At 51.3% G+C, this 281970-nt stretch overlaps 6 protein-coding genes and 2 long non-coding RNA genes across 31 annotated transcripts in view; 4 read left to right on the top strand and 4 right to left on the bottom strand.

The window, feature by feature from the left end:
• The window catches only part of LOC100441416 (glutathione hydrolase light chain 1), a 5785-nt gene extending 3855 nt beyond the window's left edge, over nucleotides 1-1930 (top strand). Inside the window, exons 1-5 of one of the 3 annotated variants that reach the window (XM_063722927.1) lie at nucleotides 351-552; nucleotides 785-912; nucleotides 1014-1126; nucleotides 1208-1321; nucleotides 1626-1930. In XM_063722927.1, coding sequence (XP_063578997.1) covers nucleotides 377-552; nucleotides 785-912; nucleotides 1014-1126; nucleotides 1208-1321; nucleotides 1626-1772 — 678 coding nt within the window. In that variant the 5' untranslated portion in view covers nucleotides 351-376 and the 3' untranslated portion in view covers nucleotides 1773-1930. Of the gene's footprint in view, nucleotides 1-342; nucleotides 553-784; nucleotides 913-1013; nucleotides 1322-1625 lie in introns of those variants that run through there. The other 2 variants (XM_063722926.1, XM_054543147.2) reach the window with 2 other exon arrangements.
• Nucleotides 1931-4786: 2856 nt separating this feature from the next.
• Nucleotides 4787-31067, top strand: LOC100441042 (glutathione hydrolase 5 proenzyme). 3 transcript variants are annotated; one of them, XM_002830921.6, is made up of 12 exons: nucleotides 4787-5378; nucleotides 15821-15951; nucleotides 16232-16327; nucleotides 16799-16994; nucleotides 17620-17777; nucleotides 18300-18446; nucleotides 23042-23178; nucleotides 23543-23733; nucleotides 24154-24260; nucleotides 24395-24561; nucleotides 24701-24811; nucleotides 30608-31067. In XM_002830921.6, the coding sequence occupies exons 1-12, from the start codon at nucleotides 5206-5208 to the stop codon at nucleotides 30752-30754; spliced, it is 1761 nt and encodes a 586-aa protein (XP_002830967.4). In that variant the 5' UTR covers nucleotides 4787-5205; the 3' UTR covers nucleotides 30755-31067. The 3 variants fall into 3 exon arrangements, with proteins under 3 accessions (XP_002830967.4, XP_024095571.3, XP_063579047.1); XM_024239803.3 differs by lacking the exons at nucleotides 16232-16327; nucleotides 30608-31067 and adding an exon at nucleotides 30010-30152; XM_063722977.1 differs by lacking the exons at nucleotides 15821-15951; nucleotides 16232-16327 and having other exon boundaries at nucleotides 17624-17777; nucleotides 24392-24561.
• A 9499-nt stretch (nucleotides 31068-40566) lies between these two features.
• Nucleotides 40567-45531, bottom strand: LOC134761198 (uncharacterized). Its single transcript, XR_010139496.1, has 2 exons — nucleotides 41779-45531; nucleotides 40567-41738 (listed from the first exon to the last, which is right to left on the bottom strand). It is a non-coding gene; the product is annotated as an uncharacterized LOC134761198 (long non-coding RNA).
• Nucleotides 45532-58700: 13169 nt separating this feature from the next.
• LOC100443250 (sushi domain-containing protein 2) lies at nucleotides 58701-66397 on the bottom strand. Of its 2 annotated transcripts, XM_024239801.3 has the most exons (15): nucleotides 66236-66397; nucleotides 64566-64776; nucleotides 64178-64329; nucleotides 63514-63681; nucleotides 62867-63041; nucleotides 62512-62713; nucleotides 62236-62321; nucleotides 61876-62144; nucleotides 61647-61790; nucleotides 61391-61549; nucleotides 60321-60569; nucleotides 59928-60200; nucleotides 59621-59797; nucleotides 59429-59531; nucleotides 58701-59344 (listed from the first exon to the last, which is right to left on the bottom strand). In XM_024239801.3, the coding sequence occupies exons 1-15, from the start codon at nucleotides 66309-66311 to the stop codon at nucleotides 59320-59322; spliced, it is 2469 nt and encodes an 822-aa protein (XP_024095569.3). In that variant the 5' UTR covers nucleotides 66312-66397; the 3' UTR covers nucleotides 58701-59319. The 2 variants fall into 2 exon arrangements, with proteins under 2 accessions (XP_024095569.3, XP_054399124.2); XM_054543149.2 differs by having other exon boundaries at nucleotides 64566-66323.
• Nucleotides 66398-69217: 2820 nt separating this feature from the next.
• Nucleotides 69218-241031, bottom strand: LOC100440309 (calcineurin-binding protein cabin-1). Of its 8 annotated transcripts, none has more exons than XM_054543151.2 (38): nucleotides 240702-240724; nucleotides 221153-221354; nucleotides 216665-216742; nucleotides 215993-216085; nucleotides 213715-213828; nucleotides 210930-211064; nucleotides 209119-209299; nucleotides 202998-203127; nucleotides 201247-201396; nucleotides 197098-197384; nucleotides 195896-196064; nucleotides 192879-193015; nucleotides 192093-192310; nucleotides 190208-190286; nucleotides 189095-189282; nucleotides 188058-188210; nucleotides 184595-184789; nucleotides 180761-181003; nucleotides 179289-179442; nucleotides 175510-175625; nucleotides 166825-166986; nucleotides 165430-165636; nucleotides 165064-165209; nucleotides 162519-162780; nucleotides 158399-158659; nucleotides 154492-154643; nucleotides 152384-152562; nucleotides 136683-136865; nucleotides 127511-127842; nucleotides 112909-113022; nucleotides 82552-82715; nucleotides 81490-81586; nucleotides 79807-80475; nucleotides 78603-78677; nucleotides 75148-75430; nucleotides 71560-71724; nucleotides 70032-70345; nucleotides 69218-69794 (listed from the first exon to the last, which is right to left on the bottom strand). In XM_054543151.2, exons 3-38 carry the CDS (start codon nucleotides 216665-216667, stop codon nucleotides 69651-69653), a joined length of 6654 nt encoding a protein of 2217 aa, XP_054399126.2. In that variant the 5' UTR covers nucleotides 216668-216742; nucleotides 221153-221354; nucleotides 240702-240724; the 3' UTR covers nucleotides 69218-69650. The 8 variants fall into 8 exon arrangements, with proteins under 8 accessions (XP_054399126.2, XP_054399127.2, XP_002830966.4 ...); XM_054543152.2 differs by having other exon boundaries at nucleotides 240341-240710; XM_002830920.6 differs by lacking the exon at nucleotides 221153-221354 and having other exon boundaries at nucleotides 240702-241031.
• On the bottom strand, nucleotides 141494-149335 carry LOC134761156 (uncharacterized). The gene is made up of 2 exons (XR_010139439.1): nucleotides 148022-149335; nucleotides 141494-147406 (listed from the first exon to the last, which is right to left on the bottom strand). It is a non-coding gene; the product is annotated as an uncharacterized LOC134761156 (long non-coding RNA).
• Nucleotides 241032-246737: 5706 nt separating the features above from the next.
• On the top strand, nucleotides 246738-263653 carry LOC100439941 (glutathione S-transferase theta-4-like). 5 transcript variants are annotated; one of them, XM_054543684.2, is made up of 6 exons: nucleotides 246738-247008; nucleotides 248405-248492; nucleotides 250924-251074; nucleotides 252342-252518; nucleotides 253871-254042; nucleotides 262433-263653. In XM_054543684.2, the coding sequence occupies exons 1-6, from the start codon at nucleotides 246885-246887 to the stop codon at nucleotides 262471-262473; spliced, it is 753 nt and encodes a 250-aa protein (XP_054399659.1). In that variant the 5' UTR covers nucleotides 246738-246884; the 3' UTR covers nucleotides 262474-263653. The 5 variants fall into 5 exon arrangements, with proteins under 5 accessions (XP_054399659.1, XP_054399661.1, XP_002830965.2 ...); XM_054543686.2 differs by lacking the exon at nucleotides 262433-263653 and adding an exon at nucleotides 257012-258601 and having other exon boundaries at nucleotides 246739-247008; XM_002830919.5 differs by lacking the exon at nucleotides 262433-263653 and having other exon boundaries at nucleotides 246743-247008; nucleotides 253871-254186.
• Nucleotides 263654-263764: 111 nt separating this feature from the next.
• LOC100439198 (glutathione S-transferase theta-1) lies at nucleotides 263765-272585 on the top strand. 8 transcript variants are annotated; one of them, XM_054543689.2, is made up of 5 exons: nucleotides 263765-264609; nucleotides 266949-267036; nucleotides 269239-269389; nucleotides 271705-271902; nucleotides 272107-272585. In XM_054543689.2, the coding sequence occupies exons 1-5, from the start codon at nucleotides 264498-264500 to the stop codon at nucleotides 272299-272301; spliced, it is 744 nt and encodes a 247-aa protein (XP_054399664.2). In that variant the 5' UTR covers nucleotides 263765-264497; the 3' UTR covers nucleotides 272302-272585. The 8 variants fall into 8 exon arrangements, with proteins under 8 accessions (XP_054399664.2, XP_002830963.3, XP_054399668.2 ...); XM_002830917.6 differs by having other exon boundaries at nucleotides 264262-264609; nucleotides 271726-271902; XM_054543690.2 differs by lacking the exon at nucleotides 271705-271902 and having other exon boundaries at nucleotides 264407-264609; nucleotides 269300-269389.
• Nucleotides 272586-281970: the final 9385 nt, after the last annotated feature.

Here is a 281970-nt window from a genome sequence, read left to right on the forward strand (position 1 = left end):
TGTGTTTGTTTTTCTTGGCATGAGGGCAGGACCTAAGTGTCTGTTCCCTGTTGATTCCCCAGTGCCAGGCATGCAGTGCAAACTCTAGAAATATTTTTTGCATGAAGGAATGAGTGATTGAATGTGGCAAGGGTCTGGAGGCTGAGGACCAGGCAGACATTCAGAGTTGCTGGAACGCGACAGAGACAGGGAGTCAGACTGGTCATGCAAGGTCCTGGGCCTGCCCTTGGGTCCTGGGGAGCCACGGAAGGTCGTGGGTGCCAGAGGGTTGTAGTCAGAGCCACAGTCAGGGGCCTTCTGAGACCTGTGCCCCCTCCCCACCCTCCCTCCCCACCTCCTCAGGCCAGCTCTGGGGTCTCGGCAGGTGGTCCGCAACATGACCTCCGAGTTCTTCGCTGCCCAGCTCCGGGCCCAGATCTCTGACGACACCACTCACCCGATCTCCTACTACAAGCCCGAGTTCTACACGCCGGATGATGGGGGCACTGCTCACCTGTCTGTCGTCGCAGAGGATGGCAGTGCTGTGTCTGCCACCAGCACCATCAACCTCTAGTAGGGGCTGCTGGGCCACCTGGGTGGGGCAGGGCCAGGGGCGGGTGGCCCAGGGACTGCCCACTTATCCAGTAAGGTGGCTCCATCACCTCTTTTCCTGGTGGGAAACTGAGGCCCGACCTTGGTAGCTTGTCCTGAGCCTCTCAGTGAGTATGTTTGAGCCTCAGTGGGTGGATAGGGACCAGGCTGGGCCAGGCGAGGTTGGGCGCTGTCTGACCTGGCTGGGCGGTAGCTTTGGCTCCAAGGTCCGCTCCCCGGTCAGCGGGATCCTGTTCAATGATGAAATGGATGACTTCAGCTCTCCCAACATCACCAACCAGTTTGGGGTGCCCCCCTCACCTGCCAATTTCATCCAGCCAGGTATGGGGTGGAGGTCCGGGGGTGGGGGACTGGGGTGGAGAGGGGCAGGTGTCCTGGGCAGACAGATGACGGGCATCCCTGTCTTCTCCCATCGGTGGCAGGGAAGCAGCCATTCTCATCCATGTGCCCGACGATCATGGTGGGCCAGGACGGCCAGGTCCGGATGGTGGTGGGAGCTTCTGGGGGCACGCAGATCACCACGGCCACTGCACTGGTGTGTGTCACCCCTTTTCTCCCCGGCCCTGCCCACCCTGCACAGCCCCCAGGCCATGCTGATCACACTCCCATGCCCCAGGCCATCATCTACAACCTCTGGTTCGGCTATGACGTGAAGCAGGCCGTGGAGGAGCCCCGGCTGCACAACCAGCTTCTGCCCAACGTCACGACAGTGGAGAGAAACATTGACCAGGTGGGCCGGGGGTTGGAGAAACTGAGTTACGCTGTGGGGCCCCAGGGCATCCTGGGCTGGAGGCCTGGATCATCACAGAGTGGACAACGGTTGATGTCCTTTCTCTAGTGCCTGGGCCATCTGGAGCCCCTGTACCGTGAGGGCCAAACCCCCTGCTCCAGTGAGACCCAGCAGGCCCCAACCGGCTCTTCCTGATGACCTGGCCCGAAATGGCACCAGCTGGGCTGAGGCCTGTGACCACACAGGCGTGGTTCAGGTGGCACCTGGAGCCCTGCTCAGGCTTCCCCTCTCCTCCCACCCCCAGGCAGTAACTGCAGCCCTGGAGACCCGGCACCATCACACCCAGATCGCGTCCACCTTCATCGCTGTGGTGCAAGCCATCGTCCGCACGGCTGGTGGCTGGGCAGCTGCCTCGGACTCCAGGAAAGGCGGGGAACCTGCTGGCTACTGATTGCTCCAGGCGGACAAGGCTGACAAGCAATCCAGGGTCAAGATACTCACCAGGACCAGGAAGAGGACTTTGGGGAATGGGTTTCCCCTGTGAGCAGCAGAGCAGCACAATAAATGAGGCCACTGTGCCAGGCTCCAGGTGGCCTACCTGGCCTGGCTCCCTACTCTCTGGGCCTCAGTGTATTGTGTGTGAAATGGAGCCATCTGGCTGGGGAGGAACAGAGAGGTGGGATTCGGAGATCTTCACGCTGTGGTCACTGGAACTAGCCTCAGCATCTTCAGCATGGGGAGAGCCAGGCACGTGGCTGGGAGCCAGGGGAAGGTCCATGCCAAGTCCTGCCCCTTCCCACCCTGATCCCTCAGACTTGGGGCCAGGCCCTCCCTTCCCTGGGCTGGGCAGCAACACCACCTAGGACCAGCCACCAGAGGGTGCAGTGACCCTGGTCCTTTCTTAGGCAGCAAGCTGATGCCGGGAACCCGGGTGCCTTCTCAGACCCGTAGGCGTCCAGCTCACCCTGCCGAGGACACAGGAGGTGAAGCTGAGGTCTGAGGAGAGGGGATTGGGCAAGAGGCTGGAAGAAAACATCTTGGTCAGAGCCAAGCCCCTGGGGGGTTTCCAAGTTTAAGCCCGGAGTGAAACCCAAGCTTGTGATCCTCTCCAGAGGGAGGCCTGGTTCTCAGGGAACAGCAAACTGGAAGAGGTCCCCAGATCCCAGGGATCAGGGCTTGGACCAGCCGGGGACGCAGCCCAGAGGGAGTGGGTCTGGAAGGGAACAACTAGACACAGCAGCCTTCACCATCGGCAGCCCCTGCAGGCCTCCCTCGGGGCCTGCTCCCTCCTCTGTGCACAGTTCCAACACCTGGGGCAGGATTCTGGGAAGGGCTGGTGGAGGTGGGCTGGTTGGGGGCGGTGATCACTGCCCAGCACCTGGATATCACCAGGGGCACTGGGGCCAGGGCCCAGGTGAGGCCAGGTGGGGACTATCCTTCAGGAACCCCGAAAACCTGGTGATACCAAAGGGCCCACAGACAAACAGGGTTTTGTGCCTGCAGAGTAGAGTACCACTGGGTCTGAGCCCTGAAGGGCTGTGTCTCTGGGGCTCCCAGTTGAGGTGGGCTCAACTGGTGTACGAGTCACTCCTCAATCCTTATTTTATTTATTTAATTAAAAAAATTATTTAAACCAATAGAGATGGGGTCTCACTATGTTGACCAGGCTTGTCTTAACTCCTGACTTCAAGCAGTCCCCCCATCTCAGTCTCCCAAAGTGCTAGGATTACAGGGGTGAGCCACTGCACCCGGCCTCAATCCTTATTTTGGCCTGAGAGGAAAGGCTGTGGCCCCATTTGCAGGGGAGAAGACTGAGGCTGGAGGGGCAGGCCTTGCTCTGGGTTGCACAGCAGCAAGAGAAGTGGGAGCTGGCCACGAGCCTTCCTCGACCCAACATGCTGGTGGGGTACACCCTGGTTCTCCAGGTCCCATGGGGCTCAGCCCAGGACTACCTCGGGGGGTGGGGGACTTAAATCCTCTCCTTCATTCTCATCGCCTCTTCCCCCATCATTTCCTGAGGAAGGACATTCAGGGATCTTCCTGGCTGTGCCTCGGATCAGGACCAGAAAGACACCCATTCATTTCCCTGGGCCTTTGCTCGGGCGGTCCCTGCACCCTGGCCTCTGCCTGACCAGGATGGTGGGGAGAGGAGGGGGGATGTCCCCCACGCTGCTGTCTCCACTGTTCCTGCTGCCCAGGCCTCTGGGCTTCCAGGACTGCAGCGGGCGGGTGGGTGGGCTGGCCTGAGCCCAGGAATAAACTTCAGCTCCTGGTTGAGCAATGTCACTGAGGCTTGGGAGTCGGGTGGGGGCGGGAGGAGGCGTCCACAGGCCCCCCACCGCGAGAGGCAGCCGTGGGAACAGCCTGCCTCTAAACAATCACTGCAGCCCAGGCTGACCAGGGGCTCTGGCTGGACATAGGGGCCTGGCAGGCTGTGTGTCCTGTAAGGACACAGTCTGTCTCTGTGCCTCAGTTTCTCTGCTGCCCAGATGGAGGGGCCCGGACTCCAGGTGCAGACATCTGGAGCAGGCAGTGTTCAGCTGGAGAGGAAGCGGAGAGGACTGTGGGGGCCATGTGGGAAGGATTCCAGCCCACATCACCTGCACCCCTGCTGAGCCTGGTCAACGGAGCCCCCCAGTGGGTCCTCACTCTCCTGGCTGCCTCCCATTTAGGCACCCTGAGGCCTGGGGAGAACAGAGCCAGGCCAGTGTCCCCAGAAAGGCTGCGCTGCCAGCACAGTAATAGCAGATTTGGATTCAGGGAAGCAGACCTGCAGCCAGAGTGGGGAAGAGCTGCAGGCAGGGCGTGGCCTCCACACAGCCCCCCTCCCTGGAGGCCCATGCTGCATTTCCAGGACAGCAAGTCCTGGACAAATGGTCCCGGGTGCCAAGGGCTAGAGGCATGGTCTGCCTGCATTTCCCAAGTAAATGTCTTGTAGTCACCAGCGTTTGATGCTGTCAAGTCACCCTGGCCTCTGTGCAGACTGGGAAGCCCTTGGCCACTCTGGGGAGTTGTGGGACCCAGGCCAGGCTGCAGAAGCATAGGGACTTGAACCCAAGTTTTAAGTGACACCACCTTGGGTCCTCCTCCCTCTGCCTCTGTTCAGCTCCACCTTGACGCTGACTAGGCTGGGCCATGCAGAGAGGGTTAGGGGATAGAGGTGGGAGCTGGGGAGCGGGGCTCCACTCTGGGAGGGGGGCAGCCTTGCCGGATCCAGGGGAGAGAGTTGAGCGGCCCCAGCTTTGCTTTCCCAGAGCTGCCGGGAACCCGGGGAATGGTGTGGAGGTTCTTGGGAACCCCGCCCCTACCTGGCAACCGCAGTGCAGCAGGCACCAAATTCTGCACATTGCGACAGTGTGACCCCGGGGTCTGGTGGGCGGTAGGTGGGGCCTTGGGACCTACCAGCAGTGAGGGAGTTAACACAGCAGCTGACTCCTCTAGGCGAGGAAAACTCCCCCCAGACGCTTTGCTGCCTGGCCTCCTGCCAGGAACAAGCAGGAGCTGAAAACTAGAAGTTGAGGCGTGAGTTTGGCCACTCCGTAGTGTGCACTTGGTGAGGGCAGCAGCTCGCCACAGCTGCCAGCCGTCTGTCCATTCACCCATCTGTCCATCTGGCAGCCCGCTGTTCAGACCTGTCTGTCTGTCTGCCCATCTGTAAGCCCATCTCTGTCCCATTGTCTATCTGACCATCTTTCTCTTACTGTCCTCCTTGTCTAGCTATCTGGCCTGTCGATCCATCTTCGTGTCTGTCTTCAGCCCCCCACCTGTTTGTCCATCTGTCCAATTACCTGTGACTCTGTGCATCTTCTTGTCCATTCGTCTGCCCACCTATCCGTCCCTCTGTCTGCCCACCAGCCGCCCCTCTCCTCCTGGGCTGCAGAGCCATGGCCCGGGGCTATGGGGCCACAGTCGGCCTAGTCCTGCTGGGGCTGGGGCTGGCGCTGGCTGTCATTGTGCTGGCTGTGGTCCTTTCTCGACACCAAGCCCCCTGTGGCCCCCAGGCCTTTGCCCACGCTGCTGTTGCCGCTGACTCGAAGGTCTGCTCGGATATTGGACGGTGAGTGAGAGGTGGGAGGGAGCTGGGTGGCCCTTGGCAGCCAGCCCCTCCTGGAGAAGGGGTGTGTGTGTGTGTGTGTGTGAGTGAATGTATGTGTGGGTGTGTGTGTGAGTGTGTGGGTGTGTGTGATTGCATACATGTGTGAGCGTGTGGGTGTGTGGATGTGTGAGTGTGTGTGAGTGTGCGCGCAAGTGTGCGTGTGTGAGTGTGTGTGCGAGTGTGCGTGTGTGAGTGTGTGTGTGCGCGAGTGTGCGTGTGTGTGAGTGGGGGGAGTGTGGATGTGTGTGAATGTATGTGATTGTGTGTGGCTATGTGTATGTGAGTGTGTGTAAGTGTGTGTGTGTGCACGTGCACTGGCCCAGGAAGCAGGAGCCGTGTGTGTGTGGGCTTCAGCACCTGCAGGGCTTGGGTGCAAGGAGGCAGCCTCAGGGCCCTTGCACAGAACAGGTGGCAGGGTGTGCCCGTGGGGCAGATGGGGACTTGGGGACAATGGTGGTGTGTGAGTCCATAGCTGGCTCCAGGATTCAGGAGGCCCATTTGCATATCCCAGGTGGGAACCTGTCTGGCCCCGCCTGACCCTGCTGGCTGGTGCAGGCCCCTTCAGTGAGGCCAATTCTCCAAGGCTGGGATCTTCTCCCAGGGTCATAGGTGAAGGGGTTTGGAGGCTCCCTGCGTGGGTACTGGCCTGCTGGGGTACACACAATGCTGCCATAGCCAGTCTGCCCTAACTCCCAGCCTGGGGCCACATCTCAGGTCTCTCAGTCCTGAGGAGCCCGGTGCCCCACCCCTCACATCCTCTCTCCCTGAGTCAGGGCCTGGGTCTCATGAGCTGAGTGACTGATACTTGGTGTCCTGGATGAGGGCGTGATGGAGAGGGGCCACAGCGGGTGTTTCCTGACCCTCTTCCAGGAAGCCCAGCCCAAGGGAGGCCTCCGCTGCTGCCGCTGCAGAGAGGACACATACAGGATGCCCCTTCCTGCCCCCTGCCTCCCACTGGGCCCACAAGAGCCAGGGCAAGCCTCGCCTCCCTGCCAGCCACCTGCTCTGCTCCCAGAAGCTCTGTCTTGTAGGCTGTTGGGAGGATCCCAGTGCTTTGTAAACTAGAGCAAGGGAGGAGTGGCCATTCTCTCTCTTTGTTCATTCATTCCTTCCTCCCTCCATTCCCCCATCTGTCCATCCTTCCCCGCCCTGATTGCTCATGCCACCCCCAGCCCCTCCTGACCTGGTCCTTTGGTTTCTCTTCAGGGCTTTCTGTCTCCTCCCACAGGGCTGAGAATGGCAGCTCAGGCGCAAGTGGGGGCTGGGGACTGCTTGGTCTCCCCACTGGCTCCCAGGGGATTTGAGGGATTGACGTCAGCTGCCACCCCAGGCTGTGCACCTCCTCTGCTCAGGAGGACATACAGAGATGCGGCACCCACTTAAACCCGAAGTTGCAAAGATGCAAATGAGACTGGGGTCTCAGGCACCAGAGACCACCCGTGGGCACGTGGCTTTTGGGAGTGGGGACCTGCTGCCACAAATCTCTGGGTGGAGTCTGGATCTGCTGGGTCTCCCCGAGCGACTGGGGGTCTCCATAGCGTGCCCTGCTGTGTGCGTGGCGGTCACTGGTTGGGTAGGGGTCCCTACTCTAAAGCTCCCTCCACCGGCACTCCCTCGAACTCTCCCTTAGTGAAGAGAGAGGATGTGGTTTGCCCCAGTGTTTTGTCAAACAACTCTCTCCACTTCCTGTTTTAAGAAGCTGGGAGTGGAAGAGAGCCTGGGGCTGGCCCTAGCTGCTGCTGCGAAACAGGGGTCACTAGACGCTGGGACCCTGGCTGGGCTGGCTGGAGGCCTCAGGAAGAGGCCTGCTGCAGTGTCATCCTGGCCAAGATTCCTTCCTGCAGAGGCCCCTGGCCACACTGCCACAGGGTCTGCTGAGGCCACCAGAAGCCCGTGCTCCTGTCTCCATCTCTCCCCTCTGTGCTCACCTCTCACCAGGAGGCCCTCCCAGAGTCCAGTCTCCTGCTCTTTTCTTTGTTTTGTTTTTGAGATGGTGTTTCGCTCTGTCACCAGGCTGGAGTGCAGTCGCGCGATCTCGGCTCACTGCAATCTCTGCCTCCTTGGTTCAAATGATTCTCCTGCCTCAGCCTCCTGAGTAGCTGGGACTACAGGCGCCAGCCACCATGCCCAGCTAATTTTTGTATTTTTAGTAGAGACGAGGTTTCACCATGTTAGCCAGGATGTTCTCCAACTCTAGACCTCGTGATTCGCCCACCTTGGCCTCCCAAAGTGCTGGGATTACAGGAGTGAGTCATGGCGCCCGGCCCCATCTCCTACTCTTTCTTTCAGCACCAGGTTTTATTCTTGGGATTCTGCTACAGCCGGAGCCCCTGGGGGTGGATTCCTAATGCTTATGTGAGTGTGGACCCAGCACCGTGCCTACTAGACATACAAAAGGAGCATGGTGACAGTGAGGTCTGTCATCTCCAGCATAATGACTGTTTTGATCCTTGTAAAAAAGGTGATTTTTGGCTGGGCGTGGTGGCTCATACCTGTAATCCCAGCACTTTGGGAGGCTGAGGCGGGTGGATCATTTGAGGTCAGGAGTTGGAGACCAGCCTGGGCAACATGGTGAAACCACATCTCTACTAAAAATACAAAAATTAGCCGGGCATGGTAGCAGGTGCCTGTAATCCCAGCTACTCAGGAGGCTGAGGCAGGAGAATCGCTTGAACCCGGGAGGCAAAGGTTGCAGTAAGCCAAGATTGCACCACTGCACTCCAGCCTGGGTGACAGAGCAAGACTTGGTCTCAAAAAAAAAAAAAGACAGAAAAGTTTATATTTTTGTTCTAATGGTTATCTTAATATCTTCATCCTATAATTATATGTTTTATATAATTATAATAGCTATATAAGATATACTACCCCTAGTATGTTGTTTTTTGGATATTCTATTCGCTCCTGCCGGTTAATTTATGTGTCAACTTGGCTAAGCTATGGTGCCCCGTTGTTTGGTCAAATACTTGTCAATATCTTGCTGGGAGGTTATTTCATAGATGTGATTAACACTGACAGTCACTTGACTTTAAGTAAAACAGATCACCCACCATAATATGGGTGGGCCACCTCCAATCGGTTGAAGGCCGTAAGAACAAAAACTGAGGTTTCCCAGAGAAGCAGGAATTCTGCTTCAAGACTATAACACACAAACCCTGCCTGAGTGTCTGGCCTGCTGACTGCTCTACAGATTCTAGGTTCCAGACTTCGAGATCAACTCTTACCTGAATTTATAGCCTGCTGGCTTGCCCTACAGATTTTAAACTTGCTAGTCCCCACAATCATGTGAGCCAATTCCTAAATAAATCTCTCTCTATGTATAACCTATTGGTTTAGTTTCTCTAAAAAACTTCTACATCCAGTTTCCTGGATGTTAAGTAATACTGAAACTAGCTAGTAACTTCTTTTTTTTTTTGAGACAGAGTTTTGCTCTTGTTGCCCAGGCTGGAATACAATGGCACGATCTTGGCTCACCACGACCTCCGCCTCCTGGGTTCAAGCGATTCTCCTGCCTTAGCCTCCTGAGTAGCTGGGATTACAGGCATGTGCCACCACACCTGGCTAATTTTGTATTTTTGATAGAGACAGGGTTTTTCCATGTGGGTCAGGCTGGTCTCAAACTCCCGACCTCAGGTGATCTGCCCCCCTTGGCCTCCCAAAGTGCTGGGATTACAGGCAGGAACCACTGCATCCATCTCCTAGTAATTTCTTCTTTTCCGTGATGTGTCTCTTATCTCTAATAATACTTTTCTTCTTAAAGTCTACTTCATTAAAAATAGTTATGCTGGGCATGGTGGCTCATGCCTGTAATCGGCATTTTGGGAGGTCGAGGTGGGTGGTTCACTGAAGCCCCGGAGTTCAAGACCAGCCTGGGCAACATGGCGAGACCCTGCCTCTACAAAAAATACAAAAATTAGCTGGGTGTGGCTAATATAATTCTAAGTTGGCACACTTGTAGTCCCAGCTACTTGGGAGGCTGAGCGGGGAGAATCGCATGACCCTAGAAGGGAGAGATTGCTGTGAGCCAAGATCACGTCGCTGCACTCCAGCCTGGGAGACAGAGTGAAGCTCTATCTCAAAAAAAAAAAAAAAAAAAGAAGTTATACAGCTTTCTTGGTTAGTGCATGCATGATATATTTTTCATTATTTTCCACCTTTCTGTATCCTTATATAAAAGGCATTAGTTGGGTTTTACTTTATTTCCAATTACTTTAATTTTTATTGATTGTCCTTTTAAAAGTAGGTAATGATTTATTTGGGTTGAAACCCACCATCAACTTGTTTTCCATGCCTATTCTGTTTCTTCTTGTCTCCTTTCACATCTTGTTTTGCATTTATTATTTTTATTATTCAATTTCCTTTTTCTTTATTAGTTTCCTAACTGTGCAATTTTGGAGTTATTTTAAAAGATAACAGTAGATTATTTTAGAGCTTACAACATGCATCCTTCACTTACCAAAGTCTAACATGAGCTAGTACTTTTTTTGTTTATTTGTTTTTTCTTGAGGGAGTCTTGCTCTGCTGCCCAGGCTGGAGAGCAGTGGAGCAATCTTGGTTCACTGCAACCTCTGCCTCTTGGGTTCAAGCAATTCTCCTGTCTCAGTCTCCTGAGTAGCTGGGACCACAGGTGTGCATCACTATGCTCGGCCAATTATTGTATTTTTTTTAGTAGAGACAGGGTTTCACTATGTTGGCCAGGCTGGCCTTGAACTCCTGACCTTAAGAGATCTGCCTGCCTCGGCGTCCTAAAGTGTTGGGATTACAGGCGTGAGCTACCGTGCCCAGCCTATGAGTTAGTACTTCTATCCTCTTCCTAGTCAGTACAAGAACCTTTGAACAGGAACTAAATTTACCCGCAATGACTTACATGCTAATATTTTTGTGTATTTTAAATATATATGTGTGTGCATAGATGTATCTGTGTGTTTTTTGTGTTTTTATTCTTATTTATGTTGAGAGTGTAGAGCTATGTAAAAGTAAAGAGAATTGTATAATGAAGCCCCATGTATCCATTCAATTTCAACAACAGTCTTATGGCCAAGCTAATTTCATGTATACTCTTTCCTGCTTCCCTCTACCCCACATTATTTCAGTGCAAATCCAGATATATAATTTTACCCATACATATTTCAGTATGTTTTATTTATTTTAAGCCCCACAAGATATCATTTTCTATACTACTATAATTTTATACCAATAACATTCATTTAGATTTACCCACACGTTTACCTCTTCTGTTACACTTTTTTTTTTCTTTTTTTTTTGAGACAGAGTCTCACTCTGTCGCCCAGGCTGGAGTGCAGTGGCACAATCTCGGCTCACTGCAAGCTCTGCCTCCTGGGTTCATGCCATTCTCCTGCTTCAGCCTCCTGAGTATCTGGGACTACAGGCACCCGCTACCATGCCCAGCTAATTTTTTGTATTTTTTAGTAGAGACGGGTTTCACTGTGTTAGCCAGAATGGTCTTGATCTCCTAACCTCATGATACACCCGCCTTGGCCTCCCAAAGTGCTGAGATTACAAGCGTGAGCCACCACACCTGGCCACCCTTTATTTTTATTTATAAAAATATCTTTGGGAAAAAATATCTTTGGGCACATGGTCAAGGATCTCCTGAGGACTGTGTCATGGGCTATATATATATATATATATACACACTCACATATATATATATTCCACTTTCACTTTTTTTTTTTTTTTTTTTGAGATGGAGTCTTGCTCTGTCGCCCAGGCTGGAGTATGGTGGCATGATCTCAGCTCACTGCAACTTCTGCCTCCCGGGTTCAAGTGATTCTCCTGTCTCAGCCACCTGAGTAGCCGGGATTCCAGGCATGAGCCACCACGCCTGGCTAATTTTTGTTTTTTTTTTTTTTTTTTTTTTTGAGATGGAGTCTCACTGTGTTGCCCAGGCTGGAATGCAATGGCGCGATATCTGCTCACTGCAACCTCCACCTCCCTGGTTCAAGCAGTTCCCCTGCCTCAGCCTCCCAAGTAGCTGGGATTACAACAGGCGCATGACACCATGCCCTGCTAATTTTTTTGTATTTGTAGTAGAGACAGAGTTTCACCATATTGGCCAGACTGGTCTCAAACTCCTGACCTCAGGCAATTTGCTTGCCTTGGCCTCCCAAAGTGCTGAGATTACAGGCGTGAGTCACCGTGCCTGGCCTTTTTTTTTTTTTTTTGAGACAGAGTCTCACTCTGTCCCCCAGGCTGGAGTGCGGTGGCAAGATCTCGGCTTCCTGCAACCTCCATCTGCTGGGTTCAAATGATTCTTGTGCCTCAGCCTTCCAAGTAGATGGGATTACAGGTGCCCACCACCACACCTGGCTACTTTTTGTATTTTTGGTAGAGATGGGGTTTTACCACGTTGGCCAGGCTGGTCTCGAGCTCCTGACCTCAGGTGACCCACCCACCTTCGCCTTCCAAAGTGATGGGATTACAGGCGTGAGCCACCACTCCCAGCCTCCATTTTTAATAGTTGCCAGTTCTTTGATAAAATTCTTATTTCTTTATATCCTTGAATATAGATATTAAGTACTTATTTTAAAGTACATGGTCTGCCAATTTCATAATCTGGAGATCCTATGGACCTTTTTAAAAGTTGTCTGTGCTTCTCATGAGCTTTGTTCCTGCTGTCTTATTTCCTTGTTTGCTTGGTTGTTTTTAATTTAGCACTGGAGAGTGTGTATAAAAATTGTTAGAGGCTGGGTGCGGTGGCTCACGCTTGTAATCCCAGCACTTTGGGAGGCCAAGGCGGGCAGATCACGAGGTCAGGAGTACAAGACCAGCCTGGCCAACACAGTGAAACCCCGTCTCTACTGAAAATACAAAAATTAGCTCTGTGTGGTGGCTGGTGGCTGTAATCCCAGCTACTTGGGCGGCTGAGACAGGAGAATCGCTTGAACCCAGGAGGTGGAGGTTGCAGTGAGCCGAGATCGAGGCACTGCACTCCAGCCTGGACAACAGAGTGAGATGCTATCTCAAATAAATAAATAAATAAATAAATATAAAATAATTTGAGGCCTAGGGATCTGAAATTCTGGGATCTCCTTTATGCATTTGAGTGACTGAGATGATTTGAAGCTGGATCCAGTGCTCCTGAGGGCTGCTCTATTTCTGGTTGACTGTGACTCCTAGAGTAAGAAACCTGCACCCCGCGTGTGGGGCATTATGGCATCCCCTCCCTCAGCCACATGAGTAGGTCAACAGCACTGCTCTAGACCAGGTGTGGTGGCTCACGCCTATAGTCCCAGCTACTCAGGAGACTGAGGCAGGAGGATTGCTTCAGGCCAGGAATTTGAGACCAGCCAGAGCAATATACTAGGTTGGTACAAAAGTAATTGTGGTTTTTGCCATTAAAAGTAATGGTGACGCTGTCTCAGAAAAATAAAAAGCAAAAAAAAAAAAAAAGAGAGAAAAAAAAAAAGAATCACTGATCTATTTCTCAGCCTCCTGTTCAGGATTGGCCGTCGCCTTCAGGGGAATGCTGGCCTTGCCTGTCTCCAGCCCTGTACTTCTCTGCCTCCTATGCCTTTAAGCACATGTTTTCTATTTGCTGGGCTTTTCTAGTTCTCTGAGGGAAGAGTGGTCTGAATTACAGTCTCTCATTACCAGGAAATCTGATTTACATTTAACAGATTTTTTTTTTTTTTTTGAGTCGGAGTCTCGCTCCGTTGCCCAGGCTGGAGTGCAGTGGTACGATCTCGGCTGACTGCAAGCTCCGCCTTCCGGGTTCACGCCATTCTCCTGCCTCAGCCTCTGGAGTAGCTGGGACTACAGGCACCCACCACCATGCCCAGCTAATTTTTTGTATTTTTAATAGAGATGGGGTTTCACCGTGTTAGCCAGGATGGTCTCGATCTCCTGACCTCGTGATATGCCTGCCTGGGCCTCCCAAAGTGCTGGGATTACAGGCATGAGCCATCACGCCCGGCCTTAACAGATTATTTTTTTAAAATGTAAGGGAGCAAGGCCAGCGCTGGGGCCTGGGTAGGAGGCTACTGCAATAACCCAGGTGAGAGAGGTTGGTGGCTTGGACCAGTGTGGTGGAGATGGAGGTAGAACCTGCATCCGGAGTCACTGGTGGGTTGGATGTGGGGAAGGAAGAAAGTGACCAATCCAGGATGGCTCCAGGGTGTAGGCGCTGAGCTAAAGGGGGAGTGGTTGTGTCAATTTCTAAGACAACGAGGACTAGGAGAGGAGCCATTTCGCAGGGACGGTTGGAAGGAAAATCAAAAGTACAGTTTAGGTCATGGTATGTTTGAAATGTTTCTTAGACACCCAGAGCGGGTACCTTGTGCATAGCTGGGTATAAGTGTCTGGAGTGTAGGAAGAGGACTGGCCGGAGATAAAGTTGGGGAGTTACCATCACACAGGTTGCATCTTATGCCATGAGCCTGGATGGACTCACCCAGGGAGAAGATATAGATGCACAAGGACCATGGACCAAGCCTGGGGCCCCCAACATCAGGAGACCAGGAGGTGGGAGAAAAGCCAAAGCCTGGCAGGGTGGGGGAGGTGGGTGCAGGGACCTGGGCCGTTCCCTCTTGGGGCTTTGGTTTCTCCATCTGTAACCATTTACCCCATTTTGCCCTGGAAGCCAAGACAACTGACAAGGCTGGAAGCAGACAGGTTGGGGAAGCAAGGGTGCACTCCATTTAGTTAGGAAGTGAGGCCTTTGTCTGGGATGGGAGTTTAAAGTGTTTTTTCCCCCAGTTTGTCATTTGGCTTTGTTTATGGTGTTTTATTCTCATAAAAATTAGTGTTTATGCCTGACTTGTTTATTTCATCTTCTGGCTTTGTGCTCTCTTTCCCATTCCAAGATTACATGTGTCCCTGTGGCGCCCATGTGTGCCACGTGTGGGCCCAGAGAGGGACATGTGGCTCAGGAACTGGGGAGGGTTTGTGTCCAGATGGACATGCTAGGTCAGGCCACAGACGCCTGAGCCAAAGGAGGGTGCTAGGACCAGAGGTCCCATGGGGTGGATGCAGGGACCCAGGTCTGCTCCCTCTTTGGGCCTTGGTTTCCCCATCTGCAACTAGGGTTTAAATGCTGGCTTCTGGCCGGGCGCAGTGGCTCACGCCTGTAATCCCAGCACTTTGGGAGGCCGAGGTGAGCAGATCATCTGATGTCGGGAGTTCGAGACCAGCCTGACCAACATGGAGAAACCTCGTCTCTACTAAAAATACAAAATTAGTCAGGCATGGTGGTGCATGCCTGTAATCCCAGCTACTCGGCAGGCTGAGGCAGGAGAATCGCTTGGACCCGGGAGGCGAGGTTGCAATGAGCCGAGATGGTACCATTGCACTCCAGCCTGGGCAAGAAGATTGAAACTCCGTCTCAAAAAAAAGCTGGCTTCTTGAGGTGCTGGGGAGGATTCCTGGGTGTGAGGGAAAAGGTTGTCCTTGTCCTCGGTGAGCTGTGCAGGCCTGTGCCCCAGGGACAGGGATCATCATAGTGTAGGCCAGGTTGACCAGCCCTCAGTGCTAAAGGGCCCACCTCTTGCTGCCCATGGACAGATGGGGAGGGGTAGGCCAGAGCATTTATTTTCTTTCTTTCTTTTCTTTTCTCTTCTTTTTTTTTCTTTTTTGAGACAGTCTTGCTCTGTTGCCCAGGCTGGAGTGCAGTGGCGCGATTTCAGCTCACCGCAACTTCTGCCTGCTGGGTTCAAGCGATTCTCCTGCCTCAGCCTCCTACGTAGCTGGGATTACAGGTGCCCGCCATCACATTCAGCTAATTTTTGTATTTTTAGTAGAGACGGGGTTTCACCATGTTGGCCAAGCTGGTCTTGAACTCCTGACCTCAAGTGATCCACCCACCTCGGCCTCCCAAAGTGCAGGGATTACAGGCGTGAGCCAGCGCACCCGGCCTAGGCCAGAGAACTTTCATAGGCCCAGAGTCCCAGGAGAAGTTGTGGGGCCCATCAGCTCAAGCCCTATGCCCTTGTGGCAGGGAAGGATCCTGGGGTCACCTGCCAAAGGCCAGCCCTGAAGTAGTTGTGGCCAGAGTGTCCCCAGCAAGATAGGGAGTGGAGTCCCAGGGTGGGCTCCTGAGGCCACTGTGAGGGACTGAGAGGTGGCCCAGGCCTGGTTCTGCCTGTGGCATATGAGCTGGTGCTGCTGGGAACAATGGCAACAGAAGTACTTTGCAAACTGAGAAGCACCTTGTATATGGCAAAGGTCAGTGTAAATGGCATCACACTTTGCAACTGTACTATGTTGTGGACCTATGAGCAGCTGGATTTGATGGGGAAGCCTGGTTGTGTTCTGTGACCTAATCTGCGGTTTGGTGGCAGCCAATGGGCTGCCTCCGTCACCATTCTCCAATGAGTGCCCGCTGAGCAAGCCTGGTGGGGAGGCAGGGGGAGGGGAGCCCCACAGTGACTCTGTGCCATGTCCCCTAGAGCCATCCTCCAGCAGCAGGGCTCACCCGTGGATGCCACCATCGCGGCTCTGGTCTGCACCAGCGTTGTCAACCCTCAGAGCATGGGCCTGGGCGGAGGGGTCATCTTCACCATCTACAATGTGACGACAGGTGGGCCCACATGTGACCTGCCATGGGGAAGATGGGCTTGTCCACACCACTGTGTAACCCCCTCTCCAGCCAGTCCCATCCACTCAACCCCGTTTCTGGGTGTTCTTGGGCCCCCTGCCCTGCCCCCTTTGCCTCAGCTGTGCAAAGCCCTTGTGTCAACTCCTGTCCCTGTGTTAGCCCAGAGTCCATCTCATAATGCAGAGATGGAAACTGAGGCCTAGAGCAGGCCAGGGGCTGTCTGCAGGGTCCATGACCACTCACCTGCCCTGCCCTACTCCAGGGAAGGTGGAGGTCATCAATGCCCGGGAGACGGTGCCGGCCAGCCACACCCCGAGCCTGCTGGATCAGTGTGCACAGGCTCTGCCGCTGGGCACAGGTGACGCCCCACGGGGGTCCCCCACTCCCACCCCCCAGGCCACTAGGACTGACCAGAACACTCTCGCAAAGGAGCAGCGCCTCACGGACAGGCTGTGACACGGGGGGACAGGGAGCCTGTGGGGAACCCCCAGCCCCAACCTGCAGGGATTGAGAAGGTCCTCCTTGGGAACAGGCTCTCTGAGGTGATCCAGGGAGAGGGACCAGGCTGGACAAAGGCCTGGAGGGTTCAGTGGAGATGGGTTGGCGGGGCACGGTGGGGCTCCTGGGGCCAGTTTGTGCAGGGCCCCTTAGGCCTGGCCATGGACTTTGTGGGGAGCCACAGGTGATTTGAGCAGGGAGGGACGTGGTCGGATGTGGGCTCCAGAAAGCTCACTCTGGCTGCTGTAACTGGGGGGCCACATGTAGGGGTGATGGCAAACCCGGGAAGGCCTGGAAGCCACAGGGTTGAGAGCTGGGATGTGCCATGCAGGGGCCCAGTGGATCGGGGTGCCCGGGGAGCTCCGCGGCTATGCCGAGGCCCACCGCCGCCATGGCCACCTGCCCTGGGCGCAGCTGTTCCAGCCCACCATCGCGCTGCTTCGAGGGGGGCATGTGGTGTCCCCTGTCCTCAGCCGGTTCCTGCACAACAGCTTCCTGCGGCCTTCCTTGCAGGCATCAACCCTGCGGTGAGCCCCACATGGTGGCCCTGGGCTCCTGGGTTCAAGGCCATATCCTGTCTGGGCCCAGTCCACACCCCAGCTCTGCCTCAGTCCCTCTTACACCGGAGGATTGACCCTCAGGGTGCTGAGGACCTTAAGGCCAGGACAAAGAGTACTTTTCATGGCCCTTCCAGCTCCCCGTGGCAGAGCCTAACTTGGGGTTAGGCTGCGGGGAGTTTATTGCCCAAATGATAGGACTCCAAGGTGTGGGTTTGGGCTCTGCCACCCGCCCTGGGGCCCCGGCCTCCTTCTCCCTCTCTCTGGCATAGCAGGAGGGCTTCAACTGCCACTCTCACCCGCCCCACCCAGCCCACTGACAAGCCCTCCCAGAAGTGAGATGACAGGCCCTAGGTGGACCCAGGCCCCACTGGGGAATTTGCCCTCCCTGGACCAGGGCCATGAGCTGGGTGAGTGGTGTCAGTCCCACCACCTCCTAGAGAATCTGTCCCCCGGTGTCCACCCCAGTGGCTCGGGACCCTGGGCCAGGGCGCCCCCCACTGTAGGGTCCTGAGGACTCCACCCACGAGAGCCCCGGAAGAGTGTGGCTGCCTCTGGGACCTGGCCCCACCCTGAGGATCCCCCCACCCCCCAGCCAGCTCTTCTTCAACGGGACAGAACCCCTGAGACCTCAGGACCCACTCCCATGGCCTGCGCTGGCCACCACCCTGGAGACCGTGGCCACAGAGGGCGTGGAGGTCTTCTACACGGGGAGGCTGGGCCAGATGCTGGTGGAGGACATTGCCAAGGAAGGTCAGCCTCCCTGAGGTCCCATACCCCGTCCCCGCTGGAGGAAGAGCCAAGTTCTGGGCGCTGGGGGTTGAGGGCAGGCTCCTTCCCAGGCCCTGAGGGAGTGCGGGCGGTGCCCGGGACCCCGAGAGGCCATGCACCTAGCTCTGCCGGCCCAAGGACCCCTGCGGTCCAGGACCTCAGAGAGCACAGCCTGCGGGCTAGGGCCAGCAGAGGGGTGTTACCAATGGTCACGGCAGGTCTGGGTAGCCGAGCTGACCATTCTCACAGGCTCTCATAAGCCAGCTCCCTCTCCCATCTTCCCTTTCCTCTCCCCAGCCTCCCTGCCTCTGGTCTCTGTCCACCCCTCCACGCCTGGCCCCAAGGGGCCGGTCCTGAGGCCACTGCCTACAGACCTACCATCATCCTCTGTGTCCACAAGGCGAGAGCATGAGTGGAATCCCATTGTGTGACCTGGGACCAGTGGCTATTCCTCCCTGCCTCAGTTTCCCATCTGTTAATGGAGCCCTCTCCTTCTCATCCCAGGGAGCCAGCTGACGCTGCAGGACCTGGCCAAGTTCCAGCCCGAGGTGGTGGATGCCCTGGAGGTGCCCCTGGGGGACTATACCCTGTACTCACCACCGCCGCCTGCAGGGGGTGCCATTCTCAGCTTTATCCTCAACGTGCTAAGAGGTAAAGCCCCTGCCCAGAGCCCTGGCCCCCCCGCCATCAACTCCCCGGGAACTCAGACTCCAAGCCCAGCCAAGGCCCAGCTCAGCCTCCTCCTCCATAAACCGGGTTCACAGATGCACAATATGAAGACAGAGCTGTGGAAACCAATCAGGATGGTGGGTTTTAGAGCTGGCCTCCGGCTTGACCCATACGTGAGGCTTTGCTGAAGGGTGTGACATCATTCGTCCAGAGTCCTCCTCCCGCTGGGTGACCAGTCCCAGACACAGAAGCAGGTGGGCTGTGTGGGTGTTGAGCTGCCCGTCAGGGGTGTGCACCTAGGGGAGTGAAGCCAGCCCAGCCCGAGGCAGCCTGCAGGGGGTTCTGGCAGTGCTGAGGCCTGGGGCTGCCTGCGCTGGCTTAATATTAGTGTCCTGTGTCTGCCATTACAAATCACCACAAGCTTGGTGGCTTAAAATAACAGAAATGTGTCCTCTCACAGTTCTGGAAGCCAGAAGCCCGATATCTAGGTGTCCACAGGGCTGCATTCCGTTGGGGGCTCCAGGGGAGAATCTGTTCTTTGCCTTGTTGACCTAAATAAAAAACAGAACAAGGCTCTCAAAGAAAATGATGTTTGTTCCAGAGTAGGCATCACGATAGGAATACCCATGCTAGGGTAAACTATGTGTGTATTCAGGGAGGTGAAAGAAGGCAAAAGTTTTCAAAGAGAAAATGAGGAAGATTATATAACTTTTTTGTTTACAATCAATGATAATTTATTGTATATTTTATTTTTTATTGCATTATTATTATTATTATTATTGAGACGGTGTCTTGCTCTGTCGCCTAGGCTAGAGCACAGTGGCACAATCTCGGCTCATTGCAAACTCTGCTTCCTGGGTTCAAGCAATTCTCCTGACTCAGCCTCCCAAGTAGCTGGGATTACAGGCATGGGCCACCACACGCCGCTGATTTTTATCTTTTCTTTTTTTCCTTTTTTTTTTTTCTTTTTAGACAGAGTCTCAATCTGTCACCCAGGCTAGAGTGCAATGGCGCGATCTCAGCTCACTGCAACCTCTGCCTCCCAGGTACAAGCAATTCTCCTGCCTCAGCCTCCCAAGTAGCTGGGATTACAGGTGCCTGCCACGACACCAAGTTAATTTTTGTATTTTTGGTAGAGATGGGGTTTTGCCATGTTGGTCAGGCTGGTCTTGAACTTCTGATGTCAGGTGATCCATCCACCTAGGCCTCCCAAAGTGCTGGGATTACAGGCATGAGCCACTGCGCCCAGATGAGTTTTATCTTTTTAGTAGAGATGGGGTTTCACCATGTTGGCCAGGCTGGTCTTGAACTCTTGACCTTAACTGACCCACTTGCCTCAGCCTCCCAAAGTGCTGGGATTCCAGGCATGAGCCACCTCTGCCTGGCTATTTTATTTTTATTTCATTAGTTTTCGGGGAACAAGTGGTGTTCGGTTGCATGGAAAAGTTATTTAGTGGTGATTTCTTTTTTTTTTTTGAGATGGAATCTCACTCTGTCACCCAGGCTGGAGAGCAGTGGCATGATCTTAGCTCACTGCAACCTCTGCCTCCGAGGTTCAAGCAATTCTCCAGTCTCAGCCTCCTGAGTAGCTGGGATTACAGGTGCACGCCACCAAGCCTGGTTAATTTTTTTTAATTATTTTTTTATTTTTTAATTTTTTTTAGTAGAGATGGGGTTTCACCATGTTGGCCAGGCTGGTCTCGAACTCCTGACTTCAAGTGATCTGCCTGCATCAGCTTCCCAAAGTGCTGGAATTACAGGCATGAGCCACTGCATCCGGTCTTTAGTGGTGATTTCTGAGATCTTGATGCACCCATCACACAAGCAGTGTACACTGTACCTAGTGTGTAGTCTTTTATCCCTCATCCCCCTCCCACCCCTCCCCTTGAGTTCCCAGAGTCCATTATAGCATTTTTCTTTTCCTCTGAGACAGAGTCTCGCTCTGTTCCCAAGGCTGGAGTGCAATGGTGCATCTCAGTTCACTACAACCTCTGCCTCCTGGGTTCAAGCGATTTTCCTGCCTCAGCCTCCCAAGTAGCTGGGATTACAGGTGCCTACCACCACAACTAATTTTTTTTTTTTTTGTATTATTAGTAAAGATGGGGTTTCACCGTCTTGACCAGGCTGCTCTTGAATTCCTGATCTCAGGTGATCTGCCTGCCTTGGCCTCCCAAATTGCTGGGATTACAGGTGTGAGCCACCATGCTGGGCCCCATTATATCATTCCTTCTTTTTTCTGGAGATGGAGTTTTGCTCTTGTCACCCAGGCTGGAGTGGAGTGCAATTGCGCGATCTCAGCTCACTGCAACCTCTGCCTCCCAGTTCAAGCGATTCTCCTGCCTCAGCCTCCCGAGTAGCTAGGGCTACCCGTGTGCGCCACCATGCCCGGCTAATTTTTGTATTATTAGTAGAGACAGGGTTTCATCATGTTGGCCAGACTGCTCTCGAACTCCTGACCTCAGGTGATCCACCTGCCTCGGCCTCCCAAAGTGTTGGGATTATAGGCATAAGCCACCATGCCTGGCCCATTATATCATTTTTATTCCTTTGTGTCCTCATAGCTTTGCTTTGGTATATAACTGTTTTGGGCCTGGCACGGTGGCTCATGCCTGTAATCCCAGCACTTTGGGAGGCCAAGGCAGGCGGATCACGAAGTCAGGATATCGAGACCATCCTGCCTAACACAGTGAAACCCTGTCTCTACTAAAAATACAAAAAATTAGCCAGGCGTGGTGGCGGGCACCTGTAGTCCCAGTTGCTTGGGAGGCTGAGGCAGGAAATGGTGTGAACCCGGGAGAGGGAGCTTGCAGTGAGCCGAGATCACGCCACTGCACTCCAGCCTGGGCAACAGAGTGAGACTGTCTCAAAAAAAAAAAAAAAAAAAAAAAAGAACCAAAAAAAAACTGTTTTGAAATGATCATCCTTGGCTACTAGGATGCATGGAAAAGTGATAAGGGCGGCACTGGACAGGCCACACGTGGGCAGATGTCTCTGCGGAAGTATTTTTTGTGTAAAGATTGTGATGGCTTTTTTGTAAGGTTGTGAGCTGTTGTTTTTTTGAGGCAGGGTCTTGCTCTGTCACCCGGGCTGGAGTGCAGTGGCACTGTCAAGGCTCACTGCAGCCTCAACCTCCTGGACTCAAGCAATCCTCTCACCTCAGCCTCCCAAAGTGCTGGGATTACAGGCATGAGCCACTGTACCTGGCCAAGAACAGGGCACTTGTGCACGAGAGTCCTCTCTTCATGGCCTTTCCCTGGCTCTATTTTTCAGAGGTTTTTTTTGTTTTTTTTTGTTTTTTTTGAGACGGAGTCTTGCTTTGTTTACTAGGCTGGAGTGCAGCGGCGCAGTTTTGGCTCACTGCAACCTCCTCCTCCCGGGTTCAAGCAATTCTCCCTCCTCAGCCTCCCTAGTAGCTGGGATTACAGGCACCCACCATCATGCCTGGATAATTTTTGTATTTTTGTAGAGATGGGGTTTCACCATGTTGGTCAGGCTGGTCTCGAACTCCTGACCTCAGGTGATCCGCCTGCCTCGGCCTTCCAAATTGCTGGGACTACAGGTGTGAGCCACCGCTCCTGGCCGCAGCTGTATTTTGACAATTTTCACAGCCTCTTCCCACTTCCAGTGGCTGCCAGCGTTCCTTGGCTTGTGGCTGCCTCACTCCAGTCTCTGTCTCCATAGTCATACTGGTTTCTCCTCTGCTCTGTGTGTCCTCTCCTCTGTGTGTCTGTCTTACAAGGACACTGTGATCACATTCAGGGCACATCTAGATAATCCAGGATCATCTCCTCCTCTCAAAATCTTTAACATAGTTTAGGCTGGGTGCGGTGGCTCATGCCTGTAATCCCAGCACTTTGGCAGGCTAAGGCGGATGGATCACTTGAGGTCAGGAGTTGGAGACCAGCCTGGCCAACACAGTGAAGCCCCATCTCTACTAAAAATACAAAAATTAGCTGGGCATGATGGCATGCGCCTGTAGTCCTAGCTACTCGGGAGGCTGAGGCGGGAGAATCACTTGAACCCAGGAGGTAGAGATTGCAGTAAGCTGAGATCGCGCCATACACTCCAGCCTGGGTGAAAGAACAAGACTCCCTCTCCAAAAAACACAAAAAAGGCGGGGCATGATGGCTCACGCCTGTAATCCTAGCACTTTGGGAGGCCAAGGCAGGCAGATCACTTGAGGCCAGGAGTTCGAGACCAGTCTGAACAAAATGGCGAAATCCTGTCTCTACTAAAAATACAAAAATAATTAGCTGGGCGTGGTGGCGAACGCATGTAGTCTCAGCTACTCAGGAGACTGAGCCCCAAGAATCGCTTGAACCCAGGTGGCGGAGGTTGCAGTGAGCTGAGACCGCGCCATTGCACTCCAGCCTGGGCAATAGAGTGAGACTCTGTCTTAAAAAAAAAAATCCTTAACATACTTTTCCACTTAAGGTATTAGTCACTCTTGTGCCGTATAAGGTAATATCCACAGGTTTTGGGAATTAGGATGTGGGTGGATCTTTCTGTGGTGGGGGGAGGCAACATTCAACCCATTACATAGGATGACCCCAACCTGGGTCCCAACCCCTCTCCAGGGTTCAACTTCTCAGCAGAGTCTGTGGCCAGGCCTGAAGGGAGGGTGAACGTGTACCACCACCTTGTGGAGACGCTCAAGTTTGCCAGGGGGCAGAGGTGGAGGCTGAGGGACCCTCGAAGCCACCCAAAGCTCAAGGTGAGGTTGCTGAGGTTGCTGGGCTGTTGGGCTGTCCTCCTCCCCAGCTGAGGACTTGGCATGAAAGGAGGGTCAGGCCTGGCAGCGGGAGGTTGGAGGGATATGTATGTGGTTCTAGGCCAGGGCAGGACTGAAAGGGATCCCAGGGTGGCAGGTACAGGGGTCAGGTGCAGGAGTGGCACCATATCTCAAAGGACCTGGAGGGTGAGCAGAGTCTAGACCTAGCTGGGCTTGAGGGAGGCCTGGCCACAAGATAGAGGACAGACTGGAGGTGGCGCCCATGGGGGCTGAGTTCATCCTGCCCTTGGTTCTGGGGATCCCGCCTGGTCCCTTACTGACCCTGCCGCCTGCCCACCCACCCCAGAATGCCTCCCAGGACCTGCTGGGGGAGACCCTGGCCCAGATCATCCGCCAACAGATCGATGGCCGGGGGGACCACCAGCTCAGCCACTACAGCTTGGCCGAGGCCTGGGGCCACGGGACAGGCACGTCCCATGTGTCCGTGCTGGGGGAGGATGGCAGCGCCGTGGCTGCCACCAGCACCATCAACACACCGTGCGTAGGGCCTGGGGGAAGGTGGATGGCTTCACTCCTCTTCTCCTAGACCTGCACTCCCCCAGCCCCATGTCCCCTCACTTGTCCCCATAAGGCAGCACCTTGCTTTTGCCCTTTTTCTCCTCCTCTATATCAAAAGAGGCCCCCACCCCTGACATCTCTGGCTGGAAAGGCTGCTGCTGGGGTGGCCCCGACCCAAGATTTACCTGGGAATGGGCAGCCTCACTCAGAAGGGTGCCCTGATGTGGGGGCACAGGTGGGTCTTTGGGGACCCCTCCTGGGTGGTGCCAGGGAGAGAATAGCGACTCCAGCATGCTTCGGGGCAGCTTTAAAATGAGGGGGTCCTACAAGGTGGTCAGGGCAGGCAGTGTCTGGTGGGAGCCCCGGGTCCTAGCCCAGGCTCTGCCTCCACGGCTGCAGCTTTGGAGCGATGGTGTATTCACCACGGACAGGCATCATCCTCAACAACGAGCTCCTGGATTTATGCGAGCGATGCCCCCGGGGTTCCGGCACCACCCCCTCACCTGGTGAGAACAAGGCTTCCCACCTGGGGTCCACAAGGGCCCCCCACCAGGGGAGAGGAGGGAGGGGGCTGGGCTGGGGCTGCATGCTAACCCCTGGATGGGTCACTGCACTCGCCAAGCCGCTGTTTGCTCAGCAGTGAGTGGAGACAGGGTGGGTGGAGCTCCCGGAAGGTGCTGGCCCCCAGTTCCAGGCGAGCGTTCCCCGTCCTCCATGGTGCCCTCCATCTTGATCAACAAAGCCCAGGGGTCGAAGCTAGTGATTGGCGGGGCTGGTGGGGAGCTCATCATCTCTGCCGTGGCCCAGGTGAGTCTGGGGGGCTCTTGGCTCGAGTGTCTCCTCTCTGGGCAGCATACTGTCTGACTCTCTCTGGAGTGGGGATGTGAGGGCTGATGTAGGGTAGCAGGTACCCCCTTTCTCCCTGCAACCCTCATCTCTCCCCCAGGCCATCATGAACAAGCTGTGGCTTGGCTTTGACCTGAGAGCGGCCATCGCAGCCCCCATCCTGCACGTCGACAGCAAGGGCTGTGTGGAGTACGAGCCCAGCTTCAGCCAGGTGAGGCTGAGGTCCGAGCTGGATGCCTAGGGCAGAGCCCACTCCCCAAGTCCGTGCTGCTCAAAGCCACCTGGGAGGAACTCAGTCACTGAGATTCTTAGGCCAGGTACACTTCAACTTTGGGGGCCATAGGAGTTGGGGACCTTGATCGGTGAGGCTGTCAGTGGCCTCCAGGTCAGTTCTGTGGCCTCCAAGACAGAGAGCAAGGTGTTGTCTACGCTGCTCCCAGGCTGAGGATCTCAGCATCTTGGTCTCTGGTCTGTGGTTGATGCCATTTTTCAGAAGTGAGTTTTCCTGGCTGGGGCCTCTCAGACTCTCCCTCATGGTGACATTTTCCTTGTGTGATTTGTAACTTATATTTGCAACTTTATTTGTGAAAGAGGTTGTTTTTCCTGTGGCAGTCTGTAAAGTGATTTTCTTCTGGGGCACTAGGGCATTGGTGGTAATTTTTACTATATATATACATTTTTTTTTTTTTTGAGAAAACATCTCACTCTGTTGCCCAGGCTGGCGTGCAGTGTTGCGATCACAGCTCACTACAGCCTTGACATCCTGGGCTCAAGTGATCCTTCCTCCTCAGGCTCCCAAGGAGCTAGGACTACAGGTGTGTGCCACCACACCTGGATAGTTTTTATTTTTTTGTTTTTCGTAGAGACAGGGTCTCTCACCATGTTGCCTAGGCTGGTCTTGAACTCCTGAGCTCAAGCAATCTTCCCATCTTGGCCTCCCAAAATGCTGGGATTATAGGCATGAGCCACCATGCCCGGCCTACAAACATTTTTTTGATTCCCCACAGAAGCCCATGGTGCAGCTCCAGGGGCTGAATTCTCCTGGCTGACTCCCCCTCCATCCTTAGACAGAGACTCAGCTTCCTCGGAGCATCTTTGGGTTGATGGATGCCCTTTGTTAGGACCTATTTAAAAGATTGATAGTGGCCAGGCGCAGTGGCTCATGCCTGTAAACCCAGCACTTTGGGAGGCCGAGGCAGATGGATCACCTGAGGTCAGGACTTCCAGGCCAGCCTGGCCAACATGGTAAAACCCTGCCTCAACTAAAAATCCAAAAATTAGCCAGGTGTGGTGGCACACACCTGTAATCCCAGCTACTCGGGAGGCTGAGGCAGGAGAATTGCCTGAACTCAGGAGGTGGAGGTTGCAGTGAGCCGAGATCGTGACATTGCACTCCAGCCTGGGTGACAAGAGCAAAACTCCATCTCAAAAAAAAAAAAAAAGATTCATAGCAGCTGAGGTTCCAGATCTTCAAAGCTGCCTCTCCTGTTATGAGACTTCTTCGGTCTCAAGTCCACCTTCCAAAGCCCTTAGAACCTGAGAACCATGGACTGGGGCCTTAGTCCAGGAACAGAGTGTAGTCCCCAACAGCCTTAGTTTTCAGACCTTGAGACTAAGGACCTCAGTCTGTTAGGCTCAAACTCTTGGAGTTTGCAGGCCTCCCTCCCCATGTAGGGTCCTTCGCATGACAGGAAGACCCTCTCAGGGCTCTCAGGTTCCAGGGATCTTAGATATGGAGGATTTCAAGATCCAGGGCACATCCTTTGGAGCCCTCCTCCCTTGACTCTTTTTTTATTTTTATTTTTTTAGACAGTCTCACTCTGTCACTCAGGCTGCAGTGCAGTGGCATGATCTTGCCTCACCACAACCTCCGCTTCCCAGGTTCAAGCAATTCTCCTGCCTCAGCCTCTGAGTAGCTGGGACTACACATGTGCGCCACCCCACGTGGCTAATTTTTGTGTTTTTAGTAAAGATGGGGTTTCCCCATGTTGGCCAGGCTGGTCTTGAACTCCCAACCTCAAGTGATCTGTATACCTTGGCCTCCCAAAGTGCTGGGCTTATAGGCATGAGCCACTGCGCCTGGCCCTCCCTTGACTCTTTTTTTTTCTTTTTTTTTGAACGGAGTCTCGCTCTGTTGCCCAGGCTGGAGTGCAGTGGCATGATCTTGACTCACTGCAAGCTCTGCCTCCCGAGTTCACGCCATTCTCCTGCCTCATCCTCCCAAGTAGCTGGGACTACAGGCACCCACCACCACGCCCGGCTAATTTTTTGTATTTTTAGTAGAGATGGGGTTTCACCGTGTTAGCCAGGATGGTCTCGATCTCCTGACCTTGTGATCCTCCCGCCTTGGCCTCCCAAAGTGCTGGGATTACAGGCGTGAGCCACCTTGCCTGGCCCCTCCCTTGACTCTTGACTGAAGGACCTTTGTCTTTGTGAACATCAATTCTCAGGACCTTTCACCCTGAGGACCTGAAATGCTGAGAATTTGGGAGATGACAGTCTGGGGACTGGGATTAATGGAATCCAGTGACCCATGAACCTAAGGTTCTCAGCTCCCTTGGGGAGTTGGAATGTCAGCTATTCAGGTCTAGGGCTTTCCATGGAGTAAATCCTAAACTCTGGGTTGGAGACTTTGAGCCTCCAAGGACCTTCACAGCTAAGGCCCAGGGACTAGGGTGAGGAGAGTCTTTGATCCTCAGAGTCTTGGAGTTTGGCCAGTGGACTCTGAGGAATGGAGTCTCTGAGCACTGAAAGTCCAGCTTTGGCTTCAGCAGTAAGGATCTTGGCCTTCAAGTCTAAGGACAGTGGGCAATTAGTAGGTCAGGCACAGGGAACTCATAGCCAAACGTGCAGGGCTCCAAAGACCTCATTTGTCCTGTCAGCAGCTCAGGCCATGTGGCATCCATCACCCGATGCACCTAGATGTCTCCGGAATCTCAGGCCCTGCAGGGTAAGGTCCTCGGGCCATTAGTTCTTTTTTTTTTTTCTTTTTTTTTTTGGCTTGTTGTTGTTGTTGAGACAGAGTTTCACTCTGTCACCCAGGCTGGAGTGCAGTGGCGCGATCTCAGCTTATTGCAACCTCCACCTCCTGGGTTCAAGCAATTCTCCTGCCTCAGCCTTCCGAGTAGCTGGGATTACAGGCCCGCACCACCATGCCCGGCTAATTTTTGTATTATTAGTAGAGACGGGGTTTCACCATGTTGGCCAGGCTGGTCTGGAACTCCTGACCTCAGATATCCGCCTGCCTCGGCCTCCCAAATTGCTGGGATTACAGGCATGAGTGACTATGCCCAGCCAAGTTCTCAGGTCATTAGTCTTAAATGGTATCTGGAAACATGGGGCCCTAGTAGCACAGGTCCCTGTACTCTAGGACTTCTGCCCCTTTACAGACTTGTAGTTTGTGAGGACCATAGTCCCAGGGCAAGGTACTTGGCATCTTAGAAATGAACATAAGGCTAGGGGCTACTTTGGTCTCTGACTTCCTCAAAGTCCACAAATTCAGGGTCTTGGGCCTCAGCCTCTAGGCCCACATGCCCTGAGTGTCTCACACTGTGGGACTGTGGGTGCCTTTAGCTTAGGGATCTAATTTCCTTGGATTCTTGGGTATTCATGTCCTTATCCTAGCTGAATTCTCCATCAATAGGCACCAATAGGGCCCTAAAGTTGTGAGTTCCTGGGTGTCTAAGGTCTTGATATCATGTGTTGAGCTCATAGGTGTTTTTGAAAATTTTTTGAGACAAGGTCTTGTGACCACCCAATGGGTTCACCTTGCCGACTGCCTAGACAGAGCGGATTCATCAAGACAGGGGAATTGCAATAGAGAAAGAGTAATTCAGGCAGAGCCCGCTGGGTGGGAGATTGGCGTTTTATTATTACTCAAATCAGTCTCCCTGAACATTCGGGGAGCAGAGTATTTTCGTGTTTGTTTTGTTTTGTTTTGTTTTTGAGACAGAGTCTCGCTCTGTCACCCAGGCTGGAGTGCAATGGCGTGATCTGTAACCTCTGCCTCCTGGCTTCAAGCAATTCTCATGTCTCAGCCTCCCAAGTAGCTGGAATTACAGGTGTGCGCCACCAAGCCTGGCTAATTTTTGTATTTTTAGCAGAAACAGGGTTTCTCCAAGTTGGCCAGGCTGGTCGCGAACTCCTGACCTCAGGTGATCTGCCCACCTCGGCCTCCCAAAGTGCTGGGATTACAGGCATGACCACCGCACCTGGCTAGGGAGCAGTGTTTTTAAGGACAACTTGGCAGGTTGGGGGAAGCCAATGAGCCAGGAGTGCTGATTGGTCAGGGATGAAATCATAGGGAGTTGGCTGGGTGCGGTGGCTCATGCCTGTAATCCCAGCACTTTGGGAGGCTGAGGTGGGTGGGTCACCTGAGGTCAGGAGACCAGCCTGGCCAACATGGCGAAAACCTGTCTCTACTAAAAATACAAAGATTAGCTGGGCAAAGTGGCAGGCATCTGTAATCCCAGCTACTGGGGAGGCTGAGGCAAGAGAATCACTTGAACCTGGGAGGGGAAGTTGCAGTGAGCCAAGGTTGTGCCATTGCACGCCAGCATGGGTGACAGAGCGGGACTCCATCTCAAAAACAGACACACACGAAAAACCCCTGGAAATCATAGAATCAAAGGGAGTTGAAGCTTTCTTCTTGAGCTGAGTCAGTTCCTGGGTGGGGGCCACAAGATCAGATGAGCCAGTTAATTGATCTGGATGGTGCCAGCTGATCCATCAAGTGCAGGGTCTGCAAAGTTTCTCAAGCACTGATCTTAGGAGCAGTTTAGGGAGGGTCAGAATCTTTAGCCTTCAGCTGCATGACTCCTAAACCATAATTTCTAATCTTGTGGCTAATGTGAGTCCTACGAAGGCAGTCTGGTGCCCAGGCAAGAAGGAGGTCTGCTTTGGGAAAGGGCTGTTACCGTCTTTGTTTTAAACTATCAACTATAAACTAAGTTTCTCCCGAAGTTAGTTCAGTCTACACCCAGGAATGAGCAAGGACAACTGGGAGGTTAGAAGCAAGATGGAGTTGATTAGAGTTGATTAAGTTAGATCTCTTTCCCTGTCTCAGTCATAATTTTGCAAAGGCAGTTTCAGTCTTGCTCTTTTGCCCAGGCTGGAGTGCAGTGTCATGATCAAAGCTCACTGCAGCCTCAAACTCCTAGCCTCAAGGGATCCTCCTGCTTCAGCCTCCTGAGTAGCTGGGACTATAGGCACGGGGCCACCACACCTGACTAATTTTTTCTTTTTTCTTTTCTTTTCTTTTCTCTTTTAATAAAAGATGTGATCTCGCTATGTTGCCCAGGCTGGTCTTGAACTCCTGAGCTCAAAAGATCCTCCTGCCTCAGCCTCCCAAAGTGCTGGGATTACAGGTGTGAGCCACCATGCCCAGCCCAATTTTTGATTTTCTTTTAGAGATGGTGTCTTGCTTTGTTGCCCTGGCTGTTCTCAAGCTTCTGGCTTCAAGTGATCCTGCCACCTTGGCTACCAAGTGGCTAAGACTGTAGGTATGTGCCACCACACCTGGCTTTTTTTTTTTTTTCAGAAACAGGATCTTGCTGCATTGCCCAGGCTGGTCTCAAACTCCTGGCCTCAAGTGATCCTCCTTCCTCAGCCTCCCAAAGTGTTGGCATTACAGGTGTGAACCACTGTGTCTGGCCTCAGTGTCTAAATCTTGTGAAGCCACATCCTCCATTGAAGGCCCCCTGAACTCAGATTTGCACTTCAAGGCCCTGGTGTCCTTGGATCCAGAACAGACATGAACTTGCATTTGGAGGTCTTCGGGCCTGGGTGGTGTCCTTCGTACATAGTCCCTGGAGGCTGAGCTTGTCCTCTACGGGCCTTTGGATCTCTTCCATGCTCCCATCCGGTCCTCCCCTCTTCCTTTGTCTTCAGGCCCTCTTCCTCTCCATCTTGCCTTTTGATCATTTTTCTCATTTCTTGCAGAGGCCTCTCCCTTCTGGAGATGGGCTGAGCTGCCCTCCCCTGTGAACATGCTTTCTCTCCTCTCCAGGAGGTGCAGAGGGGACTCCAAGACCGTGGCCAGAACCAGACCCAGAGGCCCTTCTTCCTGAACGTGGTCCAGGCCGTGTCCCAGGAGGGGGCCTGTGTGTACGCCGTCTCTGACCTGAGGAAGGGTGGGGAGGCTGCAGGCTACTAAGACACTGCTCTGCCCAGAGCTGAAGTCTGGCCCCACCATGAGTCCTGTGTCCAGGCCGGACATGGCTGGGGGACCAAGTACTCTGGCAGGATCCGGACCCCTCTCAGGGGAGTCCAGCTGAGAGTGGAAGAGGTGGTGGGGACCAGCTGGGCAGATGAGAGGCTGAGCCTCATCCCTGACCCCCTTTCCCAGAGTCCCTGGTGGCCCTGAACTGGCCCCTCTATCCCTCCGCAGGCCTCTTGCCTGGGGCCACTCTCCCAACCTCTCGACCTGTATATCCTCCAGTCCAAGATTAAAGAAGAGGCGGACCGTGGCCTGATTCCATGGTTCTAAGTGGGGAGGGGACCCTCGGACAGTGCACAGAGCGGTGCATGCACCAGGCTCCTATGGTTCTCCACATTCCACCACCATGGAGGTGGGGAAACTGATGCTTGCAGACCAGGCGAACCTCAGCCAGGCCACCGCTGGACAGAGACAAGCACCACCTCTGCCCCCCAACACCTCACCACTCTGGTGGCCAGGACTCAGCAGCGTGACTGGCCCCAGTCCTGAGAGCTAGTTAACTGAAAAATCACACAATTCACAAATTTGGAAAAGAGACTTTTTTCTTTCTTCTTTCCTTTCTTTTTTTCTTTCTTTCTTTTTTCTTTGAGATGGGGTCTTGCTCTGTCATTCAGGCTGGAGTGCAGTGGTGCAATCACGGCTCACTGCACCCTCAACCTCCTGGGCTCAAGCCATCCTCCTGCCTCAGCCTCCCAAGTAGCTGGGACTACAGGTGTGCAACTTCACACCTGGCCAATTTTAAAAATTTTTTTGTAGAGAGAGGGTCTCACTATGTTGCTCAGGCTGGTCTTGAACTCTTGGTCTCAAGCCGTCCTCCCTCCTCGGCCTCCCAAAGTGCTGGGATTAAAGGCGTGAGCCACTATGTCCGACAAGACTTTCTTTTTTTTTTTTTTTTTTCCTTCAACTTGTGTTTTAAGTCAGGGGCCCATACATAGGATGTGCAGGTTTGTTACATAGATAAACATGTGCCTTGGTGGTTTGTTGCAGAGATCAACCCATCACCTAGGTATTAAGCCCAGCATCCATTAGCTATTCTTCCTGAAGCTCTCCCCCATCCCCCAACTTTCTTTCTTTTTTTTTTTCTTTGAAACAAAGTCTCACTCTGTTGCCCAGGCCCGAGTACAGTGGCACAATCTCAGCTCACTGCAACTTCTGCCTCCCAGCTTCAAGCGATGATTCTCCTGCCTCAGCCTCCTGAGTAGCTGGGATTACAGGCGCCTGCTACCACACTCAGCTCATTTTGTATTTTTAGTAGAGATGGGGTTTCACCGTGTGGCTAGGCTGGTCTTGAAATCCTGACCTCAAGTGATCCGCCTGCCTTGGCCTCCCAAAGTGCTGGGATTACAGGTGTGAGCCACAGTGGCAACTTTATTTTTCATAAAGGGTTACAGACCAGGGTGGCCATCCGCCACTTTCAAAAGCATAGCCTCTGGCAGAGACCAGAGACAGGCACTTCTTTTTTTTTTTTTTTTTGAGACGGAGTCTCGCTCTGTTGCCCAGGCTGGAGTGCAGTGGCACAATCTCAGCTCACTGCAAGCTCCGCCTCCCAGGTTCACGCCATTCTCCTGCCTCAGCCTCTTGAGTAGCTGGGATGACAGGCTCCCACCACCATGCCCGGCTAATTTTTTTTGTATTTTTAGTAGAGATGGGGTTTCACCATGTTACCCAGGATGGTCTCAATCTCCTGACCTCATGATCCGGAGATAGGCACTTCTAAGGAGGAGAGGTTGGGGCAGGAGCCGTATGCTGAAGGGGTTGGCTAAACATACATATTCAACAGGTTACAGGGAGAGCTCTGAATATTAATGAAGGCGGTGTTGACACGTGTATTGAATGAACATGCATGTAACATAGGATTCATGTTCGCTGTAGGATGAAGACGGTGGAGACTTAACATTAAAATGTATTACAAGGTCAGGCACGGTGGCTCACGCCTATAATCCTAGCACTTCATGAAGCCGAGGCGGCTGGATCACATGAGGTCAGGAGTTCAAGAGCAGCCTGGCCAACATGGTGAAACCCCAACTCTACTAAAAATATAAAAATTAGCCGGGCACGGTGTTGGGCGCCTGTAATCCCAGCTACTCAGGAGGCCAAGGCAGAAGAATTGCTTGAACTCAGGAGGCAGAGGTTGCAGTGAGCCAAGATGGTGCCACTGGACTCCAGCCTGGGCAACAGAGTGAGACTCCATCTCAATAAAATAAATAAAATAAAATGTATTACAATTAGGCCCCATCTGTCAAAAGATCTTTTCAGAGCCTGAAGGCCTGCAAGTGAGCAGCTTCTGAAAACCAGCCAGAGCCAGTTCATGGTCAATGGTCTCTTATCAGGAGAAAGTTAATTAAATTGGTCTCTTGTCCGGTCGGAGCTGTAGTTATGGCTGGAAGAACAGGGGGTCAGTAAGTTGGCACCTGTGAGCTGGATGAGCTGCAAAGTGTATTAATGTTGCTTCAGGCCAGTGCTTGTTTAGCTGCTGGAGAAAAAGAAAGCCTCGTTGCTGTTAGAACATAGTTTATTCTTTAAGTGCAGGGTGCATGAATTAACCCTTGCCTGGCTTGGCCTTGGGTCCTCTTTATAATTTGGTATCTTATTGCTACAGAGTCTGTTCTGTCATTTTTTTTTTTTTTTTTTTGAGATAGTGTCTGGCTCTGTCACCCAGGCTGGAATGCAGTGGCACGATCTTGGCTCACTGCAGTCTTCGCCTCCCTGGCTTAAGCCATCTTCTCACCTCCGCCTCTCAGGTAGCTGGGAATACAGGCACAAACCACTATGCACGCTGCCATACTCAGCTAATTTTTTTTTTTTTTTAGACAGGATCTCACTTTTTCACCCAGGCTGGTGTGAAGTGGTGCAGTCTCAGTCCACTGCATCCTCAGCCTCCTGGGCTCAAGCAATCCTCCCACCTCAGGCCCCCAAGTAGCTGGAGTACAGGTGTGCGTCACCACACTCGGCTGATTTTTTGCTTTTTTTGTAATGATGGGGTTTCACCATGTTGCCCAGGCTGGTGCCAAACTCCTGGCTTCAAGCAATCTTCCTGCTTTGGCCTCCCAAAGTGCTGGGATTACAGGCGTGAGTCACTGCGCTTGGCCCTCATCCATGTTTTGAATGAAATGATTCTTTGTTGTTGGGGGGCTGTCCCCACACTGTAGGATGTTGAGCAGCATCCCGTGCCTCAGCCTGTGTGATGCAGTAGCACTCCCCACCACACACACCCACTCATGACAACCAAAACTGTCTCAAGACAGTGCCACATCCCCCCTGCTTGAGAATGGCCGCTCTAAACCAACAGGCCCCTAACTTCCATAAACAGCTTTGCCCCTAACTTCCATAAGCAGCTTTGCCAGCTGCAGGGCGGGTACATGGCGCTCTCTGGGTATCTCACTAGAGGAATCTGAGACTCCTGCCCCTCACTGGTTCCTGGGAACATCAGCTGTTCCTCCATCACCCCAAATGTGCCACAGAGGTTGTTTTAGTCTGCCTGGGCTGCCGTAACAAAAACACTGGAAAGTGGGGGGCTTATAGCATTTTCCAGAAATTTATTGCTCACAGCTCTGGAGGCTGGGAAGTCCAAGATTAAGGTGCTGGCAGATTTGACGTCCTGTGAGGGCCCGTGTCCTCATATATGGCACCTTCTAACTGACACAGTGGAAGAAGCTAGCTAGCTCTCTGGGATCTCTTTTATTTAATTACTTTAGAGACAGGGTCTCACTCTGTCACCAAGGCTGGAGTACAATTGCATGATCATAGCTCACTCCTGTACCCAAGAGATCTTCCTGCCTCAGCCTCCTCAGTAGCTGGGACTATAGATGCAGCTCACTATGCCTGGCTTCTGGGGTCTCTTTTATAGGGTGCTAATCCCATTCATGAGAGCTCTACCCTCATGACCTAACCACATCCCAAAGGCCCCACCTGCTAATAGTATCACATTGGTGATTAGCTTTCAACATGTGAATTTTGGGCTCAGAGTGGGCCCATCTGGATGGTCCAGGATAATCTCCCCATCTCAAAAAATTGAATCACATCTTCAAAGTCACTTTTGCCACATAAGGTCTAATCTTGGGTTCCAGGGATTGGGATGTGGATATATTTGGAGGTTGTATGTGGGAGAGGGGCTGGATGGGGCTAATTCCTAATCTGGGCTTGACTGCGTGGCTAGAAGAGGTGGTCTGGCAGACTAGGAGGAAGGTCTGGGAGCAAAACCTGGCTCACTTTGAGATGAGGGGGCCAAGCCGGCCCACCACTTGGGCAGACCTGCCATCATCACCGACTGTCATGGGCCACTGCCAGAACTCAAGCAGATGCCAGACCACCAGCTTCTCCAGAGGCAGCAGAAAACAGATCTTTGAAAGCAGCAGGGCTGGGTCAGGGGTCCAGGGAGCAGAACTGGTGGGTTTAGAGAGAAGGGAGTCTCTGGAGTGCTTCAGTGTGGTGGGATCCAGAGGCCAAACTCACACCGTCAGGGCCCTCCACGTGGTAGCCTCCCTAGATAGGCTCCCAGGCCATGATCCCAATGGCTTCAGCTGAACTTCATGCCCTGCAGGGTGACAAAGCTTCTCCCCCTGCAGTTTAACCAAAGTCCCAGATCCAGCTCTCAATGGGGCCCCTCTGAGCAGTCTTCATGGGCAGGGGAGGGCTGAGGAGAAGCAGTTGGCTCAGGTCTGTGGGGCCACTTTGAGAACTGTTGGTAGCAGCCATCTGTCCCAAACCCTGTTGGCTAAAAAGGAAAAGGGAACCAAAGGAGGGGGAGGCTGCTAGGCACAAACCTCAGGTGCCCCACGGTGGGAACCTGGCTCTGTGCTCCCAGACCACACCTGTGCCTGGGCCGGGGTGCTGGGAAACTGCCTGGAGCTTGCTTTGGAAGGCCTGGCCAGTCTCTCCCATCAGTGCCTCCCAGCGGCACCCACAGAGCATGATAATTTTGTCCCTGCGTATCGGGGAGAGGAAAAGGGGCTTCTGTTCCCCCCAGCAGGGATGCAACCCTGGCTCGGTGGTGACTGATTCTGACTCACCTGCAGAGTGAGGGTGCACTCCTTGGACCCTTGGCCACCCTGGGACTGCCACCCACCTGAGAAGGCTCATTCACCACTTGTGAACTGATGAATCTCCATGTCGGCTTTGGCCCAGCTGTTTGGAGTCTCAGACCCACATACCCGAGCAACCACCTCCAGAGCATCTGGACAAGGTGCACAGGCATCTTGGACTCAACATGCCAAATGGAAGTCAGCCCTGAGGCAGCTGGAAGCTCTGCGGTGCCCGCCTCACCTCCCTCCTGTGCCACTCGTAGAACCCCGCCTCTCCCCTCCAGCTGTATGGTTCAGCCCTGGCTCCACCTCCTTCTCTCCTTTCCATCTTTTTGCTGCTGGCACCACCACAGTCTACTCCCCACTCCTAATGCAATACACTTTGGAAAATGCACATCTGACCCTGCCTGGAGGTAGTGCGGAGACTTCCTTGTTTCCTGAGGCCCTGGAGGAAGCCCATTCCTCTCCCTCCCTGCTCATCTCACCCTGGGGGACTTGCCCAGGCCCTGCCCCCACATCCATTCTGCACCACCAGCAGTGCCAGCCAGTGTGCATTCCCAGCCCAGCCAGAGACTCTTACAGCTGGCTCTTGAAACATCTTGTTACACAGAGGAAATCAATACCAAAAGGGTGGCATCATCAAGTAACACTGTAATCAATACAGATCTGACCCTTCAGGATACAGATAATGCAGGGCTCAGAGGAAAACTCATTGCTTAAATAGTTACATAAAAAATAAGAATCAAAATAAATAGGCCAGGTGCAGTGTCTCATGCCTGCAATCCTAGCACTTTGGGAGGCCAAGGCAGGTGGATTACTTGAGGTCAGGAGTTCAAGACCAGCCTGGCTAACATGTGAAACCCTGTCTCTACTAAAAATACAAAAAAATTAGCCAGGTGTGGTGGCAGGCACCTGTGATCACAGCTGATTGGGAGGCTGAGGCAGGAGAATTGCTTGAACCTGGGAGGCAGAGGTTGCAGTGAGCTGGGATCTTGCCACTGCACTCCAGCTTGGGTGACAGAGCAAGACTCTGCCTCAAATACAAACAAACAGGCCAGGCACTGTGGCTCATGCCTGTAATCCCAGCACTTTGGGAGGCCAAGGCAGGTGGATCAGGAGGTCAGGAGTTCAAGACCAGCCTGGCCAGCATGGTGAAACCCCATCTCTACTAAAAAAAAAAAAAAAAAAAAAAATTAGCCAGGCATGGTGGTGTGTGCCTGTAGTCCCAGCTACTCAGGAGGTTGAGGCAGGAGAATTGCTTGAACCCGGGAGATGAAGTTGCAATGAGCCAAGATCACGCCACTGCACTCCAGCCTGGGTGACAGAATGAGACTGGGTCTGAAAAACAAACAAATGAACAAACAAACAAAAATGAATAAAGTATATTATTTAAGAAGTTAGTAAAGAAGGCTGTGCGTGGTGGCTCACACTTGTAATCCCAACACTTTGGGAGGCTGAGGCAGGCCGATCATTTGACGTCAGGAGTTTGAGATCAGTCTGACCAACATGGTGAAATCCCATCTCTACTAAAAATATGAACATTAGCCAGGCATGGTGGCAGGTGCCTGTAATCCCACTTATTCAAGAGGTTGAGGCAGGAGAATCACCTGAACCCAGCAGGCAGAGGTTTCGGCGAGCTGAGATCACGCCACTTCACTACAACCTGGGTGACAGAGTGAGACTTCACCACAAAAAAAAAAGAATAAGAGTCAGTCAGCAAAGGAAAAATAAAGAAAGCGAAAGAACTCAGGAACAAATGAAGCAGAAACTGATAAATTTGAAACCAGAATAATAGGCCTTTGAAAAAAATAGATAGGCTATTAGCTAGTGAATTGGTACAAATGAATACACAAAATACGAAATGAGAATGAAGAAATAACCACATCTGTAGGGAAACTTAAAAGATTACTCATCTTTATTTTAATAAATTTGAAAACTTGGACATAATAAAAGCCTTTCTAGGACAATATAAATGGAGTTGAGTTGCAATACTTGGGACATACTTAGGATAAAAACAAATTGTCATTTATCTGACATTCAGATTTAATTGGGCATCCTATATTTTTATTTATTTATTTATTTATTTTTCTGAGATGGAGTCTCGCTCTATCACCCAGGCTGGAGTGCAGTGGTGTGATCTTGGCTCACTGCAACCTCTGCCTCCCAGGTTCAAGGGATTCTTGTGCCTCAGCCTCCCAAGTAGATGGGATTATAAGCACCTGCCACTGCATCTGGCTAATTTTTGTATTTTTAGTAGAGACAAGGTTTCACCATGTTGCCCAGGCTGGTCTTGAACTCCTAACCTCAAATGATCTGCCAGCCTCAGCTTCCCAAAGTGCTGGGATTAAAGGTGTGAGCCACGGTGCCCGGCTGGCATCCTATATTTTTATATTCTAACTCTGGCAACCTTAAATATAAGTGACAAATGAAACCAAAAATAATGGGCCAAATCTAAACACATCAGTGATCATAAAAAGGAATTGAGAACATTGCCAGAACACTGTCCTGCCTTAAACACCCTTCTGGAAAGTTCCACAGGTTAAGTGTGTCCTGTCATCGGGACCTGAGATCTCTTCTGCCAATTAAGCTCCCACACCATAGAATAAGGAGGAAAATCTCCACATCCGCTTTATGAAGCCAGCGTAGCACTGACCCCAAACCTGGCAAAGAAAACCACAGACTAATTGTGTTTATGATGCAAAGCAAAATCCTAACAAAACTGGAGAATATATAATTAAAAAGGAGAATCCAGTAGTACATTAAAAAGAACAACATCACTTACCTACCCTGGTGGAGCCAACACTAATATTGCAAGGAAGGTCTTCTCAGTATGTCCCTGAACGTGACTCTTAGCTCTTACCTTTCACCAGAGGAGAAAAAAATCACTCCATTGAGACTGAAGACGCATTTGACAATATTTAACACCCATTCTTTTTTTTTTTTTTAAAGACAAGGTCTCGCTCTGTTGCCCAGGCTGGAGTGGAGTGGTGTGAACACAGCTCACTGCAGCCTTGACCTTCTAGGCTCAAGAGACCCTCCTGCCTCAGCTTTTCTTTTGTTTTTGCTTTTTTTGAGATTGAGTTCTACTTTCGTTGCCCAGGCTGGAGTGCAGTGGTGCAATCTTGGTTCATTGCAACCTCCGCCTCCCAGGTTCAAGCGATTCTCCTACCTCGGCCACCCAAGTAGCTGGGATTACAGGCATGCACCACCATGCCCAGCTAATTTTGTATTTTTAGTAGAGACAGGGTTTTACCATGTTGATCAGGCTGGTCTTGAACTCCTGACCTCAGGTGATCCACCCACCCTGGCCTTCCAAAGTGCTGGGATTACAGGCATGAGTCACCATGCCCAGGCTTTGCCTCAGCTTCTTGAGTAGCTGAAACTACAGGCACACATCACCACGCCCAGCTAATATTTTGTAGAGATGGGGTTTCACCATGTTGCCCAGGCTGATCTTAAATCCTGAGCTCAAATGATCCTCCCACCTTGGCCTCTCAAAGCGTTAGGATTATAGGTGTGACCCACCGCACCCAGCATTAACACACATTCGTTTTTGTTGTTGTGTTTTTTTTTTTTGAGATCGAGTTTCGCTCTTGTCCCCTAAGCTGGAGTGCAATGGTGCAATCTTGACTCCCTGCAGCCTCTGCCTCCCAGGTTCAAGTAACTCTCCTGCCTCAGCCTCCCAAGTAGCTGGGATTACAGGTGGCTGCCATCACTTCCAGCTAATTATTACATTTTTAGTAGAGACGGAGTTTCACCATGTTGGCCAGGCTGGTCTCGAACTTCTGACCTCAGGTGATCCACCTGCCTCGGCCTCCCGAAGTGCTGGGATTACAGGCGTGAGACACTGCGCCCAGCCATTAACACACATTCTTGATAAAAACAAACAGATTAAAAAAAAAAAAACACTGAATAAAATGGGAATAGATGGATACTCCTTTGCAAGGACAAAAGTGACTTTATCCTAAATGCTAATTCACCATGTAACTTCTAACTAACCCTGAGTCTGGGAATGCCTCCAAAATGTCTAGTTGATGTATTTTACTCATTATGCATAAACACCTAATCACTGTACATTTCCTCCAAAATCACCCTCGATGCTGTTGCAGAAATCACAGGCTGTGACACCTGTGGCCACTTACACATTCCTTCCAGGGTACATATATTTTCCCCAAGATATAGGTCCTGGGTCTGGGGATTTGCAGTGTTCATGATTACTTGTCTTGTGGCTGCCTAAGACCATGCTTCTGTCTATAAGTCTTCCGTAATGAATTGTGCCACACCAACAAACTTGATTTGTCGGCCTCCTTCTTTGGTTTCTTGGCTCCTTCAGCGTGTGGGGGTCTCTTTGCACATACGGTCCTTTCACAAAACTTCCCTTAACCCGAATATATATCTTAATACAACAGAAACAGCATCAGTTGGGCTGGGTGCTATTCTATTGCTTTACATGCTTAATTTATATAATTCTTTCCAGAAGGGGAGCTGTGATTATACCAGTTTTATAGATGGGGAGACTAAAGTACTAACGTTCCAAATGTAAAAATTAGCTGGGCATGGTGGTGGGCGCCTATAATCCCAGCTGCTTGGGAGGCTGAGGTGGGAGAATCACTTGAACCTGGGAGGTGTAGGTTGCAGTGAGTCGAGGTTGCACCACTGCACTCCAGAGCAAGATTCTGTCTCAAAACAAACAAATCAAAATGAAGCCATATAAATATCACAAGAACACATGAGCAAATTTTGTTTATGTTCTTAGAGTGGGGCAGGCCTTATTAGGCATGTCATAAAACCAAAAAGCCATAAAAGAAAAAGGCTAATAAATATGAACATGTAAAAATTAAAAATTTAAATTTAGTTTAATTTTTATTTTATTTTATTTTTATTTTTATTTATTTATTTTTTTAATATTTGAAGAGATTTATTCTGAGCCAAATATGAGTGACCATGACCAGTAACACAGCCCTCAGGAGGTCCTGAGAACATGTGTCCAAGGTGGTCAGGGCCCAGCTTGGTTTTATACATTTTTTTTTAATTAAGTATTTATTGATCATTCTTGGGTGTTTCTCAGAGAGGGGGATATGGCAGGGTCATAGGATAATAGTGGAGAGAAGGTCAGCAGATAAACACATGAACAAAGGTCTCTGGTTTTCCTAGGAGGAGGTCCCTGCGGCCTTCTGCAGTGTTTGTGCCCCTGGGCACTTGAGATTAGGGAGTGGTGACGACTCTTAAAGAGCATGCTGCCTTCAAGCATCTGTTTAACAAAGCACATCTTGCACCGCCCTTAATCCATTTAACCCTGAGTTGACACAGCACATGTTTCAGAGAGCACGGGGTTGGGGATAAGGTTATAGATTAACAGCATCCCAAGGCAGAAGAATTTCTCCTAGTCAGAACAAAATGGAGTCTCCTATGCTCTTTCTACACAGACACAGCAACAATCTGATCTCTCCTTCCTTTCCCCACACTTCCCCCTCTTCTCTTCAACAAAACCGCCATCATCCTCATGGCCCGCTCCCGATGGTCGCTGTCTCTTTGGAGCTGTTGGGTACACCTCCCAGACAGGGCAGCTGGGCAGAGGCACTCCTCACCTCCCAGACAGGGCGGCCGGGCAGAGGCGCTCCTCACATCCCAGATGATGGGTGGCCGGGCAGAGGTGCTCCTCACTTCCCAGATGGGGCGGCCGGGCAGAGGCGCTCCTCACTTCCCAGACGGGGCGGCCAGGCAGAGGTGCTCCTCACTTCCCAGACGGGGCGGCCGGGCAGAGGCACTCCTCACTTCCTCCCAGATGGGGTGGCAGCCAGGCAGAGGCGCTCCTCCCCTCCCAGATGGGGCGGCCGGGCAGAGAGGCGCTCCTCACTTCCTCCCAGACAGGGTGGCCGGGCAGAAGCACTCCTCACTTCCTCCCAGATGGGGTGGCAGCCAGGCAGAGGCGCTCCTCACTTCCCAGATGGGGCTGCCGGGCAGAGGCGCTCCTCACTTCCCAGATGGGGTGGCTGGGCAGAGGCGCTCCTCACTTCCTCCCAGACGGGGTGGCAGGCAGGCAGAGGCGCTCCTCACCTCCCAGACGGGTCAGCCGGGCAGAGGCGTTCCTCACTTCCCAGACGGGGCTGCCGGGCAGAGGCGCTCCTCACTTCCCAGACGGGGCTGCCGGGCAGAGGCCCTCCTCACATCCCAGACGGGGCGGCCGGGCAGAGGTGCTCCTCACCTCCCAGACGGGGCGGCCGGGCAGAGGCGCTCCTCACATCCCAGATGGGGCGGCCGGGCAGAGGCGCTCCTCACCTCCCAGATGATGGGTGGCTGGGTAGAGGCGCTCCTCACCTCCCAGACGGGGCGGCCGGGCAGAGGCGCTCCTCACTTCCTCCCAGACGGAGTGGCAGCCAGGCAGAGGTGCTCCTCACTTCCCAGACAGGGCGGCCGGGCAGAGGCGCTCCTCACTTCCCAGACGGGGCGGCTGGGCAGAGGCGCTCCTCACATCCCAGACGGGGCGGCCGGGCAGAGGCGCTCCTCACCTCCCAGACGATGGGTGGCTGGGTAGAGGCGCTCCTCACCTCCCAGACGGGGCGGCCGGGCAGAGGCGCTCCTCACTTCCTCCCAGACGGAGTGGCAGCCAGGCAGAGGCACTCCTCACTTCCCAGATGGGGTGGCCGGGCAGAGGCGCTCCTCACTTCCTCCCAGATGGGGTGGCAGCCAGGCAGAGGCGCTCCTCACCTCCCAGATGGGGCGGCCAGGCAGAGAGGTGCTCCTCACTTCCTCCCAGATGGGGCAGCCAGGCAGAGGCACTCCTCACTTCCTCCCAGATGGGGTGGCAGGCAGGCAGAGGCGCTCCTCACCTCCCAGACGGGGCTGCCGGGCAGAGGCACTCCTCACTTCCCAGATGGGGTGGCCAGGCAGAGGCGCTCCTCACTTCCCAGACGGGGTGGCCGGGCAGAGGCCCTCCTCACATCCCAGATGGGGCAGCCAGGCAGAAGTCCTCCTGACTTCCCAGACGGGGCGGCCGGGCAGAGGCGCTCCTCACCTCCCAGACAGGGCGGTCGGGCAGAGGCGCTCCTCACCTCCCAGATGGGGCTTCCAGGCAGAGGCGCTCCTCACTTCCTCCCAGACAGGGTGGCGGCCTGGCAGAGGCGCTCCTCACCTCCCAGACGGGGCGGCCGGGCAGAGGCACTCCTCACTTCCCAGATGATGGGCGGCCAGGCAGAGGCGCTCCTCACTTCCCAAACGATGGGTGGCTGGGCAGAGTCGCTCCTCACCTCCCAGATGGGGAGGCCAGGCAGAGGCGCTCCTCACTTCCTCCCAGACGAGGTGGCGGCCAGGCAGAGGCGCTCCTCACTTCCCAGACGGGGCGGCCGGGCAGAGGTGCTCCTCACTTCCAATCAGACAAGGTGGCGGCCAGGCAGAGGCGCTCCTCACCTCCCAGATGGGGCGGCTGGACAGAGGTGCTCCTCATCTCCCAGACGGGGCGGTTGGGCAGAGGTGCTCCTCACTTCCTCCCAGACGGGGTGGCGGCCAGGCAGAGGCACTCATCACCTCCCAGACGGGGCGGCCGGGCAGAGGCGCTCCTCACTTTCCAGACGGGGCGGCCAGGTAGAGGCGCTCCTCACTTCCCAGACAATTTTTAGTTTTATTTAAATATTTTTAAAAAGGCTTTTTTGAGATGGAGTCTCACTCTGTTGCTCAGGCTGGAATGCAGTGGCACAGTCTCAGCTCACTGGAATCTGCGCCTCCCGGGTTCAAGTGATTCTCCTGCCTCAGCCTCCTGAGTAGTTGGGATTATGGGTGTCCACCAACACATCCGGCTAATTTTTGTATTTTTAGTAGAGACAGGGTTTCACCATGTTGGTCAGGCTGGTCTCAAACTCCTGACCTCTGCCTCAGTCCCACAAAGTGTTGGGATTACAGGCGTGAGCCACTGCGCCCAGCCAAAAATTTTTGATTTAAAAATAATTTTAAAAATAGAGATGGGGTTTTGCCATGTTGCTCAGGCTGGTCTCAAACTCCTGGATTGAAGCAATCCACCCACCTAAGCCTTTCAAAGTGCTGGGATCTCAGGTGTAAGCCACTGTGCCCAGCCTTCACTGGTCTTTTAAGATTTTTTTTTTTTACATCAAGCTGAACACAATGGTTCCCACCTGTGATCTCAGCACTTTGGGTGCCTCAGGTAGGTGGATCACTTGAGCCCAGGAGTTTGAGACCAGCCTGAGCAACATAGTAAGATCCCATCTCTATTATCAACAACAACAACAAAAGACCAGTGAAAAACCTGGAGAAAAACAGTTTCAATACATGAAGTGGGGCTGGTTTTTGAAATATTTAAATACTTAAATATTTAATATTAGAGACCAACTATCCAGTAGAAATATGAACAGGGACGTGACTCATTGTTTGCAGAAAGAAAACTACAAATGGCTGTTTCAACAGACAAAAAGTTCTCAAGCCTACTCATAAATAAACATTGCCAATTCAAACAACAGTGAGATCCCACAGGGCCAGAGGAAGTGACTCCAGGCCCAGAACTTCCTCAGTGAATTCTTTGAAACCCTGATGAAAGAAAAAATACCAGTCTTACACAAACTTCCAGAGAACAGAAAAGAGGAAAGGTTGCTCAACGTCTTTGAAGAAGCAAGCACAACCTTGAAAGCAAAGCCTGGCCAAAAAAATGTCAAGAAGGAAAAGTCTAGGGCTATTTGATTCATGAACAGAGATGCATAGCTCTTAAACAAAACATGAACAAACCAAATCCAGGGACACAGAAAGGAAAAAAAATGCATCACCACCAATTTAGGTTTGTTCCAGGAATGCAAGATTGGCTGAACATTAGAAAATGAAGGCTCACACCTGTAATTCCAGCACTTTAGGAGGCTGAAGCCCGTGGATCACTTGAGCACAGAAGTTCGAGACCAGCTGAGCCAACATGGTAAAACCCTGTCTCCACCAGAAAATGCAAAAATTAGCTGGGCATGGTGGCATGCGCCTGTAGTCCCAGCTACTCGGGAGGCTGAGGTGGGGGGATCACTTGAGCCTGGGAGGTGGAGACTATAGTGAGCCATGATCACACTGCTGCCCCCTAGCCTGGATGACAGGGCCTGACCCTGTCACAAAACAAACAAAGAAAAGAAAAAAGAAAATCAAGCAACACAATTCACCACACTCACAGAATAAAGAAGAAAAGTCACTCACCATCTCAGTAGATGCAGAAAAGCATTTGATAAAATTTGCCAACATTCAGTTACAATAAAAACTCTCAGCAACTAGGAATGAAAGGAAACTTCCTTAATCTGATAAATTGTGGCTACAAAAACCTACAGTAAATGTCATGCTTAAAGGCACAACATAAAAAGCCTCCCTTTTGAGATTGAAACCAAGCTAAGAATTATTTTATTATTTCCTTTCAGTATTATAGGGGAAGTTTTAGCCAATGTAATAAGGTGAGAAAAACAAAAGCCATAAAGGTTGGAAAGGAGGATATAAGACTGTCATTGACAGAGCAGGAGCATTGCCATCTTGGACAAGCACCATCATTTTAAAGTTCACGTTAATCAAAAACTGCCTAAATCCAAAGGGCATCAGCCTAATGGCTAAGGTCAGCATGACCATAAACCACAAATAATATCTCCAACCAGAAACATTCTAAACCCCTCCCTGACCAGAGATGTGCCAGCCCCGAGATAACCTCCCCTGGGACCAGAGACATTCCAACCCCCCCCATAAACTTCTCCCCCACACAGAAACATTCCAAGCTTGTGATAAGCCCTCTAACCCTAAAAAACCAATAAATACTATTAGTATTAAAGACCAAGTATCCAGTAGAAATATGCACAGGGATGTGACTCACTGTTCACAGAAAGAAAACTACAAGTGGCTGTTTGTAAGAGAGAGCGCCCCTGACTGAAATCAGCCAGAAGCCCCTCTGGAGAATAAACCTGTCTTTGACCGTTGAGCCACTTTTCATGTTTCCTTCCTCTTTCTTTAACTCTGACAGTAATTATCTGTAGATACTCAAGAAACTGTTAGAAATAGGTGAATTGAGCAAGGTCATTGTAATACAGAAGTTGTTAAAAATAATTTTTAGAGAAATAATAAAGGTAAAGGTTCTCAGTAAAAATTTTCCTGTAATAAAAAACAATCCCCAAACCATCTCTTTTCTAACAAAAAAGGTGGCTTGAAGGGCGGGGCCAGCAAGCTTTAATATGCAAATGTTGGCCTTTAAAAACTGGGTTCACCCAATATGGCAATTTCCACCATCATCTCTTTGTCACCAGGTATCCCAAGTGACATGGCCACCTCCAGATAACATCATGTGTTCAAAACATGGCAATCTGCATTTGCATATTAAAGGACTAAAGTAAAAGGGCCAGGTTTTTCGCTGGCTGGGTAAATAACACACCTGGTCAAACCAATCCCCTGGGCCTTATGCAGCTCAAATACCGACTCCTCCAGCATTCCAATAAAAGAAACCACTTTTCTGACTCACATGGGGTTTCTCTTTATTCAAATCCCCCTGCTCTGTCTCTGTAAGGGGAAGCTGTTTTCTTCTTCCTTCTTTCTTGCCTATTAAACATTTTGCTCCTTAAAACCACTCCACCAGCCTGACCAACATAGTGAAACTCCATCTGTACTAAAAATACACATATTAGCCAGGTGTGGCAGCACATGTCTGTAATCCCAGCTACTCAGGAGGCTGAGCCAAGAGAATTGCTTGAAACTGGGAGGCAGAGGTTGCAGTGAGCTGAGATGGTGCCATTGCACTCCAGCCTGGGCAACAAGAGTGAAACTCCATCTCAAAAAAATAAAAAGCTAAAAACAAACAAAAAACCATTCCATGTGTGTCGGTGTCATTAATCCTGTCAGTACAAAACCAAAACCCTGGTGTTCCTTCAGTCATCAAAGCCACATCAATTGGAATCAAGGAATATAGGCAAAAATCAATGGTATTTCTACCAACCAGCCATAAACAAAAAAACCTTTTTTGAAGTAAAATCGCTTGTAGTAGTGTGAACCCAAAAGCATCTGAAACAGGTCTCAATCAATTTAGGAGTTTATTTTGCCAAGGTTAAGGACAATGCCCAGGAGGGGAAAAAAAATCGAATCACAGAAGCAGCTTATGGTCTGTGCCTTTCCCCAAAGGTGATTTTGAGGGCTTCAAAATTTAAAAAAGAAGAGTGAGGTGAGAAGATTGCTTGAGCCCAGGAGTTCGAGACCAGCCTGGGGAATATCGTGAAACCCCATCTCTACAAAAAAATACAAAAATTGGCCAGATATGGTGGTGCATGCCCACGGTCCCTGCTACTCAGGAGGCTGAAGCACAAGGATCGATTGAGCCCAGGAGGTCCAGGCTGCTATGAGCCATGATTGCCCCACTGTACTCCACCCGGGGTGACAGAGCAAGACCCAGTCTCTCTCTCTCTCTCTCTCTCTCTCTCTCTCTCTCTCTCTCTCTCTATATATATATATATATATATATATATATATATATAGCTCAATTCACCTATTTCTAACAGTTTCTCGAGTATCTACAGATAATGACTATAAGAGTTAAAGAAAGAGGAAGGAAACATGAAAAGTGGCTCAACAGTTAAAGACAGGTTTATTCCAGAGAATAAATCTGAGAGGGGCTTCTGGCTGATTTCAGTCAGGCACTCTCTCTTACAAACAGCCACATATATATATATAGAGAGAGAGAGAGAGAGACAGAGAGAGAGAGAGAGAAAGCACAAAGGAGCAGGTAGGGGAAGAGTCAATTACGTGTTCCTCTTGCATTACCAGAAAAAGGTCCCAATCCAGACCCCAAAGAAGGTTCTTGGATCTCCTGCAAGAAAGAATTCAGGGCAAGTCCGTAGCAAGTTTATTAAGAAAGTAAAGGAATAAAAGAATGGCTACTCCATAGACAGAGCAGCGTGGAGGGCAGCTGGTTGCCCATTTTTATGGTTATTTTTTATTATATGTGAAACAAGGGATAGATTATTTATGCCTCCTCTTTTCAGACCACATAGGTTAACTTCCTGACGTTGCCACAGCATTTGTAAACTGTCATGGCACCAGTGAGAATGTAGTAGTGAGGAAGACCTGAGGTCACTCTCGTTGCCATCTTGGTTTTGGTGGGTTTTAGCTGGCTTCTTTACTGCAACCTGTTTTATCAGCAAGGTCTTTATGATGTGTATCTTGTGCCGACCTCCTATCTCATTCTGTGACTAAGAATGACTTGCCCTTTTGGGAATGCAGCCCAGTAGGTCTCATCCTCATTTTACCCAGCCCCTATTCAAGATGGAGTTGCTCTGGTTCACACGCCTCTGATACTTGTGCTCAGTAAATCAGTACTTTACACAAGATTAGGTGAACATTGAGTGGAGATATTGAACTCAAGATAAGGTGAACATAGACTGGAAGTATTGAACCTTTTTTTTTTTTTTTTTTGAGACAGAGTCTCACTCCTTCACCCAGGCTGGAGAGCAGTGGTGCTATCTTGGCTCACTGCATCCTCTGCCTCCTGGGTTCAAGCGATTCTCCTACCTTAGCCTCCCAAGTAGCTGGGATTACAGGCACATGCCACCACTCCTGGCTAATTTTTGTATTTTTAGTAGAGATGGGGTTTCACCATGTTGGCCAGGCTGAACCCCTGAACTCAGATATGCCCACCTCTGCCTCCCAAAGTGCTGGGATCACAGGCATGTGCCATGCACCCAGTCAGATTTGGGTGTTGTTGTTGGTGGTGGTGGTGTTGTTTTGAGACACTCTGTCACCCAGGCTGGAGTGCAGTGGCAAAATTTTGGCTCATGGCAACCTCCACCTCCTGGGTTCAAGCGATTCTCCTGCCTCTGCCTCCCGAGTACTTGGGATTACAGGCGCCTGCCACCATGCCTGGCTACTTTTTTTGTATTTTTAGTAGAGATGGGATTTCACCATGTTGGCCAGGCTGGTCTCAAACTCCTGACCTCAAGTAATCCACCCACCTCGGCCTCCCAAAGTGCCGGGATCACAGGCGTAAGCCACTGTCCCTACTGGAAAACAAAGCTTTAAAATGCAATTTGAAGCCATGCTGCTGGGTTACAGATTCAATGCAAATCTCATCTAAATCCTAACAGTTCATTTTTTTTTAAATCAGCAAGCTGATTGTAAATTTCATCTGAAAATGTCAAGGACCAGAACTAGCCCAGGAAATCCTGAGGAAGAGGGTGTCCTAATGGTGAACTCATACTACCAGAGGTCAAGAACAAACTATGGTAATGAAAACAATTTGGTATCGGTGCAAAGATGAACAAACTGGCCAGTGGAATGGGACAGAGGGTCACCTGACTTCTGACAGAGGGGACACACCAGTGCAGTGGGAAAGGAATGTGGCTTCGGTGTGTGGAGCTGAGTCATTTGGCTATCCACAGGAAAAAAGTGTACCTTGAGCCAACCTCACACCACGCACAGAAATCTGTTCTATTTGGTTTGCTAATCTAATTATAAAATATTAAGCAATTTGCTGGGCACAGTGGTTCATGCCTGTAATCCCAACTGCTTGGGAAGCTGAGGTGGGTGGATCACTTGAGCCAAGGAGTTCGAAACCAGCTTGGGCAATGTAGTGAGACCCCCATCTCTAAAAATAAATAAACAAATAATCAAATAAAATATTAAGCAGTGTTTACAGAAAGAAAGAGAATATCTTTGTGACTTTAGAGTAGGCAAATGCTTCTCTTTAATTGTTGTTTTTATTTTGTTGCATACCAAAAATTTTTCTTAAACAGGACATAAAAAGTACTAATTATAGAAGAAAAAATTAATAAATCAGACTATATGAAAATTAAGAAATTCTGTTCAACAAAGGACATCACTGAAACAGTGAAAAGGCAACTCTCAGAATGGGTGAATATTTGCAGCTGACAACAAACTCTTATCCAAAAACTCCTATAAATCAGTTAGAAAAATCCAGCCAATAGAAAATGGGCAAAAGACTTGAATAGATGTCTCACAAAAGAGGAGGTCTAGGTGGCCAATGAGCATCTGAAAGGGTGCACAACTTCACTGGCTCAGCCTTGTAAGAAAAGCTCAAATTAATTCAACAACATGCTATCATTGCACACCCATCAGAATGGCTAAAATGAAAGAGACCAGCCAGGCATGGTGGCTCACACCTGTCATCCCAGCACTTTGGGAGGCCGAGGCAGGCAGATCACCTGAGGCCAGCAGTTCCTGACCAGCCTGACCAACATGGCGTAACCTCATCTCTACTAAAAATACAAAAATTAGCCGGGCGTGATGGCACGCGCCTGTAATCCTAGCTACTCAGGAGGCTGAGGCAAGAGTATCATTTGAACCTGGGAAGCGGAGGTTGCAGTGGGCCGAGACCATGCCATTGTACTCCAGTCTGGGCAGCAAGAGTAAAACTCTGTCTCAGAAAAAAAAAAAAATGAAAAAGACCGACAATAACAAATGTTGGAAAGAATCTGGCACAACAGAACTCTCACATGCTGTTGGTGCAAATGTCAATTGTAAAACCACTTTGAAAAACTGGCATTTGGGGCTGGGCGCAGTGGCTTATGCCTGTAATCCCAGCACTTTGGGAGGCCAAGACGGGCAGATCACCTGAGGTCAGGAGTTCGAGACCAGCCTGGCCAACATGGTGAAACCCCATCTCTACTAAAAATACAAAAAATAGCTGGGCATGGTGGCAGGCACCTGTAATCCCAGCTATTTAGGAGGCTGAGGTGGGAAAATTGCTTGAACCCAGGAGGCAGAGGTTGCAGTGAGCTGAGATTGCACCATTGCACTCCAGCCTGGCCGCCCAGCGAAACTCCATCTCAAAAAAAAAAAAAGAAAGAAAAAAGAAAAAAAGAAAGAAAAACTGGCATTTTCAGCCGGGCACGGTGGCTCACACCTGTAATCCCAGCACTTTGGAAAGCCGAGGTGGGTGGATCACTTGAAGTCAGGAGTTCGAGACCAACCTGACCAACATGGTGAAACCCCATCTCTACTAAAAATACAAAAATTAGCCGGGCATGGTGGCACATGCCTGTAATCCCAGCTACTCGGGAGGCTGAGGCAGGAGCATTGCTTGAACCCAGGAGGTGGAGGTTGCAGTGAGCCAAGATGGTGCCACTGCAATCCAGCCTGGGCAAAAAGAAAGAAAGAAAAAAGAAAAACTGGCATTTTCCTTTTTTTTTTTTTTTTTTATAGACAGGGTCCCACCCTGTCACCCAGGGTGGAATGCAGCATTGTGATCACGGCTCACTGCAGCTTTGACATCCCAGGCTAAATCAATCCTCCCACCTCTGCCTCCTAGAGTAGCTGGAACTGCAGGTGTGCACCAGTGTGCCTGGCTATTTATTTAGAGACAGAGTCTGGCTCTGTTACCCAGGCTGGAGTACAGTGGTGCAATCTCAGCTCACCAAAACCTCTGCTGGGTTCAAGCGATTCTCCTGCCTCAGCTTCCTGAGTAGCTGGGACTACAGGCTTCACCACCATGCCCAGCTAATATTTTTAGTAGAGTCGGGATTTCACCATGTTGGTCATGCTGGTCTCAAACTCCTGACCTCAGGTGATCCACCCGCCTCAGCCTCCCAAAGTGCTGGGATTACAGGCATGTGCCACTGTGCCGAGCTAATTTTGTATTTTCAGTAGAGATGAGGTCTTACTATGTTGGCCAGGCTGGTCTGAAACTCCTGGCCTCAAGTGATCCTCCTACCTCAGCCCCCCAAATAGCTGGGACTACGAGTGTGAGCCACCACGAGTGGTCCTATCTTGTTGCATGGGTGACAAGGGTTTCCTGAAAAGCTGGGACCTTTTGTCACACATCTGGCCCAGGAGTCGGCACAGTTGAAGGCAGATCCAAGGGAAGGCAGAACAGTTGCAGGCCTGGACTCTGCCTGTGGCCATGACTGGAGAGCGAGCTAAGAAAATGACTTACTTTCACTTCTGCCAAATCTTGCATGGGAATCTCTTGTGGCTCACCCTAACCAGAAACACACAGGAGAGGGAGTTCTGGGAAATGTCACGCCACCCAGTAACATGGTGAAGCCTCTATCTATCTGGCAAAGAGCAAAAAAGGTGAAGGCTCCAAATGCCAGTGACTGCGTGGGGACCCAGGGTCTGTTGTAGGTTGGTGGCGGCGTCAACTGGTACAACTCTAGATAGAAAATGCTTGCGCCATTTAACCAGCCAATCTACTTGTGTGAATTTCTCCTCCAGGTTAACCTGAACTTATTTACACAGTACAAGTGTTTAAAGAAGCAAAAGGCTGAGCACAGCTTCAATGTCCCCTAGCCAGCGGCTGGTTCCCTGAATTGTTTAGATTTTTTTTCACCTTGCACACACACTTTATTTTCCACACTAATGAAAAAGGTAAGACCATATTTTTATACCTATGCCTCTGGTGTATTGTTACAGGGACTGTCGACCTAAAGAAAGACACTGGCTGGGCGCAGTGGCTCACGCCAGTAATCCCAGCACTTTGGGAGGCTGAGGTGGGCAGATCACCTGAGGTCAGGAGTTCAAGACCAGCATAACCAATATGATGAAATCCTGTCTCTACTAAAAATACAAAAATTAGCCAGGCATGGTGGCACGCTCCTGTAATCCCAGCTACTTGGAAGGCCCAGGCTGGAGTGCAGTGGCACAATCTCGGCTCATTGCAAGGTCCACCTCCTGGGTTCACGCCATTCTCCTGCCTCAGCCTCCCGAGTAGCTGGGACTACAGGCACCCACCACCACGCCCGGCTAATTTTTTGTATTTTTAGTAGAGACGGGGTTTCACCGTGTTAGCCAAGATGGTCTCGATCTCCTGACCTTGTGATCCGCCTGCCTCGGCCTCCCAAAGTGCTGGGATTACAGGCGTGAGCCACCGCGCCCGGCCCAGAATTTTTAAAGATAATTTGGCGGGTAGGAGCTTGGGAAGTGGGGAGTACTGATTGGTCAGGTTGGAGGTGGAATCACAGGGGATTGAAGTGAGTTTTTCTTTTTCTTTTTCTTTTTCTTTTCTTTTTTTTTTTTTTTTTTTTGAGATGGAGTTTCGCTCTTGTTGCCCAGGCTGGAGTGCAATGGCGCAATCTCGGCTTACTGCAACCTCCGCATCCCGGGTTCAAGTGTTCTTCTGCCTCAGCCTCCTGAGTAGCTGGGATTACAGGCATGCACCACCACGCCTGGCTAATTTTTGTATTTTTAGTAGACACAAGGTTTCTCCATGTTGGTCAGGCTGGTCTCGAACTCCTGACCTCAGGTGATCCACCTGCCTCGGCCTCCCAAAGTGCTGGGATTACAGGCGTGATCCACCATGCCCAGCTTGCAGTAAGCTTTTTGTTGTTGTTGGTTTTTTTTTTTTGCTGTCTTCTGTTACTGGCTGTGATGGCACAACTGGTTGAACCAGACTAGCAGTCTGATCCATGGAGTGCAGGGTCTGCCAAATATCTCCAGCCCTGATCTTAAGTTTTACAATAGTGATGTTATCCCCAGGAGCAATTTGGGGAGGTTCAGACTCTTGGAGCCAGAGGCGGCATGACCCCTAAACTGTAATTTTTAATCTTGCTAGTCCTGCAAATGCAGACTGGTCCCCAGGCAAGAAGGGGGTCTTTTCGGGAAAGGGCTGTTACCAATTTTGTTTCAGAGTCAAACCATGAACTGAGTTCCTTCCCAAAGTTAGTTCAGCCTACACCCAGGAATGAAGAAGGACAGCTTAAAGGTTAGAAGCAAGATGGAGTTGGTTACCTCTGACTTCTTTCACTGTCATAATTTCCTCGGTTATACTTTTGCAAATGCAGTTTCAATAACATGGGTTAGTGATTGGCTATACTTTTTTTTTTTTAGAGATGAGATCTTGCTCTGTTGCCTGGGCTGGAGTGCAGTGGTGCCATCACAGGTCACTGCAGTCTCAACCTCCAGGGCTCAAATGATCCTCTTGCCTCAGTCTCCCGAGTAGCTGCGATTACAGGTGCATGCTGCCATGGCTAAATGTGTGTGTGTATGTGTGTGTGTGTGAGTGTGTGTGTGTGTGTGTAGACAGGCTCCACTATGTTGCCCAGACTGGTCTCGAACTCCTGGCCTCAAGCAATCCCCTTGCCTCCATCTCCCAGAGCACTGAGATTACAGGTGTGAGCCAATGCTCCTTGCCTGGCTGGTTACTGCTGAACTATAGAGTATGAGTTATTGCTGGGGCTCAGAAACTGATACCCCAAAATATAGCACTGAACTGAAGAAGAAGCCACAAGGTCTCTCTGACCTCTCCCCGCCTCTGTATCAATCTGTCAGCCAGAGCTCAGGATGAAGTTGTTCTCTGAAGTTCCTTATCTGCCTCAAGTCTGGACCTGCCAAAGAAGAAAACAATGAGCTCTGGTCCCTCCTGTGAGTCTTCCTTAACTGAACTCCTATCACAGGAAGAAAGACTGAAATCTCAACACACCTGGACAGACTTGTCACAATCTACTGTTTACTCTTCAGGCCCAACAGACTTTGTCCCAGGGCATTGTGTGATTTCCTTGTTTGTTTTATTTTATTTTATTTTATTTTTTGAGATGGAGTTTCACTCTGTCACCAGGCTGGAGTGCAGTGGTGCAATCTCGACTCACTGCAACCTCTGCCTCCCAGGTTGAAGTGATTATCCTGCCTCAGCCTCCCGAGTAGGCGCTCGCCACCACGCCCAGCTAATTTTTGTATTTTTAGTAGAGATGGGGTTTCACCATATTGGCCAGGATGGTCTCGATCTCTTGATCTCATAATCTGCCTGCCTCGCCCTCCTGAAGTGCTGGGATTATAGGCATGAGCCACATGGCCCAGCCCATTGTATGTTCCTTAAGCCCATTAAATCTTCCCCACTCAGGCCAGGGGCAGTGGCTCATGTCTGTAATCCCAGCACTTTGGGAGGCCAAGGCGCAAGGATCATCTGAGGTCAAGAGTTCAAGACCAGCCTGGCCAACATGGTGAAACCCCATCTCGACTAAAAATACAAAAATTAGCTGGGCGTGGTGGTGGGCGCCTGTAGTCCCAGCTACTTGGGAGGCTGAGGCAGGAAAATAGCTTGAACCTGGGAGGCAGAGATTGCAGTGACCCGAGATTGCAACACTGCACTCCAGCCTGGGTGACAGAGGGAGACTCTGTCTCAAAAAAAGAAAAAAAAAAATTCCTCCCCACCCCAAATCATGTACTGTCCTCCTAAAATCATCCACACTCCCATCTCCTGCCAGCCCCGGGTGATCAAGTGCCTGCTGTGGGCCAGACCTCTGCTAGGCCCATCAGGAGACCCCTCTCCTCAGGGTCCAGTGCTGCCGAGGAGGAGGGAGTGGCCAGTGTAGTGTGTTGTAGGAGTGGGAAGTCAGGGGGGCTTCCTGGAGGAGTCTGGCTCCAGCTGAGTATCAAAGGAGAGATTCCCATCTCCCTTTCCCCTAAGAAGCAGGGTATATCAGTATCTTTATCCCATTAAGATATTCGGCAATGACTCTATGATTCTCCCCAACACATGCTAATAAATTTTATGCCTTGTTTTCCAATTAATCTGCCTTTTGTGAGTTGATTTTTCCTTGAACTTTCAGAGGGTGAAGGGGAAGTTTTCCCTTGGCCCCTACATTATGGTGTCCAGCATATGGCATTTTATGGCTACTTGACATCGTTAGTCTAGAACCCACCTAGCAAGTGGCATCAAGGTGGGAGTGAGGCGTGACTGCTGTGACACCCCGTCGCATTTCAATGCCTCTCTGGGCCTGATAATTAAAGGGGGCTCTCATTCCTCAGATAAAAATTTCTTTTTGGCCGGGCGCAGTGGATCACACCTGTAATCCCAGCACTTAGGGAGGACGAGGCAGGAGGATTGCTTGACCCCAGGAGTTCAAGACCAGCCTGAGCGTGCCTGTGGCTCCAGCTACTTGGGAGGCTGAGGCAGGAGGATCACCTGAGCCTGGGAGGTTGAGGTGGCAATGAGCTATGATCGCACCACTGCACTCCAGCCTGGGTGACAGAGTGAGACCCTGTCTCACAGAAGAAAAGTTTCTTTCCCATCTCAGCACCAATCAACTGCTTCAACAAATGGTCCCTGAAACATATTAAGGCTTAATCACAAAAGAAGTTTATTTCCTGGTCCTGGAACAGTAGTAGGTGGGTGATAGGTCAGCAGGGACTTGGTTGCCATGGCTTCCAAAATCAGTCATCCTCACATCCTTGCAACAAAGGGAGCTGGTGAAAGCCTGGAGGGGTGCCTGTGGGAAGCCGCACTCCTCCACGATGCCTCCCTGACTTCCCACTCCTACAATGTGCTGCACCGACCGCCCCCTCCTCTTTGGCAGCATTGGACCCTGAGGACAGGGGTGTCCTGATGGGCCTAGCAGAGGTCTGGCCCACAGCAGGCACTCGGCCACCCTGGGGCTTGCAGAAGGAAGCAGCTTGGCAGAGGAGGGGGTCCCTCGCTCCCCAGCTGTGCCTGTACTGTACTGTACTGGGTCAGACCCTGGCCCGCAGGTCAGCCGCACCCACTGTGCTCAGCCAACAGGACACCTAGTGGGAGGCTGGAAGGCAGGGGGCACAGAGAAGCCGGGCTTCCCTACTCTAGCCAGTGGGGGACCTGCAGCTGGGCTGTCACCTCTGTGACGCCGCTAGGCCCACAGGCCTTCATGATGCCCGCTTCCACGGGGACCTGGGCCTGGCTCCCATAGCACACTCCTTCCTCCCTTTGCCCTTCTGCCCAAGGTGGGTCTTGGGATCCTGCAGGGACCTCATCGGCTCCTGTTTGACCCCCCAGCTCTCTCATCACCTGTGTCTCCAAAGCTCTGGATTACCATCTGCCCCACTCTGACTGGTACCACCACAATGGTACCAGCCATTGGGTGACTCTGATACTCTGTCATTTCAGCCCCACTGTGGACCACCCGCAAGCTCCCACGGCTGCCCGTCCTGCAAGCCCTGGGCTGCTGTTTGGGAGACCATCTCCCTGAGGCAGCGGTCCCTGCCTTTGATGTCTCTAGAGAGTCTGCACCGGCTCCAGGCCTTCTGCTTTTGCACAGGTCCTGCCTCTGTCTCTTTCAGGCCCCAGGAAAAGCCCCTGGCAGGTGGTGGGGCTTCCCAGCCTGGCCTGCCCCTGGCACTGGGAACATCTGATATCTGGGACTGGGGCCACAGACAGGGCACCCTTTCTCCTGCTGGAAAGGGGAGGTGTGGGGGCAGACCAAGGGCCCATCCTGGAGGGAGATTGGTGGGGGTGGGGGAGCCCGAGGCAGGCCACACTTTGCTCTTAGGATGAAGTTTAAATGCCTTGGCCTGGCAGGGGAGGCCTTGGCTGGCCCCCACCCCTGCCATTCCGCAGACACGACTGCACTTCTCTTTCTCTGAGCCTTTGCACAGACTGTTCCTCTACCCGGAACCCCTGTCCAACCAATCACAGCTCAGAGAATCCAACCTGTTTCTTGACCTCAGTTCAGGGGTTGCTCTTGTCTGGGACACCCTCTAGTGGACCTGATGAGCTGCCAAGCTGCCCCTGCCTCTCTTGGGCCCCCTGGAAACCTGTGCCCGCTCCCTCATGTCCAGGCCTTGACCCGGAAACTGGCCTCTCACCCACTGACACGTGGCCGGCCCAGGCCTGGCGTGGCACAGGGGTGCGCTGGGGATTCAGACAGTGGGAGGGGAGCCCTGCCTTACCTCATCTGTAGGGAGGAAAGTACCTGCCCAGCCAGCCAAGGAGCTGACCCTCAGCCCCACCATGCCTAGAGGTGCAAACCCAGGGGAATGGGGAAGCAACAGAGTGAGCTCTAGAAAGACAGGAGGCCAGACCCCGCTCCCCTCTGCTAGCCTCCCACCACCCCTGCCCTGCAACCCTCTCAGCTCGGTTCCCGCACACGTGCCCCATCATGCACATTCACCTCCTCCAGGAAGGCCTCAGATGAGACCTGCCTCTGCCTCCCCAGCTCTCCCATTCACCAAGGGCAAGGCTGAGCAGGTGAGAGGCCTGGACTCCCACCCCACAGTCAGTGCCTGCTGAATGACATGGGGCGACCTGTGCAACCTCTTCAACACTCCTGAGATGAGGGGATGACCCAGGTGAGGGGAGGCAGAGGGTGGGCTGTGCGCAGACCTTGGCTGCGGTTGTGACCAAGTTGGCTGATCCACCTGCAGGGCTGGGATGGGCTGACCGCCCTCCTGACCTCCCGCCACCCCGGCTCGCTGTTCCTATCCTCTGCTGCCCCCATGTGGCCACTCCCAGAACTGCAGGCCACACTGAGGCCGCTCAACTCCCCACCCAGTGTTCTCTACCCGGCCCCCAACTTCCAGCCTCACCCTCTCCAGCACTTTCTCTGAGACCTAAGGGGCAAACCTGACCAATGCTACCCTGCCTGAGTCCCCATTCAGGACCCTCTCCACAAAGGTTGATGGGCCCTGGTCATCCTCCAGCTGCCTCTGGGATTGTGCCTCCATGCCGGGCCCCACAGGAAGTGCCGAGGAGGAGCTGCCTCAGGTGGGCCACGGTGGCCTGAGACCTGGGCTCTGTGCCCAGATTCTGGACATTCCTGGGCTAAGGAGCCCGGGCGCTGGTCTCCTGAGGACTTGGAGCTGATCCTGCCCGTGACTGCGCCCAGCCAAGGAGCCGAGGCTGCAGGACAGTGCTTGCCAGAGCGCGCCAGGGCGTGGTGAGGGGGTGGCACCTCTGCTGGGGGAGGGGTTGTCCCTCTCCATCTCCTGAGTGACCCAAGTGAGCCCTGTGCTGTGTTGGTGACCTCCCCCCGCCACGAGGTGGCCACAGTTCTCCATCCCACTGCATACATGGAGAGAGAGCCTGGGGAGGGAGCATCCCCGGCAAACTGGGTGTGGAGGAAGCAGGCAGGGCTCAGACCTGCCTCACTCTGGATACGGTTGGTGGTGACCCCCCGAGGCAGTCATGGAACTCTCCAGAACCAGGGTGCAACCTGAACACCAGGAGACCAGGGAAGGAAACGAGGCGCTTGTTTTCTCCTTGCACACCATGGAGGCTGTTCCTGAGTGACCTTCTAGAAGAGTTCGAAATTACAAGTCTGGAGTCCCAAGGGAGGTCTCTGCCACTGGGGGTCTCGCTGTCTGCTTTGGGGTTCTGGGGCCTCTCCTTACCCCATCTGGGGTCCCAAGATGGGCCCAGGGGTCCAGGAACCAAGGCAGCACTGCACTGGTGCCCGCATGGTCGGGGAGCAGGCCTCCGTAGATCAGGGGTCAGGGGCCCCGGCGTCAGGCTCTGGGGAGTGAGGTATTGGAATCTGAGGCTCAGGTGTGGGAGTGTCAGGGCTCAGGACACAGGTATTAGAATCCCAGGGTATGAAGTTTCAGGTCTGGGGAATTAGAGCCGTGAGTATTTGGGGAACAGCACGGAGCGCTGCTAGCACAGGGCTTGGGTGTTGGAACACTGGGCCTCCTGCCTGGGGTCTGAGATGACAGAGTAGGGGGTTAAACGCCCAGGTATCAAGTGTCCAGGTCCCACCAGGTGTCTGGTCCTGGGGATGCGGGAGTCGCAGGACTGGGCTGCCTGTTCTGAGGAGTCTTGGCCTGGGGCTCACAGCCAAGCTGCTCCCATCAGGGCTGTGCACCCCAGAAGTGCCTGCAACAGAAACGCAGTTAGAAGTAGGCTCGGCAGTCCCACCTGCTGCCCCGGGGTCTCGGGAGAGGGGCTGGGGGGTCTCACATGTTGCCCTTCCTGCGGCTCAGCAGCACATAGACGAGTGCAACCGCCGCCACCACCGCGAGGCCCCCAAAGATGATGCCCAACAGCACCGCGTAGCTGCGTCCTGGTGAGGGAGCGAGTGTCAGTGAGGGGGCCCTCTGGGGTGGTGAGTGGGGACAGGTGCAGGCAGGTGTATGAGCAGGGTGTCCTCACCTGGCTGGCACTTCGGGGTGGGTGAGGACCAGGTGCCGTCAGCCTGGCAGGTGCTGGTCTCTGCCCCGGCCAGGCTGTAGCCATTGTCACAGTGGAAATAGATGGTGGAACCCGCCAGGTACCTGTTGCCCTCCTTTTGTCCGTTGGGAGGTGGGGCCAGCCAGCCACAGGACACCACTGGGATGGGGGCAGAGTGCAGACAACAGGCCTGAGCTGCCATGCATGCACACATCTGGCCACCCCAGGGGGTCCTCTCCCAGGACAAGGTGCCCACCTCCCCCGCCCGCCCCTACCTGCCCGCCCTCACCTGGCTGCAGGCTCCGCATGCGACGCTGGTGCAGCTGGTGGGCCACCCGAGTGGCATTGCCCGTGCTCAGGCTCCCAGTGGCTGCCACATCGAAGTTGCAGAAATGATCGTCCCCACATAGTTTGGCTGCCTCTTGTGCCTGGCTGGGGTTGAGGATGGTCTCACTGGGGAAGAGGGGCTCGAAGGTGGGGTCATGCTTGGGTTGGTACAGGAAGTTGTGGACCAGGAACCAGGAGTCGTAGGTGAGCAGGGAGGACGCGTTGTGCACGGCCCCTGGAAGATACATGACCGGGGCCTGGCTGGGCATGGCTCCCCTTCGTCCCCAAGCCCTGCCCGTGCTGTGTTTCCAGTCCCCCACACCCCGTCTGCCCCATATACTCCATGGTCACTCACAGTCGGCCCCAAACAGGAACAGCTCCCGGGGACTGGTGCCCAGGGGCAGGACGCGCCCGCTGCGCAGGGTGAAGTCATCAGTGGGGTCGTTGTTCAGTGTCCCGAGGAGGCCATGGGTGTGGGTGAGGAAGTTCTCAGGCAGCAGGACGGACACACTCAGGAACGGGCCCTGCACGCTGACCTCCAGGCCAGCCCCTGATGCCAGCATGATGGAGACCCTGTCCCCGGCAGCCACTGATAGGAACATTCCTGGGCACAAGGGGGACAGGTCAGGGTCACCCGCTGTGGGCATCGTGTCCCCTCCCGCAGCCCTGGGACAGGGTGTTCAGCACCCAGGGGCTGTGGGTGAGGGCACCTGCAGGGGAAGGGAGGGCGTTCCCAGGGCCAATTCTGCTGACCATGACCCTCTGCCACCCCTGCCATGCTTGCGGTGGAACCCCCAGCGGCACCTGAGGTGCAGCCCCTGCAGTGAACCCCCCATGTTGAGATGCACGTGTGGGTCTCTCTGGCCTTGGCTGCAGCAGCCACACCCGCCTGGACACATCCCGAGGGTCCCTGAACACTCAGTGCTGACAGGCCCCTCCCAGGTCCCCACCCATCCCAACCAGGAATCATTTCATTTACTCAGTTCCCTGAGGCAAGGGGTTCGGATGCAGGAGCTACCGCTTGCCAGGGGCATCCTTAACCATGCAGGGCTGGCGACCTTGCAGTGGTTTTTGAGGACTGAGGGAGTGACAGGAGCACAGGAGTGGCTCTGTGCAGGCCAGCGGTGAACGCACAGGAGTGGCTCTGTGCAGGCCAGCGGTGAACATTACCAGGGTGAGTTCCCTCCAGACGGCTCCCGGGATCCTCCGTAGGGAGGACATGTCCCACCGTCCCGGCCTCTTGGCTTTTGACCAGGTTGGTATGATGTGGGCACCTCGGTGGGTGTGAAGGCCTGAGGTCGGACCACCCAGGCCTCTAACCAGGGCTGGGAGAGGCATGAAGGCCCAGGGCTTCCCCTCAGTCTCCCCGCAGGAATGGGGAGGAGGTGAGGGCAGCCCACAGCCTCGCGTGGCTGGACTACTCACCTTTCAGGTCCATCCAGCTCTGCTCGGTGAAGCTCAGCACCTCCTGGTTCAGCAGCACCTCCAGACCTCTGGTCCTGTTGGCCAGCCTGACCTCCACCACATCTGAGTTGCCCTCCTGGACGGCCACTGCAGTCAGCCCAGTGCCGCGGGTCTCTGTGCCTGTGGTGGTGGGAGCAGAACGGGTGCCACTTGGCTCCAGCCTCCCACCCTGGATCTACCCCATGCCACCCAGAGCAGCCCCTAGCCCTGGCCTCACCGTTGGACATCGTCCCAGGCTGGGCCCGCGCCTGCACCCTCAGGTCAGTCAGCGCTGCCTCCAGCAGCACGTACTCTCCGCGCCCATTGAATGTGAAGTTGGTGCCATCGAAGGTCACGAAGTGTGGGTCTCCGAAGGCGGAGGCTGGGGTGAGAGTGGAGGGTCACGTGGGGTACACCCCAGCCCAGCCCGATCTTTCCCAGGGTCTGGGGCACAGGATGGCACCCACCCAGTCGCGGGGGCCGGTAGTTGCGACAGTCATTTGAGGGCCGCCGTTGCATGTAGCGGGGGCAGTCGGGTGCCCAGAGGCAGCAGTAATAGAAGCTGAGGACATCGTAGAGCCAGTGGGACATGCTGGGCACTCGGGGTGGCGTGCGGAACGGGGGTGCGCCCCAGTCATGGCCGCGGTCGGGAGTGCTGCCGCCGCTGGAGTCAGCCGTCAGGAGCTGCGTCCCATCCGCTGTGTAGCAGCACTGCTGACCTGAGCCGTACCGGGGGCTGCGGGAGCCAGTGGGTCAGGGCCAGGCCACTGTTGGGAGCCCGCCCCTGACCCCACAATCCCCACCCCGGCCCCGGCCTGGGGGCTCACCTGGCCTGCACAGAGCGCACACAGTGCACGGCCCCGGGGTGGTAGGTGCACACGCTGCCCTGCTCCATGTCACAGCCGTAGTCTGTCTGCAGAGCAGCAGGTGGCTGTCACCCAGTGGCCTCGGGTTCTGTCATCCCCTCCCTGAGGCCAACCCCGCAGGAGCCCTGAGACCCCAGCCCCACCCTCCAGGACACCTCTGTCTGCCTCCCCTGGTGCTGTCCTCAGTAGAGAGGCTACCCTCTCATCCCCTCTCCTGGGCCCTGATGGGAGGCTCACGAAGAAGCGGCCGGAGTCAGCCCGGGCCTGGGTCAGGGTGCAGGGGCAGTCCGGCAGCTCCTCCAGGAAATTGGGCAGCTGCTCCTCCAGCTCCTCCCAGGCCTGGCACTGAGTTCGTGCCCAGGACACAGGGTCCTCTCGGAAGTCATCGCTCAGGTGCCAGGCCAGTGCGTGGTCATTGGTCCAGAGCGCCTGCACATCCCTGTGGAGGCAGTGATGCTGGAGCTGGGCCAGGCCACACCATCCCATGGTCGCCCCACTCTCCCCACCCCCGGCCTGGGCTGCCCAGGCAAGCACGATGGGCCTCAGGCGGCCGGGCCCTCCACCCATCACCTGCGCCTCCACGCCTTCTTACTTCTGCCCTGCGTAATTTTTGCTGTCGATGATCCGAAGTGCACCCACTCGCCATCTCTGGTAGCTGGGAGGAGCAGATTTTGGGGTGAAGGTGAAAGAGCCGGAGTTGGGGATGTGTGTGGCCAGGGGGTACAGGTACGACCACTTTGCAGTCCACTCCTGTGAGTAGGGCATTCCTGAGGGAGAGGAGGCCTGGTTAGCCCTGGGGCTCCTTCGAGGCCTGGCCCCAGGCCTTGGCACCTACAGCAGCCTGACAGATGGGTGGATGGACCACAAGGCGGTCCCCTTAGGAGGGTCTGTTCTAGCAGGGACCCTGGCTTGGGTGACCACCACCTCCTGCCACACTCCAGGATCCCTGTCCCTGCTGGAAGCTGGGCCCAGGGCCATGCCAGCCGTGCAGGGGTTCCTCATGAGCCTCCTCCCCGGGAGCCAGTCCCCATGCAGCTGCCCCCTCCCACCTGCCTGACCCCCCTGGCCTGCCCTTCCCTCCATCCGAATCCCCAATCTCCGCCTGGAATTCCCTTCCCTCCTCAGCCCCACCTGGAAGCTCCCCTCCTGCCCCCCCCCCCCCCACAGCTGGGACTCCCTTTCTCCCACCTCTGGCGGCCCAAAACTCTGGATGCCACCCCAGCCCTCAGCTGGCCCCACCTGTCTCCTCGTAGCCCCACAGCTCGATGGTGACGGTCTGCGTGGGCAGTGACTTGACATGCCAGGTCAGGCTGAGGTTGCCCAAGGTGTTGGCGGTGCCGTAGTATTGCCAACGCGTCTCGTTCACCAACTCACTCTTCTCCATCATTGACACTTTGTTGGGGTGCACTGGGCAGGGGAGGTGAGGGGTGAGTGAGCGCCTGGGCCCAGAGGGTGTAGGGAGGAGGCCCTGAGGCTTCAAGGGCTGTGGGAGCCTCCAGGGCCAATCCATGGCAGCAGCTGGGTGATGGTCTCTCCGGCCCTCACAGCAGAAAAGGACACTGAGGCCAGAGAGGCAGGGGCCTGCCCTCCCTCCACTGCCCACACCTCTAGCCTCTACCTGGCTTCTCCCCTGCCCTGGCGTGGCGGAGCTCAGTGGATAGGCACTGGCCCACCTCTCTAGGGACCCCTGCAGCTCCCACTCATTCTGGGCTGGGATCGCTGTCTGGATGCCAGGGAGTGGAGAGGAGCTGAAGGAACTCTCGCAGGCGGGCAGGCCTCCCAAAGGACTGGTTCAGCCAGAGTGGCAGGGCACGGACGGGCCAAGTCTCCGTGTGCATAGATTAGCGCCTGGAAAGTCCCGGTGGGGGCAGGCTGTGGGCAGGGAGGAGGGCTGAGGGCTCACCAGCCAGCCAGGTGCCCGCACGAGGGAAGGAGTGGCCGTTGTCCAGTGAGATGGTGAAGGGGATGCGGCCGCTCTCATAGAGCAGAGGTGACACACAGTGCACTTGCCCGGAGGAGTCCACATGGCCGAGGGTCTGGATGCTGTCCTTAAACCTGTGGGCGCGATGGTGGTAGGAGGGGCTGGGTTATTGCAGGCTGAGCCTCTCGACGGTCTGGGCCCCCAACCTCCCTGGGGAACCCATCCAGCCAGCTGTCCCTGTGCCCTCCTGCCTGTCCTGGGTCCGAGGGGCTCTACTCAGCCAGTCAGTGGGTCTGAGCCCTCAGCATGCGCAGGGATGGGGGCGTGGGGCCCCAGTGCCCGGCCTCCTGGGCCTCCCGGGCCTCCCAACCTGCAGATAACACTGGCGTCTGTGGGGCTGGACATCTTGAAGTGCCGCACCACAAAGTCCTTGCCGCCCATCATGGAGCCTGAGTAGGGCAAGATCTCCAGGCAGAAGTCCCGGAAATCCAAGCAGCAGGTGCCAAGGCCGGAGCACGTCGGGTGGCAGGAACACGGCCCGTCCAGGGTGCCACAGCGCATGGAGCAGCTCTCTTGGGCATCTGGAGGAGAGGATGCTGAGGGCCTGGCCCGGCGGGTGCTGGACTGGCTGCCCCACGTGCAGGGCCTGTCTCTGTTTCTCCCACAGCCCATTACACAGCAGCATCCCCAGGAGAACGCTGGCCGGGAACTGCACAGGCCACCACGTGGACACGGTAGAAAGCCACAGGGCCCGTGGGGATGGAATGAATCTTAGCACAGACCATCTGGCCGTTGCCCTGACTGACGGGCTAGAATGCAGCGAGAAGAGGCAAAAGGCTGCATCCGCTCAGCCCTGCAGGGTCAGGAGAAGCCCCTGGGCACGACTGCCCTTCAGCCACCAAGTCCTCTATCCCACAGGCGGGGGTCCTCAGAGGGCCATGGTAGCTGGAGCCCTCGACCTCTCTTGGCTCCCCAGGGTGTCTGTGAACAGCACGCCTTCTGGGGGCCCTGAAGCCTGCAGAAGAACCCCTCTTGCTTGCCTGGACTGGGGTGGGTGATATGGCTGCCAAGAGTCTCATTCGAGGCCTGGTAGGGAATGGTGCAGGGTCTGAACTTGACCCTTCTCACTCTCCCAGGGGCTGCAATTGAGACCCCAAAGACAGCTCCGCCCTCAGGGCAGAAGGCCAGGGCTGCTCCCCTCCTTTCTGGGGAGAGGAGGGACATTTCAAGCAGGGGTCCCAGCAGTGGGGAAAGGGAAGTGGGATGCACACCGCGAGGGGCTGTGGGTGCTGGGCCCAGAGCTTCTCCTATGGGCCATAAGACCGGCGGCAAGGCCATATTTCCAGGGACTGGCATGAAGGAAGGGTTGCAGGGAGGGACTGGGGCGGGTGCGTGCACCCAGGCCGGAATTGCACTTCCCTGGCCCTTCCCCATCCCCCATCAAAAGAGGCCAGTCGAGGGCCAGGCCTGGGCCTGAGCCACCCCGCTGGCCCCACTTCACCAAGTGCAGTGCCTGGCCCTTAAGAGCAACAATAAATATGTATTGGCCAAGGATGTGGTGGCGCACAGGGGTCGGGGGAGGAGGCCGAGAGATGCTTGCAAGTGAGGTAAGTTGCAGGAGGGCGGATGGGAAATGGGGTGCGGGGCCGGGGGCGGCCTGGGGCCAGTGTCCTGGTTCTGGAGTTCGGGGCTTTCCCTAGACTTTCCTGGATTCAGCCCCATCCTGATGAGGACCCATAATCCTGGCTTCCCGTCCGGGATCCCGCCCTGTCAGGGCTGGGGACACAGGCTGAGGCCTCTGCTGGTCTCCCCCGCCTCCCTCCTAGCTATCAGCGGGTTTAGGGTGGGCCCGGCTCAGACTTCCCATCCCCATGGGCTGCCCCTCCACATGGACCCTCAGAATTTCTTCCCGTCACCCCTAGCACAGCCACAGATGGCCTGACAGATGGACAGAGGCTGAGCCCAGAGGGACGTCGGCCCAGGCCTGGCTGCAGACAGATGCACAGACAGATGGGGGCACAGAAGGGCAGGGAGGCATACCTGCTGTGGGTCCGGGGCCCGGGCCGGGGGCTGTCACCAGCAGCAGCAGGGCCCAGGGCAGGAGGGCTGACTTCATGGTGCAGCCTGTGTCTGCAGCCAGCAGTGCAGTGGCTCTGAGGCAAAGCGGCCAGACAAGCTCACTCCCTGCTGGCCTGGCCCCGCCTGCTCTGCACTCTGCGGCACCGCCCCGCCCCGCCCCTCCCCGCCCCTCCCCACCCGGTCCCCTCTCAAAGTCCACAGGTGCCTGCGTGGACCAGCAAGGCCCAAGTTGCCCCGTTAGCACATTCCTGGCCCGCAGGCCTGGGTCGGCCCTGGGACCCTGTGGGAGGGTGAGGAGGCCGGAGCCTCCAGCTGCAGGACCTTTGGCAGGCGATGAGCCGGATGTCCAGAGGCCGAAGCTCAGACCCCGGGTCCCAGCCCCGCCTTGTATGCAGGGCGTGCCGGGCGGGGCTGAAGCAGAGGATGGGATGCGCAGGGTGAATAAGGCAGGGCTGTTTTAGCTCCAGGCAGGATTCCAGCCTCTGTGGCCCTGACATTGACCTCCATCTCTAGCCCTCATCTTCCTGCAGGAAGGAGGTGCGCCCAACTCATCCTCGGGGGGAGGCGGGAGCTGTTTGGGTCAGACACAGGCTGAGCCCTGGGGCCGAGGCAGCTCTGCAGGGGTCTCCTCTGGAGGGAGGAAGAAGGAAGGGGAGAGAAGGTACCCAAGCCCAGCGGGGGGCCCGGAAGGGAGACAGGGCCCATCCCTGGGCTCCAGAGATGCCACCACCCTGGGGAGCCTTGGCTCTCCCAGCCACACCTAATCCTGCCACTCAGAGTTTGCATAATTTAATCAGTGTTCATCTCCCTTCTTGAGCAGATGAGGAAACTGAAGCTCAGATTCAGACAGACGAGGCCGAGCCAGGCCCTTGGTGGCTTCTGGGAGCCCCTGCAGCCAGGGCGGGTGGTAAGGGCTGTAGCCTGGGACTGGTCACTTGGGCCCTGCCACCTGGGCTGGACGTCCAGACAGGCGGGTGGTCCTCTCCCAGCTGCAGCTTCTCTAGGTGTCCAAAAGGGACTCTTGCCACACTTGCAGGGAGTCAGAGCTGGCCCCAGGGCATGAGCTTAGGCCATCTGGTCTGTGATCTGCCCCAGCGCTTGCTGTCAGGCCAGCCCATTGTTCCCCGGCCTGTTCTGTCTCTTGCCTGGGTGGTGCCTGCTGGGAACCACAGGGTGTTGGCAGCCACCTGTGGCTCCAGAGAGGTGGCCCCTACTGAAAGTGTTAGAGGCGTGTGCTGGGGGACTTGGCTCCTGAGTCCCCACACAGAGCTGCTCCAGGGAAGCCACACCCGCATTTGATGTCTTCCCACCTCCCAAAGACATTTGGTGAGAGGCCCCCAAGATCTTCAGCTTCTCAGGGACTGTTTCCAGAGGGGAGAAAGTCCCTTAACCCACAATGGCACTCAGGGCACCTCTGCAGGTGAGTGTCCTGTAAGTGGACGCTCAGGTGCTGAGCCAGGGAGAGCCTGTCTCCTGGCCCCAGGCTGGCGAGGACACTCATCCCAGGCCCAGGGCTGAGGTTGCTCCCTACAGCACTGTATGCAGGGGAGGGTCCGAGGTGTCCGTCCTCCTGTAGGTGAGGCTCCAGGGAGGGGTGCTGGGGGATTGGCTGAGACAGTTTCCGGCAACTGGAGGAGGGAAGAGCTGCTGCTTCCTGTTTCTGGCCTGGGCACTGTTGCTGCGTGTGTCTGGAGACGATGGAAGTGCAGTAGGGGATAGGTGTGCAGTCTGGGGAGCTCCATACCCCAGGCCCTGCAGGGAGGGGGCGTCAGCTGAGTAACTCGGGCTGGCTTATCTCAGCCCCCCGAAAGGCGGGTTCAGCCAGACCCATCTGGGGCCGCCAATTCTCTGGTTCCAAAAGGGCGGTGCCCAGCCCTTTACACCTTTCTTCCTGGGTGGTGGGCATGTCCAGCCCATGAGGGGCACAGGGCAGTGAGGAGGGTCCCCATCTCCATCCTGGACAGTGAGCCTGCTCCATGGGAGGTCCCAGGGCCAGGAGGGCCCCTGCGGTGCTGGGAGGGGAAGAGAGTTGTGAAGGGTGCCAGCTCTCGGGGCTTAATGCTCTGTGGGACCTGCCTTAAAATCCTTAATCATTTTTGGTCAGACACGGTGGCTCAGGCCTGTAATCCCAGCACTTTGGGAGGCCAAGGTGGGTGGATCACTTGAGGTCAGGAGTTCGAGACCAGCCTGGGCAACATGGTGAAACTCCATCTATACTAAAAATACAAAACTTAGCTGGGCGTGTTGGCGTGTGCCTGTAGTCTCAGCTACTCGGGAGGCTGAGGCAGGAGAATTGCTTGAATCCGGAAGGCGGAGGTTGCAGTGAGCTGAGATCGTGCCACTGCAGATTGTGCCACTGCACTCCAGCCTGGGAGACAGAGTGAGACTCCACAACAACAACAACAACAACAACAAAAAAAAAAAAAAAAAAAATTCCTTAATCCTTTTTGAACAAGGAGCTCCATATTTGCGTCTTGCACTGAGCCCCACAGCTATTCTGTGACTGGCCCCATTAGGGCGACTGTGATGGGAGTAAGTACCCTCCCTGCTGGCCCCATCCCCCCTTTCCCTCCCTGACAGCCCCCTCCTCCCAGTCTCTCAGCAGCCCCAGCCCTGCCTGCCCTCCCACCGTACAGCCTCCCACCCACTGGCACCCAGGTGAGTTCTGGGGATGCACCTAACGCCCCTTTGAAGTCTGGCTCCAGCTGCACTAGAGGCGTCTGCCCAGCCCAGCCCCGAGTCGGCTCTCTCCTTACAACATTGGGCACCCCCAGCCGCTGCTTTGGTTGCCTGGCTGGTCCCTGAGATGCTGGAGAAGGAGGGGGGCTGCTGGGCCCTGCCCTATGGACTACGGCAGTAAAGGCCCAGAATCCCTGGGGACAGCAACCCTCTGCCTGAGACTCTGCCAGATTGCCCCCTAGAGGTGAGCAAAGAGGCAAAGACAACTGTTCCATCTTTATTAGAAAAGCAACCAAAAAAAGGGTGAGGGGCGAGCCTGGCCCTAAAGGACCCCTCCACTGTGACAGAGGCAGAGCCGGCTCATCCCGGCGTCGAGGGGTGGACATGGCCAGCTGGGTGTGGGCAGATTTACAAAGTCAACATTTCATAGAAAAGGATGCCGCCTGGCGTGCAGATGGCGACCAATCCACCTTCACATGGCTAAGGCGGGCCCCTCCGCCTCTGGGCTCCCATGCGGTGTGGACAGCCTGACCTGGGTACAGGGAGGATGCCATGAGGAGGTGGGCTGGGCAGGCCTGGGGGCTGTGTGGGGAGTGGCATCCATGTGGGCCTCTGGTCCTGCCCAGGGTCCAGGCATAGGGGGCATTCCAGGCCTGGCTGGTCCCATGGGGCGTGGCGGTGCGGCTGCAGTGGCCCCTCAAATGTCCATGTAGTCATCGTCCTCGTCTGTCTCGCTCTCCAGCGACGACTCCTGGCTGGATGTCTCCAGGACCTCCAGGGCCGGCTGGCATAGGCTCTCCTTCCTCACATTGGCAGCAGACTGGGCAGAGAGGATGGCTGACTGCAGAGATGGCCGGGCGGGGCACTGGTCAGGGATGGCTGGGCTCTGCCCCAAGCCCCTCTGCCACCTTCACCCCTGCCCCAGGCTCCCCTCCCACCTTCACCCCTGCCCCAGGCCCCTATGCCATCCTCACCCACACCCCAGGCCCTCCTGCCACCCCCGCCCCCGCCCTAGGCCCCCTTTGTAACCTATGCCTCCCACCCACATACGTGGCTCCAGCCCAGCCCCTGAGGTCACCTTCAGCTTCTGCTTGGTCTCCTCCGAGATGCTGCCTTTGGGGGAGAGCAGGGTTGGGGTGGGTGGCGTGACGGTGATCTCAGGGGGGAACTTGGTGGCGGCGGAGGGGATGACCAGCTTTGGCATGTTGGGCAGGGGGCGAGACTTAGCCCGGCTGGCCTCAGCCTTGCCTGGGTGACCCTCTGGTGGCTGGGCACTCCCACTGCTGGGGGCCTTGGAGCTGGCGGCTGTTGGGGGAGAGCTCAGGGGCTGAGTCTCACTCGCAGCCTCCTGAGCCTCCCCATCCCTTCTCGGCTCAGGCCTCAGTTTCCCCTCTGGAAGACAAAGGTACCAAGAGCACCTCCTGCCTGCCGCATCACACAGTGAGCACTTTATCTCGCCCCCCCGGTCCTGGGCCTTTATGCTGTGTAGTCTGTGCTGGCTGGCAGGCTCCAAGGCTTCTACCCTGGGCAAATACTTGGCTCAGGCCTGCAGGGACCCAACTCTGGCTCTGAGCTGTGGGGTGCTGGGACTGTGAACCTCACCCAGTAACACCATGAACTCAAAGCCCAGGACCTGAGACTCCCTGAGCCTTGCTGGGTTCTGCAAGACCTCCAGACATTATGCTTGCATGAACTGTCGTATTTCCACAACCATCCTAGGATGCATGTTCTACTGGTGTCTATGCCCCAGGGAGGACACTGAAGCCCAGAGCTGGTCGCTCAGCCAGGCATGGTCACTGAGCTGGCCCCAGGGCATCCACTTTCGCCTCATCCTCCAGGGGGAGCAAGGGGCTGAGTTTGCCCAGAGCCTGAAGGCTGGGCCAGTTGCAGGCCTCGCAGCCTCTAGGGAGCTGCGTGAGCTGGGAGGACCCGGCTGGCCTGGCTCGTCTCCACATTCCTCTGCAGCCCCATGGCTTTAAAAGGAATGGGGTTTACACAGAGCCCATGCCTGGCCCCCAGGGGCTGGCGCCAGGTCCTGCCATCCCGAGTGGTCTGTGGGAGGCCCAGGCCAGGAGGAGTCCCCAAGGGGCCTGGCTGGTTGGGGCAGCTGGTGGGAACAGGCCGGACTGAGGCCAGGGCTAGAATCTGACATGGCTGTCGACGGGGACGCCTGCTTGGCCCAGCCCAACCCGTCCACCCTTCTGCCTGCTGTTGATGTCCCTCAAGTGTCTCACCAGGCCCATGCTCCGCCCTGTCCATGCCTGCTCCTCTTTCCCCACTCTGGGCTCAGCCTGGGTTCTGCAGTGGGCCCAAGCAGGCCGCCTGCCCTCGCTAGTACCCCTCCGTGATGCCAGGGGCGGAATAAGGCTCTGGGGTCCCTCTCTACCCAGCCCCTGACACAATGGGCCACGCGTTAAACTCTTCAGCCTGGGCCTCTCCCTTGGCTCCCCTGTCCGGCCTGCACTACCCCCATTTCCTCCCCATCTCATTCCATGGGGCATCCCCAGGCCCTGCCCTTCAAGGCCAGGCCAGGAAACCCACCCTGGCTGCCAGCTGTGAGGCAGCCTCCTGGGGGCTGGTGCTGGGCTGCTTCCAGCTCGCCTTACCCTGGCTGCAGGTGGGCTCGGCGCCTGTGCCCGGGGCAGCCTCTGCCGGCCAGCAGTGTGGCTCTGCCGGGCAACTTGTGGGGGCCGTCTTCACCTGCGGACTGTGCCGTGGCTCCTGGAGTGGGAAGCCGGTGCCCTCTGCCACTCTCGCCAGCTCTTCTCCCTCTGTGGGGACATGGGCTCACTGCAGGTAATGGACTCATCCACCCCACAGGCTCCTATGCATCTGTGCCAGGTCCCATGGGCCCACAGTGTGCCCTGGGACACTGGGCAGGGGAGTGTGGCCAATGCTGGGGTCCTGGCTGAGGCGCCCCAGGTTGGTGCTGCCAAGAAACCACTCACCACCCAAGAGGACGCTGGTAGGGGCTGGCTCCCCACCCGCAGAGGGCTCCTCCGCCTCCCGAGAGGGCTGTATACCTGACCCAGTGGGGCCACACCTGAGTCTTCAAGGCCCAGCCTCTCTAAGATCTCATCACAAGGCAGTGAGAGGGGATGGGGGGGCGGTGTCCACTCTCCCTCCAGCTCACATAAGCAGCATTCAGAAACGAGGTCAGGACCAAAATCCAAACAATCCAACTAAGACCAAAGTGGAAGCTGGCACTGTGGCTCCTGCCCAGCCAGCTACACCTTCCCTGTCCTGAGGCAGGGGCCAGGAATTGGGCTCAGTTGGACCAAGGCCGGGATGGGCCTGAGGGGCAAATGCTGTGCCTGTGGCTACCGGCCAGGTGATTACTCAGCATCGGTCCCCGGTTCCCAGGCCTCCAGGCCCTGCCTCCACTCTCCACACGGCCCTCGCTTCCCTTGCTGCTCCCCAGCTTCTCACTCAGGCCTGGACTCTCCCACCACACTGGTCATCAACCACTGCCTTTCCAGCCCCCACCTCCCCATCCCGCCCGCTCCTCTGCCAGGAGGCCCTCCGTCCTCTCCAGCAGGGGGAGCCAGCTCCCCTCCTTGGTCAGCAGGAGTGACAGCTCCCGGTTCAAAGCTGGGGCCAGCAGGTGACTGCTGGGCTAGGCAGAGGCCTCAGCGGCCATGGCCATCCCTATCCAGCTGCTCTGCCTGAGGCTCCTGCCCCAGGCTGGCTGAGGCCTTATCTCAAGCCTCCACCCCCTCGCCCCCTGCCCCCAGTGTCATTCAACAGTTCCATCCTGTCAAAAGGCCATTTAATTTGGTTTTGGGAATGGGAATAGAAAAGGATCAACTCTCCAGGCTGAAGAAGGTATGCTAGGAAACAGATCCTCTTTCTTAGATCTAACAGTTAGAGGAGAGAAGGACGTGAATTACAGCTTTGGCCTGCTTGATGGTGGGACAGGCAGGCAGAGGGAAAGCAGGCAGCCTCTAGCCCCCTACTCCGCTACCCCTGGCCCTGGCATCCACCAGGCCTTCCCACACCCCACGGAGGTGTGTGTGGCCTACAGAGATCTCAGTTGCTGCTGAGATTAGGTTATAAAAGACACCGTGGTTTCCTCTGTGTTCTCTCGGTGCGGTCAATGGCTCTGGGGAGAACCAGTCTGGGGAGAACCAGGCCAACATGGGGAAACCCTGTCTCCACCAAAAATAAAAAATAAAAATAAAAATAAAAAAAATAAAAACCCATACCAAGTCTCTGCTTAATACCAAGCACCATTCCAAATCCTGCAGTGCTATTAGCTTCATCTTATCCATTTTATGCAGGAAACTGAGGCAGAAAGAAGAAAAGGGATGGCCAAGGTCACATGCTGGTAGAACCACTGCAGTTCGTTTTTTTTAGATGGAGTCTAGCTCTGTCACCCAGGCTGGAGTGCAGTGGCGTGATGTCAGCTCATTGCAACCTCCGCCTCCTGGGTTCAAGTGATTCTCCTGCTTCAGCCTCCCGAGTAGGTGGGTTTACAGACACCCACCACCACACCCAGCTAATTTTTATTTTTAGTAGAGATGGGGTTTCACCATGTTGGCCAGGATGGTCTCCATCTCTTGAACTTGTGATCCGCCCGCTTTGGCCTCCCACAGTGCTGGGATTACAGGCGTGAGCCACCGCGCCTGGCCAGCACTACAGTTCTTTTACGGCTCTTTGTCCTGAAGCCTTCACAGGCTCCTCTGGGAACAAATGGCCACAGGTTCTGACCCAAAGGGAAGTAATTCTTTGTCTCACAGGGCCACAGCCAGTGCAACCGAGGCTGACTGGGCTACAGGATGCCTAAATGTTCACAATCCTCAAAGCAGTGTGGATGGCATCAGGTGAAAACATCAGCACCTGCTGCTTGAGCCACCGTGGGAAAGAGCTGAGAAAGACTTCTCAACTCAACCTCCACTCAGGCCCACAGTCTGTGGGGGCTCTCAGGCCTGCCTTCTGCTGGGCACTTCTGCAGAGTGGCTGTCTCGTTTTTCAGATGGGTGGGAAATTCAACTGGGAAGACAGGTGAGCCTCCAGGGGTGACACAGGCTGTGGGCCAGTGCAGGGTCTGCGGCAAGGAAACAGGATGGGTCCCTGAGGCAGGGAGGGAGAAGCAGGGGAGGGCCTGAAAGGGAGGGTTGGGGAAACTGGTCCATCGCTGGATGTCCCCAGGGGCACAGGGAACCTTCTGACCACGCTGGTCTCTCCTGGGGCCCCACCAGCTGGGGAGACGAATTAGTTAGGGAATATCCCTGTCCTATTATAGGGCCTTCGGAGCCTGGCAACATGGTCCTAGAGTCATGGGAACCAACAGGGAAGGGCCCCCTGCCCTGGGTGGCAGGTGGAACCTCGCCCAGGCCTAAGCTGAACCCAGTTTGGCAGAATTGCAGCTGCCAGAGCTGCTGGTGTCAGGACCAGCGAGGGGGATGGTGCCTTGTCTACTCCCCTCTCACTCACTGGCTGTAGCAGTGCTGCCTCTACATCCCCTCCCCGCAGGAAGGATCTGTGGCTTAGCTGTCTGCAGGCTGCCATTCCAATGGATCCTGGGTTTTAGAAGGAACAGGAGCTTTCACCGATGAGGCCAGCAGGGCCCTCTACTGTCCACACCTTTGTCCTCTCTGTTTTCCTTCACAAGCCTCCTGACCTGCCCCTGCCCTCATCCTGGCTGGCTTCTGTCTTGCCCATGAGGCAAGATGGGGTTTGAGCAGATCTGCTGGCCCCGCACCCAGTAGGGCCTGGTACCCAGGAACTGCTCACAGGTAACTGAGGCCGGATACCAGTGGCCTTGCAGCATGCTGAAGGTCAGGACCCCTCCCAGTGCCCTGAGGGAGGCCTGGTGTGGGCTAATATCCTTTTCCTACCTGACCAAGCCATCCTTCCTACTTACTATAAGGCTTTGTGGGGAGGAAACAGTAGCAAACACGTCCGTGATGGTGTTTGCTCCCTCCCTCCTCACCACCCCCTTTCACAGACAGGGAGACTGAGGCACCCAGGGTTAGGTTAAGAGTGGTAGATGTAGGATGTGCTGACCAGGGCCACTGAGCCTGCCAGTGACTGTTGAGTGGACCCGCGGTCACCTGCCCTGCCACCCTATGGGATCGACTGGGTGGGAGGGCACTGCTTGCCTCCCTTACCCGTACTCACACTCTCCCCACAGGGAGGTGAGAGATGGTGGCAGGGGCCTGGGCCCAGCTCTGGACTGGGATGGGACTCACCTGGGCCCAGAGAGGCCATGCTGGGGGTAGCTTCAGGCCTGTGTGGCCGGGGAGGCCCAGGGTCCTTGGACGGGTCCAGAGTGGAAGCTGATGCTGACGGAGGGCAGGTGATAATAGTTGTGGCGGCAGTTAGTGCAGGGCGAGGCTTGGTGTGAGCATCACTGGGCCGCTGGACAGAGTCAGCTGGCACAGGGTCAGAGGCTGTGGGCACCACTGCCACAGGAAAGAAGTTCTCTCGGCTGTCTTTGGGGTGCTTTGGAGTGGTGGGGGTGTCCCCCGAGGCCTGTGAGGACAAACAAGAGGTGAGAAAGGCTGGCTAGGCAGCCCTGAGCCCACGCTGCTCTGCCCGCCAGCCGACCAGTGCTGTCCCACAGGACACCCTGTGCGCCTAGGGCTGCCAACACTGCCCATATGGCACCACTGAGCCCCCACAATGCTGCCAGCAAGGTCCATCAGAGAGGCACCCCATCAGGATCCTGCTGATGCTAGGACACAGCTGGAGACCCGGAACCCCTCCCTGGGAGAATGTCCAGGCCGTACTGGTGGGGACTCAGTGGAAGGACCTCCAGCTGGCCTTGCCCTCACACCATAGGGCGCCAGTCTGGGAGGAGTATGTCCAGCAGGACCCTAGGCATGGTGCAGCTCCCAACCCAGGGAATGCAGGAACAGGTGGTCAGTCTTGGAGAGTGACTTCCCAAGGGCCACTCACGGGAGAGTCCTGAGGAAGCTAGTGGGATGCTGCAAGAGTTTGCTTCCTGGGCTTGATACCACAGCCCGCTGTGACCTACTGCCACGGCACCCAGTGCTGCCCCTAGCTTGGCCTCTCCCTGCAGCCTGGCCTTGGCAACTGCTCCCACCATGGGCCTTCGATTTCCAGGTGAGCCGGGCCCTAGGGGCCTCCGAGTCTTCATCCACACAATTCCCTCTGCCATGAGGCCCTGTTGGGGCTCTTTTCACAGGGCTACTTTTGCTCCCACCCCCAGCCAGCCCCCCTGGGACAGGTGTGAAGGCTCCAGTGCCCTGACAGCATGTCTTGAGGTGATGTGAGGCAGCCCTGAGGCAGCTTCTCACAGCTGAGCAGAGGGGTGGGCCCACCCTTCAACCCTCCCCAGCACCAGGCCGACTGTACTGTGGGAGCTGGCCCACATGGGGCTGACAGCACCCCCACCCCCACCCCCTCGAGTGTGGGAGAGTCACACGCCTGCAGGTAGGTACCTCAGTGCATTGGGGGGGGCAGTTTGCTACCACCGATGACCCTGTCTCTTCTGACATTGGTTTTGCTAAAATGTCCTGTTCCTCAATTCCACATGGTTGAGGACGGGCCGCTGTGGACTCTGCCACGTATTGAGTGTCTGGGATGTGCCCCAGGCCGGTGCTCTGGGGCCCAGCCTTGTCCTGTGGGCAGCCTGTCCTATGGGAGTGCGGGGCAGGAGGACAGACCTGTCTCTTGGGCCCGGCGGGCCTGCGGCAGTACCAGTGGTGTTGTAGCAGCCTAGCTGGCAGCGTGAGCAGACACGCTGGAGGAAGGTGAGTGCAGTGTCCCTGTCCTCGCTCAGGAGCGGGCCTCAGCCGTGGGCACTGAGCCTCTAATTATGTCCAGAGCACCCTCCAGGCGGGTTCAGGGCTGCCATGGCAACAAGGACATGCCGTGAGCAAAATGGACACTCCCTGAGGGGCGGGAGCTATGGGCTCTGATGGCAGGAAATGGCTCCAAGATTGGGCTTAAGGGAGGAGAAAACCAGAGGATGGCAGCCAGCCCCTACAGTGGCATCTTCTCTGGGCCCAGGGTAAGAATCCTAGGTAGGAAATGCAAATCTGCCCACAGCAGATACCAAGGCGCTCCCACCGCACCAGGGTCTGGGAAGCAGGCAGGTAGGTCTGAAGGTCATTAGGGCCTCCTCCCTGCCACTCCCCTCCACACGCTGGGAGGGGACTGCTGGGGCCTGGCCTGGCGTCGCCCAGCAGCAGGCAACCTGAAAGGTAAGGACCTGGGTCCCCTGGCTCTGGCCACCCCCATAACCCAGGCTGTGTCTTCCGAGGTCTCTGACGGAAATCTCTGCTCACCCAGCCCTCAGGGGCCCCAATATGCATGTGCCTCGGCAAAATGGGGTCTGGCCCAGCCCTGGCTCCTGCCAGCTCAGTACCCCTTTCTTCTCACGCTACAGTGTGGGGTTGTGGGGGGGTTTCCTCTGTGGGTCTATCTTTTAAGGATGTCAAAAGCAGAAACAGCCCTCCCGTCTCCTGAGTGGTCACCACTCCCATGTCCACTTGCTCCACCTGGGCCAGTGGAGGACGCAGGGGCACACTGGTGGACCTGGGCCTGGGCCTGCGCCCAGCACTGGGGCCCAGACAGCTGTGCTATGTACTCTGCCCAGCTGGACAATGAAATGGTGGGGACTGCTGGGGGTTGGGGCACTCCCTGCCAAGGACTCTGGCCCTTAACCGGGGATCAGGCCCACCTACTCCCCACAGCATGCCTCATCTGGCCCACAGCCTGCTTGGTCAAAGCTGAACCTCTCGGGCTTCTGCAGACGTAATAGCCCAGGCAGGTGGTGGGGGCCTGAGGCCCCATTCCACTGAGAGGAAGCCTGTCTGGACCCCAAAGGCAGCTACCAGCCCTCTGCTAGGGGACCTGGAACAAAGGGACCTGGGACGAGGCTACTGGAGGCATCGGGACACCCCTGGGGACAAAAGGTTGTACCTACTCGAATGGCATGCCACCTACCCTCTGGCTTGGACGCTTATGTTTTAGACAGGGCACACCTGCTCTCTCTGCCTGCCATGTCTGCCCCTCCCTGCCACATCCTCTTGTTGACTTCTGAGCCCAGCCCTCCCACCTCTGGCTTGGGGTCCTCCCAGGAGGGGCCTCCCCAACTCCCTACTCCCTGCCATATCTTGGACCCCGCCCGTCCAGCCCTGGCCTGGACCTTGCACCAACCCCATCTTCCCCACTCAGGAGTGTTGCTGCCTTGCTTCCTCCCTGCTTAATAAACTCCAGGACTCCTGCCTACCCTCTCTTAGGACACCTTGTTCCCTACAAGTCCTCCCCTGGGGTGGTGGGGGGGCAGTCTCTGTATAGGCTGCATCTCCACCTTCCCCCACCACCTGGCTCCTAACCAGCCTGGCTCTAACATTGCTGCTTCTACTTCTGTTCCAAATGGAATGACCTTCCCAGTTGAGGTCAGCTGGCTAGGGGCCATCCTCCTTGTTACAGAAAAGGTGGCTGAGGTGAGGGGACCCCTCAGCATGTCTGAACTGGGGTCTGGGCCCTGTCAAGTTCCTGCCCACTATGGCCACGGGCTGGAGGCTCAGCTGCCCCCTGCTCATCTCCCCTCAGCCCAAGCTGACCACAAGAACAGTCCCAAGAGTGGATCTGCTTCTCAGCCTGCATCCTAGGGCCTTGATATGGAGCAGGCTCCGCAAGATGAGGTTGGCACAGGCTAAATTGGGCTTACCTGTCTCTGGGCGGCAGCCCCAAGATGGACCTGGCAGAACTTCACAGCCTGCTCCAGCGCAGCCTCCTCATCCACCTTAACAGGGAGATGCCAGAGGTCAGGGGATGCAGGCCATTGTGGTTAGCCTCCCCGAGCCCTGTCTGTGTATGTAGCACAGACCAGCCTAAGTAGGGGGCATGCCCTGTGGCTCGGGTGCCCCCCACCACTCCAGACTCTGCTGAATAGCCAGTCGTCCCCACTGCTGTCCGCATCTAGACCCCTACCTCCCAGTTCTTCATGGGTAGCAGGGGCAGGTGCCCATCCATCTCCCAGGTGGGTGTGCCTGCTCAGGTACCACACCACCAGGTACTGGTGCCAGAACTGGACCCAGCTGTTCCTCTGAGCCCATCTGGTTATACCAAGTTCATTTCTATGGCTGAGTTACTTACATCCTCACAAGCTGAGGCTGGCAGACAGACTCAGGGCTCCAACCAAGCCTTCAAATTCAGCTGAGGCTCAGTTGCTAGGGGATGAGGGGAGTCTTCTGAGCTAGAACCTGCCCCTTAAGTGGGCAGGGTGGAGGGCTGTGATTAGAGTGGGAGAGGCCTTTCGGAATCCCAGGCCTGATGGTGATAGCCCCATGCTGTGTCAAGTGTGTCTAGGGATTCAGTGCCCAAGGTCCATTTGATATGGGGCAGTTGGGGGTGGGGTGCATTGCAAACTGACATGATTAGAGGGAATACTGTATGTCAGGGATGGTCATCCCATCTGAGCCAGTCACTAAAGTTTTGGAGATTCTTCCTAGGGGAATAATTTTAAATGGAGAAAAAGGAAAGTGCTTGATACATTAAAATAAAATGTTTAAAAAAAGAAGGCAAAATGAGGAGATCTCTGGTCACTGCAGCCATCTTTAGATGACAGCCACAGAAGTCTTGAAGGAAATGCCCTAAGATGTACCCAGAGGCCCAGCACAGCGGTGGGAGCAGCGGTCCAGACTCCCCGCGCCAGTTGTGATAAGGTTTCTGTGACAGGCTCTCACTTCCTTCCAGGTTGAACATTGACTTTTTAAAGCTCACTGCAGAAAGTGAACAGCAGGGATTGGGTGGGAACAACACCTAAAACCCGCCCCAAGGGCAGGCCCAGGAGACCCTCCTTGAGGATAGAAAGGCAAGAGTGGGGATGCTGCCAGCAGACTAGTGCCCCCAGGCCTCTGCCTGCTGCCCACCTGCTTGATGAGCATGTAGGTCTCCGACATGATCCTCTCCACACGGCCCAGGTCATAGGCCACACCCTTCTGGCCCTGCTGCCACACACGGTAGGCATCCAGCAGAAGTGTCTTGCCTGACTCCGTGTCCTCCAGGAGCTTCCTCTTGCGGCTGAGCCGGGAGAGCGGCTCCTCGGGGTGGCCCCCTGCCCTGGTCCCTGTGGTGGTGGCGGGGGCGGGGGCTGGCTGGGCTGGGGTGAGCGGGGAGGGCTGCTGCCGGGCACTGATGCTCAGCTCCTCCAGAGACAGCTCAGTGGGCCGGCTCTCAGGGCCCCGGTCCCTTGCGGGGCGACCTGGCAGCAGGGGCGGTGTCCGCTCCAAGTCTGAGTGGCGAACAGTGGCCTCACTCGTGTCCATGGGCTCAGTGGGCCCTGCCCGGGGGCTCTCCTTGTCCTTCCGCTCCCCGCTTTGGTCTGCACTGTCTCCTGCATCCATGGCCACAGGCCGGTGGTTGAGGAGGCCCACTTTGCCCACTGGCTCGGGCCCTGGCCCTGAGCCATCAGCCAGAGGGGGCTTCTTCGGCTGGGGGAGGCCCTCCTGGCCATCCTCAGGACTGGCCTTGTGTGAGACATCGGTGGTCATCCTGGCTCCGGGGAGGCCACAGACCTTGGGCCCTGGGCGTTCTGACCTCTACAAAGAAACCAAAGGTAAGATGCTGTGTCATTGGTGTCTCCACTGCAATGAGTCACCTCTGGGGGCTGGTGAGCCCAACCTGGGCCTCTCCCACCTGACATCTGTGTGGCTCCGGACATCTGCCAGCTGGCCAGGGCTGTGTCTCAGTTATCAGAGAAGGACACTGGGCCCAGAGACCTGCCTGAGAAAGGCCTTCCCTCCTCTGCACCTCTGGCTGCTGCACCACATTCTCCCAGGTAGCAAGGGGCTGACGGGACTCTGGAGGTGGCACTGCTCCTGAATAACAGGCCTGGGCTGAGCTGGGGCAGCATTGCCCAGCTCCCCTTTGACTCCATGATGTGAACTCTGGGCAGCTCTGGGCATTTTATGGGAGGGGACCTGCCCAGGGCCACCAAGCGTGTTTGCTGCAGAGCCAAGTCTTCCTGGCCCTTAATGCACGAGGCCTGGCGTTGGGGGCTGGCAAGGACTCCTCCCCAACAGGCTCAAGCTGATGCCCTGTACCAAGCCACAGCCAGCCCTACCAGGCATAAGCTTTGGAGGCAGTCCTGGCTCAACTCCCAACAGCCCCACCTCCTAGGCTGGCTGCTTAACCACCCTGGCCTCCTCCAGGTGCTCAGCTGTGAGAAGGAGGCACTGCTGCACCTGCCTCAAGGCTGAAAAGGGACGATGTACACACATGGTGTTCTCACAGGCCTTGGTCAGCCTGCCAGGGAGAGGGCTTGGGACCCCGCCCTGGGTGGTGCAGCCCTTGGTGAGCTCAGTTTCGTGGAGTCACTATGGCTCTTACTAATCACCAAGTGCATCCATGCCTCACTGAATTCATGTGCATTCATTACCACGGCTGACCTTCCCTGACTAGGAAGAGACAGGATGGGTGCTACCTCACAGATGGGGACCCTTGGGCACATCCTGCCTAAGGGTGTGCAAATAGTGGGATCGGGCCCACCACCTGGGAAGGGCTTGGAAGCGTGTTCATGGGCCGTGGAGGAGAGGACGACACAGGTGGCATACCTCTGCAAGCTCGCTCAGCGTGTCTTCCAGCACCTTCACAGTGAGGATGAAGGCCCGCTGTGCCAGGACCTGGCGGTCAGCATCTCGCAGATACTTCCTGCGGTCATACAGGGGTAGTCAGAGAGGACAGGAGGGCATCTGACACCACATGGCACTGCTGGATGGTGGCCACTGCCCATCCCTGCCTTGAGGATGTCTGTTGGTTCCTCAGTGTCCCAACTAACCACCTGTTGTGGCTGCTCCCCTAGAAGCTTCCCCTGAGCTCCCTCTATCCAGAGCCAGTAGGCCTCTGACACGGCACCAGCCTGTTGCCCTTGGGCCCTCTGCAGTGGGCCCACCCTGTGTGCTGTGCTCAGCAGCCTATAGCTGCTCCCTCAGGTCTGGCTCCAGGGTGCCCCAGGCCCCAGCTGGAGGCCCCTGAACTCCTGGCACATCGCCTGGCAAGTGGTAGGTGAGTGAGACAGCCAGAGGGTGAGACAGTGCAGGCATGGGAGGAGGCCCAGCCCAGCTGATGGGGTGAGGCCTCCAGGCCAGGCCCATCTACATCTGAGCTGCGTCTCTTCCAGGATCCCCCCAACATCCCCTGTAAATGGCAGCTGTAACAGATGGCTCTGTTGTCTGTCCTGCCCTTTCTGGCAGAGAGCTCCCTGTTTACCACTGAGGCCCAGGCACCCCTGTCGCTCATCCCACTGTTACTGGCCTTTGTCTGGAGAACCACAGCTATCTTCTGAACATCTGTTTTCCCTACAACCTGACAGCACCCCGAGAGCCCTGAGTTGGGGGAAGCAGGAGGAAAGGAAAGGCTGGGTAGTCCAGAGTCTCAACGTGGAACCAGGATCAGTGGGGACAGGCTGTGTCTGCCCCAGGGTGCCTGGGGGCGGGAAGTGTTGTTTAGGTTCTAGACACTGGGACAGAGAGGCCCCCAAGGAGAATGAAGGGCTGGTCCAGGCTCCCAGCCAGTGGTCCTCACAGCTGGGCCAGAGCAGTGGAGAGGCTGCCTGGGGTGGGTGTGCCCCTGACCCACACAGCATGCCAGGCTGCGTCCAGGGTGGGTGCACTCACTTGCCCTGGTCTGGGGTCCGCTGAAGCATGGAGGACACCTTCAGCAGGGTGCTGTGGTCCCGCAGCTGGGCCAGCACCTTGAGCAGCAGCACGATGGAGCGGTTCATGTGCCAGGCAAAGCTGCCCGGCCGGTCAATCTCGTCCACGGGGATCCGCCAGATGCCCTGTGGGATGGACGGCACAGGTGTGTGAGGGGGGTGGTTGTGGCAGGAGCCTCGGGGACACCCTGTCTGGTGTCCCCTGGAAACTGCCACAGTGCCAAAGGGGCCACTGCCCAGCCAGGGGCTTCTTGGACCCCTCTCACTGTCCCAAGGAGGACAGAAGTGTATCCCCACCCCCTTCCTTCTTGTGAGTGGCAGCAAATGATAGACAGACCCACTGCTCTGCAGCCTCCTCTTTTGTATGGCTGCATCTCATATGTTTGCTGGACCTGTCTCCTATGGGATGCACTCAGGTGGGGCCTGATCAAACTTGAGGACAGACAGTGAGAGGCCCACTGTGTACACCTCCCTGCACAGGTGCTTACCCAGCCACCAGACCATTTGTTAGAGGTGGAACTGCTGAGTCAAAGCAGGCTGCAGGGAAGCTCTGGCCAGGCTCTGCCCTCACCCACTCTCTCCAGCAGTGCCCAGAGAATCATCCGCAGCTCCTGGGATGCCTGGGGTCCCCCTCCCTCTTGCTACTTCTTGCCATCCTGCCCCACTCCTCTTTGAAGGCTTAACCAGGGCAAAGTTGACTTTGGGGAGCACCCCCCATCATCTCCCTTGGTCCCTGCTTTACCTGCTGCAGCATTGGGCACCCCCTACCTATCACTAGCTCCAGGGTCTGGTTCCCTGCAGTGTCCTAGTGACCAGCATGGCATCTGACACCTACTCGGGGTCCAGGCAGGGTGTGGGGAAAGCACAGATGATGGAGGGAGTGAGTGATGAGGAAACAGGCATTAAGGAGGCCCATCTCTGGGGTGGGACCTCAGGGGCCTGGAATAAGTGAACTGGCTCCCAGATGGGTCCCTGCAGCCAACACGCTGAAGAAACTGCTACCCAGAATGGACCAAAGTTATGAGTGACATCGCTTTCTCCTTGGCATGGGGCCTGGCCCCCCAGCTACAGGGACCACTTGCAGGATGTCTAGGTGGTGCCCCTCTCAGGGCCCTGTCCCTGTGGGTCCTTGCTGATTGTCCACAGTATCTGTACACAGATGTGGGCCCACCCTGCTCTAGCAGCCCTGGGAGGCAAGCCAGGGCACCTCCAGCCCTGAGCTGTTAAGGCCTGAGAGGAGCTTAAAACTCGCAGCCTTGAGCCCCTGTGGCCTCTACACTGGCTCCTGTTGTGACATGGAGGGTCCACCCGCAGGCTGGGGGACTGTGTGGAGGCCAGCAGCCACCTTCTACCTCCTGGCAGTGCCTGAAAAGGACAAAACTAGGGTACTGAGGCTATCCACATCCAGGGCAGCAAACATCAATGCTGCATCTTCCTACCATGCAGATGTGGATCCTGAAGCAGCTTATGAAAAGACACCTGCTTTCCAACAGACAGGGTCTATCTACAGTAGGCGCCAGAGTGGGCAGACACTGTCTCCTGGGTCTCCATCCGCTGCAGCAGTACATCCCACTGAAGACCCTCCCATCCCTGCACCTCCAGGGCACCTAGACACCAACAGACACGCCCGTGAGGACGGGTCTAGTTTGCATCACACACACCAGCACAGTTTGGATCCCTATTTCCCTTCCGTTTCCTTTCGTAACATAACACCGCTGATTTCAGAAAGGACGGAAGACCAAACAAATCAGGCAGTGAGTCCATGGAAAATCAGAAGGGAACCATACACACCGCCGCCCGCTTGGCCACCCCCATGCTATCGTGACTCTCAAAACTTCCCCAGCCAGCCCTGAGAAGCTTGAAAGGCAGCATTTTACATTTGCATGTGCTCTGGTTTCATTTTGGCATCTTGCTTGGCCTTTTTCTGGTAACAGTGTGCTGAAGGGCACGTTTCCCGGGCAGGGTCAGGCCAGCTAGTGTGCCCTTGTTCATCTCTTCACCGTATCTTCATTCACATGCCCCAGTATGGGGACTCCTATGTTTATTTACCTTGCACTGGGCACTATTCCCAGAAGCCCCTTCTGTTGTGGGCTTGTCCTTTCCCTGCCCCCAGGATTGGCCCCCTTGCCTGCTCGGCCAGGCCTGAGACCCACCGCCAGCCATGGGAATTCAGCCAGCAGATGGGCCCCAGGATCCCAGTCAGGCTTCCCCTCCTAATGAGAGCCTTTAGGAATAACCGCTCTTCTCTGTGGCCTGGGGCGGTATGCAGATGGACATACTTCCCGAAGGGTGAGGGGACTTCCTGTGGCCATGAGGCTGGCCTCCAGACAAAGCTGCTCTGAAGCGTGAAGCCACCAGGCAGAGTCACGAGCCAGCAGGGTGGGAGCAAGCCAACTGGCTTTCTGCCTACACCAGGTGGAGCTGGGCGTCTGTGCTTGCAGCAAGAGACCCAATGAGAAGGATGATACCGGCAGCCCCAGGATGCCCTGGACACAGCAGTTCCCCACAGAGGGGTAGTAGCCACAGCAGCCCTCTGCCTCCACTGTCCCTCTAACACCGGGCCTGTGGAGGGCTATGAAGCGCCTAGAGAACCAGGGTGCTGAGGAGGGTCTCCTGGAGTGGGACAGGTGCAAGGGACGGCTCCTGCTTCACCTGGTTTTCCTCACCACGGCCCACACAGGAGGAAGGGGCATGGCCAGGTTCCAACTGCAACAGCAGAAGCCCCCTGTATTCAGCCCAGGGGCTCATGTTCAGGCCTCAGGGAGGGTGTGGAGAATGTGCCAGGGGTGAGCTTGGGTAAAGCTAAGCCAGGGCCAGAAAAGAAGGGCATGGGCAGCAGTGACCAAGAGGCCTGGCTGAGGGCAGGTGGAGGGAGCCAGCACCAGGCCAACATCCCCATGGCATCTGAGGGAAAGGCAGAGGCAGGATCATAGATGGACAGGGGCCATAAGTAGCAGCTGAGAGAAGCAGGGGCGCTGCGAGGAGGGTCCCCTCTGGCCCTCTCCTAGTTCTCCCTCAGCCCTGAGTCCCGCTGCTCTGGCCGTACCCCTTGCCTCGCCTCTCCCAGTTCCACAGGCACACTTGCTGTCTTCAGATTTGCCCCACTTGATTCCTGGGCCCTGGTGTCACCAGGGCTGGGTTCCCTGATGGCCAGAGTGGCTGGGATAATACTTGCTTATAGAGAGTTGAGGGCAGCTGGGGGTGCACACCAGTAGCCTCCGAGGACTTAAAGACACTGAGATTGTGCTTGAGGCTTCCCCTCCATGCCAAGCATCTCTTTCCAAGCATCTCAGTCAATCCCCAAACCCTTCAGAACGGCTCTAGGCTCCTCACTGGCAGATGAGGTCCCAGAGACAGATTTTAACAATCTGAATAATTTATGAAGCCCCAGACTCTAAGCTGAGTGCCTGAGACAAGTTACCAAACCCTGCCTACAGCCTTAAGACTTGGTTGTCTTCCCACTGCTCTTGAGGAAACAGAGCCTCAAACGCTGAGTCCCATGGTAGAGTGAGCCTAGGGGTCCACAGAGGGAGGGCATGACTGCTATGATTTGGGAACCCACGAAGACTTTCCTGGGGGAACTGAGAGCTGGTTATGTGGAGGTGGTAGGATGCTGCTGGGCCAGCCTGTGCTCTTGCCCTGTCCATTTATGAGGGGGCTGGGAAGCAGGGTGAAGTGCCTGGGGGCAGGAAGGCTGTGCAATCTTGGCAGGTGGCACCACTTAGAGGTGACAAGTGTCCCTGAAGTTATAGAACACTGCTATTCCTGGCCAACAGGCCAAGGCCATGCCCAGGCCCATGGCTCATGGCTCATGCTGTCTCCAGCACACTGTGGTCTCAGGGGAGCTTACTCCTGGAGGGGCACGGGCTCTCTTTTCTGCCAGACACAGCCTTTCACTCAGCCAGGGCCAACCCGGAGCTCGACAGCCTGAGGCCACAAATTCAAACACTGTTCTGGTTCTCATAGTAAACACCACTACTGGCTGCTGGGTCACTGCTTGGGCCATTTTTAGTGGCACAGCCCAAGGCTGTTCTGAGGCTCCCTGAGCTGAGGGTTCCCAGCTCTAACTGTCACCTTTGTGGACCCCACCTTTCAGTCATGACTCCTTCTAGAGCTTCCTCCACTTCTAGGGCACAGGCAAAGGCTCTTCAGGAAATCAAGTGCCCCTGGAAATTCCAAGGCAAGAAAGAAGGGTGAGCAAGAGGAGCAGGCCAGTCAGAACAGTACTCAGACCCAAGGCACAAGCTTGTCACAGAGTGGACGAGGGTCAGGTGTGGGCTGAGTAGGGACATAGAGATTCATCCTACGTCTACACTGGAAGGGACAGCCTGAGTATGTAATCAACTCACCCCTCAATTTCCAGAGAGGGAAACTGAGTTCAGGTGACCTGCCAAGGCTGCCTAGTGACGCAAAGTGGGACAGGACTCAGGGGCCAGACTCACCCACCTCAAGTCTCTTCCTACACCCCTGCTTAACACTCAGAGGAACAAGAAATTGGCAGCCTCCCTGTTCTACAGATGTAGAAATGGAAGCATGGAGAATTCAGTGATGCCAGTTCACCTCGGTTTTGAAAAGGTGCCTCTTAAGACTTGCAAAAGCCCATTGCAGGGGCAGGCTGCCACTGGAATGCCTGCCTGTGGACGGGGTGGCTGGCAGGCGGCCAGTGTCTTCCACCAGCACCATGGGTGCCTCAGGGTGTCATAATTAAGTCCCTTGGGCAATGTTGCAGGAAATGGCCTCTAAGCAAGCTCTCTGCTGGCCTTTTCCAGCTGTCCCCTGCTGCCACACCCACAGGATTCAGATGCAACCCCCTGCCCCATTCTGTCATTCCCAGGGCCATGCCCAGCTGGGATGCCACGTGAGGCTCAAGCAAGAGGGCAGAAGAGGGAGGAACCATACTTGGGAGTAGCCAGAATGGCTGTGAAGGAGCTGCCTGGGTGCTGCACAGAGATGCTGAGGAAGGAACAGGCCATGAGGTGCCAGGAGCCACCTGGGAGATCCAGGGCACCTGGCCTGACAAGGGAGCAAGCAGGCAGCTGGGCAGGTGGTCATCTACTTCACATAGCAGTCTCTTTCCTCTCCAGCTCACCCAGGTTGTCCAATCCAAACTAGCCTGAGTCTGCTAGGTGCCTTCTTGGGCTTGGCCCGGCCTGGTCAGGCACTGCCTGCAGGGTTGCCCCCAGCTTCTGACGTCAGCAGCCAGTTTCAAGGGCCTGAGTCTTGGACAGGAACAGCTGCCCTGCCACAGTCCCCTGGACTCTGGGCTCCCCAGGGTGGAGCAGATGGGTGGAGCAGGCAGGAAGGCTGCATCTCTCTGGCTCACACCTACACCTCAAGGCCTTTGAGCAGAGCCTGGCCTCCTGGGAGACTCAAGATCTGTGAGCCAAGATGAAATCTCAGAGAACTCCTGAAGCCCCTGGGAGGAAGAGAAGCCCACAAGCAGAGAGAGTCAGGACAGACATGGGCCCCCGGGTCCTGCCTGCAGACTGCCCAGAAAAGTAGTATTCCAGGTAAAAACCACAAATCCTGGCCTCCACATCCCTTTGCCCTTGGTGTAGCCCTAAGGTGACTCTGATTCCCAAGAGAGCAGGGAAAGTGTCTTGTCCTCCCTCATGTTCCTAGTGCCACATCCAGGCTAGCCCTGAGTAGGCATTGGAGAGTTTATGCCACAGATAAATCCCTTTCAAGGATGCTGGGGAAGCCCAACTTCCCAGTGATCCAGGGTGAGGGGACAGGAGAGAGGCTGGAACAAAAAGTAATGGGCTAGGAGAGCAAGGGATGTGGGGGGTTTTTGAAGAAAGCCAATAAAAAACCAGGATGCAGCTGGTGCCAGAGAAGAAGCGTCTGCCAAGCAGATGAGGAAATGGGCAGCCGAGTCAGGGGTATAGTAGTGACTCCCTCAGAGTCTTCCCCATCACCCGCAGCATCCTGAGCAGAGAGTGTGTAATTTTAATCCTGACTTTTAACTCAGCAAATACAGTACATGTATTTTCCCGCATCACCAAAAACATCATTCAAAATGACCACACAGCACTTCACTGCACAGTAAAGTGGGCTACTGGTGAGCATCTGGCTCTGGGACTTAAGGATTCTGATGAAGAATGCTGGGCTGAACATACTTCTCCACAAAGCTTTTCTCCCTCTCTTCAAGACAGATCACTCAGAGGGGCCACAAGAGTGGGCACGCAGCAGCAGGCTGGTCTCCAGGAGGCAGGTCCTGGGTGCCTGAGCTGACACAGTGGGTGAGTGTCCTGTCTTCCTGGGCCCTCCTAGCCCCAAGCCAGCCCTGTATGCCCGTGGTAAGATGGGTGGGCAAGGCTTCCTGGAGGAGCTCAGCTCTGCCAGCTCTGTTCACAGAAAACACGACACTGTGAGCAACCAAGGGAGAGCCCGTTCCCCTGGTGGAGGGATTCCTCCAGCATCCCCCGTGGCACGGGTGTCGTGGTGACTCAGTGTTCGGAACAGGCGAGGGCGGGGAGCCTGTTGGCATCCCATTCCCAAGAGCAGTGGGCACAGGGTGTAGGAGCAGACTGCATTGAGCTGAGGGCCAGCTGCTGAGTGGGTGGCTGCAGCTAGAGAGCGATGGAGCCTCTCAGCAGAGAGGGCTGCTGGGAGAGGAGATTGGGGGCCTCCCCGCCCCCTAGAAAAGCATAAAAACTTCCTCCTGGTTCCAGCCTATTCTTAAGCACCTCAAGCGGAGCCAGGAAGGGGATGGAATCTGGCCCTGAGGTCAGGAGCAGCTGTGGGGAAAATATCAAAATCCTCCACAGTCCTGGGGAGACCCCTGTTACCTACAAACCCACACAAGTCACCAAAACGGCGAAACAGCTTGGAGGAAAAGGAGGGGATGGCGTGGGGCGTGTAGGGCAAACTTCATCTCCTGGGGCCAACCGTCTTCACAGGCTGCCTGCCCAGCTCCTTTAACACATGATTTCACTTACACCTTGCTGGGGGAGAGACTTGTTCCAGGGCAGTCAGCCAGCAGGGAGCCAAGACTACAGCCGAACTAAGCCTATCATGCTCTTTGCACTCTACCCGGCTTGTCCCTAAGGAAGATGAGCATCACAGACAGAGCCAGGCCAGCTGGGCAGCACCCCTCCGAGCCCTGGCCCAGATTGCCCCTTCTGGAGCCTCCCTACTCAGGAGTCCCGAAGCCTTTAGAGGCAGGACTGAGTTTCCAGACCAGCAGCTCCCTATCTTCCTGATGCCCTGAGGAGCTGAGGGCCTGGCCCCTCCCGCAGTCCTGTTCCTCCCCTAAGGTTGGGAGGAAAGGGGCCCCAGAAGCAGGCCAGGTTGAACACCCCTAGGGACAGGAAGTTCCTGCAGCTTCTACCACAAACCTATCAGGGCGGGCCTTTCTGGCCGCAGGGTTGTACACAGGCCACCAGGGGCGCCCTGGCCTCCGCCCACTCCTACACCCCACCCCCAACAACGCGGTCCTGTCTCTCCAGGCGGGGCTACTGAGGGCAAGGGATTCCCCGCGCCATCCACAGGTAATGATTCTCTCTGCAGGCAAGGGCTGGGAAAGCCTGCAATTTGCCTGCAGCTGGCGCCCGCTCGTTTCCAGCCTCTCCTGCCAAATAAGACGTCGAGCGCTAAGGTCCCCAGAACTGCCGGGCTGTTCCTCCCTTCCCCCTCCCGGGAAAAGCAGAAACGACAAACAACCAAGTGCATGGGCGAGCCCCGCCGCCAACTCTGCTGTGGGCTCTATGTGCCCACCCCCCATCCCATGCAACCGTTACCCCTAACCCCACTCCTCCTCCCACTCCGCTGAGGGGCAAGGTCCTAGCCCACCGCACATAACGGGCCGGTGCTTGTAAAGGGCTGGAACCATCTTCCTGTCCCCGCACAGCACCTATTTATAGCTAGGGAAGCACCGCGCCCGGACGCGCTGCCCACCCGGCCGGGCGGCCAGCTCACCATCCCCAAGAGCGGCACGGCACAGCTCCTCGTCGGCGCCTTCCACCGCAAAGTTGCTCTGGCGGGCGGCTTTCGCTTTCGCGCAGCGCACGCCCCCACGAGCCAGCTCCCAGCCCGGGGCTTGGTAGGGCTGGATGCGCTGGCGCGTGTGCGGTTTCACCAGCGCCTGCCACCCCCGCGTGCCGCCGCCCAAGCCGGCCTGGCCGCCCACCTGACGCTGAACCGGGTGCCAGCCCGCCCTGGGCATGGGGGCGCAGCACCCCGCCGCCGGCCGATTTCCTCCGCGGGGGCGCCGGGGAAACCACAGCCCACGGGCTTCCTGCTGCGCCTGGTGCGCCGAGGCGGGGGGCGGCCGCCAGAGCCCACCAGGGGAAGATTGAGCAAAAGCGCCAGCAAAGTGGAGACCCAGGCGGGCAGCGGAGGCGAGGCGGTTGCGCAGCCCCAGCCCCGGCCCTAGTCCCGGCCCCCGCCCCCGCCAAGTTCCTACCCGCCGGCTCCGCCGTGGCATCTGTGCAGTGGAGCTAGGGCGGGCGCCGGGCCATGGCCGCGGAGGCTCGTTCGCTCTCTCGCTCGCGGCGGGCCGGGGCGGGGCAGGCGCGGCCGGACGGGGCGCCGGCACTCGCCTGGAAGCGGGCCCAGGAGCGCAACTGACTTTTGCCGGCCAATCCTCTCCGGTTCCCTGGACTGGCCGCTGGTGGCGGGCTGTGGACCGCTGCCGGGCAAAGCGGGTGCAGCTCTCACTGCAGGAAGCTGTGGGGCCCCAGAGAGCATGGTGTAGGGGTGGCCAGGAGTGCGGCAGGCCGGGATGGCAGTGGCCAACTGTGTGTGAGGGTTATCCCCCCTCTGCAGGCGGTGCCTATGTGAATGGCGCCCCCTGGAGTTGTGCCAGTAGTGCCCTGTGGCAGGCAGAAGTGTAGGTGTGTGGGGGAAACGACTGGCCACAGCCGAGCTGTCCTTGCTGTTACAGTTGGGCAGGGGGGCTGCAGTGAAGACCGCTGGAGTAATGTCCTCAGGGCGGAGGGCAAAAAAGAGATGCCATGCTGAGTGGGTTTTACAGCTGGAAGGGGCCTCATTTTCCGGCTAGGCTGTGAGGCCCAGAGAGAAAGCACTAGGTTTGAGGGGTAGGGTTGGGAGCAGTAGGGCTGGGCGGAAGCCAGGCAGCTCTCAGGACACCCCTTCCCCCAGTTTCAGTATTCCAAGAACAGCAACAGTACCCCATCCCCAGGACATGAGCAGCTTTGCAGAGCTCAAGGAGGGTTGCTCTCCTGCCTGGAAGCGGGTACTGTACCCTGGTACAGATGAGAAACAGGCTCAGGAGGGGAGGGCCTCACAGCGTCCGGCCATGCCCCTGGCACTCACAGCTCCAGTGTGCACACAGCATCTTCCTGATTTCCCATGAAGGTAGGCTGCACTGGGACAGTCTACCAACTCCCGGCTGCTCCTCCCACTCCAGCTAAGGGGAGGCCAAGGAAAGGCAGGGATGGGCCAACCTGCACGGGCTAGATGACAGAGATGCTGCCCCAAGCCCTGGCTTACCCACCCCCAACCCTTTGCCCCCATGAGCTTCTCTCTTATCACATAGCGCCGTTCCTCCCTCCACAGACACCCAGGGGCCTCAGACCCATTTGGTCCCTATCCTGGTGACACCTGTCCTAGTGACATCTCCTCTCTGAGCTGGCTGGTTTCCACCTGGCCTACCCCTGGGCTGGCTCCCGTAGCCAGCGTTCCAAGGCTTACTCTGTGCCCCTTCCAGGTACCCCTAGTCCAAATCAGCCCCAGGTCCAACCTGCCCCTTCAGCCTGGGTAATGTCACACTCTCTGCCCTCCTTCCTTCCCTCCAGGAGGAACTCAAGAGGCAGTGCCTCAGGATCTCCTCGAGGGATACTGCTCCCTGCCAGGTACTGGACTTGCTGCTGGGGACATAGAAGCAGGCTGGGGTACCTAGAGATCATTCACTTGCAGGGGAGCCACAATGAGCACAAGGCACCTCAAGGCTGTGTGAGGACAAGGCGGCTCCTCACCATGGTCAGGGTCTTAAGCAAGGAGTTCTAAATCTGCATGTTGCTCAAGCCACAACAGCCCCTTGCCATCTACCTACATTCATATAGTCATTTGACAGACACACATAGGGACGGGTTCAGAAAGACTGGACACTGGTGCAGTCACACAGCAATAAGGCCACTATGGCTGGGACCTGTCCCCAAGGCCCGACTGGCTCCAGAGCTAGTTGGGCCACTCTTCCCAGTTGTCCACAGGGCTGGAGCAGACACGAGGACCAAAGCGACACTCACACCTTGCACAGCTCATGACCTTACTTCATACCTTATCTACCTCCTGTAAGATCAAGTTGGATCAAAGGAAGCTGAGAACATCTGCTCATCACACCCAGGCCAGGAAGAAACTGTGTGTTGTCTGTGGTGAGTGTGTGGCTCTCTGGAAACTAGTCCCCTGCATCCCAGAGGCCTCCAGGTGCATCACGGGCAGCACCTAGCTCTCCCCAGCGTGCATGCCTTCCCACACAAAGAGTAGGGTGGATAGGTGCTCTCTCAGACACGCTGCCAAAGAAGGGATCTGCAGGCACCACTCCACCTACCAGCACAGATGAACACACTGACGCTCAGAATGGGCTGGGCAGCTTGGGGTCCCAGTGCCTGGCTATCAGCAGGAGGGAGTCCTGTGGTGGAAGAGGGGAGCTCAGGGCTTCTGTGCTAAGCCTCTGCCGAGTAAAGCCTCTAGGGAGACTTCCCTGGGAGAATGTTGCTCCCAGCTGGGCTCTGAGGCCTTGTGGGTTCCAGCTTCCTTGGTCCCCCTCCCAGCACCACATGATGCCCTGCACTCTGCCTGTATCTGTGCCAGCCCTCTCCAAAGCCCCATCAGATGGATACTGCCATGTCTGACAGTGGATACATGGATACAAAGGCCCTGAGCATGGAGGTTCCTCACTAAGCTGAGCCTTACCCTGTCACCCCCCAACCCCCCAGGAAGTGCTTGTGTGCATACCAGGAGGTCCCTGGAGTGGCATGTGATAGTGCTATGACAATCAGAGGCTGGTGAGACTGCCTGCCCTGATCCTTGAGGATTCTTTGGGCTCAAAGAGCTGCGCTTACTGGCACTGTCAGCAACCTATGCAGGAAAAGCCTGTGGGTCCTAATTACCCACAAAGCACCTGGATGTCCAGGACACAAGCCTCTGACCACTGCCGCAGAGAGAGAACTGCTTACCCACCTCAGGGCCACCCCTGAAGACCTATGAAGTTGCAGCTCTCTGCCAACTTAAGGAGCCCAGGAGACCAGGCCACCCCAGCCATGCTCACCCATAGGCCAGCAGGAGCCTGCTTAAGTGGTCACACCCTCCTTGGAAATATATGCTTAGCTTTTGGCTCACGTGGCTGGTCCAAGTAAGTACCTTCACACCCCCAACCCCAGTGGTGGTGGGCTTCTGGTCCTGCAAATCCAAGGCCCAGATCCCAGAGCTAGGCTGCTGCCAAAGGTGCTGTCGGCTGAGCTGCCCAGGGGACCTCATAGCCCCAGTGGCACCCTATAGCCATCCCTTCCACGGCCTGAGTGGGTACAGACCTGTAGATTTCTCCTGGCTCCTTTCTTTTTTTTTCTCTGCTCTGTCGCCCGGGCTGGAGTGCAGTGGTGCAATCTTGGCTCACTGCAACCTCTGTCTCCTGGGTTCAAGCAATTCTCCTGCCTCAGCCGCCCAAGTTGCTGGGATTACAGGCCCACGCCACCACGCCCAGCTAATCTTTATATTTTTAGTAGAGATGGGGTCTCACCATGTTAGCTAGGCTGGTCTCAAACTCCTAATCTCAAATGATCCACCTGCCTCGGCCTCCCAAAGTGCTGGGATTACAGGCGTGAGCCACCGTGCCTGGCCCTGGCTCCTTTCTTGCCGTGGCAAGAATGTTCCTCAGCGTTAACAGTCCCAGTTCTCAGCCTGGGAGCTTTGAAGCTTCCAGTTGGTTTAGAGGCACAAGGCCTTGCTGCTGCTTACTTGCCTCCCTGCTGTGGGACACTGGCTCTGTGTGACCTGTGTCTGGCAATTTTTCTACCTAGAGTGTGACAGCAGAGACTGCTGAACCTTACAGTTCCGAGTCAGCCAGTTTCCTCTCCTTTCCCCAACGGTCGAGACAGAGTGAAGTGTGTTTCTCCTCCCTAGACCCATAGACCCCCCCAAAAAACCATCCTGTCCAGATGCCCACAGCTCCACTTGATTCTTGCAGGCTAGAGCTTCTGTTACTCAGAAATTGTCCAGCCTGTGCTGAACTTTAGATGTCAGTGAGTCCAAATGCTCTGTGTGAGCCATGAGTGAGGACGCAGAGATGAGGAAGACAGAAATGACCTTCCTGGGTCAGCCACAGCAGGGATCGACTCAAGGATCCATGTCCCTCAGTCTGGGGCTGTCCCCATCTCAGTGGACAGCTGTGCCTGGATCACGTGCACATCCACGGGGACGGCACATGTGGCACCTGGTGTGCACAGGGCTGTTGTTGCTACCAGTGCCCTACTGAAGGGGAAAAGATGCCCCAAGATGGCTGTCCCCACAGTTCCCCATCACCAGGAGGCAGAACTGGGATCTCAGTAACCAATGCCAGGGCTCTTGTGGATGGGCAGTGACCCAGCCACAGCCTGGGGGACTGAGTGGAGGAAGGATGGGCCACTGGAGAAAGGCGAGGATGGCAGGGGCTTAGGACAGACAGGAGAATGAGGAGGGCAAGAGGTGGGTAGGCAGTGCATGCAAAGGGGGTGCATGTGGCAGTGGGTACCATATCTGGGTGAGGACCTTTGTGGAGAGAGAGGGGTTACAGGGAATCTGGGGAACAGATTGGGCAGAGAAGACTGCCAGCAGGCTCCAAGGCCTCTTGGTGTGAACTAAGGCCTGAAGTGTGATCTGATGGAATCAAGAGCCTCCCTGAGGCAACAGGATGCTTATACTGGGCCCCTCTGAGCCCCACCCCCACCTTGCTGCCCAGGCTTCTAGAATAGCCCACTCTTTGGAAGACTGCTGAGCTGCTTCTGTTTCATCTCAGGAGGGAAGCCCGGATCTTAGAAAAGCCACATCTGACATTCATATGGAGAAAAGTAGGGCAGTCGATCCATCTTCTGACCCCTGGCCCCTAAACAATGCTGTTGTGGCTTGTGGGGATCTGGCTCCTCTGGCTGGGCTGCAAGGTAGGAAGGTCATGGGGCAGCAATGGGGGCAGGGAGAATTCCTTGGAACCAAACTGTGGTTTCAGGCCACGAATGGTGGCAGTTGCCATGGTCCGTGCCAGGTGTCCTCCCTGGATGGCCTGCACAGGATCTTTGTCAGACAGACCCCCTTTGTGCAGGGAGGGGGCCAAGCTGAACAGGTAGTGGGAACAGGCACTCTGGTGGCATGGGTTAGCCTGACCACGAGCCAGAGGTGAGGTCCTAGGCAGAGCTGGTACCTCCAAGGGCATTCGGGTTCCCAAGTAGGCTCACATCCCACTACCTCTTACTGCCTCATGACAGCTCTAGGGAGAAATCCTTCAATCCCCTGTGTTGCCTCAGAAAGGGAACAAACTTGCCCAGGCTTGCCCTACAGAGTCACCCCCAAACTAGAGGAACAAATTTGAGATGTGACCAGAAAGACTTGACCCAAGCATAGCACCCTCCATTACAGCACCAAGGCCTCCCACCCCTTATGTGAGGGAATGGGACAGGGTCCATCTGCCAAGAAGAGGGTCACTGGTTCGGACCAGCTCCCACACTGACAAGATGCTCCCACTGGAGAATAGCAGAATTTAGCCTAGGTCTAACTCCAAACCCAGCACTCTTCCACCAGCGGAGCCAGAAGTGCCTCTGATTATCTGTGGCCAAAACGTACTCTCTCAGCCACCAGGGTGTGGGGTCTTCTCAGTCCCACCTCAGCAATCTCTTGGTCTCTCTAGCCCCCTGTCCTGTCCTAGGCTTGCACTCTAAGCTATGCAGTCCACTGCTCTCAGAGCTCCCTCCAGCAGCCACAGCACTCGGGCCTCCACACCCCGAGATGGTTTCACTGCCTAGGACAGAGCTGGCCTGCTGATGGTGGTGGCAGGCAGCCCTTCAGGACTGGCCTAGTCTGCCCTCCCCACTGCTGCCTCCCTCCACCCCATGAGGGACCCTCATGCTGCAAACTGCCTCTCTTGGTTTTCCCTCCTGGAATGCCTTCTACTGAGTCTGTCTGACAATCTGGCCAACTGCAAGGTTAGTGCGGGCCTCCAGGAGAGCTCCCAAGCACACTTGCTGAGGACTGGCAGCCACCTCTTTCCTGTACCTGCAGCGCCCTGAGACTCACACAGTAGTACACTCAGGGCACCTGCTAAGAGCTGGAAGTGGTGCTCATAACCAGCCTCACAAAAAGTAAAGCTAAGGGCGGTGGGCTCCCAGCAGTTGGAGCCCTCCCTCTTACCACTGTTTCCCGAAGCACAGGTATCTCCTGTCTCCCAGGAGAGGAGTTCCTCATCTGTAGCCCTTGGGAGCCAGCCTTCCATGTCAAAGGCCTCCACAACACAGCCTCTTTTGGTGCCCCACACCCGTGAGGCAGGGCCAGGTTCCTTCCCCATCAGGCCGAGGCCTCATGTGCCTGCCTGGCTGGGCTGTATGGAGTCTGGCCCTAAGCAGAGGTATGGCCTGGAGTCCAAGGCTCCTCCACCCCTCCTCTGAATATAGCCAGGTAGGCTCTTCCCTGGAAATAAAGCTCAGAGCTAGACCTATGGTGGCCAGTTCCTGCTGTGTGCTTTCTCCAGCCTGGGGTTCCCAATAGCAGGCTCTGAGCAGTCTAAACAAATGACTCAATATCCCTATGCAGCAAGGGAGTCTGGAGAACTCTATAGTTCTCCAGTGATGTGCCCAGTGATGGGGTGGAGTCCACGGGTAAGAGCCATGAGGCTCTACCTGCTCTGACCTAACTTAATTCTAGACTATTTACTCATATTTAGAGATCAGCATTTCAAAACTTGTATTTTGAATAAATCAAATTCCTACGATTCCTTCATGTGGCCTTCTCAACTGGCCCTGATCCATCTCACCTTCTCCCCCACTGACCTCAGTGAGCCCATCTGTAGCATGTCTGCCTTTATCCATGGTCCTTTTCCCTATCACAAGTCCCCTGGACACAATGGCAGTGCTGTGTGCCAGGCAGGCCCTGGGGGCACATGGTAGTAACATGCTTTCCCAGAGTATTCTTATGTGACCCTCCCCATAACTCTAAGAGGTGGGTCTGGTCAATCCCACTTTGCAGATAAAGAAACTGAGGCTTACAAACACTGACCAGCTTGCTCAAAGCCACTCAGGTCAGGAGTGGAGCCTGAGGCTGGCTGGGGTGATCCTCACCGGGCTCACAGGTGGGTTTAGGACACCCATCACAGAGGCCCATGTGTGAGGGAGTCCTTGGTCTGCTCCTCCTGGTCCCCAGGAGCACTTGTCAGCTGCAGCCTGTCATCATGGTAACCAGGCACCAAGCTCTGCTTTTGGATTTCAATCCCAATGCAGCTCTCTCAGAAGCAACTTGGTCAAACTTTCCAAATAGGAAAAAAGTTATGTGTGGGGTTGGGGGAAAGCAGAGGGAGGAAAAAGGGAAGAGAAAGGGAAAGAGGGCAAATTTCCAAACTGAAGCCACCCCAGAAAGGAGGCTGGCCACTGACCTAAGGGTTGACTTCTCTGGGATGGCCGCTGGTGGCAGGGCAGAGGAGAGCCCACAGCCTCCGCTGGGCTCACACCCCGCCTGCTCAGGAGCCTAGGCTGCAGGGGGGTGCAGCCTGAGCGGGTGGGGCCTGGCCCTTCCTGCCTCTGCTGGAACAGCTGCCCTTTCATCTGTTTTCCATTTGGGCATGACAGAAAGGCTTCTTTTGGAAAAAGGACTGGAAAACCACTGACCTCATCCAACTGGCCCACCTTTGGAGATGGAGAAACTAAGGTAAAAGGGGCCAAGACCAGGAAGTCACAGCAGGACTAAACTCTGAGGACAGGGCAGTGTCCACCCCAGGAGCAGGCACACAGGGAAAATCAGAGGATTATGCTGGACTTAGACCAGTTGCTATGGACTTCAGAGCCCCTCCTGCTGTCTACAAGTCCCAGCCACACCTACCGAGGCTCCTGCCACAGAGGGCAACCCTAATGACATGCACAGCAAAGGATGGGAGCCCTCAGGACTGCTTGTGCCCTTTAACCCTAGGGCTCAAAAGTCAGCCAGGGCCCTTAGAGAGTCTGGGGTAGCCCCAGGCTCTTGGCTGCCATGAGAATGAATCCATATGGCCCTGCCATAAGGACACACTCTTCTACTGGAACAACTCCAACACTGTCCATCTCTGGGCCATGGGAGGTACCACCTGGGCCCCTTGCTTGGACTTCCATGGGCAATACCCACGTGAAGTGAGCACCCAGTGCTCTGTGGGCTGAGAGGACAGTGTAGTGGTGGCACTGCCAAGTCTTCTCTCAAGAGGGAAACTTCTAACAGCAACCCCCTCTTCCTTTAGGCCCCAAGATGGGGTGCTTGTGGTCCCCGCCCCTGCCAGGTCCTGCAGCTTCTTGTGGCCACAGCCCTCCCTCAGCCTCTTCCTGCCTGCTCACACCCAGACTCTGCCTTTGCCCAGGCTTTCCTGAATGTGACTGGGCCACCTACCTGCTCAGTCTACTTTCCAAAGCCTTGCTGAAGGTCCCACACCTCCGCTTGGAAGTGTACCTCCCCCTGCAGACAGTGCACCTGGGCCCAGAGCAGTGTCCTAGGAGGACAAAACATGTAGAACAAGAAGCTCTGCCCAAGCTGAGACTGCCACACACAGCACACATGCCTGAGAAAGATGCAGCTAGGGCCAGGCGCACTGGCTCATGCCTGTAATCCCATCACTTTGGGAGGCTAAGGCAGAAGTATTGCTTGAGCCCAGGAGTTTGACACCATCCTGGGCAACATAATGAGACCTGTCCCTCAAAAAAAGATGTGTGCTGGGTGTGGTGGGGCACATCTGCAGCCCCAGCTACTTGGGAGCCCCAGCTACTTGGGCAGCAGGATCACTTGAGCATGGGAGGTCGAGATTTAGTGAGCTGTGATGACGCAAGCCACTGCACTTCAGCCTGGGTGACACAGTGAAGCCCTGTCTCAAAAAAAAAAAAAGAAAGAGGAGGGAAGGAGAGGTGGATGGAAGGAAGGAAGGGAGGAAGGGAGGGAGGCAGGGAGGCAGGGAAGCAGGGAGGGAGGGAGGCAGGGAGGGAGGGAGGAAAGGAGGGAGGGAGGCAGAGAGGCAGAGAGGCAGGGAGGCAGGGAGGGAGGGAGGCAGGGACGGAGGGAGGGAGGCAGGGAGAGAGGGACGGAGGCAGGGAGAGAGGGAGGGAGGCAGGGAGGGAGGGAGGTACTGCTGGGATACATTCCAAGAACAAACCTCTGAAAAATAACTTGCGGTGGGAAATGAAGTTCATGCTGAAAAATGCTCCTCTATTCAGGAATGTTAAACAGCGAGCTTCTGACTGAATACCCAGGGCAGCTGGGGGCAGAGGGGGCTGTGGGCTGAGGTGGTGGATGTATATACAAACACTGGCATCCCACTAGGGAAAAAATAGCAGCTGCTTCTGATAGGCTGGGCAGAAACTCCGGCATGGAGGCTGGCCCACGGGACATGGGTTCCCAGTCTGGGCTCTGCCACTTACTGGCTATATGACCTTAGGCAAGTCATGAGTGTGCTGTCTGCAGAGATTTCTGTACCTCCTAGCAAGATGGTCATGGGGATTCCGTGGGATCATGAATGCTAAGGGCTTAACAAGATCATCTTCCTCTGCCCAAGCATCCTGGCTTTGCCACAATTTTGAATCCACATCTGGAGATGAAAACTGTCTCCGGATAGCCAGAAAATAATTTATACCAGGAATGATGGTCTAAAGGCTGCTTACATTTTATTTATTTAATTATTTTTTAAAAAATTATAACTGTGAATGCAGGCGGCCTGGCTTTTGCTGTGGTCCTGTCAGGGCAGGGGCCTGGGCAACCTGTGGCCTTGTCCCCGCCACTCCTCTGTGTGTACTTCCTCCTACTGACCTCTCCTACTGGTGAGGACACACTGTAGCTTCTCAGGCAGGAAGCACCCCCTCTCCACCTGCTGCCTCTCAGGCTTGCCCCTCCCCAGACAGGGCGGCCTTCAGACCTGCTCCAGGCTGAACACGGGGGCTGTGCAAGCCGGAAGCTGTGAAGTTCCACAAAGCTTGCAGAGCCCAGGATGTGGGAAGGAAGGAGAGCTCGGGGATACATTTAGAATCCACACAAGTTTGCTAACTCTTTTAAGACTCTTAAAAACAGGACCTTTTTTCCCTGGAGAACTTGAAGTGTTTCTTTTGTTTACTCTGCTTGTGCAACTGGCCCATAGATCATCTCAGCAATGCTAAAAATAGTGCTAGTGCAGCAATTCCTACTACAGCCAAGTAGCTCATATTTCCTCAATTTAAACTTTTTTCTTTCTTTTCTGTCCTATGAGTCCCACTGTTATGTGACTGGGTTTCCTTTGATCCCCTGACAGTCCTAAGGGCTGCTGCATACCTCAGTTAATCTTAGTGATAGAGGAGGTATACAGAGAGGCCAGATGACCTGCCTAGGTCACAGCCAAGGGCAGAGCCAGAGGCAGAAGCCCAGCCCATTTCCTCACCAGCCAGGGTGGGATGTCTACAGCCACTGGTGACTTGGTATCACGGGGATACCCCAGGAAAAGCCACAATCAATCCCAATTTCTTCTGAAAACCAGATGACATTGGCGCATTAGGAGCTGAGACTACCCTTGGGGAAAGAGTGGGATAATAAGCAGCGCCCTTCCATCGTAGCACGGCCTTGAGTGGCATCTCTACTGTGTTGCGTCCATCCTCCACTGAGGACACTGCTTGCCCTCAGAGGCATCCTAGCGCTCTGTCCATTGGAGGACAGACATACGCATGCACTCAGACCCAGGGCCACATGCCTGGCACACCAGGCAGAGACACACGGGACGACAGATCTGAGCATCAGAGTGCCAGCGCTGAGCACCGGGTCCCCCAAGCCCACCTCCTCGGCCCTCTTGTACTCCGCTTCCCCTCATCCCATCAGTCCACAGGCAGTCTGGGTCCTGGCTCAGAACACCTAAATCCTGGCTCAGGTGCGAACTTGCTGTGTGCCTGTCTCGGTTTCTTAATTTGCGAGGCAGGGACAATGGCACTACCTACATCTCACGAATTATGAGAATTCAACAAGCCATTGTATGTAGAAGTGCCAAACACAGCACTTTGGAGCCCTGAGGAATGGAGGGTTGACAGTGCTCCTGCTGCCTCTGCCCCAGCCCCAGCCCCAGCCCCAGCCCAGCCCCTCCAGTGCATTCAGGGCAGCTAGTGCAACACCTGGAAGACGCTCCTCAATTCAGCCCTCCTTCCTTTGTGGGAAAGACCAAACTCTGCACCTGGCCCAGGAAAACAGGGTCCAGTGGTGGCCAGTTGGCCACCCACCCCTGTGTATAGCATGCAACTCTGCGAGGCCCTCCCTGATGTACATGCGGCACCGTCTGTGCCCCACACTGTGCCTCATGCTGCACCCTCTGCTCAGAAGCCTGGCCCTGCTCTGTCCTTCACAGGCATGTCCTCCAACGTCACTCTCCTGTCATTCTCACACTGTCTGCTCACTTAGGTGATGGGGTCTGTGCTCCAGGAGGGGCAGGCCTGTCTCCAAAAGCACATGTGCAAAAGTGACTCCCATAGGGGCTCAGGCAGGATGAAACACTAGCCTGGGCAGGGCTGGGGATAAGCCTGGGGAAGGTTGGGCTGTGCAGTCACATTGAGCACAGCAACACCGAGCACAGCAACACCTGGCAGGAAAGCCCTGACTGGAAATGGCCTCCACCAACAGTCTGAACAGGCCGAGGATGGCCTTGAGGGAGAGGTGGGCAGGAGGGGCAACAGAGTGCCAGGTGAGGCCCCAAAGAGGGAAGTCAAAATGTGGAGGAGATTTACTTGTGGTTTCTACAAATTGGGGCCAGTGCAGCCCAGCTGCCCCTGTGCCCATGATCTTCCCATCTACCACAGGCCTTCTCAAAACACACTGTGAGCTCTGGGTTCCATGGCTGCTGGATCATGTGCTCTGTTTACCTGATCATCTCCCCTAGGGACCTGGGCACCCCTTGAGAGTGGGCCTCTCTAATGGCTTAGTGGAAGATGACATGCACCATCAGGTGACCAAGGGCTGGGCAGAATGCTTCACCACCAGGAGGTCTCAGCCCTGCTCTCTGATGGTGAAAGCAAGGGAGGGACAAGAGAGTCCACCTCCTGGAGAGGCAAGGAGGAGCAAGGATGCAGTCTGACACTCTTGCTGTCCCTCCCCATCACATGTCCACAGCAGACATCACTCCTGGAACAGAGAGCTTAGATGTGACCTCTGAATTTCCAATGACATAGTGGCTAAGAGTGCAGGCCTTGGATTCAGACAGACCTTGAATGGCAGCCTGGCCACTTGCTAGCTTGTGATCTTGGGCCATTATTCCCTAGGCTTCTGCACCTTGTTCAAAGGGACACAATAGCACCAGGCTCCCATGGGGCCCTGGCCCACTGTGTCAGGAATACTGGCAATTGCTGCTGCAGAAGACAAGCACTTCACAAGCATCCCTTTGGCATCATTCTCTCCCGGCACCCAGAGCAGCCAACCAGTTGGGGAGTGGCACTGACCTGAGCCCCTTTTGACCACATAGCGGGCCCAGGGCCTGAAAACAGCCATAAGCACTGCTGTCCAAGGGGAGGAGCCAGGCCTCTGATGGCCCAGGGGGCAGAGGGTAGAAAAGGGCTTTGGTTTTCCCAGCCTGCAGAGCCTATTGGTAACAATTTCCCCGTCTGTACAATGAGGATAATAGTACCTAAGCCTCACAGACGTGCTATGTCACCAAAGGAGGCACCCCCCTGATCAAGCCCGCAATGAATGCTGGTCCTGCCACTGCTACTATGGCCCGCTACTCTCTGCCAGGCCCCCAACAAGGCCAGGCACAGCCAGGCCCAGCTGCTGTGGCACTGCAGGCAGGGTAGCATCCTCCATTGTCACTGCTGTCAGCCTCAAGAGCCCCATCCCAGGACAGGCCTGGAGGCTACCAAGGAAAAATGGTACAACCCAGCTAGCCAGCCAGTTGGAGCCACACCAAAAGGGCCTGGGGGCTCAGGCTAGCAGACAGTGTAGTCCCGCAACCCAAGGGAATCCCTGCTTGATGCCACAGCCTAGCACTGGTCCCCTCTCAGTCTGGAATCCCAGCCTCATCTCCTATGGTGGGGCTAGATGCCCACATCCCCCTGCCCACTGCTACCTAACTCCATCCTCCCCATCCAGCCAATGGGCCATTCAAATAACACTCCTGTCTGGGACAGCTGGGCCAATCCCAGTGTAGGAACCAGGGGGCCCCTGACTTGAGGCTGCCAGCCACAACGCATGGGCTTCCACACTACACATAGTGAAATACACACCCCTCCTCCAGCACAGACTGGTGATAGGACCATGGCCAAGTCACTTTACTTCCTAGCACCTCTTTGAAAGGTGACTACTAATCCAGGCTTGCAGGCTGGCCTGTGGACCTGAGCCCTTTTTGACCACACAGCTGGCCCAGGGCCTGACGCACAGCAGGTATTATGCTCCTTGAAGTGTGAGCAAGGGGACAAGCAGCGGTGGCATGAAAATTGGTCACAACTGGTCCTGAGAGGGGAGAAGGTGATATGGGACTGACTTGGGGGAAGGAGTGAGGCTATTACAAACCAGCTCTTCCTATCCCCATGCTCCCTGGCCCTGATGAGAGAAGGTAGGCAGGAACACCCTGTGTGGACAGTCCTGGGGCTTGTTTACCTGTTGGGGTAGAATCCAAGTATATTGGAGAAATAAAATATATGCAGTGGGGCTTTTAGTTTGAGTTTGTTGCTTAAGTAGTTTAGGTCTAGGGCTACTAGGAGGCCTAAGAAGGTAATGCTTAGGGCTGCAAGTTTTAGGTGAGGTGGAATTGTTGTTTGGGGGAGGGATGAGGGGAAAATGTTGTTGGCGATGAGGAATCCTGCGAACAGGCTTCCTATTGCGAGGCGCCTGGAGTGGTGTGGGGCACCAGGAATTGAGTGGAGACTAACATTTCTTCCCTAGGTTGTGCTTTGGTCTTCACTGATGTCTGCCTGCAACAGGCTCTGAACCTGGGGCTGACGCCTGGGGGCAGGGGCTGACCACAGGCCCACCAGGCAAGGTACCTCTCTTACAAGCCAGAGGGATGGAGAGAGAGAAGGGGCAAGTCAGGCTGGGGCTGGTCAGGGAGGTGATGCCAGATCTGGCCCTGCAACAGGAGGCAGATGTCTCAGGCACAGACCTTGGGGCCTGGCCACAGCTGGGTTCCTGGGTGACTGAGTCAGGATATACCTGTTCCCCTCGCTCTGGGGCTGCTAATTCCCAGTCATTCATCCTAGGGAATTCTTGAGGATGAGAGGAATTCAGTCACTAGGCACTCCCTGCCTGCTGAGCTAGGAGGGGTTTTGGGAGGGCAACGGCAATGCTGTCTTAGATGAGGTCCCTGCCTTGGGGTGTCCAGGTCTGCTGGGCTCCAACAGCCTCCTTCTGAACTACTGGCTCTCTCTGAGGAGAGAGGCACTGGCTGAGACCTGGCCTGGAAGGTGGGTCCACCGTACCCACCCCTAACATATACCTCGCATCTGCTCACTGGGTGCAGGGAGGGGGTTCCTCCAAGGTTACACAACCAACTGGTGGCAAGTTAAAGTACAATGGGCATGACTGATTCTTGCTGAGAGGGACAGTACCCGGGGCTTTGGAGATTTTCTCTCCTTCCCCCCAACTCTGGCAGGTGTGGGGTACCAGAAATTGGGTGGGGAGGCCCTTCCTTCCTACCAGACCACATCAAGGCCTTCAGTGAGCACTCAGGCTCCAGGGCTGGGACAGCACGGGGCATAAATGTTTTCAAGAAACAAAGACAGCTCATGATGACTGTACCTCCCATCAGTTTAAGCAACACAGTCAGGACAAACAGAACCACCTGTGGCAGCCACCAAGTAGGAGAGAACATGGCAGACCCTGGGCAGAAAAAGGGGACTGGCCACCAGTGTGCGAAGAGGCTCAGCCTCTCCAGTCACATGGGAGACACACACTGAAACCACCTGGGGTTTTTTGGCACACCCCACAGATTGGCCAAAATGAAAGTCATCTTCGGTTCTGAGTCCTGGGAGGGGGTGGGGCAAGGGCTGGTGGGAGGGCATCTGGCCTGGCTCTGCCAAAACACCTGGCAAGGTGTGGAAGCACTTGGCTGTGGGGACCTGTGTCCTGGCCTCCAACTTCCAGACATTTGTCCTGGAGACCCTGACACAGGTGAGAAAGGAGATCAGAGATAGCAGCATTCTTTTTCTAATAGTGGAAAACCAAAAGCCACCTATCTGCTGGGAAGAGGGGAGGTAGACCACCAGGACAACCAGACAGTGGAGTGCTATGCAGCAGTGACCAAGAAGAGGAAGTTTGACCACCATCCACAGGCACCAACGACTGGGCCAGGCCTCACAGAAAGAGGCCTGTGTGGTGGGTGTGACGGCTAAGGCCACCATCCACATCTCAGGCTGCTCCATTCAAGCCAGGGCAGAGCCTTGAGCTTATGGAGGCCCCAGCCAGGTGTGAGTTGGAGCTCCTCCTGCTCCCTGCTTCAGTCACATCCTAGCACTGGCCTCTAGGATCCACAGATAAGCCCCAAGGCCTCCATGCAGGCCCATCTCCAGACCTAAGGGTGATTTGTGTGGCATGCCAAGTGTGTAATGATAGCTTTCATCCACCTGTCGGGACCACTCTGCTTACGGGTAGCCCAGGCTGAGTAAGGGGTAGAGTGGCTGGGAGCTGTGCCTGCCTGTGCCCAAAATCTGTGCTCTTCTCAGTGATCTTGGGGCCTGGGGGCTGCCCACCTGAGCAGCGGCAGGAGCAGCTTTAGGGGAGACACCACACTCAGGGAGGCCACAGTAGGCCGGCACCTCCCTTCCACTCTCACACTCAGGCCACCACTGCTGCCTGCCCCACACAGCCTCAGAAGCAGGAGGCAGTACCAGCCTGGCCCTGAGCTCCCTTTGCTTCTTTCAGAGGCTGGAAACTGGGTTGAAACAAGAAAAAACCCTGCCTGCTAAAATAAGCAAACATTTTGGGGAAGGAAGGAGAACCATCTCTGTCTGGCTTGGTTACTATGGGAACGTTTCTGAATCAACTACAAGACAGGGAGAGAAGTTCACCCTGGACAAAGCAGCCTGGCTCTGGCCCATGCAGGCTTGCCTGCCCAGAGGTGTGTATGCCTGCTGGGAGAGCCCCAGAAGCTTCTGGGCACCCAGACACAAACCCTCAGCCTCCATGGTGTGGGTAGCCACCCCAGCAGCACCTACCACCTAGCTTGGTGCCTGCTTTTCTGGTCCTCTCTGCCCAGGGAAGGACAGTGTGTGGAACAGCGCGACCCGAGACATGTCATGTTCACTCCCCCTCATGTTCAACCACAGTGCTGAGCCCTGCTACACGTCCATCTGTGCTGCTGTGGGGGCCAGCCAGCCATGGGGCAGTTCCCATTTGCAAGGAGTTCCTGTCAGCAAAGCTGACATAGGAACCCAAGGTCCCACTCACTCGATCCTTAGCACCCATCCCATTCTCTGGTCCCTTAAACTCCCAGGAAGGTTCTGTCAGCAGCCCAGCCTAAGGAGTTCCCCCGAGGGTGCCTCTAATCCTAGCCTTCCTCTCCCGCCGCCCTTCTGGCTGAGCAGCACCCCACCCCGCATGGGAGGGCCCAGCTCCCTGTCCCTCCTACATGCCCTGTAGGATCTTAAGAAGGCCCCGCATGGAGACATGCAGGCAGTGCTCTACCGTCAGCCTTGAGCATCCTGTGGCCAGGGCCAAGGCTCTCCCTGACTCCTACAACATCCAGCACTGGCTGATCCAGGAGAATGAGCTTGGAGACCAACTGCTGAGGGGAAAGGGATGAATGAAATTAATCCACAAATATTCATCTGGGCACCTCCTCTGGGCCAGGCCAGGGGACTTAGGAACACAGCAACAGCACAAAGACGCACAACCCAGGAGACTGTGAGAGCAGACACTGGGCCCATACATGTGTTCACCCAAAGAGACTGGGCAGCAGCTGCAGAAAGCAAAACGACCTGACCTTCTCACATGGAAACTTCTCCAAGACTTGGTGTCATGGAAAAAGCAAAGTCGCTAAAAAGCACACACACACACTTTTTTTTTTTTTTTTTTTGACATGGAGTCTCGCTCTGTCGCCCAGGCTGGAGCGCAGTGGTGCAATCTCAGTTCACTACAACCTCCACCTCCCGAGTTGAAGGGATTCTCCTGCCTCAGCCTCCTGACTAGCTGGGACTACAGGCATGCACCACCACGCCCGGCTAATTTTTGTATTTTTAGTAGAGACGAGGTTTCGCCAGGCTGGTCTCGAACTTCTGACCTCAGGTGATCCACCCACCTCTGCCTCCCAAAGTGCTGGGATTACAGGCATGAGCCACTGCACCCAGCCACACACGCACTTTTTAAAAAGCCGCACGACACATCTGTTTTTGTACACACAGACCCAGAAAAAGATAACAGCTTGGCTGATCACAGAAGCACCTCTGAGAAGGGCACAGTGCCTGGGGATGGGCAAACAAAGGTATGTGGACTCTATGTGTCTGAACTGTTGGCAGTGAAAATGTGGTCCTATATGACTGTGATATTATGATATATATGACAGATATATATATGTTTGTTCATCCATGGTTCCTGGCTCCTAACTCCCATAGCCCTTGTTACTGTGAACAGAATCTCTCTTTTTCTGACCTTCTCCTGCCCTTCTTTCCACTTGCCCAAGACAGGACTCTAATTTGATTGTGGGCCATAAGACCTTCATTCCAGATAAGATTCCTGCCCCACATCCTGGAGGAAGGAATGCTGCAGAGAGGGCAAGAAGAATCTGAACAGACAGGCCTTGTTGGGTTTAGATCATAATCTTTTGGTCCAGTAAGATTTTGACATAGTTGTCCATGTTTCAATCATGCCTATGAAGTCTCCATAAAAGGCCAAAGAGGACAGGTTCCTGAGCTTCCAGATAACTAAATACATGGAAGTTCCTGGTGGGTGGTATGCCTGGAGAGAAACAATTACAGGAGGATAGAGCCTTCCCTGTATCCTCCTATAACATCCCTTATAATAAACTGGGAAATGTGTTTCTCTGAGTTCTGTGAGCCACTTCGGCAAATTAAACCCAAAGAGGGGGTTGTAGGAACATCAACTTGAAGCCAGTCAGTTAGACATTTCGGAGGCCCAGACTTGTGACTGGTGACTGATGTGAGGGATGTTTTGAGGACTAAGCCCTCAACCTGTGGGATCTGACACCATCTCCAGGTGTTGAAATTGAGCCTGGGCAATATAGCAAGACTCCATCTCTATAAAAAACTTAAAAATTGGCTGGGCATGGTGGTGCATGTCTGTAGTACCAGCTATCTGGCAGGCTGAGGTAGGGCCCCCAAGGGCCTAGGTGACACAGCGCGATGCTGTCTCTTAAATCCGCCCCCCATTTGGTCACAGAAGTCTTCTGTCTGTGTTGACTGTTGTGTTGGTGTGAGAACAAAGGAAAAGGGGTTTGAATTTTTCCTAAACTACAACTCTCACAATTTTCAAAAATTATCATTAAAAAATAACAGAAGTGCCCCCCACCCAAGCTCTAAGGATGACAGGCTAAGCAACACAAAGGCTAGGTAGTGTGGATGGCCCAGGACAGTGGGTTGAGAGGGATAGGGATTAGGGTGCTGATGTCCCCAGCCTCAACCTCCCTTTACCTCCTCTCAAGGGCCAGCACCCACCTGCTGCCTTTGCTTCCCACTAGACTAAGCAGTAAACCCCAGTGCAGGCTAGAAGAGAGGTGAGCCAGTCTGCTCATCCCAACCTAAAGGCTATCTACCAGAGACATGGCCCCATCCCAGCAGAGTCAGCCAAGGGCTGCCCTAAATGCTCCTTCATAAACACGTTAGTATGCAGTTTCCCCAGACTTGGGAATATGCCAGATAGACTCATGTGCTGAAAGCATTCAGGAACTGCCAAGCATTTCTTGACATACTGGACACTAGGCATAGCTCAAGGAGCACAAGTAGCCCAAACCTATCTCTAAAGAGAAGAGGTAAGAAAGCAGAGGAGGACAGAGGCCCCAAACGATGGTAAAAGCAGCAGGTCACTGGGAAGCATGGAGGAACGAACAACTGTCCTGGAAGCGGCAAAACCACCAAAACACCCAGTCTGGGCTGGGGTGGCCCTGATCTTCAGGGGCTTCCAGGTGCAGGGATGGCATTGCCTATGTGCCAGGCCTACATGAGGCTGTACCAGCCTTCCCTCCCACAGGCACACAACCGCAGACTGCTTTTCTGCAAGACTCATTGTGGAAGGTCCCAGAAACTAAGGAGGAGGTGCAGGGAGTGAGCCTAATGGGAAAGGGGCCTGGAGCATGTGGCTGCCAACTTGGATGTGCTCTGTGGGGCAGGCATCTGAGGGGCCAGCTTCCCTAGCTTTACCATTAGAAAGGCTGAGGTCTTCCCCTGTGAGGAAGACATGGAGGTTGGGTCTTTCCTTCCAATATCACTGCATAGGCTTTAAGGGCAAAGCACCAAAAGGAGAGAGGAAGAGAGGGAGGGAGGGAAACTATTTTCTTAAGTACCTGCCATGTGCCAGATCCTGTGTTAGAAATATTACCCCGGTATCTAACTTGATTCCTACAGTTACTCTTCAAGCCAGGTAAAAGAAGCCCACTTTCAAGGTGAGGAACCCAGGACAGGGAAATTGAGCAAGTTGTCTAGCTCTAACTCTAGCCTATCAACTGCAGAAAAACAGATTTTCAAAACACTGACAAAGGGCTCATTTCATTGATATATAAAGAGTTCTTATTAATCAACAGGAAAAGGACCAATAATCCACTAGAACATGAACATGAAGGACACGAAATTTGCATAGAAGTTAAAATTAACGTAATGTCACAGTCAAGGCAATGCTTCATAGGTGAAGCACTGAGCCTTTCTGTGTATCTGTGTGTGTGTGTGTGTGTGTGTGTGTGTGTGTGTGTGATGTATTGTTTGTAGTAAAAAAGACTGGAACTAATCTAAGTGTCCATCAATAAGGGATGGGAGGCCAGGCACAGTGGCTCACGCCTGTAATCCCAGCACTTTGGGAGGCCAAGGAGGGTGGATCACTTGAGGCCAGGAGTTTGAGACCAGCCTGGCCAACATGGTGAAACCCTGTCTCTACTAAAAAAAAAAAAAACAATAAAAAAAAAACAAAAATTAGCTGGGCGTGGTGGTGTGGACCCGTAGTCCCAGCTAATTGTGAGGCTGAAGCAGAATTGCTTGAACCCAGGAGGCGGAGGTTGCACTGACCCAAGATTACGCCACTGCACTCAAGTGTGGATGACAGAGCAAGACTCTGTCTCAAAAAAAAAAAAAAAAAAAAAAAAAAAAAAAGAGGGATGGGTAGGTAAACTGTGGGACATCCCTATGTTGGGAATACTATGCAGTAGCTATCAGAAAGAATGGGTGGGTTCTAACAGTATCTCCAAGAGATACTGTTAGAGACATTGTTTAGTGAAAAAATACAAGGGGCAGAAGTGTGTGCACTTTTGCCTTTTATGCACATCTATGTGCACTAGCTTGTAAATGGGCAGATGCCCTCTAGAAAGACACACATGAGACAAGAAACAGTTTCTGCTGTGGGGAGGTGGCTGTGGCCTGAGCATGCAGGTAAGAGGGCACCTCTCTTTTGCAGCAAATCCCTTGGCATCATGTAGATTGATTACCAATAACACACCTACTTGTCTATAAAATACCAAAACAGAGAGAGTGGGCAGATGCAGGGCTTTCAGGATCTCGAGCTCCTACTCTGACCCCAGAAGACCACACCCTGGGAGAGGAGGAGCCATGGATCCAGACACTCCCACCAGCTGGCTGGCTCTCAGTGGGGACCTGCCTGCCCATGTACCCTGAGAATTGGCCTGTTACACCCCTCCAGACCTGAAACCTGCTCTCCTCAGCTCCTGTTCAGGCCAACTCTGCCCTTCAGTTTCTCCATGAGTAAGAGGGAATCAAGGAAAATACAGAAGAAACCAAAGTTCAGAGGGGATGTATGACCTGCCAAAATCACCCAGCTGGGAGCTGGCCATGCTGGGAGGGGCGGTGGATAGGTAAGGACTTGGAGGTAGAGGGGAGTGAGGGGCCAGCTGTCTCCATGCAGGACAGAGGAAATGGGGGAGGGTAGATCCAGGTGGGGTATCAAGAGGAGCATATGTAGGCCTTTGGGACGAGAGGCAGGCAGGCCTAGGTGATTGGCCCTGCCCTGCTCAAGGAGTAAGTCTCCACCTCACACGGAATATCAGGGCTGAAGTGCACTAAAAGCCCAATATTGGTCACACTCTTTTTTTTTTTTTAAGAGGGAGTCTCACTCTGTCTCCCCGGCTGGAGTGCAATGGCGCCATCTCGGCTCACTGCAACCTCCACCTCCTGGGTTCAAGCAATTCTCCTGCCTCAGCCTCCTGAGTAGCTGGGATTACAGGTGCCTGCCACCACGCCCAGCTAATTTTTGTATTTTAGTAGAGACAGGGTTTCACCATGTTGGCCAGGCTGGTCTCGAACTCCTGACCTCAGATGATCTGCCCGCCTTGGCCTCCCAAAGTGCTGGGATTACAGGCATAAGCCACTGCGCCTAAGCCACACTTGTTTTTGTTTGTTTGTTTGTTTGTTTGAGACAGAGTCTTGCTCTGATCCCCCAGGCTGAAGTGCAATGGCATGATCTCGGCTCACCGCAACCTCCACCTCCCGGGCTCAAGCAATTCTGCCTCGGCTTCCTGAGTAGCTGGGATTACGGCGCCCGCCACCATGCCCAGCTAATTTTTGTATATTTAGTAGAGATGGGGTTTTGCCATGTTGGCCAGGCTGGTCTCGAACTCCTGACCTCAGATGATCTGCCCGCCTCGGCCTCCCAAAGTGCTGGGACTACAGGCGTGAGCCACCGCGCCCAGCCCACACTTGTTTTTGAAGCAGTCAGAATCTCCTACGTGCTTGAGACCACAGAAGGAGCTGCTCCAGCAGGAGGAGGAACCTGGGCCTGTACCCCTGTCATCACTGCCTGTGTGGCCCCAGAATACCTGGGGCTTTGGAGAACATACCAAGCTCATCCATGCCTCTCCCCACAGGAGGGGGCAGTGACTTGCCAGAAGTCGCTCAGCAATCACAGCCCCACACCGGAGTCTGGCTCACTCTCGACTGCACCACCCTGCCTGCCCTCTGAGGATGCCGCAAACCTGAAGCCCTGGGAACACCCACCTAGGGGGTCAATTCATGCGCCTTCAGTGAAAAGCAGGAGTAACAAACAGCCTTGGAAATCAACAAGGCAAAGTACTCACGTTGAAGAAATTGGTCTTGTTCCTCTCGCAGAAGAGCCCCTGTGCCGGCATGTGCTGCAGTTGTTGCCACGGGATACTGCTGCCTAGCAACACGTCGCGGGCCCACTGGAGGTTCTGGGGAAACAAGAAGTAGGTTGGAAGTGAGTGTGTGGGCTGCTCAGGGCGCCCACAGGGAAGGCAGGCGGTCCCCTCCTTCCTGGCTGCATGGCAAACCACGATGAGCAGCAGTTCCTGCAGACATCGATTCCACAGCTCCAGGCTGCTCTGGCCATGGGCTTTGATCATCAGGCTGTGGGATGCATTTTCAGAACTGATCTCTGGCCCAGCACCACTGGTTTAGGAGTGTAGTCTTTTGACTGCTCAAGGTGGAGACTGACAGACCCCTGGCCTGACCAACCCTACAAACCTGCCACATGTACCCAGTACCCGCCTTCTGTCAGGGGGCCCCCACAAGCCCAAATAGCAGCCCTGACTTATTTGTCAGGAATCAGTAGCATTCCTTATTCATGGCCAGTGGTACAGCTGCTTTAGGCTCGGAGGGCCGGGCTCTGGCCACAGTGCTTAAGTTGGTGATCTCCGGGCAAAGAGCCTCTTGGTGGAATCCAGGCCCAGGGGAGAATGGTGTAGGGTAAGAGGGTGGGTGTGGGCCTGGCTGCCTCTGCCTTCTCTGGGGCCTTCTCACTGGCCCACAGAGCAGGCCTTCCCACCAGCTGCCTGGCCAGCCACTCCTCCCTCTCTGGTCTTCACCACAGCAGCCAAGCACCTTGCACTGGCCATCTCACTCCACTTCAGGACCATGCTGTCCTACAGGAAAAGGGCTGGCAATGGGCAGAGCTGGGCTTGGCACCTGGGACTGCACAATGCCAGACCCTCTACCCTTTCCACAGCACCCACTGTCCCAGCCAATCCGTCCTCCCCTCCCGCTCAGGTCCCTTGCTCGCCTTTCCCAGCACTGGGCGCAGGCCTTCATCACCTTGCACTCCAGCTGCTCCGAAAGCCCTCTCACTTCTTGGCCTGCAAGCTTGTCCCAACTGGTCCCATTCTGCCCACTGCTGGCCAGGCTGAGCATACTGAACCGCTCCGCTAATCATCATGAGGCAAAAGTGCAACTCCAGCTCCCTGACTCACTGGCTGTGGGGCCCATGCTAGCCTGCCTATAAGCCTTTGCTCCTATGAGGGCTACCCTTCTGCCCCCACCGGGCTGCTGTAGGGACTGAGGGCTGCTCCCGAACACTGGGCAGGGAGGGCCCTGTGGCTGTGTGTAGGAGGCTCCATTCATTGTGAGCTTCCTGTCTGCTGAGGGAACCCCTGCCTGCCCCTCCCTGAGGGGAAGGACAGACAGGCAGAGGAGGGAACAACCTGGGCAGCGAAAGGGTCCTCAGACCCTGGAGGCAGGCTCCCAACTGAGAACAGAGGCCACTTTGCTCACACTCACAGAAAACAGTAAAATACCCAGTCCTGACCTTCAACTTCTGAGCTCTAGCACCCTAGGAGGAACAACCTGTAGTTTACTTTCAAGTGTCCCCAGCAGCTGGGTGCGGTGGCTCACGCCTGTAATCCCAGCACTTTGGGAGGCCGAGGCGGGTGGATCACCTGAGATTGGGAGTTCGAGACCAGCCTGACCAACATGGAGAAACCCCATCTCTACTAAAAATACAAGAATTAGCCTGGTGTGGGGGCGCACACCTCTAATCCCAGCTACTCAGGAGGCTGAGGCAGGAGAATCACTTGAACCTGGGAGGCAGAGGTTGCAGTGAGCCGAGATTATGCCACTGCACTCCAGCCTGGGTGACAGAGTGAGACTCCATCTCAAAAAACAAAAAAATAACAAAGCAAAACAAACAAAAAAACGTCCCCAGCAATGCCTGGCAGCCATGCTTTGGAAAGCCTGCTTCCCGGGCCACTCATTCAGAAGCCTCTTGAGGCTGGTTCCAAGTTCTCACATAATGCTTCCCACCTCTGCACTCCACCCCACACTATCCCAGGCCACATGCCCCTGCTCCACAGCAGGTCCAAGGAGGGAGGGTCAGCTGCAGAAAAACTGAGTACAGGGTGGGGAGAAAGGGGTGGGGCTTCAGGTATGCTTCATTAAAAGGAATAAAACCAAAGATTAGCTCAAAGATTAGTGAGTAGAGCAGGGCTCCAAGAGGAAGACTCAGGTCTCAGGAAGCCCAAGAAAGGGGCTCACAACCTGCATCAGTGCTCAGCCATGACCCACTGTGACACTTTGTTCAAAGTATTTCCCAAAGGAGATCTGAGAGGCTCAGCCCAGGCAGGTGTCCCTCCTGGTCTAATCAGCCATAGGTGGACTCAAGAAGGTGATGTGGGACACTGTATTTTTTTTTTTTTTTAGAGACAGAGTGTCACTCCGTAACCCAGGGTGGAGTATAGTGGTGTGCTCTCAGCTCACTGAAACCTCCAAGTGTTTCAAGTGATTCTCCTGCTTCAGCCTCCTGAGTAGCTGGGACTACAGGTGCCTGCCACCATGCCTGGCTAATTTTTGTATTTTTAGTAGAGATGGGGTTTCACCATGTTGCCCAGGCTGGTCTCGAACTCCTGACGTCAAGTGATCTGCCCGCCTTGGCCTCCCAAAGTGTAGGAATTACAGGCGCGAGCCACTGTGCCTGGTCCGTCACCTGTACTTCTAATACCACAGTTGAGCACACCTGACCATGAAGGTAGGCTGCAAAGGAGACCTACCTTTTACCCAGTCTGAGAAGGTCAGGGAGGCTCTGGGAGAAGGTGATACCTGGGCTATGGTTTGCACAAGGCTGTTACGGGGATAAGGGACTCACTGAAGCAAGTGCCCAGACACCTGGGACAGTCAGGGCCTAGCCAAGGAGGTGGAGGGGATCAGATGTGGCTGCCCATAAGGCCAGTGGGGAGCCAGGGTGCTAGGAGGCAGGGAGTAAGTGCTAAGACCATGGGCTGCAGGGCCCAGAGCAGAGGCAGGCTGCCTAGGGGACTGAGCCTGTACATACCCTTGCTCTCCTCTATGGCCCTGGCCTCAATGCTGTGGCAGACCACTCCTCCAGCTGTGACTTCATGACCCAGGGCACAGGCCTGGCCTGAGCAAAGTTACCCAAGAGTCATGACCCCAAAGCTGCTTCTGGGGCTCCTCAGAAACTTGGAAAAGTGTCCAGAAGACCTCTTTAAGTGGCAGCACTTGAGGCCAGCGGGAGATGTGAGATCCTGACTTGAAGAAGCATCTCCAGTAGCCATCATTTTCCTAAGAATACCAAGAAAGTAAAGCCTCAACAAAGACTTCCTTCTGGCTGGGGACACAAGAGAAAGCACAGAGGCCAGGATGGAGTCACATAGACTCTGCTTCCCTGCCCAGCTGCCTTGTTGCAGGCCCTATGGCCATGGGACGGGAGTGGACATTCCTCTCTGGTTTGTTTTCCACCACTCCACCTGCACCAAGCCAGTTTGTCCCTCAGATTGGAGCAGAAAGGGAGAAGGCAGTGGGAGAGGTTTCTGGGGCAAAGGGTGCAGAAAGCACTAGCCTGTCAAACCCAACCTGGATTATAAATTAGCTTCCTGCAGACCTGGCTACTGTGTACTGGTGGAGAGTGTGTTTCTCCAGCTGTCTCCCAGGCCCACCAGAGAAACAGAGCTGATCAATGCTAAGGCACAAAGTGTCCAGACAGGTTATGGGGGCCCTAAGCTGATTCATGCCTGAGGCCCCAGATAGGTGCTGACAGGGAGGGCTAAGACCTGTCTGGGGAATCATGGGTGCCAGGCTGGTGAGGTGGGGGAGGGGGCAGAGACTGTGTTGGGCCCTTGCTGAACCTCTGCAAGGGGGAAGGGGATCTGACTTGCACGGTGCACCTGCAGCATAGAACCTGCCCTGTAGCTTCGTGGTGTAGTGAGGTAAGGCAACATGATGCCTCCTGGGTTGAGCACAGTGCCATAACCCCTCACCTCACAGAATTACCAATGAGGAAATAGAGGCTCAGAGAAATTCAAGAGCTTGCCCAAGGTCCCAGAGCCAGGAAGTGGCAGAGCCATCCCTGGACTCTGGTCCAGGCTGCAAGGACTCTGAGGCCTGGGCTCTTCCCCTGCCCCTGACCTATCCACTATAGGTGGGCAAGTCACTGTATAAATCTGCCTGGGCATGTGCTGTGTGCTGAACACTGAGCCAGCCATCATGGCCAGCCCTCTCTCAGGTCTCGTGCAACCTGTCACACTGCTGGCTCATAGGCCCCTTTCAGAATGGGAGGAGGCCCATGGAGCCATTTGCCAGATAACGGCACATTTTCCTTGGCTGCATGGGCCCTGAGGCTTGTGCATATAGACCCTCCTGTGACAGAGGGCAGATGGAGGGCTGTAAGGTCCTGAAGAGAAGCAGGGCAAAGAATCGCAGAAGCATACAGGCACCTTATGTCCTCCCTTGCCCACTATCTGGACCATCCCTGCTTCAAAGCAGAAGGCAGAGGGGACATCTAACTCCTCTGCTTGAAGGCCTTTGGGCTGCACCTGCCTCAGGGCAAGAGTCAGCTCCATGCCTCAGTCTACCTGCCTACCCGCTGGCTCATCTCCCCCACACCCCCCAACCCCTCTTTGTGAACAGCCCTCCAGCCAGACTTGTTCCCACCTTGGTCCCTGCAGGTCTCTCTACCTGGTGCCACCTCACCTTTCCCCCTGATGCTCCCCTGGAATACTGTTCCCACAGCCCCACGGCCACCTTAAATAGCCTTTCCACTGACTCGCAGATGGGTCTGCTGTCTGCCCCCACTTCTCTATCAGCCCTATAAGGGCAGGGACACAGTCTGACTTCACTGATGGCTCCTCCAGGACAAGTCTAGTTTGAAGCTCACAGAAAGGGTGCAATAGTTGCCCACAGGAAGAATGAAAGGAAGCTGAGCAGTCTGACCTTTCATAAAATGGGAAGGAAGTGTATGTCAGGTTGAGGGAGGAGGGCAACAGCCATGGGGCATGAATGGGGCTGCTTGGGTCCTGCCCAAGGCCAGGGTGCCAGCACTATGCTCCCTGGGGCCAGCTAAGCAACAGTCCATGCCCTTGAGGCTAAACTTCAATGCCAGCCCCTGCCCACTAACTTGCACTACTCTGTCAGCAATTGTTTCACTACAGCACACATTGGGCTGACTGTCATAGCTCCTGGAACTCCCCAGGCTCCCTTTCTCTTCACACAGGAAGCAAAGCTTGGGGTAAGGTGGCTTGCATCCCTACCTGTAGCCTTCCATGGGCCCTGCATGTAGTGGGGGCTTGGCAAAGCCTGTTGACAGCTGGAGATGGGAAAACAACTACTACCCTCTGGGGACACCTGCTGTCCCAAGATGTGCAAAGCTGGAAGGCAGACCTGATCCCAGGTGCCATCTGTCACTATTGTATGGTGGCCTGGAGGATATACTCTGCCTGTGTCAACCAGGGTCTCTGCCCCCAGGGGCTGTCTCCCTGCCACAACCAATGATGATGATCCACTCGCCACTTAACTACCTCCTGCCTCACGAACCCACAAGGGACAGATGGTGGGGCTCAGAGAGGTCAGGCTCTACAACTCCTACATGGTGACTTCAGGTGTGCAAACTGTCTGGTGGGGACCCTGGAGCAGTGCCAGCCTATCTGCAAGACCAGTAGGGCTCCACAGGGCTGCCAGGAAGGTGGCTATGGACCTCAGCTGTGTTCAGCCCTTCACCTAGCCATACCTCAGGCATTGGCATGGGGGCACAGATGGTGCTCAAGGGTTCCATGACAAATGGAGGAATCAGGAGTGGTGGAGGCCAGGGAAGACCTTCTGCAGCCTTTGGAGCCACCCAGGACCCCTTGCCCCATGTGAAGGGGAATTGGCTGGGAGCCCTTGGAGTAGTGTTCTATAGGCCAGAGGAAGAGGAGTGTGTGGCTACCTGCTGATGGGAGACTCAGTGGGCTGCTGGGGACATCCATAAGCTGCGGGCACATACCTACTGCAAACTCACCCCAGCAACCTAGGACGTGAATATCCCCATAGCTAGACCTGGTAGACTTAAAGCCAACCATTCCTGATACTTCTAATCATGAAAAATTATAATTAGAATGTCTGTTTGGATAAAGCCAAATATTAAGGAGTTAGTGTAAAAGCTGTGCGCACACCGCACCCCCGCCCCGAGAATCCTGTGTAGGCATTAGAAGTCATGCAGTCAAAGAGTTTATGAGTACACGAGAAGCAAAAAAAAGCAGAACCACATTTGCATACATTTCTGTGAGTGTGTGTCTGTTTGTGTGTAAAGAAAGTAGGCAGAAGATGGAAAGGAAATGCACCCAACATTCCTGAGAGATGCCTGGGGAGGGAGACTCATGGCAATAGTTCTCAATGGGGGTGGGGGTCTGTCTCCAAGGAGGCATCTGGCAATATCTGGAAACATCTTTGGTCATCACAGCGAGAGGAAGGCTACTGGTATCTAGTGGGTAGAGACCAGGGATATTGCTGAAAGTCCTCCAGTGCACACACGACATCCCCACAACAGAGAATTATTTGGTCCCAAATGTCAATAGTGCCTCAGGAGGGAACTCTGTTCTACGTTATTCATATATACTCATATATATACAACTGTTCTACATCACTCATATATATATATACGAAAAGTTAAATACAGTTGTTGAAGGTGATAGATGTGCAAACTTTCTCACCTGATTCACAACATTAGAGAATCAGAACAGAAGCAGGATGAATGACTGTCTGTGGATTGACCTTGACTTTTCTCTTTCCTTCACACCCCACAGGTCCTGAGCCAAAGAAATGGGGTCTGATTGGGCTAGCGCTGCCAGGCTGCTACTCATCATACCTCATCTAAATGGAATCATTCAGTATTTGTCTTTTGTGACTGGCTATTTCACTTAGTATTATGTCCTCTAGGTTTCCCATATTGTCTGATCTATTGATTCAGCCCTTCTGTCTGAATCCATCTAGAATCAGACTACTTCCTGATATCCTGCTCTGGCCTCCTCCCATCTCTACTGCCACACTGACTTCTTCTCCACCTGTGTGGACACATTCTCAAGCTCCTGGGACTCTGACTACTGGGTGGGTTTGACTGAGGGAATTTGATCAGAGCACTCACTCCTTGAATTCCCTTCCTGTGGAGTTGATGAGGGGCAGCCATCAATGGCCAGCCCCGACAGGCACTGTGGCTGGCCCAGGGTACCACACTCCTCCTACCTTGTGAATTCCTACTCTCTGCCTGGGCCTGTGTAAGTTGCTCCTTCATTAAGTGCTCTTCAGACTTTCCTGTTAGATGGGGCCATCTGTGTCCTGCTAGGCCTCTGACGGGCCACCCCCAACTCATTCTTTACATATCAGCCCAGTAGTGTCTCTGACACACTCAGGCCACATGGAGCCTGTCTTCTTCCACAACCTTGCGACAGTTTTTTGTTTTTTTAGTTTAGTGTTTTTTTTTTTTTTTTGAGAAAGAGTCTTGCTGTGTTACCCAGGCTGGAGGGCAGTGGCATGACCTCGGCTCACTGCAACCTCTGCCTCCCAGGTTCAAGCGATTCTCCTTCCTCAGCCTCCTGAGTAGCTGGGATTTCAGGCACACACCACCACACCAGGCTAAGTTTTGTACTTTTAGTAGAGATGGGGTTTTGCCATGTTGGCCAGGCTGGTCTCAAACTCCTGACCTCAAGTGATTTGCCCGCCTTGGCCTCCCAAAGAGCTGGGATTACAGGCGGAAGCCACCATGCCCAGCCCTTGCAACAGCTTTAACCTAATTCAGGATGATGTGCCCTCAACTCCTCCCCTGCCAAAACAGGCCCTGAAAGCCTCTGACCTCATCTTCTTCCTCTCTCCTCCTTGCCCATCTAGTCACACCAGCTTCCAGCAGATTCTAGTCACACTAAGACTGTTTCTGTCTCTAGGCATATGTTTTGGGTGTGTGTCCATCTGGAAGCCTCTTCCCCAATATCCTCGTGGCCATCAGGGCTCCCTCACTCGATTCAGGTCCTTGCTTAGACAGGTCTTCCCAATCTCCCTGTCTAAATAGTCACAAACCCACCTCTAACCCCTTACCAAGCTTTATTTTTCTTCCTACTCATCACTAGCTGCCCACTCTATTCTCCCAGTGATACACAATGCTATATCCCCAGCACCTCAAACAGGAACCTCCTGCATGACAACCACTCAGTAGACAGCTGCTGAATGAGTGAACCTGCAGAGATGCACAGAAAACACGCTGGGGGGAGCACACAAAACACAAACACTTCTGCCAAGTCATGGCTTGTGGGACAGTTGTGGGTAGTTTCATTCTCTTTTCCAAGCTTAAATATTATTGGTAATAAAAGCTGCTGGCAGAGTGCTCAAACCTATTCAAACTGCTGGAATCTGCATTTCTTTGCAGGAGAGAGGACTAAGAAAGCAGCAGCCATTATGGGGGCAACCTGTCCCACCTCCTCTGGCACCTAAGGGCCCAGCAGAATCTTCAAACCATGAGGCAGACAGACTGAAATGCAAAATCAAGATTCCTAAGTTGAGAAAAGTATCAAGTTCTCCTTTTGCAAACTATACAAACTAAAGCTTGACAAGAACCTGGCTGGTTGGGATCTGCAGCAGCCTAGGACATCCATGTGAGGACGCAGGGCACACCACCATTTTGTGGAAGGGGCCACTTTTATGTCCACAGAAAGGGAGCAAAGGTTAAAGGCAGGCAAACACCCTGCTTTGTGGCCAGCATGCCCTCCTGATGCCTGGTTCTACTACTATCTGTGTGGTCCTGGCTCAGTCAGTGTGAACTCAAAGCTCACCAGCTCCCCCCAAACACTTGCCTGTGAGCAAAAAGCAAGGTCTCAACAGCAGGCCCTCACACCTGCTCCAGTCTGATGGTGCAGGGCCCACTTCAGAAGCCCTCTCGTTTAACCTGCACGATAGTCCTGGCTTCTACGAGTCCCCCACATGAGCCAGCAGCACAGGCAGGTGAGGATACTGTACTCACAACAGGTGGGCAAGGGGTGGGGGTTCACACCCAGCTGACCTGTCCTTTACCCAGGCTCATACCAGAGCACCAGCTGACCCTGAAGTCAAAAGTCAGCAGATTCCCTGGTGATCCTTCAGCTGAGCACACAGCACCATGGGGCCCCCCTGGCAGGAGTCTGTCTCTAACCAAACCCTGGGCCTGGGCTCATCCCATATAGGTACTGGGCCAAAGAAATGGGGTCTGATTGGGGAGTAGCGCTGCCAGGCTGCTACTGCTCATACCTCATCTAAGTGGAATCATCCAGTATTTGTCTTTTGTGACTGGCTATTTCACTTAGCATTATGTCCTCTAGGTTTCCCATGCTGTCTGACGTGACCGAATTTCCTCCCTTTTTAAGGCTAATGTTCCACACTGTTTTGATTAGTATATTATAGATTTGTAGTAAGTTTTGAAATTGGGAAGTATGAGTCCTCCAGATTTGTTTTTGTTCAAGATTATTGGCTCCAGGGAACATCTTACAACCAACACCCTCTGCCCTGAACCCCTTGCAGCAGAAGTAGCAGGAGGTGAAGGGGCTCAGCTCCCAGCTGAGCAGGAGGCAACTGGGAGAGCAGGGCAGGGGTGTCTATGCCTTGGCCTTTTTCCTGGACACCCATCAGTAAAGGCCAGAACCTTCATGACAAGAGATGTCTGATGCCATGTGCTCTTTCTCCTGGGGTGCCTATATGGGCTCAAAGAGCCAGGTTTCTATGAGTGTAGACTCAGGCCTCAAAATCTTGGTGAAGATTGTGATCCAGAGAGTAAGTGATACAGTAGCTAGAATTAGGGCCCTTATGGCTATCGGCGTAAATGATCATCCCCATCTAAGGTGTGCACAGTGTTCAGGGCAACAGGTGGACTGCCTTGGGGGGTCCAGGGGCAGCCTGTGCGCAGCAGTGCCAACCTTGGGTGGGAGGGCAGCCTCAGGCAGGCAACAAAGGTCCCTCAGGACAGACCTAGCCCTTGGCCACTATGCCCCAGGCAGGGAGCCCTCAGAGGGCCTGGCAGAGGAGTAAGGAGCCATGGGAGATGCTGACACTGAAGAAATGGGCCTCACTAGATGGGTGAGAAGGACTGTTGGCTGAGGGCAGTGCAGGGTGTGTTGGACATTGCCCCAGCACTGCATCCCTCACCTCATTAACACAATAATTCTGCTTTCATATCACTATCATTCTCATCGAGGAAAGAGCCCTGGACCTCCAAGAGTTCCCATGCAAAGCCAGGATCTGAACCCAGGTGAGGCCAGCTTCAGAGCCCACATTCTCTCCTCCCCCAAAAGCCCTGCTGTCAGCAGCTAAGCAAGTGGCACACTGTGCCCTGAAGGCGGTTTCTTTGCAAGGCCTGGGCAGGCAGAGCCTCACCTGGAGGTGTCTGTGAAAGACCTAAGGGTTCAGGAGTCAACCACACAGCTCCAGGCAGGCTCTGCTTGTGGGCCCCTTTGAAGAGGCAGACATCGGACGCTCCAGTCCACCAGTAAGCTGTGAGATGGCAACAAGAAAAAGGCACTGCCAAGCCCACAGGCAGGATTTTATGAAGAAATGTGCTGCTGTCAAATATACACAGCGGGAAGTGTTTGTTAACAAACAGCTGTGTTTGGAAAGTGGTAACTACTTCCCAGTTAATGGTTCCACATTAGTCAGTGACAACATGGAGTTGTGTCCCCCAAATCTGTGAACAAGCTACTGCCAGCAGAGCTGACACCCCAGGTCTGGGCAGAGCCACATGCAGCCCCCAGGATGGCATGCCCCAGAGCAGCAGGAAGGTCTTAACTCAGGCTCTCAGGGGAGTTAGGTGTTAACAACCTGCATTCAATTTGGTGGTGGTAACTGGTGCTCAGCAAAGGTTTCTGGGTGAAGCAAACACAGGAGCCAATGGGAAGCACCCTAGACCCAGCATATGCAAGGTCTAGAATGAGCTCAGTGGCCCGAGGCTACCTGAGGCACACTTGGCACCTGCAGAGCTGCCTCCTGGAAGCAGATCTGTGGGTAGGCAGTGTGGCTGTGGGTAGGGAGTGTCTGCTGCTTAAGGGGTCTAAGATTCAAGATAGCATTCCATTTCTGAGAACCAAGGAACTCAGCCTGGGAATGCAACGAACAGAAAAGCTGGCAGAAACTGAGGCTGATGGCTACTGGGGGTTGTCTGGGGATACTGACATCAATGGTGCAGACAGCCCAAGGCAGCCTCCATCCCTGCTACTGGGTGGGGATGGCTGGGTCAACCGGTCCGCCTACCCTGGACCATCACAGATGACCAAAATGACCTGGCGAGGGGGCATTCATGGTAAGAGCAAAATGGCAAACTATGAGTGTGGACAGGGTGTGGGGGATGGTACAACAACTGGGCCAGCGTGAGATTGCCCGGGGCTGATGTCTGGCTCTGTCACTCAGCTCTGTGTGACCCTCAGAACAGGTTCCCAGATGCAAAGTAGAAGGGGTATGATCCCACCTCTGAGACCTGGTGTACCTGGTGTCTCGAAAGCACACAATCAACAAGGCATGTGTACTGGAGTTGGGAAGAAATACAGGTAGGGCATCCTAAGTCTGAATATCTAAAATCCAAATTGTTCCAAAATCTGAAACTTTGGTGCTTAAAGGAAATGCTCATTGGAGCATTTTGGTTTTTTTTTTTTTTTTTTTTTTAAGAGGGAGTTTTGGTCTTTCGCCCAGGCTGGAGTGAAATGACGTGATCTTGGCTCACTGCAACCTCCGCCTCCCCAGTTCAAGCAATTCTCCTGCCTCAACCTCCTGATTAACTGGGATTACAGGTGTGCACCATCACACCTGGATAATTTTTGTATTTTTAGTATAGACAAGATTTCGCCATGTTGGCCAAGGTGGTCTTGAACTCCTGACCTCAGGTGATTCACCCGCCTCAGCCTCCCAAAGTGCTAGGATTATAGGCGTGAACCACCGCGCCCAGCCTCATTGGAGCATTTTGGATTTCAGATTTTTGGCTTAGGGATGGCTCAGCCAGAAGTATAATGCAAATATTCTAAGATCTGAAAAAAGCCAAAATCCAAAACTCTTCTGGTCCCAAGCATTTTGTATAAAGGATATTCAACCTGTACTAGACCCAAGAGAGCTAGTTTTAGGGTGGTAGAATTGTGGTTACCTCCCTCCAACTTTTCTTTAATTTTGACATAAATACTGTTTTCTACTTCTAAAAAAATCATCAAGAGAAGGGGCAGGCTGTAATAACAGCATTCTGTGTCGAGTGCTGAGCTAAGCACTTTACATGCACTGGCTCCTTCAAATTCAACATAAAGCCATTTAGCAGGGAAGTGGAGGGTAGGTGGGTGGGGCCCGTATCGCCACACAACTCTCCTCCCACCCAAACCTGCTGTCCTTCCCCACTTCCCTTGCACAGGTGCCAATTCCTAATACACATTTTGTACGCGAAATTCCATCTCGGCATCTGCCTCTTGAGAAGGTACCCTGTAACAGGATGAGGAAGGATCTGAGCTCACTACTAGGGAACACCAGATCCTGATCAGAGCTGACCACAGCTGGAGGGGGCTGCATGGCTGCCTGAGGATGCACTTGAACAGAAGGACACCAGAGGTAGGGGAGGACAGGACAATGGTTACTAGTGTCTGTTCCACTGACGTGTGTGTGGGCTCTTGCAGTGGGCTCTGCTGCTCCCAAAAGAGGGAAAGGGGAAAGTTCCCAAAGCAATGGTGAGCCCAACAGAGTTCATATCAGCCATTGCCCCTCAGGCCCAAAGACGGCTTCAGCAGTGAGGACATGCTGGTTGGGGTTTATTAAGACCCAGGTCCACCTGGGTGAAGAAGGCCTGGGGTACAGAGGTAAGGTCCACTGCCAAGTGGAGGCTGAGCAGTGAGCAAGCCAGGCTCCAGTGTGGCACCAACAGCCAGGGAAGCCGGAGCTGGCCATCGTTTGCTAGCATGCACTGCACCTTGAACTACAGACCAAAGCCCCAGATGATGAGACTCCCTCCCTCCCAGACCTGTGTCACCTGCTGTGCCCTGAGGAAATCAACCAAGCCACATGAGCATACCGGTCACTGTGGGGACACAGCACTTACCTTCTTGGACCCCTGTATCTAGTCCCCCAAACAGAATTCTGTGAAGTGCCACTTCCTGCACATAGCCAGTGCCAAGCCAGGGCCCATCTCTTGGCCAACTGTCCATTCTGGTTCTTCAAACATTCCACTGAGGATGCTGGGGGGAAACAGCAGGAGACCTCTAGGAGGAGGACCTGACTGAGTCCTCACAGCTAGACCCTAAAGGTCACCCCTACTTGCCCAGCATACCTGGCCCTCTCTGGCCCTCGCCCACACCAATGCCAGCCCAGAATGGCCACCTTCCTGGGCTGCTTGCTCTGTCTGGGTGCTCTCCCTTCCTTCCAGACCAATGCTGTCCCCGACAATACAGGTCTCAGCACAAAAGGTGTCTTTGCAGAGGCACAACAACACCCTTACCCCTCTATGCGCCCCGTTATTTTCTCTATGGTATTGTTCAAATGAGACTTGCTTTACTCATCTGCATGTTTTTATTTTTTATTTTTTATTTTTGTTTTTGAGATGGATGGAGTCTTGCTCTGTCGCCCAGGCTGAAGTGCAGTGGCCCAGTCTTGGCTCACTGCAACCTCTGCCTCCCAGGTTCGAGCAATTCTCATGACTCAGCCTCCCGAGTAGCTGGGACTACAGGCATATGCCACCATGCCTGGCTAACTTGTATTTTTAGTAGAGACGGGGATTCACCAGGTTGGTCTTCAACTCCTGACCTCAGGTGATCCCCCGCCTCAGCCTCCCAAAGTGCTGGGATTACAGGCGTGAGCCACCACGCCTGGCCATCTGCATGTTTTTAAGTCTGCCTCCCCCTTAGAATGTAGCTACATGGTGCAGGACAACGACCAGGACACTCCCCAACACCTCCTGGGTGAGGAGAGACTAAAGGAAAATAAAGTCACCCCTATTATTTAGGTCCTGCCCAGGCCACATTACCTCCCCAAATCTAAACGCCAGCAGAAGAGGTCTGGCTGGGAAGCCCCTGGAAGCACTTAAGCCTGGGGCACAGCTGTTAAGGATCGCTACATCATCTGCTTTCCAAAAAGAGCTGGAGGAGGCTGTCAGCACCCAACCCCCATGAAGCAGAGGCTGTGAAGATGGTTTTGGCAGCTGCACCAGAGAGAAGAGCCCAGGGGCAGGGTATGGTGAGGAGGGCCCTGCAATATGCAGCTGGAGAGATGGGGCCTAGGGCAAGCAAGGCCAGAACAGAGAGTAAGCAGGGCCCCTAGGGCACCTGGAAGACGGGCATGCTGTCGCTGAGATGATGGGTGAATGGCAGGGGTGAGGGAGCACGACATCAGAGTTTGAGTCGCTGCACAGCCCTCACAGGAAAGAGTAGTTGAGCCTATGGACCCTTATCCCTCACCCCATAGCCTATCCCTGAGACTGTGAGACCCCCTACACTCCTCCCTCCATTCCTGGCTGTGACCCTGGGCCCTCACCACCGGGTTCCCTGGCAAGCTGGCCCACTCCTGGGGCTGGCCCTGCCTCCTGCAGCTCTCCTCGCCCATCCCTCCCATGTGCTGCTACCGTGAAGCTCCAATCTGTCTTAGCTCTGCCCACCAACCTTCAAAGATGCCCAGCTGCCCTGGGAAGATCCAAGCCCCCTTGGCCCGGCAGCCACTCACCCGGTGGGTCTTGCTGTAGGTGTAGAGGAAGGCCAGACGGTAGAGACTCTTATAGTGCTGGGGGAAGCGGCTCAGGCACAGGCGGAAGGAGGCGATGCACTGCTCTGTGAGAAACTGCCGCTGCTCCTCAGCACCAGCCGGCAGCCCCTGGGGGAAGGCCACTGGCTCCCCTGGGAGGTCCCCTCTCTTCTTCCCATCCCACGGGGTGGGTGTGGATGCTGAGGGCTTGCCAGGGATGCAAGCAGAGGCTGGGGTTTCTGCAGCAGGCTTCTGGACACCTTGCTCTGCAGCCCGGAAGCCTTCTGTACTCTCCAATGACTCCTCGTTTTTTCCTACAGTTGAGAAGAAGGAAAAGAAAGTCACCCTGGTTTTAGGCCCTGTCCATGCAGTGGTCTACCACCAGTAACGGAGGCGCCTCGGTGAGGTGATCAGCATGGCTGGATCAATGACCTTGCTGAGTGGGTGCTGGACCCGGCAGCAGGAGGCACAGGGCCCAGTGCTGGCTCTGCCCCAACCGAGGTCTCCCGCTCCATGAAATAGGCTGTCCCAGCTGGCATGCAGTGAGGGACTCAGAGGCTACAGAGAGGGGGAGTTATGGGCTGGGCTCTGGGTCTTCCCCTCTGAACGGTGGCACAGGCTGTCCCACCTCTGGGGCTGGGGCATGGGGAAGCAGCCCACAAAGGGCAGGTGTTGCCACCACCAGCATCGCATAAAACACAGCCAGGGTTCACGAAGTATCATACCTGCTCCCCTGCTCAGTGCTTGGCCCACTGCCTGCCCCAACTCCCTCTCCAGGGTTGCCGCTGCTATATGTGAGCCAAGTGCTCCCACATGGGCCCTCACGTGACATGAGCCCAGCTCCTGAACACCCAGCCTTGCTCCACCAGGGGCCATGGGGCAGCAGTTCACATCAGGATAGCCCAGGCTGGGTGGTGGTGCTGCAGGGCTGGCCCCAGGATGATGACAGTGGCCTGGGTGACCTTGGGCTAGACCCTGAGGTACAGGCTCCTTGGCTACAGAAGAAGAAAGCTGTCTGACCCGGGAGGGTGGGACAGATGGAAAGGGCTGGGGAGCAAGGGATAAAGGCAAGGGGTCCTGTGGTCTGTGGCTCCTTAGGCACCCAGGAGCATGGCACACCCTGCACAGCCTGCCTGGAGGAGGCCAGAGAAGCAGCCAGCAGCACCAGCTCTGAGGTGGTATGCGATGGCTGAGCCCTCTCCCTACTGTAGTAGCGGCCTGGAGACAGCTGGGGCCTGCTGGGGCAGGGCTGAGTGAGCAACAACCAAGGCCCCCAGTTCTCCGCATGCTAAGTCGAAGCCTATCTGCAGACATCAGGTGTGTGGCCAGGTTGCCCACCATCACTATTCTCATTGAGGAAAGAATCTGAGCATTCACTCCTTATGTTCCCCTCAGCCACCTGCTATTAGTCTGACCTTCCCTCCCTGCTCCCCTGCAGCCCACCCCACCGCTCTCCCTCAGTGTCCTTGCCTCTCCACCATCACTCCTCCTGGAGCCATCGCCCTTCTCCCTCCCCTGCATCGCTGCCCCCAGTGGTGCTGGCAAAGAAAAGCCATAAGAGCATCTCCCCTCCCCCAGGCCCAGAGCCTACCATGGGCTGCCCCCTCCCCCCACCCTTTGAGGTGGCCCTAATGACTGAATGCCAGGAGGTCCTAGCTCCTTCCACACTACACTGTCTTCTCATGTGAGCTCAAGAAGTTGCCTGCGTCCCACAGCTTAGGGCTGGCACCCATCTTACAGGGGATACCATCACTTTATTAAAAAATGTGCCAGGTTTCTAATGTGTTCAAAACGTGGCTAACCAAACAGGGTAAGCCATAATGCTGGGATCAGCCCTGTGCTAGGCACGGGGGAGACGGAGGAATCAGATGATGATGCAGGCCTCTCAGCGGTTCTCATGAGGCACTGAGAGCTTGGACACAAAGACACACAGAGCACAATTTTTATGGAAAGCAGGCAGAGGGTCAAGAATTCAGCCAGAGTTCTTAGAACACATAAAGAGGAAGAAAACAGCAATCCTAGACTGAGTTAGAAACCCAGCTTCAGGGAAGACCCGCTCGGGCGCCCCTCTCAGAGAGACAGCTATTCTCTTTTCTCTTTCTTTTGCCTATTAAACCTAACGCCCCCCCAAAAAAACAAACAAAAAAACCCCTGAGAAACAACAACCCAGTTTTAGGCTGGGTGTGGTGGCTCACGCCTGTAATCCCAGCACTTTGGGAGGCTAAGGTGAGAGGATTGCTTGAGGCCAAGAGTTTGAGACCAGCCTGGGGCAACATAGCAAGACCTCATTTCTACAAAAAAATTTAAAAATTAGGCAGGTGTGGTGGCACCTGTAGTCCCAGCTACTCAGGAGGCTGAGGCAGGAGGATCACTGAGCTCAGGAGGTTGAGGCTGTAGTGAGCCATGATCGCATCACTGTATTCCAGCATGGGCAACAAGGACGAGACCCTGTCTCAGAAACAACAACAATAACAACAATCAGTTGCCTAGGGGTCTGGGTGGCCTAAGAGGCCCTGGAGAGATGGGGCGAGCTGCCTTACACACAACATCCACTCCCACTGCTGAACAGGCCTCACAGGTCACTAGAGCCCTCCATTTCCTTACTGGAAGAAAGAGGGTCAGAAATGCCAACAGGACCACACCACGTTTCCCAGCCAGGATGTCCAATTCTAACCCTAGCTGCGTGAAGATGAGAAAACTTCCTTCTACCAAGAGAAAGCAAGTAAAATGTGTGTTCTGGCTGCTCTAGCCTAGGCCAGTGCCCGCTGCAGGCAGGGAAGACTGGCTTGGAATGCCTGTGGTGCATATACCAAGGCCAACAGAGCACAGGAGCCATCTGATCCACATCAGCCCATGGAGGTCCTAAGAAGAATAAGGCACAGACATGTCCCCAGCTGAGCCTCTGGACTGATGTGTACTGATGGCCCAGTGAACTCAGGGGGCCTCATTATGGAAGAGCCTGGCCCTCAGGTGGCTACACATCTTGGCAAGACACCAACAGCTGAGAGGCCCAGACCAAAATATGCCCCAGCAGGGACCTCAAGTCTGTCTCTTTTGACTTCTGAGATCGTCTTACTCAAACTCTACTGGCCTGAGAAAACAGCCCAGTGAGGATGCTTTCCACAAAGGGCGGGCAGGCAGGCAAGATGGGAAGGAAACTGGGCACTGGTAGGTCAACTGCCCCCAGGGTGGCCTCCCCCCACCGACAACCATTTATCACCCTATCCTGCGTGTGGTGCATGGGCATCATCACTAGGCCTCTAGTTGACCAGGAAGGGGCAGATGTAGCCAGTCTGGCATGCCCTTGTGTCCACTGCCTGGATCACAACAGGTGCTTGTCAACTCTGCTTTGGGTTTTACCCTCTTGCCCTCAGAACGATGTAATAGAGTGGGCTTGTGTTTAAGTGACGAAACTGTGGACAACTTTCTCCTAGATCAAATAAATAAATCTCTACTCTTGCAACCTTCATATTTTAGACTTTTTTTTTTTTTTTTTTGAAGCTCTGCCCCCTGCAAAGGTGAGCTTCCGCTAGCTGCAACAGTCACTTCTGGGAAAGGCTCTTTCCTCAAGGCACATCGGTCAAGGCCAGAGTGGAGAAAGACAGCTTCTGGAGAATTAAAGGAAGGAGGCTGGTCCTCGGGCAGTGTGACAGCTTGTGCCTGCTAGACACAGTGGGAGGGAGCGCATCTCAGTGCCAGGCAGGATGTGGCTGTCAGATCTGTTTCTGCTTTCCCTCGGTACCCAATGCATGGTGCAGATCTGGACCTGTTGTGCCCTGCTGCTTGATAACAAATACGCATGAGCGAGGGCCTGTACCCCACAACATTAATGATGGAGGAAGCAGCAGGCTGGTGGTAGGACTCTCCATGAGGGTGTGCTGGGAAGGCAAGTAGTGTGCAGCACACTTGGGGCCCGCACTCAACACTGCCTAGGCACTGCTGTCCCGGCTTTCTGCAGGGAGGCCAAAGGCTGCTCAAGTACTGCAGACTGTGATGGCCAGGCTGCTACCCAATGGGAGTCCAGGGGAGTGCGTGTTAGAGACCACCACTGACCAAGACCAGGCCTGGATGAGTGCTCTGCTCCCAGAACTATCTGCTGGCAGTGGGCTTGGGAAGCATTCCCTGCCATACCTGCTCTCCCAACAGGAAGTTGATCAACTTCACCACCATGGTTACCAAGAAAAGCTGGGCTTAGAGAGGAGGAACATGGCCATGGAAGCAAGAGGTTTCATTTCATGCTTATCAGCTATTGTGGTGACCTTTGGTCCTACCCTAACTTTCTTCACCAATGGTCAGCCCCACAAACTGTCTGCTTAAACCACTGGCTCTAATGGAAGGAGGGAAGAGGCAGGACACTCTTCATGAATCTAGAAGGGCCTGTATAGGCTGTGCCAGACCAAAGCCAACTCACTCTCTGCTTCGTTCCCCCAACACCCATGTCCCCTTCCCCATGTAAGTGGAAGAGAAGCTCATGATGATACAATAGCACCCACAGCAGTCACACTGGCCCTCAGGTCACACACTGGCCCTCAGGCTCTGTTGACAGGCCACAGAGCACACATGGTAGGTCTTACTTGTTTGATAAGTTTTAAAAATCTTATTTTTGCTCTCCCTCTCCCTCTCCCTCTCTCTCCCTCTCCCTCCCTCTCCCCTTTCTTCGGTCTCCCTCTCCTTTTTTCGGTCTCCCTCTGTTGCTGAAGCTGGACTGTACTGCCGTGATCTCGGCTCGCTGCAACCTCCCTGCCTCAGGCTCCTGTGACTATTGCAGGCGCGCACTGCCACGCCTGAATGGTTTTTGTATTTTTGGTGGAGACGGGGTTTCGCTGTGTTGACTGGGCTGGTCTCCAGCTCCTGGCCTCGAGTGATCTGCCTGCCTCGGCCTCCCGAGGTGCTGGGATTGCAGACGGAGTCTCGCTCACTCAATGCTCAATGGTGCTCAGGCTGGAGTGCAGTGGCGTGATCTCGGCTCGCTACAACCTCCACCTACCAGCCTCCTGCCTTGGCCTCTTAAAGTGCTAAGATTACAGCCACTGCCCCGCCACCACCCCGTCTAGAAGTGAGGAGCGTCTCTGCCTGGCCGCCCATCGTCTGGGATGTGAGGAGCCCCTCTGCCCGACCGCCCCATCTGGGAAGTGAGGAGCGCCTCTGCCCGGCCGCCATCCCATATAGGAAGTGAGGAACGTCTCTGCCCGGCCGCCCATCGTCTGGGATGTGAGGAGCACCTCTGCCCGGCCGCCCCGTCTGGGAAGTGAGGAGCGCCTCTGCCCGGCCGCCACCCCGTATGGGAAGTGAGGAGTGCCTCTGCCTGGCCACCCTGTCTGGGAGGTGAGGAGCGCCTCTGCCCGGCCGCCACCCCGTATGGGAAGTGAGGAGCGCCTCTGCCTGGCCACCCAGTCTGGGAGGTGAGGAGCGCCTCTGCCCGGCCGCCACCCCGTCTGGGAGGAAGTGAGGAGCGCCTCTGCCCGGCTGCCCCGTCTGGGAAGTGAGGAGCCCCTCTGCCCGGCCACCCCATCTGGGAAGTGAGGAGTGCCTCTGCCTGGCCGCCACCCTGTCTGGGAGGAAGTGAGGAGCACCTCTGCCTGGCTGCCCCATCTGGGAAGTGAGGAGCGCCTCTGCCCAGCCGCCACCCCGTCTGGGAAGTGAGGAGCGCCTCTGCCTGGCCACCCCGTCTGGGAGGTGAGGAGCGCCTCTGCCTGGCCGCCACCCAGTCTGGGAGGAAGTGAGGAGCGCCTCTGCCCGGCTGCCCCGTCTGGGAAGTGAGGAGCCCCTCTGCCCGGCCACCCCGTCTGGGAAGTGAGGAGTGCCTCTGCCTGGCCGCCACCCCGTCTGGGAGGAAGTGAGGAGCGCCTCTGCCTGGCTGCCCCATCTGGGAAGTGAGGAGCGCCTCTGCCCAGCCACCACCCCGTCTGGGAAGTGAGGAGCGCCTCTGCCTGGCCACCCCGTCTGGGAGGCGAGGAGCACCTCTGCCCGGCCGCCCAGTCTGGGAAGTGAGGAGCGCCTCTGCCCGGCCGCCCCGTCTGGGAGGTGAGGAGCGCCTCTGCCTGGCTGCCACCCCGTCTGGGAGGAAGTGAGGAGCGTCTCTGCCCGGCCGCCCCGTCTGGGAAGTGAGGAGCGCCTCTGCCCGGCCGCCCCGTCTGGGAAGTGAGAAGCGCCTTTGCCTGGCCACCCCGTCTGGGAGGTGAGGAGCACCTCTGCCTGGCTGCCACCCCGTCTGGGAGGAAGTGAGGAGCGCCTCTGCCCGGCCGCCCCGTCTGGGAGGTGAGGAGTGCCTCTGCCCGGCCGCCACCTCGTCTGGGAGGAAGTGAGGAGCACCTCTGCCCGGCTGCCCCGTCTGGGAGATGAGGAGCACCTCTGCCCGGCTGCCCCGACTGGGAGGTGAGGAGCGCCTCTGCCTGGCTGCCACCCCGTCTGGGAGGAAGTGAGGAGCGCCTCTGCCCGGCCGCCCCATCTGGGAAGTGAGGAGCGCCTCTGCCCGGCCGCCACCCCGTATGGGAAGTGAGGAGCGCCTCTGCCCGGCCACCCCGTCTGGGAGGTGAGGAGCGCCTCTGCCCGGCCGCCCCGTCTGGGAGGTGAAGAGCGCCTCTGCCCGGCTGCCACCCCGTCTGGGAGGAAGTGAGGAGCGCCTCTGCCCGGCTGCCCCATCTGGGAGATGAGGAGCACCTCTGCCCGGCCGCCCCGTCTGGGAGGTGAGGAGCGCCTCTGCCTGGCCGCCACCCCGTCTGGGAGGAAATGAGGAGCGCCTCTGCCCGGCCGCCACCCCGTATGGGAAGTGAGGAGCGCCTCTGCCTGGCCACCCCGTCTGGGAAGTGAGGAGCGCCTCTGCCTGGCCACCCCGTCTGGGAGGCGAGGAGCACCTCTGCCCAGCCGCCCAGTCTGGGAAGTGAGGAGCGCCTCTGCCCGGCCGCCCCGTCTGGGAGGTGAGGAGTGCCTCTGCCTGGCTGCCACCCCGTCTGGGAGGAAGTGAGGAGCGTCTCTGCCCGGCCGCCCCGTCTGGGAAGTGAGGAGCGCCTCTGCCCGGTCGCCCCCTCTGGGAAGTGAGGAGCGCCTCTGCCCGGCCGCCCCATCTGGGAGGTGAGGAGCGCCTCTGCCTGGCTGCCACCCCATCTGGGAGGTGAGGAGCGTCTCTGCCCAGCCGCCCTGTCTGGGAAGTGAGGAGCGCCTCTGCCCGGCCGCCCTGTCTGGGAGGTGAGGAGCGCCTCTGCCTGGCCGCCCGGTCTGGGAGGTGTACCCAACAGCTCCGAAGAGACAGCGACCATCGGGAGCGGGCCATGAGGACGATGGTGGTTTTGTTGAAAAGAAGGGGGGGAAGTGTGGGGAAAGGAAGGAGAAATCAGATTGTTGCTGTGTCTGCGTAGAAAGAGGTGGGCATAGGAGACTCCATTTTGTTCTGACTAGGAGAAATTCTTCTGCCTTGGGATGCTGTTGATCTATGGCCTTTCCCCCAGCCCCGTGCTCTCTGAAACATGTGCTGTGTCAACTCAGGGTTAAATGGATTAAGGGCGGTGCAAGATGTGCTTTGTTAAACAGATGCTTGAAGGCAGCATGCTCTTTAAGAGTCATCACCACTCCCTAATCTCAAGTACCCAGGGGCACAAACACTGCTGAAGGCCGCAGGGACCTCTGCCTAGGAAAACCAGAGACCTTTGTTCATGTGTTTATCTGCTGACCTTCTCTCCACTATTATCCTATGACCCTGCCATATCCCCCTCTCCGAGAAACACCCAAGAATGATCAATAAATACTTCATAAATAAATAAATAAATAAATAAATAAAAAGACAGTGGAAAAAAAAATCTTATTTTTAAGAACAGAAATGCTGTATTATAGTGTTAAGAGTGTAAGTTACCTTTTTCCTTCCCATTCCCAGTGTGTTTATGTCAGTTACAGAATGTCCACACTGGCTGGCGACAGCATAGTGACTGCCTGGTGAGAGAGTGGTGTGGTGGCCTCATCTCTCGATGAGGACCAGATACAAGTAAATCCACATAGTAAGTCCTCCATTCTGTGCCCTCTTATCTAGTGTCTCTATCAGGTGTCCCCTAATGGGGATATTTCCAATCTACTGGAGATGTGGTCTCATGCCCTTCTAAGTCCAGCCAGGGGAGGCTGGGAGGGAGCAGAGAGCTAGCAGAGGTCTTCCTTAGTGTAAATGGCTCTGGCCCCACTGCCACACCTATGTGTGAGCTCCCATCCAGGGCTTGCTCTAAGACTTCCTGGGACAAGGCCTGGGTCCCTCAGGGAGGCAGTTTATCACCAACGTTTTTCTCCATCCATCCATCCATCCATCCCACCTGGAGAGGTAGCATGGGGTAATGGTTAAGGGTGTACACTGGCAGGGCAAATTCCAGACCTTCTCTGAATCTCATATTCTTCAGCTATAAAATGGGAATAGTCATTATGCTTTTTTTCTAGGGTGCTTGAGAGAACCAAATGAATTAACACAGTGCCCACCCAGCACAGAAAAGAGTATGGGGCTGGGTTGTTGTTATTACTGTTTGAGAAACACGTGTAAGCCCTGGCCCTGGCCAAAGTGGGAAAGCTCTCAAATCCATAGCTGACCAGCCACAGCTCAGAGTGGGGCCAGGAAAGCCCCAGCCTGCCTGTGATCTCCCAGTAAGCCCAGATGTGGGGCTCTGCCAACTGATTTCTACAAAGGGGGCCTGGATCCCCCAGGAGAGCTGGGCACACCCCCAGGCTTAAATCAGGGCCCTCTGCCCCCCTCCCCCAAAAAGAGAGATTTTTCCTGAAGACCTCATATGATTCAAACTAAAAAGAAAACACATTTGTGACATTTAGGATCCAAAGACTTTTAAAATAACCATTTACCAACAACAACAACAACAAAAACAGAGCACATTGATGTCACAGACATAGCTTTCCCGGGCTGGGTTGTGAGGGTCATAACAACAACAGGCAGCATCCCTGAGCACATGAGGTGCTAGGCTCTGGGCGCACCCTCAGGAGCTGCCTCGCTCAACCCTCACAACCCCAGGGCGGGCACTGGGACCATTCTCATCCTAAAGGGAGAAAAATGGAGGCCCAGAGAGTAAGTGACTTGCCCAGCCAAGGTCCCTGGGCCATGAAGCCTTCGGCTTTGCCCAGATTGCCACAGGACATCAAAGTGGTTCTAATTCACCGAGTTAGGGCTTCATACCTCTTTCTTCTGTGGCCCCCTGAAGGTCTTTACCCGTCGCTCCTGCTTGGGAACTGAGAATGGGCAGCCTCTTCTCTGTGTAGGATTTCCTGGAGCCTTCCAGTAAGCTGGTGGGCTCATTAAAGAAGTCCTGCGTTGAGCTAGAGTCTGAGAGCGCTACGGCTGTGCTGTCCTGGCTTCGGTCTGAGGGGAGAAGGAGGAAGAGAGGGCGAGAGCATTAACCTACACCACCTCCAACACAGGAGGCCTTCCTATGGTGAGTCTCCCTGCTGGTGGCCTGGGGACTGCCTTGCAGGAGATGGCCTGAACACAGCCATTCAACACTGCTGGGCCCAACCCATCCCAGAGGCCACGGAGCAACTCACCAAAGGCACCAATCTCCATGGTCAACCCTCCTGGGGTTCTCCCAAACAGTGGTATTCTGGTAAATGTTTAACAACTGACTCTCAGGGAAAAAGAAAGCCCTGATTAATAGCACTTACTGATTTCTGGAGTGTAAATATTCCCATCATGGCAATTTTCAAGTTACCAACGTGCTGTTGTCAAATGTGGAGTTAGGAAGAGATGCACAGTAGCCACCATTATGTAGTTTTTCTACCACATAAATATAACAGAAATAAATGAAGTGGGAAAGAATTCAGGAAACATTTTTAATCTGTTAGTAAAAGCCAGGTGTGATCTGGAAGAACTCTAGATCTCTGGGAGCCACAGATGGACAAGGAGTTTGTACTCACTCACTGGCAGCCTTCTTCGGACCTTCACAGGTGCTCATGAGAAAGAATAGGGGCGGGGCAAAGAGGGAAGTTGAGAAAACCTTCCTGGGAGTAGTGCATATCTGGAGGGGAGGAGTGGTTGATGCTATGGAAAAGGTACAAAGCCTACCTGGAGGAACAGAAGCCTTCAGGCATGGAGGTGGGGGAGGAAACCTTGTTGCTTTCAGGGTACAGGTGAAGACCCACTGCAGCTGGGGAAGGGAAAAGGAGAAATCTTCTATTCTAAGGGAGGGGCAGGAAATCATCTAGGGTCCAAACATTAGAGGTCTCCTACCACTGAAGGAGGGGCAGAATCACTGAGAAAGTGCCACCCCTGAGATGCAGGGACACAGAGCCCACCTAAGTCTGAGGTTGGGACCAAGACAACAGAGAACTACCCCATGTCCCCAACCCTAGGCTGGCATGCACTGAGTAACAAGCAAGGGAGTCTACTGCAGGGAGAAGGCAAGAACATGGAGGAGTACCCTCCCTGAGGTGCACACAAAAGCCTAAGGCTGAAGGTGGAACTGGAATGTTGAGAAAAACGTTGTGACAAACCAGCTCCCCTACTAAGCACAAGGTAACATGAAAAGAATTTGAGCTTGGGAGGTCGAGGCTGCAGTGAGCTGTGATTGCACCACTGGGGCACTAAAAGTAACCACAGCAACAACAAAACCCAAGCCAGCTCAATTTCTGACTAGCCTAACTCAACTTTCCCTACTAAAAGCCTAGAAACGAAAGAGGGAAGCCTATTCCAGGCATAAATATTACTTATTTCAGTTTCCTCTGTCCTACATGTGATATCTGGTATTCAATGTAAAAATTGTAAGACACACAAAGAAAGAAAGAAAAAAGTACATCGTCAAGAGACAAATCAATCAGCAGAACCAGACTCACAGATAACCCAGATATTGGAACTACATGTCAGGGAATTTAAAATAACTAAGATTAATATGATTCATAAATATGATTAGTATGTCAAAGGCTGTAGTGGAAAAGCTGAACAACATGCATGAAGAGACAGGAAATTTCAGCAGTGAGATAAAAAAAAGCAAGAGTCAAATGCAAAGGCTAGAAATAAAAAACACAGTAACAGAGATGAAGAATGCCTTTCCCAGACATTGCAGCCAACCTGACACAGCTGAGGAGCAAAGGGAATCAAAACTTGAAAACAGGTCACTAGACATACCGACAATCTCCAACTTACGATGGTTCAACTTAAAATTTTTTTGACTTTACAATGATGCAAAAGTGATACGCATTCAGTAGAAACTACACTTCAAATTTTGAATTTTGATCTTTTCCTGAGCTAGTGATATGCAGTACAATACTCTTGCATGAGATATTCAACACTTTATCATAAAATAGGCTTTGTGTTAAATCAGCAGTCCCCAACCTTTTTGGCACCAGGGGCCAGTTTCATGGAAGACAATTTTCCACAGACCGTGGGGGCTGGGGGGCATAGTTTCAGGATGAAACTATTCTCTGGCATTAGATTCTCACGAGGAGCGCACAACCTAGATCCCTCACATGTGCAGTTCACAATAGGGTTCACACTCCTATAAGAATCTAAGGACGCCTGCCACTGATCGGACAGGAGCCAGGGCTCTGGTGGTAGTGCTCGCCTGCCTGCTGCTCACCTCCTGCTGTGCAGCCCAGTTCCTAACAGGCCACAGACTGGTACCAGTCTGTGACCTGGGGGTTGGGGATCCCCGTGTTAGATGATTTTGTCCAACTGTAGGCTAACGCAAGTGTTCTAAGTATGTTTAGGTGAGGCTGGGCTAAACTATGATGTTGGTAGGTCAGGTATATTAAATGCATTTCTGACTTAATTTCAACTTACGTTCGTTTTATCAGGAAATAACCCCATTGTAAGTTGAGGAGCATCTGTAATCCAAACCCAGAGAAAAAGAGTGGACAGGAGGAATCAGAACAGAGCATCCAAATGATCCAACATGCTAATTGGAGTCACAAAAGGAGATGAGGGTGAAACAGGACAGTAGAAATATTTAAAGACATAATAACTAAGAATTTCCCAAAAATAATAAAAGACATCAAATCACCAAGATTCTCAGAAAACACCAAGCAAGGGAAAGATCCCTCCACAAACATTAAAAACAAAACAAAACAAAACAAAATCACACCTAGGTGGGCCATTTTGAAACTGCTGAAACCCAAAGATACAAAATGTTGAAGGCAGTCAGAGAAAGACACATCAGATACAGAGGGACAAAGTTAAGAATTACAGCAGACTTCTCATTAGAAATTACACATATCTGACAGTATCTTTAAAGTGCTGAAAGAATAAAATAATCAACTCAGGATTCTATACTCAGTGAAAATATCTCTAAAAATTGCAGGAAAAAAAAAGGTTTGTTTGTTTTTTTCCAGGCAAACAAAAACTGAGGGGATTCATTACCAGCAGAGCTGAGTTACAAGAAATGTTAAAGGTAATTTTTCAGGTAGAATGAATATGAAGCCAGATAAAACTTGGATCTACATAAAGAAATGGAGTTTCCCAGAAATGGTTAAAGTTATGGTAAATATAAAAGACCTTCTTTTTATGTTTGATTTTTCCAAAACATTATTGTTTACTTTCTAAAGCAAAAATAGTAGCAATGTATTGTGGGCTTAGAGCATATGTAAAAGTGAAACGAATGAAAATGAGTGCAAAAGATGAGCAGCTCTTCCACTGCCTACGAAGTAGTACAGTATCACCTGAAGGCAGACTGCAATGAATTAAAGGTGTATTTTGTTAACCCTAAGGCAACAACTACATTTTTTTAAAAAAATGATACTATAATAAACCAATAGTAGAGATAAAATAGAACTTAAAAAAAAAATTTTTTTTTTTGAGACAGGGTCTTGTGTTGCCCAGGCTAGAGTGCAATTGCAAGATCTCAGCTCACTGCAACCTCTACCTCCCAGGTTCAAGCAATCCTCCTGCCTCAGCCTCCTGAGTAGCTGGGACTACAGGCATGCCCCACCACACCCAGCTAATCTTTTGTATTTTTAGTAAAGATGGGGTTTCACCGTGTTAGACAGGCTGGTCTCGAACTCCTGACCTCAGGTGATCCACCCACCTCGGTCTCCCGAAGTGCTGGGATTACAGGCGTGAGCCACCACGCCCAGCCGAGAACTATTAAAAAATAAAACTTTGTCTTGAACTGTACATACCTCGAGGTGAAGCTCAATAAACTAGCAACCAAGAGAGCTAAGTTCAAGTTCCTCTTGTGCCATTTACTACCTGTGAGACCATGAGCAAGTTAAGTCCCTTTCGCACCTAAAAACTGCAACCACATATCATCTCACAGAGGTCCATGCCACACTGGCCTCTTGGGGAACACAAGGAGAAAGGCAGACACAGTCCCCTAGGGTCCACCAACCCTTTGCTCAGCTACCTTAAAAGCCTGGTATTGGTCCATGTTTTAGTGCTAATCAGCTGGGTCCTACTGGTAGGGTAGGCATGTGCTGCCTGGTAAGCAAACTTGCAACAACATATAAACTTGTTTTGGCTGGGTGGCTCATGCCTGTAGTCCCAGCACTTTGGGAGGCCAAGGAGGGAGGATTGCTTGAGCCCAGCAGTTCAAGACCAGCCTGGGCAACATACGGAGATGCCCATCTGTACAAAAAATTTTTTTAAAAAATTAGGCAGGCGTGGCAGTTACTTGGGAGGTTGAGGTGGGAGGATCACCTGAGCCCAGGAGGTTGAGGCTGCACTGAGCAGTGATCATGCCACTGTACTCCACTCTAGCCTGGAAAAACAAGAGTGAGGACCCTGTCTAAAAAAAAAAAAAGCAAAATATAAAGTTGTTTCAAAAAAGTTGAAAGCCTGGACTCTGGAAGATCCAGGCTGATAGAACTGAAATTCTGCTCTGTCACCTACTGTCTCTGAGAGCCTCTGTAAATGCCATAATTATTTACACTTCAGTTTCCATGCATGTAAAACTGTGATAATACAAGCACCCACTTCACAGAACTGTTATGATTAACTAGGTTAATACACATAAAGTGTTTGAATCAGTGCCTAATAAACAGTAAAGGTTCACGAAATGTCAGCTTATCAATACTATTATTTCAGAGAACCTGGGCATGTTTTATCTCTTATGTCTCAAATTTGCCATTACAGCTTTAGGTCTGAATGAGCAGAGGGTTTTGCTGATGCCATATTGCAGCCAATACCTAAGCAGCACCATGTAGATGGGGGGGTAACATTGACACAACAGGCCTGTCAAAGTGGGATGGCCTGCACAGAGGATACTGAGGATCAGGTCTGTGCTCCAAAGGGTGCCCTGCTGCTCTGGGCTCTTCACCCATGTCTCATCATATACCAAGATTTGGGGACAGTGACCTTGTAGGCATCCCTGCCATAGCCCTTCCTTCATAGCTGCCTTTGCCATGTCCACTGTCCAGGAACTGATGGATCATCAGTATCAGCTGGGCTGACAGAACAATGAGAAATGAGGACTTGAGACGTGTATAAGACCTCTGAGTGGAGGAGCACAGACCTGACTGGAACCTCTGTCTCACGCTTGTGAAAGGCTCTTCCCTGACTTACAAAGCCAGAATACAAGGCTCCATGAGCACTGAATGGCGGTTATGAGCAGGCCTGCAGCCCTCACAAAATGTCCCAAACTTGAGTCCCCAGCATGAGGGGATCAAGAAGAGGTGGGGCAGCCCATTTGCTGTCTGTGTGTAAAGGGAGGATTGGCAATGGGGACCCTCTAGAGGCCACGCAGGGTCATTGTAGGAGCTTAAGAGTTGGGCTCCCAGACCCACATTCCCATCCCAGATCTGCCACTTAGGGGTTGGGTGATCTTGGCCAAATGATTTTGCTGCTCTAGGCCCCCACTTCACGTTTTTTAACATGATTGCCATTGTCTTCCTATCTCTGTCCCTGACACATACATGGGATCCCACAAAGGCGTGGCTAGTGCCCGGCACACAAGTGACAGCCCTGCAGCATTCACTCTGGCCCTGACAGTGAGAACACCGATGGCTTAGACAATGCTCATGAGGCCTCAGAGTCTCTGAAAGACAGCAGGCCATGCCCCGCAGTTGTCTCCCTGAAAGACAGGCTAGGGCTGGATCTCCTCAGCCAGCCTGAGACTAGCCGAAGTCACTGCACAGCTCAGCAGCACATCCTGCGGCAAGCTCTGGGAAGCAAGCCTTGCTGGGATGATTTCACCGACTGGCAGGCTGCCCCACGAGCTCACCAGCTCACAGGCTCTTTTGGGCTCTGGGCCTAAAGGAATTGCCAATTTGGTGAAATCCCAGCTGTGATCATTATGAAAACTAAGGATTGGTTTAGGCAAGTAGATATTTACTCTCAAGGTGCTAACGCCCTCATGATGCTGCAATGTGAAGGAACCAGGATCCATCCAGCAGGCAGTGAAGGTGGCCAGACCTCACCAGGAACTGTGTGGGCAAGAAAGGACGGCATGCTGTGCAGGGGCTTCTGCTCCCTGATGAACAACCACCAATTGAGTGGGGACTCTGCTGAGACTCTTAAAATAACATCCACAGCAGTGGAACAGGACAAGCACAAGCCAAGGGACCTGGCAGGGACAGAGGGCTGCTGACTACACTTTGCCAGGCCCTTCCTGAGCCTCTCAGACACAGATGTGAGAATCTGGAACTGCCAACCATCTAAAAAAACAGAGAGCAGAGACTGGTACTGGCCCTGGGGGGCATTGTGGTGATTCTAGACAAACCCTTGTTTAAGGGGTAATCAAGGTACGTAAGTGGCCCTGAGGAAGGCTCTGCTAATGGGGCTCACCACAGTCTTGGATCATGATGCTGCAGGTCATGATGCTGGGGTGGGCTGTTGGGGCAGAGTTGGAGAGGCAGGGGCTATGTACACAGAGATGAGATGCCCAGCTGGCCTGTGAAGCAAGCAGGTGGGGGACGTGCTTGCCAAGGTTTCCGCCCACTCCCAAGGGGGCAGCACCACAGGAAGGAGTCCAGGGATGTGTTATCTCTTCAAATGAGAGCCACCAAAAGGGACTCAAGGCCTAAGGCCCACTTTCTGCTCCTTTCAGATCTTGTGTGTCTGAAAGGCTTGGCATAGCCTATTTAAAATGACCCTGATTTCAAATACTAAAAGTCAACCCAAGGTTTCATACCAAGTTTCAAGCCAGTCAGACTGAAAGAACACCAAGTTTCAATTCTTTCATATCAATAGGGCAAAAGGGATGAATGAAAAAGCTCTTAAAGAATGGCTCTATCTACCTGGGCAGAAAGTGCCCCAGCCCCCATTCCTCTTCTTCTGAGGAAGCAAACTTCCTCCGGTACAGCTGACTGAAGACCTCAGAGAGGCCACAGACAGACAGAAAGACAGACAGACAGACATGAACAGCGGGTAAGTTTGCCAGGAACATCGCAGAGCATGTGAAAAGGACCCTTATCCTGCCACCAGCTGGGCTGCTGTGGATGGGACACCCCAGGGGCTGGGTGAGTCAAGGTAGGGAGGACAATGTGCCACAGTGCTTGGAAAAAGCTCTTGGAGAACAGGACCCCTGCAGTTGGATAAGCTGGCAGGGCAGGCAGCAGGGAGGGTTGTTTGGACTGCGGTGTGTAACCCAGAGCCACCCCGATTCCTGAAGCAGGAAGCCCCTGCTCTGGGAGGCCCCTGAAGAGGGGCAGGAGGAAAAGGAAGGATGCCGCTGACTACTGTCATCTCCCCACTCCCAGCAGACCCTTCTGCAAGGTCATCTCTCAGGTTACCAGACCCACAGCCAAGGAAGGGCCAGTGCACACAGGGAAGGCTTCTGGGAGAAGAGGGTCAAAGGTTTCTCTGGGGTGGGACCCCCATCCATCAGCCATGTACCTTTGGGCAAGGACCACTCCCTTAGCCATACTCCACCTGCTTCCCAGACAGCTGAACGCAGCCTAGCACCATAATGCACTGCTCTCATGCTGCCCAAGTGAACTGGGGAGTCTTTGAGTATGTGTGGAGAGGGGATTCTGGCCTCAGGAACAGCCTACAGGCCTGGCTCCAGTCCTACCTCCTCCACAGGATCTTTGGGATCCTGTGGCCCTAGGTTCAAATGGGCTGACATGCAACTTTGTGTGCTAATGGCCTGTGCTGAGCCCTCAGAGGATCAGCTGGGTCTGCCTATGCTCTACAGACAAAAGCTGCCAAGCCTGGTGGCAGAGGCATTCTGTTCTCCTGCCTCACCTAATAGAACAAGGCCAGATAGGAGAAGTCAGAGTCAGGCTGTTGTTCTGTGGAGGGGCTTTCGGGTGAGGAGGGGGTTCTGGGCCCCCTGGTTCTGAGGCAGAGCAAGAGACAGATGGAAAGCCTCTTTGATGTAGAAGAGCCAGACTTAGCCTAAACTTCCTATGGGGCTGGGTGGAGAGAGCCTTCCAGGGAAACAGGCACCCTGGATGGAACCTCCAGGGACTGTCCACAGTCCAGGTATCTAGCCTTGAGTCTCAGGAGCTGAGAGCTGATTTCTTTAGGGAGCTGCTTGGAGGCCAACAGGAAAGAAGAATGGCACTAGCAAGCAGGCTACAGGTTGGCCTTGCTCTTTTTTTCAGAATGTTCTTTTAAAAATCTGCCCACACAAAACCTGCTCATACTAATTAATATTTGTGGCAAGATTATAAATATTTTATTGTTACTGTTAATTACTGGAATGTTTCCTGTCTATGCATCTGGGCCATGCTAGCCTTCCCTCTGAATCCTTAGGGGGATGTGCGTCTGCCAGCCAACTGCTTATTAAACTGCCTCCCTCTAAGCTCCAGAACCTTCCACTTCCAGGGTGGGATTTGCAAGATCAACTGTAAAGGAATGACAGCTGGCAACGCAGAGGGAAAGAGACCTGGCTCAGTGACAGAAAGGCTGCCTGTCCCCACTCAGTGTGAGAAAAGACTGTGTTCTGAGTCCTCCTTGTTCAGGTCTGACTCAGCTCAGATCCCTTGGACAATCCCAGGATTCCCAGGCCAGCCTAAAAGAGCTCTTTAGTTACAAGATGCAAGTTTCCAGTGTCTCTTTAAGTGTGTTTCCTCCATTTGCTCCAGCAGTAAGACCAGAAACAGCTCACGGACATTTGTTCCATCAGCCTGGGGCAGTGAAAGCCTGAGGAAGAAGATGTATGGTTGTGCTACTGCAACAGCTCTGACTAGTGCCCCAGAAAAGACCACAAATGTCCTGCCGACCAGGAAACAACAGGTTTCTAAGAACCGTAAACTTGGGTGGAATTAATATTTTGAGAAATTTTCTGACTAGACAAAAGCTGCCTCAGTCAATCCTGGCCAACCACAGGAAAAGAACACGTCCACCAGAAGCAAGGCTGGCCCTGGGAAATCGGGGTGCCCATTGTCAGGCTGAGAAGACTGGATGGATGCCAAAGAAAAGTGATACCAGAAACCTGGGGGTCCCTGAGAGAGAGGCAGATACACAGCAGGCAGCAGGTGGGCACGAGGGCATCATGTGAGGGCCAGGCTGCACCACTTGTCCATTCTTTGCCAGTGCTCACAGGTGAGGGCCAACTGAGCACTGCCAGGCACCTCAAAGCCTGGCAGACATATCAGAAGCCTGATATGTGTAGACACCGTGGTGCTGCCCTGAAGGGGCCTGATGCTCAGAGGCCTCATCATGCATCTCTCATCCTGCCCTCTGAGCCAGGAAAGGCACTGACCAGGGAGGCCTCAGGAGGCTTTAAACATTTTCCTGACCAAAGGCAGGTGAACAGCCCCTCTTGATACAAATGCCAGAAGAAGCGAAGCAGTTCTGTAAGGTGTGAAGCTGGCATCCCCCAGTCATCTAGTGAGCTTCCCAGGAAGGCTCTTCAAAGGATGATGGGGGGAAAATTGTGCCTTCCTTAGAGCCCAGAGAGAGAGAGAGATCCTGTGACCACATCACTCTCCCTACTGCCCACAGGAAAGAGCCCAACCCTCAGAGCCCAGCTGCTTTCCCAAGCTGTCTCCCCTCAAAGTCTCTTTTTCATCCACCCTAGTCACCTCAGTATCCAAAAGCTGTAGGACTCTCCAACCTCCATGTCTTAACGGGCCTGCAGGCCTCTCTAGAGACTCACCTTTTCCAGGAATTCCTCCCAACCCACCAAACCCCAGAACTTGCTCCTGTCTGCCAGCTCATGGCACTCCTCCTTGGCACCAACTACTGCCCCATGATATCATGGGACATCAGATCCAACCTGGGAGCAGGAATCAAGGCACCATCATCTTGACTTTCCCCATGGCACCCTTTTCCATGCCTGGCACACAATAGATGCTCAATAAATGCCATGACCAGCTAACTCCTAAAGGTTTTCAAAAAGCTAAGAATGAAACAAGAGAACAAAAGAGGTGACTGGCTCTTCCCTGACAGCCTCCCCTGTCCCTTGCCCGTCAGGAACAAGCAGAACAAACTGAGCTCCACTTACAGTCTCTCCCACTTTGAGAAGGTCTGTTTAGGAACGGCATTCCAACCAGAAACTGACCTCCCCTTAGCCCTAGGAGGGGAGGTCACTGAGCAGAGGCCAGGCTGGGCCTGCCCTTTAGGACTGACTGCCATTCACAGCTCTCCGCCCTACATAGCCTGGCCCTGGTGGGCTGAAGACACAGGACCCACCTCAGAGCATCAGGGCTACTGTACACAATTTGCATTTTTACACCTTTGTCCTTGTAAAGATAATTTGGTATGTTAGAGTCTGTTGCCTTTGTTGTTTATTTTAAAGCAAGAAAGAGCAAAGCAATGGAAATATAGGACTGGGCCACCTGCTGGAGGTGCAGGCAGGCGGGCAGTGGAGAAGAGGCCCCCACTGCATCTGCCTCTGGCCAGAACTGGGAAGAGAGGCCATCAGCAGAAGCCAAGCGCATCAAACACACTCTCCAAATCACAGGGCGAGCAGACATGAAGGTGCTCCTGGTCACAGGGGTAGCAGGGAGCCGGACTGAGAGCTGAGCATGCGGGTCTGCGCTGTTCCCTGAAGCGAGCCGTGACAGGTGCAAGCAGAAAGACAAAGCCTGGAGAACAGAGTGTGGTCAGGGTTAGGGGCAGCACGGGCAATATTGGTGGAAGCAGCATGGGGCGACAGGTGAAGATGAGCACAGACGGCACACGACACAGACGGTGACAGCATGGAGGTTGAGGATGGATGGCCACAATGGGGGCTTGGCACAGGGCACCCTGGGCTCTCCAGTAAGGCCCACACCCTACAACCTGGGGCTCAAGGTAGCCTGAGACTCCTCAGTGGCTCTGTCGATGCTGTCAGTGGGACTAGGTAGGCATCACCACCCTTGGTGGGTACCAGCCTCCAAGGCTCCCACTCTTCTGACCCTGGCTGCTCCCTCTCCCCAACCCCTCAAGAGAAACACCGACACACCCCTCGGATCTTGGCTAAACTTTGCCTCCTCAGAAAGGCCTCTTACCCCACCAACAGGCCCAGGTTTCTCTGGGATGAACAAACCCCACCTCTCTGGTGCTGGCATCAGCTATGTAACTGACTGATTTGCACCAACCTCCTCTACAGCAGGGACCAGTGCTGTTCTATGCACCTGGCACAGCACTGATGGAATCACCTGGATGGGCATGGCCACAGGTTGGCCAAAGACCCTAGAGAGGCTCAGCCCCAGACTTACCACAGCACAAGGCCTCCGAGCTCTGAGGCCTTTTCTGACTCTGGCGTTCTGAAGTGACATGGAGCACGACAGGCAGAGAGCAAGGATTTTAGTCCAAGAGAGCCACTATCGACACATCCCAAAGCGGGGCTGAGCCAGGCCAAGTGACGAACCAAGCCATTCTGTAATGGCCAAGCTCTCTGGGCCCTCTGCTGAAGGACAAGGGAAACACACACAGATTCAGTCTCTGCCAAGCTGGCCAACCACAGGGCCTTCCTAGTGTCAGTCTCACCTCTGGCTAGGGGTAGAGGGAGATTCAGACCCAGTATCTCTTGGCTATACCCTGACTATAGCAGGCAGTTTTGGATGAGTGCCTACCTGCCCTCAGCTCAGGTTCCTCTTGGGGAAACAGGGGCATGACCGAGCCTGCAGGGCAGTTATGAAGATGGAGACATGCTACTACCCTGCAGGCACCTGCCAGGGCCCAGCACAGAGCAAGCACATAGCACTGAGTGGCACGGCATAACTACACACGGCACACACACACACACACACACACACACACACACACGCACACGCACACACACACGCATACTGTACACAGGGTAGGGGTAGAGGTCTTGTTCAAAGATCTCCTTATGTTGTTTGAACATGTATAAAGAGCAATCACTGGGAACCCCCTGAAGGTCACGATGTGCTCCTCGGGTCACCTTGTTTTCCTGGTCAGGAAGCTTCAACACTAGGGATTTCAGCCCTGTGGGCAAATTCCAAGAGATCGATGGAAGGGAGAAGTTAGGCAGATGGGGAGCACAACCAGCCAGAGCTGCCAGCAGCACAGCAGAGGACAAAGCTTCTCTCTCTGTTGTTCTCTCTCTTGCTCTCTTTCTCAGCTTGGCCAGAGGTCAGCTGTGATGCCCTCCTGGCTGTTCCGTGAAGGGCTGGCTTTGACACCAGGTTGCGGTAGAGTCAGAGTGACCTGAGGGGCCGATTCCAAAGGCTTTTAACCAGAGTTATGCACAGGCTGCAGGATGCTCCCCACCCTAGTGCAGGTGACACAAGGTTGCAGGTGAGGGTGGTTCAGAGAACAAATTTGGGTCCTTTGAAGCAGCTATTATCAAACGTCAAACAACCCACATATACCTGGAGCTATTTTTCTAAATCTTTTCTAAATCTTAAACCAAATCAGAATTGATCCTAGCTGATTTCTGGTTTTGAAGTAAAGGCATACTAATGTGGGAAGGCAGCTCCAATGCAAGGTCTCCTAACCATGCCCAAGGAAAGTCCTGACGCCTGGCTCCCTCTCCCACTGCTGGCAAGTTAATTGTTCTGTGGGGGTAGGAACACACGCACACGCACACACACACACGCATACTGTACACAGGGTAGGGGTAGAGGTCTTGTTCAAAGATCTCCTTATGTTGTTTGAACATGTATAAAGAGCAATCACTGGGAACCCCCTGAAGGTCACGATGTGCTCCATGGGGATCCAGAAAGCCCCATGCCCAAGCCCACTCAGGAGCTGCTGCTTCAGAGGACACTACCTCCACCTCTTGTGAGGCCATGCCACTAGCTGGAGAGAGGTGGGGTGCAAACTGAGGGGGACTGGCCCCAGAGCTCAGGCTCTTCCCTCTATGCAGTGCTACCTAGGTCTTGCCCTAGTTCCGCCAATGACTTGGAGAACTCCATCTAGGAGGTGGCTGCAATGTGCTAGCACTTTTGTTTAATACCCATAAGGAAGACATTACCCCATTCAACAGGTGAGGAAATTGAGAAGTGAAGTCCTTTGTCCAAGGTTGCAGAGCACATATGCAATGGAGTTTGGACTGGAAATCAGATCCTTTGACCAGGGCCTGCTGTGCACTTGCCTCCCTGTCTGACCTCCCCATCTGACCTCCCCGTGACTGCTTCTCCTCAGCTGTACCAGGGCTAGAAGCACCCATCACCCTCCTGGTAGTATGAGGGCTCAGCGGTGGCCTGCAATCAGTGCTAACGCCCCTCTCCTCCCACAGTAGACCAAAGGCTGGTCTCAGGCCAAGAAGCTGAGTGGAAACTAGGAGCTACATGTTCTCTTCCCAGGAAGGAGAAGCAGGAACAGAGGTGGGCAGTGTGGCCCCTTGAGGCCACCAGCACATCCCCTGACACCAGCAATCTGCTGCTTCTCCCTGGAACCTGGGCCTTCCCCTAGGAACTAGTATACCTGCTGAAAGGGCCACTTTAACATTCTAAGATCACAGCTATTTTAGGACCCCAAACATTTTCATGTTGCAGACACTGCTTTCTCTCAGAGGTGAGGCAGCTGAGTTCTGAAAGCACTACGCAGCCAGGCCTGGACAGAGCACACAGGTGGCCAGTGCGGGGCTGGGACTGGGGAAAGATGGGCCATGGGATCCTGATGGCTTTGTGTCTTTGACAGGAATCACTTTGAAGACATTTTTTTAAAACAAATGTTCAAAACTGTGCAACCACTGAAACCATATTTGAACTTATTTGTATGGCTCCCTCTGCAAACTTCCAGAACAAATAACTAGCATGTTGGCACCCAGGACCTGTCATGCCCAGTTGTCATGCTTGAGTGATCTGCAGTGGCTCACCAACAGCTTCATGCACACATATGGGACAGCTGGCATCATGGCCCCCTTTCTGAGGCGCTCCTGCCTCCCTCCTTTCCTGCATCTAGAGGCATACTCAACCCTAATGGGCTGACATCCAAGCACAGTGGCGCATGTGGCGTGGACTCAGTGGAAGCCTGCAGAGCTGCAGAGGACAGTGCTTGGGTACCCTAGCCCAGGTACATGTGAGCAGGGCCACATGGCATGTGGACAACCAGGAAAGGCATTCCTCTCCTGAAAACTTTGGCATAGTACTTCCTCCCAGGAAGCAGCTGGCAAAAACTAATTCCCTGAGCAGGGGTTTGCTGCTAGTATGTTTTCTCAATATTCTCAAGAGTAAAAGTTTGGGAACAGGGTGATTAACTTAACTAAGAAGGGGAGAGAGGATCTTAACAGGGAAAGTCTGCAGAACTGAAGATTGAAGGAGCAGGTGGGTCAGCTCATCCCACCTCTGCTTAACACACTGGGGTGGGCAGCGGGGTGTCAGTGCTGAGACTGGGAGTAATGACATGAACCTTCTGGGAGGTAAGAGACACAGCACACACTCAGATCCTCAGCCTCTCTCTCAACACGCATGCTGTAGATGCAAACCAAACCCAGCAGGGGACACTGCAGGTCTCCTTTCCTTTCTTGAGAATAGCAAATCCTGCCCCCAGAGAAATGGAGCACTGGCCCCCTTGTCATCCTTCTCCAGCACTTCTTTAAACCCGCTCTCAAGCCCTACCCACTCAGTTCAGAAAGTTGGAGGCAGATGCCCATGCTATATCCAGGAACCCGAGCACTGGGCAAGGGCCTCAGCAGGGCACTAGAGCGAAGGTGGTGGCCCCCCCCAGACCTGTACTGGGACTGAACTTCAAGGCTACCATGGTGCCCTAGAGTGCCCATTCTTACTCCAAGAAGCCACTCTATAAAGACTACCTGGCAGGAGGCAGAGCCCTGGGACCAATTCTACCCACCTACTAGCATCCCCATGCCTTGCGGAATGCAGAGCAAGGCCTGTTTCCCCAAGCCCAGATGAGATGAGTGACATAGGAGTGAGGGCCCAGGTGTCTTTCAGCATTGTCACTACCTCCCAGGACTCCACTTTAGTGGTCCTCTTAAATCACCAATTTAGCTTATCCCAGCAAGTACTTTGTCACTAGCTCATCACTATAAAAATGAGAGAACATGAAGAAATCGAGCTACAGGCCAGCATGCAAGCCTCCTAAAGTTAGTAAGGAATGTGGTTGAACAGTCGCCACCTGCCCCATCCCACATGGCATGGCCACACATATGGTCCCAGGTGACCCCCATTAACAACTTATCTGGATTCTCAGGGGTGACAGACATAACTAGTCACGGCCTTCCCTCAACCTTCAGAAGGACAGAACAGTAGCAATGCGCTGCTGAACAATGCAGGCATCACTAAGCTGACTGCACCAGGAGCCACTCCAGGAGGCCACAGTCTTCTAACTTCCTTTCAAAGTAGATGTCATGTCCCCATTTTGCAGATGGGAAAAAGAAGGCTCAAAGACGTGAGATGCCATAGCCTGGCCTGCCCCTCCCCTGGCTCCCAGATGGGCAAGCTGGCAGGTGGCGACCCTGAGCATGTCTCGGAAGCACAAGAATCACTGTGAATCCATGAGGTTAATGAGCAGCCGCAACATTGCCCGTGTCACCCCAGACCCAGCACCCCCCCTCACCAAAACAAAGCGACAAAATGAGTCGTCCGAGCACCCCCCCCCGTGATTGATGTGCCGCCCTGGGCTGGCAGTAGGGAGAACAGGGACTGTACCGTCCGGCGTTGCCTGCTGGTGGGGTTTTTTACATTTGACGTAATCGTGGTCAATCGGAGTGGCTGTGTAAGGTGGGGATGTCAGACCTGGGCCAGAGGAGGAGGGGAGGGAGGCTCCGGGGCCCGGCAGTGTCCCAGCTGAAGAGTGGGAGTCCTCGTCCACCAGGCAGGCCTTCTCCCTGTGGGAACAGAGGTTTGGGGCACAGGTCAGAGTCTCCACCTCACACTGAAACAGATGTGTGCTGGTAAGGGTGAATGCCCTTCCCAGGGCCCACTGCTCCCATGCACCTCTGGTGGCCCCTGCCCCATCTGCCTGGTGTCACAGAGCCCATAGTTGCCCCCACAGCACCCACACAGGCTCTGGCTCCTAACTGGACACTGCCTAATCTTTCTGGCAGGGCGCGACCTGCATCTCTGAATTTCAGGCCCCAGGAGGCTCTATAGGGGAGCCAACAAGTCTTTCTTCAGAAGCACCCTTGCATCTCTCCATGCAAAGTCTATGCCTTCTGTGTGACAGCCTGACAAACTTAAGACCTGACAAATGGGCAGACAGAAACACATCTGCATTTACTGCATGCTCACACATGTACAAGGATATGTGCTGCAACATAGTTGAGCAGAAACATTAGAAACACTCTAAACGTCCATTGGAGTGGTTACATAAAACATGGTACATCCATACTATGGTATAGTAAGTAGCCACTAGAAAGAATGAAGTGACTGGGGTACATCTCCACGGACTGTGCCCAGACCCACTGTCAGAGGAAAAAGCAAACTCTAAAACAATACCTTCTGTAGTTCATTTTTATAAAATAAAAGAAACCTTACAATTGTATGTGTGAATTTAAGTGTTATAAATATACAGAAAATGATTTAGGAAATTAAACTGTGAATAGTAGCTAACTCTTGGAAGGAGATCTGTCACATTTTAGTCTACATGTTTATATACTACCTGAATGTTCTATGACAAGAATGTATTCATGTGTTATTTGTATAATTAAAAAAATTTTAACAGAATTATAATCAATGAAAGAAAGTATCATTGTATGCTGGGGGCCCTTTGTGACTAAAAAAATGGGTATCTATAACTTCTGAGCACAGTGGCTGCCCACCTGAGTGGCCTGCCATGCGTGGACCTGAACCTCCCTATAACCTGAGGGGCACACCCACTGTGGAGCTGGCTCACCTGTGGCGCACATCACACAGGCTATCTGTGGTCAGAAGCAGACAGCCCTCAAGCACAGGGCCTGGGTGCAGGCCTCTCTGGCACTCAGCTGAACCCCGCACAGTGCCCAGTCAGGCAGGGGTCAGCTGAATTCCGCACAGTGCCCAGCCAGGCAGCGGTCTCAGAGATGGGGTGAGCTGAGCCCTCCCCTGGCTCCCATGTGGGCAAGCTGGCAAGTGGTGACCCTGAGCATGTCTCAGAAGCACAAGAATAAGCATGAGTCCATCAGGTTAATGGGCAGCTGCAACATTCCCCATGTCACCCCAAACCCATCTTTCTCCCTAGGACTTGCCCCTGAGGATGGGGCGGCACCAGGACCTGGGCCTGGAGTGAAAGAAGTCTGGGCTGTGGAGATGACTTACAACCACAGGGAGACTGGGGTCAGTCCAGGCCCACTGAGGGGACCACACCTGAGCCCCAGTCTCTCCGAGCTCTCTGGCACCACAAGAGAAGCCCACACTTCCCACACTTCTCACTGCTTCTCAGGAGAATGGGCAGCAGACAAGCCTTCGCAAAGGACCCAGGGGTGAGAGTCTGCAAAGCAAAAACTGACTTTCTACAGTGTTCTGCACAGAACAGAGCTGTGCCCCAGTGGAGAGGGCAGGAGGGCATCAGCTTCTCCCCAGGACTTCCCCTGAGGGTGGGGTAGCACCACACATGACCACAGGGTAAGGGGACTCACACTCACCCTCTCCTTCTCAGATTCAACAGAAATACCTTGGCCCAGCAAATGGGAGTTTCCAGATGGGTCCTAGGGACTCCATGAGTTCTGGTTTACTGTTTACTGTGTAGCAACCCTCTGAACAACACATTGCAGTAAACAAGCCATCTGGGATGCAGATGGGGTAAGCTTTTAGGGGTCACCTAAAGGGTGCTTACTCACTTTTCTGAAGCTTTGGGTGTGTTCTTCTCCTCGCCCCTGGCAAAGGGTCCTTCTGCAGCCTCCTTCATAAAGTTGACCAGGACCTCTGCACCAACCCCAGAATCGGGCTTTCCCAGGAGCTTCAGGATGGAAGCATGGAGCCGAAAGTACACCTAGGAGAACGACACGTCTAGTGTGAGCAGCCTTCCCAGTTGCTAAGATTTGTTCCACAGGCCAGTCAGCCACACCGGAAATGGGCCCATGACCAGGGCAACAGGCTGCCACACACTGCTTGTTTTTGTTAGCTTTTAAACCAACCATCCTACAACTAATTTAAAACAAGCTGTGAAAATTAAAATGTATACTGTCAGCATTCCAGCTTAACTGTTCACACAGTAACTCAGGCACATGGTAGTGAGATGAGAGTAATAACCACTCATTATGATAACCCTTCAGCTCTGTTCACTGGGCACTGCCTCCTGCCACAGTGCTGCTGTTCTCTTTGTGCCCTTCAGTGGGCACCCATAGAAAGTGAGTTTCTACATCTGTCTCCCCACTGAACTCTGGACTCCCTGAAACAAGGACTAGGTTGGATTTCTGTTTATAGCCCAGCCCCCAGGCAAAGCCAGGCACCCACAGCCCTCAAAAATGTCTTCCCCGTGGGTGTGGTAGGGGGGTAGGTGAGTAGGCAGCTCATTGCATCCATTGGGCCCTGTGCTTTCCTCCATTTCCTCAAGTCCTTACCACATTCTCAATTTAAAATGGGTGAAGAGCTGCCCAAGGCCCCACAGCCGGGAATGCCCAGGGCCAGGTTAAACCCAGGTCTGCCCTGATCTTCTCATGCAGGAGTGGGTGTGAGGCAGGCTCCCGCTTGGAGGGCACAGTGGGTGGTATGAGGGCTGAGAACTGCTATTGCAGGCCCTGGCTAAGTGCCCCCCCTCACCCAGGTGAGACATCTGCTGGCAGCACTCTCAAGGAGGCATCCCAGACAGAGGGGGCTCACATCCAGAGCCCCTCCACCTCTAGCCCACCTATGGAGCCCAGAGAAATTGGCCTAGCAACTCCATTTTTAGATGTAGGAAACCACTCGAGGCACCCATGCACAATCAGGTGGCCAAACTTGGGGGACGGCAAAGCATTCAACTGGTAAAGTTCATCCAAGTGGCGAGTAAAGATTCTTCAATGAAGGCACAATAGCAGAGGATAATTTCTGTCAGGAGAGGGTTAAAAATCTTCAGAGAAATGTCATTTTTAACACAAGATATACACATTTACCAGCTGACTCAAAGTTACATAGCTACAACGGTTGCATGGAACGGGATGCCCCCCATATTAACTATGTGTGCTTGCTCTCCTTGGAGCCAGCACCGTGTGCTGGGAGAGGGTGGGCCATACATCTGAGGCCTTGGTTCCTCATATGGAAGCCGCTGGTACCCCTGGAGCTACCATCCTGCCTGCTCATCTGCTCTATCAGGCAGTAGCAGAGGCCAAATCTTGAAGAAAAAAACATGGAGGAAAAACAGAGTTGACATCATCTTCCTGAGGGCCACACGTAGGTTCAGTGGCTTCCCAGAGGTGCCATATGAGAATGCTGGGCTCAGTGGGCATCTGGCCCAGCTCCTCTCTGTTCCTGCAGGTGACTTAAGGCAAGTCGTATCACTCCTCTGGGCCTTACCCTTCTCACCCCCAAAGTGGAGTTCTTCCAAGGCACATGCCCTCAGGTGGACAGCATGAGCACTATGACAGGGAAGGACGGAGATCCAACCCTGCGAATGAGAGCAGCCAAGCTGCTGCTCCTGAGATAGCGTTCAACAGGAAGCTGTGTTTCCACACTTCTCCATGAGCCCAGTGAATATGGCCCCAAAACAGGCAAATTTAATTTTTTTTTTTTTAGACAAGGTCTCACTCTGTCTCCCAGACTGTGAGTGCAGTGGTGTGATCACAGCTCACTACAGCCTCGACCTCCTGGGCTCAAGCAATCCTCCCACCTTGGCCTCCCAAGTTTCTGGGACTACAGGCGCGTGCCACCAGGCCTTGTTAATCTTTTATTTTTTGTAGAGATTGGGGGGGGGTCTCATCATGTTGCCCACTAGTCTCTGAGATCCCCAGCTCTATATCTCAAACTCCTGGACTCAAGCAATCCTCCCAAAGCACTGGGATTACAAGTGTGAGCCACCACGCCTGGCCCCCAATTTTTTTTTTAAATGAGTTTTTTTTTTCTTTCTTTTTTGAGACAGGGTCTCACTCTGTCACCCAGGCGGGAGTACAGTGGCACAATCTTAGTTCACTGCAACCTCCACCTCCCAGGCTCAAGTGATCCTCCCATCTCAGCCTCCCGAGTAGTTGCAACTACTGGCCTCCACCACCACACCTGGCTAATTTTTAGTAGAGACAGCATTTCACGATATTGGTCAGGCTGATCTCGAACTCCTGACCTCAGGTGATCCACCCACCTCGGCCTCCCAGAGTGCTGGGATTATAGGCGTGAGCCACCATACCTAGCCAAAATGAGACATTTTTGTTTGCTCACAAAATTAGCAAATATTAAAAAGAGAACCTCATCAATATGGCTGAGGGAAAGCAGACACTCTCATCGGTCAGTACGACCTTGGGGCAAGTAGCCATTGTTGATCAGAATGTTAAACAACCTGGCAATTCCACCTTTGGACTCTAGTCCTTGGAAATACTCATGATGTGCTCCCTGCTACAAGTACAAGGACATGCACTGCCTGTGCCTTGTCATAGCAAGAAGTGGAGAGGAAACCAAACCTATTAAAGGGCCGTGCAGATAAACAAACGCCCTGCTAAACTACAGGGCACTACGGCAGGCAGGGAAGCTCACCACACCTTCCATTAAATTTTGTCCAGCGAAAAGGCAAGCTGCAAAATCATAACAAAATGTTACTATATGTTTATATGTTAATAGGAAAAAATTCGGACATACAGGGACATAGCAAACTGTTAGGGATTATGGAGGGGCATACTGGAATCATTAGGGGCCTTCACATTCACTCTGTACACTTCTGAGTTGTTTGAATCTCTCTAAAACACACACACACACACACACACACAAATACATGTTAATTTTATAATCAGGAAAAAAAATCACAAAGGCAGAAAAAAGCAAGCAGCAGATTCTGTCCACACTCCAAGAGGCTTGCTGGGCACGTGGGACTGGTAGAGACTGGGCACACAGCCTCAGAAAGGGCAAAGTCAACGTGCACAGGGCCTTCAGAAGCTTCAAGTCCTGGGCTGAACCAAATGGTGGACATCTGGATCTCCACCAATGTCCTTGGTTTTCCTGCCTACAAAACTGACAATCGTGGCCGCCCAGCCTGCCTCACAAGACTGCTATGAGCAACAGTGACAGCATTCATCAGAAACACTCTGGAAACCATGAGAGAAAATCCAGGGAGTAAAGAACTGCTCTTTTCTTGAACAACAATCAGAGGACTCCAAATTGGGGGTCAAGAGAGCAGGCTGCTCACCCTAGCTCAGCCCCTGCCAACCTGGGTAGCCTGGGCACAGGCTGGGCTTTGGATGTCTCATTTGCACCCTGAAGGCAATGGCGCCTGCCCTCCCTCCTGCCAGGCTACAGGGTGTGAATGTCCTGGGCCTGGGAGATGCTATGTAGCACTGACTGTCATCACCAAGGTCGGGTTCTTAGAACCTGTGTTAGTGAGGAAAGACAATTTTCTTCTGAGAGATAAGAACAAAATGGTCACTCTCCCAGAAAGGATGATAAATACCCCTTGGGAAAAGAGAGGAAATGATGTTTTAATTCAATTGCACATGAAGCTGCTCAACACAGATAAGTTTGCGGCAGGTTGAAGGACAGTCACTGGAACCTTGAGCCCCATGCCCAGGGAGACAGAGAAACCAGCCTGCCCCTGCCCTGCTTCCCCACCCTGGACCAGCATGGTGTCACCTCCAGGGCCTCCATGGCCAGCTCAGGTGGGTTGTGGTAGTGGATCTTCTTGGGGTAGCGGGCAGCCTCCTCGTGCAGGTAGTGGCCAGCCTGCCTGTAGTGCAGCAAGTAAACGGTGGGTGGCTGCTGCTGCTTCTCAGCCACCTTGCCCAGCATGTAGTGGATGAGCCACTCCTCCTCGTCACCATCACCCTCGCAGCGGGCTGCTGATGTGAAACAGTGCTTGGCTGTCTCTAGCATGCTGTCGCGCCGGCCCTCCATCTGTAAGAAGATCATGAGACTGGGCTGGCCTTATGCCTGAACCTGCCTAGGGATCAGACTTTTTCCTGTACAAAGCTCTGCCAACCTATTTGCAAGTTTATACTCCTCTTAACAACCAAGACACAGAAATGCCCTCACCATTTCACAGCTGGTGACACTGAAGTGTAGAAAGGCCTAGGGATTTCTCAAAAGCACCCACCAAGCAAGGCACAGAGCAGGACTTAAACTCAGGTCACCCCATGTCAACCAGGGTACTTTTTTCTGCTTTCTCCCTGCAGCATCTAATGCAGATTCACCTAGCACCCTGCTCCACAGCACTGGAGAGGACATTTACTAACACTCAGCACCCAGCCCTACAGCACTGAAGAGGGTATGTATTTAGCACCCAGTTCCACTGCACAGGAGAGGGTGTGTACCCCTGGGGTACAACAGGACCTCCCACCATCTCCTCTGTGCTCTTTAAGACAGATGTGGAGTACTTGTAGAAGGGCAAATTCCTGAGCCCCACTTAAGAGCCGCTGACTGGGAGTCTGCATTTGCAGCAAGCACCTCCAGCCACCCTCTCACAGCCTGAAGGAAGGAAACAGCTAGCACAGAGGGTCACCTTTTAAGAGGCACTACTTTCCAATACTGGTCAGCTGCCAGCCAAATTCATGCCCCCTCATTCCAGAACTCTGGGCTGGAAGCTAGAGAGAAACCTGTGTGTGCAGGCCCACAGAGCTGCTCTGAGCAGCCCAGGTCTCTGATCCCTTCTCTCTGTGGTCCTGGATCGACGGCAGGGAAGCCAAAGTCTCTTCTTGCCTGACCTCAGGGACCAGTGAGAGGGGAAGAGGCTGCAGGCACTAGTCTCTGGCAAGGGCAGCTGCTGTGGCCTGCAGGAAGTGCCTCATGTTCTCATCCAGCCAGGTTGAGCCGGCCCTTGGATGTCTCTCCAGTGGGTGCTTGTTTATGTGAAAACCCTGTAGCAATGGCCCCAGGACTGAAATAAGGGAGCAATGTGCTACCCAGTGCTCTGTTAGACACTTCTCAGGAAAAAAAAAAATCTCCCACACAGGAAGTGGGAGATCATCAATGGGTGAAATACAGTGGAAAGGATCACAGTGCAGGGCCAAACACGGGACCAACCAAGTGACTCCATCACATCCCCTTCAAGATGGGATTCTGTGGCAAATGTGCTGAAGTAAAAGGCAATGGCTAAAAGGATGTCCTTCTACTTGAATTGCTTTGTAGCTGTGTGACCTGGACCAAGTCACTAGCCCCCCTGCCCACCCTGTTCTGCCACTGGCACCTGTAACAGCCACCTGCCAAGAAAGAAAGGGTAGCTATGAAGCGGCCCATCTGGGCTGGCATCTGGTACCATGCAGACCCTTGGGAAGAGGCTAAGCCCCCACACCTTCCCCATACACAGCACACTGCCAATGTCCCTGTCCTTGTGGTGTGGAGGTCACAATACCTCAGACAGGAAAAGGAGGGACAGTCACTGAGGGCCTGCTGTGTTTCAGAAGCTCTACTAGACACCATCTCGCTACCTTGCCATCCTCAGAGCGGAACAGGCACCTCATTCACCTTGCATATGGGGTGCCCGTGAGAGGGGCTCAGGAAATGGCTGATGGCAGGTGTTCCCAGTGAACTCTCACAATACTGCCTTGGAGAAGGAACCACAACAGGAATGTCAGGTTACTGCTTCCAGGTCACACAGCTAGAAAGCTCTGGCTCCAAAGCCTTTCCCCTTGCCTGAGAACTGACATCATGGGGAAAGCATCTGTTCTCCTACACCACCACCTCTGAGGAGTTTCTAGGTAAAAGCTGAAGCACACAGCAGCTCGAACAGCTGCCAACATGTGTCCTGCAGCCCATCCTCCAGACACAATAAATCCAGACAGAAAAGTAGCAATCAGGGGACTGTGTCCCCGTGACACATTTCAGGGTTGGAAGCTGTCTCTCCAGAGGTGGAAAGAACCCAGGAGGCACAAGGCAGCTCTGCAAGGTAGTTTTCACCCTCGGCAACTATGAAACACCTCCCCTTACCTTCCCTCCCTCCCTGTCGGGACATCTGCATTCCTGGTGGATTTCCATCTCTCTCCTGCCACCCTAACACTCCAGCAAGATGGCTTGGGAACCCAGTTTCAGGACCTGAGCTTCCTGGGCCAATGGCTTCCATAAGATCAACACTGCATTCAGTCCCAAAGGTTATGAGCCTAAGTAGAGGAAAGAACAAAGCAAGGGGAAAAAGTATGTGGAAACTTGAGCTCAGTCTCCTTACCCACTCCCTGACTTCCCTGCTCCCTTCCTGGGGGGACCTCTACAGACAAAGCTCTACAAACAAGTGCCAATGGCAGAAAGGGAACTCTGACTTCTCACCCTATTTATTTCCTGGAAAACTCCCACTCTGCCAAATCTCATTTGCCATCATTGGTGGGAGATTAGGGAGAAAATCCCAAGAACCATGATCAGCTCAGCCCACTGAGCCCCAGCAGAGGATAATGGTGCTCCTGCTGTTACAGGGAAGGCCTCTTGGGGAGTCAGGCTCTGCATCCTAGGGCAGCAGCTTCAGTCCCCAGCCTGCCCAACTCTGGGGCCACTGCAACACAAACAGAATCCTGCAAGGGACTTTTGTGCAGAACAGTTACAATAAAATAGGGTTACAGCAGTTCAAAGGAATGTACTAGATCCACAAGAATTATCATGGATAGAACTCAACAGTGTGGTGCTGAGTGAAAAAGGAAGCTGAGTACCATACACAGTGTGATAGCATTTAGATTGGTGTTTTTTTCTAGGAGTACGTATTTATGTATAAAAAGTACTTCTTTTGCAGTCTGGAAAGAAACAAGCCTAACTGTTTCTGAGGTAGTAGGGGCAGCCAGAGGGATCTGAGCTTTGCCCTTAATATTGTATATTGTAACTGATTTAGAGAAGCCTGTGTCCCTTGTAAGATTTAAGAGTAATTTTTTTTTTTTTTTTTTTTTAGACAGAGTCTCACTCTGTCGCCCAGGCTGGAGCGCAATGGCATGATCTCAGCTCCCTGCAACCTCCGCCTCTCAGGTTCAAGCAATTCTCCTGCCTCAGCCTCCCGAGGAGCTGGGATTACAGGCATGCACCACCACGCCTGGCTAATTTTTGTATTTTTAGTAGAGATGGGGTTTCACTATGTTGATCAGGCTGGTCTCATACTCCTGACCTCGTGACCCGCCCGCCTCAGTCTCCGAAAGTGTTGGGATTACAGGCGTGAGCCACCACACCCGGCCAAGAGTAATTTTTTTAGACGGTAATGTTGAAGAGGAGGCGGTGCTGACACTTCTTTCCCCTATCCTCTTCCAGGATGCAGCGCTACTGCACTACTGCTACTGCTGCACTAGCCTAAACATGTCAGTATGGCTCCTTCACTTCCATCTCAAGAAGCCAAGGGTACCCTACTGAACAGAGACTTAAGGGCCAGACTCAGGATCCTGCACTAGGGTAATCCCCTACCAAGAGAGACTTCAAAAATCCCAACCTAAGCTCAAGAATTTTACAAGGATCCAACAAGCTCCTTTGAGGGAACAGGGAAGAAATAGCTACTTCTGGTGGCCAACACCTCTCCCCTCCCTATTTCTCAACTACACTATAACTAATAGCTGACCATCTGGGTCTAACAGCCTGTCCCTAAATTTGTCTACACTAGACTGGGTGTCCAAAGACCAGGGACCAAGTTGTCACTGACCATGGTATGGCTTAAGCCTCATGGGGAGATTCATCAGTGAGCTCCCAGCATAGATGTGTGGACAAGAATAAAGTACGAATGAGACAGAGCTTCATTGACCTGAGGGCACTCTGTCTGGACAGAAGGATGGCAAGCCCATCTGCAGCACCCCCTCCTCACCTGCTGCACGAGCTCAGGGGGCAGCTCGCCTCTCCACTGCTTCAACTGACGTGAGGCGAATGAGTGCAAGGCGTAGGACATGGTGCCATACTCAATCCATAGGGACAAGTTGGAGCTGTCAATCTCCAGGGCCCGACGGAAGCAGTTCAAGACAGGCGTGGCATGCTTCCAAATGGGCCCATCACTCTTCAGCTCATTGGAGTTCAGCTTGTCCTGAATGCGGCTGGCCCGGGCCAGAGCCATGCCTGCCCAGGAATCAAACCTGTGGTGGTAACAAAAGCACCAGCTAAAAACAACACATGAAAAGCATGGAAGATAATGACAGCCTAGTGGACAGGCAGATGGACACCATGGAAACTCCCTTCCCACACCAGGGCTCAGAGCCCAACTCTGCCACTCACTAATGCCATGACCATGACCCAGACCAGTCATGTCTCTGAGCCTTCATTCCTAACCTGTGACACAGGGCTAAGAAGACCTACCTCAAGAGAAGAGCTGTGGGCATTATGAGACAAAATGTATTTTAATCACCCAGCACCTAATAGGCATGCAGTAACTACCCTAATGGATGAGCTCTTGGACTCTGTTCCCCTGCTTTGCGGGGTTGCCCACAGAACAGCTCTGGTGGAGAGGAAAAGGAGTGCTCTACAAGGCAAGGCAGCAGCGGTCCATCTAAAGCACCAGGAAGACCCTCAGCCAGGTGTGACCTTACCTACTTCTGTGCTGGCAGAGCCTGTCATTAGCACATTTGCCAACCAGAATCATGGGCAGCAGAGACCCCAGGACCCCAGCAACCCAGCTTCTACTCCATTCTCTCTCTGGGACCCTGAGCAGACCCTGCCCTTTCCAGCTCAGTTCTCAGCAGTAAAATGAAAAGTGAGGGACCACATGATGGCTGAGACCCTACCATTCTGAGACCACCTGAAAGAAACTGATAGTGAGAACACAGAAACCTGTCTGAGAGGAGGAATGGCCACAGAGACACCAAGACTAAGATGATCTCTGAGCACTTGATAGTCTGGGATTTGCTGAATGCTAGCACAAAGAACAGAAAAGGCAGCAATCAAACGGACAGATGCCACCCTCCCACATGCCAATCATCCTTAATGCACTGCTAGCACAGAAGAGCAGACTAAGCACCAAGTCTCGCCTAGCACCTGCCTGTTAAGGCCAGAATGAAAGTGGCCAAGGCCTGGGGCCCAGGATCAAGCCATCAAGTGCTTTCCTGGCACTGGGGCCAATCCCACGGGAGACCACGCCTCTGTGGCAGGGTTGCCTGATGGGCCAGGCTGATGGGTTGATACCCTCTAAACAGGCAGGTATGAAGGCTGGAGGGAGGACCAGTTAAGCTGCCATGAGCCTTAATTCTGTTGAATAAGGGGCTGTCAGGTGAGAGGTGCCATGCAAAGACAGGTGGGTTTTATCATCCCACTTTTCAGATGTGGAAGTAGGGGAACAGAGGAGGAAACCTGAACTGTGGCGCAGTGAACACTCAGCCAGACTGAGCATAGATAGGGCTGCTCTATCACACTGGTTCCCAGTCACCCCGAGAGGATGGCCAGGGCTCTGCCACATGGCTCCCTGACTGGAAGAAACCACAGGCTAAGCAAAAGAAGTTCTGTGAGAACCTTTCACACAATCTACACAAGTCTTGCAAACTGGCTTCTCCACTCACACCCAGTCCCTTCTCTTCTTGGCCAGATGGATCCTGACAAGGTGGAATTCTCTGGTTTTCCCTGAGTTAGGGTGGCTCTGTGCTCACCCATGGCTCAAGGACAGCTATCACAGCCTGGCCTCCAGAAAGTGTGCCTACAGATGCTACTCTGAACCCTTTAGATGCAGGTCAGCCACAGAGGGTAGCCTCCTTTTGACCTTCACCCAAGGCTTACCTCCTAGGTAGGAAAAAATATTCCCTCTTAATCAAGTGCATCAGACTTTACGAATGTAGAAGGCCCCTTGAGAGGCTCCAGGCAATCACCACATTTTAAGAGAAAGCCAAACAGGGCTCCACAGGAAGAGAGCATGAGCTTCATGTGCAATGAGCTCTCCTACATGTACTATCATGACAATCGCTACTGCTAACAGTGCACTGCATCAGAGCAAAAAAGAGAACTCTGGCTTGAGTTTTTCTACTACTTGTCCCCAAGAAGGCAACCATAGTTAAGAAGCCTGCAGTGGAAGCAGCAAGAGTACACACCCTGGGGCTGTGAAAGGGGGCAGCACAAAACCAACAGGATGGAGCCAGCCTGCGCCTCCTTGCCCTGCACACCAGGGTCCAGATGGACACCTCATACTTTCTCTAATAACCCTTTACCAATAACCCTCCCAGAGGACTTTGGAAAAGAGGCCTTCTCCTCTGCTCTCCTTTTTATGGAAAACCTGCCTTTCCTAACAGCAAAGTGCTAAACCACCCTCTCATTCCTTTTTCCCTGGTCTCTTTGCAATGGGCAGGGAAACCCCAAAGTGGCCCACTGAAGAGCTTGCTGAGCTGGAGTCACCCCAGTCATCCCTGCAGCCAGCCTAGCCTCATGCTCTGGTCACTGACCTATTGGGGCAGATGCAGATGTCATGCATGTAGAACTTGATGGCCTTGGACTGCTCCTTGTTTTTGAAATGATAATCAGCCAGGAGGTAGTAAAGCTCGTTCACCACCGGAGGGGAGGGGTCAGCCCCCTCTGGGAGGCAGGGTACCTGGCAGGTGAGAGGAAAAGTATGAGGGGAGGTGGAGTCAAGGACTCAGATGTGACCAGTAAACCCAGGACTGTTTAGTCACAGGACAGACTCTTCAGCTTCTCCTGCCCCTCAGTCTGGTACAGAGCAGAAAAAGAAGCAAAGGAGCACATACAGCAGTGGCAGAGGGGAAGAGTGTGACTCAGCCCTGTCCCCCACCTCCTCAAGGTTGTGGGCCCACCTCAGTTGAAGTTCCCTCAATGTAGGCAGAGACTTTGTCCAGGCTAAGCGCTGGCCTCTCTGTGCGAGGCACAATAGTGGCAATTCTCTTCAGCAGGTTGGCCAAGTCAGCAGACACGGTGCTGGTCTTATAGCTGTCAAATTCAGGAAGGGTCTTGGGCTTAAAATACTCAAACATAAACAGTGCATCCTCCCATATAAGATCCACCTTGAAAAAAAGGCAGAAGGCGGATTAATAACACATTCAGGGTAAATGAAAAAGGAAAAATGTATTCCTCCATAGAAACGCACTTTGTCCAATGTAAATGAGGTTATGGCATATTGGAGAGCCTAAAACAAATCCCCATTATACTTAAAAAAAAAAAAAAATCTGCACTACAAAAATTAGCTGGGCGTGGTGGCAGGCGCCTGTAATCCCAGCTACTCAGGAGGTTGCGGCAGGAGAATCTCTTGAACCTGAGCGGCAGAGGTTGCAGTGAGCCGAGATGGCACCACTGCAACCAGCCTGGGCAACAGAGTGAGACTCCGTCTCAAAAAAAAAAAAATCTGCATGCCCACTATAATCCCCAAATCCAAGTGTCTGAAAAGCAAAAGGCTAGTCTGTAGAAAGACAGACATTAGAAACCACAAGCTGCGCTCTATAAGCCCACATGGCCGAGCCAGAGGGTGGGTTCCATCATGGGTGGGGACCTTGGGCCAGCCACAGACCTTCTCCACTTGGTAGACAAATTATTGAAGGCGAGCTGACTCCAGGGAGGGTGACCCTAGGTTTGGGGTCCACAGCAGGGGCTCTGTCCTAAGGAACTTACATTTTAGTGGATGGAATCCCTAAGATCAGAGAATAACTGACAGTACTGAGGAGCCATTAGATAATACACTCAATAGCGCTCTAAAAACCAAAACAACACAAAAATGGAAAACCTCTAAGGAATTATTCATATCCAAAATAGAAATAAACTATCAACAATTGCCATTCTACATTTTTTGGTTTTAGGGTAGTTTTGTTTGTTGTTTGTTTGTTTTTAGAGATGGGGCCTTGCTCTGCCACCCAGGGCTATTCACAGATGCAATCACAGTGCACTCCAGCCTTAAAATTCTGGCCTCGAGCAATCCTCCTACCCTCACCCTCCAGAGCAGCTAGAACTAACGGTATGCACCACCATACCTGGCTCTACATATTAGTCAACATTAGTTGAATGTTAGTCAACATTTATGAAAGTAAGTTTTTGCAAGAAAAACCCTTGTCCTTTGATAGACTCATCAGACTGTCTTCTCTCCTCCTTCTGATGCAACTCCAAGCAGGACTGCCAAGATGACTGTTCACAAATATGACATCCTTCAAAAGAGCTTACAGCTCCTGCTTCCCTCTTCGTTGGGCCTATTGCAGCACCCTCACCTGCTGGGCTGAGTGTTCCTCCAGGTACCTGGCCTTACTTTTCTTGCTGGGGAAGCTGTACAGGCAGTAGAAGCACTGCTCCAAGGCTGTCTCCAGCTCCTCCTTGTAAGGGTGCGTGTCTTCAGAGGTGGATGCAGCCAGTTCCTTCTGGAGTACTCGTACCTGTGGTGGGCAGAAGAGATGGCCTGAGGTGAGGGCCTGTAGCCACTGCCTCCCTGTCACAGCAGGGCCCCAGAGAAACCACCACTCTACCAACTCTTTTAACCTGAGGTGGCTATGTCTGTTGGACTCCTGCATGCCTTGATTCCAAAAACACCTGTTTCCTGGAAAAGTCTGTTATCCTAATAGGAGTTATTCTGGGCCCACCTCTGGGCCCAACAGTAGCCTCCTGATGGGTTTACCAAGCTGCCTTTCTTCCAGCACACCTAGCCAGTTTCTACCAGCCACCAGAAGAAGATATTTGCCTCCTGGGAACTTCACTCATTTATTTAGTCATTGATTTCCTCAACGAATATTTACTGAATACTTTCTTAAAATAGGCATAGTATGACATAGTCCTTGCTTTTTAGAAGTTCAGATTCCAATGGAGAGAATAAAGTTAAACTATAAACAAATAATTATAACATAAGATGATAAATCTCATTAGGGCTAAGAGAATCTCCCTCAGACAAAACATAAATGAGGATCAGAGAGGATGTGAACAACATAGTAAACAAGTTATATCTATGAATATGAGAGCCGACGGCTATTGTTATGCCCACCTATTAGCAAATACACATTATTTTCAAGCATCCATGAGATTTTTGCCAAAACTGGATGAAAAGCAAGTACAAAGACCAAAAACTAGATATAATACATACTACATCCTCAGCTGAACACAATTCAATAAAATTAGAAATCAATTATATAAAAATAGCAAATACCAAATATCAGAACATATGGGAGTCAGATAAAGATGTATCTGGGAAAACTTATAGTCTTCAATACAGGTATTAGAAAAGTGAATACTGGCTGGATGCAGCGGTACATGCCTGTAATTCCAGCACTTTGGGAGGCCGAGGTGGGAGGATCGCTTGAGCCCAGGAGACTGAAACCAGCATGGGAAACAAAGTGAGACTCTGTCTCTCCAAAAAATTTAAAAATTAGCCAGGCATGATGGTGCACACCTGTAGTCCCAGCTACGTGGGAGGCTAAGGCAGGAAGACTGCTCGAGCCCAGGAGGTCCAGGCTGCAGTGAGCTGTGATCGCACCACTGCACTCTTAGCATGGGCAACAGAGTGACACCCTGTCTCGAAAAAAAAAAAAGAAAAAAGAGAGAGAGAATAAAATCAAGGAAGACCTCTGAGAAGAAAACACATTTTCTTTCTTTTTTTTTGAGATGGAGTCTCACTCCGTCGCCCAGGCTGGAATGCAGTGGCACAATCTCGGCTCACTGTAATCTCCGCCTCCTGGGTTCAAGCAATTCTCCTGTCTCAGCACCAATTCTCCTGTCTCAGTCCAAGTAGCTAGGACTACAGGCACCATGCCCAGCTAATTTTTTTATTTTTAGTAGAGACGGGGTTTCACCTTGTTGGTCAGGCTGGTCTCAGACTCCTGATCTCAGGTGATCCACCCGCCTCAGCCTCCCAAAGTGCTGGGATTACAGGCGTGAGCCACTGCGCCTGGCCCAAAATTTTTAAAAATAATAAAAATAGAAAAAAGAAAAAAAAAAGAGTGAATACTAAAATAACCATTCAATTCAGTAAGTTAGAAACAATACAGAGTAAATTCAAAGAATGTAAAAAGAAATATTAAAGCGGTAATGAACTAGAAAGCAAAGAAAAAATGGATCAATAAACCAATAGTCGGTAATTTGAAAAGACTAATTTATACAAACCTCATGAAAGACTGGTTTTTAAAAGGTGGGGGGAGAAAGCACAAACTATTTTAGCAATGAAAAAGGGTCATAACTCAAGGTACCACAGAACTTTTTAAAGCATAAGCAGAAACCATGAACAGCCTTATGCTCTAAGTGGAAACTGTTAAAACAATATAATTGACTTGAGAAGAGAAAATCTAATTGGACCTATAATCACTAAAGAAATAGTAGTTTAGAATTTATTATAACACTCCCCAAAAAGAGAGAGAGAGCTCTAGATCACAGGTGACAAACCACCCCATGGGCCAAATCCTGCCCTTGTCTGTTTTGTAGGCCTGGGAGTTAAGAATGATGTCATTTTTAAATGATTGAAAAAAAATGAACAGAAGAAAACTATTTTTTAACACATGAAGATTATACGAAATTCAAATTTTAGTGTCCACAAGTTTTGTTGGAACAAAGCTGCAGCCACTGATTTACATAATACCTACGACTGCTTTTCTGAGGCAATGGAAGCCCTGAGTAGTTCCAACAGAGACCCTAGAACCTACAAGGCCTCAGAGATTTACTATTTGTCCCTTTACAGGAAAAGCTTTGGTGAACCCTGGCAAAGAGTATAAGACAAGCGGGAAAAAAAGAAAAAAACTATAAGGATTGAAAAGGAAGGAAAAAATAGTTATTCATGGATGATATGACCGTCTACATAGAAAATTCAAGTCTACCACCCACTAAAATTAATAGAAGCAATAAGCAAAGGAGCTGTGCATAAGAAAAAATTATTTAAAAAACTAGTGCTCCTGCATGCTCACAAAAACCAAATAGAAAAACTGACATTTAAATATCTATTTACAACAGTAATAAAAACAAATGAAACCTATGCAACAATCTAACAAAATATACACAACAATTTTACAGCTATACTTTGAAAAAATGAGAGTGAAAGGAAAAAAAGTATTATGCAGAAAATCATTAAGCTGAATTAAGGGACATGAAAGCATAAGACCTAAATAAACGGAGAGATATACCACATTTACGACTGGAAAGACTCAATCATGGAGCACCTCTGCCCGGCCGCCCCGTCTGGGAGGTGAGGAGTGCCTCTGCCCGGCTGCCACCCCGTCTGGGAGGAAGTGAGGAGCACCTCTGCCCGGCCGCCCCCTCTGGGAAGTGAGGAGCGCCTCTGCCTGGCCGCCACCCCGTCTGGGAGGAAGTGAGGAGCGCCTCTGCCTGGCTGCCCCATCTGGGAAGGGAGGAGCACCTCTGCCCGGCCGCCACACCGTCTGGGAAGTGAGGAGCGCCTCTGCCTGGCTGCCCCATCTGGGAAGGGAGGAGCACCTCTGCCCGGCCGCCACACCGTCTGGGAAGTGAGGAGCGCCTCTGCCTGGTCGCCCCGTCTAGGAGGTGAGGAGCGCCTCTGCCCGGCCGCCCAGTCTGGGAAGTGAGGAGCGCCTCTGCCCGGCCGCCCTGTCTGGGAGGTGAGGAGCGCCTCTGCCTGGCCGCCACCCCATCTGGGAGGAAGTGAGGAGCGTCTCTGCCCGGCCGCCCCGTCTGGGAAGTGAGGAGCGCCTCTGCCCGGCTGCCCCCTCTGGGAAGTGAGGAGCGCCTCTGCTCGGCCGCCCCCTCTGGGAAGTGAGGAGCGCCTCTGCTCGGCCGCCCCGTCGGGGAAGTGAGGAGCGCCTCTGCCCGGCCGCCCCGTCTGGGAGGTGAGGAGCGCCTCTGCCCGGCTGCCACCCGGTCTGGGAGGAACTGAGGAGCGCCTCTGCCCGGGCGGCCCCGTCTGGGAAGCGAGGAGCGCCTCTGCCCGGGCGGCCCCGTCGGGGAAGTGAGGAGCGCCTCTGCCCGGCCGCCCCGTCTGGGAGGAGAGGAGCGCCTCTGCCCGGGCGGCCCCGTCTGGGAAGCGAGGGGCGCCTCTGCCCAGCCGCCCTGTCTGGGAGGTGAGGAGTGCCTCTGCCCGGCTGCCCTGTCTGGGAGGTGTACCCAACAGCTCCGAAGAGACAGCGACCATCGGGAGCGGGCCATGAGGACGATGGCGGTTTTGTTGAAGAGAAGGGGAGGAAGTGTGGGGAAAGGAAGGAGAGATCAGATTGTTGCTGTGTCTGTGTAGAAAGGGGTGGGCATAGGAGACTCCATTTTGTTCTGACTAGGAGAAATTCTTCTGCCTTGGGATGCTGTTGATCTATGGCCTTTCCCCCAGCCCCCTGCTTTCTGAAACATGTGCTGTGTCAACTCAGGGTTGAATGGATTAAGGGTGGTGCAAGATGTGCTTTGTTAAACAGATGCTTGAAGGCAGCATGCTCTTTAAGAGTCATCACCACTCCCTAATCTCAAGTACTCAGGGGCACAAACACTGCAGAAGGCCGCAGGGTCCTCTGCCTAGGAGAACCAGAGACCTTTGTTCATGTGTTTATCTCCTGACCTTCTCTCCACTATTATCCTATGACCCTGCCATATCCCCCTCTCCGAGAAACACCCAAGAATGATCAATAAATACTTCAGAAATTAAAAAAAAAAAAAAAAAAAAAAAAAAAAAAAAAAAAAAAAAAAAACATTGTAAATAAATGTATATTAAGTTAAACAAAAAAAAAAAAAAAAAAAAAAAAAAAAAAAAAAAAAAAGAAAGACTCAATCATACAAAAATGACAATTATTTTGCAAATTAATCTGTGAGGTCAATGTTATTCCAATCAAAATTCCAATGGCAGGTTTGCGTTAGGGGGTTGGATATCATAAAACATTACAGACTGATCGTACAATGGTACAGAAGAGGAAAAGGCCAAGAATAGCCAAGAGACTAAGAGGTACGTGAGTAGGTTAACCCTACCAGGTATCAAAATCTCTCAAAGACAATTTAGTATTGTCAGGAACAGACAAGACTCCTATGCCAATAAAAAGAACGGCCAACATGTAAGAAGGTGACTTACAAGTCAGCACAGAGAACAGACTCTTCAAAAAATGGTACAAACCAACTGGCCATGCGTGTGGAATGTAAAATTGGATTCCTGCCTTATCTTTTAACAAAAATAAAATTTAGATGGAATACAGACACATGAAATACAAGAGCAAACTAGTAGATTAATGTAAAGGAGATCTTTATGTAATTTTGTGAGAGGGAAGTAAAAGTACCCCCACCCCTCAAAAAATCACAAACCTCAAAGGAGAAGACTAATAAATTTGACATTCAAATTTTAAAATTCTGTAAAACAAATACCATACACATAGTTAAAAGATATTCCACATAAAGGTGCACAGAAATAGAAATAGAACTAAGCACACAGACAAAATATGTGCATGTAAAACTGGTGAAACTTACATATCAGACAAAAGACTGGAATTCAGAGTACCTTAAGAAAAAAACTGCAAATCAATAGGAAAAAGAAAAACAAACCACTAGAAAGATGGGCAAATCATGTGAACAGGCAATTTACATAAGAGGAAACCCAAGGGGTAAACAGGCATAAAAAGATATTCAATCCCACTAATAATTATAAATTATTAAAAAGAACATTTAAAGAACAATGAAATACCATTTCATGCCTTTCAGATGGGCATCAACATTTAAGTCTACTGTACCTAGGGCTGACACAGATGTGCAGGAATTCCCACACTGCTATCAAAAGTATAAAATTGTTCAATAATTTTGGAGAATAATCTGAAAATAAAATTTTTAAAGTTAACAATGTACACACTCTGTGATCCAGTAGTTCCTTTTACAGGAATCTACACAAGAGAAACTCTCACATGTATACATAAAACAACCTCTTGGTGGACGTTAACCATAATATCATTTATAACTCCCCAAATGGATAAACAACCTTAATGCCATCATTAGGAAAATTGATTTTTTAAAAATATAATAACAAATACTTACAGATGAATTGATATAGATGTCTAGGATTTGTTTCAGAATAATGTGGGATGACTGGGAAGGTAGGTGGGGGAGTGGACATGCATTATGAATAATAACGACTAACCAGTGCTCAGTATATAGAAGTGCATTATACTTTCTATTTTAATAATGTTGGGAATTTTCCATACTAAAAAGTTTAAGGGCATGATATACTCACACAATAGAACCCTGTAAAGCAATTAAAATGAATAAACTAGATGTACTTGTATCAATGTAACTGTATCTCAGTATACTAAAATAAAAGCAAGCTGTTAAGAGGTTACATACTATATGATATTTAGTATGTAAAATTTAAAAACTCATGTAACTATATACTATTTACTGACATACAGATACATAATTAGGTATTTAAAAAGTGGACAAAAAGATACACACCAGCTTCAAGAGAGTGAGGGAGGTAGAGTAAAGAAGAGCATGCTTTCTTGTTAACTCTTGTTTTTATAAGACAAATTTGTGGCAAATACACCAGATTGTCAACACATATAAAATCTGGGTGTGGTACACAGAAGGGGGGTGGGCACACAATGTAAGAGAGAATATCCAGGTGTTAATAAAGGCTCTATAGTACAGGGGCCATTTGAGCTGTGTGGAGATGAACAGATAAGAATCCATCAACCCAAGTAGAACATATGAAAAGAACTCAAGAAAAGAAGAGACTCAAGAGGATTTCTCTCAGAGAACATTTCCATTCTATCTAAGAAGAGAAAACAATCCACACAAAAGGTCTCCCTGATGTTGGCCTCAAATCACTCTCAAGATGCAATCCTTTTACCTGCAGACCATGAGCCTGGGGCAAGAAGAGGTAGTAATGAAGTATTCAACCTTCATAACCCTCCATGGCACCCAGAATCATGAACGCTCAGCAAGCATTTCTGGAAAAATTAATGAATGTCTTTATGTTTGTTCATTCATTCATTCATTCAAGAAATATCAACTGGGCAGCAGTCTGTCAGGTATTGCTCAGGCCCCAGGGATGCTTCAAACAGCAAGACAGAAAAGGTCCCTGGTCCCAGGGATGCTATCTGGTGGGGGAGGAGCACATGCCAGAAACAAATGGTGGGGGTCCCTAGCAGTAGACAGGACAGCATGTGGCAAGAGAGAAAAGCCTCTTTGAAAAGGCAGGAAGGAAACAACAAACCAGTCATGCAGAAGCTGAGGAAGAGCATGGCAAGCAGAAGGCACAGGGTGGTCAGGAGAGCTGCTGCAAAGGTTGGAGAAATCTAAAGGCTGGGACTTGGGCAGGAAAATCAGGAACTATAAAATGAAACACAACAGTGCTCAACTCACTTCTACTCCCTCAAATTCATTAGCAGATATCAGCAGCTAGAATTCATGCTCCACTAGAAAAGACACAGATTAAGAAAAACGAAATAGGACCATCCTGTTGCCCCTTCAGCCCACCCCTTCACTCTTAGCACCACCCCCACCCAAGCTAGCCTAAGGTATTAACTCATTCTTCCCAATCAGCATAAGGAGGATGGCCTTGTGGAGGTGACCTTATGGAAGCAGAGACTGTCCCTGCAGAGGGTTGGTTAGCAGAGGGAAGGCAGAAGAAGGGAGTGGCTGAGTCCTGGGCAGCATTACAGACTCAGCCTGGCAAAACTCTTCCAAAAATAGTCTTGGAGAGCAGAGCTGACCCAGGGTGAGCATCCCAAAGGCCCTCAGAGCTCACAGGGTAGGGGAGACATTCAGGCATCTGGAGCTGGGGCTGGAACTTGCCTCAGACACTAACCAGCAACAGGGACCTGGGCCAGATGGGTCTCCTGGACAAATCACATCTTCAGCCTAAGTGTCCTGCAAACTGTCAAGCTCTATACATACATGAGCTCTATATATATGCATACTCTCCTTTAACCCATATTTATTAAGCACCTACTATGTGCCAGGTGTGTACTAGGTACTTGGATCCAGCAGTGAACAAAACTAGCAAAACCCCCTACTCTCTCTGAAGTTAATTTCAGTGGAGCAGAGAGACACAATACACATAATGAGTGTAATCATATAGCATGCCGGAGGTTAAGCGCTGGGGGGAAAGCACAGGAAGACAGGGAGTACTGGGAGGGAGGGTGCAGTTGTGAAAGAGCAGGTATTGTTCCCTGAAGAGAAGGTATAGAGCAGGTGATGGCAAACTTTTTCTTAAACGGCCAGATACTAACTATTTTAGGCTTTGCTGGCCATACAGCTCCATCACAGCTACTGCACTCTGCCACTCTACTGCAAAAGCAGCCACAGTTAATATGTAAATGAATGGGCATGGTTATATCCCAATAGAACTTCATGAATAAATATTATAGGCTAGGTTTGAGGTCCCTGTCTTGGTATATGAAGAACACCAGGTGCTCTGTAACTGGTCTGCATGCTGCTTGGCCTCCTACTCAACAGTGAGATTGGAGACAGGGTTCGTGCTGCTTATCCCTAGTAAACCCAGGGAGCTACTTCCAGTCAATCACAACTGACAAGTGCAAGGAAGTATATGTGCTCTCACTAATCATTTACTGACTGAATGGATGTAATAATAGCTATTGAATGAGCAACTACTACTTGGCATTGTGAGTCATGCTTAGCAAACAGGACTCAATAGAAGGCAGTGGTGGTGCATGTGGTTATTACTCCTGAAATTACAACTACAAGGCCTAGCCCTGTGCCTGACTAGGAAGAAACTCAGTAAGGACTAGGGGATCTAAATCCACCTGCTGTTCAAGAGCTCCAGAGCTTCCTGAGCCTCAGGTACACAAGGGATTTTCTGACAACCTTCGGTAACTACAGTGAGTAATGCAGTAAGTCAAAGATGCACAGTGGGCCCACTGAGGGAAGGCCAAGCAAGCTCAGCGTGCCAACATGAATCTGTCCCCCTCCCATTCAACCTCCCACCCCAGCCCTGCCCTGCACTGGCAGTCTGCAGCCCAGGGGGAAGCACTTACATAGAATCGCAGCAGAGCCCCATCTGAATTGCAGCACCAGGACCTTCTGCCCAAATACTCGTGGGCTGTGTTCAGCAGCATGAGGGAGGATGGGAGCATGGGCGTCTCCGACATCCCTAGGGAAAGCCCAGGCCAACAGACACAGAGTTAGTGTGGGAACCTGCATGCCTGCAGCTCAGCTCAGTCTCCTCTTTTCAGGCTTTTCTGTCTTTATCAACATGACTACAGACTTTCCTTTCCTTTTTTTTTTTTTTTTTGCCTTTTTAAATAAGTAGTGACTTGACTGGCTTTACTAAAGCAATACACGCTTATCAAAACACAATTCAAGCCATATAGGAAAATATAAAGGAGCACACTTTATCCATCAAAATACCAGCCCAGAGAGAACCAATGCTGACATCTGGTGAACCTCAGTCACAGCATCCATCTGTGCGTATCTGATGCATTTTGAATGAGAGAAAAGTAATTTATTACAATGGAACCCATACTACACATGCCATTTCTTAACTTAAAAAAAAAATTTTTTTAAGAGATAGGGTCTAACTGTTGCCCAGGCTGGAGTACAGTTGGCACAATTATAGCTCACTGCAGCCTCCAATTCCTGGACTCAAACAATCTTCCTGCCTCAGTCTCCTGAGCAGCTGGGACTACAGGCGCGAGCTCCCACACCCAGCTAATTTTTTAATTTTTTGTAGAGACAGGGTCTCACTATGTTGCTCAAGCTGGTCTCCAACTCCTGGCCTGCCTCGGCCTCCCAAAGTGTTGAGACTACAGGCATGAGCCACAGCGCCTGGCCTTGAAAGTTCTTAGATTTAGGTCTACCTGAATAATACAGAAGAAAAAAAGTAAAACAGGAGGGAAAAGAACTACTGAATTCCAGTTACACATTTGTTTACCACTACAAGTATTATTTGTTTATAAAGGTCCCTTAGTATTTTTGAAACTCTGGGCCATAACCCATTAACGACTTATAACTAGCATTTTTAGAGTGGATCGGGACAGAACATGTCAGAAGCCACTAATAATAACTTTCTTTCATGAAATTTATTTTGTACTTTTTCTTCCTTTTTTTAAGATGAGGTCTCACTTTTGCCCAGGCTGGAGTGCAGTGGCATGGTCACAGCTCAATGCAGCCTCCAACTCCTGGGCTCAAGTCATCCTCCCTTCTCAGCCTCCCAAGTAGCTAGGTCTCTAGGTGCCACCACCACACCTGGCTAATTTTTTTTATTTTATTTTACTTTTTGTAGATACAAGGTCTTACTACGTTGCCTGGGCTGGCTTCAAACTCCTGGCCCCACGTAATCCTTCTGCCTCGAACTCCTAAAGTGTGGGAATTACAGGAGTGAGCCACCATGCCCTGTTACTTTTGGCTCTTAAGTGCAACCAATTGTTCCAATTTGTCATATTCATTCTGCTCCATGCTGTTTGCATTTATGACTTTATAATGGTGAGATTTAGTTTGCGGTGTTTTCCTCAGTTCTACAATTTTCCTTTTTGTTTCATTTTGTTTGTCAGCTCAAAAGCCCAATTCTGCTTCCTCCACCTTCCTTATAAACCTTGTCTTAGTATCTGCTTCCAGAGAATTCAGTATGTGATAACTATTATTATTTTTCCTGGGTGATAATATCCTCATCAGGCCTCTCACCACCCAACCATAGTGTGTTTTATCCCAGGGCCCTTTCCCTCAGCTCAGTCTGCACACTGGAAGATGGCAGGATCCTGTGGCTCTTCCTGCCTCTGCCAAGGCCAAGGGTGGGATGGAGGAGGTTTCCCTCATGCCACTCTCCACAAATGAGAATATTAATAACATTTCCCAGGATTTGGTCAACTTGCTATCTTCCGTCAGTTCTCCTGCTGAGGGACATGCAGAGACAGAGCCACATCTACTGCCACTCCACGAGAATCTTTCTTTTTTCTTTCTTTTCTTTCCTTTCTTTTTCCTTTCCTCTCTCTCTCTCTTTCTTTGATGTACTTTTCAAAGTTTAAGGTATTTGACTATTCCTCTATCTGTGTTTACTTGCTGGCAGTTTTTTGAAAACTAATTTTTGTTTGCATAATTAATTTTGAGGAAAAGGAGAATTTCAATCCAGAAGTCTTTTTGTGTTATTTTTCTAAGAAAAATAACAAACATTTATAGTCATAAACTTCAATTTTTTTTTCACCACTAAAATCCTTTTGGAGAACAATGAGGTACCAGAGGTAATAACTGTCAAGAGCTCTAAAGATATTCATTCTTAGAAATGTATCCTAAAAAAATATTGGGTACAAGCAAAAAGGCATGCATGAGGTGTTCATCATGGCATGACCCGTAAGAATGAAACAGTGCAGGCAAACTAAGGGTTCAGCAGCGGGGATGGTTCAATAGAGCATGCACCTCTCATCAGCATGATGAAAACAATGGAGCAAAATGGAGCAACAGCTATACAAAACAGAAAATAAAAGCCTTTTGCAATCTGGCCCCTCTTCCCATATCCAATCCCCATGCCCCAGGTCTCCTGTCTGACTTAAGGCTTGCTCAGTCCCTGGCCCCACTCCACCTCCCTAGTGTCTTCCTCTGCCCCTGCTCTTCCTTCAGGGCTCAACTCACCCACACCCACACCCGCACCCACACCCACACCCACACCCACACCCACACCCACAGGCAGCATCAGGTGCCCTCCTCTCCATCCACCACACCACCCTAGTGTCTCCCACCACCACAAACCTGTCAAGGCCAGAGGTATCCTAGCCACAGAGCCCTGACATGTTGTGAGCAGCTGATAACTTTCTGAGCAGTGAATACAATTATAGAGAGAGTGTGAAGGGAAGGAGAAAAACCACATGTTAACTCTGGTTTTCTCTGAGCAGTTGGAATAGGGATGACTCTTTCCTTTCCACTTTTCTTGTTTTACAAATTATTGAGGAAAAATCTTCAATAAACTTAATTTTAAGCTAGTTGAATACAAGCATCAATAGACACATATTATTATAACAACTGCACACAAACTAGGTGTTCATTAGGCCAAGTCTGGACAGCAAATGCAAGAAAACAAAAAATGGAAAAAAAAAAGATCTATCTGATAAGATTACAGGCAATCTTTGCTTTAAGTGTCATTTAGCTGTAGTACTGTCGTTTCTTCAATCCAGCACATTTTCTACCATTGCACTATGGATCCAGTGCCATCTCCATTAAGGGTCTGGGGCTTGCCCTCCCTGGATTCTCATCACTCAGCACCCACCATGAGCCAGGCACTGACTCACCATGGTGATTCATGGCTTTATTATTTCATTTCATCCTCAGAATAACCTTCTGAGGTAGACACTATTATTCCCAATATGGGTATGGGGAAATAGAGGCTGAAGTTATATGACTTGCCCAAGGTCACACATCTAAGAAGTGACAGTTGGGATGTGGAACCTGTGCTCGCTCCATGCTGTCCTCGGCTTACCATCCCTTCGGGTGTCACGGGGATTAAAGGAGCTAGTGGATACAAGGCCTCCTGGAGCAGTGTCAGCATTTGTCATAAGTAGTCACCTCTTGTCACTCCCTCCATGCTGCCATCTGCACCAAACATACAATGCTCACACACCCAGTCCTCCCGTGCCCACTGCACAGTAAGCTCCCTCAGGGAGAAACCAAGGACACTTCTGCCTCTGTCCAAGCGCATGCAGAATCCTTGGATTGAGTGGACTGAGCCCCACTCACAACATCTGGATAAGGTCCAGGACCCTAGGGCAGAGGACAGGGGCAAGGACATGGGAGTCGGAGCTCATCCCCACTGCGCCCACTGCCTGTGCACCTTCCTCCGCTGGGTTTTGGAGCTGCTGGTGGCACAGAGAGTGGAAGGTGTCTTCCTCCTGCCAGATGATCCGGTGTAGAATGATCCAGGGTAGCACTGAAGAGACGTGGGGCTCCTTGGCCTCCTCCTGCACAGCCATGCTGCAGTCAATGACCTGACGGTGCGGGGTGGGACACAGCAGAAGTGTCACAGCAGGGTAAGCCTTCAGGGCAGACTGAAGGGAGGCAGGAGGCCTCTTGGGGAGCTGGTACATGCTGCCTGCCCACCCCCACTGCTCAGATGTGGGCACTGTAACCTAGCAGATCCTCAGCATGTCATCGGACAGAGACCCATAGTGTCCAAAGATAGTCACACCACTCTCCTTCATGCCACATGCAGTTACTGATACCCTCAGTACCTACTATGTGCTGTGTCCTGTGAACAGGGCATGGGGGAGCTGAGAGCCCAGAGAGAAGAGAGCCATGGACAAGCTACACAAGTGCAAAGAGTCAGTATGGCTGCTGCAATGAGAACAGATGCAGCCACAATGGCTCACAGAGGAGGGGTGGGGCAGACAGGGGAGAGCCTTTTAAAAAAGTTTCCAGGTGAGTGGCTGTGGTGTGTCCAACACCCAGGGAGGGCAAGGAGTGGGGGCAGAGGACAGGCATGCAGGCAGGGACCCCAGGGGGTAGCCCAGGAAGGCTGCAGCCAAGGGAACACAAGACCAGGGGGAGAGACAGGCCTGGGGCTCAGTGTACCTTAGGTGACACACAACCTGGAGGGAACATGAAGGGTTTTAAGTGAGGGAAGAGCACCTTCATATCTGCATATCTGTTTTGGAAAGGTGCCTCTGTGGCTGGAGAGTGGCTGGAGTGGGCAGAGGAGACTGTGGCAAGTGTGCTGCCACAGCTCAAGCAAGAGTAGCAGTGGCCTGGACTACAGCAGAAAGATGAAGACAGAGGGAGAAACAAAGGCTGGAGGGGTGAGGATATAGATTTAGCAGGACTTGCTGATGGCCTGAGCGGGAATTGAGGAGAGAGCCCAGAGTGCTTCAGAGGAAGATTCTCTGCCTTAAAGCCTTCCTGGACAATGCAGGGTGCTGTGACTACCCCTCAGTTGGAAATGCCAGGATAGTGTGGGATGCTGGAGCCATCCTGGCCTGCACTCTGGCTCCCATTCTGCCTCTGGCTCACTGCAGGCAGACCAGGGCCCCCCCGTGAGGTTATTTCTTCCCCTCTAGGACGGATGGTCTGGAAGAACCCCATGGCACCAAGTGCTACATAGTCTCTAATCCCCAGATCCGACCAGCCCCAGGAAGGTTTGCAGCCTGCACACAAACCCCTCCTCAGATCCCGAAAGTTCCAGCCAAAGAAGCCATCATGTCCCCTTTGGGTGCCTAATTAGCAATGAAAGCTATGAACTACTGAAGAAGCAGGATGTCAGAGAGACATACCTGCCGGGGCAGGGCAGGGTGAGAAGGAGCCAGGGGTTACCTGGATGAGGTTGTTGGTGAGCCGCACAAGGCCAGTGGTGGAGGATGATACCTTCAGGATGCTACCACTGCCGTCCGCAGAGAGGGCCTGCTCGATGCCCATCAGCAGTTGGGTCACTGTGGCCACCCACTCCTCCTTGGCTGCAGCCTCACTTGAGTTCACCATCTGCTGGACAGCCTCATTCAGAGCCACGTCGGAACACTCAAAACACTGCCGATAGTCCTTCAGCCGGAGCAAGGAGTCCTAGTACAGCAAGAAGCCAGGTGAAGTGCACGGTGAGCTCAGCACATCTGGGCCCAAGGCCTGAGCAGAGACAACTAAAGGAAAACAGATGAAGGGCAGCAAAAGAAAGGGAAGAACGAGCCCCAGCACAACATAGGCCTCATGCAGCCCAGAGGTGCCTGGAAGGGCAGTCCAGTGGCCTGTGTGCAATGGCAGCAGAGAATGTCACCAGCCAGGGAGCTTTCAGAAAGGCTTCACCTCTGTACCTCAACTTCCCCATTTATAAAGTGGGGACGCTGGGAATGAGGCTGCAGAGCCAGCCAAGGTGAGACAGGGACCCCAACACCTGTCAGCTCTCCCCAGAGCCACTGTGCCCATCCAGTGCCAGGGCTCTGGAGGGGGTTCAGCAGCAAAGGGGCAGACTGCCAGGAAGGGACTATCTCGGCGGAGGAGGGCCTGAGCCAAGGCCACAACAGGGGCAACTGGCCAGGCAACACTAAAGTCATCATTCTATCAGCCCCCTCCTTCCCAGGTGCCCTGATGGGGCCAATGTGTAAGCCATTTGAACCCCAGCCACCACATCATCCCCTCAGCGGCACTGTGGGCATTAAATGAGCTGATGTGCATATTACACTCAGCACAGTGCCTGGCACATGGAAGAACTCTCAGAACACCACATTGAACTGTTACTTCTATTTTAAAAGCTTCTCTTTGGAAACCACTGCTTTTCGTAAAGCTCCTTTTTTTTGGCCTAGAATACAACCCATTTAAATGCCTGGGATCTCTCTTACATCACTGTGCTGGTGCATGGGGAAACACAGCCTGTCTGTGAATTCACAGATCTGGTGGGACGCTTGTTACACCTGCAGGAAGCACCTGCTGCCCGGTGCTCCGTTGGGCTCTAACCTCGCCACAGCCCAGGCCTGGCAGCGGCTCCTCCCCACCTTGAAATGTGCAGCTGCCACTCTCTGAGTTGAGACCAACAGGTGTGGGGTCAGAAATACCTAAAACTGCCTTTGGAATGTGGTGTAGTATCTGAACACAGATCAAAACCTCCCCCAGTTTATAAATCCTAATTGCCAGGAAAATGGGGCCTGTGTTTCATTAGAGAAAGCCAGCAGCCTTTACTAGGAGGCCACTGGGGTGTGAGGATGCCTACAGGGTGCTGATGTGGGAGTCCAAAGCCTAAGCTGATGCCTCCTGGTCAAAACACCCAACATGTGAGAGCCAGAGGATTATTTTCCAGCATGATAAAGACTACTAAATGCAACCAGAGTCATTGTGAAAGTCAGGCACAAGACAAGGACCTGCTAACAGTGCTCTAAAATATGACATAATCTCCAGGGCTCAAGGACAGACAGAGCAAAAAAAGTAGAATAAACACCAACGAATGAGGAGACCAAATTACCATCGACTGGGGGCAACACAATCATCTACCCAAACACAATAAAACAAGCCAGACAGAAAACAAGAAATAATGGGAACTCAGTGAAGCACCCAGACTCAAACACGAAAAAATCAATAGGGTTCCTATAAGCCAGCAACGTAGGAATACATGGAAAAGATAGTGAACAACAAAAAGATTCTGCTCAATATAGCAACCAAAAATATTAAAGACTAAGAATCAACTCAACAAGACACAAACTATCCAATTAGACTGAAGAACGTAATAGGCAGCTTGCCCACTGGAAGAAAGCGCCACTATACACCCACAGGAGAAGACTGCAAGTTCAATGCCCCACTTGAGAAAAGCTAAACGAAGCAAGTTAAATGCAAAACACAAAACATTAACACTGCGGGAATAAAACAAAAGCAAATACTCTTTTTATCTCTCTGTTGATGGGTCTTGTCTGCCTCCCCTCTAGAACATGGGGTCCCTCAGAGCAGCCTTCCTCTTGGCCCAGTGCCAGGCACCCCATAAAAGCTCAAGCTGTGTGTGTAGAATAAATGGATGAATATTTCTCCACTCTTGGAAAGACTGTCTAAGCATAGGAACAAAAACCACAGTGAACAATGAACAAAATCACACATGTATGAAAACATCAAAAGATTTGACAGCATAAAAATTCAGAACTTCTCTGCAATTTAAAAGCAAGCAATTGGGGAAAAAAATTTGCAAGATTTGTTGAGAAAAAGATTACTATCTTTAATATACAAAAAAAGCACTCCAAATCAATAAGAAAACACTCTCAATACGAAACTGAGCAATAATCAGGAGACCTTAATTCACAAAAAGCAGGAGCTTCCACAGCATTCAGCCCAGACCTCAAGCACAGCCCTTATCACAGCTCAGCGCCTACCCAAGCAGCAGCTCCTCCCCCATCAATGGGGTATCCTGCCACATCCAGCTGTTCTAGAAGACCACATCTGAGCACTGAGGCCATCCTATGGAGGCAGAGACCACTGGCCTCTCTCCACTTTCTCCCACCCAGCACCCTTCCTGGTATGCTGGCTGTCCCTCCCACACACAGCCATGCTGGGCCACCTTGCAGCCTGCCAGGTAACTGAGGTCACACACATCTCATCTACTGATCTTGGCTTGGGCCTGACTGACCTCCTCTGCCAGGAACTGGAGCCTCCTTCCCTCCACCCCCTTCTCCCTCCTGCTTTCCCAAACCAATTCTTTCTTCCCCTTTCCCCATGACTGAGGTGCTTCCATTTGTTCCCACAGTCGCACCTCTTAACTATTTCCCAGTTCAACAATATTAATGATGAAAATGCTGCGTGGAATCTGTGCAAAAAGCCTGGGAGAAGACTGGACTCTTTCCAAATTGCAAGGGAAGTGCCCCATAGATAAAAACACATTGTGATTAGTAGGATGAAGCAGAAGGGACCAGGACTCAATGCCACTAAGCATATTTTGCATATTATCTTCCATGTTTATCTCGGTGCCAACTCAACCCTCCTGAGGATGGTGGCAACGATGACAGCAGTACCTCCACAGCACCTGCTAGTGCCAGGCATGGTGCCAACACACATTACCTTGTGTAATCCCTACAACAGGACTCTGAGCTAAGGACGCTGGTCATCCCCATCCTAGAAATGAGGAACTGAGCTCAGAGAGGTTGAACAACTGCCCAGCACCCAGCAGCTGCCAGTTCCCTGGCAGGCTCTTGGTAAGAGTTTACCTCCTGAGGAACAGAAGCGCAGGATTCAGGAGGGCACATGAGGCTTCAAACATAAGGCTAGTGTTATTTTTCTTCAACTACATTGGTCTTTATTTTATCTTGATTCTTCACACTGTACAGATATTTTAGCCACTTTTATATTTACCTTAAAAAGCAATACAAAACAAGATGGATGAATAAACAAGTGGATGGACAGATGATGACCTGACCATTCTTCCTTCCTCCTCTGCCATGCAGAAGTTCTGAGTCAAGTGTGGGGCTCACCCTGAGCCACGCAGAACCCTAGAACCTGCACTCCTTGGTTCTAACTTTCCATTAGTCTTGACCATATCTTCTGACTAACATCTTCTTGGGGGCTTAGCGGTTTTGACATCCACCCTCTTCTAGCTATACGTTCTTAAGAACTACCGCAGAGCCTCCAGAGAATAAACACAAGCAAGGAGAGAAGGTGCAAGTGGGTGTGAGGGACACTGGCAGCACACACCTGCAGCAGAAGCAGCTGGGCTGGCCTCTCAGGAATGGAAGTCATAAACTCCAGGTGTTTGGCCCGGTCAAACCCACTGGTGCACAAAGTGGGGCGGAGCAGATGCACAACAGCCTTGTAGTCGCCTGCTTCATACAGCCGCTGAATCTCCTCCAGGGACTGGCACCGCTCCAGCGACTTCAGGTTCTTATCAATCTGAAAAAGGCCCGGCAATGCTGTATGAGGGTAAACCCCTCAGCCCCTGCCCCACCGAATCTGGCCAGTGTTTGTTTTTATCAGACTTGGATGAGGAGAATAAAAATTAGACTATGTTCCAGCCCAAAAAAAATTAGATTCCTCCTTCATACATCAGTGTTTACACTAAACATATGTGTTAAAAGTATTTCTATTAATGGCTAGGCATCCAATTCTTTAAAAAACAAGCACATCAAAAACCAAAAACTACCCAGAAGCAGAGGAGTTCCAGGAAAGCATCTGCCAAGATAGCTGGACAGCCTTGTGGTCACAGTTCAGCGAACCAGTCTTGCAGAACCACAGAACATCAGGTTGTCAGAGACTCAGCAAGCCTGGACCAGAGGCTGTCATACGCTACACGCAGGACCTGATGAAGCCCTGGCATGTAGACAGCCCTGTACCTGTACTTGTCCCTGAAATAACTCTGGGAGAGTCTGAAGGCCACTTTCAGCCAGTGTGGACATGTCATAGATGCAGAACTGCAGCAGGGTCTGAAGCTGCACAATGAATAAAGTGGCACCTGGGTGGAACCTGGCATATAGGCCACACACTGCTGACTCAACCCCATGGCCAGCCCAATACTGGTCTGCTCCAGCTGATATTTCCTTCCAGTTCCACTGGGGTGGCTGCCACACACAGCCAGGAGAGCAGAGCAATGACTGCTTCTGAATAGTGCTGGTGAGAGCTCCCACACCTGCTTTCCACCAAGGATCTGCAGTGTCCCAGTGTACTAGAGCAGCCTTTCCCAGGCCTCTCCTGTCTTCCCAACAGAGGCCCCACTCAGCATATGGGAAGCTCTCTTGTTCCTCAGAAACAGGTCAACCCTGGGCTAACTATGCCAAATCACAAGAAATCTTTGACTAAAAAACACCATTTAAAACCTTTCCCTCTCCCCTTCCCCCTCCCCCTCCCCCTCCCTCTCTCCCTCCGTCTCCCTCTTTCTTCAGTCTCCCTCTCCTTCTTTCTTCGGTCTCCCTCTCCTTCTTTCTTCGGTCTCCCTCTGTTGCCGAAGCTGGACTGTACTGCTGTGATCTCAGCTCGCTGCAACCTCCCTGCCTCGGGCTCCTGTGATTCTCCTGCCTCGGCCTGCCGAGTGCCTGGGATTGCAGGCGTGCGCCGCCACGCCTGACTGGTTTTTGTATTTTTGGTGGAGACGGGGTTTCGCCGTGTTGACTGGGCTGGTCTCCAGCTCCTGGCCCCGAGTGATCTGCCCGCCTCGGCCTCCCGAGGTGCTGGGATTGCAGACGGAGTCTCGCTCACTCAATGCTCAATGTTGCCCAGGCTGGAGTGCAGTGGCGTGATCTCGGCTCGCTACAACCTCCACCTCCCAGCCGCCTGCCTTGGCCTCTTAAAGTGCTAAGATTACAGCCTCTGCCCGGCCACCACCCTGTCTAGGAAGTGAGGAGCGTCTCCGCCTGGCCGCCCATCGTCTGGGATGTGAGGAGCCCCTCTGCCCGGCCGCCCTGTCTGGGAAGTGAGGAGCGCCTCTGCCCGGCCGCCATCCCGTATAGGAAGTGAGGAGCGTCTCTGCCCGGCCGCCCATCGTCTGGGAGGTGAGGAGCACCTCTGCCCGGCCGCCCCGTCTGGGAGGTGAGGAGCACCTCTGCCCGGCCGCCACCCCGTCTGGGAGGAAGTGAGGAGCGCCTCTGCCCGGCCGCCCCGTCTGGGAAGTGAGGAGCGCCTCTGCCCGGCTGCCCCGTCTGGGAAGTGAGGAGCGCCTCTGCCCGGACGCCCCGTCTGGGAGGTGAGGAGCACCTCTGCCCGGCCGCCCAACGTCTGGGAAGTGAGGAGCGCCTCTGCCCGGCCGCCCCGTCTGGGAAGTGAGGAGCGCCTCTGCCCGGCCGCCCCGTCTGGGAAGTGAGGAGCGCCTCTGCCCGGCCACCACCCCGTCTGGGAGAAAGTGAGGAGCGCCTCTGCCCGGCTACCCTGTCTGGGAGATGAGGAGCACCTCTGCCCGGCCGCCCCGTCTGGGAGGTGAGGAGCGCCTCTGCCTGGCCGCCACCCCGTCTGGGAGGAAATGAGGAGCGCCTCTGCCTGGCGGCCCCATCTGGGAAGTGAGGAGTGCCTCTGCCCGGCCGCCCCGTCTGGGAGGTGAGAAGCGCCTCTGCCCAGCCGCCACCCCGTCTGGGAGGAAGTGAGGAGCGCCTCTGCCCGGCTGCCCCGTCTGGGAAGTGAGGAGCACCTCTGCCCGGCTACCCCTTCTGGGAAGTGAGGAGCACCTCTGCCTGGCCGCCCGGTCTGGGAGGCGAGGAGCCCCTCTGCCCGGCCGCCCATCGTCTGGGAAGTGAGGAGCGCCTCTGCCCGGCCGCCCCGTCTGGGAGGTGAGGAGCGCCTCTGCCCGGCTGCCCTGTCTGGGAGGTGTACCCAACAGCTCCGAAGAGACAGCGACCATCGAGAATGGGCCATGAGGACAATGGCGGTTTTGTTGAAAAGAAAAGGGGGAAATGTGGAGAAAAGAAAGAGATCAGATTGTTACTGTGTATGTGTAGAAAGAAGTAGGCATAGGAGACTCCATTTTGTTCTGTACTAGGAGAAATTCTTCTGCCTTGGGATGCTGTTGATCTATGGCCTTGCCCCCCAGCCCCGTGCTCTCTGAAACATGTGCTGTGTCAACTCAGGGTTAAATGGATTAAGGGCGGTGCAAGATGTGCTTTGTTAAACAGATGCTTGAAGGCAGCATGCTCTTTAAGAGTCATCACCACTCCCTAATCTCAAGTACCCAGGGACACAAACACTGCAGAAGGCCGCAGAGACCTCTGCCTAGGAAAACCAGAGACCTTTGTTCATGTGTTTATCTCCTGACCTTCTCTCCACTATTATCCTATGACCCTGCCATATCCCCCTCTCCGAGAAACACCCAAGAATGATCAATAAATACTTAATTAAAAAAAAAAAAAAAACCTTTCAGCTGGGCACAGTGGCTCACGCCTGTAATCCTAGCACTGCGGGAGGCCAAGGCAGGTGGATCACCTGATGTCAGGAGTTCAAGACCAGCCTGGCCAACATGGTGAAACCCCATCTCTACTAAAAATACAAAAAATTAGCCAGGTATGGTGGCGGACACCTGTAATCCCAGCTACTCAGGAGGCTGAGGCAGGAGAATCCCTTGAACCCCGGAGGCGGAGGTTGCAGTGAGCCGAGATTGCACTATTACACTCCAGCCTAGGCGACAAAAGTGAAACTCCATCTCAGGAAACAAACAAACAAACAAACGAAAATTCTCACTCACCTCCTCCAGGGAAACCACAGAGTCATTATGGAGGTTGGGCAGCCGGATGACAATGTCTCTTCGTTCAGCCCCTGCCTCCACCTGGATGGCGGTGGAACTCTGGAGCATTTCTGTGCAGATGTCATAGTTCTCCAGGGCCTGCTCCATATCTCCCTGGTTAGGAGGAAAACAGGTCAGGGGACCAAAGCAGAAGACTGACTATGATGTGCCAGATGCTTTACACCGCTTATCTCACTAGACTGTGGAGGCCATGAGGGTGGGGTTTTTACCAATTACGCTGTACCCCCTAAGAAACGCCTGGCATGTAGCTTGTGCGCAATAAATACTTGTTGACTAAATGAACAGTCTATGTCAACTCTGTGAGGGGAGATATCATAAACCCCATGTTGCAGATAAAAACACTGAGGACACTTGAGCAGAGCCAGAATTAGAAGCCAGGCCTGTCCTAATTCCAGAACTAATGTTCTTCACATCAAACAGTGTTGCTTCCTTTAGACTAAATGGTTGCTGACAGGGCCCTGATAATCTCTTGACTCATTCTACCACAGTGTACCAGTACCACCATGTGCAAGGTGCTAGGTAACAGCCAATCCATCCTGGCCTTCCAGACCAGGCTCTGAAGGGAAAATTTCCCAGAACTCTCACAAAAGAGGTGAATAATTCCCTTCTAGAAAGCTCTGTATCTGTTTATTCACTTGCTCGGGCTCTCTCAGGAAAACATAAGCAAAGAGTCAAGACGCCAAGGCAATCTTGAGTGGGGGAGGTAGAGGCAGAGCAAATGCCTTCCAGAGCTCTGTGGTTATGCTGAAGAGCTTTACAGACTGGTATCACGCTTGGAAGTCTGAGATGCTGAGAATTCCCCACCGTGTCACACTTTCTCATGCCAAGCCCAGTGCCCGGGCAGGTGCTATGCATGTTACACATGCATGCTCACACACACACACACGTAGACACACACACCCTCAACATGGTCAGTTTTCTGCCCACCCTGCTGGGTGTCAGGGCATGCTCCCCAAGTAGCTGACCATGGAACTAACCTGCAGCGCCAGGAAGCGAGCCTTCAGCCAGTAAACACGGACCACAAACTCCAGCCAACCATCCTCGAACAGGTCACGCTGGGATGAGGCAAATGACAGCTGTAGGAGGTCACCAAGGCAATGGGTCCCTGGGAAGTCAGGTCCAAATCTGCCATTCACCATACCAGCAGGGCAGTTCCGAGGAGACACTAAAAACCATCAGGCCAACGAGTCAACTTCATGTGTAGCATCCTAATGCCCTTCTGCTTCTCAGAAGTTGCACTCGGCCCTAACCACACCCACCCTATCTCCAGGGGCACCCTGGGCCCCTCAGAGCCCTACAGCTCCCTGAATGGCAGGCATCAGAGAGGTTGTACCAGTTAAGACAAAGATATGCAGAGACCCCGCCCCCTGCCGAGAGTCAGGGGCAAGGGCAAGGGGAAGCAATTTTACAGACAGCATTGAGTATATCTACATTCCACCAGGTGGTGGTTTAAAAGTCAGAATGAAGCTGGGCCCAGTGGCTTATGCCTGTAATCCCAGCACTTTGGGAGGCTGAGGTGGGAGGATTACTTGAGGTCAAGAATTCAAGACCAGCCTGGCTAACATGGTGAAACCCCATCTCAGCCAAAAAATACAAAAATTAGGCAGGCATGGTGGCACACGTCTGTAGTCCCACCTCCTCGGGAGGCTGATGTGGGAGAATCACTTGAGCCTGGGAGGCAGAGGTTGCAGTGAGCCGAGATCATGCCACTGCACTCCAGCCTGGGTGACAGAGCAAGACCCTGTCTTACCAAAAAAAAAAAAAAAATCCATATCACCAGAAAAATTACTGAAGCTACATAATACATAAAGCACTGCATTGAACAGTCACACCAAAACTGAGATCCCACTTCCTTCAATCTCATGTAACAGCAAAAGCAGGGAGGTGGCTCCCTCTGGGGGCTTAGCTACTGCTAACCACTTCTTGAGTGTCCAGGAGATTTCCCTGGGACACTGACAAGCCAACCCAAAAAATGTGCCTACTGTAGATATAAGTCTAAATTCCATGACTCAGTCTCCCCACCTCAGCTTTCTCCCAGCTGCTGGGGGTTCAGATATTAGCCTGGCCACAGAACACATAATGCCTCCTACCTGCGGAGCTTCTGCCTTTGGTCATCAGCCACTGGTCCAGCTGGAGTTCCATGCAGGAGAGAGACATCAGCATCATGTCCTGCAGGACAGACACAGGAAGGTCAAGAACAGTATCACAAAGCCTCTTCACCGTGTGGGGGATAGGGGGTGGTGGAAGGAAACAAAACTATACTTTTTGATAAAAATATAATTCTTTCTATCCACTTATCATTTCATAAGTGATAATCAGTGGCTACTCGCCAGAACATAAAAAGAGCCACATGGATGTATGTTGGGACAAGACTTGGGAAAGGCCAGGAGACCTGTCTTCAGAGTTCTTATCCTGTTGAAGAGGCAGCCGACATCACCTGCCAAGTGCTGGGCCGGACACTGCATCCAAATTACAGAACTCAACCCTTAAAAGTTCTGGGCAGCTGGTATACCATTCCCAGGGGACTTGAGGAAGCTGAGGCTCAGTGATGAGAAGGCACTTGCCCAGTGGGCACAGCTGGAAGGTGATCATCAGCCTGCTTTGCCTGGGGATCAAAGCCCTGGTTCCTCCTGCTGTTTCACAACTGCCCCAGGGGAGCATGGCCCGGTGGGCAGAAGCTGCCAGGAGGTTGGCCCAAGGTAACTCAGTGGAGGGTGCCCACCAAGGGATGACTGACCTACAAGCTCCTCTACCTCCTGTGCTCTCAAGTCAGAAAGACCACCAGGCATCCCTGAATGGTCCTGATGCTCCTGCTTCAGCATTCAGTGTCCCATCTCCAACAGGAGCAAGGGGCCAGAGCACCTTGTGTTCCCTTGAGCTCCAGGAGGCACCAAGTGGAGGAGGCTGGGGTGTGGAATGCAGCAGGAAGACAAGGCTCAGTGAGGCTCAGCCCCCTACTGCTGGTGGCTCCCAAAGCTTCTCTAAGCATGCTATTTAGCTTCTGCTGTTTTATCACCTGTTAAAAATAGTCATAGGCCAGGCATGGTGGCTCCCGCCTATAATCCCAGTGCTTTGGGATGCCAAGGCATCAGGATCACTAGAGCCCAAGAGTTCCAGACCAGTCTGGGCAACATGGCAACATGGCAAGACCACATCCTAACATCGTAACATAGTGAGACCCCCATCTCTACAAAACAAAACAATTTTCTTTTTTTTTGAGACGGAGTCTCACCTTGTCACCTACGCTGGAGTGCGGTGGCGCCATCTCAGCTCACTGCAAGCTCCGCCTCCCAGGTTCACACCATTCTCCTGCCTCAGCCTCCTGAGTAGCTGGGACTATAACCGGGTGTGATGGTGTACGGCTATAGTTCCAGCTATTCGGGAGGCTGAGGTGGGAGGATTACCCAAGCCCAGGAGGTTGAACCTGCAGTGAGCTGTGACTGCACCACTGCACTCCAGCCTGGGCAACAGAGCAAGACCCTGTCTCAAACAACAACAACAAAAGCCTCAGTCACAGTCCTTGCCACCTCAAACAAACCAAATGTTTCCCTTTCCTCCAGCTTCTCCTGGCGAGGCTTCCTGTGACTCAGTAAACAACCCGAGAAGCCCTCCCCATGACTCTCATTCCCTCACACATCCCATGTCTAGTTCATCCTATCAGCTCTGCAACCACAATCCAGCACCCCACTATTACCACTGGATCTCAGCCACTGCTCCCCTGGCATGGCAGCAGCCTCCTGACAGCCCCCTGAGCCCACTCTCACCCCTAAGTGTATCCTCCACTCAGCCATCAGGGAGCTTTCTGGGCACAAACCAGGTTCAGTGACTTCCTGCCTCAACACCCACAAAAAGCCCAGGTTCCAGGCCCACAAGTAGATGCAGCCAAACACAACAGCAGCCCCACACCCATGCAAGATCCCTGTCCCCATGCCCTGGTCCCAGTTCAATACCAGCCCTTGAGAGGCTCCCCCTAACCTTGATGTGCTTGTTGCTGCAGTCCCTCAGCAGCGGGTTGGGCAGGCTGGTGCTGTGCCTCCTCCAGCTGTGGTAGACGCTGAGCACGACCTCCGCCAAGCCTGGAGGCCACCTTAGCAAGAACTTGTGGCCCATGCCTTTCAGGTAGCGCATCATCAGCTCCAGGATGCCCCCGTTGGTTAGGTTCTCCAGCAGGAACTCATGCACGTCCTGCTTTTCTGCCCGGGGAACAAGAGCAACCTGACTTGAATAAAGAGGACCTTCCATACCAGGGTCTCCCATTTTCTTTGGGACAGTAAAGACTGTTCCCTCCCTCTACCATCTGATCCAGGTGGACATGATACCACACTGTGGTGCTGAGATCAGGCTACTGGGTTCAATGCCTGGCTCCAGCCCTCAGCAGCTATGATTGAGCCATTGAGCCTCTCTGAATCTCCATATCTAAGGTGGACATCAAAAGGGCAGACCTCCAAGTGCTGCCATGTGCACTAATCTCACTCAACAGTTATACACTGATACACACTCAACAGGTGTGCTTATATACATTCAATTTGCAAAGCGAAGTCTCTGAATTTGGCCATAAGAAAGCATAGCAAGTATGAGCCTGGACATTTCAGAAGACCTCCAAGCTGACCACAGGGCTCAGGTCCAAGATTAATCCAGGCAGACTCTTGGCCACACTAAAAAACACCCCAGAACCATTCTCCCAGAACAAAACATAAGCAGGTTATAGGATAGTGGGAAGAAGAATTCCCAAAGTGAATGGTCACACTGCTCGATTCCTACCAGATTCCATGAATGTGGCTGAGTCAAATGACAGTCTATGAGGCCCAATGCTTGGGAAGCTTTCCAGTTTGGCTTCTGACTGGACTTCATAGTTATTAAAGGAATCATCTTCCTCCTCAGGGTCCAGCTTTCTTAACCTGTGTGTAACATGCCAAAATCAAAAAGTCACAACATACGTTCTGACACAAGCATCTGAACTCTTCCTGTTAGAGAAACTAAATCTGAGTCAGGAAGAAGGCAGCTAAAATAAGTGGGTGGTGGGGCCCAGAACCCAGGCCTCCAGGAGGCTCTGCCTCTCTCCAGGGCCTCATGAGCCAGCATTTGGTCTGTATCCTGTCTTGGTCATTCATCTCATCAACAGATGATTACCGGGCACCAGCTATGTGCCAGGCAGCTATGTGCTAGGCACTGAATACAGCAGCCCTAAATGTGGCAGATCCTGCCTGCAGTAAGCTTACCCTCTAGAGAGACAAAGCCAATAAGCAGGTACACAAACTAACCCAAATAAGGACCACCTCACAACAGAGTGCTTGAGACTATGGGTCAAAAGGGCCCTGCTTTAGAGAACAGGGTCAGAGAAAGCCTTTGAGAGGGGATAGTGTTCATGCTGACACTGGAGGAGGAGAAGGGCTTGCAATACACAGATGCAGGACAAGAACAGGTACAAAGGCACAGGCCAGAAGAGCACCTGGTGTGTTCTAGGACCTCACGGGAGCCCAACAAGTAAGGTGGAAAGCGGATAGATCAGTGGGAGTTTGGGGGATACATCAAGCCCATCTGAACTTGGTCCTTCCATGGCTCCTCATAAAGCTGTGGGTGGGCCCAGTCTCGGGACTGGGGACGCCTCTCCTGGCAGGCACTCCTCCCAAGGACCCATTTCAGCCAACCTTGTGGTGTTCCCTCAACCCAGAACCCCTGCAGCATAAACACTCAGGGCACTTGTGAATGTCTTCATTCACGTATTGCACACACTCCCAGGGCGACTCCATCAGGCGAGCTACCACGTTGCTCTTGCGTTGACCATTCAAAGAAGCAGAAACTAAGTTAAGTGTGGTTGCTTTAAGCCTGTAATCTCAACATTTTGGGAGGTGGAGGCAGAAGGATGGCTTGAGGCCAGGAGTTCAAGATCAGCCTGGGCAATACAGCAAGACCTCATCTCTACAAAAAACAAGAAATAAAATTAGCTGGGCATAGTGGTGTGCACCTGTAGTCCTAGGTATTCAGGAGGATCCCTTGAGCCCAGGAGTTCAAGGCCACAGTGAGCTATGATTGTGCCACTGTACTCCAGCCTAGGCGACAGGGCAAGACCCTATCTCTAACAAAAATAAACAACAAAGGAGCAGACACTAAACCACAAAGGAAACCAACAACTAAAATAAAGATAAAAAAGAAAGTTGAAACCATTCCAGGTAAATGGGACTAGGGAACAAGACCTTGGAGTAAAAGCAGAGCTAAGGGGAATATAGCGTCACTCAAATCTCTTGGCACCATCAACCAAAGAACAATCCTGCAGCTCTTCCAAAGGGAAACTTTCTTCTGGTATTACCCCTTAAGAAAAATTCATCAGAAGGCACTGCAGCCCCACTTTGATTCTGCGTCAAGTACTGAGAACAATCATTATTTCTAAGCATTTCACCTTCACCTCCGAAAGACAACAAATTAAGAAAATTAGGAATCTTGCTGTAAAATAAATTTACAATCCACCTAAAGCTTCTGGCTTCTCCTTCACCACTTTGATGTTGTTACCACTGAAATAAACTGTCATGGGAAAGAACTACAGATAGTTTAACTCCTGTTTAAAGATGGCATATCGAACACACATGGTTAGCTCCCAAACTCCATTCCAGTAACAACGAAGGAGTAAAAAAGGTATAAACTCACAAACACAGAAGATAGGCGAGGATGCCCCAGCAGACAAAAAAATGTACCAGCCAACTGTTAGAAGGCAGATGGTCCAGTGCAAATGAAGAATGGTGTCTGCCGAGAGGCCTCTCCACTCAGCTAAGGGAGGAGGAAGGGGAGTATTAAGAAACCAACCCACTGGCACCATAAACTCCAGAAAGGCTCAGAAATTGAGGACCCTAAAGCCTCTGACGGAGGTGAGCAGGCAAGGACAAAAAGCAGAAGGACTGGCTGGGCGCCGTGGCTCACGCCTATAATCCCAGCACTTTGGGAGGTCGAGGCGGGCAGATCACGAGGTCAGGAGATCGAGACCATCCTGGCTAACACGGTGAAACCCCGTCTCCACTAAAAATACAAAAAATTAGCCAGGCGCGGTGGCAGGCGCCTGTAGTCCCAGCTACGTGGGAGGCTGAGGCAGGAGAATGGCATGAACCCAGGAGGCGGAGCTTGCAGTAAGCCCAGATAGCGCCACTGCACTCCGGCCTGGGCGAAAGAGCAAGACTCCGTCTCAAAAAAAAAAAAAAAAAAAAAAGGCAGAAGGACTGGTGAAAACCTAAGTAAGAAGCACTGGGGACTAAGTCCCTCCCAGCTCTGCGGAGCCTGGTACCTGCTTGTCCCCTAGGCTCCTGAGAAGCACTAAGAATGAGTGAAACCCAGGAATACTTCACAAGCTCCTCCTCTACCTTCTCAGAATGCAAGGGAATCCTGCTGAGCCTGGAGCAAATCAAGTAGACACGGACTCCCTGAAAGCAGGAGGGAAGCTCCCTTCCATGGGGTTTTCAGGGCATCTGCATCCAAGGCACAGCACCCCTCTGCCTCCCAGCAACAAATAGATATCTTGTAAATACACAGGGACATGAGTATGTTGCTTCTAGCTCTCAAAAGATGAACAAGTCACAGCTCCTGCCTTCAGGAATTTCAGAGGTGGGGAGAAGCGAGAAAAATCCAAGATCCTACTCCAGTGAGATTTGTGCTTCAGACATCTGCACAGATGTTATGGGAACACAAAGGAGGAGACCAGAGAAGAGGGTGGCAATGGAATGAGAAATGTTATTGATGGTGTATGCTGGAGGTTTGTGGGTTTGTTTCTGACAATCAGAAAAAATACACAGTACCTGGACGGCAAGAACTTCATTAGAAGCTCCTGGAAGTCTACTTTCTCTTCTTTTTTGCACTTGGTGTTTCGGACACGGGCAGACCGCCGCTTTGCTGTTTCTCCACTCTCTTCTGAAATCTTCTTCCGTTTTACCCCTTTCTTGGATTTATCTCCCCCAGAAATATCACCTTCACAAAGAATGCAAATTAAAATCTTACACGGTGGCAGGGGTGAAAAAAATGCACCACACAGACACATCAATCTCCCTCTTTTATAAATCTACTAGCATTAAACTCTTTGACATTCAAAAAATGTTCCATCTCTTCTTCAACAACAAAAAATCCTGAATAAAATTAACTTGAAACCTCTTAACTCTCACACCTTTCTTGACTTCACAGGACCCACAAGCCAGATTTCAAGATTACTTTCCACAGCTACAAAGCAAGCAACACCTTACCCTCCCATCCCCTCACTGGTCGGCTGAACTTCGGGGTCTCACTCTGTTACCCAGAACGGACAGAGTGAGTGGCTATGACCCTACCCAGTACCCTCTGAGCACTCAGCAATATGATAAGAGCAAAAGAACAGTGTGAACTATATGGACAATAGAAGAATGTCATGCATGATTAAGTAAAAAAGAGACAACCATGTACATGTTTATTCAGAAACTTCTATATCTGCCAGATTTTCTTTTTTTCAGTGACACAGAAATCAAGAAAAGGCTCGGGAGCTTTTGTCAAAAATTTCTGACAACTCTAGCAATAATAAAAATCAATAAAACATATGGTGGTTGGTGACTTTGCTGACTTTGTTTTCTAAGATCAAAGAACTCAGGATGTACACAGTCAGCAAGAGAACAGGACCAGCAGAGGGGACCTCTGCCAGCTTCCACATTACAAGTGGTTAAGAGCGACCTTCATGCCAGAATGTGGCTGCCAGGCACTAAATGGTCCTGGGGGAACTGTCAAGGACAGGAGCTGCATCCCTGATCCCCTGTCCCCCTAGCTGCAGGGGCTTCAGAGCTGAAATGGCCCTGACGGGCAGTGGCACTGTGAGCAGGCTGAGAGGCTCCTCTAGGGCTGGGGGCTCCCACTTCCACTTGAGTCATGAGCGTCAGCATGACCCTTCTCTCTAGGGAGGCAGGGCTCCCCAACAGTCTCATTCCTGCTGGGCTCAGTAAACGGGGTCTCCCCAGAAGCCAAATTCAGGGGGCCTGCTTACCCACAGGAGCGCTTGTCTCCAACAGACCAGGACTGTGCAGTGGGAAGCTGGTTGTAGCCACAGAGGTGTAGGAGACCACAGGCTCGGCGACAGCCACAGCTGGGTTGGCGCTGACAGTGCTTGGCTGGATCACGTTAACTGGCGTCACCACCACGGAGGACTCAAGAGGCTGGCTGGGGTCCTGGTAGTCCGACAAATCAATCCTCTTGCCAAGGCTGGGACGTGGGGGCTCGCAGGTGGTGAGATGATTGTACATGGCCAGCAAGCTCTCTCCGAGGCACTTCCAGCTAAAGGGAGAGGGCCACAACACCTGATCACCACCCTGTCAGAGGAATACTCCAAGCACAGCGGAAAATGGCCTGCCTGCACAGAGGCAGCAGAGCTGCTCCTGGAGCTGCCATGTCCATGGGGGTGGGGGAGGTGATCAAGGTTTCATCACTGTCATAACTGATGAAATCTTGAGTCTAACACAGCTGAACTGAAGGTGCAGCAGCCAAAGCTGGACCAGGGACCTGGCATCCACCTGCCCCTCACTGCAGCAGAAGCCCCATAAGCATCTTGGCCTGAGGCACTTTCAGACTCAACTAGGCATGTATGAAATCCATTGACTCACTTCAAAAACTCCTCCTCAGGAAGGTCAAGTCTTTAAAACACTTGTGGAACTCCTCTGCTGCCACGAATCTGTTTTATGCGGAGAGCCTGTGGGGGGGACTGACAACAGGGACATGGTCTATAAGAACTTGGACCATGGGCAGGGCCTATTGGGAGCAGCATCTCAGTGGATTACCAAATGGGCTGGAGCCTGCTGGATGGCAACAGGAGACTGTTGTGTGTTTTGTTGTGGTATGGTGTAGTGTGTTATATTGTTTGCTGTCTATTGTTTTGTATTTCACATTCTGTGTTGTGTGTTGTCTACTATGCTGCGTGGTATGCTACAATGTATCCATGTATCCATCCCTTAATTGCTTCTAATGCCTCAGGCTAAAGACCAACTGCTCAGCCTGGCCTCATGGTGCTGCACAGCCTCCTCTCACACCACCCCCTGCACTCCTGCTACATTAGCTCTCTTTCGGTTCCTTAAACAAAATCACACTCTCACATCCCACGGGGCCTTTGGGCTGGCTTCCTTCTGCCCAGATGCAACGTCCCCTCCCACAGCATAGCCCTCTGCCTAGCCAATGCCTGTGCCTCGGTCAGACCCCAGCTCCACCACCCAGCCTTCCTCAACCCCTACAGCAGCAGGAACCTTGTTCAGAGGCCTTCCAGCACTGTGCTTCTCTCCTCACAGCCCCCATCAGCTTGAGGCATGTGCTGCTTTCTCTGGGTGACTGACTACCCCGGTCATCACTTGTAGCAAGGGACCAAGCCCTGCCACACTGCACCCCTAGCACAGAGCACAGTCCTCTGCACACAGCCAGCATCCAGGAAGTGTTGAGAAAGGAATAAAAGAACAGTGCTTCAGGCTGGGCACGGTGACTCATGCCTGTACTCCCAACGCTTTGAGAGGCCGAGGCGGGTAGATCACCTAAGGTCAGGAGCTCGAGACCTGCCTGATCAACATGGTGAAACCCTGTTTCTACTAGAAATACCAAAAATTAGCCGGGGGTGGTGGTGCATGTCTGTAATTCTGATTACTTGGGAGGCTGAGGCAGGAGAATCGCTTGAACCTGGGAGGTGGAGGTTGCAGTGAGCCAAGATCGCACCACTGCACTCCATCCTGGGCAACAGAGCGAGACCCTGTCTCAAGAAAAAAAGGACAGTGCTGGCCGGGGGCGGTGGCTCACGCCTGTAATCCCAGCACTTTGGGAGGCCGAGGCGGGCAGATCACAAGGTCAGGAGATCGAGACCATCCTGGCTAACACGGTGAAACCCCGTCTCTACTAAAAATATAAAAAATTAGCCGGGCGTGGTGGTGGGCACCTGTAGTCGCAGCTACTCGGGAGTCTGAGGCAGGAGAATGGTGTGAACCTGGGAGGCGGAGCTTGCAGTGAGCCGAGATCCTGCCACTGCACTTCAGCCTGGGTGACAGAGTGAGATTCTGTCTCAAAAAAAAAAAAAAAGAAAAAAGAAAAGAAAAAAAAGGACAGTGTTCCAAAATCCAGAATCTAAACAATGGAGGCTCCCAGGGCTAGAACGAATTTCTTCTATCTTTTTCCTGCCTTCAGTTAGTGTTACATTTAGACAGGAAGAATTTGCTTACTGGCTGGGTTGTGTCAAATGCCTTAAATACACCATTTCCCTTACTTGTGCCTTGCTCTTGCTCATGCCTGCTAGGCACTGAGGAAACTAGGGGTGGTAAACTGTGCCCTGCAGCACATTTTATTTTTTACTTTTTTTTTTTTTTGAGATGGGGGTCTTGCTCTGTCACCCAGGCTGGAGTGCAGTGGTGCCATCACAGCTCACTGCAGCCTTGACTTCCCAGGCTCAAGCAATCCTCCCCCTCAGCCTCCCAAGTAGCTGGAACTACAGGTGTGTGCCACCATATCTGGCTAATTTTGTTTATTTTTTGTAGATATGAGGTCTCACTATGTTGCCCAGGCTGGTCTTGAACTCTTGACTCAAGTGATCCTCCTGCCTCAGCCTCCCAAAGTATTGGAATTACAGGCGTGAGCCACCATGCCCGGCTGGTTTTCACATTTTTAAAGCATTGTTTAAAAAAAAGAAAGAAAGAAAAAGAAGAAAAGAATATACAACATAAATTGTACATGGCCCACAAAGGCTAGTATGTTTACTATCTGGCTCTTTAAAGGAAAAGTTTTGCTGACCCCTGGAATAGATGGAGATTACTATAAAAGCATCATGTCCTCTGCTACCAGAGAGGGAATCTACACTCTTCCTTTAATGACCAAATCCTAAATTTAACTGCTGAGCCTAACTCCCTCCTGCTTCTACTTAGCCCTCCCCCTGCATCATGGAGGGTGGCCACGGTGCCAGTTCCCAGCCCTCTGTTCTCCAGTCACATCACCACAGTCTCTTCTAGTGTTCTCAGGCCTTTTCCTCCTTCACTGTAACAGGGAGGCACCCCAGGGCCCTTCCAAAACCCCAACCCTCTGTAGTTGGGGAGCACACACTCAGATGGGAGAAGGACTCTAATCCAGCTGACGAAATACAAGAAAGGGCACCAGACAGGAGTCCTAGAGCAGCCTGAAGAACAGCCTTTTCTTCCTGGCCATCCTGGTGCTCGGGTATGGAAATATTTCTGGGAAATTCTACATGCTGAAACTCACAGCCAGTCATAATAATACGGATCAGAGCCAGCCCTTCCTGAGTGGGTGCTATATGCTGCCTCTGTGCTAGCCCTACACATTTTGTCATTATCATATGAGACAACCCTAGGAGAGAGATGTTGCTCTCCCCGTTGCTAGGGAGTGGCTCCTAATGTCCCCAGAGTCATCCAATTCATAGCATTAGGAGTGCCAGCATTGGACCCAGGTCAGGTCAGTCTGATCCAGGCCAGAGCTCCCTCAGAGTAGGCAGACAGGGGTGGAGGTAGGGGGTGGGGAGTAGAAATGGAATGCTACTGCTAAGTCATGCTAAACTTAAAGATTCAATGTCAGAATTTTAAATACAGAAATTGAATTCCAGAGTTCGCTAAGGGACTAAACTACCCCAACTCCAGGGAACCGCCAATACCAATTTGCCCTTCCTAGAGAGAGAGAGACTCTCACATCATGGGGCTGGCAAGGACTATATTGAGGCCCATCTCGCAGGGCTCCCCACATGGCCCTAGAGAGAAAACATGGACTTGACAGCAGAGAAGCCCAGACCTGGGACTGTCTCTGGGCTCCCCATTTAAGTACTTTGAACATCAGTTTCCTCCTGGCAAGTGCTTGGCAAATGTTAGTTTCCATTCCCCCTCTAGATAGGGCAGGCTGAGAAGGGCCTTAAAGGAATGTGGCAGGTGGCTGGGGTCAAGAACAGCAACAGCAAAAAGGGACTGAGACTGGATGTACTTGAGAGAGAGCTGACCTGCTTCTTAGTAATCAAGTAAGCATGCACCTCCAACCATTTGGCCACTGTGCACCCAGCCCCCATCCATACCACCAACCCAGGATCAAGCCTCAATGTCTCTCCCTCCTGTGCAGGGCAGTATCCCACACCAGGGCCTACTGGCCGACCCAGCATTCCCAGAGACGCTAGACAACCTACGTGAAGAAAGGAATGGGCTGCACAAGTTTCAGATCCGGCTCCTTCTCCCGCACAATCAGCGCTTGCCTCTTTTTTCGCAGCCCCAAGGCCTCATCTACAATCGCCTGTGTCTCAGCTGCACTCACCGAAACATCATGAATCGACATGTCACTAAAAGCATGGGAGACAGGGAGAAATTATGATGTTACAAACTAAAACCGAGGCTGAAATTTTACACACAAAAATGCATTTAGGTTAATACCTTTTAATGTGTATTGTTTCTTCCTATAAATAAAATAATCACTTCAGTCTGGCCTGGGTAGGGCAGTAAATAGCCTTCTTAATACCCACATACACTAGAAATGACTAATATTCTTTGTTCCTTTGACAATTCAAAACTGGGCAGAGAAAGAGTTTTCATATGTATTAACAGTAACACAATAATATCTGAAAAGCCGCAGAAAAATAAAATCTTTCTCACAATTATTATTAGAAAATCTTAAAAGAAGGTAACTATCCTATACTGCCCATGCCAACAAAAAGTCATCGGACAAGTGAAGCTCACCAAAGTGTATCACGACCCAAAAATACAGAAAGGGCAGGGGCTTGGAGGCCCTACATGTCCTCCCACAGACACACTTCTGAGGCGACCCAACCTCACCTGCCCTCCTGCCCAGACTGTCCTGGTGCTTCCCAGCAGAGATACACCTCAGAGCTACTCATGAATTTATCTGTTTCATGTGCTTCTTAATCTGTCTCCCTCAAGAAGGTTAGCTCCCTCATGACAGATGTTCCCTCAGTTCCTATCTCTGCCAACAGGTAGTTCCTTCAGGAGAGGGACAGGCTCACAGGGGACAGACGCCGAGATAAATCACTACTAATCAACCCCTACAGGTGTGTTCCAGGGCCAAGGAAGACCAGAGGGCAAAAGGAGTTGGCTGGGCTGGAGGGCTGTGGGGAAGGGCAGCTAGAGCTCAGAAAGCAACAGAGAGGTGACCTGAGAAACAGATAAGTTCGTAAGTGAGCAGCTCTGAGGTGTGGCCCTGCTGGCAGGCATCAGGACAGTCTGGGCAGGAAGGGCAGGTATTGTTGGGTCACCTCAGAAGTGCGTCTGTGGGAAGACACCTGGCAAAGGAGGGGCAATGGCGGGACAGGTGGAGAGGTGGGAAGAGAGTTTAGAGCGTAGTGGCAGCCAGGGTGAGAAGATAAGATGCCACGGAACGGTACCACGCCTGGAAACTGCAAGGGACTTGGGGCAGTCTTAACAAAAGGAGCCTGGCAGGGAAAAGCAGGAGGTGAGGTGGGAGAACTATGGGGTCAGGCTGCAAAGAACCTCTTTGGTAATGCAACGGAGCATGGGCTATGTCCTGGAGGCAAGGCAGGGGTGGCACATGATCAGAGGCATGTTTGGGACACTGAACTTGGGCAGCATTGAGAACAAAACCCTGGGAAGGGGAAAGGCAGGAGGCAAGCTGGGCAGCAGGCTGCCCCAAGCATCCAGAGGAGAGCTAGCGAACACTGAAAGCTGGCAGGGCAGCAGGAGAGGTGGGCAGCAGGCAGCCTGAGGAGGCCTTGCCAAGATTAGGTAGAGGTAGGTGATCAACAAGGCAGTCCAAGATCAGTTCACTAGATGAGGGGCTGCAGCAGGGCATGAAGCCCCAGAGCACAGGGGCTCCATCCATGGGACCTGAGGGGAGAATGTGGTGTGCTCCTGACCTTCACCAGCCACACAGTAAGCGTGCACACATGGCATGGGAAGAGGCAGGACTTACCATTTGAGGAACATTCTGAGAGAGTCCTTCCGGAGACAAGGCTGCTCCTCAAAAATCTTCTCCTTGAGGACCAGCCCTTTGCTGTACCGGCAATCCTTCTCCAAAGCTTTGCAGATGAAGTACAGACATGCTGGTGGGGAAAGAGACAGTTTATGATTTCTGAGACCGCACTCAGAAGCTCTGGCCTTGCCAGTTAACATCAGGAAAATCCTGCTCCTAGAATCAAAGAAATGCCTGGTAAAAAATAATGAGATACCACTTTAACTAATTCAGTCAGGTTAGTAATAAGACCCAGAGTAGACTGGGCACTGCAAGGTGAGCAGACCCAAAGATTCTGGCAGAGGACAGACCGTAGGATCTTTTTGGAGGACCACAGGCAATTACACACAGATCCTCGACGACCTGGGAATCTCACCTCTAGAAACTACTGCAAAAATCCAACAGGGCTCACAGTGATTATCTATTGGCTAATTGGAAAACAGCCTTCAAAAAATCTGGGAATAGCCAGGCACAGGGCTCACGCCTATAATCCCAGCACTCTAGAGGCCAAGTTGGGCAGATCGCTTGAGCCCAGGAGTTGGAGACCAGCCTGGGCACCATGATGAAACTCCATCTCTACAAAAAATACAAAAATTAGTCAGGCATGTTGGTGTACACCTGCAGTCTCAGCTACTCAGGAGGCCGATGTGGGAGAATCGTTTCAGCCCAGGAGGTAGAGGCTGCAGTGAGCTGTGATCATACCACTGTACTCTAGCCTGGGCAATAGAGTGAGACCCTGTTTCAAGGAAAAAAAAAATCTCAAAACCACTCTTCCCACCACGGCACCTGGTTAAATAAAGTATGTCCAATTCCACACGATAGGCTGCCAAGCAGCCACTACACAGATGGTCAAGGGGTGTGCTTACTGACCAGAAAGAAGGCCAAGATACAGTACTGGGAAGAAGCAGGAGACAAAAGAGGTCACATAATGTGACTCCACTACACACATAAAACTTATTGAATTTTGTTTACCTGTATTTTCCAATTTTCCTCCTTTTTTTTTAAAAAAACCTATTATTAAAGTGACTGCCTACAGTTTAAGACATGTACATCACTCACGTTAATGTCATAATGAGCATCTTCAAGCCATTGATCTGGAAAGCCTGTGCCAACTCCAGCTCCTCCAGGAATAGAGACAGTAACGGGTAAACACACAGAAAAAATGGGATGGCATGGATTCACAAAGCAGAACTATGCTATAAATTATGAAAGCTTTCAGCACTTGTAATTGGGAACAGTCCAGGTCTCACCAGTGAACACACAGAGAAACAGAACACTGCAGCAGGGTGCCAGCTCTGCCCAGGCACTGGGACCACTATCATGCCCTGCCCAGCTTCTCAGTTTGGTGCAGGTAGACTGCAAGTCACTCCTATCAAGAATAACTAGAAAATGAAGCACCTAGGAGTGAGAAGCAACACACAGAGGAAAACCAGAGCAGAAGTAGAAATCTGCGCATGGAAGCCTTGGAAGAGGAGAAAGTGATGTGCTCCTAGTGTGCTTGGGAGGAGAGAGCAGAGACTGGCCACAATGCTGAGCAGGGCCACACGCCCCAAGGTGCACAAAGGCTGTGCAACCTGTGAGCAAAGAGAGGTCTGTACAATCCCAGCACAGTCCAAGCTGCTCAACAGATGGTCCAAAGGTGCCTGCATCAGACAAATAAGGGACATGGTTTCTCTGAGACCACATGAAACCTGAAGGGTAGCCATCAGTGACTTCCAGAGAGAAAACCCAGAAGCCACTGAGCACTTGGATGATGCTGGTTCTCAGTAGGCACATTAGCCACATTAAGCTAAACTTACTAGCCACCCTACAGTCCTACAGAGGGAAGGCCTGGGAAATCTCAGAACAAGAGGCAGTCAGCAGGCCTTAACCCAGCAGCATCCCTCCCTACTCATATCAAATACATAAAATGCCACTGGGAGTCAATTTAACATGCTGCTTTAATTTTTTGTTTTAAATGACTGTCAAATCTATCAGGGCTCTCACAGGTGTATGTATCAGTTCAGTCCCTGCTATGATTAATTGCATGTGTCTATTTGACTGGGCTACAGCATATCCAGACTTAGGCCAAATATTATTTTGGGTGTGTCTGTGAGGGTGTTGTTGCATGAGATTAACATTTAAATCAGTAGACTGAGTAAAGCAGATTGCCCTCCCTAATGTGGGAAGGCCTCATCCAATCGGTTGAAGGCCTGAACAGAACAAAAAGGCTGACCTTCCCCTGTGTAAGAGAATTTTTCTGCCTGACTGCCTTTGAACTGGGACATTAGGGGTTTTTTTCCCTACCTTCTCATTAAAACCAAAACATCAGCTCTTCCTGGGCCTGCCAGCCTACAGACTGAAACTATACCACCAATTCTCCTGGTTCTCAGGCCTTTGGACTTGGACTAGAACTATACACCATCACTCCTGGGTCTGCAGCTTGCTGACTCACCCTGTAAATCTTGGAACTTGTCAGCTACCAATACCACATAAGCCAATTCCTTACAATAAATCTCTTTGTATATATGTACATACATCCTACTGGTTCTGTTTCTCTAGAGAACCCTAATACAATACTCCAACCTAAATCTTCCCACAAAGACTTGAGTTTACCAAGCATAACTTCTTCTACAATGAGAGAGGGGTGCAAAGAACTAAAGAAGTCAGTTGGGGAAGGAAGGCTGAACCCCAAAGATGGTCCCAAACTGTGGGAGGAGCATCCAAGAAGAGACTCAAAGCCTCCAGAAGAAGAAACTGCTAGAGTCAAAACACAGCCCTGTAGAACTATCATATTCTGCTGGTGGGAGTGAAATGAGGGGCAACCTACAGAACGAGTGCATATGTTCACTAAAAGACATATACAAGAATGTTCATAGCAGGTTATGACTAAGAACCCAAATCTGGAAATAACCCAAATGCCCATGTACAGAATGGCTACATTGTACAAATGCACATAATAGACCACACAAAATAACAAGACATAGAGACTGCTGTGCCCCACATGGGTGCGCTCACAGGCAGGATGACAAGCAGAAGTGGCCAGGCTGAGGAAAGCACACGCTTCCTGACTCTACCTAGAGAAAGTTCAACAACAAGCAAAGTTCATCTTTGGTGACAAAAAGGAGAAATCAAGGTTGCCTTAGGAGGTTGTAAAAAGTGGAAGGGACCCAAAGTAACCTGCCTTCTGGGGCGTTGCACATGTTCTGTATCTTGACATGTTTTCACATATACAAACTGACAGGTCTCAGATTTATGTACCTTATTGTATGTATGTTTTGCCTCAGTTAAAAAGATTTAAAAAGTGGTTATGGAGAACAAGAACTGGAGGTGAGAAGGTTGAGCAAGGCCTCATCTGCCTCAACACATTCTATCCTGTTCCTATTTGTCTTTTTAAAAGGAAGAGAAAAAAAGACTCTCCAGCCTCCGGAGCTGAGAGAAATAAATTCTTGTTTAAGCTACCCAATCTATCATATTTTACTATAGCAGCATGAACTAACTAAGACAGAAAGTGGTACCAACAAGTGGGCTGCTGTCGTAACAAATACCTAAAAATGTGGAAACAATTTTTTTTTTTTTTGAGGCGGAGTCTCGCCTCTGTCACCCAGGCTGGAGTGCAGTGGCACGATCATGGCTCATTGTAACCTCTAACTCCTAGGTTCAGGTGATCCTTCCAAGTAGCTGGGACTACAGGTGTGCACCACCCCACCCAGTTAACGAAAAAAAAAAAAAAAAAAGTGTTTTTAAATGGGGTTTCACTATCTTGCCCAGGCTGTTCTTGAACTTCTGGGCTCAAGTGATCCTCCCATCTCAGCCTCCTAGAGTGTTGGGACCACAGGCATGAGCTACCACATCTGGTGTTGGAAAGACCTTTAGAACTGGGTATAAGCTTAAAGAGTTTCGAGGTGTACGCTGGAAAAAAGTGAATATTGGTATGTAAGGATTGTTACAGGTGATTCTGGGCTGGGCGCAGTGGCTCGCGCCTATAAGCCCAGCACTTTGGGAGGCCGAGGCGGGCGGATCACAAGGTCAGGAGATCGAGAACATCCTGGCTAACACGGTGAAACCCCGTCTCTACTAAAAATACAAAAACAAAAAATTAGCCGGGCTTGGTGGTGGTTGCCTGTAGTCCCAGCTACTTTGGAGGCTGAGGTGGGAGAATGGCATGAACCCGGGAGGTGGAGCTTGCGATAAGCCGAGATCGCACCACTGCACTCCAGCCTGGGTGACAGAGTGAGACTCCGTCTCAAAAAAAAAAAAAAAAAAAGGTGATTCTGATGAGGGCTCAGAAAGAAGAGAAGAGGTACAGAGACGGCTTCCATCTTACTAGAGAATAAATAATCATATACAGAATGTTGGTAGAAATATAAACATCAAGGGCATTTCTGCTGAGATCTCAAATGGAAATAAGGAACATGCTATTGGACAATGAAGAAAAGGTGATCCTTGTTATACAGTAGCAAAGCACTTGGCTGAATTATGTCTATGTTCTAGCGTTTGGTAGAAGGTAGAACTTGTGAGCAATAAAATTGGCTATTTTGCTGAGACTTCTAAGCAAAGTATTAAAGACAGCCCAGTTCCTCCTGACTGCTTATAGTGAAATGCTAAAATAGAGAAAACAAGAAGGCATTGTTAAGCAAAAAGGAACCAGAACTTAAAGATTTAGAAAATTCTGTCTATCCATATTGCAAAAATTGGGAAAGTTTGTTCTAAGAACACTATGAGTGTGACTGACCAACAATTTCCTTATAAGATCAGTGTGGGCATGAACCACAGATTTAATCAGGTATCTCAGAAGCCAGAAAGGTGGGATTATACTGGCAGAAACACTGCTAATGGGGACTAACGGGAACAGAAAAAATGAGAAAGAATGAAAGTCAAGAATATATGTTATCTTTCAAGGAAAGGGAAGAAGAACCTCAAAGATGATTCAAAGATCATTTGAGCCGCCACTCCCATCACAGACCAAGAGGCTAGGGCTAGTTCCTTCAAGGGTGGGGCCACTTCTCCAGTTTGCATAGGCCAGGATGTCTCAACCTAGCATCTTAGGGGTAGAGCCCTTGCCAAGCCAAAAGGGTAGGGCTTGTCCCTCCACCCACGTGCCATGAGGGTGATGTTGCCACCTCAGTGGGCATCAAGGGCAGAGCATCAGGTCAAAGAGAATTATTCCTGAGCCTCAGGATCTCAAATCTGCCTTGCTAAGTTTGCTAAGTTTTGGGACCCATCACCCTTTCCTGCTTTCCTATTTCTCCCTGTTGGAATGGAAATGTTTGTCGTATATCTGTCCCACCATTATATTTTGGAAGCACATTAATTTATCTGTATTCACAAGTTTACAACTGGAGAGGAATTTTGTCTCAGGACGAATTGTACCTCAAGTCTTACCCACATCTGATTTAGATAATATTTATTTTTGTTTTGTTTTGTTTTTGAGACAGGGTCTCACTGTGTCACCCAGACAGGAATGCGGTTGCACAGCCTCGACTCACTGCAGCTTCGACCTCCCAGACTGAAGCAATCCTCCCACCTCAGCCTCCCAAGTAGCTGGGACGACAGTCATGCACCATCAAGTCTAGTTAATTTTTGTATTTTTTGAAAAGACAGGGTTTCACCATGTTGCCCAGGCTGGTCTCAAACTCCTGGGCTCAAGTGATCTGCCTGCCTTGGCCCCCTAAAGTGCTGGGATTACAGGCATGAGCCAACATACCCAGCCAATTTCTGCTGTTTAAGCCACCCAATCTATGGTATTTTTTTTTTTAATGGAAGCCCAAACAGACTAAGACACACAAAATGGGACAGTGCAGGGAGGAAATAAGATAGCCATTTCTTCTGTCAAGCAAACAAAACCTTGCAAAGCAAAAAAAAAAAAGACAGCCAAAAGTAAAATCATTCAGAAAACATGCTACTTTATTACTACAAGGCATTTAACAAATCAAGAAAGAGATGCAGAATAAAGCAGAAATCTAACAACATTGCCATTCTCCCTGACAGTCTGGCAAAGCCCTTCAGTGTTAACTTTGGCTTTCAGTTTACCCAAACCACCTTTCCTCTGCTGTTCCAAAAACCACTGGCACATGGAAGAAAGCATCAAAGCATGACTCACTTGTGTAATCACTGAGGGTGTACAGGACAGTGATTAGGTTGTCCAAACAGGGCCAGTGGTCAGGATTGCACCGCAGCCCTTCCTCAAAAGCATGGCGAGCCAGGGGGATCCGGATGAGCCTCAGGGCCACATGTCCAATCTTATACCAGAGGTTGACATCTGTGGAGTCCAGCATCACTGCCTGGAAGCAACACGAGCAGAGGGCAAACACACACACACACACACACACACGAGCAGAGGGCACACACACACACACACACACACACACACACACACACTCAGATCTCTCCTTGAATATGCACCCCGGGACGGGAGGAGCACGTCACTGGCACAGCCACTTGAACTTCCCAGGGAAATGGCAAAAGTGCCATGACTATCTTATAACTGACAAGCAATGCCAGCTCATCTTTCCTGGAGTCACACGTTTCCAAGATCTAGAGTGATAATGGCATATAAAAAGTTACAGGGACCAAGTTATTTAACTTAGAATTTTTTTTTAAAAATTTTCTTTTTTGAGACTGGGTCTCACTCTACTGCCCAGGCAAGAGTGCCGTGGTGTGATCATAGCTCACTGCATCCTCAAACTTCCGGGCTCAAGCAATCCTCTCACCTCAGCTTCATGAGTAGCTGAGGCTACAGAGGCACATCACCACACCTAGCTAATTTTCAATTTTTTCGTAGAGACACGGTCTTAGTATGTTGTCCAGGCTTGTCTAAAACTTCTAGCCTCAAGTGATCCTTCTGCCTCAGTCTCCCCATTTTCTTGATATATTTTGTCAATTTGAATATCTGTATTCCTTACATATTTAATAGGTAAAAGGAGAAGAAAGAAAAGAAAATATGGCCAGGCATGGTGGCTCACGCCTGCAATCCCACTTTGGGAGGCTGAGGTGGGCAGAATGCTTGAGTCCAAGAGTTCAAGAGCAGCCTGGGTAACATGGTGAAACTCCATCTCTACTAAAAATACAAAAAATTAGCTGGGTGTGGTGGTGGTGCATGCCTATAGTCCCAGCTACTTGGGGGCATGAGGTCGGAGGATCGTTTGAGCCCGGGAGGTCAAGGCTGCAGTGAGCCCTGATTGTGCCACTGCACTCCAGCATGGGCAACAGACTGAGACCCTGTCTTTAAAACAATTTGAAAAAATGAGAGTCTTATGGGATTCATGTACTTTGAAGATAAACCTTGGTTCACATCCCTGCTCCAACACTGATTAGCAGAATGATCCTGGGCCTCCATTTCCTCATCACTAAAGTGAGGATAAAGACTCCTTCCTTGCAAGATGGCATGAGGATTAGTGTATGCATAGGAAGCAAACAGCGCAGTGTCTGGTGCTTTAGAGGTGCCCACAGACAGACTGATAGTAACATGAAATAACAGCAATACTATTATGACTGGAAGTATTAATATATTGAATGCTCAGTTTCAGACTTTGTTTTTGATACTATTACGCATACCAACTCACTTAACTTTCACAACTATGCTCTTTTTTATTATTACCACTATAATGGTGTAGACCTAGAGATACCAAGAGACTGAATAACTCACTCACGGCCACACATGCACTGAGCAGCAAAGGAAGAATTCACACGCAGGTCCCTGCATTCAAGCATGTGCTCTGCCCCAGCCCCTGCTCTCCAGGCCTGGTCAGTACTAATTGTTATCACCTATGGACCTACCCTAGAGCCTTGGGTACTATAGCTTGGTGATCCACCACTACAAACTCTTCTTTTTGGCCCACAAGACCCCAACCTCATCCCCTCCACCAAGAGCTTTCAAAACACCAAGGGAGCTAAGCACTGCCAAAACCATACCTCTAAGTAGAACTCCATGGCTGTCTCCAGATCCTCCCGCTGGGCTGCCAGCTGGGCCAAGTTCTTATAAGTGGAATATTTCAGTATCAGCCCAGGGTGTTTCAGCCCCTCTTTCTCATCACCAGATGAAACTGCCTGTGAACAAAACAGAACAGAAGTGACAACTAGACCTTGAAGCCTCAGCAAGCAGCCAGCAGGATACTTGGCTTCCAGGCTGGCCTCTGCTGCAGGCCCTTGAGCCAGTCTAGTGTTGTCCACCACTGGAAAATGAAGGCACTGCACCATGTGTTCTTTTGAGACCACTCCTACTCCAAGCGCACAAAGAACAGACCACCCCGAGGTATTAATAGTTTGCAGAGAGTCTGGGCATCCATAGAGACAGAGAGAAGATGCCCCACCACTACTGCCATGCCTGAGGGTTCAAGCCTAGAGAATAACATTTACAGCATAGGTAGACGCAGCCAGCAGCTCCAGGTATAAGATAAAAGACAAAGTATGAGCAGGCTGCCTGGGGGCAGAAGGCCTAGAGCTTCACCCCAGGCACTCCAGGATTAGGAATCAAGAGGCTGAGCTCCCAACTCTATAACTCATCACATGAGCATAGACAATTGTTAATTTAACTAAAACGTTAGTGTCTGACCTCTGTAATTAAGAAAAATAATTCCTACCCTAAATAGCAAAAGTTAAAGTGAGCTGAAAGACCATCAGAATTGCAAATATGCTTAATATGAAAAGTTATTTCATTACAGCTTTAATGACCTTATATTCTAAGAAACTGCTGATTAGAAAACTATTGCTCCAACCACAGGACAAAGACTAAAACATTTTCTAACAGAAAAACTCACGGGCACCAAGAAGCTCTTTCCTGGGACAGGTGGCTTCCACACATTGCTCTTCATGTTCTGAACAGGTAAGACCCGAAGACATGCCACCCTCAAGAAGCATTCCTTGACTAATCCAAGAATCTACCTACCTTGGAAGTCTTAAGGAACTTCTTTAAGACTGAGAAGCTCAAATGAAGCCCCATTCAGTTACTTTCTACCGTCATCTGACTTATCATACAAAAAGGCCCCCAAGAACCAGCTGACCAGGGCTGGATCCCAGCTACCTCTGTCCTTCCAGGTACAGAACTCTTCAAAGAATAGTGGGAACAAATTTACAGAGACTAAGTGAGTCTACTTCGGACTAAGCAATCAGCAATACACATGGACATGCACATAACAGTGGATGCTCTTAACTAACCTCCACCTAACAGACTACCTACGTTCAGCACCACTCTCCCTCCACCCTGAAAGGCTTGCCTTAGCAAGTCCCTCCAGGACAGGACACCCACCAGTCAGGGTGAATGCTTCTTAGGAGTCAGCTGGGGTCCAGGACCTATCTATGCCAATCTTCTGCAAAACTGTAATTATGTAATTAACATTAAGTATGCCAATGCAATATGAGTGTAAAAAGAAACTGTTCTATATATTTTCTGTACTTCTCCGTTGTTTACAATGAGCATGTTTTACTATCATAAGAAAGGAGGGTGCTAAAACAACCTTGTGAAGCTGAAAGTGATATACTGTGCACAGAAAGATGCACACACCTACAACTAAAAGGCTGACACATGACCGTGCCCTTAGGTAAAAGGTTCCTGCCTAGCAACTGTTGGATGCTGGGCCCACCTGGCATTCCACCATGGCCTGAGAGGGAAGACCAACATGCCCACCAACTGGTCCATAACCAAAGCTCAGTAAATATGGAATAAACTAATTTTCCCTCTCTGGGTCCTCACCCACTTCCTACTAACAGGAGAGGAGGAGGTCACAAGTCCCATACCACTAATTCCAAGGCACTGTAACCAGTAACCAAAGAATCTTGACAACCTATATAATTAGGAATACAAAGAAAAACCTTGAGTGAGAGAAGGAATAGATGCTTTCTTCTGACAATTAAAACTCAGTATTCTATCTCATCGGCAGCAAAAACCACCAAGGTTTTTGCTTGAGTCCTAAGCGTCTGCATGCCTAGCACTGTAGGAGACTCTGCTCAACTGAAGGACTGTGCAGTCCAGTAAACACCCATGGAGCTTATCTGCTTCCTTAATGCACATCATCTGCATGTTTGGGTGAAAACAAACATGAAAACTTGAAAACAAACGCCTTTCCTCCTAATGAAACATACACCTTCCTAAATCAATTTCTGGTTGGGACCAATTCCCAAACCTCCAGTCGACATCTCTAGTCAACTCGAGGATTAACTCACTCACCACTACCACAGTCCCCATGCTAGGACCAGGTCTTTCTCTGCCTGCCCCTCTCTACTGTAACCAGTGTCCCCAATCCTTCTGACTATATTCAAAACTCCATGGCATGTCTATACAGACTTCCCAAGCTCATGGTCTTTTACTCAAATGGCATTTGCTAAAATGTGCTGCCAGTTATGCTTCACTTACTTGGATGGCTTTGAGCCATCAAGACCTCACTAAGCCTCAGTTTCCACATTTGTAAAACCCAGCTACTGGGCAGAGTGGTTGTGAAGATTAAGTAATAACGATAGCTGGCCTTTAACAAGCACTTACACCAAGAATCGTTCTACATGCTTCACTGGATTTACTCAACCCTCATAAAAAGTCAATGAGGCAGATACCTAGAGGTGGGGAAATAGGGGCAGAGAGGTGAAATAATGTTTTCAAGGTTCCCCAGCCAAGAAATGGGAGAGCAGAGGTAAGGCCCAGAGTACCCAGCCCCACAGCCCGTGCACTAACCACCAAGGCACACTGCCTGGCCTGCTGATGCCTCACCTCCCGCAGCAGGCGCGCCTCCAAGAGCTCATGGTAGGCTTTGGCAGACTCCTCAAACCGGTCATGTTTCTGCAGATCAAGGGCCTTGTGGTACAATGCAAAAGCCTCTGCTTCCTGCAAATCAAGACAAGAGATGTTTTCATACAGCATAAAGATCTGTCTTTTTTAAGCCAAAAATATGTGTAAGGCGGGGCTACAGTCAGAGGAATCAACCATGTGATTAGATAGCTGGAACTTTCAGCTCCCCCACCTCCCAACTTCCAGGAAGGGAAGAGAGGCTGGAGATTGAGCTGATCACCAATGATTTAATCAATCATGCCTATGTGATGGAATCTCTGTTTAAAAACCCTAAAGGGCAGGGTTCAGAAAGCTGCTAAGTTGGTGAGTAACATCAAGGTGCTGGGAGGGTGCCGCACCTGCAGAGGGCACGGAAGCTCTGTGAATCCACCCCATACCTTGCCATAAATATCTCCTCCACTTGGCTGTTCCTGAGTTGTATCCTTCTTAATAAATTGGTAAATGGAGGTAAAGTGTTTTCCTAAGTCCTGTGAGTCGTTCTAGCAAATTATCAAATCTAAAAGGGGTAGGGGGTGAGAATCCCTGATTTTATAGACTGGCTGGACAGAAGTGTAAGTATCCTGGCACTCAACACTTGCAACTGGCATCTGAAGTGAGGGCAGTTTTGTGGGATGAGCTGTTAGTGCTGTGGAGTCTGACACTAACTCTGTGTAGCTAGTGTCAGAACTGAATTGTAGGACACCCAGTTGGTATATGGAGAGTTGGAGAATTGGTTGGTATGGGGGAAAAATACCCCAAACATATGATATCAGAAGGACTGTGAGTAAAAAGTTCAGTGTGAATGGTTTCCATTGCAGGCCAGGCACAGTGGCTCACATCTGTAATCCCAGCAATTTAGGAAACCAAGGTGTGAACCGAGGGGTTCATGGCCAACCTGGGCCACATAGAGAGACCCCTGTCTCTACAAAAAAATTTAAAAATCAGCTGAGCATGGTGGCCTGGTGTCTGTAGTCCTAAGCTACTCAGGAGGCTGAGACAGGAAGACTGCTTGAGCCCAGGAGTTAGAGGTTACAATGAGTTGTGACCATGCCACTACACTCCAGCCTGGGTAACAGAGTGAGACCCTATCTCTTAAAATAAACAAACAAAAGCTGGTTTCCATTGTTTTCTTTTCTTTTTTTCTTTTTTTTTTTTTGAGACGGGGTCTCGCTCTGTCACCCAGGCTGGAGTGCAGTGGCATGATCTCAGCTCACTGCAACCTCTGCCTCCCAGGTTCAAGCTATTGTCCTGCCTTAGCCTCCCTAGTAGCTGGGACTACAGGCGTGCACCACCACGCCCAGCTAATTTTTGTACTTTGAGTAGAGACGGGGTTTCACCATGTTGGCCAGGCTGGTCTCGAACTCCTGACCTCAAGTGATCCACTCGCCTCAGCCTCCCAAAGCGCTGGGATTACAGGCATGAGCCACCGCACCCGGCCTGGTTTCCATGTTTTTCTACTCACCACTCTGCCACAGCCTGATCATTGCCTGGGGAGGACGACAACCTCCTGTGGGAGGGAGGGGGCACTGGGTAGGTTGAGCCTCACTGACGTGCCTTGCAGACTAGGGACAGGTGACTAGTAGACTTTTGAGACAGCTCTGGAACTGTCCCGATTTCCACCATAAAATGCAATGGGGTGGGAGGGAAGGCATATGTTTATTTCAGGGAAAACAAAGGCAGGAGCAAACTCTTATTACACGAGGATAGGACAAGGGTATGGAGATGAATGGATGGAAAGAAGAAGGTTGAAATGGAAGAGATGCCAGGCCTCATGGGAAAGAGGAGTGACCAACAATCTAGAGAGCTGAGGTTGGACCTGGCTCCCTCACTGACCTGGAGGGTGATCCCAGTCTAGGCTGCTCCCCTCAAGAGTCTCATCCCACTGTAAAGTGAGGGCAATACACTAGGGAACCTGGAAACACCATCCACCGTTAATATTCTACCATTCCCTGGTGAGGGCTGCACAAAGAACGGGGCGCATGGAAGTGGGCCTGGGGGCTGAGCTGGCCTTCACACACACTGATAGAATAAACAGAATTTCTCCTCAATATGATCGTCTCCTACGTAAAACAGGTTTAACCTGAGATGGAGAGCTAGCCACCTTTCAAAATGGAATTTCCCCCTAAAACCCCACTGAGGAGATGCCTACATGCATTTAAAATGAAGTTCCATCTATAGAAATGAGAAGGTCCACCTACAGAGAAGACCTTGCATTACGTACCTGAGCCTCCTTTGTCTGGGTTTTGTGACTTTTAAAGCTTCCTTCATGATCATCCTCAATGGTGGAGCTGGCATTTAAGGCTGCAATTCGAATCTAGAAACAGGGGTTTGGTGGAAGAGACAAGTTGCTTTGAGATGTCACTCATCTCTTCAAATACCCACAGATGAATACAATTCTGCTCCAGCATATGATCTACTCTACCTTGAAAAGCTATGGCCTTCTCAGATGTGGGAAATGAACAAAAAATCATCCTCTAAAGAAAAAAAAAAAAGAAGGGTGGGGGGTGGGGGGTGGGGGCGGTGGGGGGGGGGGAGGGTTATGCCAGTCTGTGCAGAAAGTATGTCCTGGGTACTGTCCACTGCAAAAGCAACAGACACTGGGGACACTCCAGCAACAGCTCAACACAGTAGAAGACCCAGGTAATGGAACAACAGATTTCAACAAAACATGTTAACTTCATGTCTTTCCAGCAACTGTGACAAGGTCCTGCAAGCCGCTTCAACCACCAGGCAAGCAATCTCACACCCTCAAAGGTGCCAACAGCCTTCCTGGGAGGAAGGCTACTCCATAATAAGAGCCTTCAGAGTCTAACAGGAAAATGCCCCTTGCCCCCAGGAGTAAAGTAACAAAAGAACACTGACGTCCGCAAAATAGGCAGGCATCAGTCCTTACCATATTCAGAGAGATTCAGCACTGCCACGCAGCATCACTTCCCATCACTGGCAAACGTTGCCCCAGTCCACAACTCTCCTAGAAAGGAAATAGGACGAACTGAGACAAGGCCTATGAAGAGCCAGGAAGGTCACAGTGCCAAGGTCCACCAGGAACCAGTCCTTCCCTGAGCTCTATGCAGACAGGCCAGTGAAGAGCTGCCTTGGGACAGCGGTGTGGTCTAACACACAAGGAGCTCCTTGGTCCCTCACGATAGCATTCATCATTTCCTGGCAATGCATCAGATGCCAGGCACACAAAAGAGTGAGAACAATCCCTGCCCCCAGGGATCACTGCTAGCAGAGGTAACAAGCCTATTATTTTTTTCAAAACCTGAATGATACGAAAAGAAACACAGGCAACATCTAAAGGCAGAAAAGAACAACTCATTCAAAGGGATTAAGGAAGGCAAAGGAGTAAGTTACTGCATCAAGCCTTGAAGAATGGAATACACTGCAGTGGAAGACAGTGAAGCCAAGAGGCAGGGAAAGCGAGGTGTGATGGGAAAACTAGAAGACAAGGCCTTAGAGCAGGGATGTGAATGGAGGATGGAAACGTAGTTGAGGGCCAAGTCACAACACAGAGGCCATGAACTTCATCTGTAGGCAACAGGGAACCAATGGGTGTTTTAGGGAGAACAAAATGTTTTGCCTATGTTTTAGAAAGATAATAGAAAATTAATTAGAGATAGGCAGACTAGTTTGAAGGCTGCAAAAGATAACAGGATTGGCAAAGATGTGGAGATTTAGAATCTTATGCATTGTTGCTGGGAATGTAAACTGGTGCAACCCTTGTGGAAAACAGTCTGCTAGTTCCTCAAAATGTTAAACAGAGCTAGCATATGACCAGGGAATTCCACTCCTATGTGTATCTACCCGAGAGAAATGAAAACATGTCCACGCCAAAACTTGTTCATGAATGTTCACAGAGGCATTATTTCTAAAAGCTAAAAGGTGGAAATAACCTAAATGTCCATCAACTGATGAATGGATAAATAAAATGAAGTATGTCCATACAAAGGAGTATTTATTATTCAATCATAAAAAGGAATAAAGTTCTGATATATGCTACAACACAGAAGAACCCTGAAAACATTATGCTAAATGAAAGAAGTCATACACAAAAGAGCATATATCTTCTGGCTCCAATTATATGAAATGTCCAGAATAGGCAAATCTATAGAGATAGAAAATAGTTTAGTGCAGGGGTCCCCAACCCCCAGGCCACAGACCAGTACTGGTCCATGGGCTGTTAGGAACTGGGCCACAGAACAGGAGATGAGCGGCAGGTGAGCAAGCATTACTGCCTGAACTCTGCCTCCTGTCAGATTAGCAGCAGCATTAGATTCTCATAGGAGCACAAACCCTATTGTGAACTGTGCATGCGAGGGATCTCAGTTGTGCATTCCTTATGAGAATCTAACTCATGCCTGATGATGTGAAGTGAAACAGTTTCATCCAGAAATTATCCCTGCCCTCTGCTTCCGGTCCATGGAAAAATTGTCTTCCAAGAAACCAGTCCCTGGTGCCAAACGGATGGGAACCGCTGGTTTAGTGGGCTTGGGGAGAAGGACAATTGGGGAGCAACTACCAAGGGGTTTAGGGTTTCTTTCTGGGATGACAAAAATGTTCTAAAACTGATTGTGGTGGTGGTTACACAACTCTGTTAATATACTAAAAACCACTGAATTTGTACATTTTAGGGGAACTACATGGCATGTAAATTATAAAGCTCTTATTTTTAAAAAGATGCCAGGATCCCAGATGGACCCGTGACAGCAGGGATGAAGGGGAATCCCACTAGGAGGTAGACTCACAGGACCTGACACCTGGGAGGCTGGCCCGAGGAACTGGGATGGGGATATGGACACTACCAAATACATCAGAGAGGGCAGGAGGAGGACCCGTTAAAAGTCCTAGCTGAGAGGCTGGCAGAAGGGGCTGGAAGGGCCCAGCAGGCAGTGGGATAAGCCTCAAACAGACAGATTGAACACGTGCTCCACTTTTATCAATTAAAATAACTGCTAGGGGCTGGACACAGTGGCTCATGTAATTCCAGCACTTGTGGAGGCTGAGGCGGAAAGACTGCTTGAGCCCAGGAGTTTGAGACCAGCCTGGGCAATAAGGTAAGACCCTGTCTCTATTAAAAATAATAATAAAATAAATTTAAAATGACTGCCACTGTCACCAGTGCTTACAGCAATGACTTCTAGCACAGGCTTTCACAATAGGCTCTGAGTTCTCCTAAGGGTTCATTCAAGGAAGGAAGTACTTTCTCACAGACAAAGAAGACTCAAACCTTTCCTAGACTGATAGCTGTTTTATCTCCTGGGTTCCACATTTAGAAAAAAAAGAATACTGCTAATCAAAAGTTTGGAAACTGCAGTTTTTGTGTTTGTTTTTGTTTCTTTGAGACGGAGTCTCTCTCTGCTGCCTAGGCTGGAGTGCAGTGGTGCGATCTCGGCTCACTGCAACCTCCACCTCCTGGGTTCAAGCAATTCTCCTGCCTCAGCCTCCTGAGTAGCTAGGACTATAGGTATCTGCCACCACGCCTGGCTAATTTTTTGTATTTTTAGTAGAGACAGGGTTTCACCATGTTGGCCAGGCTGGTCTCAAACTCCTGACCTCAGGTGATCCACCCGCCTTGGCCTTCCAAAGTGCTGGGATTACAGGCACGGAATTACAGTGCGCCACCGTGCCTGGCCAGAAACTGCAACTTTATCATAAGCTATGCCAAAATGGACACTGGGACCACTATACAATATGAAAAAAAGTAGAAACTATAGCATTAAAACCCTCCATCTAGGCTGCTATCAAAGCAAAATAAAGCCAGAAAATAACAAGTATTGATGAGGACCTGGAGAAACTGGAGTCTTTGTACATTCCTGGTGAGAATGTAAAATGGTGCAGCTAAAAAGGTATGGCAGTTCCTCGGAAAATTAAATACAGAATTACTACATGACCCAGAAATTCCACATCTGGCTATATACACAAAATAAATGAAAGCGGGGACTTGAACAGACACCTGTACACTCATGTTCATAGCAGCACTATTCACAATAGCCAAAAGGTAAGAAGCAACTCAAGTGTCCAACAACAGATGAATGAACAAAATGTGGTGTATACATACAACAGAATACTATTCAGACTTAACAAGGAAGGAAACTCTAGCACATGCTACAACACGAAATAAACTTTAAAAACTACAATAAGTAAAATAAGCCAGACACAAAAAGACAAATATTATATGATTCCACTTATAGGTGGAAAATAGAATAGGAAAATTCATACAGACAGAAAGTAGAATGGTGGTTGCCAGAGGGGGAGAGGGCAATGGAGAGTTACTGTTTAATGGGTATAGCATTTCAACTTTTCCAGATGAAGAGAGTTTTGGAGATGGATGGTGGTGATGGTAACACAACAATGTGAATGAACATAATGCCACTGAGCTGTACACTTAAAAAGTGGGTAAAATAGTAAATTTTTTTGCATATTTTACCATTTCTTTAAATATCCAGAAGTAAACAATCAATAGAATAGTTTCCAATTAGGAACAAAGTTGAACTTGTTTTCAAAACACAAAGACATTACTCCAAATAAAGTCTCAGACAGGCTCTGGTCATCCTCAAGGCAGGCCGACAGCCCATGGCCAGACCTGCAGCTCAAGCCACACCCTGATGACTCCCAGTAAGCAGAACTTATAGCCCCAGGGGCCAGCTATGGAGACCACTGGAGATTAGAAGTGGGAGAGCCTCTCAAACCCCCACTTCACAGCCACTCTCTGCTGCTCACCCACTGGGCTCTGTGCACTGAATCCCAAAACACCTCTAATCCCACTGAGCATCACATAGCCTCCGTCTGAACTGCTGCCTTCACTTACAGAGCAGTCACTCAGTAACTACCCATTGGTCGATTTTTTTCACCACTATCTTACTGTAAAAATCAGCTGTCCTACCTAGACCTGGGGTGGTAAGAAGGAAAAATGGAAAGGACACTGGATTTGGAATAGGAAGATTTTAGAGCGTGGCTGAGTTGTGTCTCAGATACCTGACTCCCTGATCCTTTACAACCCTTGGTGTCCTTGTGTATAAAATGGTGACAATAGCTTCACTAGCGTGGAGCTCCTCTGACCAGAGACCAGCAGACTCAGCTGGGATTCCCCATGTCACACCCACACTGACTTTTCTCCTGCCCCCTGCCACCCCACAGAGGCAGGAGAAAAATCAGAGAGTGGCACTTATGCCAAGCCACAGGCCTCTCAACCCACTTTCTGCAGGACAGGTGCTAGCTCTAAGTCATGGCAAGTCTTCCTAGATGCCAACTGGATCCTCCTAGGGAAAAACAAGGGAGGGCCCATTAATGGCTGAAGGATCAGGTCTCTGTGTGGCGGTGGCAGGGTCCATGTGCAAGGGTGGGAGAACATCAATACAGCCATCATGCCAAGGCCAACCTATTCCACAAGGAAGAAAGCTCATCTGCTTCCCAAGTAATGTCTCGAAGGAATGCATCCAACCACTACCAGGATGGTGCCAGGTGGGCCTGTGCCTTCCCCTGGGGCATATGCTTCTTTATCTCCAGGACTATGGTGGGTGCAAGTCCAATCGCAGAGCTGACAGGAGATGGCCTCTCAGGACAGATGAATGACTAAATAACTAGACAAGTTGGAGAAAAAAAAACAGTGAGAAACCCCAGAGGGGGGTGTCTGGCCCCACATGCTGTCTGAGTCCCTGCCCCAGCCCAATCCCTCCCACCTCCTCCATAAAGAAGGCACCTGGATTCCCTGAAGCAACAGCTCCCTGAGTACCATGATCAGCAGAACCCAAACACCCTGAAAACAGTCCACAGTGTAGGAGAACAAATACAAATTTCAGGCTTCCTAATTATTTTCAAAATTGTTCTATGTTAAAACTCAAGTCAACTCTCCCCACTAAAAGGGCACCTGTGCTGGCTTTAACATAATCTAAAAACAGCAGCACTTGGCACCTCTCCAAATCTCCAGTCCATCCTAGACATTTACAAAGCACATTCACATTATCTCACTTGAATTTAATGCAGCCTTACAAAATAGGCATTATCATCCCCATTTTCCAGATTAGGAAACCAAGGCACAGGGAGACTAGCTGACCTGCCCAAAGTCATAATGCTAAAAAGAGACATAAATAGGACTCAAAGCCCAGCACTCTTTCTAGCACAGCAAAAAGTGACGTGCCTTGGCAAAGAGTCTCCTGCCTGCCCCTGGACACGCACAGCTGTGAGCTATATGCTTCAGCTAAGAGCCACAACTGATGCCCTGCAAGAGCTCCGAACAGGTTTGCTGATGGCCACAGAATAAATTGTATTTGCTCAGGCTGTTGGGCCATCACTTATGCACATCAACATCACTCCATAAAGCAGAAAACAAAATTTCCAATTCTCTAATAAAAGTACCAGCAAAAAGCTATTCAATGCCCAAGTATTACATGCTAACCAAAAACTCACAAAGACCAGCTCCCACTTTATAGGGAGGCACCTCAGGCTTGCCACGTTAGGTGATTTGCCTCAGGTTGCCCAGCTGGTGGGCAGCAGAACCCAAGTTTTAAGCTGGGCACTGCTTTTCAATGTGTCTCCTGGGCACAGACACATATTGAACTGAGGCATACTCGTAGGTATACAGTTTTACTGTCTACACAACATTCCATCAAGGAGAACCTAAAAAATGATTCTCATATAGACTCATCATATACATTAGGTCCATGAGACCAGCACCCCTTCTGCCCACTGCCTTCTATTTCCACTCCATCATTACCACTCTTCCTCAGCTCCCCCAAAATTTCCAGTAGCAAAATTAAGAAGAAGTCAGAATAATGGACACATTGGGAAGACTGTGGGGGCTTTGAACATGTACTGTACAAACCCCTTTACTAGCAACTACCATTTTTTTTTTTTTAAGACAGGGTCTCACTCTGTTGCCCAGGCTGGAGTGCAGTGGCACAATCTCACCTCAGCTCACTGCAGCCTCAGCCTCCTGGGCTCAGGCAATCTTCCCATCTCAGCTTCCTCAGTAGCTGGGACTGCAAGTGCATGGCACCATGCCTGTCTAAATTTTTAATTGTTTTTTTGTAGAGACGGGGTCTCACTATGTTGTCCAGGTTGGTCTTGAACCCTTGGGCTCAAGCGCCTCGGCTTGAGGCCTTGGCTTGAGGCCCACTGCAACCTCCAACTCCTGGGTTCAAGTGATTCTCATGTCTCAGCCTCCTGAGTAACTGGCATTACAGGCATGCTCCACCATGTCTGGCTAATTTTTGTATTTTTAGTAGAAACAGGGTTTCACCATGTTAGCCAGGCTGGTTTCAAACTCCTGGCCTCAAGCGATCCACCCGCCTCAGCCTCCCAAAGTGCTGTTATAGGTATGAGCCACCGTACCTGGCCTTGAGTTTTTAAATATCAAGTACCTGCAAGAATTTTTCCTAAGATATACAAATAAAACATCTTTTTAAAACTAAAAATCTTACACTGATTTGGCACAGCAAGAGATGGTTCTTTCTAAATGTCCCCTCTACACGCCCTCACCTCTTCAGTGGAAATCACCCTGCCTCTGGTCTGTCCCTCTTAATAGCCTTGTAAACTTCTCAAAGGCAGCAGTCATGTCCTATTTATCTTTGTACCACTATATCTGGTACCAAATCCCATGAAGGAAGAGACAAGTGAGTACACGAGTGGTTTCTAGACAGCTCACCTGTTATTCAGTCATACCCTCCACACAGGGAGAAGTACAAGTCAAGCAGAAAACCAAGTGCTTCCTGTGCAGAGCAAAAGTGCATCCTCATATTAGAGATAAGGAAGCTGAGCCCTGTAACCATATTCCTAAGGATGGAATAGTCATACAACTGCACCTCTCCGTAACAAAGACAGAAGAAGGGCTGGAAAAAAACGACTGGAGGACAGGACACATTTAACTTTTCAGTCAAATCTTTCTCCACGACCAGCATCCATCATTCACAGGACGACCTTTGAAGGACAGGTCAAGCTTCAGAAGTACCAATGCAGAGGCAGCCTGCAGAGACATGGCTCACTGACGGCTCTGTTAACACCATGGACTGCAGCACTCCCATACGAGGAGGAGCATTCCCATCTCAGCTCAAATAGGACTTTATCAGTCCCCGTTTTTTTGACACACTTCATTTTTCTGTGCTTCGCTTTATTGAGCTTCACAGGTACTGTGTTTTTGATGAATTGAAAGTCTGTGGCAGCCCTTTGTCGAGAAAGTTGATAAGTGTCATTTTTCCAAGAGCATGTGCTTACTTTGTGTTTCTGTGTCAGCATTTTTTAGCAATAAAGTATTTCTTAACTAAGGTATGTACTTTTTTTAGATATAATGCTGCTGCACACTTAATAGACTACAGTACAGTATAAACATTAACTTTTATAAGTACTGGGAAACCAAAACATTTGTGTGACTTGCTTTATTGTGATAGATATTCACTTTATTGCAGTGGTCTGGAACCAAACCCACAATATCTCTGAAGCATGACTGTAATGATTAAACAAAAAAAAAAAAAACCTGCCAGTAGACTCAAAGTGGAAGAAACCTCCTCAATCTGTATCTTAGTCAATTTGGTGCTGCTATAACAGAATATCTGAGCCTGGGTAATTTATAAAAAAACATTAATGTATTGGCTCACAGTCCTGGAAACTGGAGAGTCAAAGAGCATGGCGCCAGTGCCAGTACCTGGCAAAGGCCTTACTGCATTACTGCATGGTGGAAGGCAGAAGGGTGAGAGAGCATGACAAAGCTAAAGGGGGATGAACTCACTTCTGTAACAAGCCCGTCCTTGCAATAATGAACCTACTCCCACAATAACAACATTAATCCACTCATAAAGGCAGATCCCTCATGACCTAATCAACTCTTAAAGGTTCCACTTGTCAACATTGTTGCATTGGGGATTACATTTCCAACATATAAACTGTGGGGGATACATTCAAACCATAGCAATCTGATAAAAGGTATTTACAGCTAACATCATACTTAATTTCCCTCCAAGATCAAGAAACAAGGCAAGGATATCCACTGTCACCTGTCCTATTCCACAATACACTGGAAGCCCTAGCTACTACATTAAGGCAAAAAAAATAAGTTAAGTGGAAAGAGATTACAAAGAAAAAAATAAAACTGTCCCTTTTCAGAGATGGCATGATTGCCTTTCATAGAAAATCTCAAGGAATCTAGAAAATAAAGCCCTAGAACTTCTAAGTGTGTTTAGCAAAGTCATAGGGTACAGGTCAACACATAAAAGTAATTGTATTTCGGCATACTAGCAATAAACACTAGAAATCAAAATTGAAAAAAAGAATATCATTTACAATAGCTCCAAATAATTATGTATAAATATAACAAAATATGTACAAAGTCTATATTCTGAAACCAAGAAAACAGTAGTGAAATAACTCAAAGTAGACCTAAATAAATGGAAAGACATACCACGTTCATGAACTGGAAGATTCAACATAGTAAAGATGTCAATGTTCCCCAAACAGACCTACAGATTTAGCGCAATCCCAATAAACATCACAGCAGGGTCTGTTTGTAATTATAGATAAGCTGACAGAAAGATTTAATGGAAGGCCAGAGAGGTACTAGAATGACCCAGTTTTGAAAAGAATAGTAATATTGGACAGATCACACTACACAATTTAAAAACTTACAATAAAGCTGTAATAATCAAGGCAGCGTAGTGTTAGTAAACGAACAGACACATAAATCAATGAAACAAAATACAGAGTCCATAAGAACCCAAATGAACATGGCCAATTTATTACTGACTACGATGCAAAGGCAATTCAATGGAGAAAGAATCTTCTTTGCAACAAACGGTTCTGGAACAACTGAACATCCATATTCAAAAAGAAAAAAGAAAAAGAACCTTGACCAAAAATTCACATCTAATACAAAAATAACTCAAAATGGATCATTTCTAAACATAAAATACAAAAAAAAGAAAACAGGAGAAAATCCTTGAAACCTAGGGTTAGACAAGCCTTCAGACAACACAAAAAAACACAATCCATAAGCAAAAAACTTAATAAACTGAACCTCCAAATTTAAAAACTTTTGCTTTACAAAAGACACTGCTACAAGAATGAAAAGGTCAGTCCTTCCACCAAAACAACCAGTAAACTAGGAAAATAATTATCAAAATCTACTGTTTCAAACTCTGGAACCTGGCCAGGCATGGTGGTTCACACCTATAATCCCAGTACTTTGGGAGGCCAACGCAGGGTGATTGCTTGAGCCCAGGAGTTTGAGGCCAGCCTGGGCAACAGAGTGAGACCTCGTCTCTACAAAACATAAAAAAAATTAGTCCAGGCGCGGTAGATCAAGTCTATAATCCTAGCACTTTGGGAGACAGAGATGGGTGGATCACTTGAGCTCAGAAGTTCGAGACCAGTCTGGGCAACCATAGTGAAAACCTGTCTCTACAAAAAAATTAGTTGGGCGTGGAGGCACATGCCTGTTGTCCCAGCTACGTGGGGGCTGAGGTTGGGAGGCTCACTTGAGTCCAGGAGGTTGAGGCTGCAGTAAGCCGAGATTGTGCCACTGCATTCCTGCTTGGGCAACAGAGTGAGACCCTGTCTCAAAAAAATAAATTAGCTGGGCGTAGTGGCACATACCTGTAGTCCCAGCTATTTGGGAGGCTGAGTGGGAGGATAACTTCAGCCTGGGAGGTCGAGACTACAGTGAGCTGAGATTGCACCACTGCACTTCAGCCTGGGTAACAGAGTGAGAGCCTGTCTCAAACAAAGCAAAACAAAACAAAACAAAATTTTGCAACCTGACCGAACACTGAAAACAACCAGCAGAGCGTTTGATGAGCAGAGGCTGCTGATATTTGGTAAAAGAATAACTTGACTCAGCTACCAACCCCCATTCCTCAGCCCCACCACTCACGGATATAGGGATAGCAGCTCATGTTCCTAAAGTGGCTGGCTGGTTCCAAACCTACAAAAATGTGGGTTTGTGCACTTTGGTTGGTCTGGCAGATCCCTGTAGAACTGGTATATACTTGCCTTGGTTTTGGCCTTCTCAGGCTATCGATGTTTTCACAGGTGGCTTCTATCAGAAGATTTAAAGAGATGGAACACCTTTTCCCCCTTTTTGAGCCAGACATTTAAGGAAATCGTTGTCAGGTCACCGGCTGACCAAAGAAATAATGGAACAGAATCTACAGTGCCCACAAACAACAAGGAATACATTTTGCAAAAATAGTTTGGAAAAGTCAAAAATTGATGGCTGCAGCCCTCAACAAGAAAAAGTCAGAAATCTGACTTCCAACATTATCCATACTATAATACTTAGAATTTACAATTCTAAACAAAAAAATTACAAAGAATACAAAGAAAAAAGAAAATGTAGCACATTCACAGGAAAAAGGAATTTGATAGAAACCATCCCTGAGACACTGAATTTGATAGAAAATATTCCTGATCAGACACTGAAATTACTAGTCAAAAATATTAACTGTCCTAAATACACTGAATCAACTAAAGGAAATCAGGATAGATGAACAAAATAATAAAGGAAATAAGGAAAATAATGTAAGAACAAGATGAGATTATCACTAAAGAGACAGAAATTCTAAAAAGAAATCAAACAAAAATTCTGAAGACTAAAAATACAACTGAAATGAAAAATTCAAAAACAAATGTGAGCAGGCGAAATAAATGGTCAGCGAACATGAAGAAAAGGCAATTGAAATTATCCAGTGTGAGAAAAATAAAAAGAATAAAGAAAAATGAATAGAGACATAGGGACATATGGGGGATACCATCTAGAAAACCAACGTATGTATCACAGGAGTATCTCAGGGAGAAGAGAGAAAGGGGTAGAAAAATTATTTGAAGAAATAATGGCTGAAAACTCCTCAAATCCAATTAAAGACATTAATATACATATCCAAGAAGTTCAATGAACTCTAAGAAGTACACATTCAAAAGACATCCACATTGAGACACATTATAGTCAACTTATTAAGACCCAAAACCAAAGAGAAGATCTTGAAAGCAGCAAGAGAGAAGCAATTCTTAGGAAAAAACATATGGAAAAATCTTCATGTCCTTGGATCTGGCAATAGCCTCTTAAGTATGACACCAAAAGCACAGGAAACAAGAGGAAAAATAGATAAATTAGACTTCATCAAAATGTAAAACTTTTATGCAAAGACACTATCAAAAGAGTGAAAAGACAACACACAGAATGGAAGAAAATATTTGTAAATCATATCTCTAATAAGAGATTAATATCCAGAATATATAAAGAACTCCTACAATTCAACAACAAAAAGACAAACACATCAATTTAAAAATGGGTAAATGACCAGGCATGGTAGTTCACGTCTGTAATCCTAGCACTTTGGGAGGCTGAGGCAGGCAGATCACTCGAGGCCAGAAGTTCGAGACCAGCCTGGCCAACATGGTGAAACCCCGTCTCTACTAAAAATACAAAAATTAGCTGGGCATGGTGGCATGCACCTGTAATCCAGCTAGTCAGAAGGCTGAGGCATGAGAATTGCTTGGGCCCGGGAGGCAGAGTTTGCAGTGAGCCAAAATCGCACCACTGCACTCCAGCCTGGGTGACAGAGCAAGTCTCCGTCTCAAAAAAACAAACAAACAAACAAAAAACAGGTAAATGACTTTTAAAAGACATTTTCTCTAAAGAAGATATAAAAACACCTGTAAGTGCATAAGATGTTTATCAGGGAATTGTAAATTAGTCATCCGGGAAATGTAAATCAAAACTACAGTGAGATACTATTTCCATCCACTAGAATGGCTATTATAAAAAAAAAAAAAAAAAAAAAACAGAAAGGAAACGGAAAATAACAAGTGTTGGCAAGGATGTAGAAAAACTCAAACACTCATGTACTGCTGGTAGGAATGTAAAATGGTCCAGCCCCTGTGGAAAACAGTTTAGTAGTTCCTCAAAAAGTCAGACATGGAACTGCTACATGACCCAGAAATTCCACTCAGATTTTTACCTGAAAGAACAGGACTTGAACAGATACTTGTTCAACCATGTTCACTGCAGCATTATTCAAAGTAGCCAAAAGGTAGAAACAAACCAAGTGTCCACTAATAGATGGATAAACAAAATGTGGTATACAAATACAATGAAATAGTATTCAGCCATAAAAAGGAATGAAATTGTGATACATGCTATATAACATGAATGAACCTTGAAAACACTATGTTAACTAAAATAGGTCATACACAAAAGTACAAATATTGTTTGATATACAAGGTACCTAGAGATTGAAAGTACCAGAGGCTGCAAGAACGGAGGAATCAAGAGTTACTGCCTAATAAACACAAAGTTTCTGTTTGGTATGATAAAAATTTTCTGGAAATAGATAGTGGCATAGTTATACAATGTTGTGAATGTTCTTTATGCCACTGAATTGTTCACTTAAAATGGTTACAATGGTAAATTTTATGTTATACAAATTTTGGCACAATAAAAAAAGACCAATTAAAAAATGGGCAAAAGACTTAAATAGATACTTCACCAAAGACAAGTAAGTACATTAAAAGATGCTCAACCTCATTCATCATTAGAGAAATATGAATTAAAACCATGATGAGCTACCATATGCACCTATTAAAATAGCTGTATTTTTAAAAAAACTGATAATACCAACACAGAGCAACTGGAAGAATCACACACTGCTGACAGGAATGGAAAATGGTTCAACCATGCTAGGAAACAGTTTCTTATAAAGCTCAACATACACTAGCATATGATACATCAATCTCACTCCTAGTTATTTATCCTAGAGAAATGTTCACACAAAACTTGTATAAAAATGTTTACAGCTCCACTCAAATGACCAAAAACTGGAAACAACTCAAATATCCTTCATTAGGTGAGTAGATAAACGTGATATATCATACAGTGGAATACTACTACTAATGTGAAGGAACAAACAATTGATATATGAAACAACTGAGGTGAATTTCAAAGGCATTATGCTAAGTGAGAGAAGCCAGTCTCAAAAGGCTGTACACTATTATATTGCTATTTACATGACATTCTTGAAATGACAAAACTATAGTGATGGAGAACACATCAGGGGCAGCCCGGGGTAAAGGAAGGTGTCTGTAAAGGGGTGCCATAAGCAATGGACTGTTCCTTATCCTGATAGTGGTAATGATGGTGGTGGTAACAAGTCTATACATGTGTCAAAAGTCACAGAACTATAACTCCAAAAAAGGTCAAATAATTTAATTAAATATAATAAGTATAAAAATATTCTAATAAAAGGAAATACAATTTGTTAAAAAATAGCACAGGGATAAACATCAAAGTAGAATTCAAGCCCAAAAGTATTAAATGTAACAAAGGCACAATTCACAGTGATGATATGACAGTCAAGAATATGCTGGCCGGACACGGTGGCTCACACTTGTAATCCCAGCACTTTGGGAGGCCAAGGTGGGTAGATCACCTGAGATCGGGGATTCGAGACCAGCCTGGCCAACATGGTGAAACCCCATCTCTACTAAAAATACAAAAAATAGCTGGGCATGGTGGCATGTGCCTATAATCCCAGCTACTTGGGAAGCTGAGGCAGGAGAATCACTTGAACCTGGGAGGCGGAGCCACTGCACTCCAGCCTGGGGCAACAGAGTGAGGCTCTGTCTCAAAAACAAAAAACAAAGAGTAACCCAAAGGAGATGCAAGGACACATAAACAGTAACACCCTAAAAATTAGAGACTTCAAACCAATCTCAAAACAAGACAGATCACGCACCAAGTATGGCAGTGTGTACCTGTAATTTCACCTACTCAGGAGGCTAAGGCCCAGAAGTTCAAGTCCAGCCTGGGCAACACAGCAAGACCCCATCTCTTAAAAAAATAATAAATAAATAATTTTTTAAAAAAGACAAATTGATTGGGCACTGTGGCTCACACCTGTAATCCCAACACTTTGGCAGGCCAAGGCAGGAAGATGGCTTGAGCCCAAGAGTTCAAGACTAGCCTGGGCAACATAGCAAGACCCTGTCTCTACAAAAAAATTTTAAAATGATGGCCAGGCCTGGTGGCTCATGCCTGTAATCCCAGCACTTTGGGAGGCTGGGGTGGGAGGATCCTTTGATTCCAGAAGTCCAAGACCACCCTGGGCAAGATAGTGAGACTCCCATCTCTAAAATAAATAAATAAATAAATAAAATAAAAATTCGCCAGGCATGGTGGCATGCACCTGTAGTCCCAGCTACTGAGGAGACTGAAGTGGGAGGATCACTTGAACCCAGGAGTTCAAGGCTGCAGTGAGCCATGATCACACCACTGCATTCCAGCCTGGGATACAGAGTGAGACCCTGTCTCAAAAAAAAAAAATTTTTTTTAAAGACAAATCAAGTGGAGAAAAAATAAGGAGAAGATGATTGGCCTAAACAACATAATAGAGGAGATGATATAGATGTATATCAAACTCCACACCCTGATAACAGAAATGATATATTCTTCTCCAGTGCTCACAGCACATTCACACACACACACACACAAAAACTGTTCATGTCACAAAGAAAACACCTTCCATCAAGTAAAGATACTAAAAACAACACTTGCCAACCATAATGCTTAAAACTAGAATTTACTAAGACGAACATCACCACCAACAGAAGAAAGGTGTGTCTATCTAAAAATTTAAGAATCTCCTGATAAACAACTTCCAGATAAAAGGAAATGCAATGAAAATGTTTGAGAAATTTAAAGAAATACTAACGGACAGACATGGTGGCTCATGACTGTAATCTGCCTATAATCCCAGCACTTTGGGAGGCTGAGGCAGGAGTTCGAGACGAGTCTGGGCAAATAGGGAGACCTCATCTCTACAAAGAAAATTTAAAAATTAGCTGGGTGTAGTGGCACATGCCTGTAATCCCAGCTACTTGGGAGGCTGACGAAGGAGGATCATTTGAGCCTGAGAAGTTGAGGCAGCAGGAAGCAGTAATTGCACCACTGTATGCCGGCCTGGGTGACAAAGTGAGACCCCGTATCAAAAATAAAAAAATAAAAAATAGATACTAACAAAAAAACACACAACACATGTGAAAACACAATGTAATCATCTAAGGGAAAAATAATTACATGATTATCTCCACAGAAGAGAAAGTCTGACAAAATTCAATATCTATTCATAGTAAAAAATACTCAGGAAAATACAGAAATTGAGAGATACTTTAATACATAAATACACCTTAGTCCTAAAGCCAAAATCTTATCTCATGGGCAAACCTTATTTCAGAGGCATGTCCATTAATTTCAGAGATTAATATCAAGAACAAAGCAAAAATGTCCACTATCTCTGCTACTATCCACTGGTGCAATATTAGCCAATGAAATTAGAAGAGAGAAATCAATTAGAGATCTAAAAATGGGTAAAGGCCAAGTGCAGTGACTCATGCCTGTAATCCCAGCACTTTGGGAGGCCGAGGCGAGTGGATCACCTGAGGTCGGGAGTTCGAGACCAGCCTGACCAACATGGAAAAACCCCGTCTCTACTAAAAATACAAAATTAGCTGGGCATGGTGGCGCATGCCTGTGATCCCAGCTACTTGGGAGGCTGAAGCAGGAGAATTGCTTGAACCCAGGAGGCAGAGGTTGTGGTGAGCCAAGATTGCACCATTGCACTCCAGCCTGGGCAACAAGGGCGAAACTCCGTCTCAAAAAAAAAAAAAAAAAAAAATGGGTAAAGAAAAGCTATCACTAATTGTAGATAATAAGATATACTACCTGGAAAACCCCAAAATCAATGATAAAATTTATTCAACAATAACTCAGCGAGCTGGGAATGGTGGCTCACGCCTGTAATCCCAGTGCTCTGCAAGGCTGAGGTGGGTGGATTGCTTGAGGTCAGCAGTTCGAGACCACCCTGGCCAACATGGTGAAACCCTGTCTCTACCAAAAATACAAAAATTACAGGCTCACGCCTATAATCCCAGCACTTTGGGAGGCCGAGGCAGGAGGATCATGAAGTCAGGAGTTCGAGGCTAGCCTGACCAACATGGTGAAACCCTGTCTCTACCAAAAATACAAAAATCAGCCGGGCATGGTGGCACATGCCAGTAATCCCAGCTACTCAGGAGGCTGAGGCAGGAGAATCACTTGAACTCAGGAGGCGGAGGTTGCAGTGAGCCAAGATTGTGCCACTGCACTCCAGCCTGGGCGACAGAGCGAGACTCCTCAAAAAAAAAAAAAAAACACTCAGTGAAGTTGCACAATATAAGATTAATACATAAAAATCAATAGCCTTCATATATACAAACCATAAAAGAAGACATTATGGTAGAGAAAAATCCCATTTGCCATAGCAACAAGATCATTAAATACTTAGGAATAAAGTTAATTAAAACTGTGCAAGAAAAAGTTTAAATCACTATTAAAAGACACTAAAGTTAACCTGAACAAATGAAATGACATCCCCTGTTCTTGGATAGGATTCAAAAATATAAAGATGTCAGGTCTTCCCCAGTTAATTTATACATTCAATGCAATCCCAATACAAATACTGACAAGATAATATTGACAAGTTGATACTAAAATTCATATGGAAAAACAAAAATTTAAGCTAGGAAAACAATGAAAACAAAAAACTGTAAGGGGGGATAGGTATAACAGACATTAAAACATACTGTACAAAGCCTTCATAATGAAATCAGTGCGGTACTGCTGCATATGTAGACAAAAACATGAGGTCCAGAATTAGACTCAAGTACATATGGAAATAAAAAATATGGCAAAGATGGCATCTCAAATCACTAGAGTCAAGATGAACTTTGTATTAAATACTGCTGGAACAGTATTCACTGTTGGAAAAAGATAACTCACAAGAATAAACTTGCAAATGAATTAGAAATCTAAATGATAAAAAATGAAACCATACAACTACTAAAGGAGATACTGGTGAATTCCTCTTTAACCTTTGTATTAACACTTAGTATTAAGTAGTAGAGAAGGGCCAAATATGATTTAAAATTCAGAAACAGTAAAGGAAAAGAGTGATACATTTAACTACATAAAAATTTAAAAATTTTTGCATGACAAAAAAAATTTAAAAACTCAGAAAAAAAATTAAAAGCTAACAAATTTGGAGAAAATATTTGCAACATATACCACTGACAAGGGACTAATATCCCTAATATAAAAACAGCTCTTAAAAACTGAGAAACAGGATGGGCATGGTGGCTCACACCTTTAGTCCCAGCACTTTGGGAAGCCGAGGTGAAAGGACTGCTTGAGGCCAGGAGTTCAAAACCAGCCTGGGCAACACAGAGAGACTCCATCTCTACAAAAAATTTAAAAATTAGCCAGGGCATGGTGGTACACATCTGTAGTCCCAGCTACTCAGGGCGGTTGAGGTAGAAGGTTGAGGCTGCAGTGAGCTGTGATCGCACCATTGCATTACAGCCTGGGTGACAAGAGCACCATACTATTTAAAATAAATAAATAACGTTTTACAACTGAGGGACACAGCATTATTTACAATAGTTGAAAGGTGGCCTCCTTTAAGCTAAGAAAAAAAAAAAAAAGAATGTTGAAAGCAACCCAACTGTCCATTGACAGATGAATGGCTAAACAAAATGTAGTATATACATACAATGAAACATTTATTATTCAGCCTTAAAAAGGAAGGTAATCCCGACACGTCACAAAAAAGAAGGTAATTCCGACATATGCTACAACATGGATGAACCTTGAAGATATTATAGTAGGTGGAATAAGCCAGTCATAAAAAGACAAATATTGTATGATTCCATGTATATAAAGTACCTAACAGTAGTCAAATTCCTAGAAACAGAAAGTAGAATAGTGGCCACAGGGCTGGGGGAGGGAAGAATGGGAATTCCTGTTTAATGGATACAGAGTTTCAGTTTGAAAAGATGAAAAAAGTTCCGCAGACGGATGGTGGTGATGGCTGCATAACAATGTGGATGTATTTAACGGCACAAAATGGCACACTTAAAAAATGGTTAAAATGATAAATGGGGTGAGGCACAGTGGCTCACGCCTATAATCCCAGCACTTTGGGAGGCTGAGGCAGGCGGATGAGGAGGTCAGGAGATGGAGACCATACTGGCTAACACAGTGAAACCCTTTCTCTGCTAAAAATACAAAAAAATTAGCTGGGCATGGTGGCACGCGCCTGTAGTCCCAGCTACTCGGGAGGCCGAGGCAGGAGAATTGCTTGAACCCAAGAGGTGAAGGTTGCAGTGAGCCGAGATTGCGCCATTGCACTCCAGCCTGGTGACAGAGACTCCATCTCAAAAAAAAAAAAAAAGATAAATTGTATGTTGCTTATATTTTACCACAATTTTTTTTTAAAAAGCTAAAGAACAGAAAAACGAAAACCTGATAGACAAATGGAGAAAAAATACGAACAGATAAATCACAAAAGAAGACGCAACTAGCTCGAAAACATATGAAAAAATGTTCGAATCATTCATAGAGAGATGCATATTAAAACAAAACAATACTAGACACTATTTCTCACTGCAAAAATTAAAGCATGACAGCACACACTGTTGGCGAGGTTGTGGAGAAACAGGCACTATTCTCAAACACTGTTGGAAATTGGTACAACCCTTCTGGAGGGAAATTTGACTATATCTGAGAAAACTACATATGCATTTACCTTTCAACCCAGCAATTCCACTTCCAGAAACTACCCTGAATGTGTACCTCCAACAATACAAAAATACATATGCACAGAATTATTCACCATGCAGCACTGTTTGTAACTGCAAGATAATGGAAGCAGCTTAAATGGCCATAGATAGGAGAGTAGATGAATAAACTATTATAATGTACTATGGTATATACTATGGTACATTCATATAATGAAGTAATATGCAGCTGTAAAAATTAATGAGGCAATGTTCATAGCAACATAATTCAAAATAATGCATAAGTAGAAACCCAAAATCCATCAACTGATAAATGGATAAACAAAAGGTGGTATATCCATAAAATGGAATATTATTCAGCCATAAAAATAACGAAACACTGACAACATGGATGAACCATGAAAACATTATCCTAAGTGGAAGAAGCCAGTAACAAAATACCACATATTGTATGATCCCATTTACATGAAATGTCCAAAACAGGCAAATTTATAAAGTCAGAAAGTGGATTCGTGGTTGCCTAGAGCTGGGGGAAGACAGGATGGGAAGTAACTGCTAATTGCTAATGGATCAGGGTTTCTCTTAGGGGTGATAAAAATGTTCTAAAATGTATTGCGATGATGCTTGCATAACTGTGCATATACTAAAAACCACTAAATTGTATACTTAAACAGGTGAATTGTAAGGTATGTAAATTATATCTCAATAAAGATGTTTTTGTTTGTTTGTGTTTTCTCGAGACAGGGTCTCGCTCTGTCGCCCTGGCTGGAGTGCAGGGGCGCGATCTCGGCTCACTGCAACTTCTGCCTCCCGGGTTCAAGCGCTACTCCTGCCTCAGCTTCCCGGGAAGCTGGGACTACAGGCATGCACCACCATGCCCAGCTAATTTTTTTTGTATTTTTAGTAGAAAGGGGTTTCACCATGTTGGTCAGGCTGGCCTCAAACTCCAGACCTCAAATGATCTGCCCGCCTCAGCCTCCCAAAGTCTGGGATTACAGGTGTGAGCCACCGTGCCTGGCCTCAATAAAGATGTTTTTAAAAATTAATGAGGGGCCAGGCACGGTGGCTCACGCCTGTAATCCTAGCACTTTGGGAGGCTGAGGCGGGTGGATCACAAGGTCAGAAGATCGAGACCATCCTGGCTAACACGGTGAAACCTCATCTCTACAAAAAATACAAAAAATTAGCCGGGCACGGTGGCGGGCACCTGCAGTCCCAGCTACTTGGGAGGCTGAGGCAGCAGAAAGGCGTGAACCCGGGAGGCAGAGCTTGCAGTGAGCCGAGATAGTGCCACTGCACTCAGGCCTGGGCAAAACAGTGAGACTCCGTCTCAAAAAAAAAAAAAAAAAAAGAATGAGGAAGATCTCTATGAACAGATATCGGGTGATTTTCAAGACACACTATTCTTTTTTTTTTTTTTTTTTTGGAGATGGAGTCTCACTCGGTCGGTCACCCAGGCTGGAGTGCAGCGGTGCAATCTCGGCTCACTGCAACCTCTGCCTCCCAGGTTCAAGCGATTCTCCAGCCTCAGTCTTCCAAGTGGCTGGGATTACAGGTGCCCACAACCACACCTGGCTAATTTTTTTGTATTTTTAGTAGAGATGGGGTTTCACCATGTTGGCCAGGCTAGTCTTGAAATCCTGACCTCAAGCAATCTGCCCACCTCAGCCTCCTAAAGTGCTGGGATTACAGGCATGAGCCACTGCGCCTGGCCTAAAACATACTATTAAGTGAAAAAAGCAAACACAATTATCTATAGCATGTCACCTTTGTATAAGAAAGAAGAGGATAAGAAAACATACACAACTATCTATTCACTTGTACGAAAGAAACACGAGATAATCCAGATACCAAAGTTAGCTATACAGGGTAGGTGGGAAAGCAGTGAAAACAAGGGGTGAATCAGATCAGGGCAGTAGGCATAAGGAGGGAAAGACACTTCTCTGAATATACCTTTGTGTGTAGCTCTGACTCTCAGAAATCAGTCATAATTCATACCGCAAAAACTAAAATTAGCTAGGATGTAGGGGGAACTCGAAATGAAATATAAACACTAACAATGAACCTAACTATTACAACTAACATAACCACTCTGAAAGGAATGAGGAAGAAAAGAACTAATCTAAGTAACTGTGGAAAATGGTATCTTGACTGGATAGGCTAAAGACAAAAAGAACTGTGATTCCAGAGTTGGGTCAGAGAAAACACAAGATGAGCCTGGAACACCTGGTGCTGTACCATAAAGTAAGTAAGTGCTCAAAGGAAAAAAAAAAATGAGGGCCGGTTGATAGGCCACAGAAGCTAACCTGAAGGAGATCCTAACTAAATAGCCAATGCTGGAACAGTAAACAACAAAATAATGATGATAATGAATTTTAATTTATAGAATATAATACATATCCATGGCCTACACTGACACATAAATAATCAAATAAATAAATAAAAGAGAGAGAGGGTAGTTCTCCTTTCAGTAGAACTTGACTTAATAATGTAGAAGGAAAGAGAGAAATAATTACCTTTAGGCAAACACCACAAAGATCTGCAGGTGAATGCTAAAGTCAGTGGGCAAATTTGTGGAGAACCAGAATTTGTGTCCTCTCAATCTATCTCTCCCAAGAGACTTATTAATTAGAAAGGGATAGTAATTTTATGGTGTAGAAACCTGGCAGACACCAAGTAAACCAACAGATCAAGGTAAATATCACCAGTAATAAGACATACCAATATCTTGGACTCCATCTGATGCACTGAGAAAGACACAAAGATAATGTGTCTTTGTGTTATTCTGGCCAACAATGCATAATCTCACCCCAATCATTAGAAAACACTGGACAAACCTTTAAATTGAGAGACATTAGACACAATAACTGATCACTACTCTTTAAAAGCATCAAAGCCAAGGAAAACAAGAAAAGACTAAGGAAGTATTATGGACCAAGAAGAAATAACTAAATGCAACATGGGATCTTGGATAGGGTCCTGGAATGAAAACACAACCTTAATTTAAAATGGTAACATTCATATCACATCTGTAATGTAGTTAATAATACTGTACCAACACTAGCTTTCTGTTCTCGATAATTGTATGATTATGTAAGACGTTAACATTAGGGAAAGCAGGGTGAGGGACATAACAGAACGTTTTGTATTGTTGCAATTTTTCTCTAAATCTATAATTAGTTTAAAAAGCTTAAAAACAGGCCGGGCATGGTGGCTCACGCCTGTAATCCCAGCACTTTTGGAGGCCGAGGCGGGCGGATCATGAGGTCAGGAGATCAAGACCATCCTGGCTAACACGGTGAAACTCCGTCTCTACTAAAAAATACAAAAAACTAGCCAGGCGTGGTGACGGGCGCCTGTAGTCCCAGCTACTAGGGAGGCTAAGGCAGGAGAATGGCGTGAACCCAGGCGGCAGAGCTTGCAGTGAGGCGAGATCGCGCCACTGCACTCCAGCCTGGGCCACAGGCGAGACTCCATCTCAAAAAAAAAAAAAAAGCTTAAAAAAAAATAACCATTTTGATTATATATTTATCATCTGTAAGCAATGTGAGGATGGTAACCATTTATGTATTGTTCACCATAAATCCAAGAAACTCACTAAAAGGAGTTTAAAAAAAAAAAAGCTATTGAGGCCGGGCGCGGTGTCTCACGCCTGTAATCCCAACACTTTCAGAGGCCGAGGCAGGTGGATCACCTGAGGTCAGGAGTTTGAGAGCAGCCTGACCAATACGGTGAAACCCCGTCTCTACTAAAAACACAAAAATTAGCCAAAGCGTGGTGGCAGGTGCCTGTAGTCCCAGCTACTCAGGAGGCCGAGACAGGAGAACTGCTTGAACCCGGGAGGCGGAGATTGCAGTGAGCCGAGATCATGCAACTGCACTCCAGCCTGGGCGACAGACCAAGACTCCGTCACACACACAAAAAAAAGCTATTGAATAATCATGAAAAAGAAAAATATCTATTCATTTCTGACTCCCAGCCCAGCAGCTGCATTTCCTCAGATAGCAGCACATTCACCAGGCTTATTAGTCTAAGCTAATAAGTTTCCAAACCCCTTAGAGTATAGTTTCCATGGCCTCAGAACACGATAAAGAGTAGCACACTTTCAGACCTCAGCACCCTGATCCAGAGTGATAACTGGGGGTGTTTCCTGGCCCGGAAGGTGGGAAGCCTATGTCTTAAGCTCAGTGGTGGCAGTGCCCTGGTTGTGTGACTGACTTGACATAGATGCCAGTCTCTCAGTCTGTTTCCCCTCATGTATGAGGCTTTGTGCTAGATGAGGGTTCTGCAAGCTAACCAGCCCACCCTTTTTGTACAGCCCACGAGCAAAGAATGGTTTTTACATTTTTTAATATTTGCGAAAAAAAATCATGACACATGAAAATTATATTAACAATAAACAAAATTAAAATTTCGGTCCCCATAATTAAAATTTTATTGCAACACAGCTACTCTGTTATGTATTGTCTTTGGCTGTATCCACACTACATCGCTACACTTAAGTAGACAGAGTATGGACCCCCCCCAAGCCTAAACTACTATTATGAATACTATTATACTCATTATACTTACAATATAACAATGTAAACATTGACATATTTACAACAAAAGTTTGCCGACGGCTGAACGAGACTGTTCTAAGCATATTCTATTTCTAACCACAATAATCACACAGAAGGAATCTTAGCCACATGGAATCCAACGGTCCCACACTTATAACCTGTAATAACCCAGGTCCTGAAGAGTTAGGTGACTCCCAAAGCCACTTGTGCAGACGGACACCTTGGGAATGTCAGGTGAGTTCCATCTGGCCAGGGCCCGCCTCCTGCGGGGAGGCGGGGAGGCAGTGAAGCAGAACGGTCAAAATTTTCAGTCTGGAGTCGCGCTCACCCACTGGGTGACTTGGAGCAAATCATTTCACCTACCCTCGGCCTCAGTTTCCACCCCTGTAAATGGCACTAATAACAGCACTCACCTCGCAGGGCTGCTGTGAAAGTGAAGCGAAAGGTCGTGAGTAAAGGGTTAGCGCGCTGGGCTTTGCACCCAGCAGACGCCAAATCAACGGTGGCTCCTGCGGTTACTGGGAACCTCCCCGGAGGCCGGAACCCATTCTAGGCACCTCAGGGCGGCGGCGAGAGCCATGAAGAGGCTCGCAAGGCAGCCAGGAAGCCCGGCCTCGGTTTCCCCGACTGGGGCTCTAAAGCTGCCCGCGAAACCCCCAGCGTCCTCACGTAACCCAGCCTCGCGCCTGCAGCCCCTCCGGCCTGTGCCCCCGGCTCTGCGGAGCCTCACCCCCACCCCGACACCTCCTTCAAACCAGCCTTCCAGGAACTCACCAGGCGTCTCCACAGCAACGGCCAGTCTGTCCAGACCACTGCGCCGGCCGGCTGCGCGCCTGACAACAAGGCGTGCTCCCATTGGCTCCGGTGCCGGCTGCGCCAGCCAATCAGCGGGGGCTCACGCGCCGCTCGCTCTCTCTCGGGGCTGCTTAGCTGGGGCCCTGCAGACGGCTACCCTTGGGCGGCGCGCGCGCGTGCGTGTGTGTGTGTTGGTTCGTGACGGCCACCCTTGGGCGGCGCGCGCGCGCGCGCGCGCGCGCGTGTGTGTGTGTGTGTGTGTGTGTGTGTGTGTGTGTAATGCGGGAGTGGAGCTTGTTGGTTCGCGCGTGTGTGCGTGCGTGTGCGTGCGTGCGTGTGTGTAATGCGGGAGTGGAGCTGGTTGGTTCCGGATCCCCGTCGTGTGTGTGTGTGTGTGTGTGTGTAATGCGGGAGTGGAGTTTGTTGGTTCGCGTGTGTGTGTGTGTGTGCGTGTGTGTGTGTGCAATGCGGGAGCGGAGCTTGTTGGTTCCGGATCCCCGTCGTCGGTCCTCGCGTGCTGGATGCTTAGAGCACCAGTTCGTAATCGGACTCCCTTCTCCACAGCTTGCGCCCTGAGCAGTCGCTAAATGATGGGCTGTGTGTTATTACCTGGAACATGTGCTCTGAAAACAGTGGAAACTTGGGGAACACTTAGAGCGGGGTGTCCAATCTTTTGGTTTCCCTGGGCACGTTGGAAGAATTGTTTTGGGCCACACATAAAATACACTAACACTAAGGATAGCTGATGAGGTAATAAATAAATAAATAAATAATACAAATAAAAATCACCAAAAAAATCTCAAAATGTTTTAAGAAAGTTTATGAATTTGTCTTAAGCCACATTCAAAGCCAAGCGGACCAGCGGGTTGGAGAAACTTGACTTAGAAGGAACCAGGGAGGAAGACCATCCTCGTTCATTATATTACCTGTGCCTCTCTTTCCAAAAAGGATGTGAAGCCCAAAAGGCACAGATACAATAGGATATTGAAACAAAAGGAAAAAAAGGAACAAAACCTAGTAAATGAACAAGGAGAGGGGTCATGGGTGGTGTCAGAATTCCAGAGATGAAAAAAGGCGACAGAGTTGAAGGGCTTCCGTCAAGGGTCTTGGGCTGAAAGATGGTACTCTCTTGGGAGCTAGAATAATAATAAAGCATTGTAGGGAAGAACTTTACACTGTGGTTGAATTCATAGCTGCTTGAGTCTCGCACGGATGATTTAAATAGGAGTGAATGTTGGGGGCTTTTTAACCTCGAAGACAGTAAAAGCATGGTGAAAAACTCAGTTCAGTACAGTAAAGCTATAGTGATAAGCTAGAAGTTCTGAAAATTGTTGAGTCACCAACCTTGACTTTGAGTATTGGGTTAAACAGTATTTGGGGGGTAAACAGAAGCGTAAACAGATGGTTTCAAAGCTGCATGGATAACCTTCAGCCTCGGATGCAGCTTCCACTCGAGCCTTATCATGAAAGATGCGCTGGAGAGAAACAGTTGAAAATAGGTGGGAAGGGTGGTCCAAGCAGCAAGAAAGCTGTGTGGGGAAGGTCCGGAGGTGAGAAACATGCAGATCATGCTGGAGTGTCAGGCAGCACAGTGTTACCATGAGGCAAAGCTCAGGGCCACAGTGGGGAGAGAGCACTCTGGAGAGTTGGGAAGAGGCCAGTCTAAACAAGCAAGCAGAAAACATATTGTTGCAGTCTTGCCCGTGCACCACAATGTACCAGTCTCTCATTGTGGGGTATCACCCAGAACTCTTTGTCTCACGACCAAGAAAATTAGGGAGTGTGGACACAAAGGGTAAGGTTGGAGCAAAAGTTTAATAAGCAAATGAAGAAAGCTCATTGCAGCCCGTGGGGGGCCCAAGCAGGTTGCCCATTATGAGGCTGGGTCTGGGGGTTTTTATGGACTGGGAAGGGAAGGAATGTGCTGACTGGTCTTGGAGAAAGCACTACTCAGCTTGGCCCCTGGACCTTGAGGGACCAATCAGGAGCTGAAGTGATAGCCTGGCCCAGGACCAATCAGGGGCTCACAGTCTAAAGCACATCCAAGAAAGGAAAGTGCCCACTGGAACCCACTGTAGCCCACCGTGTACATGTCCACAAAAGGAGAAGAGACTATTTCCTGGAAGCCCACTGGTTATACAAAGGACAAAGGCATTTCTATGTTGTGTCTTGTTCCCTTAGCAAAGTAGCTGTGGGCATGTCTTAGGCACAAAGATCAAAGGTGTTTCTGTGTTGGGCCTTGTTCCTTTATCTGAGTGGGCCAGAGGTTTGTGCAAGTTTCCTTATCTGCGCCTGAAGCCTGATTTTTCAGGCTGTTCCTCTGTTTAAAGGAGTTTTACCAAGGACCCACCTTAATTAGCTAACTTTTCTCTCTCAATATCACTCTCACTACAGTGAGGATGGCAGATTTAACATGGGGAATCTAGATCAAAGACTGTGGCCTTATGGTCTTGGTGAGAGTTAGGCCTGAATCCCATCCATGGTGACTGCAACGATTCATTCATATCCAACGCAAGCATTCCCTGAGGCACTCTGGGAAGCAGGACACCATGAAACACACTGGCAGAGGAATGAGTGCAAAACAGTTGGGTCAGGGGTCCAGGGGAAGGAACTCCAAGGTCTAGCCATTAATGAAAGTCCTTAGCAGTGGTTAGGTACAAACACAGCAGGCACAGGCATATTCCACTAGAAACTGATTTTATTAACTACGTAGACTGCACAGACTGAAAATCTGAATTTGGTGTTTCACTGGTACGCTAAAGATAAGGATCATCAAAGGTTTATGCAGGGAAACAGTGACCACCATGGTGTCCCAGGGTCATTAGAGGAAAATTCTGCATGGAACATGTGGAAAGCTACAGAAATGGAGACTCCCTGTAGGCTCCCCCACACCACCCCTACATACTTTGACATTCAACAGACTGATAGGGTATATAGATAAGAGGATGGGGACCTCATTCATTCAGTTTCAATGCAGCTTCAGCACTGACATTGCATTTCCAGGTTTGGCATTCTGGGACATGGGTTTTACAAGGTGCCTAGCTCCAGAGAATTCTCAGCAAGAGTTAAGAGAGAAGATGAAGTTCTCTGCCCAGGAATGCCCAGAGAAAGTCCCTGAAGCCAACCCTGCCCTGTGCTCTGGCCCACTGCAGCAGACTATGGACAGGAAACAGCTCAGAACTGGTGGAGAAGGGCTGAGCAACTCCTGGAGGTCCAGAATTCTGGGAAGGGCAGGTGAGAGGAGCAGCAACAGGGCTTGAACTCTTCCTGGACCTGACACACTATCCACTTTTGCAAGACAGAATGACATCCCTTTTGAGCTGTGGATGGTGGAGTTGGCTTGGGGTGAGCCAGGTGGCTGGGCTGGGCCCCATGGAGTGGGTGCCAAGGACCAGGCCCTGCACTGAGCCTTCTCTCCTTTCTGCCCACCAGGGGAGCACCTGAAGCCTGAGTTCCTGAAAGTGAACCCCCTGGGGAAGGTGCCTGCCCTCAGAGATGGCGACTTCCTACTAGCAGAGAGGTAATGGTGACCTGGTGCCCACCCAGGGTCAGAGCCAGGATCTGCCTGGGTTCTGGGGCTCAGAGTTGTAGGGGGAGGCAGAGGCGAGAGGGGAGATCTTCCCCTGGCTTGGAGATCTTTCCAAATCACTGAGGCTCCTTCCTCATTTCAGCCTGTGTAGCTCTGATGCAGAGGCTGGACCCAGGGGCACCTTTGGGCTAAAGCTGGAGGCTGGAACCTGGCTAGAGCCTGAGCCAGCTGGAGCTGCCCAGGTGGGGAAAGGACATAGGTCACCCACATAAACCTGGACAACCTGAAGCCAGCGGGCAAGGCTCGGGCTTGAGGCTGGCTCCTCCCCAAATGTCCCCAGCTCATCCTTTCAGAGTCCCAGGAGCTGGGCAGACCCAGGGGAGACTCCACTTTCAATCCCAGCTCCCCACTTTCTCACTCCATGCCCTTGGGCAAATCACAGAACTTTGTGTGCCAGATTTCTCCTCTGTAAAATAGAGTGGGAGGAATAATGTATCCCCCTCCCAGGGCTTACCTGAGGATGGAAAATGGGCACCTAGTGCTCTGGGGCACTAGGAAGGGAACTTGGAGATCCTTTGGGCAGGGCCTACATGGCAGGCCTGCCTCTCTCACTCTAAGTGGGGATCCTGATGCCAGGGAGTGGGGCCTGGGCACAGAGGGCAGGATGGTATGGTAACTGGGAGGGGAGGTGGAAACACAGGCCCAGGGAGGATCAGAGTTGGAAATGGAGAAACAGAGTGGTTTGGTCGTAGGGAGATACTGCCTGGAGGGAGTTGCAGTATAGGGGAGGTCCTCCCCTGAAGGTGAAGGTGGGGAGAAAACCTGGTCAAATCACCCTGAGTATGAGCAATGAAGCCACCTGGCCCTGACAGGCTGGAGAAAAGATCTCTGACATCCCCTGCCCACAGCGTGGTCATTGTTTTATACCTGAGTTGAAAGTACTGGATACGGGGACACTGGTACCCATCTGAGCTGCAAGCCCACACCTGTGTGGATGAGTACTTCGCGTGGAAGCATGTCACCATCCAGCTGCCTGCCACCAATGTCCACCTGTGCAAGGTGAGCTTCCTAGGCCCTGTCATGCAGGCTGGGGCAGGAGCCTGGACCCCCAGAGATGGAAGGTACCAGTTGGTACATATTACATATTAGCTTCACTTCCACTGCCCTCAGCAGACATAACTAATCTATCACAGTACTCCTTCCACTAAGCCTGAATGAATCCTTAGAAACCTTCTGAACACAGAGCCCCAGAGGACATCACTAATGAATGGCAGCCAGGAAGGGATGGAGAGGAGGCCCAAGAGGCTTCCAAGAGTCTATGTTAAGCTGCTTCTATCCTCCCAGCCCAGTCTCTCCTGCCCCACTTCTTGGGGCAGCCTGTGGATGCTGCACAGCTGGAGCCGCTGTTGGGGAGGCTGATGCCAGCCCTGCAGCACCTGGATGGGGAGGTGCTGGTGGCCAAGCCCTTCCTGGCAATGGAGCAGATCTCCCTGGAAGACTTGGTGTTGATGGAGGTGATGCAGGTGAAGCTTTCCTACCCACCTGCCCTCTGGGGGGACTCTGGGCATGGGGCTGAGCCCCAACCCCAGCTGCCCTGTCTTCCCAGCCCACTGCTGTTGGCTGCGACCTCTTCCAAGACTGGCCCCAGCTGGCAGTGTGGCGGGCCCGTGTGGCGGCTGCCCATGGTACTGAGCTCTTCCTGGAGGCCCACAAGCTCATACTCCAGCCTCTGAACCACAGTGAGTCTCAGCAGGACCCCCAGCTGGCCCAGAAGCAGGTGCAGTTGCTGCAGGAGTGGCTCCGCTGAGTGGGTGCAGCCCACTGCACTGCACCCTGCTGTCTGCAATAAACATACTGCATGCTCTTCACTTGTCTCCAGGCTTACTCTGTCACCAGAAATGGGGTCAGTCCCATTTCTGAGCCTAGACCTATTAGATCACAGCACAGAGTGAGTGGCACTCAGTCCTCTATGTGGGGCTCTAGTTACCTTCCTTGGCCACCAGGTGCACAGTCTGGCCACTGCAGCCCCAACCCAGGCCAGGAAGTTTCCAGGCTCTTCTGTGAGGCACACACCGGCTGAGTGCCCCCTGACTTCCTGGTGGTGGTGTCACCAGTGCTCCTGAAGTTCGCAGTTTCCTGTGTCTCTTTCTCCCAATTCCTTTCTAGTCATAGTTCAGGCTCGATTTACCTGTGGATACTCCCAGTCTCTACTTCTAGAATCCTCCAGGGATAATTCTCATTGCCTCTTCCTCATTCTGGACCCTGCAAAGCCCCTTTCGTCAGGTTCTGCAATGAAAATCCAGCCATGGGAATTCCTAGGCATAATCCCTTCTCAAACAGGTGTCTGTGAGGTGGCGCCACGGGACACAGACATATGTGAGGGGAGAGAGTAGGGTCACAGCTGCCACACCTTTGCCATGGGCCTCTGCCAGCCTACTCCTGGGCCTCCTTAGAATCCTTGCTGCTGTGAGAATTGCAGGCTTCCTGGCCTTATGACAACACAAAGGGAAACAAGAGGTTTCCCTGGGGAACACAGGATCCTGGGCCCAGATCAGAGATGGCACAGGGCCAGGGACTCTGGCCAGACATAGGCCCAGGTCTGTGGCTGGCCAGCTGCAGCTGTGGGGCCTGGCATGTGTCTCAACATGGCCCTGGAGCTCTACATGGACCTGCTGTCAGCACCCTGCCGTGCCGTTTACATCTTCTCAAAGAAGCATGACATCCGGTTCAACTTTCAGTTTGTGGATCTGCTGAAAGGTCAGCTCCCACTGCTGCCTGGCAGGCCTGGTCCTGGGGGGAGGCAGGGCACACAGATTGGGGCTTTTCTTTTTTTCTTGTTTTTTGATGGAGTCTCGCTCTGTTGCCCAGGCTGGAGTGCAGTGGTGCTATCTCGGCTCACTGCAACCTCCGCTGGGTTCAAGTGCGTCTCCTGCCACAGCCTCCCGAGTAGTGGGATTAGAGGTGCACGCCACCACGCCCAGCTAATTTTTTGTATTTTTAACAGGGGTTTCACCATGTTGGCCAGGCTGGTCTCAAACTCCTGACCTCAAGTGATCTGCCCACCTCAGCCTCCGGAGTGCTGGGATTACAGGCATCAGCCACCACACCCAGCCTGATAGGGGCGTTTCTGAGGAGCAGAGACGGAGACAAGGGAATCACCCCAGAGGTCCGCAGGGAAGGAAAAGATGCCACAGGGCTTGTAGGCTGCATCCCTGTCTAGCCTACCTTAGTCAGTGCTCACTAATGACAGTCCCCACGCCAGAGATGAACAGGCTTTTCGACCAGAAGGGGGAAGGAACAGCAACTGGGACTCCCTGGGTTCCCACCAGGCACCCTGGCTTCCTTGTGGGATTCTAGGACCTTGTGAACTCAGCACCTGCCCACCAGGTTGGCAAAGGGGGCAGAAGTGCACAGTCCATCTACACCCATCCTCCCCAGTGTTCAGAAAGGCTCAGGGCTCCACTGATCTCCAGTGAGGGTCAGAGGGGTGGGCTCCAACTCCATCCCCAGCACAGAGGGACTCCAAAAGCTCAGCCTGCAAAAGCAGAAGCCTCTAGAACACAGAGGAAGAGACAGGGAAGCTGTGGAAATGAACGGGGTGCAGGTGGAGCCCCCAGAAATGTTTCCAACTGGAGGCAGCTGGTCCAGGAAGAGTTTCAGTTCCTGCCCCCACATCAGGTTCCCTGTTCAGATGACCCTGATTGTGTCCGAGAGGCTTCCCTTTCAATGTCCAGCTGTGTGCTGAGCCTGGCTTCCTTAAAGAGGGGACAGAGTGAGGACAGTGGAAGTGGATATGGGACTCAAGCCCTCAGGGCTTCGGGTGATTCAAAGGCTGTGTTTTCAGATCCAGCTTTGGGGGTGGGCACTGGAGGCCTCCAGCTTCTGGGCAAAAGGGTCATCCTGGTCCTGGGACACAGGTAGGAGGCACGGGAGTCACCAGACCTAGGGTGGAGCAGGCTGGGAGCCAGCAGTTCTGATCCCAGTCCAGTTCTGCAACTGCCTTGCCCTGTGACCGGGGGTGAGAGGCGATGTCCCTCTAGGCCTCAGTTCCCTCTTCTTGAGAAAATGGAGAGGGAGGCATTTGTGTCTCTGGGAGTCTCAGTTCTCTCTCCCCTGGAGTCCCACAGCCTCAGACCTTCCCTGCCCCTCCCAGGTCACCACCACAGCAAAGGATACATTGACATCAACCCCCTCAAGAAGCTGCCCAGCCTCAAAGATGGGAAATTTATCTTAAGTGAAAGGTAAGTCTTCCCCAGGGCCCTTGCACCATCTGTCTCTACTCCTCCTGGGAGGATCAGTGTGAGCATTTGTCTGTTTTACCATGGAAAATCTCACACGTGCACTAAAGGAGAGTGAATACTAACTAATGAGGGGCATGAGGAACCCCACAAACCCATCACCCAGCTCTGACTGTTGCCAACTTCAGGTTCATTTTACATCATTTCTATTCCCCTGCCTCCCAGACACCCCATCATTCCAGTCATAAATGTTTAGGGGCCAGCTCACGCCTGTAATCCCAGCACTTTGGGAGGATGAAGTGAGGGGATGGCCTGAGCTCATGTGTTCAAGACCAGCCTAGCCTAGACAACATGGCAAAACCCCATATCTACAAAAAATACAAAAATTAGCCAGCATGGTGGTCTGCACCTGTAGTCCCAGCTACTCGGGAGGCTGAGACAGAAAGACTGCTTGAGCTCAGGAGGCAGAGGATGCAGTGAGCCAAGATTGCATCATTGCACTTCAGCCTGGGCAACAGAGTGAGATCTCATCTCAAAAATAAAAATAAATAAGTAACTAAATCAATAAATGTTTAGGAACATACTTTTCAGAGATAAGAGTTCTTAAAAAAAAAAAAAAAAGCAACAGGCTGGGTGCGGTGGCTCATGCCTATAATCCCAGCACTTTGAGAGGCTGACACGGTAGGATCACTTGAGGCCAGGAGTTCATGACTGCAGTGAACTCTGATTGCACCACTGCACTCCAGCCTGGGCTAGGATAGAGCGTAGCGTCACTACGATACCATTAAGATACCTCATAAAATTAACAATAATTCCTGGATTTCATCTAATATGTGGCTCCTATTCAAAACTCTTTGATTATCTCCTAAATATTTTCTTGGCAGTTTGTTTGGATCAGGATCCAAAGAAGTTCTTTTTTTTTTTTTTTTTTTTGAGACGGAGTCTCACTCGGTCGCCCAGGCTGGAGTGGCGCGATCTCGGCTCACTGCAAGCTCCACCTCCCGGGTTCATGCCATTCTTCTGCCTCAGCCTCCCAAGTAGCTGGGACTACAGGCGCCTGCCATCATGCCTGGCTAATTTTTTTGTATTTTTAGTAGAGACAGGGTTTCACCGTGTTAGCCAGGATGGTCTCGATCTCCTGACCTCATGATCCGCCCGCCTCGGCCTTCCAAAGTGCTAGGATTAGAGGCGTGAGCCACCGCGCCCAGCCAAGAAGTTCTGAGTCTTGCAGTCGGTGGCTGTCTCTCCTGCCACATTTTAACCGATAGTTCTCTCCATGCCCTGACCTTTTTACCTTGGCATGGTTGCTGTTGGTGATAATAAAGGAGCCCTTGCCCTGCGGAGGTTCCCACACCAGCCATCAATCAGCAAGGCCTAGGACATCCCCTCCGAAGCATGTCTCCCCTCTGTCCCCTTCCCTCTGTCCCCATGGCCTCCACCATTCCCAGACACCACAACCTTCCCGATAGTTGCTGGCCCCTCTGTTGTCCATTCTGCCCCCTCGGGCTCACCCTCCATCCAGCACCAGAGAGATGGATCCTTTCATGCCCTGGCTTATACAATGCCTAATCTTAAGGATTAAGTCCATAACCTCCCTGCATCTCCAGGGGCTACCCTCTGTGGCCTCCACAGTGTCTCTGGCTGCCTCATCACTCCCCAATCTCCCCCACCCTTCTTCCAGTTGCAACCCCCTACTCTCCTTTCTTCAAATTCATCTTGCTCCCTTTACCCTCATATTTCAGCATGTGTTTTTCTTTGTTGGTTTTTTGAGACAGAGTCTTGCTCTGTGGCTCAGGCTGGAGTGCAGTGGCACAATCTTGGCCCCTACAACCTCTGCCTCCCAGGTTCAAGTGACTCCCGTGCCTCAGCCTCCCAAGTAGCTGGGATTACAGGTGTGTGCCACCACAACTAGCTAATTTTTGTATTTTCATTTTAGTAGAGACAGGGTTTCACCATGTTGGCCAGGCTGGTCTCCAACTCCTGGCCTCAAGGGATCCTCCCACCTTGGCCTCCCAGAGTGCCGGGATTACAGGTGTGAGCCAGTGTGCCCAGCCTGTTTTTTGTTTTTGAAAAAGGATCTTGCTCTTTCACCCAAGCTGGAGTGCAGTGGTATGATCTTGGCTCACAGTAGCCTCAAATTCCTGGGCTCAAGTGATCCTCCCGCCTCAGCATCCCAATTCAACACGTGTTGTTCCCCTTGCTGGCCTACTCTTTGTTATACCACCAGCCCCCAACTCCTACTCACCCTGCAGGGCTCCTTCCCAGCCCTTACTGACTGTGAGACAGACAGCTCTGGTGAAGGACTTTCTCGGGGCAGTTTGGGCTCCTCTTTGCTCTGGAAGCCCCAGCAGTTGAGCCCAGGCCACACCGGGGTGGCTGATGTAGCAGCACTCAGGAAGGCAAGGGCAGTGCCCCTGACCAGCTCCTTCTGCAGCGTGGCCATCCTCTACTACCTGTGTCGCAAGTACAGCGCACCATCACACTGGTACCCGCCAGACCTGCACGTACGTGCCAGTGTGGATGAGTTCATGGCTTGGCAACACACAGCCTTTCAGCTGCCCATGAAGAAGATAGTCTGGCTCAAGGTGAGCAGGGTCACTTCTGGGGCTTGGGGACAAGGGGACAAGGGGACAAGGGCTCAAGGGAGTCAGGAAGGCTGGAGGCCAGTTCTGGCCCTGCTGACTGCCAGTGAACTCAAGTAAGTCTCCCTCCCTCTCTGGGCCTCATTTCCTCAGCTCCTTCTCCTGCCTGCCTTACAGAGCTGTCAGGAGTGTGCACTGAAACAATGGGCATGAAAGAGTCTTATTAGGGTGAAGGGAAGGGCATACAGGAGGGGCTGATATGACTCACCCAGGACAGCATTCGAGGCATTTCATTCTGAACTAGACAATCTCAGCGTCAAAAGGCCCACAGAAGGCCAGGCGCAGTGCTCACGCCTATAATCCCAATACTTTGGGAGGCCGAGGCAGGTGGATCTCTTGAGGTCAGGAGTTCAAGACCTACCTGTCCAACATTGTGAAACACCGTCTCTACGAAAAATAGAAAAAAATTAGCCGGTGTGGTGGTGGGCACCTGTAATCCCAGCTACTCAGGAGGCTGAGGCAGGAGAATCGCTTAAACAAGGGAAGTGGATGTTGCAGTGAGCCGAGATCATGCCACTGCACTCCAGCGTGGGTGACAAAGTGAGACTCCATCTCAAAAAAAAAAAAAAAAAACATGGCTCATAGAAAATTTGAAGATGGCCGGGCACGGTGGCTCATGCCTGTAATCCCAGCACTTTGGGAGGCCGAGGGGGGCGGATCACAAGGTCACGACTTCAATAACAGCCTGGCCAACATGGTGAAACCCCGTCTCTACTAAAAATACAAAAGTTACCCAGGCATTCTGGCACATGCCTGTAATCCACGCTACTCCAGAGGCTGAGGCAGGAAAATTTCTTGAACCCAGCAGGCTGAGGTTGCAGTAAGGTAATATCCCACCACTGCACTCCAGCATGAGCAACAGAGTGAGACTCCGTCTCAAAAAAAAAAAAAAAAAAAAAAAACCAAAAGAAGAAAAAAGAAAATTTGAAGCTGACAAATAACCAGTACATGTGTCTCTGCTTCGAATTCTATGCTTGTGACAGGCATCACTAATCAATCACAGGACTTATGCCTGCTGAGCTCCCCAAATCCTTGTGAACACATGGTTCCCTGCAGCTTTCACCAATCAGAACTGCTGAAAGAGGTGAAACTACTTTATGTCCTGGGAAGTGTTCAATATCAATCCGGCAGACAAGAGTACAGAGACCTGACAGGGCAGGTGGCCCTGGAGTGCAGCCTCCTCTTCCCTCCTCTTCCCAACCCTGGCCAGTTGCTGATCCCAAAGATAACAGGGGAGGAAGTTTCAGCTGAGAAGATGGAGCATGCAGTGGAAGAGGTGAAGAACAGCCTGCAGCTCTTTGAGGAGAAGTTTCTGCAAGATAAGATGTTCATCACCGGGGACCACATCTCACTGGCTGACTTGGTGGCCGTGGTGGAGATGATGCAGGTGTGGGGTGGGTTGGAGGAGGGTTAGACCCTGGGCAGAGGTAGGACTCCTGTGTGACCAGTGGGGCCATCACTTGAGGATAGGCTGGTGAGGCGTGAAAGGCAGGCGGGGCTGTCGTGGGGGCTGCGGGAGCCAGGTCTGGGGGCCTGGACTCAATCTGGGGGCAACAGGAAGCACAGAATATTATGAATCAGGAGGGATCACAGTTCTCCACACTTGACAAAGATTCTTCGGTGTGGGAGGAGCTGGAGGGTGAGCCTGGGATAGAGAAGAACACTGCATTTCCTGCTCAATCCCCCAGCATCCCAGATACCTCCTCCTCTTGCTGGACTCTCCAGGAAATGTTCACTGGTTTCCTGGGTGTCCTTCTGGCCCTGCCTCTTTCCCAGAGCTCCAGACAGACAGCTCTGGAGGACAGCTCTCCTAGCTGGGTCTGAGGGGCATCCACTGTGCATTTGGAGCAACACCTGAGTGTGGGGCATTTATGTGGCCTCTACATGCAGGGGAGGGGGACCAGTTCTGCTTCTCAAGACACTGGCCAGGGTCTAAACTGGCCATCTTGCATACCAGCTAGGGCACTGCACACTGACCAAAGAGACTAATTTGCATATCAGCCAGAGATATGCCAGGAGGAGGCACCTGGGGTCCTGGTGGGTTGACCAGAAAATGCAGTATTCTTTTCCCTATCCCAGAGATCTCTGGCTAATATGAAAATTAGTCTCTTTGGTCTGTTTGCAGGGCAGATCAGCACCAGGAAAAATCATTCTGGCCTGCCCCAAGAGTTCAGCCATATGCTTCGTCCCCACCCCTTACATTTCACCCACCACCCACCCCTTCTTGGGCTTCCCAAAGATCTTGGGTGCAAACCAAACTACAGGGTAGACTGTCTTAGTGAGCCAGACAAACTGCACGGTAGACTGCCCACCAGGTCTCCCATCCTAGCCCCTGAGCTTGATGACAGTGGGAGGTTGAACATGGAGAGAAAAAACCTGAGTTTTCTCCCTCATCCACATATACACACCTGGGATAAGGGGTTTCCCTGGAAGAAGGCAGGATTCATGCGAGGTCGCAGGCTGGAGAAGTGGGAAGTGCCTGGGCCAGAAGCCCTCTCAGCATAGTTCAGAAGGCTTGGAGCAAGAAGACCAGTGACCAGAGACCCTGGAGGATTCTGAATCCTCCATCCCCACCTACATCTATTACATAGTCTGTGACCCCTTGCTCAGGCCTTTGGGGTCAACAGCCTAATTCTTTGCATAGGTAGATGTTGGGGACGTGGGCCTGAGGCTGTGGGAGAGGACCCAGATGGGGCTGGTCCCCAGGCTGACCACATCTTCGTCTTTGTCTATCCACAGCCCATGGCAGCCAACTATAATGTCTTCCTCAACAGCTCCAAGCTAGCTGAGTGGCGTATGCGGGTAGAGCTGAATATCGGCTCTGGCCTCTTTAGGGAGGCCCATGATCGACTAATGCAGTTGGCCGACTGGGACTTTTCAACATTGGATCCAATGGTCACGAAGAAAATCTGTGAGTTTCGAGAGAAGTACTTGTGACCCTAATCGCAGCCCATCCTGCAGGGCCTGGCTGGCTCAATGATCTGAGCCACCTTCCTTAAAAGAAATGCTAAAAAAAAAACTGTTCTTTGCCTAATAAAGAACTGGAACAACATCAGAGCTGCTGAGGAACAGACAGTTGGCATATGCATAGGGTCTGATGTGGAAGTGGGTGGTGGTTACAGATCCTTCCAGCTTCCAAAAAGAATTTTAAAAGTAAAGGGTTAAATATGATTACATTGTCAGTAATAATAGTTGGTGACTTCAATACCCAACTTTTTTTTTTTTTTTTTTTTTTTTTTTGAGATGGAGTCTTACTCTGTCACTCAGGCTGGAGTGCAGTGGTGCGATCTCAGCTCACTGCAACGTCCACCTACCAGGTTCAAGCAATCCTCCTGCCTCAGCCGCCCGAGTAGCTGGGATTACAGGCGCATGCCACTACGCCTGGCTAATTTTTTTCTGTATTTTAGTACAGATGGGATTTCATTGTATTGCCCAGGCTGGTCTCAAACTCCTGAGCTCAGGCAAATCGCCCGCCTCAGCCTCCCAAAGTGCTGGGATTAGAGGCGTGAGCCACCGCACCTGGCCCCCACTTTCGGTAATAGAAAAACTACACAAGACCATCAAGAAAATAGAGGACTTGAAAAGCACTATAAACCAATTGCACACACTAGACATGAACAGAACATTCCACCTGACAGGAGCAAAATAAGCATTCTTCTAAAGAGCACATGGAATATTCTCCAGTATAGAGAATATATTTGGTCCTAAGTCTCAAATTTAAGAAGACTGAAATCATACAAAGAATGTTCTCTGGACACAGTGGAATAAAGTTAAAAATCAAGAACAAAAGGAAAACTAGGAAATTCACAAGCACATAGAAATTAAACAGCACACTCTTAAACAACCAATGGGTCAAAGATGAAATCACAAGGGAAATTAAAAAGTATCTTGAATGAATAAAAATGAAAACACAACATGCCCAAATTTATAGGATGCAGCAGAAGCAGTGCTAAGAGCAAAATTTATAGCTGTAAACACGTAAGTTAAAGAAGGACGATCTTGAATCAATAACCTAACTTTACACCTTAAGGAACTAGAAAAATAAGAGTAAACTAAACCCAACACCAATAGAAGACAGGAAATAATAAAGATTAGAATGGAGATAAATGAAATGGAAAACAGAAAAACAATAGAGAAAATCAATGGAACCAAAAATTGGATCTTTGAAAAGATCAACAAAAATTGGCAAACCTTTCGTTAGAATAGCCAAGTGAAAAAATAAGCTCAAATTATTCACCAAGAAAGTGGAGGATGGGTGCAATGGCTCACACCTCTAATCCCAGCACTTTGGGAGGCCAAGGCAGGAGGATCACTTGAGGCCAAGAGATTGAGACCAGCCTGGGCAACATAGTGAGACTTGTTTCTACAAAAAGAGTTATTATTATTTTTTTTAATTAGCTAGGAGGCAAGGCCCAGTGGTTCATGCCTGTAATCCCAGCACTTTGGGAGGCCGAGATGGGCGGGTCACCTGATATCAGGAGTTTGAGACCAGCCTGGCCAACATGGTGAAACACCATCTCTACTAAAAATAAAAAATTAGCTGGGCATGGTGGCAGGCGTCTGTAATCCCAGCTACTTGGGAGGCTGAGGCAGGAGAATCGCTTGAACCCAAGAAGCAGAGTTGCAGTGAGCCAAGATCACACTGCTGCACTCCACCCTGGGTGACAAAAGCAAAATTTCATCTCAAAAAAAAAAAAAAGAAAGAAAGAAAAAATTAGCTGAGTGTGTTGGTGCACACCTGTAGTCCTAGCTAATTGGGTGGCTGAGGTGGGAGGATCACTTTAGCCCAGGAGTTCAAGGTTACATTGAGCTGTGATTGCACCACTGCACTCCAGTCTGGGTAACATAGGAAAACCTTATATCAAAAAAAAAAAAACAAAAAAACCCAGACACCAGAAAGAAAGAAAATGGACACATCACTACTGGTATTAGAGAAGTACAAAGGTTTATAAAGAAATACTGCGAATAATTGTATGTGAACAAATGAGATAACCTTGATGAAATGAGAAAATTTTAGAAACATACAATCTACCAAAACTGACTTAAGAGGAAATATAAAATTTGAATAGACCTGTAAAAGTAAAGATATTAAAATATTAATTTTTAAAAAGTCCTACCAAAAAGCCGGGCTTGGTGGTTCATGCCTATAATCCCAGCACTTTGGGAGGCCAAGGTGGGTGGATCACGAGGTCAGGAGATCAAGACCATCCTGGCTAATGCAGTGAAACCCCATCTCTACTAAAAATACAAAAAAATTAGATGGGCCATGGTGGTGGGCACCTGTAGTCCCAGCTACTCGGGAGGCTGAGGCAGGGGAATGGTGTGAACCAGGGAGGCGGAGCTTGCAGTGAGCCGAGATCGCACCACTGCACTCCAGCCTGGGCGACAGAGCGAGACTCTGTCTCGAAAAATAAATCAATAAATCAATAAATAAAATTCCTACAAAGAAAAGCCCAGGACCAGATAGCTTCACTGGTGAATTCAACCAAAAGCATGAAGAGTTAACACCAACCCTTCACAAACTCTTCCAAAAAACAGAACAGGAAGAAATATTTTTCAACTCATTTTATGAGGCCAGCATTACCCTGATACCAAAGACAGAAAAACACATTACAAGAAAATAAAGTTACAAAGCAATGTCCTTATAAATATAGATGTAAAAATCCTCAGCAAAATATTAGCAAATCAAATTCAGCAGCATATTAACAGGATTATACACATTGACCAGGTAGGATTTATCCCAGGAGTACAAATGTGGTTCAATGTACAAAAACCAATCCATATAGCACTTCATAGTAATAGAAAGTCACATGATCATCCTAATGCAGAGAAGGCATTTGACAAAATCTAACATCCTTTTATGATAAAATTACTCAACAGATGAAGACTAGAAAGGAACTTCCTCAGCCTGACAAAGAGCATCTATGAAAAACCTATAAACACCATGCTTCATTCCTTGTGAAAGATCGAGTGTTTCCCCTCAAGATCAAGAGCAGGACAAGAATCTTCATTCACACTACTTCTATTTATTAGGGCAATTAGGCAAGAAAAAGGAACAAGGTGGAATCCAGATCAGAAAGAAAGAAGTAAAACTATCTTTAGTCACAGATGACATTATAGGAACTCCTAAGGAACTCACTTAAAAACCATTAGAACTAATAAGCAAGTTCAGCAAGGTTGCAGGATACAAGATTAATACACAAAAATCAATAGTATACATTTGCAGTAAAGGATCAAAAAGAAAATTAAAACAACACTTTCATTTACAATAGCACCAAAAAGAATAAAATACTTAGAATAACTTTAACCAAAGAAAAGCAACACTTAAACACAGCAAACTACAATGTGCTGTTGAAAGAAATTGAAGAAGCACCACCAAGCAATCTGACCTGAGCAAGCATGCAGGTTCAACAGAATGAGTCCTGCTCTTCAGCAAGCACCCATCTTGTGTTCAAGCTGGGTCTGTGAGGCAAGTCTGGCAACATAGAGATGGACACGCAACCAAATCTGGAATGCAGATAAGGCCAAGGGAAGGTGGATCAATCACTGGAAACATTCAACAATCCATGGAAGAAATGTTAAAAATAGAATCTCAGGGTCTAATGAAGTTGGAATATCTCTCTTCTAGGTATTTCTGTTGAAAACTGTTGAATAATTGGATAAAGTAACAGATAAGTATAGGGGATTATTAGGTAGCAATAAATGTGTAATAAATGTAAAAAGAGGGGCAAGTGCATACAAGGAAGTGGACGCTACTGGGTTTCTGTTGAATTGTTCATGGAAGACCATCAGCAGTTCAAGTCAAAAAGCTTGTCTTGAGGGACTGTGCCAGGCTCTGCAGCTACAAACATCATGGAGGAAGGTGTCTGCCCATTAGAAGCCCAGAGCCCAGAGGGACAGACTAGAGCAAATCCTCTCCGTCATTGGAGCTAGATGGGAACACAAATCTATCTGATAACTAACATGCAATTTTACTTCTCTTACCTTGTTTAATCCTCACAACCACCTTGATGAGTAGTAGTATTATCCCCATTTTGTAGATGAAGAAACAAGTTCTTCAAGCGGAAGGGATCCTCAGAGTAGCATATGAATGAGAGGCAGAATCAGAGTCAGGACCTATATCTTGTCTTCTCCTTCCTAAAACTAGAAAAGTACCCACAACCAGGCAGTGTTTTTGGTGCAGAGGAAGCAGTAGTGAACAAAATACACAAAAATCTCTACCTTTAGTGCTCACATTATTGTGGAGGAAGACAAACAATAATCCCAGTAGAGAAATTAGAATGTTTTGCTAAAAAGTCCTTAGGTGGGGTGTCATGATGTTGGTATCTTATGTTCAAAAAACAGTAAGTTGAAACTGGGGTTGCATATATTAGTGTTGTTGTACTAGTCCTTTCATTTTCTGGATTTTAAATGTTTTCATAATTTAAAAGTTGGGGGAAAACTTAAAGAAGACCTTAATAAATGGGAAGACATCCCATGTTCATGATTGGAAGGCGTAGTAATGTTAAGATGTCAAATTCAACACAGTCTGCATTAAAATTCCACTTGGCTTGTTTGCACAAACTGACAAATTGGCCCTAAAATTCATGTGGAAATTAAAGTGACTCAGAATCTCCAAAATAATTTTGAAAAAGAAAAAGTTGTAGAACTCATGCTTCCCAATTTCAAAACTTAGTACAAAGCTAGTTTAATCAAGACATTGCCAATCAAACCACAATAAGACATCACTTCACACACTCTGTGAGGGGTATAACAGAAAAGACAGATTAAAAGTATTGTTGAGGATGTCTGAAGAAATTGAAACCCTTGTGTGCTGCTGCTGAGAATTTAAAATGTATAGCCACTTTGGAAAACAGCTTGCCCTTCCTCCAAAAGTTAAACATATATACACATATATATAAAATATATTATTATGTATATATTACATATTATATATATATATGGGTTAGTTTTTTTTTTTTTTTTTCTGGAGACAGATTCTTGCTCTGTCACCCACGCTAGAGGTGCAGTGGTGCCGTCTCAGCTCACTGCAGCCTCTGTCTCCTGGTTTGAAGCAATTCTCCTGCCTCAGCCTCCTGAGTAGCTGGAATTACAGGCGGGCACCACCATGCCCAGCTAGTTTTTGTATTTTTAGTAGAGAAGGCGTTTCACCATGTTAGCCAGGCTGGTCTCGAACTCCTGACCTCAGGAGATCCACCCACCTCAGCCTTCCAAAGTGCTGGGATTACAGGCATGTGCCACCGTGCCTGGCCAACATAGAGTTATATTATCCAGCAATTCCATTCCTAGGTGTATACCCAAAGACAACTGAAGACATATGTCCAGACAAAAACTTGCACATGAATGTTCATCACAGCAATATTCACAATAGCTGAAGTAGAATCAATGCAAAAGTCCATCAACGGGTGAATGGGTAAACAGAATGTGGTGTATACATAAAACGGAATATAGTTCAGCCACAGGAAGGGATGAAGTACCGTTATATGCTACAACATGGATGAACCTTGACACCATTATGTTAAATGAAAGAAGCCAGTCATAAAAGGTCACATATTTCATTATTCCATTTGAATGAAATGTCCAGAATAGGCAGATACTTCCTATCCACAGAGGTAGAAAGTAGATGAATGGTTACCAGGGGCTAGGAGAAGAGGGAAATGGGGAGTGACTGTTTAATGGGTACAGAGTTTCTTTTAGGGGTGATGAAAATGATCTAGAATTAGATAATTGTGATGGTGACAAAACTTTGTTAATATACTAAAAACCACTGAATTGGCTTAAAACCAATTGAATTTTAAAGTATATTTTGAAAGAGTGGATATTATGGTATGTCAATTATACCTCATAATGAAAATATGATTGCATTGTTCAAAAGAGTATGAAAGGAAGCATATAAAAAATATGAAACATAAAGTATGGCTCTTTTTATTCTAAAGTGTAGAAATTGAACATTTTGTCTCAGGATATAAAACAAAAACAAAGAAAGCTAAAAGCCCTTCCATTTGGCCATCTTGGAGTAAGACCTACCACAGTCCAGTGCCTTTTACTCAGCCCCACAGTCTAGCCTATTGTTTGCATGAAACTCTGTAGCTTCCACTCCTGTTCGACTGTTGGGTGTAAAGTTATGAGTGACCACATTGGGGGAAGGGAGGAAAACTCCCCATAAAAGTATATCCTGGGGGCCTGAGGACAGACCCCCCAATGACAGATGTGGACCCAATGACAGATGTGGACCCAACCACAGATGTGGGTCCAGGTATCAGAACGTGATATGCCTACTTGTCCCTATCTGGTTGTCCACACATAGGGCTTGGAAGGCAGCCATGTTTTATGTCATGTGACCTCCAACCAATGAGCTGATTGGCTTCTTCAACAAGAGCCCAGGTAGAGATTGCTGTCTAGAAGAGCCCATCAGATTCTAGAGAATCAGGCCTCTGGCAGTAGGGCATGGTGGCTCATGCCTGTAATCCCAGTACTTTGGGAGGCTGAGGTGGGCGGATCACCTGAGTTCAGGAGTTTGAGACCAGCCTGACCAACATGGAGAAACCCTGTCTCTACTAAAAATACAAAAAATTAGCTGGGCGTGGTGATGCATGCCTGTAATCCCAGCTACTCTGGAGGCTGAGGCAGGAGAATCACTTCAACCCGGGAGACAGAGGTCGCGGTGAGCCGAGATCATGCCATTGTCCTCCAGCCTGGGCAACAAGAGGGAAACTCCGTCTCAAAAAAAAAAAAAAAAAAAACCAAAAGAGAGAGAGAGAATCAGCTCTTTGGCAGTGGAAACTCCCCTGGGAAGATGTCACAGGGTCCTCAGGGTCAGACACAGAGAGAAGGAGACATTGGGACATAGAAAAGAGGCAAGAAAAAAACATACCTTGCAGTCTGTGAGGAACAGAGTGGCCCCCAGGGGCCTCCAGCTTAGGTTCTGGATCAAAGCTCCTCAAAGTTTAAGGCGCATTTGGATCATCTGAGGATCTTATGAAAATACAGACTGTCTGATTCAGTAGGTCTGGGTTTGGGGGTGGGAGCCTGTTAGTACATTTCTAACAAGCTCCCAGGCAAGGCTGCTGCTGCTGCTGATCTAATGACCATAGTCTGAGGCTGGACAGAGTGGCTCACACCTATAATCCCAACACTTTGGGAGGACAAGGCAGGAGGGTCTCTGGAGGCTAGAACTTTGAGACCAGCCTGGGCAACGCAGCAAGACCTCATCTCTAAAAAACAAGAGAGAAGAAGAAGAAAAAGGAAACAAAAAGAAGACCTCAACTAGAGTAGGAAGCAGCCAGGCCACGTAACTCTTCAATGGAGAAAAGAGTTTTTTTCTTGAGTAAATTGGAGTGTACCCATGTTCCTTGTCAATGATGGTAACTTTAAATGTCAAGAATGTGAGAGGGGCCAGGGGTGGCGGATCACATCTTTATAATCCTAGCAGTTTGGGAAGCTGAGGTGGGAGGATCACTTGAGCCCAGGAATTCAAGACCACCCTGGGAAACAAAGTGTGATGCCCTCTCTACAAAGTCAAAAAAATTAGCCAAGCATGGTGGCATGTGCCTGTGATCCGAACTACAAGGAGGGTGAGAAGGAAGGATTGTTTGAGCCCAGGAGGTCGAGGCTATAGTAAGCTGAGTTTGTACCACTGCACTCACTCCAGCCTGGGCAAGAGCAGGACCCTGTCTCAAAAGAAAAAAAAAAAAAAAAAAGAATGTGAGAGACCATTCTTTTGGGAAGGTGTGGCCCTGGGGTAGGGGCTGGGAGACTGGAGAACAACTGTTAGTGGTCCCATCACTGCCCAGAGCAGACAGTGCCCTGTCCACCCTCATGAGATCTCTGAATTCCTTGGACAGGACTGGCTATACATGAAAATGCGGGGACCCTTATTTTTAAATTGTTAGGAATGTCAAGACAGCAACAACAAAGTTTTAAACCAAGTGCATGGCCCTTCTGCGCTGTAGGCCCACGAGGCAGGCAGACTGGTATTCACATCCTTGTATAGCCCCCTCCCCTTGAGTGTGGCTGGGGTCTGTGCTTTATTGCTTGGAAGCAAGGCTTATCCCTAAGCCTTATTTTCGGGGAGGTGGATTTGAGAGCTATTATCCTACCTCTTTGCTTGGCACCCTTGTGAATAAATCTTTAGTCTTTTGCAAAACTCATGTCACAGTGATTAATTTACTGTGCGTGGGCAGAACGGACCTGGTCCTAGCCAGTAACACCCACGAGGCTTCCTAGGAGACTACACTGCCAAGAGAGCACTGAGCAATGGTTGGGAGCATTCTGTTTAAATGACTTTTCTCTTCTTTCTAGGCCAGGCACGGTGGCTCACGCCTGTAATCCCAGCACTTTGAGAGGCCGAGGCTGGCAGATCACTTGAGGCCAGGAGTTCAAGACCAGCCTGGCCAACATGGTGAAACCCTGTCTCTACTAAAAATACAACAATTAGCTGAGCATGGTGGCACATGCCTGAAATCCCAGCTACCCGGGTGGCTGAGGCATGAGAATCGCTTGAACCCGGGAGGCAGAGGTTGCAGTGAGCAGAGATTGCACCACTGCACTTCGGCCTGAGTGACAGAGAGGGGCAAAGTCAAAAAACAAACAAACAAACAAACCCACACACTTTCACTCTTATCTTGTTTTCTATAAATTAATAAATACAGCCTTTGTGAGTTGGTTTATGTGAGTCAGACCCAAAGAAAATGATCAATCCTGAAACGTGGACCAAATTAGTTGTTTTGTTTTTTAGATGGAGTTACTCTCTTGTCGCCCAGCCTGGAGTGCAATGGCGCAGTCTTGGCACACTGCAACCTCTGCCTCTAGAGTTCAAGCGATTCTCCTGCCTCAGCCTCCTGAGTAGCTGGGATTACAGGCGCATGCCACCAGGCCCAGATAATTTTTATATTTTTAGTAGAGACAGGGTTTCACCAAGTTGGCCAGGCTGGTCTCAAACTCCTGAACTCAGGTGATCTGCCGGCCTCAGCCTCCCAAGGTGCTGCGGTTACAGGAATGAGCCACCAATCCCACCCCCACCCCAAATTAGGTTTTGAACTTACAAGACAGGCTGAGCCCTGGACCAGAATCCTGACAGCTCCTCCTTGGGCCTCTGACTGGAGTTATCCAGAGGTGAGGATAAGGCAGCCATTGCCTTCTCTGAGTGTCTACCTCCTTTCAAAACTTAAACATGGAGATCTGAATTTCTCATCTTTCCTTAATTTTTTTTCCAGTTAAAAATCATTATTACTGGCCAGCTGTAGTGGCTCACATCTGTAATCCCAGCACTTTGGTAGGCAGAGGTGTGAGGATCAGCCTAGGCAACACAGTGAGACCCTGCCTCTACAGAAAAAAATTCTTTTAACTAGCTGGGTGTCTTTGTGCGCACCTGTAGTCCCAGCTACTTGGGGAGGCTGAGATGGGAGGATGGCTTGAGCCCAGGAGTTGGAGGCTGTAGTGAGCTGTGATGATGCCACTGCATTCTACCTTGGGCAAGAGAGTGAGACTCTATCTAAATAAAATAAAATAGTTATTACTTCCACTTTATTTGCAGAAATGTTCCTTATTCTCTAGAAAACATTATGCGTTGGCTGACACACTTTCAGTGGGATTCGTTTTAGAAAATGACATGTGACCCTGATACTATTTGACAGGCTCCATGGCAGCAAGGGGCAGGCCTGGGCTTACGGCTCAGCAGATGAATCCAGGGTTGTGGACTTGCAAGGACTCTGGAGGGCTCTAGCTTCCCTGTCATTTTAAAGATGGAGAAACACAGGCCTGGAGAAAGGAAGAAATAAACCCAGGGATTGCGATAGATGGCACTGTGCTGGCAGGAGCAGGAAGACCAAGGCTGTCACATTCCAGGGAGTGCGACTGGAGTGAAGCAAGTGGCCACAAAACACTGAACGTAAGCCCTGAGGCTTTGCCACTTGCTGGCACCAAGGACTCTGCAGTGTTGAGCCAAGAGGATGGACTTTGGAGCCAGACTTTCTGGGTCTATGATCACTCAGTGTCTGTCTCCTCCTCTAAAATGGGGACGGTGGGAAATTCTGACACACGCTTCAACACAGATGCACCTTGAAGACATTATGCTAAGTGAAATGAGCGAGCCAGGCACGAAAGGGATGAGACTGGGGCCTCTCTGTGCGTCCCCCTGAGGGACAACGGTCTCTTGGCCACCCGCCCTGATCCCGCAGGAGCCAGACGGGCCCAGCCCTGAGACAGGCCGCCCGCCGCTCGCAATTGGACTAAAGAGTGTCCCAGGCATCCGTGCCGCCCAATAGGGCACCGCGGTCGGGGGGCGTAGCCGCAGGGGCGTGGTCTGAGGTCGGCGACTCGAGTCCTGACTTCCTCTGGTTTCCGGTCTGGTCGGTCGGTCCCCGCTATGGGCCTGGAGCTGTACCTGGACCTGCTGTCCCAGCCCTGCCGCGCTGTTTACATCTTCGCCAAGAAGAACGACATTGCCTTCGAGCTGCGCATGGTGGATCTGATTAAAGGTAGGTCCAGCCTCGGGTTTGGGGAACTGAAAAGTCAGGAAGGGACAGGTAGGCATACATAGCTTAGGGAACTCCTCCCGGCGCCACCTTCTTCCTGGGGCCATTGCTGGTCTGGTTTGGAGACCCAACGGAGAAAGGTGAGCCAGCAGGGAGATCCAAGAGTCGGGGCTCCCCAAAACTCTGCTCGGTCTCACGGAATAGACCACTGGGTTCCCCTGAGGCCGAATAAAGGGGTGGGGATCATGAAGAGAAGCGAGACCGGAGGACAAAAACGGGCGCCGCTGGGTGCAGGGGCACACGCCTGTAGTCCCAGCAACTCCAGAGGCTGGAGTGGGAGGATCGCTTGAGCCCAGGAATTCCAGGCTGCAGTGCGCTATGATGCTGTCCTTGAATAGCCACTGCACTCCAGTCAGGGCAATCTAGCGAGACCCCGTCTTAAAAAAAACAATTAAAAAACAAAATGAAAACAGGTGTGACCTCGGCCTAGGGAAAGGCGGATGAGAGAGGTCAAGGGTGCCAAGTGTAGAGACTGGGACAGCATCAAGTCCCTTCTTTGTGGCCCAGCTGCTGAAATTCTGCAACAGCAAACAGCTCAGGATGTGACTTTCCATCCCTGCCCTCTGCACTCCTCCAGTCTGCATTGGGGTCCCTCTTTTTCCCTTCCTTCCTCTGCTCTTCCTGTTTTGCCTCTGACCTTGTCCTTGTCCTCTACTTTTTTTTTTTTTTTTTGAGACAGAGTCTTGCTTTTGCTTTGTTGCAGTGCAGTGGCATGGATCTCGAATCACTGCAACCACTGCCTCCCAGGTTCAAGTGATTCTCCTGCCTCAGCCTCCTGAGTAGCTGAGATTACAGATGTGTGCCACTATGTCTGGCTAATTTTTTTGTATTTTTAACAGACATGGGATTTCACAATTTTGGTCAGGTTGTTCTCAAACTCCTGATGTCAAATCATCTGCTGGCTTAGCCTCCCAAAGTGCTGGGATTACAGGCATGAGCCACTGTGCCTGGCCCAAGGCGTTTTGTTTGTTTGTTTGTTTGTTTGCTTTTGAGACGGAGTCTCGCTCTGTCGCCCAGGCTGGAGTGCAGTGGCAGGATCACAGCTCACTGCAACCTCTGCCTCCCGAAACCTTGTCCTCTGCCTCTTGTTCCTGCTGGGGAGGTAGGTTGCCCCAGGTGGCTGATGCTGGGAGCAGCAGGGGGACCCTGGGGCTTGGTGAGCCCTACACCCTGTTTTGTTTCTCTAGCATGCCTCCAAGGCCCTTGAGGACTCAGCTAGCAGGCCCAGGCCCAGGCCCAGTGCAGGGTGGGGTAGTAGGAGGGGTTGGAAGCAGAACCCAGGTATGGCTGGCGGGGCAAGTAAGGCGACTCTACTTGGCTAAGCCTTCTGCCCAGGGCTCCCACTCCATGGCTAGCCCTCTGCCTGAAACTTCTCCACCTAATGTCTTCTGGAAACTGCCCACGGTCCTGCACAAGGACTTCCTCTGCAGAGTGTGGAGCAGAGGAAAGGGAATGGAGGACAAGAGGATGTCCAAGCTGGTTGTCAAATATAGTGGTGCAGAGGGAAGCGTGTTTTACCAGGAGACAGAGGAGGGTTTTCCTGGTGAAGGAACAGTCTGAAGGGAGGGTGAACAGAGGGTAGCAGGCTGGGCACGACGGCTCACACCAGTAATCCCAGCACTTTGGGAGGCCAAAGTAGGAGGATTACTTGAGGCCAGTAGTTCAAGACCAGCCTGGGCAACATAGTGAGACCCCAACTGTAAGGGGAGTAAAAGGTTGGGGCACGGGGGGTGGTAGCAGGTATGCTACACACAGCTCCACAGTGCCCAGGGCAGGGTGAACAAAGGGACACGGTGGGGCCAGTAGAAGTTGCTTCTAAGTAGGTAGATACCAGAAAAAGGCCACTTCTCTGTGTTTCATGACCCTGCCTTAGAGTTAATGGTGGAAGGGACAAGGTAGGAAGTCAGTCCCCTCAGGTGACCTATCGTGCAGCTTGGGGTGCTCTGATTGTGAATTCATGAAGCTGGCAATAGTGGAAAGAGGAGGTGGGTAGGGTGCGTGCAAAGGTCCAGGAACCACAGTGAGCTCTGTTGCAGAGGGGCAGCCTGTGGGAGGAGGCTGTGCCTACAGGACTTAGCAAGGGGTGTTGTCTATTTTGTACCAGCCGGTGGAGTGGCCTCCTCCTCCTCCCGCAGGGGCCCTTCCAGTCTTTGCCAACCACAAGTGCAGACTGGTGGGAAGAAGAGCTGTGAAACTGGGGCCAGAGCATTGCAGGGAGGGGCACAGGCCATGGCGGGCTCAGCGTTCTCCTCCCACCACCCACCATGCTGGACTTTTCCCAGGTCAGCACTTAAGCGATGCTTTTGCCCAAGTGAACCCCCTCAAGAAGGTGCCAGCCTTGAAGGACGGGGACTTCACCTTGACGGAGAGGTAACTGGGACCCTAGGACTACTGCCAGGCCTGCTGGAACCATCCTGTTCTAATCCTCTATTTCATAGACAAGGAAACTAAAGTCTTCAGAGGCAGAGAGTCTCTGTGCCCCGCATCCTGCAGAGAGTCAGTACTGGACCCCAGGCCCCTGCCTTCCTACTATTCCAGTTCACCCTGATGATTAGAAAAGCAAATATCTACTTTACTTCCACACCAGTCCTTTGGTTGCTGGTGAGTGGTGAGAGTATCCTTGAGACAGGGCACGCCAGAGGAGGATGGCAGCTTTGCCCACCATGGGGCAGGCCTCTGGCCAAGCTTGTGTGGCGATGGCTCAGTGGCATCTGGGCTGCCCGGTGGCTCCATCTCTGGGCTGCAGCTTCCCGGGATGGGTCTCCCCCATGGAAGAGTCACCAGATATGGATGTCTTACATCACAGCTGGTCCCAAGAAGTTGAATCCTCTTCAGGAAAGGCCAACCTTTCCCCAGTTCTGCCCCTTTTGTCACCAGAGTCACCCTTCCCATAACAAGGAGAACCTGGAGTTTGTGTTTTAGAGCTCATCTCTGAAATCTCAGGATGGACGCACCTCCGATGAATTCCTCTGACATTCTGCCAGGGCCTTTCTTCCTCCCTGGTGCCCCAGGTATCCTGAGTCCTTTTGTCACTCAGCGTTGTGACCCCCAGGTACCAGCCAGAGTCAATGTGCAATCTCTGCATTTCTCTGTCACTACTCTCACCTTCAGGAGGTCTGTGGCTCACAGGGACCTGCAGCCCTCCTCAGAGGTGGCTTGAACAATTGGCTGGGAGCAAAAGGAGCTCCTGGGCACCCTACACAGACAATGGAGTCGTTAAGCTGGGACACGCGTGTAGCCCCAGTTTAAAAGAGAATATAGGCCAGTGGCAGATACAGAGGTTTTCTGCCCTTTTGGCCTGTATGCCCAACCTTTGGGAAACCCCAAGTTCCTGAAAGCTTTTCTGTGTCTCCAAATGGACACAGCCTGTGTCCTTCCAGGTCCATGCTCATTTCATCACCATGGCGGCCCTCAAAACCCAGGGAAGGAGGAGAGTGCCAGGGGGCCTTGTCTGTTCTGTTGTTCTAGGATCCTGCAGCTGCAGGAGTGCTTCCTGAGTGGTGCTTTAGGAAGCCAAACTACCCCAGTCGGCTTAGATAGGAGCTGATTCTTGGCAGAAAGAATGATAGAAAGAACAAAGGGACATGGAAGCCTTTTTGAACAGTCAGGCCATCAGAGGCTGGTCGGAATCCCAGCAGGTGACAGTGGATACAGAATGGAAAGAACTGAGCTTCTTTAAAGCTCAGCTTTGATGCCCCATCCTCCTGGAAGCTCTCTCTGGTTCTCTGATCAGAAACTGTCTCTAAACATTTGGCAAGACATTCTGTTGTGGGATTTTGCCTGGTGGTAGGAAAAGCTTGGATATTAGCCTCAGAAAGATTCTCAGTTCTGCCATTAAGAGCTGTGTGCCCTAGGGCAAGTCTCTGCCTTTCTAGGCCTGGTTTTCTTCTCTGGAAAATGAGGCTAATACTTTGGCAAATTGTCAGAAAGGTTAAAGAAGTGTGCTAGGCACAGTGGTTCATGCCCGTAATGCCAGCGCTTTGGGATGCCAAGGCTGGAGGATTGCTTGAGGATAGGAGTTTAAGACCAGCCTGGCAATACAGTGAGATCCCATCTCTACAAAAAAGAAAAAAAGTAGCCAGGCATGGTGGTGCACTCCTATAGAAATTGAAGCTGCAGTGAGCTGAGACTGCACCACTGCACTCCAGCCTGGGTGACTGAGGAAGACCTTGTCTCCAAAAAAAAAAACAAACAACAAAAAAAAGCCAGGTGCGGTGGTTGCTCATACGTGTAATCACAGCACTTTGGGAGGCCAAGGTGGGCAGATCACAAGGTCAGGAGTTTGAGACCATCCTGGCTAATACGGTGAAACCCCGTCTCTACTAAAAATACAAAAAATTAGCCGGGCGTGGTGGCACGCACCTGTAGTTCCAGCTACTTGGGAGGCTGAGGCAGGAGAATCACTTGAATCCGGGAGGTGGAAGTTATAGTGAGCCAAGATCGCACTACTGCACTCCAGCCCGAGCGACAGAGCGAGACTCCGTATCAAAAAAAAAAAAAAAAAAAGCGACTATGTATAAAATACCCAGCACAGTGCCCTTCCCTTACCCATCATGACCCCCACGCCCACAGTGTGGCCATCCTGCTGTACCTGACGCGCAAATATAAGCTCCCTGACCACTGGTACCCTCAGGACTTGCAGGCCCGTGCCCGTGTGGATGAGTACCTCGCATGGCAGCACACGACTCTGCGGAGAAGCTGCCTCCGGGCCTTGTGGCATAAGGTGAGGCTGGGAGTGTGGGGGGCGGCAGCGAGAGCATTCCCCAAAAGTGCTCAGGCACCAGTTTCTTCTTTTCAGTTTTGGATTATTTCTACTGACCTGACTTTGCCTTCACAGATTCTTTCCTCTGTTGTGCCAAATTGCTATTAAGCCCATCCAATACATTCTTTGAGATATGTATTTCTCAGCTCTGGAAATTCCATTTGGTTGTTTTAGAATTTCCACTTCTCTGATGAAATTCACCATCTGTTCATCCATTTTATCTGTCTTTTCTTGTAAATTCTTTAACATATTTATCACTGTTACCTAAAAATCTGTCAACTAATTTCAACATGTAGGTGTTCTGTGGGTCTGGTTTTTTTGTTTTGTTTTGTTTTTGAGACGGGGTCTCACTCTGTCACCCAGGCTGAGTGCAATGGTGCCATCTCAGCTCACTGCAACCTCCACCTCCCAGGCTCAAGCGATTCTCCTGCCTCAGCCTCCTGCGTAGCTGGGATTACAGGCACCCACCAGCACACCTGGCTAATTTTTGTATTTGTAGTAGAGACTGGGTTTCACCATGTTGGCCAGGCTGGTTTCGAACTCTTCACCTCAAGTGATTGATCCTCCTTGGCCTCCCAAAGTGTTTGGATTACAGGCATGAGCCACCATACCCAGCCTATGGGTCTATTTCTATTGATTTTTTCTCCCTCTTGATTATGAGTCATATTTGCCTGCTTCTTTGCATGTCTCATGATGTATTATTATTATTTTTTATTTTTTTGAGACGGACTCTCACTCCATTGCCCAGGCTGGCATGCAATGGGACAATCTTGGCTCACTGCAACCTCCGCCTCCTGGGTTCAGGTGATTCTCCCACCTCGGCCTCCCAAGTAGCTAGAATTACAGGCACCTGCCATCATGCCTGGCTAATTTGTGTATTTTTGTAGAGACGAGATTTCGCCATATTGGCCAGGCTGGTCTTGAACTCCTGACCTCAGGTGATCCTCCCATCTCGGCCTCCCAAAGTGCTAGGATTACGGGCGTGAGCCACCGCACCTGGCCTCATGATGTATTCTTGTGTGCCAGACATTATGATAAAAGAAGAGCAGAGATTAAATTGCATAATAAATACCCCCAAGAAAGGGCTTGCACTTCCCTTTGTCAGGTAGCCAGGATGTGAGGCTGTTCTAAGCTAATCAGGAGGTGGGCTGGGTTGCAGGTTTAGTTGGTTTCAGTTTATCTTTGGTTTCAAATATCTTGAATGTGAGATCAGGTCACTAGCTCAGTCTAGCATGGCTTTGGAATCTAATCACCAACTACGACCTTGCTTATAAGATCTCTCTGCTTTTCATCCCTGCCCCTAGTTCCCAAACTGCTGCTCAGTCGGAAAAGCCCATGCCTGTGAGTCTTTCTCCCAGCCTGCTTGGGCCCAAGGAAATGAAATTGGAATGAAAGTAGCTCATCTAGGAACAGCTTATGCCTCTCTGGAATTTATTTCATTTAGTCAAGTGCTGTCCGATAGAAGTATAAAGTGAGCCACATACGTAATTTTAAATTTTCTAGTAGGCACATTTAAAAAGTAAAAAGAGTCCAGGCACGGTGGCTCATGCCTATAATCCTAGCACTTTGGGAGGCCAAGGCAGTGGATCACCTGAGATCAGGAGTTTGAGACCAGCCTGGTCAACATGGGGAAACCTTGTCTCTACTAAAAACACAAAAATTAGCTAGGCTTGGTGGCCTGTGCCTATAATCCCAGCTACTCAGGAGGCTGAGGCAGGAGAATCACTTGAACCCAAGGGGCAAAGTTGGCAGTGTGCCAAGATGCTGCCACTTCACTCCAGCCTGGGTGACAAGAGATGAACACCGTCTCAAAAGAAAAAAAAAGGTAAAAGGAAATTGATATATTTTACTTAACACAATGTGTTGAGAATATTATCATTTTGGCCAACAAGTACAAGAAAAGATGCTTGGCCGGGCACGGTGGCTCACGCCTGTAATCCCAGCACTTTGGGAGGCCGAGGCAGGCGGATCACAAGGTCAGGAGATTGAGACCATCTTGGCTAACACGGTGAAACCCCGTCTCTACTAAAAATACAAAAAAAATTAGCCGGGCATGGTGGCGGGAGCCTGTAGTCCCAGCTAATCGGGAGGCTGAGGCAGGAGAATGACGTGAACCCAGGAGGTGGAGCTTGCAGTGAGCCGAGATCACCCCACTGCACTCCAGCCTGGGCGACAGAGCAAGACTCAGTCTCAAAAAAAAAAGAAAAGATGCTTAGCATCACTAATCATTAGGGAAATGCAAATCAAAACTAACTTCCTACCCCACTAACTCCCAGCTTTACCTGCCCAATCCCCAGATGATGTTCCCTGTTTTCCTGGGTGAGCCGGTATCTCCCCAGACACTGGCAGCCACCCTGGCAGAGTTGGATGTGACCCTGCAGTTGCTCGAGGACAAGTTCCTCCAGAACAAGGCCTTCCTTACTGGTCCTCACATCTCCTTAGCTGACCTCGTAGCCATCACGGAGCTGATGCATGTGAGTGCTGTGGGCAGGTGGACCCACTAGGCAGGGGGCCCTGGCTAGTTGCTGAAGTCCTGCTTATGCTGCCACACCGGGCTATGGCACTGTGCTTAAGTGTGTGTGCAAACCCCTCCTGGAGATCTGTGGTCCCCAAATCAGATGCTGCCCATCCCTGCCCTCACAACCATCCATCCCCAGTCTGTCCCCTTTTCCCCACAGCCCGTGGGTGCTGGCTGCCAAGTCTTCGAAGGCCGGCCCAAGCTGGCCACATGGCGGCAGTGCGTGGAGGCAGCAGTGGGGGAGGACCTCTTCCGGGAGGCCCATGAGGTCATTCTGAAGGCCAAGGACCTCCCACCTGCAGACCCCACCATAAAGCAGAAGCTGATGCCCTGGGTGCTGGCCATGATCCGGTGAGCTGGGAAACCTCACCCTTACACTGTCTTCAGCAGTCCACAAAGCATTTTCACTTCTAATGGCCCATGGGGGCCAGGCCCAGAAAGCAGGAATGGCTTGCCTAAGACTTGCCCAAGTCCCAGAGCACCTCACCTCCCAAAGCCACCATCCCTACACTATCTTCCACAGCCGCCTGAAAGCCACAATAAGAATGATGCACACTGAGGCCTTGTGTCCTTTAATCACTGCATTTCATTTTGATTTTGGATAATAAACCTGGGCTCAGCCTGAGCCTCTGCTTCTAACTCTAATGTGTGATTTATTTGACTTTCCTCTGTCCCAGACCTGGTCATGGTCTCTATCCAAAAGACAATCCCCTTTGCCAGGCCGTGTGGGTCAGCTTCCCCCTGATGTTTGCCAAGAGTGAAATTAATAAATGTGGCTGAGGCCAGGCGCGGTGGCTCACACCTGTAATCCCAGCACTTTGGGAGGCCGAGGCAGGGGGATCACGAGGTCAGGAGATCGAGACCATCCTGGCTAACACGGTGAAATCCCATCTCTACTAAAAATACAAAAAATTAGCCGGCGTGGTGGTGGGTGCCTGTAGTCCCAGCTACTCAGGAGGCTGAGGCAGGAGAATGGCGTGAACCCAGGAGGCGGACCTTGCAATGAGCCGAGATCGCGCCACTGCACTCCAGCCTGGGCGACCTAGCAAGACTCCATCTCAAAAAAAAAAAAAACAAAAAAAAAAAACGTGGCTGAGTGTGGTAGCTCATGCTTATAATCCTAGTACTTTGGGAGGTCCAGGTTGGGGGGATTGCTTGAGTCCAGGAGTTCAAAACAAATTTTTTTTTTTTTGAGACAGTGTCTTGCTCTGTTGCCCAGGCTGGAGTGCAATGGCATGATCACAGCTCACTGCGACCTCCGCCTCCCAGGTTCAAGCGATTCTCCTGCCTCAGTCTCCTCAGAAGCTGGGATTATAGGCACGCACTACCACACCTGGCTAATTTTTGTATTTTTAGTAGAAACAGGGTTTCACCGTGTTTTCCAGGCTGGTATCAAACTCTGTACCTCAACTGATCTGTGCACCTCCACCTCTGAAAGTGCTGGGATTACAGGCGTGAGCCACTGTACCTGGCTCCCCAAAAAAATATTTTTTCAGAGATGGGATCTCACTCTGTTGCCCAGGCTGGAGTGCAGTGGCACAGTCATGGCTCACTGCAGCCTTGACATCCCAGGCTCAAGCAATATTCCCACCTCAGCCTCCTAAGAAGCTGAGACCACAGGTGTACCCCACCACACCCAGCTAATTTCTTTTTTATTTTTGTAGATACAGGGTCTTGCCATGTTGCCCAGGCTAGCCCTGCACTCCTGTGCTCAAGAGATGCTCCCGCCTCTACCTCCCAAAGTGCTGGGATTACAGATGCCAAGACACCGCATGCAGCCAAAAGAATTTTTTTTTTTTTAATTAGTCAGGCATGGTGGTGCATGCCTGTAGTTCTAGCTACTCGGGAGGCTGAGGTGGGAGGATTGCTTGAGCCCAGGAGTTCGAGGCTGCAGTGAGCTCTGATTGAGCCATAGCACTCCAGCCTGGGGCAACAGAACAAGATACTGTCTCTAAAAACACACAAAGAAACAAAACAAAACAAAACAAAACATTTCCTGTAGCCTTCTAACTATCAGAGAAAGTAGTTTATCTGACCGCTCACGGCCCAGCAGCATCCCACATTTGTTGGCTGTACACATGGTGACCAAACAGTCAGCTGAGTTAGCCTCCCAGGACATGACCCTTACTGGTTTTTGGTGTGTGTGCGTGTGTGTGTGTGTTTTCTGAGAGGGAGTTTTGCTGTTGTTGCCCAGGTTGGAGTTCAGTGGCGCAATCTCACAACCTCCACCTCCCGGGTTAAAGTGATTCTCCTGCCTCAGCCTTCTGAGTAGCTGGGATTACAGGCATGCACCACCACGCCCAGCTAATTTTGTATTTGTAGTAGAGACAGGGTTCTCTGTGTTGGTCAGGCTGGTCTCGAACTCCCAACCACAGGTGATCTGCCTGCCTCGGCCTCCCAAAGTTCTGGAATTACAGGCATAAGCCACTGCGCCGGGCCGACTCTTACTGTTTTTGTTTTGTTTTGCTTGCTTTTTGGTATTTTTTTGAGACAGAGTCTCGCTTTGTCGCCCAGGCTGGAGTGCAGGAGCGCAGTCTCGGCTCACTGCAAGCTCCGCCTCCCAGGTTCACGCCATTCTCCTGCCTCAGCCTCCCGAGTAGCTGGGACTACAGGCGCCCACCACCACGTCCGGCTAGTTTTTTGTATTTTTAGTAGAGACGGAGTTTCACCGTGTTAGGATGGTCTCGATCTCCTGACCTCATGATCCGCTCACCTCGGCGTCCCAAAACGCTGGGATTACAGGTGTGAGCCACCACGCCTGGCCCCGACTCTTACTGTTAATCACTAGTTTTGCATTTCTCTTGAGGAACGGGTCAGGAGAAAACCTAGACAGCAGCTCTCCTGGTCAAGACCCAGTAATTCAGAAGCCTAAATGGCATGCCTAGGTGCTTAGCTTTAAACTGTTAGCAGGAATGGAGTGCTCTGATTGTGTTTTAGAATAATATTTCGCACCTACTGCCCCTGCGCACCGGTCCTGGCCCAGGGCTAGCTCCTTGGCGAGAAACTCAAAGAAGTGGGCGCTGTGGCTGCGGTTGTCCTCGGCGGTGCCCACTACGCCGATGGAGGAGATGGACAGCTGCGCGCAGGGCTCGGTCGACCCGCTCAGCGCCATGGCCCGGCCCGGCCGTACCGTCACGTTCACCCGCTGAGGGGAACATGAAAAGTTTTACCCGAAGCTGGAGCCGGTCGGGCTACGTCTGGAGACTGTCCCGACCCGAGCGCGCGAAAGCCGAAACGCGCAGTGTTCGCGGGGACAGGGATCCCGGTACAGGCCGAAGTCCCTGAAGGTCACGTCCGGGTCATGACTGGGGAGAGCGACAAGGGAAAGACGTGCGGAGGGGGAGCCGCGGGATCGTGGAGCACGGAAAGTCAGAGCTTGGCGTGCGGAATGGGGCGGGGGATGGTCCCTGGGGAAAGGGGTCGGGGTCGCTGTTGGGGAGGCGGAGCAGGGACAGGGCGGGACCCTGGCCCACCAACTTCCCCTCGTCCAGTGCTGCTCGGCCCACTCTCACGTCCGCAGTTTGCCCAAGATGGAGGCAGCGGCGGCGCACAGCCGTTTCTCCAGCCCCGCGGGCACTCGGTTGGCGGGGAAATTCGTGTGCGGCTCTAGGAACGGCATGGCGGGCAGACAAATGAAAACAGTTCTGGCGGAGAAAAAGCACTGGGTACCCGAGGCTCGCGGACCGGAGGGGAGGGGCGAGGCGCTAAAACAACCTGGCTTCTAATTGGCTAGACAGAGACTCAGCGCTCCCCGATTGGCTGCCTAGGGTACCTTCCCACTTCTGCAAACAAAACTCACGTGTGCCGGCTCTGATTTCCGGAAATCCCGTCGTCTCCGCCCTACGTGTAGCCCCACCCACTACGGGTCTTCAACCCGGTTGTGGCCCCACCCTGTTTCTTCCCTGACTCTCCTGCCTGGCGTCTGGCGGATTTCCCTCTCTTCAAGCTTTCCGCGCTGTGGTTGCCTGGTTCCTAGCCCTATTAAAGGTCTGAACACCCCTAACACACAGACACACACACACCTATAGGGGTCTCCCCCAAGTTCAACCCTAATAACCAATGCAACGTGAGTTTAAAATTTTTTTTAATGATTTGCCACCATTTTGAAGTCAGGCAATTTCATGTTCAGTATGGAAATCTGCGCTTCTCTTGGGCAGTTAGGAGATGTGGTTACGCGTTGCGGACGCGGGTGGAGCTGGGCAGGTACCGTTGGGTTCACGACATTTCCCGTCCCCGCCTGGTCCCCACTGACTGCCTATGTAGCCTCTTGTGCCGGTGGTGAGCCACTGTCCACCAGGGGGTGGCAAAATATGTTATTTAAAACATGGAAATCTGTTGGTGTGGCTTAAACATGAGTCTGTGGTTAGTGTGGCAAAATCACTTGAATTGTACATTTTAAATATGATTGAAATTGTGGTCAGGCAAAGTGGCTGACACCTGTAATCTCAGCACTTTGGGAGGCCAAGAAGGGAAGATTGCTTGAGCCCAGGAGTTCAAGACCAGGTTAGGCAACATAGCAAGATTCCCTTCTTTATTTTCTACAAAAAAAAAAAAAAAAAAAAAAAAAAGAATCCCAGTGTTGTGGTGTTCGCCTGTAGTTCTAGCTACCTGGGCAGTTGAGGCAGGAGGATCGCTTGAGCCCAGGAGATCTAGGCTGCAGTGAGCTATGACTCATTTTTTTCCTGTCTCTTTGTCTGATGGGTTTCTCTTATTTTTCTTTGTTTGTTTTTGAGACAGTCTCGCTCTAAGTGGAGCTTGAGTGCAGTGGTATGATCTCAGCTCACTGCAACCTCCGCCTCCCAGGTTCAAGTGATTCTCCTGTCACAGCCTCCTGAGTGTGCCACCGCACCCAACTAATTTTTGTATTTTTAATATAGACAGGGTTTCAACATGTTGCCCAGGCTGGTCTCAAACTCCTGACCTCAAGTGATCTGCCCACTTGGCCTCCCAAAACGCTGGGATTACAGGGTTGAGCCACCAAACCAGTCCTCTCTTAAGGGTTTCTAAGAGCATCTTAAAGAACATTACTTCCTTCTGACATATCTTTTACCAAGATCCTTCCCGGTTTTTTCCTTGTTTTATGTTTAATCCATTTTTTCTTATACAACATGTCCTTGTATATGTTTTTTTGTTTGTTTGTTTTTTGAGACAGAGTTTTGCTCTTGTTGCGGAGGCTGGAGTTCAATGGCGTGATCTCAGCTGACTGCAATCTCTGCCTCCCGGATTCAAGCAATTCTCCTGACTCAGCCTCCCGAGTAGCTGGGATTACAGGCATGCGCCACCATACCTGGCTAATTTTGTATTTTTAGTAGAGACGGGGTTTCTCCATGTTGGTCAGGCTGGTCTCAAACTCCCGATCTCAGGTGATCTGCCCACCTCGGTCTCCCAAAGTGCTGGGATTACAGGTGTGAGCTACCGCAGCTGGCATGTAGTGGTTGTTTCTTTGTTGAGTTCTCCCACTGTTCTGAGGGTTAGAAAGTCCTTTCATACTGAGACATCAGACAAACATTTATTGAAATGTCTCCTCACTTCTTCCTAGTTTGACTTTTTTCACTTCATACCTCTCCATCTCAGAATTATGTGTGTAGCAAAGTGAGAGTTTGTTTGTTTTCTCCCCCTAAAGGCAAGATTCCCAGGCAACCTAGAGTATGCAAAAGAGCATAGGATTAACTGCTCATAGCTCTGGAATTAAGGCATATTAGGGGAATCCTTCCTTGGCTCTGGTCCTTGGTTTCCCTCTATGAAACAAGTTGGGTGAATTAGGCAGTCTCTGGCATTCCAGGATTTGGTCTCACGTCTAAACAGGATTTTGTAAAGTGAAAGCAGCATCCCTTGGGCATCCCGGGAGGTATCCCTGCCCTCCATAGCTTGCTTTCTGCCACATGGCCCAGCAGCAGCCACTCTGCAGGGCCATGTGCCACCATGACAGGTACTCATCCCCACGGGCACGGGCCTGCAGGTCCTGGGGGTACCAGTGGTCAGGTGCTTTGTACATGCAGTTCATACACAGCAAGATAGCCACACTGAGGGGACATAGCAGAGGCAGAAGACATGCCCTGAACACTCTTCAGCCATTTTCTGGGGGCATTTTCACTATCCCCATGATGCAAAGGAGGAATGTGAGGCTCAGAGAGGTAAGGTAACTGCCCAGGGTCACACAGCCCTACACAGGGCCAGACTGTCATCTCGGCTAAGGGCAGCAAGGAAGAAACAAAATGTTATGAACTTCAGCAGGGGCTCAGGGAAGGCTTCCAGGAGGAAGGGGCACCCAGTGTGAGTCTGAAGAACGAGAGCAAGTTGGGTATCTCCCCAACATATCCAAAGCATGGACAGGGCCAGGAGCAAGGCCAGTAGGGAGAGAGCCTTCCAGGTGACATGGCAGCATTGCTTCCCACCCTGTCCCATCTCCCATTCACCTATGGTGAAGGGTTGTGCAGTCTGACCCCCAGAGCTCATCATGCCTCTATGGGTGTCAGCCCATCCAGTGATCCCAGGCTCTGAACGTGAATCCGGCTCCACCACGGAGGCACTATGTGACCTCGGTAAAGGATGCCACCATGCAGCCACCAACCTGGAGGCTGGTTTTGGCTTTCATTTTCCCACCCACCTCCAACCCTTCAGCAAACCCTGCAGTCAGAGTTTCAAGAAAAGTCAGAACTGACCACAATCCCCCGCAACCCTGCACCACCACCACCTTGGTCTGGGGCTCCAGCGCTGCATCCCAGATGACTGCAGTGGCTTTCTCCCCGCTGCCTGGGGGATCCTTTACGACCTAAGTCAGATCACAGTTCTCCTCTGCTCAAAACCCTCCAGCGACTCAGTCCACCTGCGGTAAGAGCCAAAGCCTTCCCAGTGTCCCATGCTCCCCTCTGTCGTGACCTCTTGCTCTTCCTGCTCACTGCACCTGCCCTGGCCCGTTGCTCTCCAGTCTGAACCCCATGCATTGTCCCACTTGGAGCCTTCGCCCTCACTCTTCCCTCCAGCCAGAACACCCTTCCCCTCATGCCTTGCACATTCCTACAGCTCTCTGCTCAGATGCCACCTCCTCCAGGGAGTCTTCCCTCAACGTCCTACTCATAATGACACACACCCCCACTCTTACCCTGTTTATTTTTTCCATGGCATCCATCAACATTCGACATGTTACATGTTTACATGGGTTACTGTCAGCTCCCCCTTCTATTAATGGAATGTGAGCTCCATGAGGGGAAGGGCATAGACACATTCGCTGCTCAAGCCCCAGGGCTTAAATGGGGTCTGGCCCTGTTGGATGTTTAGCAAATAGCCACTGAAGATCGCTGAGTGGTCCCTCGACTCTCCAGGGAAACAGCACTTGCCCCACAGGATCTGTGGGCAAAATGGTAGCATTAAGATGCCTGGTACATCCTCTCCTCAAAACTTAGAGCACGCTCCTTTTTTTGGAGGGCAAGGCTGGTGGTGAGGAGGCCCGGAAGCAGACTGGGCCCTGTGGCCTTGTGCAAGTCCCTCCCCTCCTCCAGCCTCAGTTTCCTCACTTGTACAATGCAGAAGGGGACTTCTATAGCCCTTCTCAACACTGGGCACCTCTGCCTGCCTCAGCCCATTCTTCACCCTGGGGCTGATGCAGGGCCCACAGTCCATGATCCCAGCCATCAACAGTGAACAGACAGACGACTGGCCCCACAAGGCCTGGCAGCAGCCCAGGGACCGGTTACCTCTCAGCCAAGGTGAAGTCCCCATCCTTCAAGGCCCGGCACCCTCCTCAGGGGGTTCACCTGGGCAAAGGCATCACTGTGCTGCTGACCTGCAGGCGAGATCAGAGAGGTGAGTGGGGACAACCCAGAGTTCTCTGAGGTCTCTGCCCACCCCCACCCCAAAATCCCAGCACCAGCTTTCTGAGGCCCCTATCTGGGAGGCATCAGGGAAGAGGAGGCCTCTCTGCTAGTCACTGGGTCACAGACCCTGACCCCATCAGAAGGCCACCTTTCCTGTGTCCAGCTCCTTGAAGCATGGCTGAAGGACAATTCCCTGGAGCTGTAATTCACACCCCACCCCCAGCCCGTTCCATCCATAGGTCAGACCCCTCCAGCCTCCTCCCTGGGCTCTAGGCTTGCCCCCTCTGATTCAGCTTCCTATCCCAGCTGGGGACTTAGGCCCTTCTGACCAGGCTGGGTGACCTGTCAATACCCCAGAGTCCCAGCCAAACATGTTCCCAACCCTCAGACCAACCTCATTCTTGCTGGGAATCCCTGCCCCATTCAGCCACTCAGCCTCCAGTGGCTCAGCTCTTCTTCCTTTCTTATGCCAAACTCTCAAGGCTCCCTCCCCACTGGGGGTTCCCAGGTCTGACTCACTTTCGCACTCTAGGCCAGTGCTGGAGGCCGCATTAGGTGCCTGGTGTTTGGATCAGAGGGCCTCAGTCAAGCCAGGCTCCAGTCTGATCATAGGCCTACATGTGGACCTCTTTGTCCTTCTACAGAATGGACATGCACACCCCTGCCCATTCTCCCTCCACAAACTGCTTCTGTGTCCAGCCCCTGTTCTGTAGCAGGTGACTCAAGCTGGTTGTACCAAGGGCAGCAGTTGGGAAGACTCAGCTGAGCAGGGTCCTCCTTCTGGCTTGCCCAGGGGGCTCTGGCTCTTCTCTCTGCCCTACTGCTCAGTTATAGCCCTGCCTCCTCCACTGAATTCTGCTTCAGCTGCATCTCTGTATGCCAGCCAGACCAGCAAATGCTGGAGCTCAGGGTGAGGGTGCTGGCCTCCCCCACTGCCCTGCCACAGGGCCCTCCAGCCTTTAGCCTCTAGGAGTAGCCCCTTCAGCTGGGTGAGAAGCCCCATGGGATAGAGCAAGTCAGATGCAGGAAAAAGAAAAGGCAGAAAAATCCCAAGAAATACATAAAAGTGAAAGAGACCCAGGGCCAGACATGCTGGTGCATGTCTGTAATCTCAACAATTTAGAAGGCTAAGGCAGACGGATCACTTGAGCTCAGAAGTTTAAGACTAGCCTGGTCTACATGGCAAAATCCCGTCTCCACAAATACCAAAAAAAAAAGGAAAAAAAGAAATTGCTGGATGTGGTTGTGTGCCTGTAGTCCCAACTACTCTACTTGAGAGGGGGAAGTGGGAGGATCACTTGAGCCTGAGAGGTCAAGGCTGCAGTGAGCCAGGATCATGCCACTGTCCTCTAGCCTGGGCTACAGAGTGAGACCCTGTCAAAAAAAAAAAAAAAAAAAAAAAAAAAGGGAAGAAGGGAAGAGACCCAGGCAGAGGTAAACAAGGACTGCTCCACTTAGGAAACAAGGAGGTAGTTTCATTGTTTTTTCCAATCACATCGGATGACGATATTCTGGCCCCACTCCATTTCCCTACCCTCCTGCTGCATCTGCTCTACCCCCTCTTAACCTGTATTTTGAAGAATGCTTTGTATTCACTAAGCAAAGATGAAGGCTCTTTTAAAATCAACAACCAGCAGGGCATGACAACTCATGCCTGTAATCCCAACACTTTGGGAGGCCAAGGCAAGAGGATCGCTTGAGCTCAGGAGTTTGAGACCTGCCTGGGAAACACAGCAAGACCTCCTTTCAATAATAATAATAATAATAATAATAATAATAATGATAATAAATTGGACGGGCATATCGGTGGGCACCTGTAGTCCCAGCTACTTGAGGGGCTGAGGTGGGAGGATCGCTTGAGCCTGGAAGGTCGAGGCTGCAGTGAGCCATGATTGTGCCACTGCACTCCAGCCTGAGTGACAGAGTTAGATCCTGTCTCCAAAAACTAAAAATAATAAAATAGATAATTATGTAATAGTTTCCACACCGGAGAGTCTGATTCTTCGTGTTAGTCTGCATTCTTGGCCCAACTGCAAAGCAGCGGGGAGAGGCAGGGATCCGCGGCCAATATTCCCCGGACCTGCCTGCCCAGCCCAGCTTTGGTCAGCTCCACTGTGCGAAGCTCAAAGGGGATGCCGTTCTTCTTGGCGAAGATGTAGACTGCACTGCAGGGCTGGGACAGCAGGTCCAGGTACAGCTCCAGACCCATG

This window comes from Pongo abelii, chromosome 23 (genome assembly GCF_028885655.2).
Source record: "Pongo abelii isolate AG06213 chromosome 23, NHGRI_mPonAbe1-v2.0_pri, whole genome shotgun sequence".
Taxonomy (NCBI): domain Eukaryota; kingdom Metazoa; phylum Chordata; class Mammalia; order Primates; family Hominidae; genus Pongo; species Pongo abelii.

Bases quoted from the DNA above. Each gene is read 5' to 3' on its own strand.
- LOC100441042 (XM_002830921.6), top strand. From the start codon at position 5,206: ATGGCCCGGGGCTATGGGGCCACAGTCGGCCTAGTCCTGCTGGGGCTG. The intron at 15,952-16,231 runs GTGGGCCCACAT...GCCCTACTCCAG, and splicing joins CATCTACAATGTGACGACAG to GGAAGGTGGAGGTCATCAAT. The intron at 18,447-23,041 runs GTAAAGCCCCTG...ACCCCTCTCCAG, and splicing joins TATCCTCAACGTGCTAAGAG to GGTTCAACTTCTCAGCAGAG.
- LOC100443250 (XM_054543149.2), bottom strand. From the start codon at position 64,867: ATGGGCTGTGGGAGAAACAGAGACAGGCCCTGCACGTGGGGCAGCCAG. The intron at 63,682-64,177 runs GTGAGCCCTCAG...TCCCCTGCCCAG, and splicing joins TGCGGGCACCTGGCTGGCTG to TGCACCCCAACAAAGTGTCA. The intron at 62,322-62,511 runs GTGAGCCTCCCA...GCTGCTCTGCAG, and splicing joins CTGACTCCGGCCGCTTCTTC to ACAGACTACGGCTGTGACAT.
- LOC100440309 (XM_002830920.6), bottom strand. The intron at 203,128-209,118 runs GTGAGTCATGCT...TTTCCCCACCAG, and splicing joins CACCCTCAGTGATTACACAA to CATGTCTGTACTTCATCTGC. The intron at 71,725-75,147 runs GTGAGTCCCATC...ATGTCCCCACAG, and splicing joins CATGGCCTCTCTGGGCCCAG to AGGGAGAAGAGCTGGCGAGA.
- LOC100439941 (XM_054543684.2), top strand. From the start codon at position 246,885: ATGTGTCTCAACATGGCCCTGGAGCTCTACATGGACCTGCTGTCAGCA. The intron at 248,493-250,923 runs GTAAGTCTTCCC...CTCCTTCTGCAG, and splicing joins AAATTTATCTTAAGTGAAAG to CGTGGCCATCCTCTACTACC. The intron at 251,075-252,341 runs GTGAGCAGGGTC...AACCCTGGCCAG, and splicing joins AGAAGATAGTCTGGCTCAAG to TTGCTGATCCCAAAGATAAC.
- LOC100439198 (XM_054543689.2), top strand. From the start codon at position 264,498: ATGGGCCTGGAGCTGTACCTGGACCTGCTGTCCCAGCCCTGCCGCGCT. The intron at 267,037-269,238 runs GTAACTGGGACC...CCACGCCCACAG, and splicing joins GACTTCACCTTGACGGAGAG to TGTGGCCATCCTGCTGTACC. The intron at 269,390-271,704 runs GTGAGGCTGGGA...ACTAACTCCCAG, and splicing joins TCCGGGCCTTGTGGCATAAG to CTTTACCTGCCCAATCCCCA.